The sequence below is a fragment of the Thunnus albacares genome, chromosome 22 (genome assembly GCF_914725855.1).
Source record: "Thunnus albacares chromosome 22, fThuAlb1.1, whole genome shotgun sequence".
Taxonomy (NCBI): domain Eukaryota; kingdom Metazoa; phylum Chordata; class Actinopteri; order Scombriformes; family Scombridae; genus Thunnus; species Thunnus albacares.
The window spans coordinates 22,992,473-23,280,830 of NC_058127.1; the positions used below are offsets into that span (position 1 = coordinate 22,992,473).

General features: G+C 37.9%; 9 protein-coding genes and 9 long non-coding RNA genes across 25 annotated transcripts; 11 read left to right on the forward strand and 7 right to left on the reverse strand.

Annotated features, from left to right (window-relative positions):
* Positions 1–2,808: 2,808 nt before the first annotated feature.
* LOC122973904 lies at positions 2,809–4,393 on the forward strand. The gene is made up of 3 exons (XR_006400157.1): positions 2,809–3,041; positions 3,777–3,893; positions 4,001–4,393. It is a non-coding gene; the product is annotated as an uncharacterized LOC122973904 (long non-coding RNA).
* Positions 4,394–4,456: 63 nt separating this feature from the next.
* Positions 4,457–5,524, reverse strand: LOC122973909. The gene is made up of 3 exons (XR_006400163.1): positions 5,433–5,524; positions 5,215–5,244; positions 4,457–4,684 (listed from the first exon to the last, which is right to left on the reverse strand). It is a non-coding gene; the product is annotated as an uncharacterized LOC122973909 (long non-coding RNA).
* A 2,044-nt stretch (positions 5,525–7,568) lies between these two features.
* LOC122973900 lies at positions 7,569–29,237 on the forward strand. Of its 2 annotated transcripts, XM_044341701.1 has the most exons (5): positions 7,569–7,873; positions 8,394–8,771; positions 9,040–9,144; positions 10,668–10,768; positions 11,423–11,656. In XM_044341701.1, the coding sequence occupies exons 1-5, from the start codon at positions 7,816–7,818 to the stop codon at positions 11,573–11,575; spliced, it is 795 nt and encodes a 264-aa protein (XP_044197636.1). In that variant the 5' UTR covers positions 7,569–7,815; the 3' UTR covers positions 11,576–11,656. The 2 variants fall into 2 exon arrangements, with proteins under 2 accessions (XP_044197636.1, XP_044197637.1); XM_044341702.1 differs by lacking the exons at positions 9,040–9,144; positions 10,668–10,768; positions 11,423–11,656 and adding an exon at positions 28,963–29,237.
* Positions 14,281–15,338, reverse strand: LOC122973907. Its single transcript, XR_006400161.1, has 3 exons — positions 15,135–15,338; positions 14,879–14,908; positions 14,281–14,348 (listed from the first exon to the last, which is right to left on the reverse strand). It is a non-coding gene; the product is annotated as an uncharacterized LOC122973907 (long non-coding RNA).
* On the reverse strand, positions 23,865–25,993 carry LOC122973910. Its single transcript, XR_006400164.1, has 3 exons — positions 25,700–25,993; positions 24,472–24,501; positions 23,865–23,932 (listed from the first exon to the last, which is right to left on the reverse strand). It is a non-coding gene; the product is annotated as an uncharacterized LOC122973910 (long non-coding RNA).
* Positions 29,238–42,390: 13,153 nt separating the features above from the next.
* On the forward strand, positions 42,391–78,169 carry LOC122973901. Of its 3 annotated transcripts, none has more exons than XM_044341704.1 (5): positions 42,391–42,559; positions 42,966–43,334; positions 75,370–75,483; positions 77,267–77,367; positions 78,021–78,169. In XM_044341704.1, exons 1-5 carry the CDS (start codon positions 42,502–42,504, stop codon positions 78,084–78,086), a joined length of 708 nt encoding a protein of 235 aa, XP_044197639.1. In that variant the 5' UTR covers positions 42,391–42,501; the 3' UTR covers positions 78,087–78,169. The 3 variants fall into 3 exon arrangements, with proteins under 3 accessions (XP_044197639.1, XP_044197638.1, XP_044197640.1); XM_044341703.1 differs by lacking the exons at positions 42,391–42,559; positions 42,966–43,334 and adding exons at positions 54,419–54,538; positions 55,059–55,427; XM_044341705.1 differs by lacking the exons at positions 42,391–42,559; positions 42,966–43,334 and adding exons at positions 74,235–74,347; positions 74,779–75,135.
* On the reverse strand, positions 42,962–52,001 carry LOC122973905. 2 transcript variants are annotated; one of them, XR_006400159.1, is made up of 5 exons: positions 51,901–52,001; positions 51,645–51,674; positions 51,084–51,174; positions 50,039–50,144; positions 42,962–43,050 (listed from the first exon to the last, which is right to left on the reverse strand). It is a non-coding gene; the product is annotated as an uncharacterized LOC122973905 (long non-coding RNA). The 2 variants fall into 2 exon arrangements; XR_006400158.1 differs by lacking the exon at positions 42,962–43,050 and adding an exon at positions 49,575–49,854.
* LOC122973906 lies at positions 43,612–45,995 on the forward strand. Its single transcript, XR_006400160.1, has 3 exons — positions 43,612–43,710; positions 45,153–45,253; positions 45,909–45,995. It is a non-coding gene; the product is annotated as an uncharacterized LOC122973906 (long non-coding RNA).
* On the forward strand, positions 55,698–58,617 carry LOC122973908. Its single transcript, XR_006400162.1, has 3 exons — positions 55,698–55,775; positions 57,411–57,511; positions 58,161–58,617. It is a non-coding gene; the product is annotated as an uncharacterized LOC122973908 (long non-coding RNA).
* Positions 78,170–80,782: 2,613 nt separating the features above from the next.
* On the forward strand, positions 80,783–82,025 carry LOC122973857 (protein S100-P-like). The gene is made up of 2 exons (XM_044341631.1): positions 80,783–81,032; positions 81,775–82,025. Exons 1-2 carry the CDS (start codon positions 80,895–80,897, stop codon positions 81,913–81,915), a joined length of 279 nt encoding a protein of 92 aa, XP_044197566.1. The 5' UTR covers positions 80,783–80,894; the 3' UTR covers positions 81,916–82,025.
* Positions 82,026–95,422: 13,397 nt separating this feature from the next.
* Positions 95,423–110,283, forward strand: kiaa0232 (KIAA0232 ortholog). The gene is given in 9 exon segments (XM_044341023.1): positions 95,423–95,699; positions 97,816–98,397; positions 98,852–98,992; positions 100,946–101,015; positions 101,126–101,210; positions 101,357–104,738; positions 104,936–105,011; positions 105,014–105,044; positions 107,079–110,283. Coding segments are annotated over 8 exon segments (4,155 nt in total). The 5' UTR covers positions 95,423–95,699; positions 97,816–98,160; the 3' UTR covers positions 107,212–110,283.
* On the reverse strand, positions 106,446–111,432 carry LOC122973472. Its single transcript, XR_006400026.1, has 3 exons — positions 111,349–111,432; positions 110,315–110,393; positions 106,446–106,689 (listed from the first exon to the last, which is right to left on the reverse strand). It is a non-coding gene; the product is annotated as an uncharacterized LOC122973472 (long non-coding RNA).
* tbc1d14 (TBC1 domain family, member 14) lies at positions 111,408–153,161 on the forward strand. 4 transcript variants are annotated; one of them, XM_044341024.1, is made up of 15 exons: positions 111,408–111,510; positions 111,805–111,964; positions 115,062–115,845; positions 125,583–125,706; positions 138,492–138,616; positions 140,137–140,219; positions 140,594–140,711; positions 142,503–142,609; positions 143,942–144,022; positions 144,166–144,254; positions 144,619–144,690; positions 146,689–146,817; positions 147,463–147,572; positions 148,875–149,133; positions 149,248–153,161. In XM_044341024.1, exons 2-15 carry the CDS (start codon positions 111,916–111,918, stop codon positions 149,302–149,304), a joined length of 2,187 nt encoding a protein of 728 aa, XP_044196959.1. In that variant the 5' UTR covers positions 111,408–111,510; positions 111,805–111,915; the 3' UTR covers positions 149,305–153,161. The 4 variants fall into 4 exon arrangements, with proteins under 4 accessions (XP_044196959.1, XP_044196960.1, XP_044196961.1 ...); XM_044341025.1 differs by lacking the exon at positions 111,408–111,510 and adding an exon at positions 111,525–111,670; XM_044341026.1 differs by lacking the exons at positions 111,408–111,510; positions 111,805–111,964; positions 115,062–115,845 and adding an exon at positions 119,725–120,048.
* Positions 153,162–155,116: 1,955 nt separating this feature from the next.
* LOC122973471 (C-C motif chemokine 3-like) lies at positions 155,117–156,310 on the forward strand. Its single transcript, XM_044341028.1, has 3 exons — positions 155,117–155,284; positions 155,447–155,558; positions 155,944–156,310. The coding sequence occupies exons 1-3, from the start codon at positions 155,215–155,217 to the stop codon at positions 156,035–156,037; spliced, it is 276 nt and encodes a 91-aa protein (XP_044196963.1). The 5' UTR covers positions 155,117–155,214; the 3' UTR covers positions 156,038–156,310.
* An 8,206-nt stretch (positions 156,311–164,516) lies between these two features.
* LOC122974512 (C-C motif chemokine 3-like) lies at positions 164,517–166,257 on the forward strand. The gene is made up of 3 exons (XM_044342547.1): positions 164,517–164,641; positions 165,428–165,553; positions 165,950–166,257. The coding sequence occupies exons 1-3, from the start codon at positions 164,517–164,519 to the stop codon at positions 166,041–166,043; spliced, it is 345 nt and encodes a 114-aa protein (XP_044198482.1). The 3' UTR covers positions 166,044–166,257.
* A 21,452-nt stretch (positions 166,258–187,709) lies between these two features.
* LOC122974513 (putative C-type lectin domain family 20 member A) lies at positions 187,710–193,856 on the reverse strand. The gene is made up of 4 exons (XM_044342548.1): positions 193,726–193,856; positions 191,006–191,827; positions 190,756–190,853; positions 187,710–187,793 (listed from the first exon to the last, which is right to left on the reverse strand). The coding sequence occupies exons 1-4, from the start codon at positions 193,763–193,765 to the stop codon at positions 187,710–187,712; spliced, it is 1,044 nt and encodes a 347-aa protein (XP_044198483.1). The 5' UTR covers positions 193,766–193,856.
* A 58,606-nt stretch (positions 193,857–252,462) lies between these two features.
* LOC122974381 lies at positions 252,463–252,871 on the forward strand. Its single transcript, XR_006400372.1, has 3 exons — positions 252,463–252,536; positions 252,610–252,673; positions 252,752–252,871. It is a non-coding gene; the product is annotated as an uncharacterized LOC122974381 (long non-coding RNA).
* A 6,627-nt stretch (positions 252,872–259,498) lies between these two features.
* On the reverse strand, positions 259,499–274,910 carry LOC122974514 (macrophage mannose receptor 1-like). The gene is made up of 7 exons (XM_044342549.1): positions 274,874–274,910; positions 272,728–272,964; positions 272,315–272,554; positions 271,887–271,988; positions 261,701–261,775; positions 260,011–260,385; positions 259,499–259,907 (listed from the first exon to the last, which is right to left on the reverse strand). Exons 1-7 carry the CDS (start codon positions 274,908–274,910, stop codon positions 259,510–259,512), a joined length of 1,464 nt encoding a protein of 487 aa, XP_044198484.1. The 3' UTR covers positions 259,499–259,509.
* Positions 274,911–288,358: the final 13,448 nt, after the last annotated feature.

Consider the following 288,358-nt stretch of genomic DNA (forward strand, 5'->3'; position numbering starts at 1 on the left):
ATGGTGCTCTGAGGCCCACCTGTGGGCCGCAGCCCACTGGTTGAGAATGGCTGGTTCAGTAGACCTTATAAAAAAGTGCAACATGATGCAGGTCAACAGTACACCCGGTAAAGTACAATGTCTACAGCAAACTCATGTATTTCTTATCAGTATAAATCTGTACAGTATTGCTCAGATATGTCCTGTCCTTATTTTAATATTGTACAAGTAAAAAGCTGCCATTATACACATAGTGACTATAAGGAATACATTATTTCCACTATACTGTGCTAATAACTACAAAATATGATCAAAATGTCGAGAAAGAACAATACAAACTCCAGAGGGAAATTCCTGGCTCTGCTGTGTTCCCCAGCCAGCTGCTAACTAGCTAGTTGTTGGTCTGCTGTTTGGTGCAGGTACATAGAGTGAATTTATCAGAGCTTTTCAACTGAAAACCAAAGTCTGCTGCTTTGTGACTGAACCAAAACAGTGATAAGTTGTGGGCTGTGAAACCAAAACAATGAGCTGAAAGATGCTAAAATGCTCAAAAGAACTGAGGGCATCTGTGGGGTCGGGTGATAATTCTCTGTGGGTTCATCATCACCAGCAAGATCTTTCACATTACACAAAATATAAAGAATAATGATTATTGTTGCTTTAAGTGTTTTCTTTGATACTTCTGATATACTGTAGCTGTGGAAAATTTGGGAGCATCAAATCTTGCAAAATATCTAAAAAATATACTATATGAAAGAAAGGGAATCTGTCACTGCAGGGCAGAAGAGAAGAAAACTCTCTTTCTCTCTTTTTAAATTTCTTTAAGCTTCACAGTGAGGGCAGAGAGGGGAGGACATACTTCAATTGTGGCTATTTTTTATCTAGATTTTTTAATCTAATTTTTATTTCACTCCATTTTATTATTGTTATAGTTTTTAAATCTAGTTTATTTTATTGCGTTTTCAAAAGTCTTATTTCTCGTGTACATTACTCTCAGATTGTTTCACTGTTTACCATCTACATTTCAGTCAGTTATTTAACCTGTGTGAAAGGTTCTATACAATTGTATCAATAATGACTGATTGATGAAATAGAACCTATAGCTGCCTTTGACTCTTCTAGAGAGAAGGGAACACTAGTCATGGTTTTATACATTACAAAAATTCTCAGAGAAACCTCAAATGAAGATGATACCTTGCACCTATTGTCTTGTGAGTGTGTGTGGGTGCTTAAGAGATGAGTTTCAGTATTCAAAGGTGAATCGCTTTGAAAGGATGAAGCTTCTACTGAGCAGTTTGCTACTCGCCTCTCTACTTGCCTTCTCATCTTGGAGTAAGTAAAAACGTAATAATTATGCAACTTCAACCTTCAAATCACCTCTGTTTAAAGCTGCATACATTGATGGTTTTTCATATTAACCGTGAATCATTACATATGATCAAAACCAGAGTTACAGTCACAGTGTCTAAAGATTTTTCAAATCAAATTTTCAGGGTGTGATAATGGACTGGAGGTTTTCTTTGAAACCTCACATAACTTATTTAAGCACTTCAAATGTACTGTTCACTCATCTTATCATACTGAAGTTATTGTGTGGATAATATAACTCTACAGATAAGAATCAAATAAAGAATTATAAATAATGTGGATATAAGTAAACATACCAAAAGACTTCTCATTGCAATAAAAATGAAAGATTGAAGTGAATTAAAAATGACTTGTTTGCTAGCTTATGTATAGACATACAAACAGATTATTGAGAATGTTCACAGGTTATTTGAGTCTAGATGGGGTGATGATTATAGAAGCAAACTTCATTTCAAAGGTCAGTATGAACGTATGACGCTAAAGCAGATTTGTATTTATTTACAGAGTAAAACTGTGTAATTATCTGGGTAGTGAATTAAAATGTTGTTCAGCTATTTTCACTTTAAGAATATATACAGTATATATACAACATACTGTATAACTGATATGAACTTAATTTAACTTAATTTTTGCGCTTGTCATATATTTCATACACTTCATTCCTTTGTCCATATTTGCTTTGTACAGTCAATATTTCATTTCAAGTTTTATATTTCAAGACTATAACTATTCCATTCTGTGCATGCAATTTTAAATTAATTACTTTTAATAACTATGTTGTGTTTGTGGGAAAAAATGCCAAGACACATCCTTTGTATGCTTGCATACTAAAATCAAAATTATTTAATAAATAATTTTGGTTTAATTTTCAGAAACTTTCAGGGATTGTGTTTTTATTTTTTGTTTGTTTGTTTTTTTGCTTTCCACACAATTTCTAGCAAAATGTTATTGAAATGTAATATCAGGAGTTTTTTGTTTGTTTTTTTGAGATGAGGGTGTTCACATAACACTTTTGGAACTGGAAGACATTGGTTTACTTTGTTACAATTTCCTGCCTATATTTCTGTGAAATGTTGCAGAGTGATTGGAAACATAAATAATGAATCAATCAAATGACCATGTGTAATGTCTGTGGCCTTTATAATGATAAAGCCACAAAGAAATAATCAGCCAACCCTGCAGCTCTACGGGGCTTTTTAAGCCTTTGTTGCTTTTATCAACCTTGTTTCTCAACTGTGCACCAGCTCCCACCTTTACTGAAATGATGCAGTATGAACTAACCTGTATCACTCTGTCTCCCACAGGTGTTTCTTCAACAGGAACACTTGTTGCGACCCAGACTCCTGATGTCTCTGTCATGGAGGGGGAGACGGTAAACATCACCTGCTGCTGGACGGGGACGTTTGAAAGAGTGAAAGTTAACTGGCTGAAAAATCAAACAAAAATTAAGAATAAAAATGGCATCATCTCAACAAAAACATTTCAAGGATCTCTGCAGAAGGAGGCCTGCAAATGTTCAACCTTGACCATTTCAAGTATCACAAGAAAGGATTCAGGGATATACTTCTGCAAGGTGTCTGTAGAGATACCATTTTTCACTGAGGCTAAAGGAAAAGGTACTGTCATCACAGTTAAAAACAGAGAGAGAACAGATGAGAACACACATGACGACGCAAAAGACAACACAGCTGGTGGTAAGTGATTAAACATCCAACATACAAAGTGTTGCAGTGACAATGACTAGTTGAAAATCAACATGTATCACCTTTGATGAGTATGTGATGTTGAGGATAAAAAGCAGCAGGTAGCTGACACTGTATAAATCTGCACTGCACTGCTGACATGTGTCTCTGTGCTTTCACTCTGACGTTTTGGCCAAGTAGTTGTCCACACAGCAGATATCAAAGCTACTATAATTCTTCAAATCTTATTAATGAAACAATCATTTCCAAATAACCACCAGCACACTTATAATAAGGCTTGAATTTAGTGATTGAGACCATGACTTAGTGTGTAAATTGAGGCTTTTTGAATGGGAGTCAGTTGGAGCATCTAGTGGTTGTCAGTGGTATTGCACTTTATGGTACTTCCACATTGGCTTCAGCCTTAAGTTGTTGTATTTGCTGCTTGTTGTTGACACAAGCCCTAAACACTGATCCCTCATGGAAGTTGATATCGCCTCCCTAGTTAGCATAAGTGTGAGTATATGAGCCTAAAAGTGCAAAATATGAGCTATGAGGAATGGATGAGTGACACTGCAGCAGATTGGAACATTAGAACTGAGTTCATTCCTCTAATGTGGCCGTAGACTTTTAGTCTTGTTTCCATTTAAAGGCAGAAATGGATGTCAGATGTTTGGTTAAAGTATTACTGGTATTAATAGCAGCTTATGTGTAACTCAGCACTTGCCTTTGTTTTGTGACTTTCAGGTTCTCAGAGGGAGGAAGTGTTAGTTCATGTCCTGCGATGTCTGCCCATCCTCGCCCTTGTTGCAACCTTCTTCTACCTCAACAGTTCAGGGACCAAAACACAGCAACACACACCAGGTACAATGTAACTTTCGCTATAATGATCAGGACTATGCAGTAGCAGCATACATGTTACAGTGTGTTGAGATTGGTGAAGCTGATCCATAAATGTGTTCATGTTTCAGCCACTCTGGAAAATACACCTGTTTCAGCCCACAGAAGAGAGGAAGATGAAGAGGAAGGAAATGAGACAGAAATAGTTGTAGAGAGAAGATGAAAAGGATGGTGTCATCTAATGATTACGTCGTCTTGATTAAGATACATTTCCAAAAATGTAGAAAATTTTATTAGTGCTTCTGTCATCTTGAGTACTGTCACTCTTTGCTTTCTGGCAGCAGTAAAAATTCTGTTCTGTGTTTACAGCTCGTCAAAATGTGTCTGTCAACGTGTTAACTTGTGGTTTTGCACACCTCTGCAATAACTTGTGAGAAACATAAAAATAAAGGTAATTCTTGGTATGTGTTGTTTTGCGTGTGTAAGTTCAGTCAGTGTAAGGGACTTAGCTGCAGAGAGATGAGTATCAGTAATCAGTGGTGAACCGGTGTGAAAGAATGAAGTTTCCTTTGAGTAGCTTTCTTCTCGTCACTCTCTGTGAACTCACATCTTGGAGTAAGTACCAACACAGATCATTTTAGCCTTTCCTTTCAAATCACTTCTGTATTTTTGTTGATTTTAACATGTCATGGGATCCCTGCTATCCATATTGTATCACTTTGTCTCTTCACAGGTGTTTCATCAACAGGCACACTTGTTGTGACCCAGAGTCCTGATGTCTCTGTCATGGATTGGGAGACGGTAAACATCACCTGCTGCTGGACAGAGACGTTTGAAAGAGTTGAAAGAGTGGGAGTTAACTGGCTGAAAAATCAAACAGAAATTAAGAATAAAAATGGCATCATCTCAAAAGATCAATCTCAAGGATCTCTGCAGAAGGAGGCCTGTAACTGTTCAACCTTGACCATTTCAAGTATCATAAGAAAGGATGCAGGCATATATTTCTGCAAGGTGTCATGTAACTCTCAGAAAGAAAGAGAATCAGCATATTTCCCAAAATGTCAAATTATTCTTGTAATGGAGGAAATGTCCAGTTGGTGGAGCAGCAAACGCTGGTTTGCTACGTAAAAGAGCTTTTACATTTTCTGAAGCTTGACAACAATTTGGAGACCAAATGAATTTGTCCTTCAACAGATCCGCTGAAGCAACACAGATATACATTCAAATGGAGAGGCTGATGTTTGACATGTCACTGATTTTGATCGAGGCTTTCAACCACACTGACCCCGTGTGCCACACTGGGACTTTATCTATTAAATCAGGTTGTTACTGATGTGTTCCTCACCTGTTGTTCCATTGCTCTTCTCATGTGACTCTGAGAAAGACAGAAAACAAGTGTAGTGTAGAAAAAATTGAAACATGTAAAGGTTGTCTTTAATTCATCAGGAAGACCCCTCCAATGATTGGTTCAGAGCATCCAGACCAAAATCCTTTTAGTAAGATTTATAACAGTATATAAACCATGTCTTCATGTATTTTAGTAAAGGGTCAAAAGTTTTTCACCTCATAACAACCAATCAGGCCTGCAGATGTAAATGTTAGTCTGTCATTAATAAAATTTTCCTCCAAAACAATAATCCATCCACTTAGGTCCAAACCTGCGGCCCATCTATGAAAACTGCAGTCTACTGCAGTAATGGGAAACATCCAGGTGTGTATACAGTAGTACTCATCATGGATGTTGGTATGTATGCAAACACATTGCTTTTTCTCTGCACAACTCTGATTCTCTCCCTGACTTGTTTTGTCCTGCTGCGCCCTCAGGAGGTGGAGCACTGCTACAACATCCAGAGGGAGCTTTACCAAACATGCTCCACAAGATCAGGTAACAATGCAGGTTAGTGGTGAAAAATGTACAAAAAAATAACACCTGACATCTCTCATTAGCATTGTAACACTGAAGTGCAAAGACTTCAGGTAAAGTTGTTTAGTGCAACTTATTTTGGTAATATTTTGTTTTACAGGTCACTGCATTTATTCTAATTTCCTGGAAATATTCATAATAATTTGCAGATATGTAACTGTTACATTTTAGGAGATTTTGCAAAACATGTTGGTGCAATTATACAAATTATAAGAAAGATGGAAAAAAGTTGGTTCATATGTGGATTTATACAGTATGTTGTGGTAGAGACACGCTTCAGACTCCCCTAGTTTGTACTAACTGTGTCACTCCAAACAATCCTCATGTCACTCTCACCTGCCCACATTCACCATCCTCAACACTCATCAACAGCCTTCTGTTAGATGATGACTTCAGTTGCTGACTATTTACTGCTTGGAGCACATGCAGCTTTTATGGAGGAGAGTTCAGCTTTGACGAGATAAATGACCATTATTATTATTATTATTAATATTATTGTTATTATTATTATTATTATTATTATTATTATTATTATTATTATTATTATTATTATTATTATTATTATTATTATTATGACACATTATTTTCCTACATGATCATCCAGACACATCCAAATAAAGAGACATTCAAGACACATTGAAACAGAACATATATTAATATGAACAACCCAGTAATACAAAGACTGAAAGCAACTTTTATAGCAGACAGGTGAGATGTGTAGAAAATGCTGAGGTTTCCATGGTTACTATGTGAACTGAACCAACTTCCACCAGGACTGTCTATGATTTCTACAAACAAACACTTGCGCCTTCAAAATGATTTGAAAGATGGTACAATCACATAAAAACTACATAAATAGTGGCTCTAACCAGTGGTGGGAAAAGTATTCAGACCCTTTACTAAAGTAAAAGTAAAAATACAATGACGTAAAAATACTCAATTCCTGAATTCAAAATGTTAGTGAAGTGAAAGTACAGAGGTATCATCAGCCACATGCACTTAAAGTATCAAAAGTAAAAGTATTCATTTAGCAGAAGGACTTCTTTTAAAGTACAATATTATTACAATATATTATATTATTTGTTTTTATCACTATATCACTGCTACAATTACATGTCAAAGTCATTTTAATGTTTTAGTTTGTAATGTGGAGCCAATTTTAGATACTTTATACACTACTGGGTAGATTAGTAGTAATGGTACTGCATCATATTGTATGAATGTATCATTTGATTTTTAATAATAATTTACTTTATGTAAGTATAAGTGGAAAATACAAGTAGTGGAGTAAATAGTTAAGGGGAGTAAACAACATAAATCCCTCTGAAATGTAGTGTAGTAGAACTTTACAGCAGCATGAAATGGAAAGTAAAAGTACCTCAAAATTGTACTTAAGTGCAGAACTTGAGTAAATGTACATAGTTACATTCCACCACTGGCTCTAACCAAAGTAAACCAACAAAATACAGTGTATGACTACAGGTTACACTTATTGGATGTTCAAATGCTGATAATGAATGTACTATAAAAATACATCAGGTGAACTGAGGACTGAGTTTATTGTTAGAAATGGAGTCCATGTTGAAAAAACACAGTCTATGAGAATAAAACCGTGTCATCATTATAATCTCAATACATTTATTTCTTAAAAGAAATACTGACTGTTCCAATGCTTCTCTCCTCAGTATCTATTTAGTTAGTAACCTACTGTATGTCAGTATTTTGAGTACAATAAAAGAGGATCTTTGTCAAGCAGAAGAGCAGAATGTCTTTTTTCAAACTCTTTCGTGAGAATTATATTAAACAGACAGAAAGTCATCGCCTTCTTTCTTAAAGAGGAAGGAACAGACATTGTGGTTTTTCACACTTCTCTGCAGAAAAGATGAGGACACTGAAGAAAAGATGATGCCCAGTATGCTTCGGTTGTGTGTGTGTGTTCATGTGTGAGCGTATGCTGGGAGGGACTTGCAGCAGATGTGAAGAGATGAGTGTCAGTCGTCAGAGGTGAATCATTGTGGAAAGATGAAGCTTCTACTGAGCTGTCTGCTTCTGGCTTCGCTCTGTGATCTCTCATCTTGGAGTAAGTAGAAATACAGACATTCTGCTTCTGTTGTGCAAGAATATGTGCTCAAAGACGTCTCTTAAAGGTCAAAATGATGACAGGTTTTTGTAATTATTGTCTTTACCGACTGAATATCAGAATATCAGAATGCTGTAGTGCATGTTATAGCCTGCCAACAAAAGTAGTTTAAAATATGACTCCAATGAGTAAATGTGTGTTGGTTCTTCTCATATATATATATATGTATATACGTTTCTATGGTTTGATACTCCCTTTTTACACTGAAAAATGTTTTTTGTACAGTCACTTTCAGAGCAGTATTAATATTCACCTTAAAGAGAAATGAAAACCTGTGATGTGATGTTTCAGCACTTTACGGGATGTTGACAACTTTACCCACAATACAGATTGAATCACATGTTGTTGAAAAGTGCCAAAAACATATTACTCACTACGTTTAGCTTCTGTAGTGATGCAATTTGTACAGTCTTGTGATAAATTACCAAATCATTTAAATCTCTTTACTGTCTCTTTACAGGTGTTTCATCAACAGGCACACTTGTTGTGACCCAGACTGCTGATGTCTCTGTCATGGAGGGGGAGATGGTAAACATCACCTGCTGCTGGACAGGGACGTTTGAAAGAGTTGAAAGAATGGGAGTTAACTGGCTGAAAAATGAAACAGAAATTAAGAATATAACTAGAATCTGCAACTCAACAAATACATCTCAAGGATCTCTGCAGAAGGAGGCCTGTAACTGTTCAACCTTGACCTTTACAAATATCACAAGAGAGGATGAAGGGAAATACTACTGCAAGGTGATTGAGGAGATACCAGTTTTCACTGAGGCTAAAGGAAATGGTACTGTCATCACAGTTAAGGACAGAGACGACATAAAGGACAAAACAGAAGAAGGTAGGTGACAAAACATTAGAAATTTGTGTGTTGCAATAAGAGTTTACTAGTATATTGATTTTACAGTGGACGGGGCTTTTATTGAAGTGTATTCAGAATGGGATGAGGTCTGTTCACAAAACAGCAATTTATATGACCTCAGTCAAACCTTATTTGCTTGTTATACAAATATAAACTATAAGATTCATGCACAAATTGGATTGTATGTAAAAAAAAGCATTCACTATCTTGATCTCATAATTGACACATTTGTGTTTTTTCTCACAAGAGAGTTTTTCATCTTCTTCACTTCCCCTGATCATTACCCTGGCTGTAGTGGCTCCAGTGCTGCTCCTCACTCTCATCTGTGTCTGCATACTGCGAAGGAAACAAGGTACAAAGAAAAATGCAGCATTATTATTCAAGTATCAGACACTTATCATTTCCCTACTTACCTCTCGTGGGTATCTGGTCATGCAGCTATTTCTGCCTCAGCTTGCCTGAGTCTTCTGCCTCCACCCAAATACACTGGAGGTGAAAGTTAGCGCATTGAAAAATATTACTTCAGCAGGAAATGGTTTTATGGATGTTCAAAGTTCATCTGTGTGAGTAACTTGGGAATGTTTTTTGAATGAGATAGCGATAGTTTAGATTGTAATTAATGCAATTTAATGTAATTCATGTAATTATTTTTAATGTAATTTTCAATGCTGTGAGTGCAAAAAAAATCTATTCACCTTCAATTTATTGAGGTTGCAGCAGAAAACTCAGAGACGGACATCTCAAAACATGTGCTAAACCCCCCAAAATATCTGCATGAATAGATACAGTAACACTGGTAATGTTAGTGAGAAAATATGTTTTTTCATATCTTTCTTTCATTTCTGCAAGGACACAGAGCAGAGGATTGTAACTTAAACAAAACCTGACATTTAAAAAAAAAGAAAAATAGCCTCCATTTCAAACAAGAACCTGCGTATTGCGGCTGATAAGAAATCTTTGAAAGTGAAGGTGAGAAGCAGATTAACACAAGAAGCCTCCGAGTTACCCAAAAGTTCAGAGAGAGATTGGATGGTCGCCAGCTTTAACAGCTTCATAGTGTGAAACACTGAAAAGCCAATAGCAAAAACAATAATTAGTAGTAGCAAAAAAGAAGAAGTTGTAAAGACTTACAACAAGAGAAAATGTAGACAACACAGTTACAGGATGAAATCATGAGCAACAGTGTGTTTTAAGCAACTCACAGATTCAGAAATACATTTTAGCAAACCTAACAGTTCTATAAACCTACAAGAACAGTCAGTTGTCTTAAATGTGAACTGAGGAGTAAATAAAAGCAATTGATAAATGCTAAACCTTACTGTGCTTTAAAGATGACCAACAGGCTCTTCAAATGAATTCTTAAACCCATATTAACTGATTTTTAAAAAGTTGTAAACCCAACACAAACATGTTAGTTTATATAGTTGATATTGCAAATGTGTTAGCAAACGTTTGCATATTTACACATCCATCAGATCATCCATCAGAGCAACATTTGCTTTCATTTAGAGTCGTGTTTCTGGCGACCTATTGAATATATGTCCAATATTCACTCTCCTTTTAGCTCTGTTTCAGTGTCTACTTTACAGTCTCTACTACTACTGAGGCAAATATCGGGCTACGTAGTCACTAAATGCACCATGTTACCTGTTAGGTGTTAACTTTGTCTGATTGCTGCTTTTATGTATTTTTTTATTGTGTTCAACAAGTATGACTTAAGTGTTCAACAATTATGACTTAAGTATCCCATAATTACGACTTAAGTATCTCATAATTATGTCTTTCTATCTCATAATTACGCAATACGCTTTTGTGTCATTTTTCCCAACAATTTCAATAATAATTTGTGTGTGTGTGTGTGTTTCATGGGTTCAGCGATAGCAGCCAGGGTGATCTACGAGGTTCCGCACATTGACTCTGAGGTGGCAGACATGGACAAACACAGCACCAGCTCCTCCAAAGGCTCCTTTCAGTGGGTGAGTCTAATATCAGACTGAAGAAAACATATTAATATGGTGCTACCCAACAAACATGATCCTGATTCCCTTTTGTTCAGTGTGGCGAAAGAGAAGTCAAATAGTGTGAAAACTGATCATGCTGTCCAATATACTGTACAATGAGTGACCAGAAAAATACTTTTATAATGTAATACATTGCCTTATATACAATACAACAGCCATGCAAGTAATGATATATTATTTAAAAATTATGTTTCAAGACTGTACTTTGTGGTGTTGTTGTGTTAGACTAAATTACAGTATATTCTAACATGTTTTGTCTACATAACTCACACATATGAAAGTGCAAAAGCATATGAAACACCATACAATACACTACAATCCAGTACAACAACATTACAAGCTAAAGCCTTGATACGCTGTCAGAAACAATGAAATAGTATGTTTCACAAACTGCAGTAATTTAAGCTGCAACTTCCAGTGCTGAGAAATGATTATGAAATATAACTGACATCCTGTTTCTGATGAATAGTGTCTGTTGCTCACGCCTACTCAGTTTTTTACTGTGCACATTAGTAAAGGTCTAATCATAATATTGACCCTTAAGCAGAACAAACCATCAGCACAGTGTGTAATTGCATTTTTAAAAAAAAATCTCTCTGTCTTTCTCAGTGTCAGGTGCCAGTGTATGAATCCTTCGATTACCTTGAACACACAGAGAGTAAACAAAGTTCACAGACTGATCTGAGGCAGAGGGACTCCATCAAGCCTCTGAACTTAATCACTACAGCAGTGAACTCTTCATCAGATGTTAGAGGAGCCTGATGAGGTGCCCAATGAAGTGCCCAGTACCTCTGCTCCAGGACCATCCACTGCCCCAAACCAACTGTCTGGGGGCTCAAAAAGGCCTAAACAAAAAAAAAAAGGAATAATGAAGTTGTAATACTTAAAGGAGTACACTGAAAGGCAGGAGAAGAGGTAGAGGGAGCTGGATGAAAAGGAGGAAGAAAGAAAAACATCAGGAGCAGCTGGACACCCTTATTGGCATCTTTGGCAAGTTGGTGGAGAAGCACAACTAGCCTTTTCTTTTTGGTTTGAATGTTTTAGTTCATGGTTATCAACTCTATGGAGTTGTTTAAGTTTAGTTTTTTGAAAATATGTATAGCTATAAATAACATGTCTGTTTCCTTACATCAAATTATTCTTCAGTTCAAAGCTGACATTAAACATGAGTTGCTTTTTATCCATCTCAGTGCAGTATTCTTTGAATTGAGATCTTCAGCATGAATATTGAAAGTGTTTGCTTTAAGGGAGATTTGTGCATGCAAAACAGAAATGTGTTTAAATGTCATTCTTGAATATCAAAAAACCCGTATAGATCCATCACAAACAAGAATCAAAGAAGGCAGTAATGTAGTTATTAATAGCTTTATGAGCACACCAAATTAAACGATTTCCACAAGTTGAACAGAAATGTTATAAGGGCAACACAGGGTTGTGGTAGCTGGTATAAATTTAAACTAAAGTATAAATGTAAACTAAAGGGGATTTGACTAAGCCCAATACTAAAACGTATAAAACTTCATCTGCTGGCTTAATCATGATCCCTACACTTCCCTGTTAAGTCCATTTTCAGTGTGTGTGCACTAGAGGCTTCAAGTTTCCACATCACACTTTTATTTACTGGCGCTCGTTTGATTTCAAAGTAGTTGTGATGTCGCAAATCATGCATGTAGACCCGCCCCTTAAAATCATGTTTTCAATGAGCCCAGAGAAACTTTCCACTTTCAGCAGATGAATGTGAAAACAAACTCTGTACATACATCATTCTGCACAGTGAAGCTCAAACATCCAACTGAAGGAACAAGAAGAAAAACACATTTTTGAGTGGATGAAGACTTTACGTTTGCAAGACAGTGTGCTGTTGCACCGCAATCACACTAAATGTAGACTGTGCAGGATGATCTGATGCTATTTGGTGCCAGTACAACAAAAGCTCCATCAGTTTTAACTCTGACTCTAGAACAACCTACGTGGACCCAAAGTGACAATATAGTGAGGTCAAAGGGAGAACACAATTCTCAGAAAAAGTTTGTCTATGAATTAGCAGCTGTGTTTGTTGAGCTGCATGTCACAAACAACATTAAACATCCAACATACAAAGTGTTGCAGTGACAATGACTAGTTGAAAATCAACATGTATCACCTTTGATGAGTGTGTGATGTTGAGGATAAAAAGCAGCAGGTAGCTGACACTGTATAAATCTGCACTGCACTGCTGACATGTGTCTCTGTGTTTTCATTCTGACATTTTGGACAAGTAGTTTTCCACACAGCAGACATCAAAGCTACTATAATTCTTCAAATCTTATTAATGGAGCAATCATTTCCAAAATGACCACCAGCACACTTATTAGTGGGCTTGAATTTAGCGACTGAGACCATGACTTAGTATTTCTAGAGAGAAGTTGAGGCTTTTTGAATGGGAGTCAGTTGGAGTATTGCACTTTATGGTACTTCCACATTAGCTTCAGCCATAAGTTGTTGTATTTGCTGCTTGTTGTTGACACAAGCCCTAAACACTGATCCCTCATGGATGTTGATATCACCTTCCTAGTTAGCATAAGTGTGAGTATATGAACCTACAAGGGCAAAATATGAGCTATGAGGAATGGATGAGTGACACTGCAGCAGATTGGAACGTTAGAACTGAGTTCATTCCTCTAATGTGGCCGTAGACTTTTAGTCTTGTTTTCATTTAAAGACAGCAATGGATGTCAGATGTTTGGTTAAAGTATTACTGATAATAATAGTAGCGTATGTGTAACTCAGCACTTGCCTTTGTTTTGTGACTTTCAGGTTCTCAGAGGGAGGAAGTGTTAGTTTGTGTCCTGCGATGTCTGCCCATCCTCGCCCTTGTTGCAACCTTCTTCTACCTCAACAGTTCAGGGACCAAAACACAGCAACACACACCAGGTACAATGTAACTTTTGCTATAATGATCAGGACTATGCAGTAGCAGCATACATGTTACAGTGTGTTGAGATTGGTGAAACTGATCCATAAATGTGTCATGTTTCAGCCACTCTGGAAAATACACCTGTTTCAGCCCACAGAAGAGAGGAAGATGAAGAGGAAGGAAATGAGACAGAAATAGTTGCAGAGAGAAGATAAAAATGATGATGTCATCTTATGATTACGTCGTCTTGATGAGGATACATTTCAAAAAATGTAGAAGCTGTTATTGATGCTTCTGTCACCTTGACTACTGTCACTCTTTGCTTTCTGGCAGCAGTAAAAATTCTGTTCTGTGTTTACAGCTCGTCAAAATGTGTCTGTCAACGTGTTAACTTGTGGTTTTGCACACCTCTGCCATAACTTGTGAGAAACATAAAAATAAAGGTAATTCTCGGTATGTGTTGTTTTGCGTGTGTGAGTTCAGTCAGTGTAAGGGACTTAGCTGTAGAGAGATGAGTATCAGTAGTCAGTGGTGAACCGGTGTGAAAGGATGAAGTTTCCTCTGAGGGAAAGGCACACTTGTTGTGACCCAGAGTCCTGATGTTGCTGTCATGGAGGGGGAGACGGTAAACATCACCTGCTGCTGGACAGAGACGTTTGAAAGAGTTGAAAGAATGGGAGTTAACTGGCTGAAAAATCAAACAGAAATTAAGAATAAAAATGGCATCATCTCAAAAGATCAATCTCAAGGATCTCTGCAGAAGGAGGCCTGTAACTGTTCAACCTTGACCATTTCAAGTATCACAAGAAAGGATGCAGGCATATATTTCTGCAAGGTGTCATGTAACTCTCAGAAAGAAAGAGAATCAGCATATTTCCCAAAATGTCAAATTATTCTTGTAATGGAGGAAATGTCCAGTTGGTGGAGCAGCAAACGCTGGTTTACTACGTAAAAGAGCTTTTACATTTTCTGAAGCTTGACAACAATTTGGAGACCAAATGAATTTGTCCTTCCGCAGATCAGCTGAAGCAACACAGATATACATTCAAATGGAGAGGCTGATGTTTGACATGTCACTGATTTTGATCAAGGCTTTCAACCACACTGACCCCGTGTGCCACACTGGGACTTTATCTATTAAATCAGGTTGTTACTGATGTGTTCCTCACCTGTTGTTCCATTGCTCTTCTCATGTGACTCTGGGAAAGACAGAAAACAAGTGTAGTGTAGAAAAAATTGAAACATGTAAAGGTTGATGTGATGAAATACAATAATACAGAACATATGTGATTGTCTTTAATTCATCAGGAAGACCTCTCCAATGATTGGTTCAGAGCATCCAGACCAAAATCCTTTTAGTAAGATTTATAACAATATATAAACCATGTCTTCATGTATTTTAGTAAAGGGTCAAAAGTTTTTCACCTCATAACAACCAATCAGGCCTGCAGATGTAAATGTTAGTCTGTCATTAATAAAATTTTCCTCCAAAACAATAATCCATCCACTTAGGTCCAAACCTGCAGCCCATCTGTGAAAACTGCAGTCTACTGCAGTAATGGGAAACATCCAGGTGTGTATACAGTAGTACTCATCATGGATGTTGGTATGTATGCAAACACATTGCTTTTTCTCTGCACAACTCTGATTCTCTCCCTGACTTGTTTTGTCCTGCTGCGCCCTCAGGAGGTGGAGAACTACTACAACATCCAGAGGGAGATTTACCAAACATGCTCCACAAGATCAGGTAACAATGCAGGTTAGTGGTGAAAAATGTACAAAAAAATAACACCTGACATCTCTCATTAGCATTGTAACACTGAAGTGCAAAGACTTCAGGTAAAGTTGTTTAGTGCAACTTATTTTGGTAATATTTTGTTTTACAGGTCACTGCATTTATTCTAATTTCCTGGAAATATTCATAATAATTTGCAGATATGTAACTGTTACATTTTAGGAGATTTGCAAAACATGTTGGTGCCAATTATACAAATTATAAGAAAGATGGAAAAAAGTTGGTTCATATGTGGAGGATTTATACAGTATGTTATGGTAGAGACACGCGTCAGACTCCCCTAGTTTGTACTAACTGTGTCACTCCAAACAATCCTCATGTCACTCTCACCTGCCCACATTCACCATCCTCAACACTCATCAACAGCCTTCTGTTAGATGATGACTTCAGTTGCTGACTATTTACTGCTTGGAGCACATGCAGCTTTTATGGAGGAGAGTTCAGCTTTGATGAGATAAATGACCATTATTATTATTATTATTATTATTATTATTATGACACATTATTTTCCTACATGATCATCCAGACACATCCAAATAAAGAGACATTCAAGACACATTGAAACAGAACATATATTAATATGAACAACCCAGTAATACAAAGACTGAAAGCAACTTTTATAGCAGACAGGTGAGACATGTAGAAAATGCTGAGGTTTCCATGGTTACTATGTGAACTGAACCAACTTCCACCAGGACTGTCTATGATTTCTACAAACAAACACTCGCGCCTTCAAAATGATTTGAAAGATGGTACAATCACATAAAAACTACATAAATAGTGGCTCTAACCAGTGGTGGGAAAAGTATTCAGACCCTTTACTAAAGTAAAAGTAAAAATACAACGATGTAAAAATACTCAATTCCTGAATTCAAAATGTTACCGAAGTGAAAGTACAGAGGTATCATCAGCCACATGCACTTAAAGTATCAAAAGTAAAAGTATTCATTTAGCAGAAGGACTTCTTTTAAAGTGCAATATTATTACAATATATTATATTATTTGTTTTTATCACTATATCACTCCTACAAATACATGTCAAAACATTTTAATGTTTTAGTTTGTCAATGTGGAGCCAACTTTAGATACTTTATACACTACTGGGTAGATTAGTAGTAATGGTACTGCATCATATTGTATGAATGTATCATTTGATTTTTAACTATAAATGGAAAATACAAGTAGTGGAGTAAATAGTTAAGGGGAGTAAGCAACATAAATCCCTCTGAAATGTAGTGTAGTAGAACTTTACAGCAGCATGAAATGGAAAGTAAAAGTACCTAAAATTGTACTTAAGTGCAGCACTTGAGTAAATGTACATAGTTACGTTCCACCACTGGCTCTAACCAAAGTAAACCAACAAAATACAGTGTATGACTACAGGTTACACTTATTGGATGCTCAAATGCTGATAATGAATGTACTATAAAAATACATCAGGTGAACTTAGGACTGGGTTTAGTGTTAGAAATGTAGTCTATGTTGAAAAAACACAGTCTATGAGAATAAAACCTTGTCATCATTATAATCTCAATACATTTATTTCTTAAAAGAAATACTGACTGTTCCAATGCTTCTCTCCTCAGTATCTATTTAGTTAGTAACCTACTGTATGTCAGTATTTTGAGTATAATAAAAGAGGATCTTTGTCAAGCAGAAGAGCAGAATGTCTTTTTTAAAACTCTTTCGTGAGAATTATATTAAACAGACAGAAAGTCATCGCCTTCTTTCTTAAAGAGGAAGGAACAGACATTGTGGTTTTTCACACTTCTCTGCAGGAAAGACGAGGACACTGAAGAAAAGATGATGCCCAGTATGTATCTGTTGTGTGTGTGTGTGTTCATGTGTGAGCGTATGCTGGGAGGGGCTTGCAGCAGATGTGAAGAGATGAGTGTCAGTCGTCAGAGGTGAATCATTGTGGAAAGATGAAGCTTCTACTGAGCTGTCTGCTTCTGGCTTCGCTCTGTGATCTCTCATCTTGGAGTAAGTAGAAATACAGACATTCTGCAAGAATATGCGCTCAAAAACATCTCTTAAAGGTCAAAATGATGACAGGTTTTTGTAATTATTGTCTTTACCGACTGAATATCAGAATATCAGAATGCTGTAGTGCATGTTATAGCCTGCCAACAAAAGTAGTTTAAAATATGACTCCAATGACTAAATGTGTGTTGGTTCTTCTCATATATATATATATATGTATATACGTTTCTATGGTTTGATACTCCCTTTTTACACTGAAAAATGTTTTTTGTACAGTCACTTTCAGAGCAGTATTAATATTCACCTTAAAGAGAAATGAAAACCTGTGATGTGATGTGATGTTTCAGCACTTTACGGGATGTTGACAACTTTACCCACAATTCAGATTGAATCACATATCCTGTTGTTGAAAAGAGCCAAAAACATATTACTCACTACGTTTAGCTTCTGTAGTGATGCAATTTGTACAGTCTTGTGATAAATTACCAAATCATTTAAATCTCTTTACTGTCTCTTTACAGGTGTTTCATCAACAGGCACACTTGATGTGACCCAGACTGCTGATGTCTCTGTCATGGAGGGGGAGACGGTAAACATCACCTGCTGCTGGACAGGGACGTTTGAAAGAGTGAGAGTTAACTGGCTGAAAAACCAAACAGAAATTAAGAATATAACCAGAATCTGCAACTCAACAAATACATCTCAAGGATCTCTGCAGAAGGAGGCCTGTAACTGTTCAACCTTGACCTTTACAAATATCACAAGAGAGGATGAAGGGAAATACTACTGCAAGGTGATTGAGGAGATACCATTTTTAAATTATGCTGAAGGAAAAGGTACTTTCATCACAGTTCTGGACAGAGACATAAACATAAAGGACAAAACAGAAGAAGGTAGGTGACAAAACATTAGAAATTTGTGTGTTGCAATAAGAGTTTACTAGTATATTGATTTTACAGTGGACGGGGCTTTTATTGAAGTGTATTCAGAATGGGATGAGGTCTGTTCACAAAACAGCAATTTATATGACCTCAGTCAAACCTTATTTGCTTGTTATACAAATATAAACTATAAGATTCATGCACAAATTGGGTTGTATGTAAAAAGCATTCACTATCTTGATCTCATAATTGACACATTTGTGTTTTTTCTCACAAGAGAGTTTTTCATCTTCTTCCGGCTCACTTCCCCTGATCATTACCCTGGCTGTAGTGGCTCCAATGCTGCTCCTCACTCTCATCTGTGTCTGCATACTGCGAAGGAAACAAGGTACAAAGAAAAATGCAGCATTATTATTCAAGTATCAGACACTTATCATTTCCCTTCTTACCTCTCGTGGGTATCTGGTCATGCAGCTATTTATGCCTCAGCTTGCCTGAGTCTTCTGCCTCCACCCAAATACACTGGAGGTGAAAGTTAGCGCATCGAAAAATATTTCTTCAGCAGGAAATGGTTTCATGAATGTTCAAAGTTCATCTGTGTGAGTAACTTGGAAATGTTTTTTGAAAGAGATAGCGCTAGTTTAGATTGTAATTAATGCAATTTAATGTAATTCATGTAATTATTTTTAATATAATTTTCAATGCTGTGAGTGCAAAAAATTCCATTTACCTTCAATTTATTGAGGTTGCAGCAGAAAACTCAGAGACGGACATCTCAAAACATGTGCTAAACCCCCCAAAATATCTGCATGACTAGATACAGTAACACTGGTAATGTCTTTCTTTCATTTCTGCAAGGACACAGAGCAGAGGATTGTAACTTAAACAAAACCTGACATTTAAAAAAAAAGAAAAATAGCCTCCATTTCAAACAAGAACCTGCGTATTGCGGCTGATAAGAAGTCTTTAAAAGTGAAGGTGAGAAGCAGATTGACACAAGAAGCCTTCGAGTTACCCAAAAGTTCAGAGAGAGATTGGATGGTCGCCAGCTTTAACAGCTTCATAGCGTGAAACACTGAAAAGCCAATAGCAAAAACAATAATTAGTAGTAGCAAAAAAGAAGAAGTTGTAAAGACTTAAAACAAGAGAAAATATAGACGACACAGTTACAGGATGAAATCATGAGCAACAGTGTGTTTTAAGCAACTTAAAGATTCAGAGATACATTTTAGCAAACCTAACAGTTCTATAAACCTACAAGAACAGTCAGTTGTCTTAAATGTGAACTGAGGAGTAAATAAAAGCAATTGATAAATGCTAAACCTTACTGTGCTTTAAAGATGACCAACAGGCTCTTCAAATGAATTCTTAAACCCATATTAACTGATTTTTAAAAAGTTGTAAACCCAACACGAACATGTTAGTTTATATAGTTGATATTGCAAATGTGTTAGCAAACGTTTGCATATTTACACATCCATCAGATCATCCATCAGAGCAACATTTGCTTTCATTTAGAGTCGTGTTTCTGGCGACCTATTGAATATATGTCCAATATTCACTCTCCTTTTAGCTCTGTTTCAGTGTCTACTTTACAGTCTCTACTACTACTGAAGCAAATATCGGGCTACGTAGTCACTAAATGCACCATGTTACCTGTTAGGTGTTAACTTTGTCTGATTGCTGCTTTTATGTATTTTTTTATTGACAAGTATGACTTAAGTGTTCAACAATTATGACTTAAGTATCCCATAATTACGACTTAAGTATCTCATAATTATGTCTTACTATCTCATAATTACGCAATACGCTTTTGTGTCATTTTTCCCAACAATGCTAATAATAATTTGTGTGTGTGTGTGTGTTTCATGGGTTCAGCGATAGCAGCCAGGGTGATCTACGAGGTTCCGCACAATGACTCTGAGGTGACAGACATGGACAAACACAGCACCAGCTCCTCCAAAGGCTCCTTTCAGTGGGTGAGTCCAATATCAGACTGAAGAAAACATATTAATATGATGCTACCCAACAAACATGATCCTGATTCCTTTTTGTTCAGTGTGGTGAAAGAGAAGTCAAATAGTGTGAAAACTGATCATGCTGTCCAATATACTGCATAATGAGTGACCAGAAAAATACTTTTATGATGTAATACATTGCCTTATATACAATACAATAGCCATGCAAGTAATGATATATTATTTAAAAATTATGTTTCAAGACTGTACTTTGTGGTGTTTTTGTGTTAGACTAAATTACAGTATATTCTAACATGTTTTGTCTACATAACTCACACATATGAAAGTGCAAAAGCATATGAAACACCATACAATACACTACAATCCAGTACAACAACATTACAAGCTAAAGCCTTGATACGCTGTCAGAAACAATGAAATAGTATGTTTCACAAACTGCAGTACTTTAAGCTGCAACTTCCAGTGCTGAGAAATTATTATGAAATATAACTGACATCCTGTTTCTGATGAATAGTGTCTGTTGCTCACGCCTACTCAGTTTTTTACTGTGCACATTAGTAAAGGTCTAATCATAATATTGACCTTTAAGCAGATCAAACCATCAGCACAATGTGTAATTGCATTTTTAAAAAAAAATCTCTCTGTCTTTCTCAGTGTCAGGTGCCAGTGTATGAATCCTTCGATTACCTTGAACACAAAGAGAGTAAACAAAGTTCACAGACTGATCTGAGGCAGAGGGACTCCATCAAGCCTCTGAACTTAATCGCTACAGCAGTGAACTCTTCATCAGATGTTAGAGGAGCCTGATGAGGTCCCCAATGAAGTGCCCTGTACCTCTGCTCCAGGACCATCCACTGCCCCAAACCAACTGTCTGGGGGCTCAAAAAGGCCTAAACAAAAAAAAAGGAATAATGAAGTTGTAATACTTTAAGAAGTACACTGAAAGGCAGGAGAAGAGGTAGAGGATGAAAAGGAGGAAGAAAGAAAAACGTCAGGAGCAGCTGGACACCCTTATTGGCATCTTTGGCAAGTTGGTGGAGAAGCACAACTAGCCTTTTCTTTTTGGTTTGAATGTTTTAGTTCATGGTTATCAACCCTATGGAGTTGTTTAAGTTCAGTTTTCTTGAAAATATGTATGGCTATAAATAACATGTCTGTTTCCTTACATCAAATTATTCTTCAGTTCAAAGCTGACATTAAACATGAGTTGCTTTTTATCCATCTCAGTGCAGTATTCTTTGAATTGAGATCTTCAGCATGAACATTGAAAGTGTTTGTTTTAAGGGAGATTTGTGCATGCAAAACAGAAATGTGTTTAAATGTCATTCTTGAATATCAACCTGTATAGATCCATCACAAACAAGAATCAAAGAAGGCAGTAATGTAGTTATTAATAGCTTTATGAGCACACCAAATTAAACGATTTCCACAAGTTGAACAGAAATGTTATAAGGGCAACACAGGGTTGTGGTAGCTGGTATAAATTTAAACTAAAGTATAAATGTAAACTAAAGGGGATTTGACTAAGTCCAACACTTAAACGTATAAAACTTCATCTACTGGATACAAGATGTCTCCTACTTCCCTGTTAAGTCCATTTTCAGTGTATGTGCACTAGAGGCTTAAAGTTTCCACATCACACTTTTATTTACTGGCGCTCGTTTGATTTCAAAGTAGTTGTGATGTCGCAAATCATGCATTCAGGCCCGCCCCTTAAAATCATGTTTTCAATGAGCCCAGAGAAACTTTCCACTTTCAGCAGATGAATGTGAAAACAAACTCTGTACATACATCATTCTGCACAGCGAAGCTCAAACATCCAACTGAAGGAACAAGAAGAAAAACACATTTTTGAGTGGATGGAGACTTTACGTTTGCAAGACACTGTGCTGTTGCACCGCAATCACACTAAATGGAGACTGTGCAGGATGATCTGATGCTATTTGGTGCCAGTACAACAAAAGCTCCATCAGTTTTAACTCTGACTCTAGAACAACCTAAGTGGACCCAAAGTGACAATATAGTGAGGTCAAAGGGAGAACACAATTCTCAGAAATGTTTGTCTATGAATTAGCAGCTGTGTTTGTTGAGCTGCATGTCACAAACAACATTAAACATCCAACATACAAAGTGTTGCAGTGACAATAACTAGTTGAAAATCAACATGTATCACCTTTGATGAGTGTGTGATGTTGAGGATAAAAAGCAGCAGGTAGCTGACACTGTATAAATCTGCACTGCACTGCTGACATGTGTCTCTGTGCTTTCATTCTGACATTTTGGACAAGTAGTTTTCCACACAGCAGACATCAAAGCTACTATAATTCTTCAAATCTTATTAATGGAGCAATCATTTCCAAAATGACCACCAGCACACTTATTAGTGGGCTTGAATTTAGCGACTGAGACCATGACTTAGTATTTCTAGAGAGAAGTTGAGGCTTTTTGAATGGGAGTCAGTTGGAGCATCTAGTGGTTGTCAGTGGTATTGCACTTTATGGTACTTCCACATTAGCTTCAGCCATAAGTTGTTGTATTTGCTGCTTGTTGTTGACACAAGCCCTAAACACTGATCCCTCATGGAAGTTGATATCGCCTTCCTAGTTAGCATAAGTGTGAGTATATGAGCCTGCAAGGGCAAAATATGAGCTATGAGGAATGAATGAGTGACACTGCAGCAGATTGGAACGTTAGAACTGAGTTCATTCCTCTAATGTGGCCGTAGACTTTTAGTCTTGTTTTCATTTAAATGCAGAAATGGATGTCAAGTATTTGGTTAAAATATTACTGGTATTAATAGCAGCTTATGTGTAACTCAGCACTTGCCTTTGTTTTGTGACTTTCAGTTTCTCAGAGGGAGGAAGTGTTAGTTCATGTCCTGCGATGTCTGCCCATCCTCGCCCTTGTTGCAACCTTCTTCTACCTCAACAGTTCAGGGACCAAAACACAGCAACACACACCAGGTACAATGTAACTTTCACTATAATGATCAGGACTATGCAGTAGCAGCATACATGTTACAGTGTGTTGAGATTGGTGAAGCTGATCCATAAATGTGTCATGTTTCAGCCACTCTGGAAAATACACCTGTTTCAGCCCACAGAAGAGAGGAAGATGAAGAGGAAGGAAATGAGACAGAAATAGTTGCAGAGAGAAGATAAAAATGATGATGTCATCTTATGATTACGTCGTCTTGATGAGGATACATTTCCAAAAATGTAGAAGCTGTTATTGATGCTTCTGTCACCTTGACTACTGTCACTCTTTGCTTTCTGGCAGCAGTAAAAATTCTGTTCTGTGTTTACAGCTCGTCAAAATGTGTCTGTCAATGTGTGAACTTGTGGTTTTGCACACCTCTGCAGTAACTTGTGAGAAACATAAAAATAAAGGTAATTCTCGGTATGTGTTGTTTTGCGTGTGTGAGTTCAGTCAGTGTAAGGGACTTAGCTGTAGAGAGATGAGTATCAGTAGTCAGTGGTGAAGCGGTGTGAAAGGATGAAGTTTCCTCTGAGGGAAAGGCACACTTGTTGTGACCCAGAGTCCTGATGTTGCTGTCATGGAGGGGGAGACGGTAAACATCACCTGCTGCTGGACAGAGACGTTTGAAAGAGTTGGAAGAATGGGAGTTAACTGGCTGAAAAATCAAACAGAAATAAAGAATAAAAATGGCATCATCTCAAAAGATCAATCTCAAGGATCTCTGCAGAAGGAGGCCTGTAACTGTTCAACCTTGACCATTTCAAGTATCATAAGAAAGGATGCAGGAATATATTTCTGCAAGGTGTCATGTAACTCTCAGAAAGAAAGAGAATCAGCATATTTCCCAAAATGTCAAATTATTCTGGTAATGGAGGAAATGTCTAGTTGGTGGAGCAGCAAATGCTGGTTTGCTACGTAAAAGAGCTTTTACATTTTCTGAAGCTTGACAACAATTTGGAGACCAAATGAATTTGTCCTTCAGCAGATCAGCTGAAGCAACACAGATATACCTTCAAATGGAGAGGCTGATGTTTGACACATCACTGATTTTGATCGAGGCGACCACAGCTTTCAACCACACTGACCCTGTGTGCCACACTGGGACTTTATCTATTAAATCAGGTTGTTACTGATGTGTTCCTCACCTGTTGTTCCATTGCTCTTCTCATGTGACTCTGGGAAAGACAGAAAACAAGTGTAGTGTAGAAAAAACGGAAACATGTAAAGGTTGATGTGATGAAATACAATAATACAGAACATATGTGATTGTCTTTAATTCATCAGGAAGACCCCTACAATAATTGGTTCAGAGCATCCAGACCAAAATCCTTTTAGTAAGATTTATCAGAGCATATAAACCATGTCTTCATGTATTTTAGTAAAGGGTCAAAAGTTTTTCACCTCATAACAACCAATCAGGCCCACAGATATAAATGTTAGTCTGTCATTAATAAAATTTTCCTCCAAAACAATAATCCATCCACTTAGGTCCATACCTGCGGCCCATCTGTGAAAACTGCAGTCTACTGCAGTAATGGGAAACATCCAGGTGTGTATACAGTAGTACTCATCATGGATGTTGGTATGTATGCAAACACATTGCTTTTTCTCTGCACAACTCTGATTCTCTCCCTGACTTATTTTGTCCTGCTGCGCCCTCAGGAGGTGGAGCACTGCTACAACATCCAGAGGGAGATTTACCAAACATGCTCCTCAAGATCAGATCAACATTGTTCAGTACAACTTATTTTGGTAATATTTTGATTTACAGGTCACTGCATTTATTCTTATTTCCTGGAAATATTCAGAATAATTTGCAGATATGTAACTATTACATTTTAGGAGATTTTGCAAAACATGTTGGTGCAATTATACAAATTATAAGAAAGATGGAAAAAAGTTGGTTCATATGTGGAGGATTTATACAGTATGTTATGGTAGAGACACGCATCAGACTCCCCTAGTTTGTACTAACTGTGTCACTCCAAACAATCCTCATGTCACTCTCACCTGCCCACATTCACCATCCTCAACACTCATCAACAGCCTTCTGTTAGATGATGACGTCAGTTGCTGACTATTTAGTAATGAGTTCAACATTCAAGATGTCAAGGTTTGCATAGAAAAACAACAAGTTTTGTAGAGTTGGTTACTCCCATTTTGATTTCTCTATACTGAGTTAACTTTAAACAACATGCATGAAAAACTCTTGTTCCACAACATTTGTCTCAACATTAAATAAGAAAACTTTGTCACTCGTAACACATTGACCTCAAAAACAGCAACACTACAGGAGAGCTGCAGGTTCAATCTACAGCAGTGCTACTCAACACTTCCTCTGCACTTGACCTCAAGTTCTCATCCATATCACACCTCATGTCCTCTCTTCTAATGCACCTGGGAAAGATTCTTTTTGCATCCCTGCAAATCTTCTGCAGATGCTGTATATCCAGACACTTCCACCCTCTTGACTGAAATTCAATAAAGCATTGCTGGTTTACACAATTCTTGGTTGTACAACAAGTATTTTCTAAAGATAAACCCAATGGAGGGTCTGTGAGTCACAACACTTCTTTGTAGGACTTTAGTGCCTCCTAGTGGTGATACCAAAAACAACACTTAACCTGTGACCATGGATCTGACTGGTTGATGGACACAGAGCAACAAACTCACAACAAACTCATTAATCAAGCAACAAGTGAACTGAACCAACTTCCACCAGGACTGTGTATGATTTCTACAAACAAACACTCGCGCCTTCAAAATGATTTGAAAGGTGGTACAATCACATAAAAACTACATAAATAGTGGCTCTAACCAGTGATGGGAAAAGTATTCAGACCCTTTACTAAAGTAAAAGTAAAAATACAATGATGTAAAAATACTCAATTCCTGAATTCAAAATGTTACTGAAGTGAAAGTACAGAGGTATCATCAGCCACATGTACTTAAAGTATCATTTAGCAGAAGGACTTCTTTAAAAGTGCAATATTATTACAATATATAATATTATTTGTTTTTATCACTATATCACTCCTACAAATACATGTCAAAACATTTTAATGTTTTAGTTTGTCAATGTGGAGCCAATTTTAGATACTTTATACACTACTGGGTAGATTAGTAGTAAGGGTACTGCATCATATATAACATAAATCCCTCTGAAATGTAGTGTAGTAGAACTTTACAGCAGCATGAAATGGAAAGTAAAAGTACCTCAAAATTGTACTTAAGTGCAGCACTTGAGTAAATGTACATAGTTACATTCCACCACTGGCTCTAACCAAAGTAAACCAACAAAATACAGTGTATGACTACAGGTTACACTTATTGGATGCTCAAATGCTGATAATGAATGTACTATAAAAATACATCAGGTGAACTGAGGACTGAGTTTAGTGTTAGAAATGTAGTCTATGTTGAAAAAACACAGTCTATGAGAATAAAACCTTGTCATCATTATAATCTCAATACATTTATTTCTTAAAAGAAATACTGACTGTTCCAATGCTTCTCTCCTCAGTATCTATTTAGTTAGTAACCTACTGTATGTCAGTATTTTGAGTATAATAAAAGAGGATCTTTGTCAAGCAGAAGAGCAGAATGTGTTTTTTAAAACTCTTTCGTGAGAATTATATTAAACAGACAGAAAGTCATCGCCTTCTTTCTTAAAGGGGAAGGAACAGACATTGTGGTTTTTCACATTTCTCTGCAGGAAAGATGAGGACACTGAAGAAAAGATGATGCCCAGTATGTATCTGTTGTGTGTGTGTGTGTTCATGTGTGAGCGTATGCTGGGAGGGACTTGCAGCAGATGTGAAGAGATGAGTGTCAGTCGTCAGAGGCGAATCATTGTGGAAAGATGAAGCTTCTACTGAGCTGTCTGCTTCTGGCTTTGCTCTGTGATCTCTCATCTTGGAGTAAGTAGAAATACAGACATTCTGCTTCGGTTGTGCAAGAATATGCGCTCAAAAACATCTCTTAAAGGTCAAAATGATGACAGGTTTTTTGTAATTTTATATATATATATATATATATATATATGTATATACGTTTCTATGGTTTGATACTCCCTTTTTACACTGAAAAATGTTTTTTGTACAGTCACTTTCAGAGCAGTATTAATACTCACCTGAAAGTGGAATGAAAACCTGTGATGTGATGTGATGTTTCAGCACTTTACGGGATGTTGACAACTTTACCCACAATTCAGATTGAATCACATATCCTGTTCTTGAAAAGTGCCAAAAACATATTACTCACTATGTTTAGCTTCTGTAGTGATGCAATATGTACAGTCTTGTGATAAATTACCAAATCATTTAAATCTCTTTACTGTCTCTTTACAGGTGTTTCATCAACAGGCACACTTGATGTGACCCAGACTGCTGATGTCTCTGTCATGGAGGGGGAGACGGTAAACATCACCTGCTGCTGGACAGAGACAATTGGAAGAGTGAGAGTTAACTGGCTGAAAAACCAAACAGAAATGACAAATAAAACTAGAGTAATCTCAACAAATACATCTCAATTCTCAACATTGTGGTTTTTCACACTTGATGCCCAGTATGTTTCTGTTGTGTGTGTGTGTTCATGTGTGAGCGTATGCTGGGAGGGACTTGCAGCAGATGTGAAGAGATGAGTGTCAGTCGTCAGAGGTGAATCATTGTGGAAAGATGAAGCTTCTACTGAGCTGTCTGCTTCTGGCTTCGCTCTGTGATCTCTCATCTTGGAGTAAGTAGAAATACAGACATTCTGCTTCTGTTGTGCAAGAATAAAACGACGACAGGTTTTTGTAATTATTGTCTTCACTGACAATATCAGAATGCAGTAGTGCGTGTTATAGCCTGCCAACAAAAGTAGTTTAAAATATGACTCCAATGAATAAATGCATGTTGGTTCTTCTCATATATATATATATTGCTCACTACATTTAGCTTCTGTAGTGATGCAATTTGTACAGTCTTGTGATAAATTACCAAATCATTTATCTCTCTTTACTGTCTCTTTACAGGTGTTTCATCAACAGGCACAGTTGATGTGACCCAGACTGCTGATGTCTCTGTCGTGGAGAGGGAGACAGTAAACATCACCTGCTGCTGGACAGAGACGTTTGAAAGAGTTGAAAGAGTGAGAGTTAACTGGCTGAAAAACCAAACAGAAATAAAGAATAAAATTAGAACAAATACATCTCAAGGATGTCAGCAGAAGAAGGCCTGTAACTGTTCAACCTTGACCTTTACAAATATCACAAGAGAGGATGAAGGGAAATACTACTGCAAGGTGAATGTGGAGATACCAGTTTTAACTGAGGCTAAAGGAAAAGGTACTGTCATCAAAGTTAAAGACAGAGACGACATAAAGGACAAAACAGAAAAAGGTAGGTGACAAAACATTAGAAACTTGTGTGTTGCAATAAGAGTTTACTAGTATATTGATTTTACAGTGGACGGGGCTTTTATTGAAGTGGGATGAGGTCTGTTCACAAAACAGCAATTTATATGACCTCAGTCAAACCTTATTTGCTTGTTATACAAATACAAATTATAAGATTTGTGCACTAATTGGATTGTATGTAAAAAAAAAAGCAATCACTATCTTGTTCTCATATTTGGCACATTTTTTTTTCTCACAAGAGAGTTTTTCATCTTCTACCGGCAATTCACTTCCTCTGATCATTGGCCTGGCTGTAGTGGCTCCAATGCTGCTCCTCACTCTCCTCTGTGTCTGCATCCAAGGTACAAAGAAAAGACACTTATTCTTTTCTTACTTACCCATCGGAGTATCTGCTCATGCAGCTATTTCTGCCTCAGCTTGCCTGAGTCTTCTGCCTCCACCCAAATACACTAGAGGTGAAAGTTAGCGCATTGAAAAATATTTCTTCAGCAGGAAATGGTTTCATGAATGTTCAAAGTTCATCTGTGTGAATAACTTGGAAAATGTTTTCTGAAAGAAATAGCGCTGTTGATTTAGATTGTAATTAATGCTATTGAATGCAATTAATGTGTTTTTAAATGTAATTTTCAATGCCGTGAGTGCAAAAAATTCCATTTACCTTCAATTTATTGAGGTTGCAGCAGAAAACTCAGAGACAGACATCTCAAAACATGTGATAAACCCCCCAAAATATCTGCATGACTAGATACAGTAACACTGGTAATGTTAGTGAGAAAATATGTTTTTTCACGTCTTTCTTTCATTTCTTCAAGGACACATAGCAGAGGATTGTAACTTAAACAAAACCTGACATTTAAAAAAAATAAAAAATATCCTCCATTTCAAACAAGAACCTGCTGATAAGAATTCTTTGAAAGTGAGAAGCAGATTAACACAAGAAGCCTTTGAGTTACCCAAAAGTTCAGAGAGAGATTGGATGGTCACCAGCTTTAACAGCTTCATAGTGTGAAACACTGAAAAGCCAATAGCAAAAACAATAATTAGTAGTAGCAAAAAAGAAGAAGTTGTAAAGACTGAAAACAAGAGAAAATGTAGACAACACAGTTACAGGATGAAATCATGAGCAACAGTGTGTTTTAAGCAACTTTAAGATTCAGAGATACATTTTAGCAAACCTAACAGTTCTATAAACCTACAAGAACAGTCAGTTGTCTTAAATGTGAACTGAGGAGTAAATAAAAGCAATTGATAAATGCTAAACCTTACTGTGCTTTAAAGATGACCAACAGGCTCTTCAAATGAATTCTTAAACCCATATTAACTGATTTTTAAAAAGTTGTAAACCCAACACGAACATGTTAGTTTATATAATTGATATTGCAAATGTGTTAGCAAACGTTTGCATATTTACACATCCATCAGATCATCCATCAGAGCAACATTTGCTTTCATTTAGAGTCGTGTTTCTGGCGACCTATTGAATATATGTCCAATATTCACTCTCCTTTTAGCTCTGTTTCAGTCTCTACTATACAGTCTCTACTACTACTGAGGCAAATATCGGGCTACGTAGTCACTAAATGCACCATGTTACCTGCTAGGTGTTAACTTTGTCTGATTGCTGCTTTTATGTATTTTTTTATTGACAAGTATGACTTAAGTGTTCAACAATTATGACTTAAGTATCCCATAATTACGACTTAAGTATCTCATAATTATGTCTTACTATCTCATAATTACGCAATACGCTTTTGTGTCATTTTTCCCAACAATGCTAATAATAATTTGTGTGTGTGTGTGTGTTTCATGGGTTCAGCGATAGCAGCCAGGGTGATCTACGAGGTTCCGCACAATGACTCTGAGGTGACAGACATGGACAAACACAGCACCAGCTCCTCCAAAGGCTCCTTTCAGTGGGTGAGTCCAATATCAGACTGAAGAAAACATATTAATATGATGCTACCCAACAAACATGATCCTGATTCCTTTTTGTTCAGTGTGGTGAAAGAGAAGTCAAATAGTGTGAAAACTGATCATGCTGTCCAATATACTGCATAATGAGTGACCAGAAAAATACTTTTATAATGTAATACATTGCCTTATATACAATACAATAGCCATGCAAGTAATGATATATTATTTAAAAATTATGTTTCAAGACTGTACTTTGTGGTGTTGTTGTGTTAGACTAAATTGCAGTATATTCTAACAAGTTTTGTCCACATAACTCACACATATGAAAGTGCAAAAGCATATGAAACACCATACAATACACTACAATCCAGTACAACAACATTACAAGCTACAGCCTTGATACGCTGTCAGAAACAATGAAATAGTATGTTTCACAAACTGCAGTGATTTAAGCTGCAACTTGCAGTGCTGAGAAATTATTATGAAATATAACTGACATCCTGTTTCTGATGAATAGTGTCTGTTGCTCACGCCTACTCAGTTTTTTACTGTGCACATTAGTAAAGGTCTAATCATAATATTGACCTTTAAGCAGAACAAACCATCAGCACAATGTGTAATTGCATTTTTTTTTAAAAATCTCTCTGTCCTTCTTAGTGTCAGGTGGTGGTGTATGAATCCTTCAATTACCTTGAACACACGGAGAGGAAACAAAGTTCACAGATTCTGAGACAGAGGGACTCCATCAAGCCTCTGAACTTAATCACTACAGCAGTGTACTCTTCATCAGATGTTAGCGGAGCCTGATGAGGTGCTCAAAAAGGCCTAAACCAAAAAAAAGGAATAATGAAGTTCTAATACTTAAAGGAGTATACTGAAAGGCAGGAGAAGAGGTAGAGGGAGCTGGATGAAAAGGAAGAAGAAAAAAAAACATCAGGAGCAGCTGGACACCCTTATTGGCATCTTTGGCAAGTTGGTGGAGAAGCACAACTAGCCTTTTCTTTTTGGTTTGAATGTTTTAGTTCATGGTTATCAACCCTATGGAGTTGTTTAAGTTCAGTTTTTTGAAAATATGTATGGCTATAAATAACATAGCCAGTCAGTCTGTTTCCTTACATCAAATTATTCTTCAGTTCAAAGCTGACATTAAACATGAGTTGCTTTTTATCCACCTCAGTGCAGTATTCTTTGAATTGAGATCTTCAGCATGAATATTGAAAGTGTTTGCTTTAAGGGAGATTTGTGCATGCAAAACAGAAATGTGTTTAAATGTCATTCTTGAATATCAAAAAACCTGTATAGATCCATCACAAACAAGAATCAAAGAAGGCATTAATGTAGTTATTAATAGCTTTATGAGCACACCAAATTAAACGATTTCTACAAGTTGAACAGAAATGTTATAAGGGCAACACAGGGTTGTAGTAGCTAGTATAAATTTAAACTAAAGCATATATGTAAACTAAAAGGGATTTGACTAAGCCCAATACTAAAACGTATAAAACTTCATCTGCTGGCCTAATCATGATCCCTTCATGGGGCCTGAAGATGTTGGGGTGCCAATATCTGGGCACATAACCTGTCCCTCATGTGGGCCCCAGTCCTCTCCTGTATGTCATGTAGGTCAAGTGGAGCAGGGGGACCTGGTTCTTCAGGCTGGAGCTCTGGCTCTTCCATGACATCTCCATGTGTAAGGCACACATTGTGGGGGAGCGCACAGACCAAGGCAACATCAGAACAGAAAATGAGTGCCTTGAATTAGGTGGCTAGCCACCATGCCTCATTACCCCAAATGTCCTCTAAATCAAGGCCCAGCCATGCGTTTTATAGAAGCGCTCCTGCATCCTCCCCTGTAATGGTTGTCTGATAGGAGTTACAATCATAATTAGAAGCTGAAGACAAGGGTAGTCTCCATCTTCCAAGAGAAAGAAAGCAGGTGGGGGGTACAGGGAACTGAAATAAACAGGGCCGTTTCTTAAAATCCGTGTGTCATGTACTGAACCTCTATAACCTACAAAAATGTCCAGAAATCACCCAGAGAAGTCACAGATGCCTTGAAGTTGAGTGGAGTGAATTTTGTTTGTAGTTAAATAATCTAAAAGGATGTGTTTGGGTGGTTTAATTTGGATGTGACAACCATCGGTGCCAAATTATAATTACAATTTGAATAAATGGGCTACCATACATTTTAATGTATCATGTAAGTCATAATAACTCATTAACTGTGTATGTCATCATAATGTGCTTATGTAGTTGAGCCTAACACTGAGTATTGAGGAGTTTAACTGGAGTTTGTAATATGCACACATCTGTGTTATAAACACAGTGGAACAGAATGGGTCTCCATAGACTTTCTTGCATTATTTAACTCATAATACAACATATAAACTGTACATCATGATAAAGTTATGTACAGTTTTACAAAGTTATAGCTATTGTCTTGGTAGCATTAAAACTGTAGAAGTAAATAAATACCATTTCAGAAAAAGCAAATTATATATGGAAGCTTCATAAAAATATAGGAAACTACTGTACATAAAATTACGCATACGTATGAACAATATATGTAGCATAAATGGGTTTTATTTTAAGTTAAAGATCTCCTTCATCCATGTAGTCTATGAATATGTAAATATTGTTCATTTCAAAAGTTTAACTACTGGATACAAGATGTCTCCTACTTCCCTATTAAGTCCATTTTCAGTGTGCACTAGAGGCTTAAAGTTTCCACATCACACTCTAAATTATTTACTGGCGCTCGATTGGTTTCAAAGTAGTTGTGATGTTGCAAATCATGCATGTAGGCCCGCCCCTTAAAATTATGTTTTCAATGAGCCCAGAGAAACTTTCCACTTTCAGCAGATGAATGTGAAAACAAACTCTGCACATACATCATTCTGCACAGTGAAGCTCAAACATCCAACTTAAGGAACAAGAAGAAAAACACATTTTTGAGTGGATGGAGACTTTACGTTTGCAAGACACTGTGCTGTTGCACCGCAATCACACTAAATGGAGACTGTGCAGGATGATCTGATGCTATTTGGTGCCAGTACAACAAAAGCTCCATCAGTTTTAACTCTGACTCTAGAACAACCTAAGTGGACCCAAGTGACAATATAGTGAGGTCAAAGGGAGAACACAATTCTCAGAAATGTTTGTCTATGAATTAGCAGCTGTGTTTGTTGAGCTGCATGTCACAAACAACATCTCAGTGCTGCTGAAGAGCTTTGTCAGTTATGGCTTTGAAGACTGAAAATTTTGCAGTTTGTGGTTGATGGTCTTCCTGTTTTCACACATCATCATACTGGTAGTCCAGAGCACAGAACACCAGGCCACACCCGTTTAGTACAGGGGTTCTCAACCTTTTGTAACTTAAGGCCCACTCCTGATTGTTAAAACATTTCCGAGAAACACCTTCCAAAATAAATGAAAAAAACATAACAAATAAATATGTAAATACATGTTATGTCACTGTCAGTTGTAATGACCAAAATAAATATTCAGTTTACCCTCAGTGAGACACTTGCTTCTGGGAAATAATGAGATCAAGTCATGGTGGGATGGGTGAGAGACTGATGTGCAGAGTAGCATTCCAAGTTGCTTTCAGATTGTTCCTTGCCTTTGAGTTTGTGACAGTCACAACGGAAACCCCTGACTCACACAAATAGGTGGTGGTTAAAGGCAACAGAAATTTGATTGCTTGTTTTGACAGAGAGGGATATTGACTGGCAGCCAGTATCCAGAATGAAGCAAGGTCAACTTGTGTGAGCTGAAGCTTCAGGCTGCTGTCTGCTGATAGTTCCATCAGTTAATTTTCCAACACAGTGGATAGAGCCATGTCTTCTGAAGCAGGACCCACATGGAAGCTAGCTGGCTAACAGTGGCAAAACACGTTTGTCTCTACCTAATGATGTGTCGTTATTGGTGTGGTGATATTAAAATGTAACTAGTCATTGAAATTATGCATTTTAATTTGATGTTTTTATTTATTTAGATATAAAAATAACTAGCTTTGTAAACTTTGTAAATTATTTGGAAAAATCATTTTAACCATTTGGAAACCACTAGATGGTGCTCTGAGGCCCACCTGTGGGCCGCAGCCCACTGGTTGAGAATGGCTGGTTCAGTAGACCTTATAAAAAAGTGCAACATGATGCAGGTCAACAGTACACCCGGTAAAGTACAATGTCTACAGCAAACTCATGTATTTCTTATCAGTATAAATCTGTACAGTACTGCTCAGATATGTCCTATCCTTATTTTAATATTGTACAAGTAAAAAGCTGCCATTATACACATAGTGACTATAAGGAATATGTTATTTCTACTATACTGTGCTAATAACTACAAAATATGTTCAAAATGTTGAGAAAGAACAATACAAACTCCAGAGGGAAATTCCTGGTTCTGCTGTGTTCCCCAGCCAGCTGCTAACTAGCTAGTTGTTGGTCTGCTGTTTGGTGCAGGTACATAGAGTGAATTTATCAGAGCTTTTCAACTGAAAACCAAAGTCTGCTGCTTTGTGACTGAACCAAAACAGTGATAAGTTGTGGGCTGTGAAACCAAAACAATGAGCTGAAAGATGCTAAAATGCTCAAAAGAACTGAGGGCATCTGTGGGGTCGGGTGATAATTCTCTGTGGGTTCATCATCACCAGCAAGATCTTTCACATTACACAAAATATAAAGAATAATGATTATTGTTGCTTTAAGTGTTTTCTTTGATACTTCTGATATACTGTAGCTGTGGAAAATTTGGGAGCATCAAATCTTGCAAAATATCTAAAAAATATACTATACGAAAGAAAGGGAATCTGTCACTGCAGGGCAGAAGAGAAGAAAACTCTCTTTCTCTCTTTTTAAATTTCTTTAAGCTTCACAGTGAGGGCAGAGAGGGGAGGACATACTTCAATTATGGCTATTTTTTATCTAGATTTTTTAATCTAATTTTTATTTCACTCCATTTTATTATTGTTATAGTTTTTAAATCTAGTTTATTTTATTGCGTTTTCAAAAGTCTTATTTCTCGTGTACATTACTCTCAGATTGTTTCACTGTTTACCATCTACATTTCAGTCAGTTATTTAACCTGTGTGAAAGGTTCTATACAATTGTATCAATAATGATTGATTGATTAAATAGAACCTATAGCTGCCTTTGACTCTTCTAGAGGGAAGGGAACACTAGTTGTGGTTTTATACATTACAAAAATTCTCAGAGAAACCTCAAATGAAGATGATACCTTGCACCTATTGTCTTGTGAGTGTGTGTGGGTGCTTAAGAGATGAGTTTCAGTATTCAAAGGTGAATCGCTTTGAAAGGATGAAGCTTCTACTGAGCAGTTTGCTACTCGCCTCTCTACTTGCCTTCTCATCTTGGAGTAAGTAAAAACGTAATAATTATGCAACTTCAACCTTCAAATCACCTCTGTATAAAGCTGCATACATTGATGGTTTTTCATATTAACCGTGAATCATTACATATTATCAAAACCAGAGTTACAGTCACAGTGTCTAAAGATTTTTCAAATCAAATTTTCAGGGTGTGATAATGGACTGGAGGTTTTCTTTGAAACCTCATATAACTTATTTAAGCACTTCAAATGTACTGTTCACTCATCTTATCATACTGAAGTTATTGTGTGGATAATATAACTCTACAGATAAGAATCAAATAAAGAATTATAAATAATGTGGATATAAGTAAACATACCAAAAGACTTCTCATTGCAATAAAAATGAAAGATTGAAGTGAATTAAAAATGACTTGTTTGCTAGCTTATGTATAGACATACAAACAGATTACTGAGAATGTTCAAAATTCTAGATCGGGTGATGATTATAGAAGCAAACTTCATTTCAAAGGTCAGTATGAACGTATGACGCTAAAGCAGATTTGTATTTATTTACAGAGTAAAACTGTGTAATTATCTGGGTAATGACTTAAAATGTTGTTCAGCTATTTTCACTTTAAGAATATATACAGTATATATACAACATACTGTATAACTGATATGAACTTAATTTAACTTAATTTTTGCGCTTGTCATATATTTCATACACTTCATTCCTTTGTCCATATTTGCTTTGTACAGTCAATATTTCATTTCAAGTTTTATATTTCAAGACTATAACTATTCCATTCTGTGCATGCAATTTTAAATTAATTACTTTTAATAACTAATAAATATTAGTTAGTTGAATAGTTTGTTTCATTATTACTTTTGTTCTATTTTTATTTTTCTATGTTGTGTTTGTGGGAACAAATGCCAAGACACATCCTTTGTATGCTTGCATACTAAAATCAAAATTATTTAATAAATAATTTTGGTTTAATTTTCAGAAACTTTCAGGGATTGTGTTTTTATTTTTTGTTTGTTTGTTTTTTTGCTTTCCACACAATTTCTAGCAAAATGTTATTGAAATGTAATATGAGGGGTTTTTTGTTTGTTTTTTTGAGATGACACTTTTGGAACTGGAAGACATTGGTTTACTTTGTTACAATTTCCTGCTTATATTTCTGTGAAATGTTGCAGAGTGATTGGAAACATAAATAATGAATCAATCAAATGGCCATGTGTAATGTCTGTGGCCTTTATAATGATAAAGCCACAAAGAAATAATCAGCCAACCCTGCAGCTCTACGGGGCTTTTTAAGCCTTTGTTGCTTTTATCAACCTTGTTTCTCAACTGTGCACCAGCTCCCACCTTTACTGAAATGATGCAGTATGAACTAACCTGTATCACTCTGTCTCCCACAGGTGTTTCTTCAACAGGAACACTTGTTGTGACCCAGACTCCTGATGTCTCTGTCATGGAGGGGGAGACGGTAAACATCACCTGCTGCTGGACGGGGATGTTTGAAAGAGTGAAAGTTAACTGGCTGAAAAATCAAACAAAAATTAAGAATAAAAATGGCATCATCTCAACAAAAACATTTCAAGGATCTCTGCAGAAGGAGGCCTGCAAATGTTCAACCTTGACCATTTCAAGTATCACAAGAAAGGATTCAGGGATATACTTCTGCAAGGTGTCTGTAGAGATACCATTTTTAACTGAGGCTAAAGGAAAAGGTACTGTCATCACAGTTAAAAACAGAGAGAGAACTGATGAGAACACACATGACAACGCAAAAGACAACACAGCTGGTGGTAAGTGATTAAACACCCAACATACAAAGTGTTGCAGTGACAATGACTAGTTGAAAATCAACATGTATCACCTTTGATGAGTGTGTGATGTTGAGGATAAAAAGCAGTAGGTAGCTGACACTGTATAAATCTGCTGCATGTCAGCACTGCTGACATGTGTCTCTGTGCTTTCATTCTGACGTTTTGGCCAAGTAGTTGTCCACACAGCAGATATCAAAGCTACTATAATTCTTCAAATCTTATTAATGAAACAATCATTTCCAAATAACCACCAGCACACTTATAATAAGGCTTGAATTTAGTGATTGAGACCATGACTTAGTGTGTAAATTGAGGCTTTTTGAATGGGAGTCAGTTGGAGTATTGCACTTTATGGTACTTCCACATTGGCTTCAGCCTTAAGTTGTTGTATTTGCTGCTTGTTGTTGACACAAGCCCTAAACACTGATCCCTCATGGAAGTTGATATCGCCTTCCTAGTTAGCATAAGTGTGAGTTTGCAAGGGCAAAATATGAGCTATGAGGAATGGATGAGTGACACTGCAGCAGATTGGAACGTTAGAACTGAGTTCATTCCTCTAATGTGGCCGTAGACTTTTAGTCTTGTTTTCATTTAAAGGCAGAAATGGATGTCAGGTATTTGGTTAAAGTATTACTGGTATTAATAGCAGCTTATGTGTAACTCAGCACTTGCCTTTGTTTTGTGACTTTCAGTTTCTCAGAGGGAGGAAGTGTTAGTTCATGCCCTGCGATGTCTGCCCATCCTCGCCCTTGTTGCAACCTTCTTCTACCTCAACAGTTCAGGGACCAAAACACAGCAACACACACCAGGTACAATGTAACTTTCACTATAATGATCAGGACTATGCAGTAGCAGCATACATGTTACAGATTGTTGAGATTGGTGAAGCTGATCCATAAATGTGTCATGTTTCAGCCACTCTGGAAAATACACCTGTTTCAGCCCACAGAAGAGAGGAAGATGAAGAGGAAGGAAATGAGACAGAAATAGTTGCAGAGAGAAGATAAAAATGATGATGTCATCTTATGATTACGTCGTCTTGATGAGGATACATTTCCAAAAATGTAGAAGCTGTTATTGATGCTTCTGTCATCTTGACTACTGTCACTCTTTGCTTTCTGGCAGCAGTAAAAATTCTGTTCTGTGTTTACAGCTCGTCAAAATGTGTCTATCAACGTGTTAACTTGTGGTTTTGTACACCTCTGCGATAACTTGTGAGAAACATAAAAATAAAGGTAATTCTTGGTATGTGTTGTTTTGCGTGTGTGAGTTCAGTCAGTGTAAGGGACTTAGCTGTAGAGAGATGAGTATCAGTAGTCAGTGGTGAACCGGTGTGAAAGGATGAAGTTTCCTCTGGGCAGCTTTCTTCTCGTCACTCTCTGTGAACTCACATCTTGGAGTAAGTACCAACACAGATCATTTTAGCCTTTCCTTTCAAATCACTTCTGTATTTTTGTTGATTTTAACATGTCATGGGATCCCTGCCATCCATACTGCACAAAATCCTAAAGTTTAGTTGGAAACAAATGTGTCAATAATTCTTCATTCGTGCTGAAATGATGCAGTATGAACTAACCTGTATCACTTTGTCTCCTCATAGGTGTTTCATCAACAGGTACACTTGTTGTGACCCAGAGTCCTGATGTTGCTGTCATGGAGGGGGAGACGGTAAACATCACCTGCTGCTGGACAGAGACGTTTGAAAGAGTTGAAAGAATGGGAGTTAACTGGCTAAAAAATCAAACAGAAATTAAGAATAAAAATGGCATCATCTCAAAAGATCAATCTCAAGGATCTCTGCAGAAAGAGGCCTGTAACTGTTCAACCTTGACCATTTCAAGTATCACAAGAAAGGATGCAGGCATATATTTCTGCAAGGTGTCATGTAACTCTCAGAAAGAAAGAGAATCAGCATATTTCCCAAAATGTCAAATTATTCTTGTAATGGAGGAAATGTCCAGTTGGTGGAGCAGCAAACGCTGGTTTGCTACGTAAAAGAGCTTTTACATTTTCTGAAGCTTGACAACAATTTGGAGACCAAATGAATTTGTCCTTCCGCAGATCAGCTGAAGCAACACAGATATACATTCAAATGGAGAGGCTGATGTTTGACATGTCACTGATTTTGATCAAGGCTTTCAACCACACTGACCCCGTGTGCCACACTGGGACTTTATCTATTAAATCAGGTTGTTACTGATGTGTTCCTCACCTGTTGTTCCATTGCTCTTCTCATGTGACTCTGGGAAAGACAGAAAACAAGTGTAGTGTAGAAAAAACTGAAACATGTAAAGGTTGATGTGATGAAATACAATAATACAGAACATATGTGATTGTCTTTAATTCATCAGGAAGACCCCTCCAATGATTGGTTCAGAGCATCCAGACCAAAATCCTTTTAGTAAGATTTATAACAGCATATAAACCATGTCTTCATGTATTTTAGTAAAGGGTCAAAAGTTTTTCACCTCATAACAACCAATCGGGCCTGCAGATATAAATGTTAGTCTGTCATTAATAAAATTTTCCTCCAAAACAATAATCCATCCACTTAGGTCCAAACCTGCAGCCCATCTGTGAAAACTGCAGTCAACTGCAGTAATGGGAAACATCCAGGTGTGTATACAGTAGTACTCATCATGGATGTTGGTATGTATGCAAACACATTGCTTTTTCTCTGCTGAATTCTGATTCTCTCCCTGACTTGTTTTGTCCTGCTGCGCCCTCAGGAGGTGGAGCACTGCTACAACATCCAGAGGGAGATTTACCAAACATGCTCCACAAGATCAGATCAACATTGTTCAGTACAACTTATTTTGGTAATATTTTGTTTTACAGGTCACTGCATTTATTCTAATTTCCTGGAAATATTCATAATAATTTGCAGATATGTAACTGTTACATTTTAGGAGATTTTGCAAAACATGTTGGTGCAATTATACAAATTATAAGAAAGATGGAAAAAAGTTGGTTCATATGTGGAGGATTTATACAGTATGTTGTGGTAGAGACATGCTTCAGGCTCCCCTAGTTTGTACTAACTGTGTCACTCCAAACAATCCTCATGTCACTCTCACCTGCCCACATTCACCATCCTCAACACTCATCAACAGCCTTCTGTTAGATGATGACTTCAGTTGCTGACTATTTACTGCTTGGAGCACATGCAGCTTTTATGGAGGAGAGTTCAGCTTTGATGAGATAAATGACCATTCTTCTTCTTCTTCTTCTTCTTCTTCTTCTTCTTCTTCTTCTTCTTCTTCTTCTTCTTCTTCTTATTATTATTATTATTATGACACATTATTTTCCTACATGATCATCCAGACACATCCAAATAAAGAGACATTCAAGACACATTGAAACAGAACATATATTAATATGAACAACCCAGTAATACAAAGACTGAAAGCAACTTTTATAGCAGACAGGTGAGATGTGTAGAAAATGGATGCTGAGGTTTCCATGGTTACTATGTGAACTGAACCAACTTCCACCAGGACTGTCTATGATTTCTACAAACAAACACTTGCGCCTTCAAAATGATTTGAAAGATGGTACAATCACATAAAACTACATAAATAGTGGCTCTAACCAGTGGTGGGAAAAGTATTCAGACCCTTTACTAAAGTAAAAGTAAAAATACAACGATGTAAAAATACTCAATTCCTGAATTCAAAATGTTAGTGAAGTGAAAGTACAGAGGTATCATCAGCCACATGCACTTAAAGTATCAAAAGTAAAAGTATTCATTTAGCAGAAGGACTTCTTTTAAAGTGCAATATTATTACAATATATTATATTATTTGTTTTTATCACTATATCACTGCTACAATTACATGTCAAAGTCATTTTAATGTTTTAGTTTGTCAATGTGGAGCCAATTTTAGATACTTTATACACTACTGGGTAGATTAGTAGTAATGGCACTGCATCATATTGTATGAATGTATCATTTGATTTTTAACTGTAAATGGAAAATACAAGTAGTGGAGTAAATAGTTAAGGGGAGTAAACAACATAAATCCCTCTGAAATGTAGTGTAGTAGAACTTTACAGCAGCATGAAATGGAAAGTAAAAGTACCTCAAAATTGTACTTAAGTGCAGCACTTGAGTAAATGTACATAGTTACATTCCACCACTGGCTCTAACCAAAGTAAATCAACAAAATACTGTGTATGACTACAGGTTACACTTATTGGATGCTCAAATGCTGATAATGAACGTACTATAAAAATACATCAGGTGAACTTAGGACTGAGTTTAGTGTTAGAAATGGAGTCCATGTTGAAAAAACACAGTCTATGAGAATAAAACCTTGTCATCATCATAATCTCAATACATTTATTTCTTAAAAGAAATACTGACTGTTCCAATGCTTCTCTCCTCAGTATCTATTTAGTTAGTAACCTACTGTATGTCAGTATTTTGAGTATAATAAAAGAGGATCTTTGTCAAGCAGAAGAGCAGAATGTCTTTTTTCAAACTCTTTCGTGAGAATTATATTAAACAGAGAGAAGGTCATCGCCTTCTTTCTTAAAGAGGAAGGAACAGAAATCGTGGTTTTTCACACTTGATGCCCAGTATGTTTCTGTTGTGTGTGTGTGTTCATGTGTGAGCGTATGCTGGGAGGGACTTGCAGCAGATGTGAAGAGATGAGTGTCAGTCGTCAGAGGTGAATCATTGTGGAAAGATGAAGCTTCTACTGAGCTGTCTGCTTCTGGCTTCGCTCTGTGATCTCTCATCTTGGAGTAAGTAGAAATACAGACATTCTGCTTCTGTTGTGCAAGAATAATATATATATATATATATATATATATATATATATATATATATATATATATATATATATATATGTACGCTTCTATGGTTTGATACTCCCTTTTTACACTGAAAAATGTTTTTTGTACAGTCACTTTCAGAGCAGTATTAATATTCACCTTAAAGAGAAATGAAAACCTGTGATGTGATATGATGTTTCAGCACTTTACAGGATGTTGACAACTTTACCCACAATACAGATTGAATCACATATCCTGTTGTTGAAAAGTGCCAAAAACATATTACTCACTACGTTTAGCTTCTGTAGCGATGCAATTTGTACAGTCTTGTGATAAATTACCAAATCATTTAAATCTCTTTACTGTCTCTTTACAGGTGTTTCATCAACAGGCACACTTGTTGTGACCCAGACTGCTGATGTCTCTGTCATGGAGGGGGAGACGGTAAACATCACCTGCTGCTGGACAGGGACGTTTAAGAGAGTGGGAGTTAACTGGCTGAAAAATCAAACAGAAATTAAGGATGAAACTAGAATCATCATATCAACAAATACATCTCAAGGATGTCAGCAGAAGAAGGCCTGTAACTGTTCAACCTTGACCTTTACAAATATCACAAGAGAGGATGAAGGGAAATACTACTGCAAGGTGAATGTGGAGATACCATGTTTAACTGTGGTTGAAGGAAATGGTACTGTCATCACAGTTAAAGACAGAGACGACATAAAGGACAAAACAGAAGAAGGTAGGTGACAAAACATTAGAAACTTGTGTGTTGCAATAAGAGTTTACTAGTATATTGATTTTACAGTGGACGGGGCTTTTATTGAAGTGTATTCAGAATGGGATGAGGTCTGTTCACAAAACAGCAATTTATATGACCTCAGTCAAACCTTATTTGCTTGTTATACAAATATAAACTATAAGATTCATGCACAAATTGGATTGTATGTAAAAAGCATTCACTCTCTTGATCTCATAATTGACACATTTGTGTTTTTTCTCACAAGAGAGTTTTTCATCTTCTTCCGGCTCACTTCCCCTGATCATTACCCTGGCTGTAGTGGCTCCAATACTGCTCCTCACTCTCATCTGTGTCTGCATACTGCGAAGGAAACAAGGTACAAAGAAAAATGCAGCATTATTATTCAAGTATCAGACACTTATCATTTCCCTACTTACCTCTCGTGGGTATCTGGTCATGCAAAAATATTTCTTCAGCAGGAAATGGTTTTATGAATGTTCAAAGTTCATCTGTGTGAGTGACTTGGAAATGTTTTTTGAAAGAGATAGCGCTAGTTTAGATTGTAATTAATGCAATTTAATGTAATTCATGTAATTATTTTTAATATAATTTTCAATGCTGTGAGTGCAAAAAATTCCATTTACCTTCAATTTATTGAGGTTGCAGCAGAAAACTCAGAGACGGACATCTCAAAACATGTGCTAAACCCCCCAAAATATCTGCATGACTAGATACAGTAACACTGGTAATGTTAGTGAGAAAGTACATTTTTTCATATCTTTCTTTCATTTCTGCAAGGACACAGAGCAGAGGATTGTAACTTAAACAAAACCTGACATTTAAAAAAAAAAAGAAAAATATCCTCCATTTCAAACAAGAACCTGCTGATAAGAACTCTTTGAAAGTGAAGGTGAGAAGCAGATTGACACAAGAAGCCTCCGAGTTACCCAAAAGTTCAGAGAGAGATTGGATGGTCGCCAGCTTTAACAGCTTCATAGTGTGAAACACTGAAAAGCCAATAGCAAAAACAATAATTAGTAGTAGCAAAAAAGAAGAAGTTGTAAAGACTTAAAAGAAGAGAAAATGTAGACGACACAGTTACAGGATGAAATCATGAGCAACAGTGTGTTTTAAGCAACTTTAAGATTCAGAGATACATTTTAGCAAACCTAACAGTTCTATAAACCTACAAGAACAGTCAGTTGTCTTAAATTTAAACTGAGGAATAAATAAAATCGATTGATAAATGCTAAACCTTACTGTGCTTTAAAGATGACCAACAGGCTCTCCAAATGAATTCTTAAACCCACATTAACTGATTTTTAAGAAGTTGTAAACCCAACACGAACACGTTAGTTTATATAGTTGATATTGCAAATGTGTTAGCAAACGTTTGCATATTTACACATCCATCAGATCATCCATCAGAGCAACATTTTCTTTCATTTAGAGTCGTGTTTCTGGTGACCTATTGAATATATGTCCAATATTCACTCTCATTTTAGCTCTGTTTCAGTCTCTACTATACAGTCTCTACTATGTCTGAGGGGAAATATCGGGCTACGTAGCCACTAAATGCACCATGTTACCCGTTAGGTGTTAACTTTGTCTGATTGCTGCTTTTATGTATTTTTTTTATTGTGTTCAACAATTTTGACTTAAGTATCCCTTAATTATGACTTAAGTATCCCATAATTACGACTTAAGTATCTCATAATTATGTCTTACTATCTCATAATTACGCAATACGCTTTTGTGTCATTTTTCCCAACAATTTCAATAATAATTTGTGTGTGTGTGTGTGTTTCATGGGTTCAGCGATAGCAGCCAGGGTGATCTACGAGGTTCCGCACTTTGACTCTGAGGTGGCAGACATGGACAAACACAGCACCAGCTCCTCCAAAGGCTCCTTTCAGTGGGTGAGTCCAGTATCAGTCTGAAGAAAACATATTAATGTGGTGCTACCCAACAAACATGATCCTGATTCCCTTTTGTTCAGTGTGGTGAAAGAGAAGTCAAATGTTGTGAAAACTGATCATGCTGTCCAATATACTGCATAATGAGTGACCAGAAAAATACTTTTATAATGTAATACATTGCCTTATATACAATACAACAGCCATGCAAGTAATGATATATTATTTAAAAAATTATGTTTCAAGACTGTACTTTGTGGTGTTGTTGTGTTAGACTAAATTACAGTATATTCTAACATGTTTTGTCTACATAACTCACACATATGAAAGTGCAAAAGCATATGAAACACCATACAATACACTACAATCCAGTACAACAACATTACAAGCTACAGCCTTGATACGCTGTCAGAAACAATGAAATAGTATGTTTCACAAACTGCAGTGATTTAAGCTGCAACTTCCAGTGCTGAGAAATGATTATGAAATATAACTGACATCCTGTTTCTGATGAATAGTGTCTGTTGCTCACGCCTACTCAGTTTTTTACTGTGCACATTAGTAAAGGTCTAATCATAATATTGACCCTTAAGCAGAACAAACCATCAGCACAATGTGTAATTGCATTTTTAAAAAAAAATCTCTCTGTCTTTCTCAGTGTCAGGTGCCAGTGTATGAATCCTTCGATTACCTTGAACACACAGAGAGTAAACAAAGTTCACAGACTGATCTGAGGCAGAGGGACTCCATCAAGCCTCTGAACTTAATCGCTACAGCAGTGAACTCTTCATCAGATGTTAGAGGAGCCTGATGAGGTGCCCAATGAAGTGCCCTGTACCTCTGCTCCAGGACCATCCACTGCCCCAAACCAACTGTCTGGGGGCTCAAAAAGGCCTAAACAAAAAAAAAGGAATAATGAAGTTCTAATACTTAAAGGAGTATACTGAAAGGCAGGAGAAGAGGTAGAGGATGAAAAGGAGGAAGAAAGAAAAACGTCAGGAGCAGCTGGACACCCTTATTGGCATCTTTGGCAAGTTGGTGGAGAAGCACAACTAGCCTTTTCTTTTTGGTTTGAATGTTTTAGTTCATGGTTATCAACCCTATGGAGTTGTTTAAGTTCAGTTTTTTGAAAATATGTATGGCTATAAATAACATGTCTGTTTCCTTACATCAAATTATTCTTCAGTTCAAAGCTGACATTAAACATGAGTTGCTTTTCATTCATCTCAGTGCAGTATTCTTTGAATTGAGATCTTCAGCATGAATATTGAAAGTGTTTGTTTTAAGGGAGATTTGTGCATGCAAAACAGAAATGTGTTTATGTCATTCTTGAATATCAAAAAACTTGTATAGATCCATCACAAACAAGAATCAAAGAAGGCATTAATGTAGTTATTAATAGCTTTATGAGCACACCAAATTAAAAGATTTCAACAAGTTGAACAGAAATGTTATAAGGGCAACACAGGGTTGTAGTAGCTAGTATAAATTTAAACTAAAGTATATATGTAAACTAAAGGGGATTTGACTAAGCCCAATACTAAAACGTATAAAACTTCATTTGCTGGCTTAATCATGATCCCTTCATGGGGCCTGAAGATGTTGGGGTGCCAATATCTGGGCACATAACCTGTCCCTCATGTGGGCCCCAGTCCTCTCCTGGATGTCATGTAGGTCAAGTGGAGCAGGGGGACCTGGTTCTTCAGGCTGGAGCTCTGGCTCTTCCATGACATCTCCATGCGTGAGGCACACAATGTAGGAGAACGCACAGACCAAGGCAACATCAGAACAGAAATTGAGTGCCTTGAATAAGGTGGCTAGCCACCATGCCTTCATTACCCCAAATGTCCTCTAAATCAAGGCCCAGCCATGCGTTTTATTGAAGCGCTCCTGCATCCTCCCCTGTAATGGTTGTCTGATAGGAGTTACAATCATAATTGGAAGCTGAAGACAAGGGTAGCCTCCATCTTCCAAGCGGAAGAAAGCAGGTGGGGAGTACAGGGAACTGAAATAAACAGGGCCGTTTCTTAAAATCCGTGTGTCATGTACTGAACCTCTATAACCTACAAAAATGTCCAGAAATCACCCAGAGAAGTCACAGATGCCTTGAAGTTGAGTGGAGTGAATTTTGTTTGTAGTTAAATAATCTAAAAGGATGTGTTTGGGTGGTTTAATTTGGATGTGACAACCATCGGTGCCAAATTATAATTACAATTTGAGTGAATGGGCTACCATACATTTTAATGTATCATGTAATGTCATAATAACTCATTAACTGTGTATGTCATCATAATGTGCTTATGTAGTTGAGCCTAACACTGAGTATTGAGGAGTTTAACTGGAATTTGTAATATGCACACATCTGTGTTATAAACACAGTGGAACAGAATGGGTCTCCATAGACTTTATTGCATTATTTAACTCATAATACAACATATAAACTGTACATCATGATAAAGTTATGTACAGTTTTACAAAGTCATAGCTATTGTCTTGGTAGCATTAAAACTGTAGAAGTAAATAAATACCATTTCAGAAAAAGCAAATTATATATGGAAGCTTCATAAAAATATAGGAAACTGCTGTACATAAAATTATGCACATATGATTATATATATTATATATGAACAGTATATGTAGCATAAATGGGTTTTATTTTAAGTTAAAGATCTGCTTCATCCATGTTTTACAACATAAAATAATATAAAATATACAAATCCTTAAAAGGACATCTATGCCTTCTTCTCATTGGTAAATCCAGAATCTATGAATATATGAATATTGTTCATTTCAAAAGTTTAACTACTGGATACAAGATGTCTCCTACTTCCCTGTTAAGTCCATTTTCAGTGTATGTGCACTAGAGGCTTAAAGTTTCCACATCACACTTTTATTTACTGGCACTCGTTTGATTTCAAAACAGTTGTGATGTTGCAAATCATGCATGTAGACCCGCCCCTTAAAATCATGTTTTCAATGAGCCCAGAGAAACTTTCCACTTTCAGCAGATGAATGTGAAAACAAACTCTGCACATACATCATTCTGCACAGTGAAGCTCAAACATCCAACTGAAGGAACAAGAAGAAAAACACATTTTTGAGTGGATGAAGACTTTACGTTTGCAAGACAGTGTGCTGTTGCACCGCAGTCACAATAAATGTAGACTGAGCTGCATGTCACAAACAACATTAAACATCCAACATACAAAGTGTTGCAGTGACAATGACTAGTTGAAAATCAACATGTATCACCTTTGATGAGTGTGTGATGTTGAGGATAAAAAGCAGCAGGTAGCTGACACTGTATAAATCTGCACTGCACTGCTGACATGTGTCTCTGTGCTTTCATTCTGACGTTTTGGACAAGTAGTTTTCCACACAGCAGACATCAAAGCTACTATAATTCTTCAAATCTTATTAATGGAGCAATCATTTCCAAAATGACCACCAGCACACTTATTAGTGGGCTTGAATTTAGCGACTGAGACCATGACTTAGTATTTCTAGAGAGAAGTTGAGGCTTTTTGAATGGGAGTCAGTTGGAGCATCTAGTGGTTGTCAGTGGTATTGCACTTTATGGTACTTCCACATTAGCTTCAGCCATAAGTTGTTGTATTTGCTGCTTGTTGTTGACACAAGCCCTAAACACTGATCCCTCATGGATGTTGATATCACCTTCCTAGTTAGCATAAGTGTGAGTATATGAACCTACAAGGGCAAAATATGAGCTATGAGGAATGGATGAGTGACACTGCAGCAGATTGGAACGTTAGAACTGAGTTCATTCCTCTAATGTGGCCGTAGACTTTTAGTCTTGTTTTCATTTAAAGACAGCAATGGATGTCAGATGTTTGGTTAAAGTATTACTGATAATAATAGTAGCGTATGTGTAACTCAGCACTTGCCTTTGTTTTGTGACTTTCAGGTTCTCAGAGGGAGGAAGTGTTAGTTCATGTCCTGCGATGTCTGCCCATCCTCGCCCTTGTTGCAACCTTCTTCTACCTCAACATTTCAGGGACCAAAACACAGCAACACACACCAGGTACAATGTAACTTTCACTATAATGATCAGGACTATGCAGTAGCAGCATACATGTTACAGTGTGTTGAGATTGGTGAAGCTGATCCATAAATGTGTTCATGTTTCAGCCACTCTGGAAAATACACCTGTTTCAGCCCACAGAAGAGAGGAAGATGAAGAGGAAGGAAATAGTTGCAGAGAGAAGATAAAAATGATGATGTCATTTTATGATTACGTCGTCTTGATGAGGATACATTTCCAAAAATGTAGATGCTTCTGTCACCTTGACTACTGTCACTCTTTGCTTTCTGGCAGCAGTAAAAATTCTGTTCTGTGTTTACAGCTTGTCAAAATGTGTCTGTCAACGTGTTAACTTGTGGTTTTGCACACCTCTGCGATAACTTGTGAGAAACATAAAAATAAAGGTAATTCTTGGTATGTGTTGTTTTGCGTGTGTGAGTCCAGTCAGTGTAAGGGACTTAGCTGTAGAGAGATGAGTATCAGTAGTCAGTGGTGAACCGGTGTGAAAGGATGAAGTTTCCTCTGGGCAGCTTTCTTCTCGTCACTCTCTGTGAACTCCCATCTTGGAGTAAGTACCAACACAGATCATTTTAGCCTTTCCTTTCAAATCACTTCTGTATTTTTGTTGATTTTAAACATGTCATGGGATCCCTGCCATCCATACTGCACAAAATCCTAAAGTTTAGTTGGAAACAAATGTGTCAATAATTCTTCATTCGTGCTGAAATGATGCAGTATAAACTAACCTGTATCACTTTGTCTCCTCATAGGTGTTTCATCAACAGGCACACTTGTTGTGACCCAGAGTCCTGATGTTGCTGTCATGAAGGGGGAGACGGTAAACATCACCTGCTGCTGGACAGAGACGTTTGAAAGAGTTGAAAGAGTGGGAGTTAACTGGCTGAAAAATCAAACAAAAATTAAGAATAAAAATGGCATCATCTCAACAAAAACATCTCAAGGATCTCTGCAGGAGGCCTGTAACTGTTCAACCTTGACCTTTACAAACATCACAAGAGAGGATTCAGGGATATACTACTGCAAAGTGTCTGTAGAGATACCATTTTTAACTGAGGCTAAAGGAAAAGGTACTGTAATCACAGTTAAAAACAGAGAGAGAACAGATGAGAACACACATGACAACGCAAAAGACAACACAGCTGACAGTAAGTGATTAAACATCCAACATACAAAGTGTTGCAGTGACAATGACTAGTTGAAAATCAACATGTATCATGTATCACTGCACTGCTGACATGTGTCTCTGTGCTTTCATTCTGACGTTTTGGACAAGTAGACTAATCTGCTGCATTTACTTACAGTTCAGTTCTTGAGTGCATGTTATTAAAATCAATGTTAAAAGCCATTTCAGCTTTAGGACAAATATCATCTTCATCCTTGTACAGGATTTACTGCATAAATGCAACACTACATTATATAGGTTTTCAGTTAATTAATCAATGCATTTAAAACATAATTTATGAAGGCAGGTGTTACATTCCCATTTAAATTATCTTATTTAAAACAACTATTGTTAAAAATGATCATGAAATATTCCAATTAAGACAGATGTTAAATCTGTTTAAATATATTTAAACCATTTAAACCTTCAAATGGCTTCATCATCTACTGAAATTAACTGGCATCCTGTAAACTTTCCAAACAAGAAATGTAAAAATGTGATGAAAATGTGTAGCTAACCTAAAGACGGAACGACACATGTAAGCTCATATTCTGCATGATTTAAAGGCTGAAGGTAACATCAGAGGGATTGTAATTTCAGGTTCTTACTGGAAGGACGTGTTAATCTTTGTGCTGCGGTGTCTGTCCATCCTTACTCTTCTTCTGACCTTCCTCTTCTTCAACAACAGACTGACCGAGTCTCACCAAGACAAAACAGGTACAACACAACACTCAACTTCCTTATACAGTATATAAGACTTTTAAACCACACGTTAACAGCAGGCATGGTATGTGATGACTGGTGGAGCTGATCGATGAGTGCGCTCATGTTTCAGCTGCTCATGTTACTCTCAGAAAGAAAGAGAATCAGCATATTTCCCAAAATGTCAATTATTCTTGTAATGGGGGAAATGTCCAGTTGGTGGAGCAGCAAACACTGGTTTGCTACGTAAAAGAGCTTTTACATTTTCTGAAGCTTGACAACAATTTGGAGACCAAATGAATTTGTCCTTCAACAGATCCGCTGAAGCAACACAGATATACCTTCAAATGGAGAGGCTGATGTTTGACATGTCACTGATTTTGATCGAGGCTTTCAACCACACTGACCCCATGTGCCACACTGGGACTTTATCTATTAAATCAGGTTGTTACTGATGTGTTCCTCACCTGTTGTTCCATTGCTCTTCTCATGTGACTCTGGGAAAGACAGAAAACAAGTGTAGTGTAGAAAAAACTGAAACATGTAAAGGTTGATGTGATGAAATACAATAATACAGAACATATGTGATTGTCTTTAATTCATCAGGAAGACCCCTCCAATGATTGGTTCAGAGCATCCAGACCAAAATCCTTTTAGTAAGATTTATAACAGTATATAAACCATGTCTTCATATATTTTAGTAAAGGGTCAAAAGTTTTTCACCTCATAACAACCAATCAGGCCTGCAGATATAAATGTTAGTCTGTCATTAATAAAATTTTCCTCCAAAACAATAATCCATCCACTTAGGTCCAAACCTGCAGCCCATCTGTGAAAACTGCAGTCTACTGTAGTAATGGGAAACATCCAGGTGTGTATACAGTAGTACTCATCATGGATGTTGGTATGTATGCAAACACATTGCCTTTTCTCTGCACAACTCTGATTCTCTCCCTGACTTATTTTGTCCTGCTGCGCCCTCAGGAGGTGGAGAACTGCTACAACATCCAGACGGAGCTTTACCAAACATGCTCCTCAAGATCAGATCAATATTGTTCAGTACAACTTATTTTGGTAATATTTTGTTTTACAGGTCACTGCATTTATTCTTATTTCCTGGAAATATTCAGAATAATTTGCAGATATGTAACTGTTACATTTTAGGAAATTTTGCAAAACATGTTGGTGCAATTATACAAATTATAAGAAAGATGGAAAAAAGTTGGTTCATATGTGGAGGTTTTATACAGTATGTTATGGTAGAGACACGCGTCAGACTCCCCTAGTTTGTACTAACTGTGTCACTCCAAACAATCCTCATGTCACTCTCACCTGCCCACATTCACCATCCTCAACACTCATCAACAGCCTTCTGTTAGATGATGACTTCAGTTGCTGACTATTTAGTAATGAGTTCAACATTCAAGATGTCAAGGTTTGCATAGAAAAACAACAAGTTTTGTAGAGTTGGTTAGCCCCATTTTGATTTCTCTATACTGAGTTAACTTTAAACAACATGCATGAAAAACTCTTGTTCCACAACATTTGTCTCAACATTAAATAAGAAAACTTTGTCACTCGTAACACATTGACCTCAAAAACAGCAACACTACAGGAGAGCTGCAGGTTCAATCTACAGCAGTGCTATTCAACACTTCTTCTGCACTTGACCTCAAGTTCTCATCCATATCACACCTCATGTCCTCTCTTCTAATGCACCTGCAAAAGATTCTTTTTGCATCCCTGCAAATCTTCTGCAGATGCTGTATGTCCAGACACTTCCACCCTCTCGACTGAAATTCAATAAAGCTTTGCTGGTTTACACAATTCTTGGTTGTACAACAAGTATTTTCTAAAGATAAACCCAATGAAGGGTCTGTGAGTCACAACACTTCTTTGTAGGACTTTAGTGCCTCCTAGTGGTGATACCAAAATAACCACCAACAACAACCTGTGACCATGGATCTGACTGGTTGATGGACACAGAGCAACAAACTCACAACAAACTCATTAATCAAGCAACAAGTGAACTGAACCAACTTCCACCAGGACTGTCTATGATTTCTACAAACAAACACTCGCGCCTTCAAAATGATTTGAAAGATGGTACAATCACATAAAAACTACATAAATAGTGGCTCTAACCAGTGGTGGGAAAAGTATTCAGACCCTTTACTAAAGTAAAAGTAAAAATACAATGATGTAAAAATACTCAATTCCTGAATTCAAAATGTTACTGAAGTGAAAGTACAGAGGTATCATCAGCCACATGCACTTAAAGTATCAAAAGTAAAAGTATTCATTTAGCAGAAGGACTTCTTTAAAAGTGCAATATTATTACAATATATAATATTATTTGTTTTTATCACTATATCACTCCTACAAATACATGTCAAAACATTTTAATGTTTTAGTTTGTCAATGTGGAGCCAACTTTAGATACTTTATACACTACTGGGTAGATTAGTAGTAAGGGTCCTGCATCATATTGTATAAATGTATAATTTGATTTTTAATAATAATTTACTTTATTTAAGTATAAGTGGAAAATACAAGTAGTGGAGTAAATAGTTAAGGGGAGTAAACAACATAAATCCCTCTGAAATGTAGTGTAGTAGAACTTTACAGCGGCATGAAATGGAAAGTAAAAGTACCACAAAATTGTACTTAAGTACAGCACTTGAGTAAATGTACATAGTTACATTCCACCACTGGCTCTGGCCAAAGTAAACCAACAAAATACAGTGTATGACTACAGGTTACACTTATTGGATGCTCAAATGCTGATAATGAACGTACTATAAAAATACATCAGGTGAACTTAGGACTGGGTTTAGTGTTAGAAATGTAGTCTATGTTGAAAAAACACAGTCTATGAGAATAAAACCTTGTCATCATTATAATCTCAATACATTTATTTCTTAAAAGAAATACTGACTGTTCCAATGCTTCTCTCCTCAGTATCTATTTAGTTAGTAACCTACTGTATGTCAGCATTTTGAGTATAATAAAAGAGGATCTTTGTCAAGCAGAAGAGCAGAATGTCTTTTTTCAAACTCTTTCGTGAGAATTATGTTAAACAGGCATAGAAAGTAATCACTGTCTTTCGAAAAGAGGAAGAAACAGACATTGTGGTTTTTCATACTTCTCTTGCAGGAAAGATGAGGACACTGAAGAAAAGATGATGCCCAGTATGCTTCGGTTGTGTGTGTGCGTGTTCATGTGTGATCGTATGCTGGGAGGGACTTGCAGCAGATGTGAAGAGATGAGTGTCAGTCGTCAGAGGTGAATCATTGTGGAAAGATGAAGCTTCTACTGAGCTGTCTGCTTCTGGCTTCGCTCTGTGATCTCTCATCTTGGAGTAAGTAGAAATACAGACATTCTGCTTCTGTTGTGCAAGAATATGCGCTCAAAGACATCTCTTAAAGGTCAAAATGATGACAGGTTTTTGTAATTATTGTCTTTACCGACTGAATATCAGAATATCAGAATGCTGTAGTGCGTGTTATAGCCTGCCAACAAAAGTAGTTTAAAATATGACTCTAATGAGTAAATGTGTGTTGGTTCTTCTCATATATATATATATATATATATATATATGTATATACGTTTCTATGGTTTGATACTCCCTTTTTACACTGAAAAATGTTTTTTGTACAGTCACTTTCAGAGCAGTATTAATATTCACCTTAAAGAGAAATGAAAACCTGTGATGTGATGTGATGTTTCAGCACTTTACGGGATGTTGACAACTTTACCCACAATTCAGATTGAATCACATATCCTGTTGTTGAAAAGAGCCAAAAACATATTACTCACTACGTTTAGCTTCTGTGGTGATGCAATATGTAAATTACCAAATCATTTAAATCTCTTTACAGGTGTTTCATCAACAGGCACACTTGATGTGACCCAGACTGCTGATGTCTCTGTCGTGGAGGGGGAGACGGTAAACATCACCTGCTGCTGGACATGGACGTTTGGAAGAGTGGGAGTTAAATGGGTGAAAAAGCAAACAGAAATTAAGAATATAACTAGCAACTGCAACTCAACAAATACATCTCTGGGATCTCTGCAGAAGAAGGCCTGTAACTGTTCAACCTTGACCTTTACAAATATCACAAGAGAGGATGAAGGGATATACTACTGCAAGGTGAATGTGGAGATACCAGTTTTAACTGAGGCTAAAGGAAATGGTACTGTTATCACAGTTCTGGACAGAGACAACATAAAGGACAAAACAGAAGAAGGTAGGTGACAAAACATTAGAAACTTGTGTGTTGCAATAAGAGTTTACTAGTATATTGATTTTACAGTGGACGGGGCTTTTATTGAAGTGTATTCAGAATGGGATGAGGTCTGTTCACAAAACAACAACTTAAAGCTTGTTATACAAATATAAAGTATAAGATTCATGCACAAATTGGATTGTATGTAAGAAGCATTCACTATCTTGATTTCATAATTGACATATTTGTGTTTTTTCTCACAAGAGAGTTTTTCATCTTCTTCACTTTCCCTGATCATTACCCTGGCTGTAGTGGCTCCAGTGCTGCTCCTCACTCTCATCTGTGTCTGCATTCTGCGAAGGAAACAAGGTACAAAGAAAAATGCAGCATTATTATTCAAGTATCAGACACTTATTATTTTATTTTCTTACTTACCTCTCATGGGTATCTGCTCATGCAGCTATTTATGCCTCAGCTTGCCTGAGTCTTCTGCCTCCACCCAAATACACTGGAGGTGAAAGTTAGCGCATTGAAAAATATTTCTTCAGCAGGAAATGGTTTCATGAATGTTCAAAGTTCATCTGTGTGAATAACTTGGAAATGTTTTTTGAAAGAGATAGTGCTAGTTTAGATTGTAATTAATGCAATTTAATGTAATTCATGTAATTATTTTTAATATAATTTTCAATGCTGTGAGTACAAAACAAATTCCATTCACCTTCAATTTATTGAGGTTGCAGCAGAAAACTCAGAGACGGACATCTCAAAACATGTGCTAAACCCCCCAAAATATCTGCATGAATAGATACAGTAACACTGGTAATGTTAGTGAGAAAATATATTTTTTCATATCTTTCTTTCATTTCTTGAGGACACATAGCAGAGGATAGCAAATTTAGCTCATTATAGATCAGACTGTCAAAGACCAAAGAAGCTTCTACTACAGTTAGCATTGTGAAATCCACGTTGTGTGTAAAACTGAAACAAAACCTGACATTTTAAAAAAAGAAAAATAGCCTCCATTTCAAACAAGAACCTGCGTATTGCGGCTGATAAGAAGTCTTTGAAAGTGAAAGTGAGAAGCAGATTGACACAAGAAGCCTCCGAGTTACCCAAAAGTTCAGAGAGAGATTGGATGGTCGCCAGCTTTAACAGCTTCATAGTGTGAAACACTGAAAAGCCAATAGCAAAAACAATAATTAGTAGTAGCAAAAAAGAAGAAGTTGTAAAGACTTAAAACAAGAGAAAATGTAGACAACACAGTTACAGGATGAAATCATGAGCAACAGTGTGTTGCAAGCAACTTAAAGATTCAGAGATACATTTTAGCAAACCTAACAGTTCTATAAACCTACAAGAACAGTCAGTTGTCTTAAATTTGAACTGAGGAGTAAATAAAAGCGATTGATAAATGCTAAACCTTACTGTGCTTTAAAGATGACCAACAGGCTCTCCAAATGAATTCTTAAACCCATATTAACTGATTTTTAAGAAGTTGTAAACCCAACACGAACATGTTAGTTTATATAGTTGATATTGCAAATGTGTTAGCAAACGTTTGCATATTTACACATCCATCAGATCATCCATCAGAGCAACATTTGCTTTCATTTAGAGTCGTGTTTCTGGCGACCTATTGAATATATGTCCAATATTCACTCTCCTTTTAGGTCTGTTTCAGTCTCTACTTTACAGTCTCTACTACTACTGAGGCAAATATCGGGCTACTTAGCCACTAAATGCACCATGTTACCTGTTAGGTGTTAACTTTGTCTGATTGCTGCGTTTATGTATTTTTTTTATTGTGTTCAACAATTATGACTTAAGTATCTCACAATTTTGACTTAAGTATCCCTTAATTATGACTTAAGTATCCCATAATTACGACTTAAGTATCTCATAATTATGGCTTACTATCTCATAATTACGCAATGCGCTTCTGCGTCATTTTTCCCAACAATTGCAATAATAATTTGTGTGTGTGTGTGTGTTTCATGGGTTCAGCGATAGCAGCCAGGGTGATCTACGAGGTTCCGCACTTTGACTCTGAGGTGGCAGACATGGACAAACACAGCACCAGCTCCTCCAAAGGCTCCTCTCAGTGGGTGAGTCCAATATCAGACTGAAGAAAAAATATTAATATTGTGCTACCCAACAAACATGATCCTGATTCCTTTTTGTTCAGTGTGGTGAAAGAGAAGTCAAATAGTGTGAAAACTGATCATGCTGTCCAATATACTGTACAATGAGTGACCAGAAAAATACTTTTATAATGTAATACATTGTCTTATATACAATACAACAGCCATGCAAATAATGATGTATAGTTTAAAAATGATGTTTCAAGATTGTACTTTGTGGTGTTGTTGTGTTAGACTAAATTGCAGTATATTCTAACATGTTTTGTCCACATAACTCACACATATGAAAGTGCAAAAGCATATGAAACACCATACAATACACTACAATCCAGTACAACAACATTACAAGCTACAGCCTTGATACGCTGTCAGAAACAATGAAATAGTATGTTTCACAAACTGCAGTACTTTAAGCTGCAACTTCCAGTGCTGAGAAATTATTATGAAATATAACTGACATCCTGTTTCTGATTAATAGTGTCTGTTGCCTACTCAGTTTTTTACTGTGCACATTAGTAAAGGTCTAATCATAATATTGACCTTTAAGCAGAACAAACCATCAGCACAATGTGTAATTGCATTTTTAAAAAAAAAATCTCTCTGTCTCTCTCAGTGTCAGGTGCCAGTGTATGAATCCTTCGATTACTTTGAACACACGGAGAGGAAACAAAGTTCACAGACTGATCTGAGGCAGAGAGACTCCATGAGGTTGTAATACTTAAAGGAGTACACTGAAAGGCAGGAGAAGAGGTAGAGGATGAAAAGGAGGAAGAAAGAAAAACATCAGGAGCAGCTGGACACCCTTATTGGCATCTTTGGCAAGTTGGTGGAGAAGCACAACTAGCCTTTTCTTTTTGGTTTGAATGTTTTAGTTCATGGTTATCAACCCTATGGAGTTGTTTAAGTTCAGTTTTTTGAAAATATGTATGGCTATAAATAACATGTCTGTTTCCTTACATCAAATTATTCTTCAGTTCAAAGCTGACATTAAACATGAGTTGCTTTTCATTCATCTCAGTGCAGTATTCTTTGAATTGAGATCTTCAGCATGAATATTGAAAGTGTTTGTTTTAAGGGAGATTTGTGCATGCAAAACAGAAATGTGTTTATGTCATTCTTGAATATCAAAAAACTTGTATAGATCCATCACAAACAAGAATCAAAGAAGGCAGTAATGTAGTTATTAATAGCTTCATGAGCACACCAAATTAACGATTTCTACAAGTTGAACAGAAATGTTATAAGGGCAACACAGGGTTGTGGTAGCTGGTATAAATTTAAACTAAAGTATAAATGTAAACTAAAAGGGATTTGACTAAGTCCAACACTTAAACGTATAAAACTTCATCTGCTGGCCTAATCATGATCCCTTCATGGGGCCTGAAGATGCTGGGGTGCCGATATCTGGGCACATAACCTGTCCCTCATGTGGGCCCCAGTCCTCTCCTGGATGTCATGTAGGTCAAGTGGAGCAGGGGGACCTGGTTCTTCAGGCTGGAGCTCTGGCTATTCCATGACATCTCCATGCGTGAGGCACACAATGTAGGAGAACGCACAGACCAAAGCAACATCAGAACAGAAAATGAGTTCCTTGAATTAGGTGGCTAGCCACCATGCCTCATTACCCTAAATGTCCTCTAAATCAAGGCCCAGCCATGCGTTTTATTGAAGCGCTCCTGCATCCTCCCCTGTAATGGTTGTCTGATAGGAGTTACAATCATAATTGGAAGCTGAAGACAAGGGTAGCCTCCATCTTCCAAGCGGAAGAAAGCAGGTGGGGAGTACAGGGAACTGAAATAAACAGGGCCGTTTCTTAAAATCCGTGTGTCATGTACTGAACCTCTATAACCTACAAAAATGTCCAGAAATCACCCAGAGAAGTCACAGATGCCTTGAAGTTGAGTGGAGTGAATTTTGTTTGTAGTTAAATAATCTAAAAGGATGTGTTTGGGTGGTTTAATTTGGATGTGACAACCATCGGTGCCAAATTATAATTACAATTTGAGTGAATGGGCTACCATACATTTTAATGTATCATGTAATGTCATAATAACTCATTAACTGTGTATGTCATCATAATGTGCTTATGTAGTTGAGCCTAACACTGAGTATTGAGGAGTTTAACTGGAATTTGTAATATGCACACATCTGTGTTATAAACACAGTGGAACAGAATGGGTCTCCATAGACTTTCTTGCATTATTTAACTCATAATACAACATATAAACTGTACATCATGATAAAGTTATGTACAGTTTTACAAAGTCATAGCTATTGTCTTGGTAGCATTAAAACTGTAGAAGTAAATAAATACCATTTCAGAAAAAGCAAATTATATATGGAAGCTTCATAAAAATATAGAAAACTACTGTACATAAAATTATGCACATATGATTATATATATTATATATGAACAGTATATGTAGCATAAATGGGTTTTATTTTAAGTTAAAGATCTGCTTCATCCATGTTTTACAACATAAAATAATATAAAATATACAAATCCTTAAAAGGACATCTACGCCTTCTTCTCATTGGTAAATCCAGAATCTATGAATATATGAATATTGTTCATTTCAAAAGTTTAACTACTGGATACAAGATGTCTCCTACTTCCCTGTTAAGTCCATTTTCAGTGTATGTGCACTAGAGGCTTAAAGTTTCCACATCACACTTTTATTTACTGGCACTCGTTTGATTTCAAAACAGTTGTGATGTTGCAAATCATGCATGTAGACCCGCCCCTTAAAATCATGTTTTCAATGAGCCCAGAGAAACTTTCCACTTTCAGCAGATGAATGTGAAAACAAACTCTGCACATACATCATTCTGCACAGTGAAGCTCAAACATCCAACTGAAGGAACAAGAAGAAAAACACATTTTTGAGTGGATGAAGACTTTACGTTTGCAAGACAGTGTGCTGTTGCACCGCAGTCACAATAAATGTAGACTGAGCTGCATGTCACAAACAACATTAAACATCCAACATACAAAGTGTTGCAGTGACAATGACTAGTTGAAAATCAACATGTATCACCTTTGATGAGTGTGTGATGTTGAGGATAAAAAGCAGCAGGTAGCTGACACTGTATAAATCTGCACTGCACTGCTGACATGTGTCTCTGTGCTTTCATTCTGACGTTTTGGACAAGTAGTTTTCCACACAGCAGACATCAAAGCTACTATAATTCTTCAAATCTTATTAATGGAGCAATCATTTCCAAAATGACCACCAGCACACTTATTAGTGGGAAATTATATATTTCCACAAATCCTGGAAATAAAGGCTGGTCATAGGGAATTTTCATGAAATCATCATAATGCTTCAACATGCAAATGTTGAGTTATGCTAAAGAAATAAAGACAACTTACCATAATTATTTCCTTTCTTGCCATTCATTTAAAAAAAGATCATGTCTAATTCTCGTTGTAGCAAAAATTAACTTTAGCTCTGTTAATCTAGTTTGTGGTGGTACAGAAGCACAATGGAAAAATAAAACACAATGACAGAACAGTTGAAACCTTAAACCAACACCGTTCATTGTCAAATTATAATTACAATTTGAGTGAATGGGCTACCATACATTTTAATGTATCATGTAAGTCATAGTAACTCATTAACTGTGTATGTCATCATAATGTGCTTATGTAGTTGAGCCTAATACTGAGTATTGAGGTCTTTAAGTGGAGTTTGTAATATACACACATCTGTATTATAAACACAGTGGAACAGAATGGGCCTCCATAGACTTTATTGCATTATTTAACTATTTAACATTATTTAACACAACATATAAACTGTACATCATGATAAAGTTATGTACAGTTTTACAAAGTCATAGCTATTGTCTTGGTAGCATTAAAACTGTAGAAGTAAATAAGTACCATTTCAGAAAAAGCAAATTATATATGGAAGCTTCATAAAAATATAGGAAACTACTGTACATAAAATTATGCACATATGATTATATGAACAGCATATGTAACAAAAATGGGTTTTATTTTAAAGTTAAAGATCTCCTTCATCCATGTTTCAGGACATATAAAATAATATAAAATATACAAATCCTTAAAAGGACATCTACGCCTTCCTCTCATTGGTAAATCCAGAATCTATGAATATATAAATATTGTTCATTTCAAAAGTTTAACTACTGGATACAAGATGTCTCCTACTTCCCTATTAAGTCCATTTTCAGTGTATGTGCACTAGAGGCTTAAAGTTTCCACATCACACTTTTATTTACTGGCGCTCGTTTGATTTCAAAGCAGTTGTGATGTCACAAATCATGCATGTAGGCCCGCCCCTTAAAATCATGTTTTCAATGAGCCCAGAGAAACTTTCCACTTTCAGCAGATGAATGTGAAAACAAACTCTGTACACACATCATTCTGCACAGTGAAGCTCAAACATCCAACTGAAGGAACAAGAAGAAAAACACATTTTTGAGTGGATGGAGACTTTACGTTTGCAAGACAGTGTGCTGTTGCACCGCAATCACACTAAATGTAGACTGTGCAGGATGATCTGATGCTATTTGGTGCCAGTACAACAAAAGCTCCATCAGTTTTAACTCTGACTCTAGAACAACCTAAGTGGGCCCAAAGTGACAATATAGTGAAAGTCAAAGGGAGAACACAATTCTCAGAAATGTTTGTCTATGAATTAGCAGCTGTGTTTGTTGAGCTGCATGTCACAAACAACATCTCAGTGCTGCTGAAGAGCTTTGTCAGTTATGGCTTTGAAGACTGAAAATTTTGCAGTTTGTGGTTGATGGTCTTCCTGTTTTCACACATCATCATACTGGTAGTCCAGAGCACAGAACACCAGGCCACATCCGTTTAGTACAGGGGTTCTCAACCTTTTGTAACTTAAGGCCCACTTCTGATTGTTGAAACATTTCCGAGAAACACCTTCCAAAATAAATGAAAAAAACATAACAAATAGATATGTAAATACGTGTTATGTCACTATCAGCTGTAATGACCAAAATAAATATTCAGTTTACCCTCAGTGAGACACTTGCGTCTGGGAAATAATGAGATCAAGTCATGGTGGGATGGGTGAGAGACTGACGTGCAGAGTAGCATTCCAAGTTGCTTTCAGATTGTTCCTTGCCTTTGAGTTTGTGACAGTCACAACGGAAACCCCTGACTCACACAAATAGGTGGTGGTTAAAGGCAACAGAAATTTGATTGCTTGTTTTGACAGAGAGGGATATTGACTGGCAGCCAGTATCCAGAATGAAGCAAGGTCAACTTGTGTGAGCTGAAGCTTCAGGCTGCTGTCTGCTGATAGTTCCATCAGTTCATTTTCCAACACAGTGGATAGAGCCATGTCTTCTGAAGCAGGACCCACATGGAAGCTAGCTGGCTAACAGTGGCAAAACACGTTTGTCTCTACCTAATGATGTGTTGTTATTGGCGCGGTGATATTAAAATGTAACTAGTCATTGAAATTATGCATTTTAATTTGATGTTTTTATTTATTTAGATATAAAAATAACTAGCTTTGTAAACTTTGTAAATTATCTGAAAAAATCATTTTAACCATTTGGAAACCACTAGATGGTGCTCTGAGGCCCACCTGTGGGCTGCAGCCCACTGGTTGAGAATGGCTGGTTCAGTAGACCTTATAAAAAAGTGCAACATGATGCAGGTCAACAGTACACCCGGTAAAGTACAATGTCTACAGCAAACTCATGTATTTCTTACTAGCTAGTTGTTGGTCTGCTGTTTGGTGCAGGTACATAGAGTGAGTTTATCAGAGCTTTTCAACTGAAAACCAAAGTCTGCTGCTTTGTGACTGAACCAAAACAGTGATAAGTTGTGGGCGGTGAAACCAAAACAATGAGCTGAAAGATGCTAAAATGCTCAAAAGAACTGAGGGCATCTGTGGGGTCGGGTGATAATTCTCTGTGGGTTCATCATCACCAGCAAGATCTTTCACATTACACAAAATATAAAGAATAATGATTATTGTTGCTTTAAGTGTTTTCTTTGATACTTCTGATATACTGTAGCTGTGGAAAATTTGGGATCATCAAATCTTGCAAAATATCTAAAAAATATACTATACGAAAGAAAGGGAATCTGTCACTGCAGGGCAGAAGAGAAGAAAACATTTCTTTAATCTTCACAGTGAGGGCAGAGAGGGGAGGACATACTTCAATTGTGGCTATTTTTTATCTAGATTTTTTAATCTAATTTTTATTTCACTCCATTTTATTATTGTTATAGTTTTTAAATCTAGTTTATTTTATTGCGTTTTCAAAAGTCTTATTTCTCATGTACATTGCTCTCAGATTGTTTCACTGTTTACCGTCTACATTTCAGTCAGTTATTTAACCTGTATGAAAGGTTCTATACAATTGTATCAATAATGACTGATTGATGAAATAGAACCTCTAGCTGCCTTTGACTCTTCTAGAGGGAAGGGAACACTAGTTGTGGTTTTATACATTACAAAAATTCTCAGAAAAACCTCAAATGAAGATGATGCCTTGCACCTATTGTCTTGTGAGTGTGTGTGGGTGCTTAAGAGATGAGTTTCAGTATTCAAAGGTGAATCGCTTTGAAAGGATGAAGCTTCTACTGAGCAGTTTGCTACTCGCCTCTCTACTTGCCTTCTCATCTTGGAGTAAGTAAAAATGTAATTATGCAACTGTAACCTTCAAATCACCTCTGTATAAAGCTGCATACATTGATGGTTTTTCATATTAACCGTGAATCATTACATATGATCAAAACCACAGTTATAGTCACAGTGTCTAAAGATTTTTCAAATCAAATTTTCAGGGTGTGATAATGGACTGGAGGTTTTCTTTGAAACCTCATATAACTTATATAAGCACTTCAAATGTACTGTTCACTCATCTTATCATACTGAAGTTATTGTGTGGATAATATAACTCTACAGATAAGAATCAAATAAAGAATTATAATAATGTGGATATAAGTAAACATACCAAAAGACTTCTCATTGCAATAAAAATGAAAGATTGAAGTGAATTAAAAATGACTTGTTTGCTAGCTTATGTATAGACATACAAACAGATTACTGAGAATGTTCACAGGTTATTTGCGTCTAGATGGATTATAGAAGCAAACTTCATTTCAAAGGTCAGTATGAACGTATGACGCTAAAGCAGATTTGTATTTATTTACAGAGTAAAACTGTGTAATTATCTGGGTAATGACTTAAAATGTTGTTCAGCTATTTTCACTTTAAGAATATATACAGTATATATACAACATACTGTATAACTGATATGAACTTAATTTAACTTAATTTTTGCGCTTGTCATATATTTCATACACTTCATTCCTTTGTCCATATTTGCTTTGTACAGTCAATATTTCATTTCAAGTTTTATATTTCAAGACTATATCCATTCCATTCTGTGCATAGATTTTAAATTTAAATGTAATTTTAAATTGATTACTTAATTACTTTTAATAACTAATAAATATTAGTTAGTTGAATAGTTTGTTTCATTATTACTTTTGTTCTATTTTTATTTTTCTATGTTGTGTTTGTGGGAACAAATGCCAAGACACATCCTTTGTATGCTTGCATACTAAAATCAAAATTATTTAATAAATAATTATTGGTTTAATTTTCAGAAACTTTCAGGGATTGTGTTTTTATTTTTTGTTTGTTTGTTTTTTTTTGCTTTCCACACGATTTCTAGCAAAATGTTATTGAAATGTAATATCAGGGGTTTTTTGTATGTTTTTTTGAGATGAGGGTGTTCACATAACACTTTTGGAACTAGAAGACATTGGTTTACTTTGTTACAATTTCCTGCCTATATTTCTGTGAAATGTTGCAGAGTGATTGGAAACATAAATAATGAATCAATCAAATGGCCATGTGTAATGTCTGTGGCCTTTATAATGATAAAGCCACAAAGAAATAATCAGCCAACCCTGCAGCTCTACGGGGCTTTTTAAGCCTATGTTGCTTTTATCAACCTTGTTTCTCAACTGTACACCAGCTCCCACCTTTACTGAAATGATACAGTATAAACTAACCTGTATCACTCTGTCTCCCACAGGTGTTTCTTCAACAGGCACACTTGTTGTGACCCAGACTCCTGATGTCTCTGTCATGGAGGGGGAGATGGTAAACATCACCTGCTGCTGGACGGGGACGTTTGAAAGAGTGAAAGTTAACTGGCTGAAAAATCAAACAAAAATTAGGAATAACAATGGAATCATCTCAACAAATACATCTCAAGGATCTCTGCGGAAGGAGGCCTGTAAATGTTCGACCTTGACCCTTTCAAGTATCACAAGAGAGGATTCAGGGATATACTTCTGCAATGTGTCTGTAGAGATACCATTTTTCACTGAGGCTAAAGGAAAAGGTACTGTCATCACAGTTAAAAACAGAGAGAGAACAGATGAGAACACACATGACGACGCAAAAGACAACACAGCTGGTGGTAAGTGATTAAACATCCAACATACAAAGTGTTGCAGTGACAATGACTAGTTGAAAATCAACATGTATCACCTTTGATGAGTATGTGATGTTGAGGATAAAAAGCAGCAGGTAGCTGACACTGTATAAATCTGCACTGCACTGCTGACATGTGTCTCTGTGCTTTCATTCTGATGTTTTGGACAAGTAGTTTTCCACACAGCAGACATCAAAGCTATTATAATTCTTCAAATCCTATTAATGGAGCAATCATTTCCAAATAACCACCAGCACACTTATAATAAGGCTTGAATTTAGTGATTGAGACCATGACTTAGTGTCTAAGTTGATGCTTTTTGAATGGGAGTCAGTTGGAGCATCTAGTGGTCATCAGTGGTATTGCACTTTAAGGTACTTCCACATTGGCTTCAGCCTTAAGTTGTTGTATTTGCTGCTTGTTGTAAACACAAGCCCTAAGCACTGATCCCTCATGGACATTGATATCACCTTCCTAGTTAGCATAAATGTGAGTGTATGAGCCTACAAGGGCAAAATATGAGCTATGAGGAATGGATGAGTGATGTATGACGCTAAAGCATTGCTGTGTTTTTTGACATGAGGGTGTTAATATAATATTTCTGGAACTGGAAGAGATTGGTTTACACTGATTTCCTGCTTATATTTCTGTGAAATGTTGCAGAGTGATTGGAAACATAAATAATGAATCAATCAAATGGCCATGTGTAATGTCTGCAGCCTTTATAATAATAAAGCCACAAAGAAATGATCAGCAAACCCTGCAGCTCTACAGGGCTTTTTAAGCCTTTGGTTCAACCTCACTACTTTTATCAACCTCGTTTCTCAACTGTACACCAGCTCGTACCTCTACTGAAATGATGCAGTATAAACTAAGCTGTATCACTCTGTCTTCTCACAGGTGTTTCTTCAACAGGCACACTTGTTGTGACCCAGAGTCCTGATGTCTCTGTCATGGAGGGTGAGACGGTAAACATTGCCTGCTACTGGACAGAGACGTTTGGAAGAGTTGAAAGAGTGGGAGTTAACTGGCTGAAAAATCAAACAGAAATTAAGAATAAAAATGGCATCATCTCAACAAAAACATTTCAAGGATCTCTGCAGAAGGAGGCCTGCAAATGTTCAACCTTGACCATTTCAAGTATCACAAGAAAGGATTCAGGGATATACTTCTGCAAGGTGTCTGTAGAGATACCATTTTTCACTGAGGCTAAAGGAAAAGGTACTGTCATCACAGTTAAAAACAGAGAGAGAACTGATGAGAACACACATGACAACGCAAAAGACAACACAGCTGGTGGTAAGTGATTAAACACCCAACATACAAAGTGTTGCAGTGACAATGACTAGTTGAAAATCAACATGTATCACCTTTGATGAGTGTGTGATGTTGAGGATAAAAAGCAGCAGGTAGCTGACACTGTATAAATCTACAAGTGTCTCTGCTTTCATTCTGACGTTTTGGCGAATTAGTTGTCCACACAGCAGACATCAAAGCTACTATAATTCTTCAAATCCTATTAATGGAGCAATCATTTCCAAATAACCACCAGCACACTTATAATAAGGCTTGAATTTAGTGATTGAGACCATGACTTAATGTGTAAATTGAGGCTCTTTGAATGGGAGTCAGTTGGAGCATCTAGTGGTCATCAGTGGTATTACCTTTTAATGTACTTCCACATTGGCTTCAGCCTTAAGTTGATGTAGTTGCTGCTTGTTGTTGACACAAGCCCTAAACACTGATCCCTCATGGAAGTTGATATCGCCTTCCTAGTTAGCATAAGTGTGAGTATATGAGCCTGCAAGGGCAAAATATGAGCTATGAGGAATGAATGAGTGACACTGAAGCAGATTGGAACGTTTGAACTGAGTTCATTCCTCTAGTGTGGCCGTAGACTTTTAGTCTTGTTTTCATTTAAATGCAGAAATGGATGTCAAGTATTTGGTTAAAATATTACTGGTATTAATAGCAGCTTATGTGTAACTCAGCACTTGCCTTTGCTTTGTGACTTTCAGGTTCTCAGAGGGAGGAAGTGTTAGTTCATGTCCTGCGATGTCTGCCCATCCTCGCTCTTGTTGCAACCTTCTTCTACCTCAATAGTTCAGGGACCAAAGCACAGCAACACACACCAGGTACAATGTAACTTTCACTATAATGATCAGGACTATGCAGTAGCAGCATACATGTTACAGTGTGTTGAGATTGGTGAAGCTGATCCATAAATGTGTTCATGTTTCAGCCACTCTGGAAAATACACCTGTTTCAGCCCACAGAAGAGAGGAAGATGAAGAGGAAGGAAATGAGACAGAAATAGTTGCAGAGAGAAGATGAAAAGGATGGTGTCATCTAATGATTACATTGTCTTGATGAGGATACATTTCCAAAAATGTAGAAGCTGTTATTGATGCTTCTGTCACCTTGACTACTGTCACTCTTTGCTTTCTGGCAGGAGTAAAAATTCTGTTCTGTGCTTACAGCTCGTCAAAATGTGTCTGTCAATGTGTTAACTTGTGGTTTTGCACAGCTCTGCAATAACTTGTGAGAAACATAAAAATAAAGGTAATTCTTGGTATGTGTTGTTTTGCGTGTGTGAGTTCAGTCAGTGTAAGGGACTTAGCTGTAGAGAGATGAGTATCAGTAGTCAGTGGTGAACCAGTGTGAAAGGATGAAGTTTCCTCTGGGCAGCTTTCTTCTCGTCACTCTCTGTGAACTCCCATCTTGGAGTAAGTACCAATACAGATCATTTTAGCCTTTCCTTTCAAATCACTTCTGTATTTTTGTTGATTTTAAACATGTCATGGGATCCCTGCTATCCATATTGTATCACTTTGTCTCCTCACAGGTATTTCATCAACAGGCATACTTGTTGTGACCCAGAGTCCTGATGTCTCTGTCATGGAGGGGGAGACGGTAAACATCACCTGCTGCTGGACAGAGACGTTTGAAAGAGTTGAAACAGTGGTAGTAGATAGTAGTAGATTTTTGATTTTCTTTATTTTCTCATATTTTATTGTTTGTATTTCGTTTTAATCAGTATCTTTGAAACATGTTAAATACAGAACAATTGTGCTCTGCCTGTATTTTCACCAATAAAAAAAATCATTACAAAAAAAGATACGTGAGTGGTATCAATCCTCTCATGTAACTCTCAGAAAGAAAGAGAATCAGCATATTTCCCAAAATGTCAATTATTCTTTTAATGGGGGAAATGTCCAGTTGGTGGAGCAGCAAACACTGGTTTGCTACATAAAAGAGCTTTTACATTTTCTGAAGCTTGACAACAATTTGGAGACCAAATGAATTTGTCCTTCAGCAGATCAGCTGAAGCAACACAGATATACCTTCAAATGGAGAGGCTGATGTTTGACACGTCACTGATTTTGATCGAGGCTTTCAACCACACTGACCACGTGTGCCACACTGGGACTTTATCTATTAAATCAGGTTGTTACTGATGTGTTCCTCACCTGTTGTTCCATTACTCTTCTCATGTGACTCTGGGAAAGACAGAAAACAAGTGTAGTGTAAAAAAAACAGAAACATGTGAAGGTTGATGTGATGAAATACAATAATGCAGAACATACTTGAGTGTCTTTAATTCATCAGGAAGACCCCTCCAATGATTGGTTCAGAGCATCCAGACCAAAATCCTTTTAGTAAGATTTATAACAGCATATAAACCATGTCTTCATGTATTTTAGTAAAGGGTCAAAAGTTTTTCACCTCATAACAACCAATCAGGCCTGCAGATATAAATGTTAGTCTGTCATTAATAAAATTTTCCTCCAAAACAATAATCCATCCACTTAGGTCCAAACCTGCAGCCCATCTGTGAAAACTGCAGTCTACTGTAGTAATGGGAAACATCCAGGTGTGTATACAGTAGTACTCATCATGGATGTTGGTATGTATGCAAACACATTGCCTTTTCTCTGCACAACTCTGATTCTCTCCCTGACTTGTTTTGCCCTGCTGCGCCCTCAAGGGGTGGAGCACTGCTACAACATCCAGACGGAGCTTTACCAAACATGCTCCACAAGATCAGGTAACAATGCAGGTTAGTGGTGAAAAATGTACAAAAAAATAACACCTGACATCTCTCATTAGCATTGTAACACTGAAGTGCAAAGACTTCAGGTAAAGTTGTTTAGTGCAACTTATTTTGGTAACATTTTATTTTACAGGTCACTGCATTTATTCTAATTTCCTGGAAATATTAATAATAATTTGCAGATATGTAACTGTTAAATTTTAAGAGATTTGCGAAACGTTTTGGTGCAATTATACAAATTATAAGAAAGATGGAAAAAAGTTGGGTAATATGTGGATTTATACAGTATGTTGTGGTAGAGACACGCTTCAGGCTCCCCTAGTTTGTACTAACTGTGTCACTTCAAACAATCCTCATGTCACTCTCACCTGCCCACATTCACCATCCTCAACACTCATCAACAGCCTTCTGTTAGATGATGACTTCAGTTGCTGACTATTTACTGCTTGGAGCACATGCAGCTTTTATGGAGGAGAGTTCAGCTTTGATGAGATAAATGACCATTATTATTATTATTATTATTATTATTATTATTATTATTATTATTATTATTATTATTATTATTATTATTATTATTATTATTATTATCATCATCATCATCATCATCATCATCATCATCATTATTATTATTATTATTATTATTATTATTATTATTATTATTATTATTATGACACATTATTTTCCTACACAATCATCCAGACACATCCAAATAAAGAGACACTCATGACACATTGAAACAGAACATATATTAATATGAACAACCCAGTAATACAAAGACTGAAAGCAACTTTTATAGCAGACAAGTGACATGAGAAGAAAATTTATGCTGAGGTTTCCATGGTTACTATGTTTGTCTTCAGGTGCATCATTTATTTATGATCATCATTCAAAAATACACAAAACCTAACGGTCAAGAATAAGTTTTCACAAGTCTCACTCAATGATTTGATGGACATGGTCTCCTCTACTGAGGACTTCTCACTTCCTGACAAGGACTAAAGACAAAGCAAACTTCCATCATGGAAAATGTGAGATTCGAAAACTTTGAAAGTCTGGGATCAGACAAATTTCCAAAATGTCAAAAACAGCACACTATGTTAGTGAATGTTTTGGGACACATTTAGACCGACTGTACAGACTTATTGATCTCATTTACATCACAGGAACTTTGCTGTTAAGTTCCCATCAAATGTGACTGATTTACAGTTTCACTCTGACTTCAACTTCAAATTTAAAGTTCAAGTTTTATTGTCCTTGAAGTAAAATTCTGGTAACACTTTATTTTATTTTATTATTAGTTTAATTGTCTAACAATTTAAAGGAAATTTTGGATGTAGTTTGCAGGAATTTAATAGTTCATTTCTAGGATGTTTTTCCAAAAGGGTTTTGCAGTTTCTTACAAATAATTAGAAAAATTGGAGATAAGTGTTGAACTGGTTTAGCTGGTAAGTAGAAGACTGCTGCCACTATTGGTCTTTTTCTACAGACTTCAACCACATGCAGCTCCCACTCCCACCTACAACCTAGTGTAAGCTGCTTTCCCAGCAATGAAGACCAGCACCATGAAGACCAAGACCAGCACCATGAGGATTAAGACCAGCACCATGAAGACCAAGACCAGCACCATGAAGACCAAGACCAGCACTATGAAGACCAGCACCAGGTGGCTTTATTCTTCACAGATTTCACCCCTGTTGTTTTCTATTTCAGGTCCTCTTGTTGATTTGGGCATCTTCCTGTTAACTTTTTCTCCTGCAGTAAAGTTTCTCACTCTGCTTTATGTGATATCACGTGTCTTTGTCAGGACAAACCTGTCCTATAATTGGTTATCATCAATGGATCTGCCAAAGCATCATCAAACAGACCCGAAACTGTGTTAGAAGGCCATGAAGAAACAGAGGTAAGACACATTTGAAACATTTATAAGATGAGCAGAAAGTCATGACATGAATCTGCTGAATCTATTTCCCTGGTTTGTTGTTTTTCTTCCATGGAAGGTCGGAGCATGAAATAGGAAACCTTTACAAATGTTTCTGCGGTTTTAAAGTGAAGAATTTGATTTTTGTTCCTTATGAATTTTTATTTTTGGAACTTTGACTCTTCTTTGGTTTTGTGTTGTAGGTCACATTAATACTTCTATTATCTCTTCCTCCTCCAGGAAATTATATTCACAGCTCTGTCAAGGCATCATGGAGTCTGACTTCATTAAACTTTTAAGCTTTGTAAACAAACAAATCATCAGTTGACAGAACCAGCAGAACTGATAAACCTGATCTAGATGTTTAATTAAATCAACATTAGAACCTCTTAAAATAAGTTGACACAGCAGAGTAAAGAAAAAGACTGTAACTGGCTGCCTTTGAGTTTTCTCAACTTCTACAATTTGACAGTAATGAGTTCAACATTCAAGATGTCAAGGTTTGCATAGAAAAACGACAAGTTTTTACAGTTGGTTACTCCCATTTTGATTTCTCTATACTGAGTTAACTTTAACCTACATGCATGAAAAACTCTTGTTCCACAACATTTGTCTCAACAATAAATAAGAAAACTTTGTCATTTGTAACATATTGATCTCAAAAACAGCAACACTACGGGAGAGCTGCAGGTTCAATCTACAGCAGTGCTACTCAACACTTCTTCTGCACTTGACCTCAAGTTCTCATCCATATCACACCTCATGTCCTCTCGTCTAATGCACCTGGGAAAGATTCTTTTTACATCCCTGCAAATCTTCTGCAGATGCTGTATGTCCAGACACTTCCACCTTCTCGACTGAAGTTCAATAAAGCTTTGCTGGTTTACACAATTCTTGGTTGTACAACAAGTATTTTCTAAAGATAAACCTACACTTCTTTGTAGGACTTTAGTGCCTCCTAGTGGTGATACCAAAATAACCACCAACAACAACCTGTGACCATGGATCTGACTGGTTGATGGACACAGAGCAACAAACTCACAACAAACTCATTAATCAAGCAACAAGTGAACTGAACCAACTTCCACCAGGACTGTCTATGATTTCTACAAACAAACACTCGCGCCTTCAAAATGATTTGAAAGATGGTACAATCACATAAAAACTACATAAATAGTGGCTCTAACCAGTGATGGGAAAAGTATTCAGACCCTTTACTAAAGTAAAAGTAAAAATACAATGATGTAAAAATACTCAATTCCTGAATTCAAAATGTTACTGAAGTGAAAGTACAGCGGTATCATCAGCCACATGTACTTAAAGTATCAAAAGTAAAAGTACTCATTTAGCAGAAGGACTTCTTTTAAAGTACAATATTATTACAATATATTATATTATTTGTTTTTATCACTATATCACTCCTACAAATACACGTCGAAGCATTTTAATGTTTTAGTTTGTAATGTGGAGCCAATTTTAGATACTTTATACACTACTGGGTAGATTAGTAGTAATGGTACTGCATCATATTGTATGAATGTATCATATGATTTTTCATAATAATTTACTTTATGTAAGTATAAGTGGAAAATACAAGTAGTGGAGTAAATAGTTAAGGGGAGTAAACAACATAAATCCCTCTGAAATGTAGTGTAGTAGAACTTTACAGCGGCATGAAATGGAAAGTAAAAGTACCACAAAATTGTACTTAAGTACAGCACTTGAGTAAATGTACATAGTTACATTCCACCACTGGCTCTAACCAAAGTAAACCAACAAAATACAGTGTATGACTATAGGTTACACTTATTGGATGCTCAAATGCTGATAATGAACGTACTATAAAAATACATCAGGTGAACTTAGGACTGAGTTTAGTGTTAGAAATGGAGTCCATGTTGAAAAAACACAGTCTATGAGAATAAAACCTTGTCATCATTATAATCTCAATACATTTATTTCTTAAAAGAAATACTGACTGTTCCAATGCTTCTCTCCTCAGTATCTATTTAGTTAGTAACCTACTGTATGTCAGTATTTTGAGTATAATAAAAGAGGATCTTTGTCAAGCAGAAGAGCAGAATGTCTTTTTTCAAACTCTTTCGTGAGAATTATATTAAACAGAGAGAAAGTCATCGCCTTCTTTCTTAAAGAGGAAAGAACAGACATCGTGGTTTTTCACACTTGATGCCCAGTATGTTTCTGTTGTGTGTGTGTGTTCATGTGTGAGCGTATGCTGGGAGGGACTTGCAGCAGATGTGAAGAGATAAGTGTCAGTTGTCAGAGGTGAATCATTGTGGAAAGATGAAGCTTCTACTGAGCTGTCTGCTTCTGGCTTCGCTCTGTGATCTCTCATCTTGGAGTAAGTAGAAATACAGACATTCTGCTTCTGTTGTGCAAGAATAAAACGACGACAGGTTTTTGTAATTATTGTCTATGTATGTATGTATGTATGTATATATACATATATATACATGTATGTGTATATGTATATACGTTTCTATGGTTTGATACTCCCTTTTTACACTGAAAAATGTTTTTTGTACAGTCACTTTCAGAGCAGTATTAATATTCACTTTAAAGAGAAATGAAAACCTGTGATGTGATATGATGTTTCAGCACTTTATGGGATGTTCACAACTTTACCCACAATACAGATTGAATCACATATCCTGTTGTTGAAAAGTGCCAAAAACATATTACTCACTACGTTTAGCTTCTGTAGTGATGCAATTTGTACAGTCTTGTGATAAATTACCAAATCATTTATCTCTCTTTACTGTCTCTTTACAGGTGTTTCATCAACAGGCACACTTGATGTGACCCAGACTGCTGATGTCTCTGTCGTGGAGGGGGAGACGGTAAACATCACCTGCTGCTGGACAGGGACGTTTGAAAGAGTGGGAGTTAACTGGCTGAAAAACCAAACAGAAATAAAGAATAAAATTAGAACAAATACATCTCAAGGATGTCAGCAGAAGGAGGCCTGTAACTGTTCAACCTTGACCTTTACAAATATCACAAGAGAGGATGAAGGGAAATACTACTGCAAGGTGATTGAGGAGATACCATTTTTAACTGAGGCTAAAGGAAAAGGTACTGTCATCAAAGTTAAAGACAGAGACGACATAAAGGACAAAACAGAAAAAGGTAGGTGACAAAACATTAGAAACTTGTGTGTTGCAATAAGAGTTTACTAGTATATTGATTTTACAGTGGACGGGGCTTTTATTGAAGTGGGATGAGGTCTGTTCACAAAACAGCAATTTATATGACCTCAGTCAAACCTTATTTTCTTGTTGTACAAATATAAATTGGATTGTATGTAAAAAGCATTCACTCTCTTGATCTCATAATTGACACATTTGTGTTTTTTCTCACAAGGGAGTCCTTCATCTTCTACCGGCAACTCACTTTCCTTGATCATTACCCTGGCTGTAGTGGCTCCAGTGCTGCTCCTCACTCTCATCTGTGTCTGCATACTGCGAAGGAAACAAGGTACAAAGAAAAATGCAGCATTATTATTCAAGTATCAGACACTTATCATTTCCCTACTTACCTCTCATGGGTATCTGGTCATGCAGCTATTTATGCCTCAGCTTGCCTGAGTCTTCTGCCTCCACCCAAATACACTGGAGGTGAAAGTTAGCACATTGAAAAATATTTCTTCAGCAGGAAATGGTTTCATGAATGTTCAAAGTTCATCTGTGTGAGTAACTTGGAAATGTTTTTTGAAAGAGATAACGCTAGTTTAGATTGTAATTAATGCAATTTAATGTAATTCATGTAATTATTTTTAATGTAATTTTCAATGCTGTGAGTGCAAAAAAAAAATCTGTTCACCTTCAATTTATTGAGGTTGCAGCAGAAAACTCAGAGACGGACATCTCAAAACATGTGCTAAACCCCCCAAAATATCTGCATGACTAGATACAGTAACACTGGTAATGTTAGTGAGAAAATATATTTTTTCATGTCTTTCTTTCATTTCTGCAAGGACACAGAGCAGAGGATAGTAATTTAGCTCATTATAGAGCTAGATATAGATATAGAGCTAGATATAGATATACTGTCAAACACCAAAGTAGCTTCTACTATAGTTACCGTTGTGAAATCCACGTTGTGTAAAACGTTCTGTAAAACTGAAACAAAACCTGACATTTAAAAAAAGAAAAGAAAAATAGCCTCCATTTCAAACAAGAACCTGCGTATTGCGGCTGATAAGAAGTCTTTGAAAGTGAAGGTGAGAAGCAGATTGACACAAGAAGCCTTCGAGTTACCCAAAAGTTCAGAGAGAGATTGGATGGTCGCCAGCTTTAACAGCTTCATAGTGTGAAACACTGAAAAGCCAATAGCAAAAACAATAATTAGTAGTAGCAAAAAAGAAGAAGTTGTAAAGACTTAAAAGAAGAGAAAATGTAGACGACACAGTTACAGGATGAAATCATGAGCAACAGTGTGTTTTAAGCAACTTTAAGATTCAGAGATACATTTTAGCAAACCTAACAGTTCTATAAACCTACAAGAACAGTCAGTTGTCTTAAATTTGAACTGAGGAGTAAATAAAACTGATTGATAAATGCTAAATCTTACTGTGCTTTAAAGATGACCAACAGGCTCTCCAAATGAATTCTTAAACCCACATTAACTGATTTTTAAGAAGTTGTAAACCCAACACGAACATGTTAGTTTATATAGTTGATATTGCAAATTTGTTAGCAAATGTTTGCATATTTACACATCCATCAGATCATCCATCAGAGCAACATTTTCTTTCAAGAGTCTTTAGAGTCGTGTTTCTGGCGACCTATTGGATATATGTCCAATATTCACTCTCCTTTTAGGTCTGTTTCAGTCTCTACTTTACAGTCTCTACTACTACTGAGGCAAATATCGGGCTACTTAGCCACTAAATGCACCATGTTTATCCGTTAAGTGTTCTGATTGCTGCTTTTATGTATTTTTTTATACAGCTTAGGCTTCATTTTACAGAAGCGCATTGCGTTCAACAAAAAAAAAAATTTGGAGTCCTTATCTCATAATTATGACTGAATTTCTCATAATTATGACTTAAGTATCTCATAATTATGACTTAAATATCTTATAATTATGACTTACTATCCCATAATTATATGACCTACTATTGCATAATTATGATTTAAGTATCCCATAATTATGACTTACTATCTTATAATTACGCAATGCACTTCTGCATCATTTTTCCCAACAATTCTAATTCTATTCTTATTCTAATTGGTGTGTTTGTGTGTTTCATGTTCAGCGATAGCAGCCAGGGTGATCTACGAGGTTCCGCACTTTGACTCTGAGGTGGCAGACATGGACAAACACAGCACCAGCTCCTCCAAAGGCTCCTCTCAGTGGGTGAGTCCAATATCAGACTGAAGAAAACATATTAATGTGGTGCTACCCAACAAACATGATCCTGATTCCCTTTTGATCAGTGTGGTGAAAGAGAAGTCAAATGTTGTGAAAACTGATCATGCTGTCCAATATACTGTACAATGAGTGACCAGAAAAATACTTTTACGATGTAATACATTGCCTTATATACAATACAATAGCCATGCAAATAATGATATATTATTTAAAAATGATGTTTCAAGACTGTACTTTGTGGTGTTGTTGTGTTAGACTAAATTACAGTATATTCTAACATGTTTTGTCTACATAACTCACACATATGAAAGTGCAAAAGCATATGAAACACCATACAATACACTACAATCCAGTACAACAACATTACAAGCTACAACCTTGATACGCTGTCAGAAACAATGAAATAGTATGTTTCACAAACTGCAGTGATTTAAGCTGCAACTTGGAGTGCTTAGAGATTATTATGAAATATAACTGACATCCTGTTTCTGATTAATAGTGTCTGTTGCTCACGCCTACTCAGTTTTTTACGGTGCACATCAGTAAAGGTCTAATCATAATATTGACCTTTAAGCAGAACAAACCATCAGCACAATGTGTAATTGCATTTTTAAAAAAAATCTCTCTGTCTTTCTCAGTGTCAGGTGCCGGTGTATGAATCCTTCGATTACTTTGAACACACGGACAAGAAACAAAGCGAATAAGGATCTGCAGGGAATCTCATCTCCCAGTATTTTCTATTTTTACTTTTCTGCATGTATATAATGTACATTCACTTCATTTTCTTGTCCTGCATTTATATAAAAGATTTTATACACATGTAAATATTTTATTTCTCATCCATCTTTGTGTGATTGTTTCATTTTCAAGTTCATTCTAAGTATAACAAAGTTTGAATGCATTTATAGACATTGTTATTTGTGTCAGACTTTATTGAGCTGCTTTTGTTTTGACTTAACATTCTTCCAGCTAGTCAGTGGTCCACATGCAAACAAAGATGCAGGTTTCACAATGACTTCAGATCATGATAAAGATGCAGAGTGGAAACTGTGGTTTTACGGGGTCGCTGCATAATAGGCCAATGACAGGAAGTGGAAATAGTGCTTGTGAGAGCCAAGGTAGATTCTCCCTGACCTTTTTGTGTGCATTTTCAGCACACAAAACTGCCACAGACTATCTAAATGGCTCAATCTCTTACTGTAAATTCATTTTGCTGAGACCATATTTTACCAGCATTATCTTACATTATTCATCTCTCTACATGTGCTCTGCATCTCAGGTTATGAATTCATTTTCTAAAATTTCCTGAGACCCCATTTGTGAAACATGCCAGTACTGTTGAGAGCAGAAAAAAGTTAAACCTCAAAGTTAGTGAGGATGCTAACACACACGTTGGAGAGCTGATGTTTTTGTTCCTCACATTAATGGACTGCACCATGCTATGGGCATCTGTTTGCCATGTGTTCATCAAACAAAAAGGGTGTGTAGTTCAGATTAGGGTAAATGTTTTGGTCTAATACATTAGCATACAGTATGTATAATAATGTTACTCAACTAGCATCCCAAAATACAGAAATAGTTAAACTGTAGCTTCTAAGGCTAGTAGATGAGTTAGCATATGTCAGCGTTGTGGGATGTGTTAACTAATTACAGAAATAGTCCCATTTGTGACCACTTTGGCCATGTTTAACTTAGATGTCTGACATCATAACAATAAAAAAAATGACAGAAATACACAAAAAGCATAATATGTCCCCTTTAAAGGAAAATGTGAGAATATGTTCTTCTCATCTGTGTAAGGTAGTGGGGCAGGCCTGTACAATATGTGAAAATGTTTAAATGCAGTTTTCAACACTAACATTTTATCATTTTGGGTATACACTAGACATCTGTGAAATCCTGAAAATACCTTTGTAGATACAACCTGCTGCTGGCTAACAGCTAAAACAAAATTATATTTTAATTTTTCCCCAAAGATTTCCGTAGGGATCGTTATGTGTGAGCAATGTGTGGACCATATCATTCTTCTGCCAATGCTGAGTGTGTCCTTTGTTTGCTTTCAATAATGCTAGCTGTATTGTATGCTAAATTGTTAGCTCATACACTGGACAGAAATGTAGCGCAACAGATGATTTTAGTGTCATGTTTCCACAGCATAATCCATCCAGGGTTTAGGTCATAATATGAAAATAAGGTATTTATTAACTGATAAGATAAGAAATACTGTACCAGCCTAATAGCCGCCTATTGATTACCAAGGAGTTAATACAGAAACACTTGACCCAATGAGTCAGCTAGTTTCAGAAAGACACTCCTTTGCTTATAAGAACAAACTAAACTTGTATACCACAGCACAGTATGGTACCCGCCAGTATACTGTATACTCACGGACATAACTTGCAAAAGGTGTTAACCACCACATGATGTGAATGTGACGGTTCCTTTCTCACACTTTCACACTGTAAGAAGTGTCATCTGTATAGGAATTACAGGACAAAATTCTTTTAGATTTCTTGGCAAGTAGAGTCTTTCTTGACAATACAGCTAGTGTGTAGAGCTCAAGAAACTGAGTTTAAAGCTGTCAGTGCTGTCAACAAGTGTCTCATTGATGAACATACTGCAGGAGTTGTTTTAAAGTTGACTTCAACATCATAAAAGATGACTCAGGTACTCAAACTCATTGTTTTAGGCTGCTGAATGGTGGTACAACATGTTAAGTCATTCTCCACATTACTTATATTATTGTGCACCTATACGATGTGTGTGATCTGAATGATTTATGAACTAATAAGTCATGGAATCCAACTGTTTAAATGCATCCTGCAGTAATATATTGTAGCTGAAAAATGTAGTTCCTTTCATAATGTTTCTCATTGTTTTTCACATAAACTTTTGCAGCCCTATACTTTGACAGGGTGCTGTTTCCAGGAAACAAGGCCAGACCAAGGCAGGCTACCAGCAACAAAAGAAAAATGCAAGCAGACATGGACACAACAAGTTATGTGGTTCAAGTTCACCTCTGCACAGCAGCATAGACGACCACCAACCACAGCTGATGCAGCATCACTGGGTTTAAATGTGTTTCAGTATCATCTAGTGATGATACACAGCGCAGAGTTTATAACTCGCACAAATAAAATCATGGTTTGCTTTATCTCAGTGAAACGAATCTCAGAGTCACCTGCCTGTATGGTTTGGTTAATGAAAAGACCTCACCTTAAATTAATAAATGACTAGCTGCATATGGTCTATGAGGTAATATGTACACTGGGCGTAGTTGGACTGAGGTTGTGTTGACACAGTTGGAGCCAACACCTATATCAAACACTTAAACTGGTATTACCTGGCCTTTAGAGTCTTGTCTTATCACTGGTCCCAAACCCATTTTACAAAAAGGTATAAAAGGAGTCAGCTCTCTCCTCTTCCACTCCTGACACATCTTCGGCTCTGTTGACCGGTGTTGGCCTTCTGTTTTCCTCTTTACCGTATCAACCACCTCTCAAGCAGCAACCATGACCCAGCTAGAGACAGCCATGGCTCTCCTGATGAAGACCTTTGATACCTATGCTGCTGGCGAGGGCAGTAAGGACTCCCTAACCAACAATGAGGTCAAGACTTTGCTGGAGAAGGAGCTGCCTGGAATGCTCAAGGTACTGTACACCACTGGGGAGGGTAATAACTGTGCTGACCAGGTAGCAAACTGTACCGAGACCTAGCACATCATGCTCACACTAATATTCATTCACTGAATTTACTATATGCTGCATAGCACAAGCTACAGAGAGTGTTCAGATACTAAACAGGCAACAATACTGAAAATGTACAATTAAAGAAAATGTATTTTTCATTTTTTTTAGCTGATTCTATGCATCATAATGCCCGTTTACCAGATTTAACAGATGCTGAAAGAGCCATTTTCATTTTGTATTTAACTATTACATTTATGCCCCAGAAATACTTTAGATTACATTGTGCTGCATATAAAAATTTACACAATAAACACATAATAGTTAATACTAATTTTTGAACAATCCCAGGCCCCACCTCTGTGCAGCTCATCATGCAAACCTACAACCAAACAACTTTAAACATGATAAACAGTTTGCAGCTGTGCATTTTTGGATACTTTGTCAAAGTAGATTTTGTGTTTTTGAACTTTTGACCAGTTTGAAGAGTTCCTCTCATCTTTATGTCCTGTTCTAACATCGAGTTTCAATACAATGGCCTTTCTTCACTGAAATAACTATCTTGCACTTGAATAAATACACTCTTGATACTAAAAGTTGTCTAAACATGGCTGGAAAAAAAGTGTTTGGGCAAGGCACTTATTTAAAAAAAAAGAACTTTGTAATAAACTACAACAGTTTGATGGTATTTTGTTGGTCTGTGCAGGCAGCAAAGAACCCAGGTGAGGTGGACAAGCTGCTGAAAGGTCTGGACTTTAACGGAGACTCTACAGTTGACTTCAACGAGTTTGTGGTGCTGGTAGCTGCTCTCACCTGCGCCTGCCACAACCGCATGTGCAAGAAGTGAGCAGTACGGCTGCACCATTGGGTGTGGGCCAGACAGCGCCAACAATGAAATAAAACCCCTGTACTGACTGTTTTCTGTAACAACTGAATAAAATGGTTTATTTACCTATACATGGTTGTCAAGTATTGTGTGACTAACATGAAATAAAAAGCAGTAAGATGTTTTTTAACCATTCATAATGGGCCACATAGAGCAGTATGGTAAGGAAGCTTAAATATAAATGCAAAGAAAAATGCTGATTGTGCTTTATGAAATAGAATAAGTTACTACATCGCATCCACGCATTTGGATTTCTACAGCAATGTGAGAAAACACTCAAAATTCAAGCTTGAACCAAAGCTGGTTTTAGTTCCTTAAAACGTGGTTCCTGAGAATGTTTGGAGAATTTCTCACAGGTTTTTCTCATGAGACACAAAAACATGAGGAAAAAAAGACTCAAAGAATGAAAATGAACAGCAGCACGACAATATTGAGATGAAGGGAAGGAATGTAAATGTAACAACTAATAACTAAGAGCATCAATAACTGAAAAACATTAAAAGATATGAACATATAACTAATTAGACAGTAATTTTGTTTGTGCATGCTACTGTGGTAAAAAATATTGTGCAATGGTCTGATGGAAAAAGTGTGAAATCAATGGTCACATTTTACGTTTGAGGCTTTCAATGAGTTCCTATACATGGTCAGATAGCCTCACTCAAGTTACAACAGTCACAAGACTTCCTGCCTAACTAGGGCAACAGGGTGTGTGTGTGAAATAAAGAGTACTCAATGTACTATGCCTTCTCAGACCTCTCTGTTGGCAGGTAATAATCTTGTAACTAAAGGATTTCATGTTTTAACGTCACCAGGAGGATTTGACGAGATGCCTCTTTTTGTTGAGGAAATACATCCACAGTTGCTCTGATGAAACCATTTCAAGCTTCAAACTAAATGATTTTGGACATTTTGTAGGTACAAGGGTTTCAACCAACAGCTGAATGGAACATTCTCATCGTCGGCACTTGCACAATAATAAGCAAGTGGTCAGAGCGGTGGTTTTGCGTCTCATGCAGCAATGTCAGCAACATACAGAGCATGTCAGCACGTCACAAACAGCGTCTTGTAAACATGTTCGTGGTCACATGCAGGGCTATTTCAAGAACAACAGGATCTTTTCCACCACAACAAATTGATGGGGACATTTTGAATTACACAACAGCCCTATGATGTAAACTGATAGTCCAGACTGAGCCTGAGTGGTGCTGATATTTGACCTGCATTGTGTTTACACCTGATTAGTCTGAGTTGGCATCACAAAAACAACAGTGGGGATTTGGAGACTCACAGACACTGGAAGGGAAACTTTTGGACCAGCTATTTTGTTAATCCTGTGATCAGAGGCATCAAGCTGCCTCTTAATCCACCTCTGTGTTACTTTCTGTCTTTAGGTCAGGTCAGCACTCTATCTGCCCACCAGGGTGCACTGGCCGAGTGACACACTTTCTCCAGCCGGGACAGTTGTGTAATCACAGCATGCCTATGCTGCCCTCTGGTGGCAGATACTCTCTCCATTTAACAAACTGGGATTAAACAGTATTTTCAATAAATGCATAGGTTTGACATTATATTATCATCAATCAATCACTGCTGCCATCCTGAACAACATGTCTGCATTCATGACCTCCCTCTCCTGTGTGACTGCAGTTGATTTGACTGCAGGCTGAGTCGGAGGCCTCACAGCGCTGTTTGTGAAATGTGGCTGGCCTGTAATCGGCTTGCAAGGTCATTAAGCCCAGACTCTCCTCTCTCAACTTCCTCTCTCACTCTCTCTCTCTGTGCGGGGCATTATAAAGGCTTATAGGGATTAGGTGTCCAGAACGGAGGAGGATGTGGCTCTGGAGTCAGGAGATACAGGTGGGGAGGGAAAGTGTGGTGGGGTGAGGATTTTGTTGTATTTGCTGGTGTATGTTTTTGATGCTCACTTGTGCATAAGCACAAACACATTGCATTTTTAATTTCATTTATTTTTAATTGCATTTCTGTCTTCATAAGAAAGTTCTATTGTCTGAAGCAGGCCATGGAATATGGTCAAAAGCTCTGAGAATAGCTATGTAAGTGGGCCTTGTGTTATACAAATAATAACCACAGATATGTGTTTCCAATTTTAAGAATGAATCACCATTCCCAAGCATTCATAAATCCTTTATAAGTCATAACTTTTAATAGATTATTTAACAATGATTCATTTTTGGTTGCCAGGCTCTCCCATGTAAACATTTGCAAACCTAATGGTTTATTAGAAAGTAAGAGCCTTTACCCTTACCATCATTTACCCAGATGGTGGATGTTTAACAACCTGGCAACCCAAATGTTGTTCCTATAAATGGCTTGTAAATACAGAGGTAAAGAAAGGCCAAAATAATTTGAATTTTATTAGAGGCTGAATAGTAAATAGTGAAATGTAACCACTACTAATTACCATCTATCCTCCATCAAAAGCCATCTATTTGAATTAATGTGGTTTGAATGGTCCCCTCCATTCAAATTTCAGAGGGTAATCTCAAGTTTTGAACATTTAGAAACTGGACATTACCTTATAGGACAGAGGTCTGATTCACTCCATTCAGGCTCGATTGCTTGTCTTGGTAGCCCAGATGTTCAAGATTGCAATTTTCATGCATATTTTAATGTTTGAATATAACCCAGCCAATATGAGCTTCTTAATTTTTTTTACTTGATTTGAATTTTAAGATCCGAAAATGACAAACTTGGATTTAAACATCTTGATAAGTTTTTGTTAAAATAGTGGAATAGTGGAATCTAAACTGGTGAACCACAACAGAAGTCAGTTTCAAAGCACATAAATTCAGGTTTTTCAAAGTAATATGTTCAGTGCTATTAATTCAGTGGTATTCAAATTTCAACATCAAGACTTTGCAGTGGTGAAATTTCACAAAGAAGTATTGAGTAGCTTACAAGATTCAGATATTTCTGGCCTTTCTTTGCCTCCATACACTATCTATAAAGCATTTTAATGATCTATTAACCATTAATAAAGCCATTTTAAACCTTTTACAAAGAATACCCCATGTTTATTGTTATTATCACTCAATTCTCTTCCAATGTTTTCCTGTATTGGTACGCAGTATGGGCAAAATGAGAACTATTATTTCAATACAGTAAATGAGTAGTTCTCCATTTCAACAAGACAAAGAATTTTGATCCATAAAAGGAAGTCACCATAGAATCATCAATAAATTGAAGAGAGAGCAGGGTGTATTGATTATAATAATAATAAAAAAAACATGATGAAATTATTAATGTCTAATTTTGGTGCAAAAGTCTTCCCATAGACTTCAATCTCAAAATGGGTGTCAATGTATACTTGCGGTTAGAGGTTTACACCACTCACAAACACACACACTACTCAGCTCAGTCCACGTGAAGAGGTATGGCAGTTATGAATACCTCATTCTGTTTTAAAGCCACACATCTCTGGTCATATGAGTTGCCAGGGTGTCCAGCTCATCTCGTGGCCTGACTCTCAGCAGGAGAAACAGGATAAACACACTGCTGCTCTTTGTCTTAAACTTTAACTCTACCGTCCCCGGTAGGCGTCATGAGGCGTCCCTGAGTTCTACTGAGGGACCGCAATTCGTCTGGGACTTGTTAAAGGCTACTTGACACATGACTCATGGGTTGTTTAAATATTGATTATGTCAACTTTCCACTCGTGATGCTATGTCATGGACATGGAGGTAAACAAAAAAGATAGAAAACATCTAGAACATGGCTTCTAGAGTTTGATCATCAACAGGGAAATAGGAAAAAGTGGGGAGATTAAAGCTGCACTGTGACAACATTAAAGCTGCTCTACTCAATATTTTCATATCACCACATGGGTCAGATGACTCCGTGTAATGTGAAAGGTTTCACTCTTAGTGACAAACCCACTGTGAATTATCAGCAAACAGGCAGCTGTTATCAGCAAAAAAGCCTGATAACCCCAGTGTACACTACCTGCCCAGCATCAAACTAGAGATAGACAAAGTTCGCAACTAGCTTGTGAACATAGTGGAGCATTTAGCAGCTAAAGAGTCAGATATTTTTCCCAGGAGTTGGTGGAGACCAAAACAGAGCTAAAAGGAGAGTAAATATTGGACTTACATTTATCAGGTGGACAGAAACACAACTCTAAATGAATGCTAATGTTGCTTTGTGTCTGTTGGATGAATAAATGATAAACTGTTTGCTAACACATTTGCCATATCAATTATTACCATAAGGTGATAATATGTCAGTGTTCTGTTACAGCTTATTTCTGCTGCCCCCAAGTGGTCAAAAATCAATGAATGCATGTTTAACTTTACATGACCTACAAATATGTAAACCCAGCCATTATTCCTTATTGCTTTATTTTCAGTCTATACTAATTAAAATCAGATGAGTTAGAGAAACCTAGACAAAAAAGATATTTAGATTGACATTTTGTATAGTGTATTTTATGTGAAACATGCATTTGTATGGATTTCTCTCTTTAAAATAATCTATAGTCATATGACACACATAAGTTACTTTTTTCTATGCTGTATGCTAAGAATTTAATATCATATTGCATTATTTCACATCAAAAAGATGTTTGTCTGAAAGTGTGGAGAGACAGTTCTGACTCCATTAAATCCAAGAAATGTTAGACGACAAAGCTGTGGTTACTTTGAAGGAACATTATGCTACACCATGCAAGTTAAGAAATATGAAATATGTTGAGTAATACAATAATTGTACATACATTTGATATTAATTAAATATTCCATGCTCCCCCTCAAAAGTTTCATAGAACATGGGATGTTCATTTCCAAATCCTCTGCCTGATGATGCAAGCATGGACATAAAATTGAGGGAAGGTTCAGGATTTGCTGTTGTTCATATAGCCTGCTTAAAATATAACAAGTTAAGAGAGATAAGCTTGAAAATCGGTGAAATGACCCTTTAATCTACAGCAAACCATGTGACACGTCTCTTTATACCAGAAATAGTTGCTGAGTGAGTCTTCATATTAACACACAACTGGAATTACTTACAGTATGAGTTTATTTTGCATTGCAAAAGACAAGGAGACCATGCAAGGATCATTTGCAAAACAAAGGCAGTATTAATGGGTGTGCCTAAAACCTGTCTCCCAAGAGCAACCTGTTGACTGCGTGTGTGGACTGGAGGTTTGTGTACACACTGACAAACAGTTGCCAGGGTTTATACAACATACCACTGAGTTCCTCCCATACCACGCATTCCTTTCAACCGAATGTCACATAGGCCATTTCTGTCAAACAGGATACTGGTATCTGTCTGCTTTGAAGGCTACAAAGTCCTGTCTCTGCTGCTGAATATTGATTTATGAACCCAGCTGGAGTGACGCCGTCTGTCTCCACCACTAGGTGCCTTTTTCAACATGTTTATGTGTGATAAGATTTGTCGTGTGGTCTTTATCAACATGACTGAGAAGCTCTAAAAGGTCTGATAGTGGGGGGAAAGAAACACGAAACAGCCCTCATTCATACCAGACAGTCGTGTCAGCGCTGTCACCTTTGACCTACACACATGATAAGCAGGCTTGTTGTGTGATTAGCTCCTTGTGCAGGAGCTTTCGTTGGGTTATAGCTAATGTGCTCCACCATTCAAATTTTGATAAGACTAATTATGTATCTTTTTAGTATTTGGCAAGATGTGACTGCAGTATTTATTACTTTGAAATGTTGAGAAGCAAGTTAAAGCCCAATAAAAAGAAATGGGAGGAGGAAATCCACTGTAGTGTCATACTGGAACATGTGACACTGGAGTGCTCATTTGATCTGCGTAATGTCATTTGATTTTTACAGCTGAGTGTTAAGTTGAATCCACAAGGACTGACTAGAATAGATCCAGAGGTGTAAGTTTAGCTTTATTAGGTTCAGTTAGTGGTCATCAAGGCAAACAACTACCAACACCACCTCCAATATAAACATAAATCAGTTACTGTGTCCACCCTCATTTAATTTGTCTCACTTAATCAGTTTGTACTTGTTAGATACACACCATAAATGTACCTCATAAATACAGTGTATGTCTCCTAGCTTGATAAGATGGAAATAAGTAGTTATTTGTAGGGTAGTTTTTTTTGGTATCAGAAATCTTAAGGTCTGTTTCTAGCTTTAGGAAAAGTGTGTTGTGATGGAGGTATGGCTGGATTACCAACTAGACAAAGTGGGAAACTGCCCAGGGGCCCCAAAAGCTCAGGTCCACTCCATATCATCCAGGACTACATAATTTGATTGATTGAGAATTTGTACAGTCTGAACTCTGACAGATCCTCCATTCTCCATCTTGTGGTCCAAGAAGGACTCTAGTTTTAAGACATTAATTATTTTTTGTTTATATTGTACTCATTTGTTGTAAATGTGTGTTTTATCAAATTGCATACAGAAAAAGACCAGATAGTATTATTTTATCATAAGAATTCTGTAAGGCTGCAAGCAACAGCTATTTTTATTATCAACAGGTCTGAGAATTATTTTCTTAAACAATCAATTGATTGTTCAGTGTATAAAATGTCAGAAAATAGTGAAAAATGTCACTATTCCCTGAAGCCCAAGATAACAAACTACCAAATATTCACATTTTAGAAGTTGGTATGAGTGAATTTTTGGCATTTTTGCGTAAAAATTACTAATAAGTTATCAGAATTGTTGCCAGTTAATTTTCTGTCAGTTGATTAATTTTCTAATCATTTCAGCTCTGAAGTAGTAGCATGTATATTGGGGGACAAGGACCCCACAGCAAATTTTTTACCCTGGGGTCCCATAGGAGGTTAATCCAGCCATGGAGATGCACAGTAAATATTCAATTTGTGCAATAATTCATCCCCTTTGTAAGATGTGTGATCAATAATTGTAAAAAAACATAAGAAAGTTGTAAAATAATTGTGACAGACATAGTTTCAGTTTTTTTGCATAACAGTGAAATGCTACATAGCTGTAACAGAATCGGCCTGATTGTTCAACGTATGTTAACTATGGGTTCATCACCACAAGCGACACCTTTCAAATTACACATAGCTATTTGATCCATTATTAATATAAAAATAATGATTATTACAGCTTTTTTTCTAACCACCTGTTTCCAAGGTCAAGAATGAACTTTCATGCTAGATAAGACAGTTATGGAGTTGTTGGTGTATTTTTTTTCTATTTTGGTGGAGGCTATCTGTTTCCCTCTGTTTTTAATGTTTGTGCTAAGCTAAATGCGCTAATATTGAACTTCTCATCTAATTTAACTCTGTTTAAGACAGCATATTTCCCATAATGTTGGAGAATTCTTGTAACTCTTCTGCAAATAAAAGTGTTGTTAAATTTTCTCTGGTTTCAGTACCTTTAAAACCTCAGTTCTGCTTCTTTACAGTATTCAGTCAGATAGCTTAGCAGGTTCAGATCAAAGGCTGTAGAAAGAATCAGCTGTAAAAGAGAAAAAGAAACAAAACTGTCCGCTTTCTATTTGACTAGGAGCGCATTGTAAACCTGTTGAGCAAACTATCGGTAATCTTTCACCGTCTGCAGACGGCAGACAGGTTTAACAGAGGGCTGTGAGGCCGAGCTATTTGCATTGAGAGCACATTCATGCCTGTACTGTGCTGATAACAGGCTCTCTGTGGATAGACTGTGACCGCATGATGTAATCCACATTTCCCTGCTTTTGCAGCCACTTGCCTGTGACGTAATTAAAACTAGCGATGTTTGTGCACTGTCCTGATGCAAACAGTCCTGCTCTCTGTCTTATTCTCTTATTCACACACACATACACACACAGAAACACATGACAAGGAGACTTTGTCCTCCTTTATCGTCAGCAGCCCTCAAAAAGTCCTTCTGCGCAGACACAGACAGACACATTTACACATTGTCAGAATTATCTCGGCCTTACATCACCGTCAGCCAGCACATATCTGATTCATTCAAAACCATTAGCACCCATAGAAATCCTTTAAAGCTCCGGATGCCTTCAGGTTTTCTCTCACACTGCAAGAGCTCTGACGTCAGACTTGTAAAATCTGTAGTTTAAATCCCCGAATATCCTTCATGGTGATGATCATTATCAAAAAACAATTATACACCATTTCTCTTGCAGTCAAATGTCACCTCATCAAATGATAATGTTTGTTTGAATGCCTGATTGCATTGTCTTACAATACAAAATGGGATAATGTTAGTTAAATGTTTAAATGCTGCTCTGAGAGCCTAAAGTTAAGATCACTAGTAGCTTTGTGTAATTATAAGCCATCAGACTGATTGATCTGTATTGATTGACCTACTGATTGATCTCTCTGCTGGAGTAATCGAGTCATAGAGAAACCAGTGTCTTTAAATGGCATGCACATAAATGCTCCTGAACTTAGATAAGGGAGATTATACACTGAAGATTACCTTTAACATCAGTATAGTTAGTGGCCAAAGTTTATGTCAGGTTGCAAGCAGCCAGAGGCTACTACAGAAAGAACTCAGTGACTCAGCAGTATGTGCTGCTGGCAGTGGAATAAACTTTATTGCTTGTAAACCATTTCACATACAGATGGAAACTAAGTGAAACTAGCTAGGTGAAAAGTTGTGGCAAAGGCAGGTGTCTTCTGAAAAGAGTAACTATGAAAGACGTGGAAATTGAATCATGTAGCACTCTCAAAGTGACAAATGATTTTGAAGCAATGCTAAAATTACAAGTAAGAACTAAAATAAAAGCAAATGTAAAATAAAAAATGGAACTGAAAATATCTTGTGTACTTGTAAATAAAGAATGTTTATAATGGTATTTTGAAAAGCACGTGAAATTCATGTTTTCATCCGCACAATATTGAACAGTGTATCATTCATTTTTACATGCTTCACATGATTTGTGAATGTGCTTTGTTCCTGTATCATGTGAGTTTCATGTGCATTATCCAAAAGCAACATGTGTGTATGTGTGAATTTATCACACTGTGAGATAAAAGCATTTTAGTGTTCATTAGCCTGCATGTATGTGGCGGTATGCAGTATGAAATGTAAAGCTGACAGGAAATTAGAAGAGAGATGAGGAATGACAAAAGTCTTGATGCCTGGACACTCCTACAGTTGATGCTTTCTCATGTGATGTCCTGCATTTCACATGTGAAATATCTGAAAATCCAATGTGATTTATGTTAAGTCTCAGTTTGATCTCTACAAATATTCAAATTAAGACAAAACATTTATTAAAAAAAAAAAAAAATCAATACAATTAGCACTGCAGCATCCAAATGAAGACCACGTAGAGGTGAAAGAGATCCTGTTGATCAGAATTAGACAAGGATCAGGTGAAACAGAGAGACAGAAAACATACTATGTGACCCTCCACCACTGACACTGGTGGCACCTGAGTGAGAAATTGCATGTGAACACGTCATAATCAACAACTGAGTCAACTCTTATACTTAACATCACATATTCAACCCAACAAATAACTGCACCCCTTCCCTATTTGTCTTAATGTTTTGACTCTTGATAAAAGTTTGCAGCCTGGTCACCTCCGCAAGACGCAGCATGACAATAATAAACGACACAACGAGAGTATTAGCACTGCCGGTAAAATAACTGCACTTATTATTTATGGCAGAAGAGTGGTTTTACAGCACAGTTTCATTATCTTTCCAAGTGGTCTGAGGTGATGTGTGGTATACAGGCAGAGTGCCAGTGCAAGCATTGTGCAACTGTATGCACAGGAAACAAAACATCACTCAAACAGACAAGTCACTGTTACAACAGTCTGTATGCATGCGCGTGAACACATACAAATGCATGTATGCAGTGCACACAGCAGACAGTGGTAAACAGCTTTGGACACAAGAATGAGGAACTGAAATCATATGGCTTTATTTGGGGCGGGGTTTGTTTCTTCCCCAAAGTTGCTGATTGGTCTTTTTTATTAATACTTTAAGCTGTGATTGGTGTCTTCATTGAAAAGTGTTTAAATTCTGCAGAAGGATTAGTGCTATGAGAAGTGTGTCAACTTAAGAGGAGGTGAGAATTGCTCACTGTTTGCCGCCCATATGGCATCAGTCTCTCCTATGATGACTTCTGGCATGTGACTGTCTGGATACTGGTGACGGTGAATAACAAGTTTAATCGCTTCCGTCAGAAGATTGTCTGGATACAATGTGATTAACATGTGTTTGTCAGAAATAAACACCAGAAAAAGTCCACTTCTGATATGATGCAGTTTTCACTACATTGACTGTCCATGGCAAATCCTGAAACTGAACTGACTGGTACAGAATAATTCCCAGCAATGTGTGTCAAGTCTTTCTTCTAGTAATCCAGTCGTTAGTGGCAAAAAATATATTAATATGGAATGATAGTCAATCATTTTTACCAAATCTCACAAAAAGTATCACCATTGAAACCTACTGTAACAGGAGTCTTAAGTTAGCAAAAATGTTATACAATCCAGTTTGTTTGTTTTGTCAAAAATATCATTGTAGAAGATGAACTACTAATGCATATAATTATGCATTAGTATGTTTTCTTAGTATTACCCTAATTGTAAGTGCAGGTTTGTCCCAAGATGATCAAAATACAATTTGAATTCTGAATTGTTCCAATTTTTTTAGGTTTTTCAGCACAAATTTGGTCAAATTTAAAGAATTAAAGGAAAACAAAAGAACAACAAAACCCATACCAGTTACTTTTTTGAATCATCTCATTCATTCAGACTGAGACTGAGGTTGTGTTAGGACAGAGAGAAAATGTAAACAAGTCGGTGTATGTACTGTATAGCACGTTATTTTGCTCATGACCTGTGGCTAATATATGATTTACCTCATTGACCCACCCTGCGGATGATAAACCAGCTTCACCTCAGATAGCACTGTGAATGCACAGTGAAGGTGGAAGCCAGTACTAAAGCTTTGTGGGAAACATTTTGCTTTCACAACCGTGGAGTGAAATCACCCGCCTCTTACCCCCACCCTACCCCCACCTCCCTAACCCCCTTAGGAGAGGATTACGGGGCATCTTTTAACTGTGCCATCTGCTCCAAATTGACTTTCAATTAACACGGGCGAATGAGAAAGCTGTCAGAGCAAAGAGCAGTGCAGATTGAGATGTTGCACTGCGAATGATAAGTCGTTTGCATGTGCTTTGGAGGTTCAAGTGAGATTTTATCGGTGACAGGAAAGACAGAAACAGTCGGTGAGACAGAGCTATGTAGAGGAAGGAAAAAAAAAAGAATATGTTGTAACAACTCTACTATTGAGTCAGTTCACCATATAATTTCAAAGCTCAGGGTTAGGTTACATGACTTCATGAAAAGGATAGTTTGCAGTGTGTGTACAGTATATTGATGGTGAAAACCCACACAACTTCCTCATCGATTAGGCCTGTGTGTTGCACAGGGTCAATATAGTGTTTGGCCTTTGGCTGCAGTGCTCTGGCTTCAGATAAAAGATCAAAAGCCGAACTCAATATTAGTCTGGTAACTAGCCTTAAGGGACCTGCAACTGTGGTAAAATTACAGATATAACCATTAAAATGTGTCAGCTGTTAGATACAAAGACTGTTTCACTCAGAGGAGCGTACACATCCTTCACACACACCTCTTCACTCTGTTTCTTTTGTTTTCTCTCACCCCCACATGCACAGACTCTCACGTACACTCTGGTCCTGACCTCTTTTTACTTTCTACACACACTCTGAAACACACCCCACATCCACTTTAAGATAATTACAACCAGTGACACAGCAGGCAGGCAGTGGAGAACGGGACTGTGTGTGTGTGTGTGTGTGTGTAGTGGTGGCAGCAGTGCAAACAGCTGGTCAATAGGCCTTGACTCATCCCATCCCAGAGGTCGTAACCCCTGAGGTCAGAGGACAGATGAAGTGTGCCGCATTATAGACCCTTGATAGGGGGCAGGTGGTTAGTCCAAAGGATAAGCGCCACCCCCAACATACATGCAAACTCTTCTAAATAGTAATAATAGTAACAGTACAGGTTAGTGGAAAGCTTTAGACAAGCAGGAAAAGGTTGCTGGTTCAAATTACAAGACCTCACTGTACAGCAACTGCTCTTGATGAGTAGTGTTGCTATAAATAGTACTAGTAATGGTAACACCATAGCTGTAGTAGTAGAGGTACAGTAAGAGGAGCAGTAGTGATAGTAGTCATCGATAAAAAACCAAGGCAATATGAGGTAAAGCTGCAGGAATACTTGACAGTGGTTCATAATAAAGCAGCAGGTCCCAATGATACGAAATTAGTATCGGTATCAGTTTGAAATTACATTTTCTGATAGAGGGCAGGTCCTCTATTTCGATGGCCAAAGAACAAAACCTCCTATCTGAAAAATGCACTTTGTTGAGAAAACTAAAAAAAACTTGTTGTTTTCTTGCAGAATGCTATTTGTTAAGGATAGCCAATACATAATACACTGTTTTTGGACTATATTACTATATTATGTGTCAACAATACCATAATAACCATACAAACATACCGTAAACAATACCACATAATACAGCAATATAGTCCAAAAACAATACAATTATGTATTGGTTATCCTTAACAAGGATATCCAAATATCAATTGTTTTTTTAAAACAAGTTTTCTCAAAAAAGTGCATTTTTCAGATAGGAGGTTTTACTCTTCGGCCATCGATTTGTGCCTTTTCCTGAAAAGATTAATTGTATCCAACAACTACCATCCTCTGTTAATGACTTCCAGAAATGGCATTGGTATAAAATAATATCTGGCAATGTGTCACTTCTCTCTACAAGTAGTCAAATAATTGATAATAAAATAATTGACTGCATCACAAAAAGAAAAATTACAATATTTCCACATAATCTATTAGAACATCAATCTGTAAACTCAGAGGAAATGTAAATCAAATTCAATTTGCTTTTTTTGTCAAAAAATAATTTAAAAACATGGTATTTTATAAGGATAATAATTACTGTTTCTGTTTGTGGAAGAGGTCTGAAACTCAAAGCAACAGTCATAAAAATGGCAAAATTGCACAGAGACGTTATTGCTGTTATGGTTTCACTAATAAATTTGTTGACAATGTTGATTTGGTGTGTTATGTAATCATAACTAACATTATATGAAAGTACTTCCACAAACACATTGTAGTGTAAGATGATAAATAAACAATTGTGAAAAATTGTGCAACCTATTTGTTTTGTATTTTGAGTATACATAAATTAAGAATGATGGTTTTCTTTCAAAGGCAAGAGTTATTTGTGTTTAGGTGTGTTTATATTTTTATAACTTAAACACAAGAGAGAATATATAATCATTCGTTTAATTTTCTGATGAGTTTAATCCGCTCAATCTGTCATTCATCAATTTACTTTAGTTTCAGTACAAATGATAAGAGTACTAGTTGGGCTTCTGATGCAATACCCAAGCGGAGGAATCAAACCTACACGAACAGGACGGCGGAGGTTTGCCTTGTTGCCTGGATACGAACGCGGAGGGTGGCGCATTAGGGAGTCCTTCCCCGACTGAAACTGGCTTCTCATAGCGGACATTGTGGCTCTACGTGTAACCGTGTCATCGAGGAATGACCTTCCTCTTTGCTTGAGCCGGAATGTCGCCTGTTTCCTTGACGCTGTTGAAGAAGCACTGGATGTGAAAAACAGCGCAATTTCTGTCGGCGTCCATGATACGCGATGCTACCGCAGCGGATTCCAGAGCTTGAGCTCGAGCTCGGAACGGCAGCGGGAGAGAAATAACCGCTCCCCTCTTTACTTCAGCCAACGGCAGGTACGTAAACCAGCGAACCGGCCTTGAATTTTCTTTTTTGTCCCCGCTTAGTGTTTAACATTTAGTGAGGTTACTGTTTCACTGTATAACGATATGGCGCACATTTTTGAAGGGAAAACGTCTGACAGTCCTCCGGTCGCCTCCCGGGGCAGCTGCTACTCCTCCCCCTCGGTCACAACAACAAGCGTACATGAAAGCTAACGTTAGCTCATTTCAATTTGAATTGGACACTTCTGCTGTATTGTATTGTACTGACTTTTGACCATTTTTGGGTGCCGACCGAAAGTTTAGACTCGGCCTAACGTTAGCATGTTGCTGTTTGCTTGCTAACTATTTCATGGAGAACCGTCGGGGCTCTGTAATGTCACCGTAAAGAAGCAGCCTCCGTTCACCTGGCACCGACATATTCCAAACTAACGATAGACTTTGCGGGGGACAGGGAAACACTGTGATTTAAATGAAATTAAGTGGAATGTATCCTGTCTAAATAAATAATTATAAACTGCCCACTTACAGGGAACGAGCAGCTTTCGACAGCCAGCTAACTTGGCTAACTTAGCTCATGAGCTAAAGGTCGGTGGTCCGGCTAACCTTGCCGTTTGACTGCAAAGTGACGCTCGTTAATCGACGTTAATGCAACGTTGTAGTTGACACTTGACCTGTTACCAAATCATCGATTCTATGATATAAGTTAGTCTTGTAGCTGTGACATTAGTAATTCATCTTAAATATCGTTACTGGCTGTTCTGGAGATGCACTCGACAGCTCTGCAATATAACGTTAATATCGGTAAACCCTAAATATTTGCGCAAAGTTACACTACACCCATAGTAGGTTACTCGATGGTTAACAATGCACAAACTGCAGTATTTTACTCCTTTCCATGTCAGAGAAACTGCATAAAATAATGGGTCGCAGGGTAAAGTTGGTATATGGACAGTGCTGTCAGGAGCTAGTGTGCACATAAGAAACAGCTGGGCTGTAGACGCTGCTCAGCCATATTTAGCCATTATCGTTGAAGCCTGCTAACTTTTCAACAGTTGTCCGTCTGTATGCATTTAATTTATACAATGCAATTTGTGCAAGGGTGTTGACTGCTGAAACGGTATGGTTGTATACTGCAAAGCTTCTTATCTTGCCCTTTTGACGGCCCTAACGAGTAACCCATAATATGCCACTTGAGTGACGACCGGGCCAGCCAATCAAATCGGTGCAGCCTCCATTTGCTCTTCACGTCGGTTCCCTAATCCGCTGCTGCCATATGAAACACATGCACTTGACAGCAAGCGCTCCCCTGCCTGTTGCCCACACAGTTATACTCAACTGCTGGAGTTTGCTTGTTGTTGTGTCATGAACAGTAATCCAGGTCATGTTTGGTTTTATTACTCACAGTTCAAACTATGATGATTTTTATGATCGTAATGGATGGAATAGTAATTAAAGTGGTGCTTTCTGTTTTAGGAGTATTACAAAGTCTTGCTGTCATTCAGGTGTTTAAAAAAGATGTAGTCGTGACTAGTTCTCCTATCATTTATTTTTGTTAAATTACATTTACTTAACAGGCGTGCAATTACACACAGTGACTGTTTGAGATACTTTCACATTAATGGGACAGGTAACTTTCTAGTGGCTGTGCTGTATTGCGAGGTATTGTGGTACTGTAGAAGGTCAGTTATTCATATTAACCTGTTTATCACTTTAAAGAGGATATATCCGCAATAATGTGTCATGATTGTGCCTGCTGTCTGCATTATCATGCTCTCTCAGGAACCCATTAGCTTGCCGGTAAGCAGGTCTAGGAACAATCATTAAAAACATCCTTTGGGATAAGGAAGAAAGCATATCTGCTGTCATAAAATTTGTTGTCATAACACTTGTCCTCCTGTTTCTTTTCCTTTTCAAAACCAAATAAAATATAATTTCCATCCCAAAAAGCAGTGACTTAATGCAGTCATGCATTTTTCAAAATATAAAGAGTTCTTGTTTCTTGCTATTTGGCTCTGTGGGGGGTTGTGAATGAGGTCTTTGACTATATCTTTGTTTTTTCAAATGCTTGCATTCAACGTTGAAAATATTTAAGAGAAACTGATGTTCATGTTTGTTTGCTCTGTTTCAGGTTGTGCCGGTGAAGTAAGACGTAGCCCCAAAATGGACGCCTCCGACTGAGACGCAAACACATCTTGTGTTTTGCTCAGCAGCTGAGATCTATCAGCAGCATAAGCCATGCCTGACGAATAAAATCCCCCTTTTTGCTCAAAGCAATAAAAAAAACGAAAAAAAAAAAACATCCTACATGCCTCCCCATGTAGAGCCCCTTCAGTGCGTCCTGCTGGAGTGATTGCCCCCTCTTCCAGATAGGTTCTGCCTCATCCTCCCTCCGTAACTCTCTCCACCGACCACCCTACAGTAACTACCCATCACAATGCTGCTCCACCTGAGAATGGCCAACACCTGAGGTCCCATGCGTCCAGTGAGCACCGATTCAGACGGTCCTGCTCCTCCTGAAAACCTCTCTTGCCCCTACCCCCTCGTGGGCCCCCTGCCTGCCTCAGAGATGTCCCTGCTCCAGTCGCTGGGTCCAGTACAAAGCTGGCTTGGCCAGGAGCTTGAGAAGTGCGGGATTGATGCCATGATTTACACCCGCTACGTCCTCAGCCTTCTCCTGCACGACAGTTACGACTACGACCTGCAGGACCAGGTGCCCTCCACAACCTTAAAGAAATCTTTCTAGTCGCGTCAAATAAAAAAAAACATAGAAATGATTGTTTATCATCGTTTGTGTTTTGCATGTCAAATGAGTGGGCAGTGGGCTATATTCAGGAAGGGAAGTTGGTGTGGGAATATAATGGGCCTCGTTAGAGGAAGATATCAATTTGTCAGGAGAGGTTAACAATGGGGCTTTTCTTTCATGTCATGGCACTTGTGCACTGACTAATTCCCCCTTTTGATTTCTCTCATTTGTCAATACATTCATTGATAGATATGATGTTTACTGTTTTGTGTGCAAATTGTAAGGCACACAAGCCCATATAGAAATGTTCATATACATTCAGTATATTCTCAGTGTAACCTTCTATATGATTTCTCCATGTTCTATTGTTTAACACTAGTTTGTCCTTTGTGACTGACTTATCTTGGTTTGTGTTTAAAAGGAAAATGACATCTTCTTGGGCTGGGAGAAGGGAACTGGGAAGAAATGGGGCAAGAGTAAGAAAAAAGGAGGGACCGATCTGAGTCTTGAGGAAATGAAGAAGCAAGCCGCTGTGCAATGCCTCCGCTCTGCATCTGATGAAGTAAGCCTTGTTCAGTCTGATTGTTGTAATCCTGTGATTTTCATAATATTTATGAAGAGCAGTGTTAGTCAAATTATGTTTTATTTTTCTGTGTAAAACAATCTTTCATTTGAATCACTTTTGCTTTGGAGGCGTGCAGGCCAGTTATTACTCATGAAATGAAGCAGGAAGCTCTTGAATGAAAATCATTCTGAATACAGAAGGCATGAGAGTGTAATTTGTCTAATTATGTCAGGAATTTGTTACTGTAGTATCCCTTGTTGTTTGTTAAGGTGCAGTCATGCAGATATTAATTGCATAATTCACAGTGAATAGACATTGAATAAAGCTATGTCAATGTGGGAGGCTAAAGCATTGAACGGGAGAAGATCTTCATTGTAAATGCATCATCACCTCATTTGGCTGGGTGGCCACACCTTCAGTTAGTCGTCTTTGGAAAGGTTATATTAAGGTCAGCAGTTAAAAGTTCCTTCCTGTTCTTAACAGAAATTAATGCTGTCCTCATTTATAATGCATGACCTTCAAAGGAATATTATTTACATGTAAGCATATATCCCTGAAGTATATACATTTTATTCTGTACTTTTGTGTGAGTGAAAAAGCTACATAGAGATTTGCTGACATTTTTGTCAGTGGCCAGCAGTAGTAAGGGAGGTGTGCTGTAGTTGAGAATGACACAACGTAAAGCTGGAGGGTGGGAAGGGGGAAGTCTGCGAGGCAAGAGGAGGAGTGTTGAGCTCCTCTCCGGGACTGGACTCTGCGGTCTATTTTTTAACCAGCACACGCTGCACGGGATTGCAGCAGTGAGCACCAGTGTCGGTTGGCTGTCAGCTGACCGGCATTAGCACAATGATGCAAGAGGAAACACAGGGCTTGAGAAAACTTTGCTTTGCTTTTCATGAGGTGGCATGGTAAGGAATATTATTTTCTGGAAGAGTGATCAGGAAATGAGTGAGCTTAAGAGTCTGGCAGGACTGGTTGTGAGGAGCAGCTATGTTGTGGTTGGTTATTTGTTTGAGGGTATTTGCTTCGACAGTGCCTACTCGGTCTGAGCTAGTGTTTGAATATGGTTGTCTTGTTTATTTTAAAGCCTTGTTGTTTATGTTTTTCACATATCACATTGCTCAGTTTTATAAGGCAGTAGGTTATACAGGATATGTAGAAAGTATTCAGTGTTTCAGAACATAGTAAGGCAATTACTTGTGCTATTGCTTAGCCCTTTTATTTTTTATTTTTTTGAAAGCATTTCTGCACCATAGCTAAATATAGCACAGTCATGGCTGAGCGTGCCTAAGCTCTCACAAGTCAGCTGGCTTGACTTGTGTCAACCTCGTGCCTTTCATTCTTGATATTCTTTATTTTGGGGCACATTAGGGGTCAAAGCAGCTGTTGGAATTCCTACGTTCTTGCCTAAGGCTGCTGGATCTTGCAACATAAGTTATGGTTGTTTTTGGAGTTGAAAAATAAATGATTCTTTTGTTTTTATGTCAGGGCCTGTTTTTTAAAAGACACTTTTAAATTACAAATAGCTGTGCGCATATTCAAAGGCTGCTACTCAGTGTCCCCCTTAATGTATCGTGGCACAGTTTTATGAAGGCAACTTTACAATCTCTTCAATATATTGCTAGGGAAATACTGTATCATGATGCTGGTATCATCAGTCAGTTCTCTTTTATATAGTAAGATGTTCTATTTGATGAGATTGTTTACAAAGTTTTAAGATGAAGAACATTTTTCATTCCCATTTCTGGGCATACCACTTACACCAAATATTGTTGCATGACCAATTCTCATTTATTTTCAAACTCATTTGGATTTGTCCCATTCACAATATAAACATTGCGTTATTAAATTGATATCGGCCGTTCAGTGTTTAGTTTGACTTTGGTAGAGTTTGTGATGAATTACAAATGGATGTTTCAAATCTGTTTCTTGTCTTTTTCCTCTTTGCAGAACTCTGGAATTGAGAGCCTGGTTGAGGAGCTTTGCTCTAAACTTAAGGACATTCAAAACAAACAGAAAGGTTTGGTTGTTTCCTTTCATCATCATATTTGGAACTTTTCGATAGAGACTATAAAAAGGTAACTAAACATGGTCATAATACAGTGTCTTATTGTTCAATGTGTTTTACAGAGGAAAAACAGATTCAAAAGAAATCTGATGGCTCTCAGTCTCCGGAGCGAGCTGAGTCCCCCTCTTCAAAGGACCAGGTGGAAATGTAAGCTACACCATGGACATTGTGTATTTATAAATTTCTTTGTTTACAGTAGCTGCAGAACACACCCGTAACACATTTGTTCATTTGAACAATACTGCTATGAATGTATTTAAATTAAGTTCTCTCTTTGTCTGTTGCGACTTCAGGTATTATGAAGCCTTTCCTCCTTTGTCAGAGAAACCTGTTTGTCTCCAAGAGATCATGACGGTGTGGAACAAGGCTAAGGCCTGCGCATACTCAAGCTCATCATCCTCTGCAGCCCCACAGACCAGCACAGACACCTCCTCCCCAAAAGATTGCAACAGCGAATGTGAGGCTGCAAAGGAGCGAAACCTCGAGGCATGTGGTACCATCACTACTGTGACCAACGAGAGAGGCCAGCAACGACGAAGCAAGAAGGAGAAAGAAAACCGATACCATGGTGGTGTAGCAGCGGAGGAGAAATCTACCGTCCACTCTAAGAGACAGACGAGACACAGGTCTGAGGGCAAATACCGGCCCAGATCCTGGTCTTCTGGCTCTAGTGAGGCGGGCTCAAGCTCAAGTGGGAACCAGGGTGACGCCAAGTCGTCCAGAAGCAAGGCAGTTAGAATAAGGCACAAATCCAGGGAGGCTGGGAAGAATAAGAGAACACGCAACAGTGGGCAGGTGAAGCTGCAGGTGAAGGTTATTGACAAAGAGGAGCGAAGAAATGCAGGAGGGAGCAGTAGCAGTGCCACTGGAGGCACTGTCAGACAACCACAGCTTTACAAAAAGGGGAAAAGGCCGCTGAAGGAGATTCGTAAAGATCCAGGCTGGGTGGAAGCAAAAGAGTCCGGAGTTGAGGCCAGAAACAAAAAGGAATACATGGAGGAGCCACTTTGGTACACTGAGCCCATCACAGAATATTTTGTACCTTTCAGCAGCAGACAAAGCAAGCTGGAAACAAAATATCGAAGCAAGGTGGACTCTCCTGATGGCTTTGCCTTGTCAACCGACATGGAGAGGCTGCCGGAGAGATTCCAGGGAATCTGCATTGCCAATGAGAGCTACCAGAGAGCATACCTAGCAGCAGGCTCATTCGTGGATGGGCACTTTGTAGAAGGGCCTGGCGACGCAGAGGATGAAACTGCTGAACTCACTGGGACCTCAAGCTGCCCTCAGCCAGAGGATAGTAGAGATTTAGATGACAAGCATCTGTCTGAATTTACTCACTTCTATGAAGTTGATATTTATCAATCCATATTGGATACTAGTGCCTCAGACTCGATACAAGAGAGTCGGATCTTAAGCATGATTCGACAAAAAAGCAAAGAGCAAAGAGACGTTGAGGCAGAATGTTGTTTAGTGTTAGATGGCCTTGAGCAGCAAGGGAAAAGTGCAATAAGGGCAGACTCACAGGAAGCTTCGGGATCTGTTGGATTCTTGATGGAGGATCTTGAAAACATGGCTCAAGTCTGGGGATGTTATTCACCGTCTACTTCAGAAGATATAGATGGAGAAAGCTTCATAGGAGACTCTCCCATTCGGCTCTCCCCCCTTCTTGATAGTGTTTCGTTCACCCTGAGCAAACTATCTGGAAATCTGGAGGAGCCGCCTGTTCCTGAAGCCACCAGTGAACCATCTGGTTTGAACTCATCCTGCTTCTCTCTTTTTGAGCTGCAGTATGACAGCCCCACTTTTCCTTTTCCCCGCGACTCACTCACCGTTGCTCACGAAAACAACACAGATTCAAGTAGCTGTCTCGACCCACATTCTAATAAACAGTCTCGTTTGCTAATATGGACCAAAAATAGTGCCTTTGACGAAACTGAACACTGTTCTAACCTTTCAACGCGAACTTGCAGTCCGTGGTCACATTCAGAGGAGACTCGTTCAGACAACGAGCAAGGACATGTTCAGACAGAGGATGCTGCTCAAATTGGCAATGAAGAGATTGATTGTATAATCCCTCCTCTCTCTGGTACATATCTAGAGGATGAAATCTTGGATTTTTTGCAAGAAGACCCTGGCCGTAAGTGTGAGGAGGTCAGTGTTAGCACAGCATCCAATCAGACCTTCACCAAAAAATCTAAATTGGAGTCCATTTGTGGTATAGCATTGGAAGAGGATGAGAGTAAACAGTACAGCACTGGCATGTTTTCGGACAACACAAACCAACAGAGTGATGATTACAGCTCAGGGATAATAAAGGACATTTGGACTGCAATCGGAGATGGCAAATCTGTAATGTCAAGGCAAGGAGCAGAAAAACCAAGCGAGGTTTTATTCTCAGATGACTCAGGCGGTTACTGTTGCAGCTGTCTGGAGGTGCAGGCAAAAGGAGTTCCGATTCAGGGACCTCAGAAAAAAGCTGTGCAGCGGTCAGAGTATCACCTTTGGGAAGGGAAGAAGGAAGAACAGGACTTAGCCAAAAACAAACTCTCCAAGGTAGATGGTGCTGGGGATTACATGACTCCGTCCAAACCCTGGGACTTGAACTCTGACAAGGAGAGTACATCATTCATCCTAGGAGGGGTGTATGGAGAGTTGAAGACACTAAGTGGTGATAAGAATTGGGCTGTTGTACCACCAAGTGAAACCCAAGATAGCCTGCTACAGTGTGCCGCCGCAGCTGCATCTGCTTCTAGCTCAGACATGCTTACCATCACTGGCACAGATGTGTTCATGAACACTGGCAGCTGCTTTGCCCCTGGGCACAGGCCCCTGTGGAGGCCTCTTGTGTCCTTTGGGCAGAGTGACCAGGCCATTAGAGGAGGCGGAGATGGATTGAATAAGGGATTTTCTTTCATCTTCCATGAAGATTTGCTTGGATCTTACGGAGGCTTGCGTGGTGAGGAGCAAGGTTTAGAATACCCGTTCGCATCCTTCAACCTGAACAATCCCTTCTCTCAAGTCCTCCATGTTGAGTGTTCTTTTGAGCCTGAGGACATGGCTTCGTTCAGTCCAGGGTTCAAGCCTAAATCTATTCTTTGCTCGGACTCTGAGAATGAAGCCTTCCACCCACGAATATATGGCATCAACCGGACGCAGTATAGGGCCATTCGCATATCCCCCAGGACTCATTTCCGACCAATATCGGCCTCAGAGTTGTCTCCTGGTGGAGTGAGTGATTCAGAGGCTGAGACTGATAAAGAGGAGATGAGTTTTCCCGTCCTGGCGCCGGTGGACGTCTTTGATGATCCTCAGGCAGACCTCAAACCTCTGGAGGAGGATGCAGAATGTGAGGGCCCTTATTATGGGAAGTCAGAACTGGAATCTGGTAAATTCTTACCCAGATTAAAGAAGTCTGGCATGGAGAAGAGTGCCCAGACCTCTCTGGATTCACAGGAGGGCTCCAGTACCCTCCTGCCAATCGCTGAGCAAGAGATTTGCTTAGACTGCAAAACGGCAGCAGCTGCATCAACTGCAGGTGGACAGGTGGACGTCTCAGTTAGCAAGATTCAAAAAGAGGAATCTTCAGGAGAAAAACAGTCCTGCTTAAGTGCACCAGCAGGTCAGATCCCAAAGTATGGGATTGCTTATGACTTTGTTGGAGATGTCCCAGAGGTGAGGGTTTCTTGAATGTATTTCCTTAGATTATCAATATGATGTGATGAATATGCTAGAGAATATAACAAAAATATTGTATATACAATATAGTATTTCATAATTTGTCATAAGCTGTAAAAAAAGGGTTCCACCTGTGATGTCTCAGGTGGCTGTTTGCTGAAACACGCTAACCACTTCCCGTTTGTCTTGTTTAGTTCCCTCTGTTAAATATAAGTGGACAGGGAGGAACTGGCAACCAGCAAGATGAGTGCTGGTGGCAGAACACACTCTGTTCCCCCCTTTTCCCTGGATCTCAGTGTACAGGTAAACCTGTTTCAAAAACATATTTTTACTTTCTAAACACAAATTTACCATTTTATTCACAAGACTTTTTTGTCATTTAGCATTTGTCATTATTTTATTTCACATTGGGAGATGATCAGTATCCACAAATTTGTGAGGGTTGAAACCATGAATTAACATGCAACTTTGGGGCAAGAAAAATCTTAATTTGTTGAAACTTGTCAGCTCTGAGTTGCTACATCAATAATCTACTATTTGGATGTCTGAAGTATATTTGCATTAGTGGTAGCGGGGCTGATAAAGATATTGTTTCAATTTTATTTGGCCAGCAAAAAGAGTGGAACCACTGCCTTGAAAACTGCGTTTGAAATTCAGTATTATGATCATGGGAGGCTGTCCAATTGTTGCCCAAACCTTCCTGCCATAGAAGATCCACACTGACAGTCTACTCTCCATAGATATTAATTGATACTATAGTGCTATTTAAATGGAATATATGTTGTTCACAGGATGAAGTCTCTATGTGTGTGTGTGTGTAATAATAAATGAAATTGCTTTATCCCAACTACAAAGCAATACTGTAAATTCTACACTGTTACCAACATGTAACACAGCAAGAGCCTAAATGTGAAACCCATAAATTGTAAGCACACTACAGAGAAAAGCTGGTTCAGACCACAGAAAGGAAGGAAGCAAGGAAGGAAATTGAAAAAAACACCACATTCCTCTGTTGAACCCAGAGCATGGTCAGCCTGCTGCAATATTTACATTTTACTTTCTCATCTTGCCTGAGATGTGCTTGTATTATCTGGTCACTTAAATACAGGAGCACTTCTGGGATCTGGATGTAGCCATTCTCAAATGGTTTAACACATGTAATAGTTGGGCAGTGTAAACTATGGCATTATCTCCAAAAGAGGAGACCCATGTTAACTGACCCAAAATAATGCGCAGTTTATTGATTGTAATCACTGATTGGTGTCAACTTGAACTAAGAACGATCAGTCATTGAATGCGTGAACTACTAAATTATATCACAGACTAGTAATAGCATGAAATGACCAGCTCTACAGTGTCAGGGTTTCAGACTTTTTTTTCCAGCAGGAGCACTAGTGCTCCTTTTTAAAAAGATGTTTTAGAAGCGCCATTTCAAAGTCAAGAGCAACACTTAAATCAACGTCAGCGCTCATACAGCATTGTGCTAAAGTTTTAGCCACTAAAAGTTAAGTGAGGATGCTTTCAAAATTTTATTTATAAATTAACTTCATAAAAAGTTCAGTAAACAGCAGGAACTTAAATGAAATCAATATATTGTGTGAGCAGCTTTGCCTTTAAAACAGCAGCAGTTCTCCTCGGTACACCTGCACACAGTTTTTCAGGTACTCAGCAGGTCGATTGTTCCTGCATCTTGGAGAAGTTGCCACAGTTCTGTGGATTTAGGCGTCTCAGCTGCTTCTGTCTCTTCATGTGATCCCAGACTGACTCCATGATGTTGAGATAAGGGCTCTGTTGGGGGCACACCATCTGTTGCAGGACTCCTTGTTCTTCTTGTTGCTGACGATCATTTGTGACTCTAGCTTTATGTTTGGGCTCGTTGTCATGCTGTAGAATGAATTTGGGATCGATCAGACGCCTCCTTGATGGTATTGCACTGTAGGATAAGACTCTAAACATCAAAATACATGTACAGTATGTGAGTTATCCTTGGTAACAGCTACCAAAATCCACTGACTGAGTTTGATTAAGAACATTTGCAGTGGCAATCAGGCCGAAATTCCAAAATATGATCTGAAGGGTCACATAATGACAGCTAACAAATATCTTGGTGAAACACTGCAAAGTCTGAAAAAGTTACTTTAATTAATTATTGCAAAATTACATTAGTTAGTCTGGAGCCCTGTCAGCTGCATACAAGTTGGAATAAAAGTTTATTTTGTCATGAACTCTATAGACCCTATTTAGGAGGTAAAGAAGGAACAGTGCTGTGAACAGTCAGATGCAGCATGCGTATCTCTCTGTGCAACACTCTAACATTTGCCTGATCTCTTTCTCCAGGGAGCAGCAACATTTGAATACTCCAGTTTTGCAGAGGACTCCTGTCGTCGAGAGGAAAAGTTCCTCTCCTTTTGTGACTGGCCTCTTCCAGCAAATATTCAGGGTCATCTCAGAGCTGGAAAACCTAATGTAGGCTAATTTTCTGAGACACCCCTTCAAAACCCCCACACATAACCCTGCTGGTTTTCATTTACTAACTCAAACCTTGTGTAATCAACAATCAGATCAACAAAAAGTGAGTGAAAATAGGAAAACTCAAAAAATATGTTCTGTCTTTGAGTGATGCCATGTGCGGACATGCATTTTAGGCATTTTAGAATTTGTTTCAGTTGATTCTTCTGTACACTGGTCCTCATTCAAGTCGCACAGTTAGGTATTAGGGACAATCTTTTGTTCTATCCTTGTCAGTTTTGTTCCCACCATATTGCTTTCGAACTAGGATACTGATAGTTGGTGGTGTTTGAATGGTTGTGCATGTATGTTTGTCCAGCCAGTCTCACTCCTCTTTTTCTAGTTAAACCTAATGTTGTGTGAAACAACTGCTATCACATCCTCTACTTTCCATCTTGTGTTCAGAAAGACAATATAAGAATGTTGAGATTTTTGAGTTGTGCAAGAATTTGAGAGTTTAATTTCAATAGTTTGTTTGGACGACTTTCTGAATGTGAAGTAGAGAATGTGTGCAGTTTTCTTCAAGATATCCGTAAATTCCCCATGTGTGAAAAGTTATCATAAATGAGTCTGATTTTTGAATGGTGATAGTCTTTCAAAAGCTAGTAGTAGACATAGTATGGTTTGTGAGGCTAAAAAAAAAATTGTTTTAAAATAAAAAATAAAAAAACAGGAAATCAAAAGGAGTTTTGTTGACAAAAAATACTAATAATCTACTTGAAATGCAATGCTGTAAACAAATTGGGGAGGAAAAAAAAAGAAAAAAAAAGTTTGTGTTTTGGGGTAAAGACCCATCATAAAAAGACTACAGCCATTTCTGCAGACACCTGTGTTGCAACTGAATGAAACCTTGTTTTATTTTTTTTTTGTAATTTCTATGGTACAGACTATTGGTGCTATAAATATGTTCAAAAATCTTTTAAAGTTGCAGTTCCATAATATGGCTGTGATGAGTAGATGGCATAGCGGAGTTTTGTTTGTAGTCCAGACAGTCAGAATCCATTAATATCTTTTTGCGGAAAATTGTGAAAAGAAGAAAAAAGTTTTGCCTGATCGCGGTTCTTGCTTAATGTGGCTTGGTTTTTATTTTAAGATAACCTCTTAGTTTTCAGGCCTGTAACAGCTGAAGCAGAAATACTTGCAGGTATTTAAATCTCATGTTTCAACACATCCTTTCAGTTCATTGTCCCCAAGCAGAAACAACAAAATCAGTATGTACTGGTAAATTTGTCTGTGCTGCAACTAAACAAATATATAAGAAAACAAGTGGCGGGGCGATGGTCAAACCAAAAACATGGCAGAATTACACTAAGGTACAAATGCTTTTTTTTTTCTCCATATGAGGTGTGTTTTTATTTTTTGGTTTACAATATATCGTTGAAATATTGAGTAATGTCTCACTCTGTGTGCGTGTGTGTGTGTGGACATCGAACTTGTGAAGGCACTGGTTCAGAATGAGTGTACTAGAACTTTAACTCAGAGAAATGTGAATGTGTGCAGAGACGCGCATTCACTAAAAATGCAAATGCATTTGTGCCCCTTATATTTGAAACACACCCTGAACGAATTGGTCATAAAAACGCTTGAGGTGTAGTTTACTGACCCTTCTTGTAACCTGTGCATTGATGATTAAATTGAGTTACATCTGCAGATAAATGCATTACGCATTTCTTCTTGCACGTCTTATAATCCCTGCTGTTTTTTCTGTTTTTTTTTCTCTTCTCTTTCAATTTAACTTTTCAAACAGGTTAGGAGGGCAGGAGCAGGGTAACTTATTTGTCACATCATACCATGAAACTGAAGCACAGATAACTAAAATCATCCCTCCATTAATGGGCAATTAAAAACATGTCAGCAATGTGAGCATACTTGCTGTAATGCACTGTCGCAGGTGAAGGGCATGGCTTTTGAAATGGCTTCCTCATTTAAAAAAAAAAAAATGCAAAGATTGTAAAGGCCCAGGGTCTGTTCAGTCCAATGCCATTTTAACTGAAAAAGGACCCCTAAATAGCTGAAACATGAATGGAAGGTACTCCAACTTCAGGGTCTTGTCACCTTTCTTTGACAGTCATCAGACACTCAGGAATTTTTTAATATAAAGCATATTGCATAATCTACACTCAGACCTGTGGCAGTGCATTGATGCATTAATGTAAAACCTTTCTTTGATTGTAGAGCAGAAATTGACAGGAGTTCTTTCCAAGCAAACCACAGATGGACTGTCTATTAATTTAGAGCTATAGTTTTAGAGCGAAAAAAAAAAAGAAGAAGAAGAAATAAGCCATTGTAGATTGCATAAGCAATGTGGAGGGGAATTCGAGAGCCCTGAGTCCTATGCAATACCTTGGCGCATGTAAACATTCAAGAGTATGTGGAGAAGTCATTCATCTAGTTTTGCATGTTGATTACTTTTGAGTGAGGGACACCTGAGAAAGAAAAAAAAATAAACCATGGAATGTCTCTAAAAATGCAGCATGCAAACATCACACTCCATCTTTTTACGTTGGATTAAACAAAACATTTTGGTTTAAAAAAAACAACAAAAAAAAAGTGAGGTTTAATCAGTGATTGACATGACTGTGTGTGTGAATCTGTGAGTGAATGTGTGCAAGCAGCTAAGTCACAAAGCACTTAGATGGGAGCTGAAAGGATGCATCACACCTTTATCCATTTAATTCTTCCATTTTGATAGGCCGTGTCTAAAAAAAAAAAAAAAAAAAAAAAATTATATAAAAAAAAAAAGTATGACGAGAAAATGCATTCAGTGAGGGTATATGCATTTGGAACGACACTGACAGGGTGGTTGAGTTTCGATTGCACTGTGGTCTGAAGAACATATCCAGCACTGAAAACTTGAGTTTTCCTCGTCTCTTCATTCCCACCTAGATGATGCTCCTTCCCCTTCCTCTTTGTTCCTAAATCCCATCTGTCCCAAAGTAGCTGTGTTGTTCTGATTTCATGTACACCCTGAGTAAATTATTTTGTTTCATTGTGGATTTTCTTAACATCTAATAAAGGAATAAACCAAACCTCAGCCCGTGAACTTCCTTGTCTTCTCTTACTACCTTTTATGTACTGCTGATCACACATTCCCAGACAGGCCGTTAGGGTAGGTTTACATTTGGACTCCACAACCTCACGACACTAGAGGGCAGAATGGAGATACTGTAGAACAACCAGCCAGCTATAACATAGCTTATTATTATCGCATTAGTTTGATAGCATCTTCTGTCGAAGCTTTAAATAGATTTTCATGCCATGTGAGATATATCTATTGACCCTAGATATTTTTTATTGCTTTGGGTTGTCATTCAAAAAGGAAAAGGGCAATTCTCTGCAGCATCCATCTTGTAGCTTTTCAGGAACTTACAGTACCATCACTTCTGCATTTTTTTTTTGGGCTATATATGTTTTGTTTTGGGTTTTTTTTGGCCAAATTTGTTAGAAACCAGAATAGGGATAGGGTTACATATGACATTTTGATATACTGTGCTGAAATATTGGAAATTGAATTCAATATATGCTATATATTGTCTAGTGACAGTAGACAGTTATTTCCTTTGTACATGTTTTTTTTTTGGGAGGGAGGAGGGGGGTTACTGAAAAACAGGGATATAGGCACTATCCCAAAGTTGACTGCATTATAATCCTCTGTGAGCATGAAAGTTCATTCCTGATATTGGAATCAGTGTTTTGGCAAGAACAGATAAAGAAAGTCAATATGTTTATTTTTTGTGCAAAGTTGACCACTGTTTAACTGTTTACTTTCCTACTGTCTTACTACTACTTTTAGTCAGTCACCTATTAAGCTCTTTGAACTGTACAAAGGTTGCTATACAAATAAAATGTGACTGAATTTGAACAGGTGGGTCAGGACCTGGAATATGGGTTTCAGTCAAAATCTCTATTTTACTGTTAGCCTAAAATACTTTTAGGAAGGGCCAAAAATATATGCAGAAAACACTATTTTGAGGCCTGAAAAGGGAAACACCACATATATAAATAATATTACAGTATTTTTGACATCAATGACAATTATAACACATTGAAAAACTGGTATCTATAGCAACTGTACTTCTGGGAAATGTACTTTTCTTACCAAAACATCTTCGCAGCAGGAGTGTGAAGGTACTCGGGTCGATTAGTAATGCCTTCAGGTCCAGACAGGTGAATCCATCGACAGTCAACCTTCTTGACTCGATTACACCGCACTCTCGATACAAGTTTGTTTTAAAATGGCGGCGGAAGCGTCGAGAGACAGGTATGAAATATTAAAGATACCGGATAAACTTGTGTAATGTGTTTGTTCATATAATTTGCTAAACACGAGAGGAGTGATTTCTCTCTGCTGTAGTGATGCTATGAAGTCTCCTGCATTTTAACTTCATTCGGTTACACTTGAGGAAGCGCTGGTACAAGCAGTGAGTTGGCGTCAGCAGCAAGTGCACTTGACGTGGTGTTTATATTCTCCAGTCGCCTTTCTTCATCTTTCAGGTGAATTTATATGTTTGTCCTGACGCATGACCTCACACTGGCACTGTTTGTGTACTCTAAGCTGCGTTGAGGTGGCCGGGAGGTGATGGTGCAGCAGCAGTAGTCACAGCATCACCATGGACCGCTCCGGCCGGTGGTTACCTGCCGCCCACCTGTAGCATCCGTCGGCAGCATGGCGAACACGACCCGCGGCAGCCAGGACCGGAGAGACAGCCGCTGTGGTAGGTCACCGTGATGTGCTGCATTAGGTCTCGTGCGTTTATTACTGTTAACACGTGCACTTTACCCCAATAATGAATGTACTGTTTTCCCTGGTAACATTGCAGGTCACACCAAACTCCATTTAAAAATGTCAAAGTTAAAAATGACCTTGAATGTTGTAAAGTTACACATTTAATAAACCATGACACGTATCATTTTATGAATAATGTAAATCCAGGCTTCAATTCGGCATACATTAACTTTACCAAAGGACACTTGCTGTAATGAAATTGAAACTTTAAACCCCTAAATATTCAATATACTCCTAACATCATGTGAATTGTTGAAAGCCAGTCTTGAATTCAGCATGTATTTAAAATACTAAGCGGCACTTGTTCAAATAAAATTTAAACTTTTATCTGCTAGGACTGGTTCATTGCTCAGCATCCTCCTGCAAAATGTAGTTGTAAGACAGTATCTAGGGAGTGATTCTGAACATTGAAACTACAATGAAATGAAATGTTTGATGCATTAAAAACAAACACAGCTGACTTGATAAGGAAATAGGTTGAGGAAACTTGGGATCGATGGCATTTTCTTTTGTCATGTCTCCTATAATATATGCATTAAACCATGCATTCCAGTATTTATCTGGAAAAAATATCACTTAAAAATTAGTATTTTGCTGTAACAAACAGAGAACCGCCTTCTTAGAAATTTGCCCACATTTGAGAATTTGTAATGTTATCCACCCTAAGATGAAAGTGATGTTGCATTTCCTTGAGGTGTCAATCGAAAACGATTATAATGAGTCATAGAATGGGATGGGTGTGTGTACTTGAATGGGTGGTTCAGTTAAGTAGATGATAACGCCTAGCCCTGTGTTTTCCATGACTTATAAAAAAAACAAGAACAGGCATGTCTTGTGGTGTTGGTGTGGCCTTCAAGCAGTAATGTTTTTTTTAATGCCTGGAGGTTGTTAGTGACATTTCTCCATTTAAATACTTTACCTATAATGGATATCAAACAAGTATGGCAGTATAGACTAGTAATAATAATGAATTTCTACTAATTGTGTGGGTTGTAGATTATTTCCACATTGGCACGGGAACAACCTGTTGTTTTGGGACAAAGTCTACCAGGCTCACATGACAACCTGCAAGTCAGGGTTTAGAGCTTAGGTAAGAATCTGGCTTTGTGTTTCAAACATTCAGAAAACATTAGGCCCTTATGTTAGGGTTTGACTTTAACATGTAATGTTTCTAACTTTTTTTTACTCTTTTACCTTAACATGCTTACAGTCACAGCACCTTCTGAAAAGCAATTTTCCAGGGAAATTGAACAGAAGCTTTGTGTTACGTTTGCTAGAATGAGTCAGTGACACAATGCTTTTAGAAATCTTCTCACCTTGTAGAAAGAATAAGAATTTAAAATGTCTAGTTCTCATTCTTCTCTAGCTTTTCTATATATTCAGCTTCTTGCTGCAGATGTTGCTCTTCATAAAAAGAAAAGTGTGTGTGTTCAAAGCATAGACAATATTTCCTGTTTGAAAGACAAATTTGCTATAATGTTTATGTGCTGTCAAGTGGATCCGAAGCAACAAGGATTCATAAAATTGGAAGTGTGTAACAGGAGGGGTGCGAATGTCTCTGTCCATGAGCGTCAGGAGCTCAGCTAATGCAGCCGTAGAGCTTAGACACACTAGCTTTAGCTTAGCTTCCCAGCTGGTGTTGAAGCATGATGTAACCCTGCTGGGGCCCTGTTCTCATTACAGCACAGACTCCAGTTACAGCCTGGTTACTGTGAGATCAGTTTTCACCTCTTAAGACTTCCACACCCATGTATCCAATGTCCTGTTCAATTAGAAGAAACCTTTAATAATATCAGGCAATTATAATACAAGGCTGCAACTAACAATTATTTTCATTGTCAATTTAATTTGTAGATGTTTTTGATTGATCATGTCATCTATAAAATGTCATAAAACTGTGAAAAATGGCCTTCAATATTATGTAAAAATGCAGGTGTCACCTTACATTCAAACAAACAAATTCTCAATTACTCAGACTAATTTCCAGAAGGTGAACACTCTGGTCTCACTCTGTATGGTTGGTAATTAGCGATGGTCACAAATCCCCAGAGCCCAAGGTGATGTCCTCAGATGTCTTGTTTTGTGCGGTCAACAGACGGAAACCCAGTGATATTTAGTTTATAGGTATATGAAACTGAGAAAAGCAGCACATCTTCACATTTGGGAAGATGGAACCATCAAATGATTAGGTTTTTTTGTTTGATAAAGACTTCATTAACAAAAAGTGACCTAAATTGTTGTAGATACATTTTCTGTTGATTGATGAATTGATTGATGATTTTCAAGTGTTTCATTGTGCTTCACAGTGAATAAGGGATGAGATAAAACAATGGAATGATCAAGAATTAAAGGTCAAAAGTACCGTGTGGACTTTCTTGTAAAAAGTTATATTTATATTCAGTTTTTCTCCCCAAAATGCATAAAGTTCTAAAAAAATGTATTTCATTTCCTTCCCCACAAAACATCTGATAATTTAAAGAATTATTACAATTTTTAAAAATAGTTAAAGCTGCATTGTTTACATCCATGTTTACAAGCTAGCAGGTTGCTTCTTCCTTGAATTTACTTGCACATTGCTACATTTCTTTGTGTGTTATCCCAGTGGAACTGTTGACAGGATGTTGACAGGATGTTTATCACGTTGCCCCTGTCCACCAGGTCACATATACTTTACCTCACAGCGCCCCTAGTGGTTAAAAACTCCACTTGGAGTTGATAGCAAAAAGAATGTAGATTTAGAAAAACAACTTCAATGCATAAAAGATACCATCAATAACATATGTATACTTGTTTTTTTGTTAAAGTGAGGGAGGTTGGTTGATCTCCCTTGGCAGGTCAGTCCACAGTTTAGGGGCCTTGATGGATAAAAAGGTTGAACAGGTTACACAGAACATGTTCATTTATTAACCAAGATAAATTTCCTCAATGAGGAACTTTTACTTTGTTTTAGTAAGTTAAATGTTGGTCAATAAAAACCAATTGTAAAAAAAGTATTAAAATCAAATAGAGTCTGATATTGTTTCTAGGTGTGTCTGGAGGAGCCATAGTGGAGAATGGCTCTGTTGTGAGAGACCCGACTGCCTCTGACCTCCATGATCACACCAACCACCACTGCCATGAACCCAGCACAACCCAGCAGAGTAAACCCGTCCTGCCCAGTTACAAGCCATCCTGCTCGTCCACCCCCATCTACTACAGCAGCCCCCAGAAATTGTACTCAGACCTGGACCAGGATAGCCACAGCTTGACTTCACAGGACTCAGGTATCCCAACTCTGGAGATCAACCCTCCAGAACCCATCCTCCACGGCAACCAGCGCCCGGGCGACGCAGGCCTCGTCCTGGCCTCTAGTCACGACTCTCCCGCCACGTTACCTCTGGATGATGATCCCTCTGACGGCAACGCCATCCGCAAGTCCTCCACCTTCCCCCGCAGCGGCTATGACTCCATCCGCCTCTTCAGCCCCGCCCTCAGATTATCCGCCACCATGGGCATAGGTGTCGGGGGCGGAGCCTTAAACCGCAGTGATGACATCTCTGTGTGCAGCGTGTCCAGCATGAGCACTGAGTTGTCGGTGTCCAATGAAGACATCTTGGATTTCACCGTCACATCTGACTCGAGTGCCATCGTCACCTTGGAGACGGACGACAGCGGCACCGCTCACTTCTCAGACGTCACGCTGTCGTCGTCACCTGGAAACCCCAGAGACTTCTGGAGTCCTGTACACATGCATCCGGGGGCAGGTGGCATGCAACAGGGGGAAGATGGCAGGCAAAAGAAACTGGGACCTCTAGCCAGCTTGTTCAACAGGTAAGTTAAGCTTCAGTATGGATTAGAATATGTTTTACCTGAGCGCTCTTCAGATAAGTCATATTTTACAAGGGTTGTTTTAGTTTGAGTGCAACTAGAAATGTAAGTGCGTCCAACTTGAAACAAATGTTCCCATCATCTTAGTAATTGTAACTAAAAGTAGTGTTTTTAGCTATGCTAGCAGCGTGGCTCTGAGTATGGCAAAGCTGTTTGTTTGGTCAGTTGGTCTGTTGTTTTTGCCAGGCTGAATATCTCAACGACTACTAGATGTATTGGCATGAAATTTTTTATAGACAGTCATGATTCCAAGAGGATGAATCTTAATGACTTTGATGATCCCTTGACTTTTTATGTAGCTCCACCAGCAGGTCAAGTTTGCACCCTTTCTCTGAAGTATCTCATAATTAGTTTTCTCTGCACATTCCATTATCTAGATATAACAATACAAATCTCAGTAGTTAGTTCATCAGTCATTTTTTTTGTATAAAAACATTGATTCTGTTACATATGTTGTTCTGGCTGTGAGTGTCCAGACTTCATGCTGCTTTAGAGGCTCTCTCAGAACTATAATTTTGCAGTTTGCATTCTTCGTTGAAGGCCCTATCACAGTCTTACAGAAGTGGCATTGCTCAAGGTCGCTTTACAAACCTCGCTTAGCCAAGACATCCCTCTTGACCTCTCCACCAGCGCTAACGTAATACAGCTCAACCAGAACATGACCCGCTGCTCCGCTCAACTTGGAACATTAGGTTAGTGAAGTTTTAAAGCTATATATGTTGTTGCTGTAGTATCACATCAGTAAACTGGCTAAGACCCAAAGCAATAACAGGAAGATTAATGACTACGAGACCAACGCACAAGCACACTTGATTAAATCTGGTTGATAAAACCAAGGTGATTTATGCTTTCAAAGAACAACTGTTTGGCCATTACACATCAGAGGTTACACATCATGTTCCAGTACCCCACATCCCACCATCAGCATCTCAGCAGAGGAAAGAAAACTATGCAGCACTACAGATTTTCAGATGCTGTAATGTGTTATTTCCTAATTCTATGTGTGTAAGACTGAGGGTGGGGTGTTCCTTCCCCTTAAGTAGGTACATGTAGTTATGTTACAGACAGAGCAGCTGGAGGAAACATGCACAATCATTAAGTGCATTTCTTAATTCATTTCTCTCTAGGGATGTCAATGGTTAACTGTTAATTGGTTAACCGCTGAGAATATTTTTGACTGGTTACGCTTGTTGGTCTTTAGGTTAATTTGCATACACACTGCACAAATGGCTTGACAATTACATGTTCACAACATCAGATCTTCTTTTCGAACGGCTGAAGTACCGACTTCTACACAGAGTGTTGCATTATGGGTTTTTTGTAGCATTAATGTTGCTAGGCTAGCGAGAGTCCTTAAAGTCTATTCATAGTGAGTGTGTTGGAGTCAGTCAGCCCTGAAAGTGTTTCGTTAGTCCAGTTTAACCTGCAGGAGTTGCTGAAGGCTCGTGTAACGTGTTTTCCTGCCACAGAGGAAATAAATCCCTACATCCCTATTTCTCTCTTTTTTGTTTTTAATTTGTTCTTTTGTTCTCTAAACCAGGCTAGTCTCATTTAAAGAAATCCATTCTTAGATACTCTTGTTAGGCGACACTAGTCTCTGATGTTCAGCAGTTTCTTTTAGGCCTGCAACAAAGATTCATCTGTCATTTATTTTCTCAATTAACTGATTAGTGAAAACATAAGATGCAAACTAAATGTCTTGTTTTGTCCCAACCAATAGTTCACAATCCAAACATATACAGTTTACTGTCATAGAGGACTAAAGAAACCAGAAAATATTCTCATTTAAGAAGCTGGAACCAGAGAATTTCAACATTTTCTGTTAGCAAAATGACTTTGAAAAAACTATTACTACCAAAATAGTTGCAGATTAATTTTCAGTCAATCGACTAATTGATGAATAAAGTGGAGGGTACGTTAGGAAAACCTTGTTTAATTTTGAGTGTCTCTTACACAACCGTTTTATTTTGAAGAAACTTTAAAAAAGTCATAGTCAGGAGAGCGTTGTCGAGATAAACGAGGCACTGCAGAAACGAAAAAAGAAACCAAGCCACATCAACATTTTACAAAGCTACTGTCACACAGAACTTTTTAAAGAAACTTTACGCACACTAAAAAGCAAACTGTTTGAGTAGCAAGCTACTAGGTCAAAGGTCAACCAATTGATCTTGATCAAATAAAGCCAGCATGTCTGTTGAGTTGCCATAAAATCCTTCATCAGCAGTTTCCACTTGCTGCAAGACTTCTCTCAGCATTCATTTACATACAAGAGTCGTGCTGTTTGCTGTGTTGATGAGAGATGCTGAATGATGAGTTTTTAGTAAAAGCATACATTGAAAATTCAGTGAAGTTAGTTTGAAATTCCTGGAAGTTTCACACTCTAAGCCTGGATCACATATAATCATTAAAAAAAATCACCAAGCAGGCCTTTCATTTCCTCTCACTGCTTTGCCACATTCCTCTTTCTGTTGAAGCCCTGCGTCGCCTTTGAACGCACAGGGAAGTGGATTTTATAGCACCTAGTCATTTTTTTTTTTGTTGTTGTTGTACCAGGCAGCTCATTCCTTCCTCAGCTGTAACCTGACACCTGCTTTGTTGTTTAATGACACGTGTGTGTGTGTGTGTGTATATATGCGTGAGTGAGTGTGTGAGGTTCAAGGTTTTAAGACCTACAGAGTGTTTTTAAACCTTGAAGCCTGTAGTTATAGTATCACAAATCTGAATGATGCATTAATTGTCTCTAATTCTCTGTCGTTATCAATATTTGGAACTTTAATGGCCGGTAACAGAAAACTTGCTAGTACTGATAAGATAACTGATAACATTAATGCTGCAAGAGCAGAAAACGTGATCAAGGTAATAAAGCAGATTAACCAGTTTATTTTTCCATCATCAATACAGTTTTTATGTGTGTTTACACAAGAAATGTTACTTTTACCGGCATTCTTCTTTCTTTCTAACTACTAATAGTCATATTCTTCTAAATATTTATGATGTTAACTTTCCTTCATGGAAACAATAATTACATTTTCTCATTTATTAGAATATAATATTTCAGCCACTTATATATTTAGCACTCTTATATTCCAGCGATGAACAGTTGGGCTGTAACTACTGCATTTATTTTAATCATCAATTAATTGATCAATTGTTTGTTATATGAAATATTAGAACATAGTGACAAATGCTCATTATCAATATCCCAGAGCTGAAGTTGACATGTCCAAAGCCACCAAATTAAAATGTATTGTCATAAAAGACTTTGAAAACCAAATATTCACATTTGAGAAGTTATTACTAGTGAATTTGGGGCATTTTTGCTTAAAAAAAAAACACAATGAATCAAAATTGTTGTATTTATTTATTGACCAGGTGTCTCAGTTGTAATCAAAATAACATTTATCTTTCAGTTTCAGTAATGATATTACTGTCAATAATAGTAATTGAGTCAGTTTCTGTCAATTTATTCCAGTGGATTTAGATGTATTGGTGGTCAGAGTGGATTTGTTTGGTCCCTCAATGGTGGTCAGTGGGGTGGTGGGGTCATGTGATATAGTGACACTGATGCATTCCTTCTATCATGATTGATTTTCTTCACCATTTGTCACCCTCGTCAACTGAAGTTTAGTTAAAAAATGAACAAGGTTTGGTGTTCTTTTAGATCAAATATAACAACTAGATTTATGATGCATCATACCAGTGCCTCCCTTGACCTCCCACCCCGCCCCTCCCTTTTCTTTCAAGTTATCTCTCTCACATGGAGAAGTTTCTCATTGCCTCTGTGCCCTTCAGACTCCTGACAGGCTTCCTCACACTCAGTCCTCCCCTCCCATTTGTGAAGTCAACACTCTCCCTGAGGAGGCGGGGACGCTGAGGAGCAGCCCGTTCCTTCACAATCTCACTCTGCCTGAACTTAGTGGCTGTGTGAGACTCTCCGTAACTCAAAATATGGGATCTACAGGCCTGGATATCGACTGAAGGAGAGCTTTGACTTCACTTTTTTTGCTCTCCTTTGTTTACTCTTAACTTCTTTGAAAGCTCAGCCTCCAGCAGCCTGCTTCTCTGTGGTTTTTGTGGAGGATTTTGATTCAGTGTTCTGTGGTGACAGAGCAGGATGGCAACCCCATCACTTCTGTACATTGACAGGTAGGACAACACAAATTAGCAGATGTTTGACATTTCTGCCACTTTGGCCTATTGCTGTTCATTTCTGTCTGTGTTTTGTATGCATGTATGTTTTGTAAGCAGCAGAGATTTGATCAGCTGTTGAATAATGTGGCCTTTGTGCCCTGCTGCCCGTTTTCTGGTGGACTCAACACACTCCTTGGATTCAGTATGTTCTGAAAGACTGTTGTAAAAGACAGCCTGAAGCTGCCAACCGATGTCTTTATGATGGCAAAGACTCGATGTACTCTACTCTCTTCTTGCACCAGCTTGTTTGGTATTTCCGTGCCAGGTGTCCTCATTGTTAGTTTAAGCATATGAGCCACAGGGACACCTTATCACCCTATTCGCACACATCAAGACTGAACACTGAAGACTGTGTTGTGAAATCCTAAAATTCTTGTGAGACCTGACTACAACCAGTGCAGTGCAAAGCCTCAGTTCCAATGCAACACAAACAAACACCCCTGCTGGTCCTGTTGGACCCTCTGTGTTCCACTTGAGCAGCCTACCGTAGCCGCAGCCATTCAGCTGTCACGTTGAGGCACATTTGGCCCGGACTGAATGCAAATCAAGTTCCTACTTTGTGGACATTTGTTGGGTGGTGTACAGGAGAGCTGAAAGCATGATGCTCTGTTGAACTGTACAGAAAAAATCTGATGTATGAAGTGATGAGGCTTTGCTTTGTAAACGTGTCCTCTGCGGGTCACTCTGTGCAGCATTGTTTTATGGTGGCTCAGAGGGTTACTCAAGTTCAACATTCCCTCCGCAGTTCAAAGCCTGGTTACACTTCACAATTTCCGTCTGTGCTTAGCTCTGCTTTGCTGATATTTTGGGATGATGTGGGTTTAAAAAAAAAAAAAAAAAAAAAAAAAAAAAAAAATCAAAAATGAATCCATCTCTGACTCTTATGTTACAAATTTGTACATTAGTATTGTAGAGTTCATGAATAATGCAGGGGTCGAGTGTGAAAGTTGATGTTTGAAGTTGTTGTTTGAAAATAGAATTCTAAACTCAAAGTCCACATGCAGCTTTCTACCGTGTCTCACAGTCTCATCAGCAGATGAGGTCTGCTCAGTCGTCGTCATGTGACCTAAGTATAGAACTTCAGGTCATATTCAAATGAGAAATGATCATGTCTACATGCTGATGGAGACAGTGAAAAAGAGCCCAGAAAAAAACAAATAGTAAGGTGACAAGTTTTTTTTTTATCAATTCATTTGTATTGCTAAAACTTTTGTTTCTATTATCACTTCTCTTTAGATCAGATTTCAATATTTTTCACTCTTCCTCGTGAAGTAAAAGCTGATGTTTTCTCCCTCTTGCTTTGTCCGGGTGGAGTTGGGTTACTTTGGCCCTGTTCACACACCTGGCATTAACACGCGTCTTTGGTGATCCAATCAAAAGTGGACAGCTCTAAGTACTTCTGTTCACACCTGGCATTAGAATGCGTCTTCACATGCGTCTCGAGTGACCACTTGTGATTGGATCTCACTTCCCCGGTCTATATGCAAATAGACATGTACATCATTTCCGTTTGCAGTGCGGTAGAGACTCTCACACTGAGCTGAAATGAAACCAGTGCACATAAATTATGTAAACAACATAAATAAACTGTCTCTATTGCCTTTTGCTGTCATTTATGGTTGCACTAGGTTTCTCTGGAGGTGGGGGGGGGGGGGGGGGGGGGGGGCTTGTTAACTCTGAGTGAGTGAGTGAAAATACAGGCTATAGCAGATACTAGGGATGTGCAGAGATCCCAGTATTTGTATCTGTATTTGTTGAGGCAGCAAAATTATTTGTATCTGTATTTGTATTCAAATAAAAGCGGAAAGAGGCTTAAAAATCCTGTTTTTGTTTTTATGACACTTTTAATTTTAGAAAATTAAAGTCACATCAGGTCTTGAACTGGAGTCTCCCAGATCATTGACGACTGCGCTGATTACTGAGCTAAAACTTTACTCATCGCCTCATTACAGACAGACCTCTACCTAGTTATACACCCATAACACAGAGACAGCACACTGAGTAATGTGTAGGGAGGAACTTCAAAGGCAATTATTGCTTTGCATTTTTCATTTATTGCCTATTTTTTACAACCTAATTTTGTGGAAAGGAGAAGGGGAACAACAGGTTATGGAGAGTCCCTTGGGAGCACTTTGCTTGTGTCAATAGCTCAGCTTTATCTCTGGGGAACTAACCTTCAACAAATATTCGTATAAAACCTACTATCTGTGCTTTGCTGAATAATGTATTTGTATTCGGGCACACCCCTAGCAGATACCTAATGAAACCATACAAGTACAAATCTTAATTGCATGCAGAGGATGTCAGTTGAGTAGGCAGTCCTTCAGTGTGGACCAGGACACATTCCGGTACAGACTGCCAAAAGAATATAGCCATATGCGGCCCAGACCACCTCCGAATGTAGTCTGAGCGATTGGATCTCAATGCGTCTTGGGAGCACTCACACCTGTACTTACAGCTGTCCACTTGTGATTGGATCACCCAAGACACGTTTTAACAGCAGGTGTGAACAGGGCCTTTGATTACAATAGATACTGTGTAGATACTATGTTGCTCTACAGGTGTCTGACGCCTCATGTCAAGAACTTGTTACAAAACGGATGGTTGCTTGTCTCCTTTTCAGTGTTATTGCTGCGCTGTTCGGGAAAATAGTTGAAGATAAGCACAGATGTCACTGCTAGAGCACTGTCACTGCAGTGTTGCATGTGTGCTCGCAGTCTGTGAGAATACAACATAAATGTGCTGGCATTTAATGTCAGTCAACTTCCTTTTTAAAAACTCGAGTCACCCTCAGAATGAGGAAATGCCTTCCACTTCACACATTATCTTTGTGTACAACAGTATCAGTAAGCAGTGTGGAAAATATGCAGAAATGACGTGAGACGTGTTTCTTTCATAGAGGAACAAACGTGAGATGTTACCTAGGAAAAGGTAATAACGTAAAACTGGTGTGCTGACTCATCCAGTGTCAGAATGACTATGAACATGCCTTTCGTGAAATTCAGTAAAGCTTACATTAGATTTGGTCCAGGTTAAGTTGACTTGTCATGGATTACTCATGAAATAGTTGTAGAAACAGACAGAAAAGACCAGGTTGTGTCCTCATGGAGCTGAAACCGGCCAAAACTGCTCAGAGAAACTGTTAAGTGTGACATAATGAAATGTGGTTAATGTTTATCTGTTGTTCATCGTCATGGCAGTATGTGAACAGCTGCTCAGGATGTTCGACTTTGACCAATCACACAGGAAAGGACTTACGCTTTTGTCTCTTAGTCGGTTATTACTTAATCAGCTCGTCTTGGTCAATACCTTGCATGCATAAAGCTCATGGACTATTTTATACTCCTGATAATGGATTCTATGCAATACACTTGCTATAGACGTAAAAACGTTTCTCTTTGGCCGTTAATGCATGTAGCAACACTTCCTTTAGGCAAGGTAGTTCCCTGTAAAAGTTATTCACGGCTGCAACGTTCAGCACAGTTGTAATATTGTTTACAAAATGCTTTTACAGATTTTTGAATGTTCAAGCCAGTGGTATCTTTGCATTGTGTCTTATTGACCGTGTCCTTATAACAATAATGCTGTGCCTCTCTTAATAACCCTGAAGCTACACCGCAAGCATAACAGAAGCAGGATCTGCTGCTGATTTGCAATGTTAATCAACGAGCATTCATGCAACACAGGCAACATACACTGCAAGGGGAAGCACCTTAGAGGCAGTGTTGCTCATTTAAATACTCTGGATTCATATATTTTGTTGACTTTGTTCCACAAATTACCTTGTAAACTTTACTGCACATATCAGCAAGGCCATGATATCAAATTCTAGGGTTAGAGGACGGTCTGTGCAGATAATTTATGTATTAAGAGTAATTGTTATTGTTGCACTATTCATTCTAATGAATGTTCTCAATTCATAAGCTGATGAAGTTCTTCAGGCTTCTGCATTTATTAGCAAGCATCATTCTCTACATGCTGATTGACTGATTATAATATAAGGCTTTTTTCTTGACTTTCAAAGTATAACTGTAGCCAAGAGGCCTAGTGGTTAACACATTTAACCACAACTACATGGTTAAATGGGCTTTTTTCCAGGTCATGCCCCGCCCCATCTTCCCCTATGTCTGTATCTCTGCTGTCACTACAGTAATTGTAACAATTATTACATTTTCTTCATTGTTTTCTAGTCCTGTGTTTTACTGTGGTTGTATATATCACCAAAAGTCTGTCTGGGCCTGAGGGCATCAAGTAACCTGCAGTTTCACTGTGGTCTAGTCACTTAAATGGTCTCACAGCCTGGTGCTATTACTGTGGGATTGATGCAGATAGTTCTTTAATGAGCAATACTGTCTGACCTGGTGGCTGCATTATGGAGCACTGACCAGAAAACAGCGTCACATAATGGTCGTCATTATGGATAACTGATGGATGGATCGTGTGAAATAAAATTTTCATGAGTTGTTGGTTGTCTTGATGACGGGCCTGCAGCTGACACAGACATTATCAGCTACCAGTCTGCCTGCAGCTTGTAGCTGTGTCTGCTCACTGTTTGACAGCCTGTTTCCTGTCATCACCGCCCTGAAAGCAACCCAGAGGCATCAGGTCAGGCTGTACAGCAGTCCGTCCACACTGTTCATGTGGTATCAATACAACTTGTAGAGCTCAAATCCTTATTAATGTTAAATATAGCAAATATTGATTGATTGATGTGTCAAAATCATTAGATCAGACAGCCTCTCGATATGATTGAACCTTGACAAACAGCAGGACATGGACTCTTTGATATTATGTCACCTTGCCTGGCTTTTTCATGTGACCACTTTATTCATGTCTCTTCACAGCTAGGCTCTATTCAGGCTTTTAATTAAAGCCCCCGTGAACAGCTCTGTGACAAGGCTGCACTGATGGGTGAATGAAAGGAATAGCTTACTAAATGGTACAGTGCACCCGGCTGAAAAGAGGAAGGCTTTTCAGCAGCTTTGCATCTGGTATTTAAACAGCAGGTGAATAAAAGCTAAACATGCCATGCACATTGCTCTCTATTTCATTAATTTGAAGTGGAAATACACAACAGATGATTATATTCTTTAAAGAAAGTAGCAAAGATGCTTTTTTATTTCCATTTGTATTTTTGAAACCATAAAGCTAGATTAAGTCTGCATGTAGTATGCTAGCGGGATCTGTTTCTAGTTTTATTAGTCCTGCCTGCCAGCTCACGTGATGTCAGATAGGTTGTTAAAATGCTCCCTGGGCGGCTTGTGCAGCTTTGTTCTTAAATCCACAGATTCCTTTTGTGAGCTTATCTCAGTAGTGCACTGGTATTGAGAACATACACTTACGGAGCTCTGGGGGCCCCAACAGTGACCCGGCAAAGATTGCAATCGCAGCTTGTGTTCCACTTTTTGCTCTGTTACAATCTCCTAATTTATTTGTCCTCCAGCCTAACCCCCCCCCCCTCCCTCCTCTTTATATGTCCTCTGTCTCAGGAGCCTGTTCACCAGGAAAGTGAAGGACGGCCGGCCGGCGGAGCAGAGGGATCCAGGGTGGAAGCTGTTTGGGAAAGTCCCACTGCGTGAAGGACCCATCAGGGACCCTAAGAGAATACAAAAGGTAGAATCTTGATTTCTGGGATCACATCATTGTCACATGACAAATGAGGAACCAACATCCTCATTAACTACATTTACACATACAAGACACAAGGGTTAGTGTGAGGAATGAGATCACACGTTCACACACACTTCAGTGATCTGATTACATGTGATCAGATCTTCCCTGCCCTCTACCATATTTTTGGAAAATGATGTTCACCGCCTGATTATCAGGCCATTTTGTCTCACTTCATTCTGCAGTCTAACATTGTTTTCATGTTTGCTGATAACAAGCTGTCAAACAGAAAACAGCTGATATTGACATTTACTTTCCAAAGTCATTTTCAGTTGACAAGGACGCAGCAGGAGCAGTTAGCCCTTTTTACTATGACTGAAGAAACAGAAGATTCATTATTTCTGTAAATGGACTTGACACCACTTGTAAAGTTGCATCAGTCTCATCCGTACTCATCTTAGCCAGCCAATGAGCACAGTGCCAGTCATATTTGAATGTTACAAAATCAAATCAAAAGTCTTTGTCATGCACATTTACACATAAAAAAATGTTAAGTTTCAGAAATCAGGTAATTCCTGAAAGCTCAAACGTTCCAGGTGATTTCCTTGCATTTCTTCAAATCCCTTAAGATTTAGACTTAACTGTTGTTTGATGTAGTTTAACTCCAGTGTTCAGAATTTTAAACAAAAGCACTGAAAACCTTAAAATCGGACACCGCTGCCTCAAGCATCTTGTTTACCACACATGTGCAGCTCCTCTCAGCAGTGTTTATGTCCTATCCTTGATTAGACAATAGGTTTGTTTGCCTCACAGACCATGTGTTTGGTTTTCTGTGTATTATGTTTGAGCCTCCCACAGAGGACATGGCCTTCCTGACTTTGATACAACAGAGGAGTTCATCCCCTCACTGTGTATAAAAGAGATTTTTATTTCAACATAAGAGAGTACTTGAAAGCATTAATAATGAAATTAGGTGAATGTCTGCATTTTTGGTCCCTTGGTTGATTTATTAGGATTGGTACAATGTGAAATTATTAGGTGTATCAAGATACTGAAAGAGAATCCAACAGTAAACTTTTGTGTCACTTTCTCATATATAAAAGTACTTTACATTCTACTTAGTTACATTTGAATAAAGTCAGGAGTTTTTTGATTCACATGTCTACCTTTCTAAATAGACTACTAACATGTTGGTTCAGCAACAAGCCATACACATGTGACTGTCGTATGAATTTATCTGGCCTTGGCAAAGCCTGCCAGCTGTGGTTTGTGTTGCAGCAGTGGATCCTGTGGCTGCAGGGTCAGGCGAAATGTACAGCTGCTCAACACACATTCAAAACATCTGCACTATGTTCACAAACTGCATCATAAACCGCAGCATTAGCTTTGTGATACAGGCTTCAACTTGCTTTTAGATAGATGGACAGATGTGTAGTGAACTGAACAGATACATTGAACCTATTGAACCATAGTTTCATGAATCTACCACAGTCATCAGTTGTCTTTTAAACAGAGGTGTTATGCTGGCTTTGTTTTTTTATTTTTTTGGTTTGGAGTTGAATTGGTATTCATTTCAGTGCTAGATTGTATCAGACTGACTCCTCAGGACAGGACAATGGCTGAGACTCTGTCATGTAACAACTCTGTGGACCCCAACTTTAAAAAAGGTCTAAAGTATGAAGAACATAGTGTAACTGAATACAATATGTTCTGAGTATTGTTGACTACTGGGAGCACAATGCCCCGAGCAGCTACACTCCCCATCAGTGACATTTAGGTTCTGTAGCTATTTTTAGCCAAAGCCACATGCAGAAAAGCAAACAACCATTCACTGGTTTTTAAACAGTCCTTAGAAACTTAAAGGGAAGGACGGTGCTCAGGTTGACCCAGCAAATATTTGACCTGAACCATTTATACACAGGGAGTGTATACAGAGGCATGGTTTCTTGTATTTGTTAGCATGTAGGAAATTGCAATATTTACACAAAAGGCAATCAGACCTGTAGTACTTGGTCAGTAGTAGTTATTAAAACACACAAAAACCCCTATTAACTGAATTATGTGGTCAGTCAGACTCATGTCTACTGTGTGTTCACTTGGATTTATTAGACATTCTGAATGATTTGATGTGGATTGAAAAAAATATAATGTCGGGAAGTAGCGATGCCCTTTTCACGTCAGACACTTTGACTGTCAAAGCAGGAAAAGCACAGGTGGAATCATCAATATTAATGACGACTGCATTCAGTTTAGGTGAGCCAGTTCCAGGACTCTAGTATTGTGTATGCTTACTCACTGACATGACTTACTGGGACAATTAATGGAATGGATTTACACCTGTGCTTTTCTTGCTTTGACAAGTTCAAATGTTCTATGACATGACTAATTTAGAACTACAGTTCCCAGGTGAGTTAGCATGGCATTTTCTCAATCATGTAACAAGCTAGAAATTCAAAATATCAAGGTCTTTGAGAGCGCTTAGGTAACCAGCTGGTGACTGAACACTCTGGTAATTTCCCACTGCTATTCAGAAGGCAGACAACAAAGTGTCTCAGAACCAATTAAAGAGCACAACGGCTCTCTACTTGTAAAATAAACCACTGAACAGGATGGCAACATGGAATTAGAACCTGCACTAGCCTGTTATTGTGCTAGCATTTACCAGCGAAGAGCCCCCTCTCCTGTGCACTTTGAAGCCTGGTTGAAAGGCCTGTTAATGTGCAGTTCTTTCAGTTTACATATCAGCCCTTAAACATGTCATACATTGGCTCTAAATTGCTTTCAATGTTAACTATCTTGTTGTTTTGGCCAGAAATGCACACAGTCATGTACACACCCACATGTGCCTAATATCCCCAAGTCCATCTCATCTGTTGTTGTAACCTTATATTGGACCAGAGGATCAGTTAACAAGGCTAGGCTTTCAAGCTTTTGTCTTGCTCCTGACGCTGCTAGTCAAAGGTGGGGTCAATAAACGTGAGTGCGTGCGTGCGTGTGTGTGTGTGTGGAATGCTTTATTTGTCTAGGTTATTGTTCAGCTGCTATTAGGCACACTGTGTACTATTTCCACCAGCAGCCTTTTCCTTTTGACAGCAACACTGTGAATCAAGCCTTATATTCTAATTTACACCGCTTTAGCTCGCTGTGAGTCTGGGGACTCGGCGCTTGAGGCCTCACTACAATGTCTGGTCACAGTGAATTGCTGCCTGCTGAAGAAAGTAATTGTTCTGTAACCTGCTGAGCCTCTAAATCACATTGTGTGGCAGCCCAGACACGTCTGAGTTACTAGGATGAGGGAGTGATGCTGAATTGAAATTGGGCAATATTCCCCGCAGGAGTTTTAATTTTAATGAAGTCATTTTCATTAAAATGAAAATGGGTGGTAAAGTCTACGAAAATAGCATTTAAACAATCACGGGACACTAAAAGTCCACCACTTTCCTCTATTAATCAAGCTAATGTCATCATATTCTCCATCATATCATAGGCGGTTTTAACAAAGCTTAAATTTCAGCCATATACAGATAGACGACAAACGAAAGGAAAACAATGATGTGTCCACCACGAGCCTCTAGAACAGCTTCAATGGTGTTGCGATCTGGTGACTGTGAAGCTCATAGCATATAATTCACATCATTGTCATCCTCAAGCTTCTTTATTGAAGTATCTGCCTTTATGTTTCTACACTAATTTATTGGGTTTTACTCGTTTGTATATGGACAAACCCATCTCCATCATCCTGGTGTCCCCCCTCATAAAGTGCAATATGAGCAGCCACACTAAAGCCTACTGTCCTACATCAACAGGGAATAGAAGAGAGTGAAGCATGCTCATATCATGCAGCCAACTTTGGTTTCAGTTTCTAATCTGGAGCTATAGAAACTTCATTCACCGCAAAACTTTTACTTCACATTTTCTTGTCACTGGTTGACAACATTATCAATTAGGAGAGTGCAATATGGATAAAACCTCTATATCTGTATACATAAGTATTTATTACGATACCAATAAACGTATATAGTGATATATTACATTTAATAATGATAAAATAACTGGACAGAAATGTTTGTTTTTGTCTTTATGTAGAAAATAAAATATCTGACAAATTAAGGTACTTCATCACATTACTGCAAAAATCATATAATAATCCAGTATGACCACAAAGACTGAATACACCCAGAGAAAAAGGGGAAAATATTCAGGACAGTTGTATTTTGGTACATTTACTCAATACTCAGAAATAAAATAAATAAAAGCATCATTTGCTTGTTGTGAAAGCTTTACATCTCAAAGTATTTGCCCAGAAACCAATGGTCTGATCTACTGTAAGCAGAGTGAAAATCATTCAATAAGCAGGGCAGAAGAAGAAGCACGAGATATGGAACTTGTACCGGCACATTAGCTGCAGCAGCTCGTTCAGTCCTGACTGTATGAAGAGAGCAGAAGGCAGAGTGGCTAGAACCTGATCCATTGCTCTGAGGTTTATTAGAATGGCTGCCAGGGCACAGCAGAGCGCAGAGCTCCTTTCAGCGCAGCGATGGTGACTAACAACACACGGCGGTGCTGATTTGCTGACACACACGCACACACAGCAGCAGTGATAGACCTGATGCAGAGCAGCTCAGTGTAGCGTCACTGCTCAGAGAGAGAGAGAGAGAGAGAGAGAAAGAGAGAGAGAGAGGGAGGAAAATAGAGGGGTATCATGCTGCTGCATCTTTTCCAATGCGGGGTGTGTCCCTCTATCGGCAGCCTGACTGTCCCTCTGCCCCAATTTTTCACCTCCTCCTCTTCCTCCTCCTCCTCCTCCTCCTCCTCGTCTTCTCGCTCCTGGGTGTCCTGTTGCCAGGAGTGAGCCCTCGGGAGCAGCAATGACGCTCGGCTAGGGTTTTGGAAACGAACCCCCACCGGAGGACTGGCCGTCTGTACGGAACTGCAGCGTTCATGGTGAGTGAGCATTTGCACTGTGGACACGAGGACAAGTGGGTGAGCTCGGTGACCCACTGTCTCTCTCCTTGTCTGGCACAATCAGAGGGCATTGGTAGTCAGAGCGTGAAAGAGAAGCAGCAGAGGAAGAGGATGGCTCGGATTTCACATAATAGCCTCTTTCAGCTTGTCGTAGGTCTGTGCTTTGTGGGGGGGGGGGGGGGGGTTGATGATTGTAAAGATGTTTCTAGAAAGATGAAAACGTCTGGTTTTCTGGATGTGTTGATGGACTAATGCCTACTCAGGAGGGGACCCATCTTCATCGCATGTAACTCGACCTACATAGCCTTCAACTTAGTAGAACAAAAGCACGTGTAGCAGTGTGACAGCAGCGTCTCTATATTTGCTTTTTTAAGCATGTGAAGGGATTTCCTCCTGCTTTTTATCACTGATGCAATTAAAGAGACACTGAGCTCATTTGACAGCTGAATCAGTGGGATTCCATTTATTTCGGCTTGTCAGTAAAACATGCTCGATGGACAAGCGGTGGATTATATCTGAGCTTTGGATATTGTTTATTTTCCTCATTTTATCAACAAAGCTGCAGGTTCATTTCAACCTTACTAGCAGAAGCTGCTGCTCCTCAGCTCCCCTGTAGTAACTGCAATTCAACTGTCAGCGTGTCAGTTCCTGTGTGCCACAAAAATACTACATGCAAATGAAGTCATTGTCAGAAAGTCATGCAAATTAATATATTAATAATTATCACCTCCGCAGTACTGTATCAGATCTTACAGCAGGTGTCATTTTCACCAAATAAACTTATAAAAAGCCTAAATAATCAGTTTCATTTAAATAAATTGCTGTTTTGTTTACATGCACACTATAATACAGTCACTATGAATAGCCAGATAAGTGTTTGCATGGCCTGCATAAATTGATTTGGTTGTTAATGAGGTTAATTTCTTAAAAGATGTGTGAAGCATGCACAATAAAAGGAACATTGTGCTTGTTGATTGCTCCCAACTTAAACTTAATTTTCTACTACCTCAGGCTATTTTGTTGTGTGTGTGTGTGTGTGTGTGTGTGTATGCAAGGAAACACACTGCTTTTGTATCATTTCCTCTTGGCCTTTTCTCAAAAGAGAACACGGGACATGTGATTTACAGTGCAGATACTGTATGTATGCTGTAGCAGACAAAAAAACATTTAACAATATCATTTCAGTCGCATGTAAAGTTCATCTTAGCAAGGATGTGTAAGTATCTGACTATTGTAATGCAATCGTAATGGAGTTATTAGTGTGCATGTACAAGTTCCATGTCACATTGAGGAAGTTTGCCCCACAAACAGGAAGAAGCTGTTTTCTTCTCATTAAGATGTCAAAAGGGATATAAATGAGTGCTCTCCTCCTAACTACAGTAGAGCTATGTGGACTGGTGAGATACTTGTTAAGGGACACTCCAGTGATTTAATATTGCACTTTATACATTTGGGAGACTTGCAAGACTCACATTGATGCAGCAGAAGCCCAGGTATCCTCACTTTTAGTTCCTTTCAAAAACACTGAATCCTACATTACCCATAAAACAACTTCATAGCATCCTTCTGCATGCTAAATGCCTGCATCTTTCACACTCTACACCTCCGTTTGTAGCTCCCAAGCTGAGAAAACTGTCAGGGTTCTTTTCTCAGACTAGACAAATCTCCTTCAGAGTCACAACTAGCAAGCTGATTTTTATGTGTAAAACAGGTGGAGGACCCCTTTAAAGTTCACTTCATGAGGAATACCGGTGTTATCATTTGAATTGTGATGAGCATGGACTAAATATCCCACATGTAAATGATATGAGTGTAATGAGAGGAATGCAGGAATTCAAATTTAGCTCTGCAATAGCTGCCAAACAAACACACCTACTGTACCTACTACACCCAACACAAAAGCTCTCTGACTCATTCACACTTTGCGCTTGTTGGGCTTTGGAAAATACTCCGGGACCGCCTCAAGCAGTTTCCAGTGAAAAGCTGTTAGTTGGAGCAGGTTGGCATGCAGTGAAATCAGGCTAAGCACCCCGCTGTGGCCTTTCATCTCTCAGCTTACATTATTGAGAAAGCCAGTGGTGTTTTCATGACAATATGAGACATGGGAAATGATCCAAGGCAACATAAGAGGGCAGTTTTGCCAAATATTGTAAAAGTAGTATGTTTAAGCTCATTTTGCTCCTTTTTGCACATAGATGGATTTTGCCTCCAGTTGTGTTTATCTACAGTGTTAAGTAACAACATGGAATTTACCCAAGTAATACTTAAGTATAAATAGAAAGTTCATTATAAGTGTGTGAGATTTTGTTTGACCACATGGTGTGACACTACAACAAATTTTAAATTGGTACCAGAAACAATCTAGTGTCATCTTTGGAGTGCTACTTCCTGATGTCTATAGTTTAAAGCCATGACGGCCATTAGCAGCCAGCATGATAGCCAGTCAGTCGGTCAGTGCAGCCAGCCTCCCACAGAGCTCTTACATCACTACCAGGAAATTGGAGAACTTTACTGAAAGCCAGCGTGACAAAGCAGGTTATCCTGGCAGCAGGTTATCATGGGATCCAGTTGCTATTCTAGCAGCAAAAAGCTACTACTTCACACACAGAAAGAATAAAGTTTCAACCTAGAAGTGAGGGGGACAAGAGGGGGTTTCTTACCGCTGTGGAATCTCACAGACAGATGTAACATAATGAGTGTTTTTGTTTCTGCTGCTAGATAACCAGGTTCTCCGGTCGGTGTTGTCAGATAGCCATTCATGAAAAAGTAACTTTATTCAGCATCAAGGAGCCAGAAAGTCTATCACAGAGATACATTGAGTCCTGTGATTTCAGTTGCGCAGCTTCATTATCTGTATGTATCGGTATACTAGTTTCACTGAATTGTGACATGAGATCTGAACACACGTGGCAGCAAAAGTCTTGTCAGATTTTTTTTTTTATCTTGTTTACTTATTATTTGATCAGATACGAGTCAAAGGTCTCATACAGCAACTTGTGTTTAGACAACAATTAACGTGAAAAATTTGGCTTCTTTTGTTAAATGGAGGGTTTTATAGAAAAACATGAACGTTATTTTGTCAAAGAAAGGTATTAGTTCTGGTACAAAAAACACACCAGGAAATATCATCAGTCTTTGTCTTCTTTTTGCAACACATACAGAATATACAGTATCCTCTAACAAAGATATTTGAACATTTAAAAAAACTGTCATTACTTTAAAAATGTCTCTGGTACAGCATGTGATCATCTTAGGTATAGTGTGATAGTTTGAATTTTGTTTGAAAAAGAACAAAGTAATGTCTGTTGCAGTATAAATATTAAACCATGCTCCAAGAGGAAGAGATGGCATGTGTAATCCATTTCCTTTTCTCTTGTTCTGCTCATTTGCTGCCAAGTTAAGTGCTGATTTAATAGGAGAACTAGTCGTTGAGTGTCAGGGGAATATACAGTGCAATAATGTGGTTAGCCTTTACTGGATTTTGCTTTAGAATCTTACTGTGGAAAACAGTTCCTTTGTTATTGTTTTTGCTGATCAGTTGTTCTTATCCTCACATACTTGTAATACTGTCACCACTCACTTTACTATTTTCTCACATCACATTCACACATTTTTTCCCCCTTCCAGACACACCTCTCAGCACTTGCCTTTCACCTTGTTGGTAGCACCTGCATTGCTGCTGAACAGATGCCAGATTGCCTTCTGCCTACTCTCCTCTTCCTCTCCCTCCCTTCCTCTCACTGCAGCATCCATCCATTCCCAGGGTGCAACGCTCCGGTTAACCTTTTTATCGACCTGTAGCTATTCCCTCGAGTAAACACTGCCTCTAATCCACCGAGCAGCAGTACATACATGTCACCTGTTTATGAAGCAGTTATCTTGAGAATCTATATTTTTCTGTACTTGAATGTACTTTCCTGAATATTGTATTTGATTAAATGGGTAGATGGTAAGATTATTGGCAACATTTTAGGTGCACAGATATTCAGCTTTACCTCAAAATAAAGTAGCTTGTTGTGGCAATGTCTCTGTTCCCAGATCTCTGCAATGACTTTGGTATGGTAACGGTATGGTAACCAGTAGAAATAGTAAAAACTAGAACAATAAGACCCGAGTGTGTTGCTAGGCAGGTAGTGTGCAGTGGGTTTATCAGAGCTTTTTCAATGAAAACAGCTGACTGCTGCTGCTGGAATCGAGGTTGATGAGAGCAGTGAGACTGAATCAATAGAGTGAAGTTGTGGCGCCGTAAAGCCAAAAACAAAGAGCCAAAAGACAGTAAAAGCTGCAGGGAACTGAATAGTCTAGCAAATATTCTGTGTGGGTTCGTCACTACAAGCAACACCTTTCATTAGAAATAGTCAGTTAATCCATTGTCAATAAAAATATATTTATTAGTGCTGCTTTAAATCTCCGTTTCCCACCTACAGCTCTTATTGCACCGACAGCTGTTCAAGGAGAGCAGAGTTTTTTCATGTCATTTTACAGATCCTGGTTTGGGTCAGGAAATGTTAATGGTGTGGGCTTATAAAGCCCAGTGCAACGTTTTATGTGATTGAATACTTTCTTTCATGGAAAAGTTGAAGGCAAACAAAATAAAACCAGCTAGCTTGTGTTGGAGGAAGGTGTCAGCTTTGGTATAACTGAAATTACATGTCAGAAAAAAAGCCTTTTTATTAGGCTCTGAAATCTCCCCTCTGCTCAGCACGACTGTGATTTGGACCAAAACCTGCAGCCTGGTGATAATCCTCAACACAGTGCAGTCAACTGAAAGTACAAGAGGGGAGTGAGGGAAGGATAGACAGATAACAGAGAAGATGAAAGTGATGATATACACTGCAAAAGAGGATAAAAGTAGGGGAAAGTACACACATGAGACTGGTGACTCACCCTCTGTGTAGCACTCTCTTCTCAGCCCAGCGTGCAGTGCATTCTTACCCATGAATCACCTCCATTCTCCAGCTGTGGAGGAACCGTTTTCCTCCAGCATCACTCATCCTCCTCTCTTCCTGCATCATTGCTCTGATTTATTTCTGTCTTCTTCTGTGCCAACTGGTCTCCCTTGATGTCCATGTCTCGAGGGAGGTTTTAGGCTTTCCCATCATCTCGCTGCACCTCTTACCCATTTTTACTCACTTGTTTCGTTTTTTGCTTTTCATTTTGTTTCTCCAACTGCACCTAACCAGCTTGCCCTGAAACAAAGCCACCTTTTTCTGTCATGGCCCTCTTCGAGCTTTGGCAAGATAAGAAAAGTAAATACTGGTGACTGCGACTTTGTGTTTGCTGCTCTTGTGCTACTCTTTAAAGCTAAATTCTCTGCTCTCTGGTGTCACAGCAGCGCCAAACGTCGGCACCTAATTCATGACTGCATTATTTCATTTACAATCTACAACTTAAAAGACACCACTTCTTTGGTCAATTTTAGCTTTGTTTTATTGGGTACCAGAGCAGTTTATGAATGATTTGGCATGTCTTAGAGAAGCAACTAGCTGCTAGCTTTGCTATTCCTGCAGCCCTGAGCTATACCTGAGCCTAAAAAGCTAATCTTAAATGCCAATTAGTGAGTGTTTGCATGCTGACAAAGAAATAGTTGGACATTTTAGGAAATACCCTATTTTGCTTTCTTGCCAAGATTTGAACGAGAATATCGTTACCCTGTTTCCAGTCTTTATACTAAGTTAAGCTAACGTCTACCTGCTTCATAGTTAATTTAATGGACAGATATGAGAGGTTATCGATGTCCTCATGTAACTGTCTGCAAGAAAGCACATTTCCCAAAATGTCAAACTATTCCTTAAATATAAGATAGCTATCATGCTAAATATATATATATATATATATATATATATATATATATATATATATATATATATATATATATATATATATATATATATATATATATATATATATATATATATATATATATATATATATATATATATATATATATATATATATATATATATATATATATATATATATATATATATATATATATATATATATATATACATACATACATACATACATACATACATACATACATACACTCGCCTGTATTGTGACCGGTGCTGATCAATGTGAATGTGGGTGCAGCACAGTGTTAAGCTGATTGCTTGCAGTCCTCAGCCTGCATTATTAACCAGCTCAACGCACACCGGAGGCCATTTTGGACACACAGTGGGGCGTGTGTGATCATATTGCACTTGTCCTATTTACAGCAGCTTTCTAATTAAGCAGTTGGACAATGTAGTATTTTCTCCCTCTGTGTTTGAACTGCCTCCCTGGGGTATTTGTGCTCTATCAGCTCCCTAATGCCGACTTCTGGATTTAAGCTCAGAGCTGCCACCATACACACACACACACACACACACACACACACACACACACACAACCTGCAAGTCAGCTGATAGTTGGCCTTGTGTTAAACTGCTCTGTGGCCTTAGCTGTAACCAACTGACTGTCACATGGCCTCCTCTTTCTATAGGCTTGTATCACACTCCTGGTGGTGGAGCAGAAACCACACACACTCATTAGACACAAGCTGACAAATGCTCAGAGGGCAGAGGAGCATTGTCACAAGGTTGTCATTTCTCTGAGTTTCTGTAGGAGTTTATGTACGTACATAGGTCCTTAAAAAAACATGCAACGTCTCTTTCTTTACCATAGACCCATTTTTGTCTTTTTTAGGGAGGGGCAAGGGATCTTTAGGGGGAGATAGCAGGTCAGCAGTATGTGCCACATAGAAGTGGTATATATCACCTTAAAGCTGGGAACCTGAAGATTAATTTAAGATGCAGCTCAGCACTGTGTGTCAAGTTTTTTTTACTCATAAATCTGTAATAAACATTGCCTTTTGGTTAGGCCCCTATTCAAATTTTGAAAGTTTAAAGTGTATAAGAGCTTAGAACATTATGATGAAAGTATATGATGGCCATTCCCCCCAGCAATTTTTGGGTTGATACGATTTGTTACACAGACTTGATGCAAAATTTAATCATCTTTGACCACTCAAGAATTGATAAAAATGGTCAAAAGTCCCTCCAAAATACCACTTTAAGACACCAAGACCTTGAGGAACACCATAGAAAAAACACAATTTATGTAATTCCAAGACTGTTTAGGGACCCCAGTATGTAGAAATATTCAAATACACCATTTATAGAATAGGCGAAAATATGATGTGATAATGAAGTGGACATGTCTGTAAAGGGGTTGCTTGTGGGTACCCATAGAACCCATTTTCATTTAGATATCTTAAGGTTAGAGGTCAAGGAAAATAGCCATGCCAGTTATTCTCTCGCCAAAATTTAGCCTAACTTTGGAACATTATTTAGCCCCCCTCCCGACAAGCTAGCATGACATGGTACCGATGGATGCCTTATGTCGTCTAGTTTCATATGATACCAGAATCCTCACTCTAGCTTTAAAACTGAGCCCACTATGCCAGCATCCTTGTGGAGTTTAAGAGGTTAAATCCTAAAATCTATGTCTGACCACAGTGTTAGTTTTGAGGTCAGTTGTGACCGTTGTGGCAGTTTTCCCTGGTTGTGGAACTGCATGCATGCTCTGTTGGCTGTTAGTACTTTGACACGTTATGTACAGTAGAGTAACTAATCTGCCAGTTTTCCCTGCTCTATTCTTCTTTCTGTGTGTGTGTGTGTGTGTTTATGCTGTGAACCCCTCATTGCCAGCAGCAATGTGAAACTAAATATAGCTGAAATGAAACTGACCTCAGAAGCTTTCCCTGTATGACTGTTGTAATTAAAACCACACTTGTATATTTTAGTTCCCATATCTAAACCATGCATTTTTCTTGTCAGGAATATGAAACAAAGAGTGGCAGAGCTGGACCTGGCAACCCAACATCTCCCAGGCAGAGTGTGAGGAAAAACCTGGACTTTGAGCCCCTCTCCACCACCGCACTGATACTGGAGGACAGACCTGCGTATGTAAACACACACACAAAGACACACACTGTCTTACATCAGTGGGTTGTTACACCATCCCACATCCATAAGACAATAAAGGCACATTTGTTGTCTTTCTATCTCCATCTTCACCTCATTCCTTCTTTATCAGCCCTCTCTTCCTCTGTTGGCTCTTTAGACTCCATTCAGTATTGTTCCAGCTCTCACTGTGTCCCTGTTTGTATCACAGTCGGTAAAAGAGAGGTGCTGCTGAAAGTTTAATGACCCTTCTTGAGCCTGGTTCTATTACCATGCTTTTTTCTAGCATTTTACAGTTTGTTAACCTACAGTCAGACAGGCAGACTTATGCTGGGCTTAGTGTTTCATTCAGTGCGACTCTGCCACATGATTACCACTTCTGCTAGTGAACATGGTGGATGAAAACAGTAGAATAATTTAGACACATTTCCTGTGTGAACAGAAGGAAGTGTAGTCCTGACACCATTACTAGCAAAACTGCTCAGACCTTAAGCTGCATGCAAACTCCCATATCTTTCCCTTATTAAATGTCACCATCTACTGGTAAAATGAAGGTGTTTTTTTTTGTTACTTACTTTGTAAGTGAGTGCATCATCTATACTTGCATAATGAACAAAAAGTAGTGTATTAGTGATTTTAGGGTGGGTTTTTTTGTATTAGTGGTTTCAAAAAAACATTAAATCAAGTCACATCTAACAGACGAGACCTAATAAAACATAAGTAGATAGTACCTTTTGAATTATTTAAATTAATGCATTCATACAATCAAGGATCAAGTTAGAAATAAATTATTGACATTACATTCAGAGGCAAGGCAAAAATGATAAAGCAAGCAAAACACATAGTACTATATTCATACGTGTCAAAACTTCTCCTCTGCATCACCTCTGACACATTACTTGTACTTTTATAGATCAATTATAGGCCATTAACAAGAACAACTTGAGGGTTGCCAAATTGTCTTTGGGTTTTTCACTTTGCAATAAGCTGTTTTACAGCATTAGAGCATGACATGTTAACCATCAATAAAGCCATTAGTGACAACATATAACCCTTTATGCTTTATTAGAAAGTGTCTCTGAACTTTACGAACATCTATTGTTTTAAGACAGACTTGAAAAATTGTTAACTTATCCTTTAAAGTCAGGCTAGTGGCCTTCCTGAGGCTGCGTTGCTCTTCACACACACATCAGCACATTGACTTGCACTGACCCAATGACTGATGAATCACCAACACTGACATCCTGAGAGCCCACGACTCTCACTAGTAAGGTATAAAATTCAATTACAGTCATTCACTGCAACAGGATGACATGCAGCTGTGTGACCAGTATAATAGGAATGACACAGTATAGAGTTCACTCTGTAATCAGTCAGCTCATCCCGCCCTTCTTTCTGTGAATGTTTTCCTCTTCTTATACCCTGCCAGCTCGCTCACCATGAATAATGCAGTGAAACCTCGGAGAACATATTGTTGCTTATTCATTTACTTATATGTGTGTGTGTGTGTGTGTTACAGGAATCTGCCTGCCAAGCCAGCCGAGGAGGCACAGAAACACCGACAGCAGTATGAAGAGATGGTGGCCCAGGCCAAGAAGAGAGGTGAGGTCGTCTCCTGAGACCACTCCCATTGATACATTTCATATCACAGATAAAGTCTGGCATTAGCTGCAGGATGATGTCAAGACTATATTCAGGTGTTTAAGTTCAGATGTTTGAAATCATGGTGTCTGTCTGGAACCATCACAGCCGATAAGATCATACGTACAACCAACGAAATCTAGCACCAGCCCAAACGTCATATTTTTTCAAGTCAAATTGTGATTGCAATTGCCTAAAAACTGTTCATCTTGTTCCCTTAAATCCCTCATACCTCTCTTTCTCCCATCTTTCTCCTGTCTGATTTCTTCTCTCTTTTTCTTCCCCCCCTTTTTTGTATCTAACCACATCTAATCTCCTCACACTTCTTTTTGTAGAGTTGAAGGACGCTCAGAAGAGGAAGAAGCAGCTGGAGGATCGGTGTAAGCTCGAGGAGAGCATTGGCTCAGCCGCTCAGACTTGGAACCAGGAGATCTTGCCTAACTGGAGTACAATGTGAGTACAAACACTCTCTAAGAGTTTAGAATTAGAACAATACTGATGGTCAAGGTATTTCATCAGAAAACACCTTGCTTTCCTCTGAAAACGTCATTTCAATTCAATTTGGAGCATACTTCCTTCTTCAACAACATTATCAGTGCTAACACTGGTCTGATCTTTAAACAGAGCTTTTAACAAAGAGCAGTAACTTGGTTATGGCTTTTGAACACAAAGAATGAGAGAAGTTCAATCATCTTTACTTTACTTCATCTATCTAAATTGATAACAGTACTGGTTGATGCAAGTCTTCTATTTGAAAAGCAGCTTGCTTAAATTCCTCATTGTGACTGGTCCTGTCATGAAACAGTTGAATGAAATACAGTTAGTTACCCTCAGTGGGTCATCTGTCAGTTGAGAAATCAAAAACAAACAAGAGTTGTGGCATAGACTGTGGTAAAGATCAAAAAAATTGTTGTTTTTAATATTTATTTGGGTTGCTAAGTTACACTCGTGTTCGAATGGACCAGTTTCCCTGGTGACCACAGCTCATGACTAAGTTTAGTCAGTTCACTTAAGTTTTACATCCAGGGTTCACACAAGAAACAGATGAACCGTAAGAGTATAAAATAGAAATAGTCTAACCTTTTGTTTTAACCAGTGTCTGGTTCCGTATGACTCTCTGACTCATGCTCACATTTGCTGAACATATGACTCGCACTGTAAAATCTTGGCAAGCCATGTCACCATTGTAAGTGACCGGCTCTTTAAAGCTGCACCACAGTTGAGCAGTATCAGCTGGCATTCAGTTGACCCTGAGTTTAAAATGTGAAATTTATAAACAAGTGTGGCGACCTGAGCATAAAATTTATGACATGGTTCACATACGGACGATCTCAGGCATCCATTAAGTCATCTGTAAAATGATGACCGATGTATTACAACCTCTCTGCCTACTTAGGGAATGCTATCCATCTTCCATCATCTAGCTGGGAGCATGTACTGAACAGCTGTTGCCGAGCAGTGCTGCAGGGAGAAAATACAAACAAATCATCTGTTTTTATTCCCAAATATGGCCACCATCACAGACTAATGTTTCACTAAGATCTGCACTTGATGCCCCTGCCACATGAAAGTTGGGAAATTGTTGTTCTGGCGGACAAAATCTAACTTTATTAACTATGGGTCTTGCATGCAGAGGAAAAAGCTCTTCAACAGAAGGGCAGCTTGTTTTATCGCTGACACAGTATGAAACTACCAGGATGGTTTGTTTTCTTCTGTTAGTTATCTTATGGCATATTTACTGTCACGTCAATACAAAGGCAGTACTGGGACTTATGGGGTAAACATTGTGAAGTATGTTTTATAATGGTTTTTGAAAGTGTTTAAACACACAAAAAAAATATTAGGTATAGGATCCTGAATGAACAATTAGTTTTAACCTGACAGAAAGTAATTTCCTGCACCTGATGTTGGGAGGAAATGACTGCCACCTTGTGGTCAGTTATTGAATATCTCCTCCATGACATGGTTACTAACTGACTGTCTAACTGTCTGTATTTCCCCAAAACGAAGTTAATACTCCAGAGGTCATTGATAAATTTGTCAGTCTATTGATTGAAAATAAAATCCACATGAGAGGATTTGCTGTTTTTCACCTTTAGAGTGCCCATTTTTCTTACTTTGTTTTTGGGAAATACAGACAATGCTGTTTTTTTTTTTTTTTTGAGGTTGAACATCCAACTGAAGTTTAATGCAGGAGTTTAAACTTACTAAACTAACTCTTTCTACATTTAACCCCTCCTCTAGGTGTACATCTCGGCGAGTGAGAGACCTCTGGTGGCAGGGCATCCCCCCCAGTGTCAGAGGCAAAGTGTGGAGCCTGGCTGTGGGCAACGACCTCAACATCACACACGGTACATGAAAGTCAGGGTTCGTCTGAGTGTGTGTGAAGAAAAAGGCTCATAAGATTTGCTACCAAAGCTACATTCATTACTTAAATTGTGATTTTTCATGCACTGATTTACACTCAAGTCATTGCTTAAAACACTCCGGTGTTGCATATTGTTTTAGTTTTAATATCCGCGACTACATTTCTTCATCCGTCAAGGTACACACACGCACAACACACACACAGATGGGTGTAGCAATTGCAGCAATTTGTCTCAGTGGTTGTAATTGAGTAAGAATCAGTGAAATAGATAGAAGTGGAGGGAAGAGTGTGTGCATTAAGAACAAACACAGTCCAATGATTACAAGAGGGAATGAGCAGCATTTCAATGAGTTCTCTGAGACTGGTTGGAAATTATATATATATACACACACACAATAACACTACAAATTCGAAATTCCTTCCTCACTTGCAAAAGGATCTCAAACTTTGACAGTCACACAAACTGTGTGTGTGTGTGTGTGTGTGTGTGTGTGTGTGTGTGTGTGTGTGTGTGTGTGTGTGTGTGTGTGTGTGTGTAAGCTCCTCAGCACCCTCAGGGCTACTTGCAGATAAGCACTGTGTAGCTGGCTGCTGAGCTGGCCCTCTCTGCTCTTTGCTACTCAGCCTTTTACTGTAAATGGAGCACAGTTCTGTGCATTATCACTCTGCGCACACACACGAAGCTCAGTCCCCTTCAGCAGAGTTGTCGGCCTTTTTATAAATAGCAGCTCAGTGACGGTAATCCCCCATTTTAAGTGGAGCAGTTTCATTTCAACTGCTACTACGACTTCTACTATGAAAAACTTGGGTCTTATTTTTGTATTTTTTGCCATCAAGTCCCAGACAGGTTGTTAGTCCCACTGAATCACATAATTTTGCTAGTTGTAAAATGTTATTGTTATCCTTGCTATTTATATATATTTATATGTTCTTTTTATCCCCAAAGTATCTTCATGTTCTCAGCTTCTCCGCCGTTCTCTGCGGTTCTAATAATCGGCCAATGTTGCCAACTGTACAAGGTCAGGGCCACCATTGCAGAGCTCCATGTCGCGTCTCAGACAGCTCATTATTGAGATCCAGCATCTCATCACTAGAGGGCAGCCGCAGGTCAAAGCACAGGCCGGGACATCAATATACTGCAGCAACATAAATGTCTTCTGAAATGGAGGGAGCTCTGTTGTCTTTAATCACCTGCAGTTTTACTGCCATTTAACTAAAGAGCTGAATCCTTTTGAGTTTGTTTCTCTGCAGTCATCATGTTCTTCTGTCTTCTCTCATATTGACTGTACTGTGGTGCTGTCATGTGTCCCTGCAGAGCTGTATAGCATCTGTCTGTCACGGGCTAAAGAGAAGTGGAGGACCACGCCATCGACTGCCCCAGAGATTGAAACTGAAGGTCCTTCATATATTCTGGCCTTTTTAATTTTAATCTCACACATCATCAGTCTGATTGAGACTGATAAGTTATTTTGATGTTACTTTGATCAGGATTCTTTTGTTTTTCCTTTGTGTTGCTCAATGAACCACCATGTCTTCCAGATGCTGGTTCGTCGGATCGAGAGTCGAGCCTTGAGCTGATCAAGCTGGACATCTCGAGAACCTTCCCCCAACTGTGTATCTTTCAGCAGGTCGGTGATCATAGCAAGCCCTGCTTCTGTATGTGTCTGAATATGTTTCAGTTTCTTAAAACAAATAATAGGATACAAAAATAAAATACACAAAGGACATGTTGCTGCTGGAACAACAAGTTTTCATTTTATTAACTATCTGTCTTTATGGAGAAAATATCTCATTCAGTCTTGCTTTTAAATACATTATCACCATGGTAACCTCAGCTAGAAACAGTGAAGCATCAAAACATCTCATTAAAATGATATTATTGTACCAAAATAAATTTAACACTGGAGTTTCTGGGAAAGGATGAGTGTGTTTGTGTGTGCATTTTTGGCCTGTTTGTTCCATTGTCTTCATTAATTCTTTGTGTGTCATCAGGGCGGGCCCTATCATGATGTGCTGCACAGCATTCTGGGAGCATACACATGTTACCGGCCAGACGTTGGCTACGTAAGTCATATGCACTAAACACGGCAGTATATCCTGTTGTGATACTCCAACACACTTTATAATTATTTTCTTATACCCACTTTGTGTACTGCACATAAACAGTTGTGTAGCCTCAGACAAGAAAGTGCTTTAACAGTTGGCTCTTGTTTTATGGGTTTTCATGCATTTGTGTCTCTGTGTTGTTTGGTTTTGTGTAAATATTACATGAGGGAAAAACATAAAACAACATATTGCACATTGGTAAACAGTAGTATACGATTCATAGTATACATCTCTAGTAACAGTGCTTAGTAATAGTAAGTGAACTGTGGATTAAGGTAGTACTATTGCCTTTTAAGAAGGTTAAAAATGACACAGCACAGTCTTGGATCTCCCACATAACACCCACATAGTCGTTATCTTCTATTACCAGAGTTATATTGCGGTCAGGATGACTGATAGTTTCAGGTATTTGATTTCCACTCAGTGTGAAGTGTCTGCTAGATTGGAGAAGCTCAGTGGGTAGACGATGAGACTTGCACTCCATCTCCATTAAACAAAGAAAAAGTCAAATTCCCCCCCAGCACTGACAAAAAGTCCCTCACCAAAACGTTGTATTGCTAATAAAGTCAGTGTCATGTCATGTATTTGATTTGTTACTAACTTTGTCTTAATATATACAAATCAAAACTAGTTTATGTTTATGTCACCTCTTCTCAGAAGTGTTCCTTCTGCTAATACTGTATACTGCACACTATTCGGGAAATACACATTGATTATAAATGAGCTGCAAACATCTAATCAGTATGCTTGTTAATCACAAAAATATATTGGTAGAATGACTCAAAACAATGTGGCTGCTGAGAACAGACTGCTTGAAAACACTTGACGCTGGAAATGTTGGAGGCTCATTACACAAGACTAACTAGAAATCCAGCCAGACTAGATGCACACAACTATGTTAAACACTGCGTTCAGAATTAATGTGAACGATCTGAACCTTAGAACTCACAAGTTCAAGTCAGGTTGAGTCCTCTAATCTGCTCTGAATTTCCACGTCACTGCTGTGGGAGACATGAAGCTCTACATGCCATCAGCGATATTTGAACATCTATCTGCCCACATATTCGGTGTATCTCTAAAGCGCAATGCCCAGTGGTTAGGGTAGGCATTTCTGCTTGTGTGTAGGTTTGATTTTGCAAACCTACACATCTTTTCCTTCCATCCACCCTTTTCTTCCTTCTGAGGAGATTTACCATGCGTCAGTGTCTCGTTACTGTCTGTTCTCACACTCACATTATGCACTCAAGTCCTGACCTGCCTCTTGATGCTTGTCCATATGTTTTGTATATTTTGTATACGTACAGAAGATTCACAAAAGTAAACTTGACCTTTGACCAACATTTAATTATTCTCTTATCAGCCAGAGGCATTAAAATGAAGTTGCTTCTCTGTATTGAGATGTTTCGACATGAAGCAGTCCTTTCACGCTGAACATGTATTTGCATTTTCTGTAATTCTTCAGCACCGCTTGTAAATGCTGTGGTTTGCTTTGTTGCTCCCCACCGCAGCCCCATGCTGTTTTTACTTGGGTAGAAATGACTGTGACTTCCTGCACTGACCCCAACCTATGAGATGCTAAACACACACACACACACACACACACACAAGCATACCTATGCATTCATCTTTGTGTGCATGTTTGTTTTGCTATTTGCAGGCGTGCGTCAGCATTTCATTTCACTTCCTAGCGTAAATGTCCAGACTGAAGCTGAACTACTTACAAATGTTTATCACTGTTTCAAGTTAAATAAATAAGAGAGTTTTATATCAACAGCAGTGTCAGAGATGGTGCACTGCAAAACGTGTTCACTGTAGCAGGTGTTGCTCTGTCCTGGTCTTTCAGAGACAGAAATCAACTTGTATGTTTCTTTCTAACATTTTTTACACATCATTTACAGCATCACAAGGAAGAATTTTTATTTGTGTGTATGTGTGTGTGTGTGTGTGTGTGTATAGGTGCAGGGAATGTCGTTCATCGCAGCAGTGCTGATCCTGAACCTGGACACAGCTGATGCCTTTATAGCTTTTGCCAACCTGCTCAACAAGCCCTGTCAGATGGCCTTCTTCAGAGTCGACCACAGCCTTGTCAGTACACACACACACACAGTTACACCATCAAAACAAAAAATATGCATTTCCCCTCACTTCCAGATCGGGTTATTTTTCTGTAAAGGTTTTATACGACATATTTAAAATTTTACAAGCAAGAACCTTCATTTTTGACCTCAGAAATTATATATTTATGCACAAAGGTAGTTGTGCACACATCCTGTGCTATATTTATGCCAGGTTCAGGATAATAGACTTTCTGCACTGGATCATAGCTCCCAAAACTTTATTGGGCTGAAAAAAAAAGGTTCTTTATCTGCCAGATGGACAGAAAATCCTGTTGATCACATAATCATATGATCAAACCAAGAACATACAACAACACTTAGAATATAACATGACCTTCAGGTACATTATCAAAACTTAATAGTTTCAAAAAGGTTATAGAAGTGACAAAAAATACATAAAACATTTAAATATGCAGGCAAATAGTATGTTTAAAGAGAAGGGTGCAACAAACATCTCAACAGCCTCTGCTGTCTGATTACATTTTGTTCTACAAGACACTTTAATATCTCCGCTGTTGTCCATCTGCACAGATGACCCACTGCCCAGATTATTACAATGATGTGGTTTGTGTATGTTTGTTCCTCTGTAAGACACCTTCTCCTCTCTCTACAGATGTTGACTTACTTTGCGGCATTTGAAGTGTTCTTTGAAGAAAACCTACCAAAGCTCTTTGCACATTTCAAGAAAAACAACTTGACCCCCGATATTTATTTGATCGACTGGTGAGTCTGAAACTCTTACTCTCTTTTTAAAAAATATTCTTTGGTTCTCTCCTCTCTGCTGCTTTTTTGTGTTCTAAAACATCATTGTATTCTTCATTTTAGTTCATACAGTCAGATCATTTGACCATAAATGTAACCTAAAACCACAGTGTGAAGACCCTAAAAGAAATGTTATGTTTTTTTATCTACTTGCCATCATGACATTTCACAGCTAGAATGGAAACTATACGTGAAGCCAAAATAGCAGGTCACCATTTGTTCCACCGGCATGCAGAGTGCACCTTGTTCTCCGTCCCGGTGAAAAAGTGTTACATGTCGTCATATAGAAACATGACACTTTGCTCGTCAGTTTCCTGTGTCACGTGTAATTTCTGAGAAAACAGATAGAGAAAAACTTCACACAAACAAACACACACACACACACACACACACACACACACACACACACACACACACACACACAAGAACATGTGTTGCTTTTCTCCCTCCAGTATAACAATCTATAACCAATCTTACATTTATACATGATTTCTAACTTAAGTACAAGCCAGAAAAAGACATACTCAAAATAAAAGCAGAACCAACTAGTTGATAAATGATTTATCAATCATATAAAAAGCAATTGTTATAACTGATTCACCATCAATTTAAGAAAAAATGGCAAAAAGTCACTGGCTCCAGCTCTTCAAAGTGATTATTTGCTGGTTTTCTTAGTCATCTATGATAGTAAAATGAATATATTGAGGTTTTTTTAGACTTTTGTTTAGACAGAAAAAGGTTATTTGAAAACATCAACTTGGGCTGTTGGAAATTGCAACATTTTTCACAATTTCCTGTCATTTTACAACCTAAATGATTAATTTATAAACTGAGAAAATCATTGGAAGAGTAATCAAATAATCAAATTTAAAAAATAAATAAATAAATAAATTACAAAGCCCGGTCTCTTCTGAAAGTTAACTGTGGAGTTGTTGAACAAGAAGTCAGAATTAGTCAAGAAACAAAATTTATAGAGGCGTTGTCATGGTGAAAAGTTGTTTTCATATTTCATATCATTATCATATTTCATATTATGGCTGTGACATTAGGATCTTAAAAGTGTTTAAACCAATGCAGTAGAGATATAAGATGCAGCATCTGTGTGCTTCATTGTACAGATGATATACAGCTACAAATTCATCTTGAAGATATGCACACATCTGTGCTTGTTTCTAGTTTTTATTTTGCATTTATGCCTCTGTATGCTCGCAAAACTAATGTTCACTGTCGTTTTCTCTCTTTTCCCTCCTTGCGTGCCTCCAGGATCTTCACTCTGTACAGTAAGTCGCTGCCGTTGGACCTGGCGTGTCGGGTGTGGGACGTGTTCTGCAGAGACGGCGAGGAGTTCCTGTTCCGCACGGCGTTGGGCCTGCTGCGTCTCTACCAGGACGTCCTAACCTGCATGGACTTCATCCACATGGCTCAGTTCCTCACCCGGCTGCCCGACCTCATCCCCGCCGAGCAGCTCTTCCAGCAAATCGCCGCCATCCACATGACCAGCCGCAACAGGAAGTGGGCACAGGTAGGAGGATGTTAGAGCTTACGTTTGAGGACATTTAGCTGAGACCGTTGTTTTTAAGTCTTTACAGATTGCCAGTGTCATATTTTTTAACAGCTACTTCCCTTGTCTCTTCAGGTTCTGCAGGCGTTACAAAAAGATCAGGAGCGGGGCAGCCCGGTGCTGAAGCGCTGAGGTCACACACCAGCGGACTCGACCAGTTCCAGCGCCAACCCACTTCCCCTCCAGCCTTTGGGAAAAACTGGACTCTTAGCGGGTCAGATGGACCTGAGAGAGATCTGGTCGGGGGTGCGGTTGAGTCACTGTGATAAACCTCTTCTCCAGAGCTGTGTCACCGCTCTGACTGGAACCAGGACCCTGGAGGGGGGTCTGTAAGTGAAGGAGGAGGGGTGAGAAAAGGAATATGAGGCCTTATTTAACTCCCACCATCCCTCCTCTGATCAGAGGCCCAGCAGTGGACTGGAAACTGTAGCTGGCACAGGCAGAAGAATGTATCACACACTCCTGCATACATGCACCTACCAGGCTGGTTCAGGTCTCCACAGACCAGAGGAAACCACAGAGATGCCAGTTATTACATCAAAGATTTGAATTTTCTGCTGTCACTGCTTTTTCTGGCTACACTTCTGCTCTTCTTTTTTAAGTCTTTGGCAAATTTATCCTTAAATGTGGCTATTTTTATGACAGAAACGTGAAGTGTTTCCCTGAAATACAGTCTACATCTCTGACTGCCCTCCATAAAATAACCTAAAACATCCCATATACAGTGAGTATAAAAGCAATGAAAAGCAGAGGAAGAGCTGGAAAAAGTTATAGCAATGTCCTAAAATCACATCTCCAGAGTCAGATCTGTGAATGACAAATTTTGAAATGTGTCAAGTGGAACCTCAGCTAGTGTCTCTGTGTGTCTCCATCTCTTTGTCTCTGCACCTTTTTTTTTTCTCTTAACTTTTATCATTCCTTCATGTCCTCTGATGTCCTCATGCTTCTCATTTCTTCCAGTTAGTGTAGATTTGTTTCCTAAACCATTCCATGAAGTCAACTCTGAGTCTTGAAGAAAGGTTTGTGAGTTACAATCCATGAATATTCAACAGAAATGCACATAATGTTTTATACTATAGGTTAACCACCTGAAGACATGTTTGGTATCTCTGAGATACCACAATGTTACATTTAATTAAATGTTTTAAGCCTCTTAAAAGAGGTCAAAAGCTGCCTGTAAAATGAGATTTACAGTGTATTTATGTCAATGAAACTGGAGTAAATAATAAGTGTGTTGCTATTAGACATTGACATCGCCTTGTCCATTTGTTTGAGGTACATTTTAGCTTGTTAGTGTTTTGATTCCTAATGTCTTGGTATGAATGTAATGTCTTTAAATGTTCTGCATATATTTAATATTTATCAAAGAGACAATGGGACATAAACTGAACCCCATGTTGCCGTCACATGAAGACTTGCTGTTGAACCTCTCCCCACCCAAAATTTTTGAAGAGCAGGCCAGAAACATCCCTGGTGAGAACTTGAAAACTTTCTGCTTTGTACAATGAAAAAAGCAGACAAGTAGTTCCTCTTTAAAACTTTCCACCATTCTTGCTGTAGTTTGCTCCTGACCTTACTTCACATCCTGATAAAATGTTCTTCCACTGTTCTTGTGCCTCATTGCATCATGAACATGGAGCGTTAATTTCTGAGAACACGCACCAAGAAAAGCAGGGCAGTCAAGCTGTGAACTCAAATGCAGAGTTAAAAGCAAATATTTGCTTTTGTTTTTGTGGCATTTCCAATATGGTTTGTTCCAGTCAGCCTTAATATGTGTCTGTTTAGCTGATTCCACCCATTTAGTGCAATTGTTTTGTGTTCATCTTAAAAAAAATAGACCTTTTGGAAATACACTTATTAGCTTTCTTGTCAAGAGTTAGATGAGAACATGGATACCACTCTCATGTGTGTCCATTAAATATAAAGCTGGAGCCAGGAGACAGTTAGCTTATCTTAGCATAAAGACTGAAAGCAGACAGAAACAGTTAGCTCAGCTCTGTGCAAAGGTAAAAAGCACCCTTTAAAGCTCACTAATAAATACTTAAGTACTTAATATCTTATATTTTGTATGTTTAATCCTTACTAAAAGCTAATTATAAAAATGACAAGTTGCAGTTTTACAGGGTTTGTTTGTTGGATTACTTTTGGACCGGATGTGTAGGCTTCCTGGAGTCTCTGCTAGCTGCCTAGCCAACTCAAGGTGACAAAGACTCCTGGTCCAACACATAACTGTCTGTAAAACCACAACTTTTCATTTTTATACTTCAATTTTTGTACATATGAAATAGGTGAGCTATGTGGTGTTCATCAATGAGCTTTAGAGGTGCAGGTAGGCGGATTTCGCCTTTGGACAGAGCCAGGCTAGTTGTTTCCCCCCGTTACTAGTCTTTATGCTAAGCTAACTGTGTCCTGGCTATAGCTTTATATCTAAAGGACAGATATAAAATATGAATTGATCTCCTCATGTAACTGTGCAAGAAAGTGAATAAGAGTATTTTCCAACATGTTCAATAGATTCAGTGGTTGTCTAGTTTTTGGAGTTTTTTTGTTTTGTTTTTTGTCATTGTGCAGTGTTTTTTGGATCACAGATACTCTACAGGAGTCATTTCCTCTCACGTCGAGCATATGCATGTTAGTGGTCACTGGGCCCCGGGGTGTAACTGTGTCAGGAGTTGGGCTTTGTGGCTGTTGTATTTTGAGGTTGTCACTGTGTCACTGAGGTTAATGTGTGACTCCATCCTTACCAGTGGAGGGTGGGGCCAGTTCACTATTGAGGGTGTGGTCACATTACCTACATTAATCTGATGAGTTAACAGACAGCTAGTCCTGATGATCAGATAAAAAAGTAGTGAAGTATCATCTTACTGCTGACATAATTGCAGCAGTTTGATAAATATCTATTTCTGTGATTTCATTTTTCAAAGAGGAGTTGCCCATTTTGCACACAACTGTTCATCAAAATAAATAAAAGCTGAGAAGTGTAGAAATCTTGTTGGCTCAGTTCAGTTGTCTTTGTTTGCGCAGCCAACTATCTTGAAACAAATGAATCTACTGATGGCATTTCTCAGTGTGAACTGTGCTGTTATTGGTGGAGAAGCTGCTTCATATGATATGATGTGCTACTGATTTTGTGTGTGAAATTTTTCTTTTTGTGCCCTGAAATATTGGTGACCCTCCCATTTGGCCTCTCTGTCTCTTTGCTTGTCTGTACTTTCTTAGATGCCTGGACAACAGCTGAGACATGTACTCATTTCACTATTTAAATCCCCATCATCTCAGCCTGTTTATGGCTGCTTACAGACAGACGGTCTGTGTATAGGTTTGTGCATCAGCTCAGCACCATGCAGCAGACTTTCTGATCACTCGTCTCAATGCACTCCTCCCTCCCACTCCCCAGTGTGGTTAGACACCACAGGACTGCAATAAAGCTTTTTGCACATAGTTTGAGTTGTGCCTCGCATCATCACTTTATGTCATCACTCACAGGTTCAAACGGGTCGTTCATTTTCCATCTTTTTAAAAAATTAGTAGTGACCAGCTAACAATGCAAGCTGAGTGTGTGTGTTTCACGTGTGTGTCGTTGAGTGGTATTTTCAGAATGAGATCTGTTAGTTACTCTACTAATTAGTTGTTACATTGGCCCTTCCAACACTACCTGCGTCCTGTCCTTCTATCACACAACACACACCGGCAAAACCGATCCACAATAGTGTAAAGCAAAATTCAATCAAACTAAATTTGAATAAAAATTGTAATATACCTTTGCTAAATGATCTGTTTGATTTGCTGGATGGCTTTAATTTCTTGGGTTCTGTTTGTTTTTTTTGTTGTCTAATTGTTTTGTTTTTTTCCTCAAGAGACCCCATGTACTGTAGAGGACTGATAGACATACATGGAGAGAGCAGAGGGTTATCATGCAACTGTATCTCACTTGAAATGTATAAAAAAAAACTATGGTTTTATTAAAATAAAGAGCTGTACATATTCAACCAGTAGCCGGTCTTTGTGTCTTTGTTCAAACTTACAACTAACTTTTAGTGCATTTATTTATTATTTTTTTTTACTCTCAACCTACCTTGTTGAGTCATTTGGAAATGAATTCCTACATTTCGCAGACTGCCTTTCAGTCAGTCCAGTATTAAGATATTGTTGTCAAATCATGTTTGGGCAAATAACTAGCAGGCAAATGAATGTGAGAACATGAGGTCATGTCCATGATTGTGATTACTTCCCTTAATCTAAAATGTGACAACTCTTGTTCCAGAGACTTCTGTCCAATAATAAAAATGTTATTTATGCCTTTTTTATGATGGATTTATTCCATCATGAATGTTGAATTGTTGTGCAAAATACATTTGCTCTATGACTTAAAAACTTCAAGTTAAAGGTACCTTCCACCAATTTTACACATGACTATTAGTTTACTTATCATAAAGGAGTAAACTTTGTGTGTGAAAACAGTTGTAAATGTCTTTTGTGGCTCTGGAGGAGCTTTGTCAAGTCTGAGAAAATAACCTTGATGATGTCATAGTGATGTCACCAAGGTTACTTTGGCATGGGCTTGGACATTTTTTTTTAACAGAAAGTCTGCATTACAAATAGCTCTCATGGAGTTTGAAAGACATGCATTTACCAGGCATAGAGGATTTAACAAAAGACTTAATTAAGTTACATTATGGGAAACGTAGGATCCAGTGATTTTTAAAGCTTGATCAAGAGCATGGACTAAGTGCATTTTCAAATCCATAGCTTATTTGCTGTGGCCCGAATCAGTGGATGAGTTAGGGTTAGGGTTAGGGTTGTTACTTGTTATGTCTTTGGACCTCGATTCATTCTCTGGCTAGCTGCTAGCAACTAGCTAATTTCACAAACAAACCATTTCAGAATTTGTTTGTGACCACTTCCTGTTTTGGTCCATACCTGAATACAATTTGCTGAGTTCAGATCTTCCCAAAAGAATTGTATCAAGGGGTAAAACAAACCAGAGTCCGATTCAACCGGACAAAACAATGCAGAATTGAACCCCAATTTTATGGAAGTCTTCACCTTCTTGACCTTGACAAAAAGATCCTTCATCATGTATCACATGACTTCCATCTGCAGATAGTTTACCCAGTTGTAATAGAGGTGAAGTAGCCCAGTTCCGACCTAAATGACCATCCACATGTCAGATTTGTTTAGAAATTCCCTACATAGCTAACTAGCTACACTAGCTAGCTACATCCATGTAAAATAAAGACAATAGTGACACAACTGTACAGGTTGTAAATCGACTTACAGAAATAACTGCAAAAATGTAGGTTAACTACTACTAGCAATCACTTCGGCATCTTCCGTGTTGACTGAAAATGACGCCAATAGATGGATATGTCCCTCACTACTGATTAGTGCAGCAAAAATTAGATTTGAAAATGTTTAAATTTACATTTTTTCATTCTTCATTTCACTCTTGTTCAACTGGGAAAACTATGAAGATCATGGAAAGCTACTAAATGGACCTTAAGGCACATGGACGTGCAATCCCAAATTGCTGGACTACCTATTTAAGTATCTTTGTAACATAGTTAAACTCAAGATGTCTCAATATGATACTACTCTATTGACCAGTTTTCCACCAGCAATCTAAAGCAAAACAAAAAGGAATGTCGTCATTACCTGTTTTGAGTGTTTTAATAAATCTTTTCTTTTATATTAATTTAAGATTTTTTGATCAACGTAGAAATATTGTAGTAATTGCTACTGCTTTATTTCACTTATGCTTTGAGTAACATCTCTGGGCTAACCACATTGCATTTCCTCTGCAGTCTACCTCTCAGCCTTTTCAAAACCGAGTGGAAAGTTTGTCTGACAGGCAACTTCGGTCCCCTCCAAACCGCAACCCCCCTCCTTCCTTCACATCAGTGACAGCCTTTTAAAAAAATATTTGATCTTGATAAGCTCAACACCACACTACCTTTTGTTTAGTAGCCCTTTACTGCAGGTGAAGAGCAGCTGTGATATTAATCTCTATCAGCATCATCTCCAGAGGAACATCGAGTCATCATGAGGACAAGTCACATGCTTCTGTTCTGCATCCTGGGAGCTGCACTGCTTTCCTCAGTGATCTGCAACAGTAAGATAAATATATAAATATATATATAGATATATATATTTTTTTTAAATATAGCCACATGTGGCATGTGTATGTGACCAACCTGAGCACGTTGCGATTCAAGATCTCACTTCTCAAAACACCATGATAATACATTACATGATGGTCTTCTCTATTCTCCAGGCGCAAATGGTCCTGATGACTGTTGCTTCAAATTCTACCCAAGAAGAGTGAACAAAAACTTAATCCAGTCATATTATACGACTGATTACCGCTGCCCAAGGACCGGAGTCATGTAAGTGCTGAAAACTGAGTTTACTTCAGTATTATATACTTCAGTATATATATATATACATACACACACACACACACACACACACACACACACACACATATACATATATATTTATATATATATATAAATATATGTGTGTGTGTATATATATATATATGTCCTCCTTTCTACATCTGTAATTAAGTAGTTTGCACACAGGCTACACATCATGCTACCCATGACTTTTTTGTGTCTGTTTACTCTACTAAGAGATCACTAAAGTTTTCTCATACTGTACATACAGTATGTTATAACTTTTGTATCTATTTGTTATCCTATCTTAATTACTTAAAAAACACTGTCACGTGTGATTGTGACATTTTCATTTTCACCTGTTTTCTTTCAGTTTGCTGACCAGAAAGTCTCGTCACATCTGTGTGGATCCCAATCTCTCCTGGGTTGAGAAAATCATGAAAAGTCTGGATGAAGCAAACTTGTAAACCAGCTCCCTGTCTGGAAAAAGCCTCGCCCCTCTGCAAAGTTACGTTTGTTGCTTTAATAAATGCAAATGTTTGACATTTCATTTAATATATGGTAATGATTTTGGTATTAATGTGCAAACCTGCCTTGAGTAATGAACTATTTAGCTTTCAAATGGAATCATTTTGAGCCTGAATTGGTTGGTATATCTTTTAATATGTTCTAAATGCTTTGTAATACCTACAATATCATATAAACCTCATATAAATACATTAAATAATATGAAACTTTCACTGTTGGTATGTCTCCTCTGAACTTCCTCTAAGCTGAGAAAAAAAGTTGCAAGCCTTAAACAAACAGATATAATGTTTATTTGTGTGTTTTAGAGGTGCTGGTAGGCAGATTTTTGAACTAGGCTAGCTGTTCCCCATTTCCAGTCTTTGTGCTAAGCTAAGCTAATAGTTCCCAGCTTATATTCAACATACAAACAAGAGGTGGTGGTATCAATCTTCTCATCTGACTGATATAAGAAACCAAATAAGCTTTACACTTTTACACCTTTAAACAAAAAGTATTACTTAACATTTTGGAATTACAACAGTACTATGAATGACCACTTATTATCGTTTGTAGTATTGTTGTAGTACTAGTATCAGAAATAGTATTAGTAGATACCATTCATCTCATGTACACACAGTAGTATTAATAGTAGTGCTGAGGATGCAGGACATCCTGTAAAGAAGAGGTCAGGAAAGGTTGGTATGAAATGTTTATCATGCTGGTTGAAAAGGGCAAGAAAGTCTGACCTTCAGACACACCTTGTGAGAAGAAATAATAATGTAGTGATCTTCATTACAAAAAAGATTATACTTCTGCTCCAGTTCCACTCCACATGACGAAAAGTGTAACTATAGGTCAAAATATTAGCTTACTAATAAAAAGATTTTTTAACCCTTACATACTGTTCATATTCTGACCCTGCACGTTATGGAGCTAGTCATTTTTGACCCAGCTGAGGTATTCCTTTATTATTAGTTCATATATCAAACTTTGAACCACAAATTAATTTTGCATCTATAGATATCTTATTAGTCATTAATAAATGGATGATTGAACCTTCATTCACCCATTTCAGAGAGAAGAGAGTGTTTTGTTTTGTTTTGGTTTGACACTATTCGTTTATAGAGAAAATACATTCACAATCACACGATATTATGATCTCATCTAAAACAAGAGAACATAACAACCATAATTATTTCTATTAATTTATTGAAAGTGAAGGATGCAACAACATTTGAATGGTAGGCTTCATTATAACCATTAAAACCATCAATCAGCACTGACCCAGAACACACTATGTGCAAAAATGTACACCAGGTGCACAAAAATAAATAATAAAATAATAAATAATGTAGTGGGAGACATTGGGCAGGTACTGGAAAATTAAATGGATGGAAACTAAACATAAGCTAGCAACCTGCTGAACTTAACTTGAAATTGATTGGTATATAACACAGGATGGAGATTAACATCCAAACTGATCATAGTTATTGTAACAGAATTTGTTACTGGTATTTTCTGTTATTTTAATACGATAATATGCTGATGATGCTCATCTGTATATCTTAGTTAAAACAGGTTAGCCTCACCTTTATTTTGTGACAGACTTAATGTAACTTCATGTTATTGTTTTTGCACCAGTTTAACAAGAGGACTCTGTTAAACCTTGACTGAAACCCACTGAAATATTTTATATCATTAATATTAATATATATTAATATCATTAATATGAGCTTTATGATATACTATAGCAATTTCATGACACACACAGCTTTATTACCAAGATATCTGAAACATATTAATTTTTGTACATCAGTGTTTCTTGAATTATTCTCAGTGTTAATTATATATATATATTTAAGTGTCTCACAAACTGTTTACTGCTGAGTTGCGACATAGATATCCTGAAATGTATATTGATTCTCTTTTTTAATGGGATTTTGAGATTTCTTAGTTCATGGAAAACTTACTGACTTTTATTCATGTCAATGCGTTCTATTGGCATGACTGTTTCCTCCAGAAGTATTTTAATATATTCTTATAGTTGGTTGGTTAATGAACTCACTAACATGTAAATCAAGGTTTGTGACATGTGAGAAGATTAAGTGAAGTTCTATTAACTGGAATATTTCAACCAATGTTTTTGCCTTTACTGATAGTAGAATAATGTAGATATCCCAGTGGTTAAATCCTCATTCATGAGTCTGAGTGCTGGTTAGGGTCATGGCTGCCATATTCTGTCTACGGTAGGCCTTGTTTTTGAAAGTGGTGTTAAAGGGAACACTGAGCTATAAAGAATGATTAATAAATAATATAAAGACCTTGATATTTACCACAGATACATTTCTATACTTGCTCAGATGGAGTCTGGATAGTATCATAACATTTATGGTAATTACCTGACTCATAAAGCACTTCTTTTAGTATTCTGATCAAATATGTTGGTCACATACTGCAGTTGCTCTTGTAAGAAAAGTCTGAAAATGAGAATGCGAAAATCTTCTGTGGTTACATGGTCAATTTCAGGCCCCTCCACTAGACGCAAACACACATGAGTATACATAATCTATGAGGTTAGGTGGTTCATCTTATAGTATCCCACACAGACTGTCTGTCAGCAGCTGTTTTTCAGTACAGTGTGGAGTTTAATCAGCAGATAGAAACATGCAGTGGACTGTCCATGTCAGTGTGCTTCTCTTGAACATTGTATGGATTCTCTTCTTTTTACAACCACATCCTTTTTCAGGTAAGAGAAACTTAAAGAACTGATCATCCCTAGTTTTCATGACACTTTGTTGACTTTGAATCCAAAGTATGTTGCAAATTATATTAGCAGTTGTGAATGAGCATTAGAAACTCTGGTAATGTTTTAGATTACAGCCTGCAAAGTAAAGCTTAATTGACTTTTGTACTAACGGTGTAACAGTACAGTATGCACCAATACATATATGTAGGTACAGGGGAACAAGATGTGAAGTTATGGAATAAGGGTGTAACAATTTGGGAACTTACAAATTACTACTGTAGTTATTTTTTAACTACCAGGTCCCTATTCTATTATTTCCGAGTATGTACAACCTACTGAGCAATAATCTTGAAATTTGGGAAGAATTTAGAGAGAATTAATACTCTAGTTATTATTTAACTACTAGGTACCTATTCTGTTATTAGAGGGTATAGTATGATCATAAAACTGAGCAAAACTCTGGATGTTTCAGGGAAGATGGAGTGATGACTTCTGCAGCACTTAATAAATCTAATGTGATTTTATTTCAAAATTACCTAATTACTAACATACAGGTAAACTACATTGTTCCTTTTTCATTTTGGGGTACTTAAATAACTACATCTGTGCATTTACTTCGGAACAAAGGTCCAGAGGACAGCGTATTGTCATGGATGCTCTTGGCCTCTGAAGACTGTCTCAGCTGTCGTTCACTTCACCAGCAAACTTCATCACTTGATGCTCCTTTATGGCCTGGTGGCTCTGCCTGCCATCGGTGGACAGAATTTACCCACCAAAGATGTCACTCATCTTTAGCTATAATATAAATATAGCTAAAGATAAAACATGAGGTATGAATCAGAACGCATATATATGGTTCATATGCCCTTCTGATTGTAAACTGTGTAGTGAATTTAGTTTGTTCTTCCATGTTTTGAGGCAAGTAAAATTGAAACAAACTGTCCTCACATTGTCCTCTATAGTTACAGAGTAAGTTATGTTGGTTGTTTCTCCCTTGTTATATGTAGTTACAGGGTAACTACAGGGTATGTGGGCTGTAATCTAAAGTGTACATTGTATGTCTTCTATCATATTAAAATCTAAATTTTACATCCTTAACTTAACACCTTTATTTAACATACTTCTTATTTAAAATAAATTAGAAACCTTCAAGGAACAAATAGCATTTAATTCTTTATTTCTTTGTTTTTCTTGCATTGCTTCTTCATTTTATTCTTCTTTTTCATCTTCCTTTCCACTCCTGATGAAGATGACAGGGATGAGAATGAGACAAGGAGAAAGAAGCTTGTGCACCGTGGCCATATGTTGACCCTACAGAGAAAAACTGTAATGTCAGTCTCTTGTCTGTAATTTATAGTGTGAGATATCTGGATTTCTGACAGTTATTATGTCTCCCACTTGGTGAAAAGCCATAAGAATCAAACCCTTCACCACACAACTGCAAAGCCATCATGGCTGACATTCTAGATGTGAATAAATGCAATATTAATGGGCTATGTGAGGCTATACAGGAAATATAATTTCCAGTAATTGCTAGTTGCCAGCAAAGTTATCACAAATTAAAATAAGCTCCAATGAGGATGTGTTGAAAGTTTAGCCAGTGCAGCAGCAGATTAACTTAGTGTAGGTTGCAATGTGAATAAAATCACCTGAACATATTTCAGCTTCTGTAAGACACAAACCCACAAGTGTTATGTTATGTATTACATTGACTGTAATTACTGTTAGAGCAATCATTAGTATTAGCTTGTAAAATCTGCAGGGTAAGTTACTGCTTTGCTCTTTCAGCTGGTAGCTAACAAATGATTATCAAGCTAAAAGTCCAACAGCATCTTTCTTTTGTTCCGTTAACGCTACATTTGACATGAGCCACAAACCAGATAGTTCTGTGCCAATAAATATATTAAGATTATTACTCACCATAAGTTTGCTGTAAAGTAGGTTAGCAAAAAACATCCTTCCAACATACACCTGTAAGGTGGGTGGGCGGAGAGCCTTTTCCAATTCTTTATAGAAAACACTCCGTCGCCCCCTGCTGTGATCTGAAGTAAGTCACAATTGTAATAAAAAATAACACAGTACTCTTGCATTATTATTGTCTTTATGGCATTGTTTTTATGTTCTTCCTATCCAAATCTTTGTCACTTATTTGATTTACACTTTGTATTTTGCTTGTTTGACGGTAATAAGGTCATTTTGAAATAAAATCACATCAGATTTATTAAGTGCTGCAGAAGTCATCACATCTTCCTTGAAACGTCCAGATTTTTGCTCAGTTTTATGGTATCCTGTAATAACATAACAGCTACCCAGTAGTTAAAAAATAACTACAGTAATAATTAACCCTAAATTTCTCCCAAACTTCCAGATTATTGCTCAGTAGGTTATACATACTCTATTACAATAGAATAGGTACCCAGTAGTTAAAATAACTACAGTATAAGTTCTTCACAAGTTCCTAAATTGTTGAACCCTTATTCCACAACTTCACATCTTGTTCCCCTGTACCTACATATATGTATTGGTATGTACTGTACTAGTACACTGTTAGTACAAAAGATTACATCTTGACTATGGAGTAATTACGCTGTACGTTGCAGGCTGTAATCTAAAGAGTTACTGCTCATCAAGAGAAACTCTTGATGAGCAGGTTGGCACCTCGCATGGCAGCCTCAGCTATCAGTGTATGAATCTGTGTATGTGAATGAGTGAATGCTGACATGTAGTGTAAAGAGCTTTGAGTGATTGGAAGACTGGAAAGGCGCTATATAAATGCAGTTCATTTACCATTTAGCATATTTAAACACATGTTGGCAATCTTGAGATGGTTTGTGTTGATTTGCAGTGTCCGTACAGAGAAGAAGCTCTGACAGCAACAAGGAGTTCTGTATTCAGCTTCCATCTGAAATGAACTGGACATCAACTCTACATTCAGTCAACATCACTGATAATAAAACCTACAACACCAACACAACTTTTCAAGGCGAGTCTCTATCTATGCCACAAATACGCCACAATATGTGACAATAAAGCAGGTCATGCTTTGGGACATGGCTACATCTTGATTGGCAAGTTGCTACCTGGGCAACAACATTGGTAGGTAATGTAACGTAACCATGGTATAACCTCAGATTCACAGAGTATGGCTGTAGCCGTAGCCGTAGCTATTTCAGTGTATTTTCAGTTTATGAAAGTTTATTGTAACATTTTGGTCTTCTAAAAAAGTCTTGTTCAATGTTCGATTGTACTAAAAGACCCTCTAAGGAATTGGATGTTCACTTTTTTTGGTAAGTACATTTTGCTATAATGGCTTTAAGCCTGTTTTTTGCTGGTGAAAATGAGCATTAGCGTTATCACAGTTAACCATAGACTATAAATGCACCATGCTAACCAAGCTAGCAGCTAGCATTAGGGTCAGCTCCACCCTCTCGTCCAAATATGGTCACTTCTGGCTCCAAAATCCCAAGATCGCGACAGCCAAAATGCAAACTTGAGGCTTCCAATTATATCCAGCAGCAGCACCAACTTGCAGTATCTACATGACACACCCACTTTACTACATGATACACCCACTTGGTTAGGTTTAAGCATGAGGAGGGGGAGGGGGATGGTTAGGGTTAGGGGTTGGGGTCAGGGGCGTGTGTCATTTAACACACTGTTAGGCTGTATTCAGACCAAATCAGGCGGTGTGGCTCACTGCTGCAGGGTCAAGCAGAGGTGTGTGGGGCTGTGGGCATGTTTATTTGTGCACTAGAACTTAACCACTGTGAAACAATCAGAAAATAACATTTTATTGATCTGATTCACTGGCTTTCTCACTACCAGTGCTCCCTCTCTTCATTTTTTCTCCAGCCTGCTCAACCACAGCTGCTCTTGCTCTCTCTCTCTTTCTCTTGTCTTTTTTAAAATGAGTCAGGAAGATGACTGCAAAGTCTAACTTTACTTACTTTAAGAAATGTCCTCCCATCGTCCTAGAAACATCTTTTACTCCTTCATGGCAGAATTTACAGCTCTGATCAGTCTGATCTGTGTTTGGCCACCATAGCCTTCATCTGCAGTGATGTCGGGTGGCGTTTCTCCAAAAGTTGACTCTGGCTCAACTTTCCGGCCGCAGTGACAGCCTGAAGACAGCCTTAGCGTGACAAACATCATTGGGGTGTGTCATGTAGTAAAGTGGCTGTGTCATGTAGGGTTAGGGTGAGTCTGCAAGACTGCACCTAGACCTTTCTTGGGGCTTCGGAACAGGAGTCCATTATTGACTGTATAAATATGGAGGTCACGACAGCTCCCCAAAAGTGAAGCCAAAACATCTTGATCGCCCCGTGGTGGCTGACTGCAGTATAGGTCATAAGTCCCGCCCCCTCCATCTTAACAAATGGGACATTAGCCAGACTAAAAAAATCAAGGTGCACATCAAAGACATTTTTCCCAAAGATGGTTTCTATCATTTTAGGTCATTCTTATCACACTGATATATGTCCAAGTGTCTGTGTGACTGTGTCTGTGTTCATTCTGTGTTATTCTTTCTAAACTTCACTCAGTATTTAAATGTCAGGAATATTATTTACTTTACTGACATTATTTCTTTCTTTCCAGTGAGATATTATTGGTTTAATATAATGACTTCGCTGATGGAAACATTATTGTTGCTGCTGTAGAAACAATATTTTTGTTTTTTTAAAAAAAAGATCATTTAAAAGTGTAGGCCAGTGGATAAGATATATATAAAATTTTAACCATACCCGTCACTATAGCTGGCTAGTGGCTATAGCCTGATTTGGGAGGATGAGAAAATTGAAATCCATTCACTATAAAGCCTATTTTACCCATGTTTTGTGATTATTTTTTATGGCACAAAGTGTGTTTTTTAAACAAATATTGTAATGATAATAGTCCAACATTAAAATGGAAATGTGAAAATGCATAGTTTTTAGTCAAATAACATCAAATTTTCCTAGGGGAGGACCCCCAGACCCTCCAACCAAAGTCCCTGTGGGTCTTTGACCTGGCTATTGTTTTTGACCGCTGCAGGTCTGATCATTTAATCAACTGGATAGCGTCATAAAACAACAACAGTCATACTATATCAGCAAAATGGCACAGAACAAGAAAAAAATGCTGGCAGTATTTTATTGAGCACCTTAGCTATGGATACATATCCTTCGGCTTTTGTTCCAGTAGCGTCAGACTTTTTCTTGGTAGGCTTCTCTTGTTTTCTGTTGGAACAATTAATAAGTATACTTCTTGTTTGACACCGGCACCAAAGTACCACTTTCTGATTGGCTGCTGTTCGCGATCAATAACAAGACCTAATTAAAGTTTGAATGTCAAATTCCTAACTGTTGTATTTGTTTAACACTATAACAATATAATTTCTATTCACATGACTTTTTTGCTCACTAATGATAATGATTTTAACTGTCAAGTTAAACAAATCTGTTATTTCACATCCAATGACATGCTTTTTAATGATGTAACACAGAATAATAATCAACACTAATATTGAGGGGAGACAATTAGCCTACATTTTAGTGGATGGGAGGCTGTAAGGGCCCTGGATAATGAATAGGGGGGTGCTGGCCCAAAAATAAATGATATGTTTGTCATTTTCTGTGCCAGCTAAACTTCACTTGTTTTCTGCAGAATATGGACAAAGCAACCTCTCACTGCATGAAAGCAGCAGCTCAACCAACATGATCAAATGTCAGGAACACTGTCAGTACAACAAGACAAAAATACAGCAAAAAGATCAAGACTCCTCACTGCTGTCAGAGATCGACCTCATATCTCCTACACCGCAACACAAACCAAAGAGAATGTGAGTTAAATTTAGCTATTATATTCAAATATATATAAGAATTTAGAAAACTGTTAAAATAGCCAAAGCTGAATGGAAGACAAGTAAAATTATTCTTAAAAAACAGTTGCAATGCCGCCACCACACCCTGTTAACCTTGGAGCATTCAGAACATTATAGCTGGGGGGCCAGGGCTCCACTAGGGGGAAGCATTCCCCAGGTTTAAACCAGGTCTCAGTAAGGAATAGGAAATCGATATTAGTTTTGGGAATGAAAGATTTGTTAGATACAGACTGAGTGTTTAAAAGAGCAAAGACAACAGAATTGAGTGGCTTAGCTGAACTGGAATTACTACAGCAGACTGTAATCAAATGATCTAGCCTAGCAGTTGAAAACACAGGATGCATAAAATGGTGGGTAGTTGATCTAGTAGTAATTCTAACAGGAATACTGTATGAGGCCAGTGAGGAACAATCAGATGGATTAACAATGGGTCAGGAGATAGACCCATAGTCAATCCCATTATTTATTCTTCTCCAATTAATTATTCTTCTGCTCTGTATTGAACTAGTTTCTAAACAAAGAAGTGTGTATCGATGTGGAAAGTTTCCTTTCTACCATCACTCCACTTCTGGATCTTTGGGTTAAAAAAAAAAAAAAAAAAAAAAAAAATCTTCTTACAGTATAAGTTCTACACAGGGAAAAGATCACTTTATGATACAGCTCAGTGAACATGTCTGTATTTGACTTTATTTCCAAACCTTTTTTGTGCTGGTCATGTATTGATGTATCCACTGTTGGAGACAGGTATGAGGAAACAAATGGACGAGTTCTTGGTGTCTGCTGCTTCAAATTCTACCCGAGAAGTGTGAACAAAAACCTCATCAGCTCATATTATATGACTGATGATTGGTGCCTGAAGACTGGAGTCATGTAAGAAAAAATTACTTTTGTCCTAATCATTTAAATTACTTATGAACCAACATAAAAATAACTTAAATATGTTATGCAGAAAGATACATATCTTGTTTGATTTTACAATTTTAAAATACATTTATTTAAAGTCAGAATACAGAGATGGGATTATTATGTGGCAAATGTTTTGACTTTGATAATGCATAATTCAACTTGTCAATACATTTTTTTCAGTTGATCAATTATGATGAACTATATATACACATATATTCTATTTTTAAAACAATCTTGTTCTTTGTTTTAGTTTGATGACAATAAGATCTCAACACATCTATCTGTTATCCTATTTTAATTACTTAAAAAACACTGTCATGTGTCATTGTGACATTGTCATTTTCACCTGTTTTCTTTCAGTTTGCTGACCAGAAAGTCTCGTCACATCTGTGTGGATCCCAATCTCCCCTGGGTTAAGAAAATCATGAAAAGTCTGGATGAAGCAACCTCGTAAACCAGCTCCCTGTCTGGAAAAAGCCTCGCCCCTTTGCAAAGTTACTTTTGTTGCTTTAATAAATCACATAATGTGAAATGACATTTCATTTACGATATGGTAATGATTTTGGTATTAATGTGCAAACCTCATTTTGAGCCTGAATTGGCTAATTTATCTTTTTTGTAATGTGTTTTAAATGCTTTGTATTACTCACAATATCATATAAACCTCATATAAATACATTAAATCATTTGAAACATTCATTGTTGGTTTGTCTCTTCTGAACTTCCTCTAAGCTAAGAAAAAAGTCTTGTGCAAGATTTAAACAAACAGATAAAATGTTTATTTGTGTGTTTTAGAGGTGCTAGTAGGCTGATTTTTGAATGAGGCTAGCTGTTTCCCCCTGTTTCCAGTCTTTGTGCTAAGCTAAGCTAACAGTCCCCAGATTATATTCAACATACAAACAAGAAAGTGGTATCAATCTTCTCATCTGACTGATATAAGAAATCAAATAAGCTTTACACTGTTCCTTTAAACAAAAAGTATTATTAAATACTGATATTGCTTTTGTTAGAAAAGTATGAAAAGTAGAGTGTGAAAATCAAACTGCTCTGTGGAAACACAGTGTGATGTCAGCAAGTGGAAAAATAACATGAGCAAATGATCTGTTGGTTCTGTGGTTACAAGGTTTATTTCAGGCTCCTCCAACACACGCAAACACACACGAACAAACAACATCTATGAGATGTGGAGGATTTTTGTTTTGTGATTATGTCCAGACTGATCATGTGTTCATTGAATCATTGTGACTGTTGACTCTTCCAGATATTTTCTGTACTTTCATTTCTGTTACTTGTTTATTTATCAATTACAGTATTTTAGAATTTCTTTGACTAAATTTCCACAACAGTTTAAATTTGCAAAAACTCAAAATGGTAGGTTTATCAAATCAGGTAATACATAAGACAGTGAGAGTATCAGAGAATCACCACGTCGTAAATCTTTATCACTCAATTTGAATCACTGATTCAATTCAAAATAAAATGATCAAATTATGCTGTCAGGCAGAAACTAATTCTCATCAAAACTGCAGTGTTTCTTTTAAATGTTATTTTAATTATTTTTAAAATTTTAAAATATGTAAATATTTATTTCTGTAAATATAGACAAATCAGTCTATATCCTGACTTTACACTAAAGTGATTCCTACATTCCCAATAGACAAAATGAAGATTGTGATGTTACAGGTCTTCCAACTTTTATCCACTAGGTGGAGTGAGATGTTCATGATGTTTTGGTTCAGAGAAGAGAGCCACTGGTTACATGGTGAATGCTCAGTATAACACAAAGGTCTGCACACACAGAAACACGTTTTATACTTCCTTGATGTGTGCTGATTAGCCACATGTTTGACGAATACATATTAAAGCAAGTAAGTTGTATGTTCTGTAGGTTTTAAGGTTTAAAGGTTAATCAAATTACTCAGCATAATACACAGTGGCACAAACAAAAATGAACCTATTATAAAATACTTAAAGTCCCCATCTACCAGAAATGCGTTTTTCTTCTTGTTCCTTCAGTTGGATGTTTGAGCTTCACTGTGCAGAATGATATACAGACGGGTGACATATTAAAGGAAAAACTGGTACAGGTCTGAATGCTTGACCCCTACAGTGAGGGGATCTGGTGGCTCTGTTATGCTGACAGCAGCTGCCATGGCAGCACAAGCCGGTATCATGCCAAAGTGTGTGGCAGCAGGCATGCAGCAAACTGTGAGTAGGGCAGCGTTGCCAGATGGGAAATGTTAAAGCATTGTACCAGAGGCTTAAAATGATTGTATTTTGAAGAGAATTATCGTATAGTAGTGAGTCATAACCAAGAGAACAAATAGGTGTAAATGTGTAATTTCAGAAAACACATATTTATTGAGACAAACGACTTTTTGACACCATCTACAAATCTAGCCACATTGTTTAAAAAATGAAAATAAAATATTGCTGACGATATATGTTACAGTGAGTGGATGGCATGTGAGTGGAGCGGCTGCTGGAGTTGGGCTGCCTGAAGTAGCTTGCAGGTGTCACTTCATTCGTTTCTGTGATATGCAGTTTTTATCGAAGGAAGTGATTACATATGATTCTTCATTGGTAGTATTTCAAAAAAATCCCTTGCTTGCAAATTTTTACCACTGCCCACAATTTTACCACAAAAAGAGCACAGAGAATATTGCAATTTGTATTGCATTTTTGAGATAAGCTGCAAAATCAAGCATTTTTGGCTATAGTAAACAGAAAAAACTCCTGGAGGGACTCTTATATTTACTATATTACATTTTGTTGTGGTTTCAGACCTGTACCAGTTTTTCCTTTAATTTGTCACCTGTCTGTATATGCAGGCTATGGTTCAAGTGTATTTTGTAATGAGCACTGACTGCTGGTTAAGGACATTGGCTGTAGATCCACAAGGCTCTTCCAGGCTCTGTATTTAAATACGGTGAAGAGATAGTTGAATGTTTAAGCAAAGCTCTGAATTTACACTCCATTCCTACTGTGTGATCATGATGTTTGGAAAGAGAAAAAAATTCAGCTGTAGGAAACAGTGTGTTATATGTGCGTGTGAAAGTAAATCACACATTCTACACCAGATGTACTGTTGGTTTTGTGGTTAAATGGTAAATTACACAAGACTGCAACACACACAAACACACCTGCAAACACACACATGAAGCTAGTTTAACATCTTTGAGATTAGATATTAGGTCTTGCAGTATATTTCAGTGTGTCAGACAGACAGCAGCTGTATTCAGTGCTGATTGTGAAGTTTTATCATCACATGTGAACATGCAGCGGGCTGTTCATATCATTGTGCTTCTCCTGAACATAGTATGGATTGTCTTCTTTTTAACACCAGATCCTCTCTCAGGTAAGAGAAGCTTCAGCAACAGCCATATTATATACAACATATATAACATATTTTATAGTATATAATAAGTAGTTGTGAAAATGCATCCTTGTTCTGTCAATGTGGATTTTGTTGGTTTGTGAAAGCTGTGTGGATCAGTCCTGCAGCTTTATGAGAAGTTTGACACAATGTTCAAATAAGATGTTCTAGGGGAAATAACTTCTCTGCATATTAGCCAACATACTGTCTCTCTCTCTCTCTCTCTCTCTCTCTCTCTCTCTATATATATATATATATATAGAGAGAGAGAGAGAGAGAGAGATCATTGGTGTAGTCCATGACATACAGTTTCTGGAGCTGATCTACCATTTATTTTGTGGTGAAATTGTAAATTACACAACCCTGCAACACACACAAATGGACAGATATCCCGGACAGGCAGTCTTTCAGCTGTTGTGATTTCAGTCATGACCAAGTTAAAGGATGGTTTCATGATTTTTCAAGTCTGTCCTAAAACAACAGTCAGGTCTTTCAATGTTGTCTTTTTAGCCCCAAATTTCCTCTTTTTGTTACAATCCTTCCACTGCAGCTCAATAGGGAAACACTTTCCGGATCAGTGTGATTTCCCTGATTAAGAGAAACTTAAGTAATTGACCATCTGTTCCTTTTGTACAAATCAAATCAAATCAAACTTAATTTAATTTAAACTAATTCAGGCTCAACTCACTGACTTAAAATTCTTTTGTCAAACTAGCACCGCAAGAGTCAAGAGTGAACTTGTGCTCAACTGTTCCCTTTTACTCATTTAACATGCACATCAACAACGCAAACAAATTGTTTTTGTCATCATTATCAGCACTGTTGTTTTTACATTGCATTGTGTTGCCTTTAAACGTGTTCAAAATTATTATTAGAAGTGAAAGTGAATGCAGTGTATTTGTGTAATTGCAGTGTTTGTACAGAGAAGAAGCACTGATGAGGAGATGCTGTTTGGAGAGTTTTGTATTCAGCTTCCACCCGTCAACATTAAATCTAATGAAAGCAACGACACCAACACAACATCTGAAGGTTAGTCTTGTTTCTTCTGTAGGTGTGCTGTCAGTTTATGTATTTGATGGTTTCTTGCTACCTCATCTTAACTGTATGATACTTTACATTTTTTGGTATCTATCTAATACATCAAACTGTGTGTATAGCCTACTTTTTTTAAATGCAAATTCTTCTTTATTCTTTGGTGTCTGTTGTAAACCAAATTTTTGTTGACATATACTTCATATTTCTATACATTGCTCTACTTGTTGGCATTGATGGTTATTATTTGTGTACATTTTCTGGCTTTTTGAGTGGCTTTATTAATTATGAATAAATACATTTACTAATTATTTATAATTAGCTTATAAGCCATTAGGTTGCCAGGTTGCGGAAAATCCTCCTCAAATATGATACTCAGCTAGCTCTTGATTCATCATGAAGACCCATCCAGTAGACTGTTTGACCACTTATCCTCTGGAATAGGGCTGCAGGAGATCTGGACCAAAAGCTTGTTAACATTTACAGCTGCAGACCTGATGGATTATTTTAAGAATCCTCTATTAATGATTTATTAACATTTAAAATCACAGGTGGCTGACTAACTTTTGCTGATGGCTTATTAGAAATTGAGGAATCAAAATAGCCTGCTAACATTTATAGCTGCAGACTTGGTTTATTTGAAAGTGATAAACTTGTGATGCTTAATTAAGTTGTATGTATACACCACCCGATTCTGATACCAGCATCTTCAGAAATGCTATTTCATCTACCCTAGAAATGACTTGAAAAATGGGGAAATGGTGTAAGGTGCTGCTTGGTGGTTTCAACATCAATCATAGCAAAGCAAATAATGCTGTAACATTAGATTAATTAATGAGGGTGTGTGGAATGATGTTTATAAATTGTAAGATAGTGAATCAGCCTATCACACAACTGCTTTAAAATCAGTATTTGACAAATGTGTGTCGATGTAAATTGCAATGTTGTTAAATATAGAAGTTGCGCTCTCTTTAAAATAACATTTTATAACACTCATTTATCCTTTTTTTTGTTTTGATTGTAAATTCCCTTTTAAAATTTCATTTACCTTCTCTTCTTATTTTTATTTGTTCTGTCTTGTTGTCTTATATTTATGATTACATTCGATTGAATCATTTTTTTTGTGTTGGGAACGACTCTGTATAAGGCTTGCTTCCTCCCCTGCTCATATGCTCTAATGTTATAATTGTGCAGATAAAGTCTAAAGTCATGTGTTTTCTACAGCGAGCAAGGAGAGCAGTCTCACACTGCATGACAACCGCTCTGTCAACAAAAGTCAACAAGACTGTCAGTGCAACAAGACGAATATACAACAAAAAGATTTGTACTCTTCAAGGTTGTCACACATAGACCTCAGACCTCCTGCTCCAGGATGTGAACCTATGATAATGTAAGTGATGTATGTAACAGCAGTAGCGGTAGCATCGGCAGCTGCTGTGGCTAATAGTAAGAGCTCTGGAAATAGTAGCAGGAGTATTAAATGTGGTAGAATCTTGTTAATATCACCAAATGCAGTGACAGATTACTTTTAAAACTCATATATCTGTTTTATCTGAAATATTTTGTTGTCATGTTTTGTCTGTGCTGTATTGGACTAGCATGACGTTTCCCAACATGGAAGTGTGTATTGATGTGGAAATCTACTTTTCTGTCATTGCTCCACTTGTTCCGTAAGTTTTGGATCTTTGGATGTTTGGACATTAAAAAAAAGTCCTGTACAATATGTATATGATGGTATATTCCAAAGAATAGCATATTCCAAAATGTTCAACCAATCTGTCTTATATATATGTTTAGAGACGGAAATAAGACATCAGCCTCCAGTCCTCTTTCTGTTCTGGGACAGACAACTCCTGCTAGTCCCTCTGTGCTGGAGCTGACTTCTTCAGAGGTCACTACAACTTCTGGATTGATTTCTGCCAGTAGCTCTGAAGCTGCTACTGTTACAGTGACCCATCATTCAAAAACTTCCATACAAGAAAAAGCTGATCAGGACCCAAAAAGAGCAGTACATGGTGAGTTGGCGTGCTCCTTGATTTTCCTTTCTCAATCTGGAAGATTGAAACCAACAATGAATTGATCCGGTGACAAGTATTGTCTGCATATCAAAAGCATGATATATGTTATTCCTGTGTCATAGAGCTCCATTGTTGTCCAACAACTATTAAAAGTCCCTCTGTGCTGGAGCTGACTTCTGCAGAGGTCACTACAACTTCTAGACTGATTTCTGCCAGTAGCTCTGAAGCTGCTCCTGTTACAGTGACCCATCATTCAAAAGCTCCTGTACAAGAAAAACTCATATCTCCTACACCGCAACACAAACCAAAGAGAATGTGAGTTAAATTTAGCTATTATATTCAAAGTAAAAGCTGTTTATTATGTAATACAAGTTAAAACTTTATCTTCATCTTTTAAATCTTTATCTTTCTTTCTTTCATACCAGTATTAGTATTATAGCACCAGCACTGGTACCAGTTGCAATAATATTAGTATCAGTGGGAGCATTGTGATGCTTTTTTCATTTTTTCACCTGTGCATCATGATTCTTCTGTTCTGCATTGGACTAGTTTAACATTTGCCAACAAAGAGGTGTGTATTGATATGGAAAGTTTCCTTTCTGCTTTCACTGCAGTTCTGGTTTTTTTTTTATTTTTTATTTTTATTAAATCTTTTTCTAAGTTCTACGCAGTGATACACTAATAAGGAAAAGATCACTTTATGATACAGCTCAGTGTATGTGTACGTGTTCTATGTGTATGTGTATGTGTATGTGTATTTGACTTTATTTCCACAAAGTCTTTTGAGCTGGTCATGTGTTGATGTATCCACTGTTGGAGACAGGTTTGAGAAAACTGCAGCCAGTCCCCCTCATGAGCAGGGACGACCTCCTTCTGTTAACGGTCCTGATGACTGCTGCTTCAAATTCTACACGAGTCGCATGAACAGAAACTTGATCCAGTCATATTATACGACTGATTACCGCTGCCCGAGGACTGGAGTCATGTAAGAAATTTGTACTTTTGTCCTGATCATTTAAATTACTTCACTGAACATAATAATAACTTTAATATATTAGGCACAAATATACGTATCTTGTTTGATTTTACAATTAAATTTTGCAATACATTTATTTAAAGCCAGAATACAAAGATGGAATTATTATGTGGCAAATGTAATGATTTTTCTTTGTTTTGACTTTGATAATGCATAATTCAACTTACAATTTTTTAGTTGATCAATTATGATGAACTAAATATACAAATATATATTCTATTTTTTAAATGATCTTGTTCCTTTTTTTAGTCTGGTGACAATAAGAGCTGAACACATCTATTTGTTATCCTATTTTAATTACTTAAAAAACACTGTCATGTGTCATTGTGACATTTTCATTTTCACCTGTTTTCTTTCAGTTTGGTGACCAGAAAGTCTCGTCACATCTGTGTGGATCCCAATCTCCCCTGGGTTAAGAAAATCATGAAAAGTCTGGATGAAGCAACCTCGTAAACCAGCTCCCTGTCTGGAAAAAGCCTCGCCCCTCTGCAAAGTTACTTTTGTTGCTTTAATAAATGCAAATGTTTGACATTTCATTTAATATATGGTAATGATTTTGGTATTAATGTGCAAACCTCATTTTGAGCCTGAATTGGCTAATTTATCTTTTTTGTAAATGCAGAACCAAATTTAAATGCTTTGTATTACTCACAATATCATATAAACCTCATATAAATACATTAAATCATTTGAAACATTAATTGTTGGTTTGTCTCTTCTGAACTTCCTCTAAGCTAAGAAAAAAGTCTTGTGCAAGATTTAAACAAACAGATAAAATGTTTATTTGTGTGTTTTAGAGGTGCTAGTAGGCTGAATTTTGAATGAGGCTAGCTGTTTCCCCCTGTTTCCAGTCTTTGTGCTAAGCTAAGCTAACAGTCCCCAGATTATATTCAACATACAAACAAGAAAGTGGTATCAATCTTCTCATCTGACTGATATAAGAAATCAAATAAGCTTTACACTGTTCCTTTAAACACAAAGTATTATTAAACACTGATATTGCTCTTGTTAGAAAAGTATGAAAAGTAGAGTGTGAAAATCAAACTGCTCTGTGGAGACACAGTGTGATGTCAGCAAGTGAAAAAATGATCTGTTGGTTCTGTGGTTACAAGGTTTATTTCAGGCTCCTCCAACACACGCAAACACACACGAACAAACAACATCTATGAGATGTGGAGGATTTTTGTTTTGTGATTATGTCCAGACTGATCATGTGTTCATTGAATCATTGTGACTGTTGACTCTTCCAGATATTTTCTGTACTTTCATTTCTGTTACTTGTTTATTTATCAATTACAGTATTTTAGAATTTCTTTGACTAAATTTCCACAACAGTTTAAATTTGCAAAAACTCAAAATGGTAGGTTTATCAAATCAGGTAATACATAAGACAGTGAGAGTATCAGAGAATCACCGTAAATCTTTATCACTCAATTTGAATCACTGATTCAATTCAAAATAAAATCAAGATCAAATTATGCTGTCAGGCAGAAACTAATTCTCATCAAAACTGCAGTGTTTCTTTTAAATGTTATTTTAATTATTTTTAAAATTTTAATAAATGTAAATGTTTATTTCTGTAAATATAGACAAATCAGTCTATATCCTGACTTTGCACTATAGTGATTCCTACATTCCCACTAGACAAAATGAAGATTGTGATGTTACAGGTCTTCCAACTTTTATCCACTAGGTGGAGTGAGATGTTCATGATGTTTTGGTTCAGAGAAGAGAGCCACTGGTTACATGTTGAATGCTCAGTATAACACAAAGGTCTGCGCACACAGGAACACGTTTTATACTTCCTTGATGTGTGCTGATTAGCCACATGTTTGACGAATACATATTAAAGCAAGTAAGTTGTATGTTCTGTAGGTTTTAAGGTTTAAAGGTTAATCAAATTACTCAGCATATACACAGTGGCACAGACAAAAATGAACCTATTATAAAATACTTAAAGTCCCCATCTACCAGAAATGTGTTTTTCTTCTTGTTCCTTCAGTTGGATGTTTGAGCTTCAATGTGCAGAATGATATACAGACGGGTGACATATTAAAGGAAAAACTGGTACAGGTCTGAATGCTTGACCCCTACAGTGAGGGGATCTGGTGGCTCTGTTATGCTGTGGGGGGCATTTTGCTGGCATGGTTTGGGTCCACTTGTCCCCTTAGAGGGAAGGGTCTCTTCCGGGATGACAATGCCCCAATTCACAGGACACGAGGGGTCACTGAATGGTTTGATGAGTATGAAAATGATGTGAATCATATGCTATGGCCTTCACAGTCTCCAGATCTCAACCCCATTGAACACCTATTAGAGATTTTGGACCGACGTATCAGACAGCGCGAATATCTTTTGCTAGGAGTTCCAGAGACTTGTAGAATCAACGCCAAGGCTGAGGAATAGTACTGGTGTCTGTTGTCTAGGCTCTGATCTCGTCGCTCCCAACAAGGAAACATTGATCTCACACAGCAGAAAGTGGGGAGCAACAATACTAACTTACCCTCTAGTAGAAGATAGACTCAGAGCCTACAGGTGGATGCTGGGGTGGAAGTGGGGGTTTTGAAACACTGTTTGAGCAGCGGCGATGGCAGCTGCCATGGCAGCACAAGCCGGTATCATGCCAAAGTGTGTGGCAGCAGGCATGCAGCAAACTGTGAGTAGGGCAGCGTTGCCAGATGGGAAATGTTAAAGCATCGTACCAGAGGCTTAAAATGATTGTATTTTGAAGAGAATTATCGTATAGTAGTGAGTCATAACCAAGAGAACAAATAGGTGTAAATGTGTAATTTCAGAAAACACATATTTATTGAGAAGAACGACTTTTTGACACCATCTACAAATCTAGCCACATTGTTTAAAAAATGAAAATAAAATATTGCTGACGCATGTAAGTGGAGCGGCTGCTGGAGTTGGGCTGCCTGAAGTAGCTTGCAGGTGTCACTTCATTCATTTCTGTGATATGCAGTTTTTATCGAAGGAAGTGATTACATATGATTCTTCATTGGTAGTATTTCAAAAAAATCCCTTGCTTGCAAATTTTTACCAATGCCCACAATTTTACCACAAAAAGAGCACAGAGAATATTGCAATTTGTATTGCATTTTTGAGATAAGCTGCAAAATCAAGCATTTTTGGCTGTGGTAAACAGAAAAAACTCCTGGAGGGACTCTTATATTTACTATATTACATTTTGTTGTGGTTTCAGACATGTACCAGTTTTTCCTTTAATTTGTCACCTGTCTGTATATGCAGGCTATGGTTCAAGTGTATTTTGTAATGAGCACTGACTGCTGGTTAAGGACATTGGCTGTAGATCCACAAGGCTCTTCCAGGCTCTGTATTTAAATACGGTGAAGAGATAGTTGAATGTTTAAGCAAAGCTCTGAATTTACACTCCATTCCTACTGTGTGATCATGATGTTTGGAAAGAGAAAAAAATTCAGCTGTAGGAAACAGTGTGTTATATGTGCGTGTGAAAGTAAATCACACATTCTACACCAGATGTACTGTTGGTTTTGTGGTTAAATGGTAAATTACACAAGACTGCAACACACACAAACACACCTGCAAACACACACATGAAGCTAGTTTAACATCTTTGAGATTAGATATTAGGTCTTGCAGTATATTTCAGTGTGTCAGACAGACAGCAGCTGTATTCAGTGCTGATTGTGAAGTTTTATCATCACATGTGAACATGCAGCGGGCTGTTCATATCATTGTGCTTCTCCTGAACATAGTATGGATTGTCTTCTTTTTAACACCAGATCCTCTCTCAGGTAAGAGAAGCTTCAGAAACAGCCATATTATATACAACATATATAACATATTTTATAGTATATAATAAGTAGTTGTGAAAATGCATCCTTGTTCTGTCAATGTGGATTTTATTGGTTTGTGAAAGCTGTGTGGATCAGTCCTGCAGCTTTATGAGAAGTTTGACACAATGTTCAAATAAGATGTTCTAGGGAAAATAACTTCTCTGCATATTAGCCAACATACTGTCTCTCTCTCTCTATATATATATATATAGTGAGAGAGAGAGAGATCATTGGTGTAGTCCATGACATACAGTTTCTGGAGCTGATCTACCATTTATTTTGTGGTGAAATTGTAAATTACACAACCCTGCAACACACACAAATGGACAGATATCCCGGACAGGCAGTCTTTCAGCTGTTGTGATTTCAGTCATGACCAAGTTAAAGGATGGTTTCATGATTTTTCAAGTCTGTCCTAAAACAACAGTCAGGTCTTTCAATGTTGTCTTTTTAGCCCCAAATTTCCTCTTTTTGTTACAATCCTTCCACTGCAGCTCAATAGGGTAACACTTTCCGGATCAGTGTGATTTCCCTGATTAAGAGAAACTTAAGTAATTGACCATCTGTTCCTTTTGTACAAATCAAATCAAATCAAACTTAATTTAATTTAAACTAATTCAGGCTCAACTCACTGACTTAAAATTCTTTTGTCAAACTAGTACCGCAAGAGTCAAGAGTGAACTTGTGCTCAACTGTTCCCTTTTACTCATTTAACATGCACATCAACAACGCAAACAAATTGTTTTTGTCATCATTATCAGCACTGTTGTTTTTACATTGCATTGTGTTGCCTTTAAACGTGTTCAAAATTATTATTAGAAGTGAAAGTGAATGCAGTGTATTTGTGTAATTGCAGTGTTTGTACAGAGAAGAAGCACTGATGAGGAGATGCTGTTTGGAGAGTTTTGTATTCAGCTTCCACCCGTCAACATTAAATCTAATGAAAGCAACGACACCAACACAACATCTGAAGGTTAGTCTTGTTTCTTCTGTAGGTGTGCTGTCAGTTTATGTATTTGATGGTTTCTTGCTACCTCATCCTAACTGTATGATACTTTACATTTTTTGGTATCTATCTAATACATCAAACTGTGTGTATAGCCTACTTTTTTTAAATGCAAATTCTTCTTTATTCTTTGGTGTCTGTTGTAAAAAAAATTTTTGTTGACATATACTTCATATTTCTATACATTGCTCTACTTGTTGGCATTGATGGTTATTATTTGTGTACATTTTCTGGCTTTTTGAGTGGCTTTATTAATTATGAATAAAAACATTTACTAATTATTTATAATTAGCTTATAAGCCATTAGGTTGCCAGGTTGCGGAAAATCCTCCTCAAATATGATACTCAGCTGGCTCTTGATTCATCATGAAGACCCATCCAGTAGACTGTTTGACCACTTATCCTCTGGAATAGGGCTGCAGGAGATCTGGACCAAAAGCTTGTTAACATTTACAGCTGCAGACCTGATGGATTATTTTAAGAATCCTCTATTAATGATTTATTAACATTTAAAATCACAGGTGGCTGACTAACTTTTGCTGATGGCTTATTAGAAATTGAGGAATCAAAATAGCCTGCTAACATTTATAGCTGCAGACTTGGTTTATTTGAAAGTGATAAACTTGTGATGCTTAATTAAGTTGTATGTATACACCACCCGATTCTGATACCAGCATCTTCAGAAATGCTATTTCATCTACCCTAGAAATGACTTGAAAAATGGGGAAATGGTGTAAGGTGCTGCTTGGTGGTTTCAACATCAATCATAGCAAAGCAAATAATGCTGTAACATTAGATTAATTAATGAGGGTGTGTGGAATGATGTTTATAAATTGTAAGATAGTGAATCAGCCTATCACACAACTGCTTTAAAATCAGTATTTGACAAATGTGTGTCGATGTAAATTGCAATGTTGTTAAATATAGAAGTTGCGCTCTCTTTAAAATAACATTTTATAACACTCATTTATCCTTTTTTTTGTTTTGATTGTAAATTCCCTTTTAAAATTTCATTTACCTTCTCTTCTTATTTTTATTTGTTCTGTCTTGTTGTCTTATATTTATGATTACATTCGATTGAATCATTTTTTTTGTGTTGGGAACGACTTTGTATAAGGCTTGCTTCCTCCCCTGCTCATATGCTCTAATGTTATAATTGTGCAGATAAAGTCTAAAGTCATGTGTTTTCTACAGCGAGCAAGGAGAGCAGTCTAACACTGCATGACAACCGCTCTGTCAACAAAAGTCAACAAGACTGTCAGTGCAACAAGACAAATATACAACAAAAAGATTTGTACTCTTCAAGGTTGTCACACATAGACCTCAGACCTCCTGCTCCAGGATGTGAACCTATGATAATGTAAGTGATGTATGTAACAGCAGTAGCGGTAGCATCGGCAGCTGCTGTGGCTAATAGTAAGAGCTCTGGAAATAGTAGCAGGAGTATTAAATGTGGTAGAATCTTGTTAATATCACCAAATGCAGTGACAGATTACTTTTAAAACTCATATATCTGTTTTATCTGAAATATTTTGTTGTCATGTTTTGTCTGTGCTGTATTGGACTAGCATGACGTTTCCCAACATGGAAGTTTGTATTGATGTGGAAATCTACTTTTCTGTCATTGCTCCACTTGTTCCGTAAGTTTGGGATCTTTGGATGTTTGGACATTAAAAAAAGTCCTGTACAATATGTATATGATGGTATATTCCAAAGAATAGCCTATTCCAAAATGTTCAACCAATCTGTCTTATATATGTGTTTAGAGACGGAAATAAGACATCAGCCTCCAGTCCTCTTTCTGTTCTGGGACAGACAACTCCTGCTAGTCCCTCTGTGCTGGAGCTGACTTCTTCAGAGGTCACTACAACTTCTGGATTGATTTCTGCCAGTAGCTCTGAAGCTGCTCCTGTTACAGTGACCCATCATTCAAAAACTTCCATACAAGAAAAGGCTGATCAGGACCCAAAAAGAACAGTACATGGTGAGTTGGCGTGCTCCTTGATTTTCCTTTCTCAATCTGGAAGATTAAAACCAACAATGAATTGATCCGGCAACAAGTATTGTCTGCATATCAAAAGCATGATATATGTTATTCCTGTGTCATAGAGCTCCATTGTTGTCCAACAACTATTAAAAAGTCCCTCTGTGCTGGAGCTGACTTCTTCAGAGGTCACTACAACTTCTAGACTGATTTCTGCCAGTAGCTCTGAAGCTGCTCCTGTTACAGTGACCCATCATTCAAAAGCTCCTGTACAAAAAAAAGTCCATCAGTATCCAAAAGGAGCAGCACAAGGTGAGTTGGCGTGTTCCTTGATTTTCTGTTGCAGTAAGTTACATGTAAAACACACTAGTTTATTTTTTAGTCAATTCCAAATACACTGTCCTGCTAAATAACATGAAATAACACAAATGCCCTAAATGTGTATAAATCCTTGGCTACAAATAGTTAATATGTACTATTTACTCCTGTTTGAGAAGTTTGTGACCTGTTTTTAAAGATTTACATCTTTAGAAGGAACCAATTGGTGTGTGGCTGAGTGCCACTTACAGAGTAGGTATAGGGAAGCTGGGAACTATTGCAAGACAGACTAATGCATTGCTGGTCCTGGTCTATTTGTGGTAAATATTGGGAAATTCTCTAAGTGTATGATAACATCAACCTTATTCTTAAAGGAGTAATCCCACACTAGATTTTGGAAGGAGGAAAAACATCACTGCATTTGCTTCTGTGTGTTAGAAGGTATAAGTCTCTTTAACCTCTGACCACCAACATCACAGCTGGATGTGGTCTTGGTGTGATCTGTTGTAATTGTGTCCACATCATGGCTGTACATGTAAAAAGCATATTTCCTCCGTTAGCTGGCCATACAAGGATTATTAGACTTTAAAGCTGCTCTAATCAATATCATTGTATCAACAATAGATCAAATGACTATGTGTACAGACTGTGAAAGTGGTTGCTTGTAGTGAGCATCCCACAAACTTATTACCTGACTCTGCAGCCGTCAAGTGTCACCTTAAAAGGTGATAATATGTCAATGTTGTTTTTACAGCTTGCTTCTGCTGCCCCCAGGTGGCTAAAAAACAATTAGTGCAAGAATTAAAGTAATAATTCTTAAGATATTTGTCATATCAAACCCTATTTTTATGCTATTTTGGCCAACAATAACCAGCGATAGTCCTTCATTCTATTTTCACCTCTCTATAAAGGGAAGACATATTTTGAATAGCATTTATAAGCAGTAAAAACATTTTTTTTAACACACTGTAACGTAATCGTAAGCATATAAAATGACTTTTTTGTTGTTTATTGATGTATTTTTGTAATTATAACTTTTCTAATGAAGCATGCCTAAAAGGACAGTTGTGGATGGATAGGCAATAAATGAATGACACAGTATAATAGCTTTTGCCAAGTTTTCATTTGCAATGCAAATTTCAAACATTTTCCTTAATCAATTATTGGGCATGTTAACAATTGATATGTGGTCCTGCCACATCATGTATAGCCAAGTACAGCAGGTAGTAGCAGCAGGGGGAACAATTAGCGATATCACATGATTAACATGGCAAGTTTATTCAAATGATATTATAAACAGTGTTTATTGGCCAAGACTTGATAATCAAACTGATTATTGAGTTGTGTCTATTGTCACATGGTGAGCCGTGGTGGAAATTCAACCATTGCCAACTGTGTGTGTGTGTGTTATCTTTATATCTTTTTAAAGATAACACTTTATATTGGAAACAATATCTGTCTGAAAGTACCGCAAGCCTAAAAGAATAAAAGTTAGTATTAATAAATAATTATGTTTATTTTATTCACCATCTTTAATCGTCATCGTCATCAATCATTCTCTATTCCAGGAGGGAACAACAAAACTTTTTTTCAATGAAAGTAAATGTAAATGACATGAAAGTGATCAAAACCTCTCTCTCTCTCTCTCTCTCCTAAAACTGGCTATGTTTAACAGGATGCTGCATGCGTTTTTATTCAAAACCGATACCTTTTTCAAGAATTAAGGGATACAGATCACAACAACCCACATCTCTATGCAACGTTAATGCCATTATGTAAGTAAATAACTTTTTCTTCTAATGGAAACTGTATTTTAAAACTCAACAGTTTTGACTTCACAATATTACTAATAAAAGTGTTACTCTCAATTTTCTCTCTACAGATTATTCACAGTAGGAAACAGGCAGGTCTGTGTTGATCCAAATGCTCTGTGGGTTCAGAATACTGTCCAAATGTTTACATTTAGACTGAAAAAACAAACAAACAACTAAGAATTTGATGCATTCATTTCCTACCTGCCCTAACCCTATACATACACACAAGCCAACATAAAGTGTCTTAGTAAGGTGTTGGGCCATCACATGCCGCCAGAACAGCTTCAGTGCGTCTTGGCATTGATTCTACAGTCTCTGAACTCTTCTGGGGGGATGAACATCATTCTTCAAAAAGATATTCTCTCAGCTGGTGTTTTGTTGATTGTGTTGGTCCAAAATCTCCCATAGGTGTTCAATTGGGTTGAGATCTTGTGACTGCAAAGGCCCTAACATATCATTCTAGTTCCCAGATCTTTACACTGGCTTCCTGTCTGTCAAAGAATTGATTTCAACATACAGCTGTTGGTTTATAAAGCACTGAATGGTTTAGGGCCAAAATACATTTCTGACCTTCTGCTACACTGTGAACCATCCAGACCTCTAAGTTGGTCTGGGTCATGTCTGCTTTCTGTTCCCAGAGTCAAAACTAAACATGAAGGAGCAGTGTTCAGTTTTTATGCTCAACATATCTGGAACAAACTCCCAGAGAACTGCAGGTCTGCTGCAACTCTCAGTTCTTTTAAATCAAGGCTGAAGACTTTTCTGTTTGCCTTTTATTAAATCAAATTTGAGGCTTTTTGATTAATATCTTACATTACATTGTAACTTACTCTCCTGTTTTATCTGTCTTCTATTTTAGCTAATTTTTATTTTCTATTTAGCTTTTTTATAAATTGTATGTAAAAGTCTTTTTTATATTGTCTTATTTCTTTTACATTTTGCCTTGATGCCTTTTATGTTTTATGTAAAGCATTTTGGATTGCCTTGTTGTTGAAATGTGTTATATGAATAAACTTGCATTGCCTTTTGTAAGTGAGAAAAAAAAGACTCAAATTGGAGGTTTAGATTTGCAATAGGAAACAATTGATTGTTGACTATTGTCAATTCTATCCAAGATGATGAATTTTATTACAATTATCCTGTAACCTACCTGTCACTTCTTATTTGAAATTATTCCCCTTAATTACTCTGCTGCTGATACTTATTAGCAATTAAAAATGTTTTATCTGCTTTGTATCTTTGAATTCTTTGCTTATTCTTTTAAATATCATTGATTGCATTATTATTATTTTGTAAATCTGTTTTGAGTTTTACTGTAAAATATTCTGCCCTAAACACCTGTCAGCCTATAGTGCTATAATTCACACAGCGGAGAAGAAGAGATGCTGCTGGGCTGTGAGTGTAAGGACAGTGTCAGAGGCTAATGACAGTAAAATGTTTCATAAAACACTGTATACCCTCCTTGCTTACCACCAGATATGAGAAATGATACAATCAGCAATAAAAGAAAAAGAAAGATAAAAAAAAAATGAACAGATAAAAAAGAGTACAGGTACTTAAAAAAGTGATGTCTATACAGGAAAGTGAGCAGATGTAGATATATATAGATATATAGATATGTGAGAGAGCACAGAAAAGGGTCATCATTGCTGCCGGAGGAGGAGAGGAAGACTGAGCGGAACGCAGAGCCACAGAGTCGTCGGGCAGTCCCAGGGGCCGAGAAAACGAGTCATACCCACCCAGGCGGCTGGGTGAGCTGTCCAGACAAAGTGTAAGTATAGCCTAGTGAAACAGGGTGGGCAAGGACCGGAGAAAGTACAGGCGTTGGCTCCCCTCTGGCGGATTTCCTCTTTTTACTTCCAGGGCAGCAACAGCGGAAGGGACGAGCTGGCTACGGAGCTGAGAGCGGACTGGAGAGGGCGGCTGGTCGGCGGAGCGACTGGACAGTTGGACGCATTTTATTTATTTTTATTGGACTCTTTTTATTTATTTTTTAATCATTTTATATAAAGCCTTGGTTTCAGAGTATTAGTTTTAATTATTTTGCATTGTGCCTTTTTTTTTTAATTGAGTAATTTATGAATAAATTATTCAAATTGAGTCTGACTGTCTCTTGGGTAATTCCTACTGCTCACCCCTGTTAACACGAACATTTAGAGACCTAGGCTCTCTCCTAGGTGGCGTCATCATTCACCAGTTTAACAAAACCCCTTCCCCGGCTATATATCTATATATAGCCTATATATATATATAAATATGAAATTCACATACATCTGAACACAACACACAAACGCACATATCTACAGTGGGGCCCAAAAGTCTGAGACCACTAAGATACTTCTATTTTACTTTTGTTTAGACTTTAATACTATTTTTTCAAATGATAATATCAGCTTAACAATTTGAGTGAAAAGTTAAATCTTCTTTGTTGAAATCGTTGAAATGGGGTTGAGGTCAGGTGACTGTGGAGGAAAGTCCATGACAGTCAGGACTCCTTGGTCTTCTTTGGTCTTCAAGTAGTTCTTGCAAAGCTTCCTTCTCCACAAAGATGCAAACCAGAGGGTACAGCATGTCTCTGAAGAATGGAATAGTACTTCTCCTTTGTCAGGGTGGAGTCAATTCGGTGCAAGTGTCCAACTCCAGAGTAGGCAAAACACCCACAGATTTGAATACTCCCACCACCATGTTTCACTGATGGTTTGATACAGTGCGGTATCATTCTCTCTCCTGTTCCTCTCCTTACATACACTCTTCTGTTACTGCCATCAATTTCAAACTTGGACTCATCAGTAAAAAGGACTTTTTCCAGTCATTTACTGTGAAATGCTGGTATTTCTTAGCCCACTCCAAGCGTTTGGCCTTGTTTCCCCCCTGAGAAGTGGTTTAGAAACTGCTACACATCCTCTGAGTCCCTCTTTTGACAGAACTTTTGGACTGGAGTCTTGTGTTCTTTATTTAGAAAATTCTGTATCTGTGATGAAATTACTTTTCTATCTCTCAGAGAACTAAGCTTAAAGTATTGAACTTCTGATGGTGTGCTCACTTTTGTTCTGCCTGATCATGTTTTGAATATAACTGATCCAGTTTCAGCAAAGTGTTTTAGAGTTCCATGCTCTGCCCCCTTAGAAACATTTAGTCTAGCCATGATTTGACACTGAGAAAGCCCCTCTTTGCTTAGAATAACAATTTGACTTCCTGATGCCATGTTTCCCACTATCACAACGCTACTTAATAAACAATGAACTGTATGGAAAAAACGTATGACCGTATGAGCATGTAAGGTAGCTCAAACATTTCCTTTTAAGTGTTATAATATACAAGAACAAGCACAGTAAAATATCTGAGGTTTCACTGACCTGAGAGATACAGGACACCCAGCAAGATCCTTTCCATCATGATGCTACTGTGTGAACTGTAAAAAGGAAACTCTACCTATAAAATTAAAAATCCAGGGAAATTCCCGGCCTGCTTTCCTTCTCTGCTCCTGAGACATCTGATTGGTCGGTTTTGGTATTGGTTGGTATCTTTATGCAAAAACTGTTGTTAATGACAATGTTTCTTTGCAAAACATCATCTAGGTTTCAGGCTGTGTCTCACAAAACAAAGGTAGAGTCTGTAACAAGTTGGATTAATAAATCTCACCAACACTGTTTAAATGTCACTGAATGTAATCTGGGTTTTGCAGAACTTTTATATGCAATTTTATATGCCAATAAATCAACTTGTTTTTAAAAACAAAAAGCCCTGAGTGGTGAAAAGGATGCCTCTTTAAATACATTTATACATATTGTTTCTAAACAAAGAAGTGTCATTTTAGACCTGGAGTGGTTCTGAATGTGTCATTTTACAAACAAAGTGAAATTCAAATTTATAGTATGGTTCTATTGTGACAACAGATTCATGTTTTCATCAGAATCAGACAACATATCACATGATTTACATGTGTTTCCTGTGTATTTTCTTAGTATACAGAAATATATAAAGTACCACAAAGCTTATAATGTGATACAGGTTCAGATCAATGCTGAACACTAAAAAGACTGAACACTAAAAACATTCACAGATCTAAAAGTGTAGGTTCACATCAGAAAGTATGAATGCATGTATCAAATACATGACTTACACACTCTTATCTATGTGCACCACATATAAAATATAGTCTACAAAGCTGACATGTTAACACTAGGAGTGCAACGGGTCACAAAATTCACGGTTCGGATCGTATCACGGATTTGAGTCACGGATCAGATCATTATTAGGATCAGCAAAAAAAAAAAAAAGAAAAGAAAAAAGAAAAAAGGGGGAGACAAATAGTTGAAACGTTGTTTTCCATTTATTCTGTAACACACTTACAGCAAAAAACTTGATGATAACTTAGAAACATGAACACACGTCTTGTCCTGCAGCTTGTTGAACGAGCCACCAAACAAACATTCACTGCTAACGTCAGTTAGCAGCTAGATGCTAATCAGCTGCTCAGCTGCAGCACATTAAATAGCAGGTAAACATAACTCAAATATCACTTCGGACTCGTTAGATGCTGGTTTGAATGTCGCTCTTCAAAATCCCTGTTAGCGACACGCTGTCTGTCCATGACTTGTACTTACAGCAGTTTGTTTACTTTGTCTTAAATGAGACATTACATTTTGCAATTAATCCACAGTTCATATGCCTGCTGAACCGTGGGGGGCGATCCGTACGGATCACGGATCAACTACAATCCGTTACACCACTAGTTAACACTTGTTATTCTAGTTACTTTAAGCTTATTACTCAATATACGACTCAGCTTAAAAACAAACTAAAGAAACTGTCAGAAGCAGGCAGCCAGACCTCCTGCACACTCATTCACTAATCACGCATCATCAACAGGTGACTGAACAACCACTCAATTAAAAACTGATCAATTCCAAATGAATGAGTGAGTCCAGACATCTCACTGTAACTTCAACAAGCAAACTACCTACAGAACATTATATGATCTCTGCTGCATTCTTGTTAAGGAGATAAATTCACACAACAGCCACAGAGACATTTAACCATCAGAGATGAAATTAGTGACCAAAGAGACAGAGAGAGAAGCTGTATCTGACTCACATCATCTGATGTCTTCTTTCTTTCATGGAGATGAAGTATTAATCATATGTGTATAATAATAATTCATACGAAAAACGGAAGTGCACAGTGGGGGAAATAAGTATTCAACATGTCAACATTTTTTTCAGGAAACATATTTCCAGTGCAGATATTCATATGAAGTTAAGATCAGACATTGATATTAACTCAATAAGGCAAAACAGCTAAAGAAATCATAACATTCCAATCAATAAAAAAGTCATGTGCATTAAATTTGAATGACTCAAAGTATTGAACACGCTGTATGAACAAACACTGAACCACTAATTAGTCCTCTTACCTGTGCTATTTAGAATCAGCTGGTTAGTTCATGTGGCTATTAGCACTTCCACTCTTTTAAAAAGGGTTAGACATCTGTGAACACATTATTTGTTACCAAGCTGTCATGAAGAAGCATCTCATGATGATTAGAGGCAAAGAGCTCTCCCAAAACCTTTGCAACAAGACTGTTGAGCAACATAGGAAGGGTAAAGGTTAGCGACTGATTCCTCAACTCTTAAATGTTCCCATAAGCACCACTGGGGCCATTATCTGCAAGTGGAAGCAGCATCACTCCACCATCAACTGGCTGGGGCATCAAGGGGCTGTGGTTTCCCCTTCCTTAGCTGCCTCCAGGCCCTGGGGAGGAAGCTGACTGTCAGAGGACGCACCCCGTCCCTCCTTCACCCATCATGAGGAGTGTATGTGTCTGACACAGAAGTAGCCCCAACTTGACCCCACCATGCCTGTCAGAAACAAAGCTTTCACATTTATTTCTTTTTCACAAATGAGCGCACGATTCTTAACCTTTGACTGTCTAAACTAAATATAAATGAAATGATATGAAACATTCTGTTATTAACGTCCATTATCAAAGTCAAAGTCTATGTAGAAATATAGGACTGGCAGTAGCAGCACTGCAGCAGCAACACTGTCTGTGTGGACACTGCAGGTGTGTGAGACACAGCAGTTCAGTGATGCACACACACTGTTCAGGTAAAGGTAGGCTGTGTGTTCCAGGAGTTAGAGGCACCACACTGAGGAGGGGGTTGCTTCTGTCTCCCCAACTCAGGTGAGATGAATAAAGGGAAAAACAATGTCTGTTGCTCGTTATTCTCTGGCCTCTCATCTTACATCTTTCTATGACATAACGTCACGCAGGCAGCCTGCTTGGCAGCAGGTGTTCTCTCCTCTACTCATCTGCACTGTGCCTGAGTTTCTTCTCCAGAAATGTTGCACAAGGTGAGTAATTTCTCCCATCTCTGTTATCAACCTTACACTCTAACTGTGCCAGACACACAGGAGCACATAGCTGGGCTCACACACGGTAAATGGTTCATGGTCCCGGAAGGTTTCATCACCGAAGAGTGGCATCCACTCTCCAAGAAACCAGGTAAAGGTGAGTTGTTCATTATTACATCATTATCATTTGTGTCAAACAAAAGGCCACTAAACACAGCTCCCATCTAAATGTTACAAGGCTGCAAATCAATACAAAACTCCAAGTTCTTAGTTTAACCAAACTACATCCAAATAAGTCACTTTACTGAACTCAATACATGTTTTATTTTCTCTCTCTGTTATCTGTCTTCCTCAAATTCTCTCAAGCATCTCATGTAGAAATGCAATAGGACTCAGTAAATCATTACCAACAAAGAGAGAAATACAGGAGAGGTTCAATGACTCCTCTAAAATGAAGATATTTCTGATGTTTTCTCAAGCAAACCATTTTAATGATCCTATGGTAGTAATATTATTTCAATAGGGTAACATGCAATCAGCTGTAGTTCAGTAAAACTACAACAACAAATCACATCCTCCCCTCTTGTTTTACATGTCTGTCTCTCACTTTGTTCCCACATTTACTAGACTCTCACTTTGAAGCCAACAATACACATGCAAACACAAGAGTGCAGTGTTGCATTTTAATTCTCACACACAGATACGTGGAGAGCTCAGCATGTATGCAATATGAAACACAGTATGTGCTCATGCAGTCATTGATAATCCACTATAATCCCACTATGTATCTGTATATTCTTTAGTTGTGTGTAATTATTTAGACCTGACATATTTACAGAGGTTTGGTGTGACGTTCACAACCATGTTTGTAGGAGCACATAGTTTGTCCAATGGTGTGTAAAATAACAGAGGTGCTCAGTCACATGACATGTTCCTGTCTTCATCTGACAACAAACTAAGTACATTTAATCAAATACTGTACTTCAGTACAATGTTGAGGTACTTGTACTTTACTTGAATGTTTCCATTTTTAGCCACTTGGACTCCACAATATTTGAGGAAATATTATACATTTATTTAACACCTATAGTCACTAGTTACTTTACAGAATATTTTATTTAACATAAAAACACTCGTGATATAAAATACAACACATTAAAGATTAAACCAGTGTTTCATTTGTCTTTTAACCTCTTTCCTCTCCCATCAATCATCTCATGACCCCTCAGATTTATCTTGGGACCCTTTGGAGGGGCCCAACCCCTAGGTTGGGAACCACTGGACTACCTACAGTTAAGTTTGCTGTATATAAAGTAGTTCAAACTAGCTCCACCTTAACCAGCTACAACAATAAAATGTTGTTCACACACTGATGCATCAGTATTAATAATCTAATAATGTCATATTAACGTCACTGCACAACCACTATTTTCACTTCTTATACTTCTACTACGTTTTACTCATCATACTTATGTTATATTGTAGTATTGCTGCTTTGAAGTAAAGGATGTAAAAACTTCTTCCTCCACTGGCTGTCATGGAGGGAATGTGAAGTGGATAGATTTTGCTGTGTCAGCCTATATTATCAGCCTATATCATATTATCTATATAAGATACTCACACTTTTTGATACATTTGTCAGTTGTGTCTTTTCTTAGTTCTCTTGCCTTTTGCTAAAGTGTTTTTGTTTGAGTGCAGCAACAGAAGTCTACAGATTTCAAAAGTTTGGATGGAAGGCCTTTGCAGACTACCAGTGCTCCCATTATCACCTAGATTACTTTATTATTCTGCAATAAATCACTGCCATAACTGTGTGTCTGTTGCTTTTATCAGGTTGGTTCACACACTGTAAACTTGAAGCCAAAGACTCATCTCATATGTTTTATTTGGAAGAAAAGTGACTTTGATTGAAACACTTCACACAGTAATATTGATGAGGAAGGATAAAACTCTTCTATACAGGATGTAGTCAAGGTTACGGTTAAGCTGATGATAGTGTATTGTTAGCAGATAGAGAATCAACATTCAACATGGATTACAGATAAGTAAAGCTGGGTTTTCATTTCAGAGCTCAGTCTTCTGTCTTTTTTTCTTCTTCTCTTCTTTTCCCTCCTTGTGGAAGACTTTCCCATCAGGCTGTTCTCTCCACTTCAGGGTGACTCCACTCACTCCTTGCTCCTTCAGTCTGTCCTGGAACTGGGAAACACAAATGGAAGCCATTTTGAAACATTCATCCCCCCTATTGTGTTGTTGTTGTATCTAAAATCCCCCCACTGGTTTTTAGATATTATCAAACTTCATAGTAGCAAAACACATCAAGCAGAATAAGCATGTAAACAAGTATTCTAGACCTGTTTGAGACACACCAGCCCCCAACCCAGTCTGGATTTTGGAGACTTGCCTTTTTCAGGATGTTTGCTTTCACAGCAGGGTCATGGAGATCCACAGAGGAGTCCTGCACCTTCATCCTCAGCTTAACCACCTGCCTCTTTACTGGTACTGAGACACAGAATGAGAGGAGAAATTAATCATTAATTTGCTGTCGTATTAGTTCTGTGATATTTACATTTTTTCGTGTACATTCAAACATGATTTACGCTAAAGTTATGCAGCATTCTCTGGCTTCCACTGAAGGACAGTAAACCACTCACCAGGAGGGATGCTGTAGCAGACAAATGGAAATCTCTCTCCACAGGACTTAAATGTCCATTGGTTTGATTCCTGCACACCACACATCGTTTTCATGAGTGATCCTGAAACTGAGGCACTCCAACTGTTGAACGAGTAGGCACTGCCATCAGACCAGTTAATGTCAGGATCTCTATAGAGGCCGATCCATGTCCAGTCATGATCACGTGCCCAATTCTTGACCTCCTGGTTCTTAATGTCGTTCCTCACAGTGGCCAGGTCTATGAAGTTCTCCCTGCAGTACCTCTGAGCATTGGACCAGTTCATTGGTTGATTCACAAAAACAAATTGAGGATCCAGCTGTGTTCCTGCAGATAAATTATTGGGGAAAAAATGAATCTTTGATTTGAAGTGCTGAACTTCAATGTAATCATTATTAGAGAAGAAATAATGCTTTGCTGTGTACTTACCAGTATAACAGACAAAACGTTGTTTGTATGAACAAGGATAATCTAACCATCTGTTATGACTATCATAGACCATTACACAGAGCTCATTAGTGCCTAAACTTGGTTCATCGGATCTCCAGTCCCTATATTCAGCTCCACTCCCTCTGTACCCATCTGACCACTTCCAATCAATGACTCTGTACAGGCCAATCCAGACCTGACTGTCGTAACCAGCAGATGAAACTGTGTTGATGAGTTGGTTCATGTCTTCAGTGTTTTCAATGGTGGCCAGGTCTGTGTATGTCTCTCTGCAGTAGGTCTGAGCTTCAGTCCAATTCATGGGTTCAGCAACAAAGTGGTACTGATGGAGACGACATGTGGAGAAGATGGACCAGCCTGTGAGGAAAACACCACTTTTTAACATGTGAGGTGACTCTAACATTTTTAAGTATTATAATATAATGAAATAATAAACACTGTTAGACATTATTAAACGCACAGTATTTAACTTCTGCTGCTAGTGGTCTCTTAATCAAAACAACAACAAAAGACAGAGTTTGATGACATCATGAAGTAGTTTGGGATCATAGGAGTTGTCTTCATTGTGAAATAACCACCATTGCAGTCATTGCAGTCAGCTTCTCCCGTTTAGGATTCCTTCAGTGTTCACTGTTCAGGAGGATTTTACCAGGAACCAAATTATCCACAGAGGTCTCCTCCTCTCCAAAACAAACAGACCCAATTGTAGGGAAATTTTAGCTCAGTTTGGGGAAATTTACTGTTAAGCAGAATTATTACACAGAACCACTTCAATTATTTGTCCAGCGTTATAACCTCAGAATCAGCATAATAAGACTAATAAATAGTTTCTCTTGGTGATTAGTCAAGAGAATCTTTAACACATAAATCAGCTTTGGGAAGGAATTAACTTGCACTCAGGAAAGGAATCGGATACGTAAAGTGACTGAAAGTAAGTTAAAGAAAACAAAGGCAATGACTTTATATGCAAAACATTTATTACCTAAAGACTAACCTAACAATGACACAAAACAACACTCACTAAACAAATAATGACACTACAATGAAAGAATGAATGAATGCAGAACCAGAGTTTGTCAGAAAAGGGGTTGACTAGTGACCGTCACTGGAAGCAGCTGGTAAACTGGGGTGGCAAATTTAGAATTCAGTTCTAAGCAGATGAAGCTTTTTGAATTCACCCGGTTAGCAGAGCAGAAGTGTGCTACTTGCATGTCTGTGGGCTGGTAGCTGCTGAGTGGTGTGGTGACGTCAGGAGAGATGAGAAGGTGTTGCCACCGTGGGGAGTGGAGATGAAGATTTGTCAGCTGAAGTTGGTTTCAACTCAGAGAAAGAATGGGACCTCGTACCAGTAACAAAGAGAATCCAACTATTGCATTCCAGTGATGGTCTTTTATAGGTACAGTTAGATAAGGGACTTCAGAGAAGCGTCTGACCAATCATGGCATCCACTGGAGGTCAGATAATTTGTTTTATTTTTAAAACAATCTCTCAAACAACTGTACCTTTTTACCAAACAACTACCGTGACTAAAAATTGAATGTTCTTATGCTCAGTAGATTACAATGCTACCAAACAGCACATGTTTATCTCTAGTGGTTACTGAGATATTAATTACCTGATTTTAACACACATACAACTTGGAGAATTGAGTTAAACATTTCCAATATAGTTATAGACACAAATGTACACATTCAAACAATAAGGAAAGTAATAAAGTGATGGCATTGGCCACTTATTAAGGTAGACAGTGTTCTTCTGAGGAATATCCTACACAGTGATTAAAACCAGTAAAACACTGAATAAAGCAGTTTCATGTTAATAATCAGTGTTTCAGCCCCTCTGGATACGAGACATTCAGAGAGGCTGTTAACATTTGCTCAGCTTGTTTCTCTGATAACTTAAGATCCAGACATCTGATGACTAAAATCCTTCATCCGGTTAAAAGATAAAGTTAAAAACAACCAAGATATAAAAAGTGTTTAATAAAAATGTGGCTTAAAACTTGATAAAAATTAAATTATTGACAGTTTCTGGCAGACAACCACAACACTGACATACACACAAAGAGGATATGATGCTATTAACTGCCGACCAAATGAAACAGACCCTTAACCTTGATTAAAATTTCAGATTTCTCACGGTTTGAACATTGTTGGAAACATCTGGGATAATTAAACAACTCAACAAAATATATAACATATGTCTAGTCGTTTTTAGATTTAGTTACATATTATGTCTTTAAATATTTCACTGACCTGAGAGATACAGGACACCCAACAAGATCCTTTCCATCATGATGCTGCTCTGAGGTCTCTGTGTGTCGATGTTCACTATTAAAAGGAAACTCTGCCTCTATATTAGCTGTTCTTAGGCAAATCTAGTCAAATACAACACCAGTTTCTCTTCTCTGTTACTGTTAAAAGTCACGGTTCTGCTGTATTCCAAATGCAAAAAGTATGACGTATGTAAATGTTTGTCTCCAAAACATTGTCATGTACTCACAGAATATTTTATTTTTTTCCCAACTACAAAATATATATATTTTATTTCTCACTTTGCTCCAGTCATATCTAGTGTGCAGAGTTTCAGTTGTATTTGTCTTTCTGTTTTACTGAGATTTCTGTCTTCTATACATTAGAGGTGAATGGAATTTTTTGTTTTTTGTTATTTTTTGGTGCTCACAGTGTTGAAAAAGTGTCATTCAGATAATTCAGCAGCAACATCTCCCTCCAAGTCCATGACAGTCAGGACTCCTTGGTCTTCTTTGGTCTTCAAGTAGTTCTTGCAAAGCTTTGAGGTGTGTTTGGGGTCATTATCCTGCTGCAGTATGAATCCTTCTCCACAAAGATGCAAACCAGAGGGTACAGCATGTCTCTGAAAATTGGAGTGGTACTTCTCCAACATTAAGATTGATATATATTAATTATATATAGTATATCTTATGCATGTATTTGTGTGTGTGTGTGTGTGTGTGTGTGTGTGTGTGTGTGTGTGTGTGCGCGTGTGTGTGTGTCTGGGTCATTCACTGTCCCTCAGTTTATGGCATGTTGATACATATTGGACAGCAAGATTTTGAGGTCATCAAGCTCTACATATGTACAGTGCTGCTTGAAATTTGTGAATCCTTTAGAATTTGCTCTATTTCTGCATAAATATGACCTAAAACTTGATCAGATTTCCATTCAAGTCCACGTGTGTGTGTGCGCGTACGTGCGTGTGTGTGCGCGTGTGTGTGTGTGTGTGTGTGTGTGTGTGTATGTGCGTGTGTGTGTGTGCGTGCGTGCTTGCGTGCATGTGTGTGCGTGCGTGTGTGTGTGTGGGGGGGTGTGTGTGTGTGTGCATGTGTGTGCGTGTGTGTGTGTGTAGGTCATTCACCGTCCCTCAGGTTGTGGCATGTTCATACATATTGGGCATATATATACTGTATGTGAGCTCCTACATTATTAAATTAGCAATTTATCAGCAACTGAAAATCTTTTTACTGACCTTCAGCGGTTAAACTTCTCACCTTGCTGCTGTGATGTAGAGAAGTGTACTTTGGGGTGTGGTAAGTACATCATGACATTGCTGTTGGGTGTGGTTACAGGTGCAACAGAACATACTTTTGACTACACCCATCAGTAAGGGGGCTTCTCTTTAGCCTGGGGTCTGTTCCAGATCGTGGGTTTAGTGAAAACACGTGATATGACTTTAACTGAGGGTCAGTCACTGTGGTAACTCACTCTGTGAACTAACCTGCTCACTGGCAGCTTTTCTTCAAACCCTGAGTTTCTGTCTGTCTCCTCCCTCCTGCAGAGCCTGAAGGAGTTGTCGGACATGCTGTTTCATTTCCTCATTGTTACAGTTGATATTCATTTGCAGAGCTTTATGTTGGGAGTGGAAGTTTCCCAAGGACTGATTTTACTGACCCAGCCGCTAACAGTAATGTCTTTGAACAGCAATGAACTCATCCTACTTACAAGTATTGTGTTTGTATCCAAAGTCTGATATATCTTATTTCTCTGTGCCGTAGACCTCCGTTGTCCAAAAACTATTAAAAACACGTTAATGAGCCACACGGCTGCACTGTGTGACATGTTTCTTCCTCATGATGAGTTTAGGGCAGCTTGTTGAGGAACAGCTCCAAAAACTAATAACAGTGATCACACTTTCAGTCTCAGGAGAGTAGTTCTCTGTACAGCAGATGGAGTTTGCCCAGCTGTCATGGAAAAGTGAACGTTCAAACTTCCTTTTTTACGAGCCCTTTAAGTACAACCTCAACTTGAGCTTTTTCTTAACTCGAACCACATCCTTTAACATGGAGACATCCTTAAAACGCTCAGAAAAATAGAAATGTTGCATTTCATCACAGTCAGCAGTGAGCTGTTTGTCAGGTTTATTCATTTATGTACAAGCATGTCTGTCACCAAGGCGGAGACTGTCTGAGATATAAAACAGAGTAGAAAATGAATAAGATGCAAAAACAAACACTGATGCATGAGTCTGTATTCCCCCCACAACCCCCCACCCCCACCTACAAAGCCAAGCTATGTACAGCAGGTTCACTTTTACTGACATCAGACATCTTGCTCAGTTATAAGCCACACCAAGCTGACAGAGAAACAACATGAACTAAATACTTGCAGATATAAATCCTCTACTCCTTGTCTTCATGCTAACATGCTGACTACAGTGGAGCATAAAGCGTAAATCAAAAAAGCACCATAAAAATATAAAAATATGACATTGATGAGACATGTGGGCAGCACATCTCTAGCCTGGAATCAGGCTCATTTTTTCTCAGTAAGCAGGTGCAGGTGGTAGCCATGCAGGTACTTTTGGTTTGGAACAACTTTCTACTGCAAAAATAGTACTTAAGAAAACAGGTTTCTCGAAAGACACGTTGCATTTGAATTTGTAATTATTGATTATGCTGTTAGTGCCATAAACAATATTCTATTCAGTCTCATTGTGTTGGTGCAGAAATCTCAATACCTGGACAAATACAACCAAAAGTATCTGCATGGCTACACAACACTAGAGACAAGTGAGAAAATATGGTTTTCCATATTAAAAACTGGCAGTTCAGGTAATGGACACAACTAAAAAAGGCCCTGATGAAGATGAGGGGCTCTGGTTTCAGAGCCAGTGGACAGTAAACCAGGATGACGGGGCCTACCAACTGTCAGCTGCTTTCCTGAAACAGCTACCAGAGGTCAGTGTCCGGAGGTTCTCCACAATACAAATACAGTATTGTATTCATTCAGCAAGAAAACAGGAAATAAAACAGGGGATTCACCATTACCCACCAATATACCTTCAAATTCCTCCCACATCACAGACATAAAATATGAATTCATGATGATGCTGAGAATAATTCTGCTTCTTGAAATAAATAGCTCTTTGAGAGGAGCTGCATTGTTGTTCAGCTGCTGTGTGATTACTGTGACCCTTGAAGATGCACTTTGTCTGCTGATGCTGACACACATGAATGACAACCAGTCATGATGTAGAAAATATGATCGTGTGGAGCCAAACAAATTCTACAAAAACACTTTAAATATATCAACATAAATAAACAAAGGGAAGCTAGTATTTCCTTTAAACATTTACAAATAAATACTTGGTTTTGACCTTTTTGAACCCAAACTGAATCAGATTTTGAGTGAAAAGGAAACAAAGAGACTGGTGGTTGCTTGAAGAAGAAAGTTTGTGCACTAAACATGCTCCATAGTATAAAAGTTTCAAAAGGTTGCTATTTCTGTATGTTGTGGTACTTACAGTTTACTAAAACAGGCAACTTGTTCTGGTTCATGTGAATGCTATGCTTGTGTCCTCAACACGCTCTCAGACTGTATGAACAGTTTAAATAAATATAAACACAATTTCTTAAAAAGAAAAAGAAAAAGGAAATAACATTAGACTGATGTGAGGGGTTGAGAGGTTTATGTGCTGTTCTTCTGCTCCCATTCCTGCAAAACAAACAAACAGAGACACACACTTAGTTTGCATGCTCCACATTTACATGGATTTGTCTTTGATATTATCAAGCAAGCAAACAAAACTTTATTTATATCATACATTTCATTCCAGGAATGTACTATGTAAATGTGCTTCACAGAGCTGAGCTACCACGAAAGTTACAGACAAATATGCACATAATGTTGTACAATACAGAAAATAATAGTAGAAAATAGTTTTAGAAAATGAGCAAAAAAGATTATTTTTACAAACATTTTCAACACTTGCCTACTCTAGCCTCAAACCTGTCAGAATTGTAGGAGAACCAGTTGATCTTTGTTTTTCCTGCAAAAATAGCCCAAAGAAGGTCTGAGCTCAATCAACAATAACCTCTAACCTCAAAAGACATGGATGTATATTCAACTTTGTCTGGAAATGCCCTCAGGTAAACTGAGAACCCTTCCTTCACATTAAAGTGTCCGTTTTGACTCCTCACAGAACCATCTCCTCACCCCAAACTCTCTCTAAATTGTGTGGGACAATCCCAAGTGGAATTTATGACACTAATGCTGCTACATGCTTTATCAACCCAAGATTCAGAGGATGCCGGATTAAAGGACCCTTTCCTTGGACAAATGCAGAGAGACTGTTTATCATAGTGAAACCTCATCAATTTGTTTGATGAGTTTGGACAACTCTACCTACATTTTATGTTTCTTTTCACCTTCTAATCTCATACATACACACACACCCACATTCCTCCCCTGTTGCTTTCACCCTGGTGAGACTTCCAATAAAGATAGTCCAGACCTGTCGTAAATTCAGTTAAGCCTTAGTTGAATTTCTGTGTTCCTTAAAACCAGAAGTTTGATTCAATGTTTCTTAAGTATAAAATCATCTTGTAATCTATATATTATTGGTCACAAAGTAATGCCTGTCAAATTGTTACATAGTAATAGAACCACAGTGCCATCCAGTGGACAACTTTCAGTGAGGTTGAAGCTGATGTATGATGTATGTTTTTTTTATTGTGATATCTATTAAATTGCCTTTAAACGCTACATGACTCAGTAGGAATGTGATATGTATGAAGGATTACTTTGAGTAGTTACAATGTATGATAGCTAGTAGGAAGAGTAAGTTTGTTAAATAACTATAGTATGTTTTAATTAAGCTGTGTGAGGCCCTGTTAGTGGACATATAGCCAACAAAGATTACATTTTATTTTGGTAACGCTTTACAATACAGCCCACAACGTACAGTGTAATTACTCTGTAGTTATGGTGTAATCTTTTGTACTAACAGTGTACCAGTACAGTACGTACCAATACATATATGTAGGTACAGGGGAACAAGATGTGACGTTATGGAATAAGGGGGTAAAAATTTAGGAATTTACAAATTACACTGTAGTCATTGTTTAACTACCAGGTACCTATTCTATTATTACATACATGAGTATGTACGACCTACTGAGCAATAATCTGGAACTTTGGGAAGAACTGCAGGGTAACATTACCGCTTAAATACATTCAGATTATTACTCACCGTATGTTTGCTGTAAAGCAGTTCAGCAGGGAGCAGATCGGATGTGTTCCCTCATCTCACCAGCGTACACCTGTAGGGTGGGCGGGCAGAGAGCCTTGTCCATTTCTTTATAGAAAACACTCCGTCGCCCCCTGCTGTGATCTGATGTGAATGAAGCGTACCCATTCAACTGTGATGACGCTGATATGAGAGGTCATAAGTCACCACTGTAATAAAAACATTGTACTCTTGCGTTATTATTGTCTTTATGGCATTGCTTTTATTGCTGCCTATCCAAATCTTTGCCTCTTATTTGATTTACACTTTGTATTTTGCCTGTTTATTAAAAGAAAATAACAAGCAGATAGACGTGTAATTGTGCCACTTTTACCTGGCTGGTCACGGCCACCTATGTCACTTCCTCTTTATGTTAGTATGTCACTTTCCATACAAGGGAAACGCCGACAGCGCAATCAAATCACATTTTAAATACTCATTGAATACACACACACACAGAGACGTGTTTTCCCGTAGCGTACGGCAGAGTGCTATAGTCCTCCTACACGGTGGTCAGCTGGCAGACAGGGAGTTTGGTCTTCCTGTTCGAGGTATGTATAGTAGTTGAAAGTCAACCTGCCAGGTTTTCTTCATGGTACTAATGGCAACAATTGTAAATACCAGGTGCAGGCAACCCCAGCTTTTGAACATCCAGATCCGTGGGAGACAGCAGATTTCACCTGTAGAGGTAGGCACTAATAGTTGTTGTTTCCTGTGTAGTGTTGTATTGAGTCGTATCAAAAATGATGAGTTCTTTGTGATTTAGGGGTCCAGAGCGGAGGAGCATTTGAGCTGTGCCATAATTGGCCGAGGTTATTATGGTAGAGGTAGGATGAAATAATTAAGCATATCATATTGAAGGCCACGGTTGGATATTTGGGATTGTTTTTTGTTTTTTTTTAGTTTTCCTTTTTCTTTTCTTTTAGGATAGTTTTCTACTGTTTTGCCTATAGTTTTTGTTGTTTTTTATTTTTTTCTTTCTTTTGTTTAGTTGTATGTAGTGTTGCTTTTGCCTCTTTTGGTTCAGCATATTTTTGACTGATTGTAATATTGGTTGATTTGTGTTGTGAGACGAGTCCACTGCGCCTGAAGGACCTCATTAGGTGTATTAATACTGTCTCTGCGCTCCTTTATTTTAGCTTTAGGTATCCGGGCTGTACTGTGTGGGGGCTCTAGCCGTATGGTTTGTTGCGCACCTGCATGCAGACAAGTATTACACGGCACCTAGGGGTGTTAGTTTGCTGTGTGTGTGTGTGTGTGTGTGTGTGTGTGTGTGTGTGTGTGTTTGCAGTGGTGGCAGTGCTGTGCAAACACATGGTGATGTAGTCGTGGGAAGAAGAGGCTATCTCGTACCAGTCAGCCTGGCTTGTTAATCATATGTTTTTGTTTTTTTCTTTAGAGTTAGGAGTGATTTGAATATATATATATTTTTTTATTATTGGCTCAGAAACAGCATGATCGTGAGGGTGTATGAGGTATTTTCAACTCTTAAATACCTACTTGGCAGATATTATCTTTATTATATCAACAAATCGGTCTCTGGTTGTATTACAACATTACTGTTTTTTTAAACTGATCTTTTTAAATAAATTTAAATAAATGAATTTGATACAATTGTTCTCGAAGCCACGTCTGTTTAATTTCTTTACACTTATCTGTGTGTTGACCTGTATAGAGTAGGTGGTCTTGGGGGAAGCCCAGGTTAAGGTGGGATTAGCAGTGCCTTACCCTCCAGTTGGGCAGGTCACACATACCACAGAAATGTTTTCACCTGTATATAGTCATTCCTTGTGTATATTTCCATATCCAACAATTGTGATTAAATGTTAATTCATTGTTAGATTTGTCCAACACATCCACTCTGATCTAATTAATGTCCTCTAGTGAGGCTGGAAGTTGTGCAGCTGTTTGCTGTGTTTAATACTTTGGATTTTGGCGGGCCAGCTGTTGTATAACGACAGCCGGGAGTTCCCTAATTTTAAATGAAGTCATTATTTGTGTTATTTAATTTATCATTTAAGTAACTTGGTGTTTGTTTGATCTTTTCTTTTAACTCCTAATGTAGTCTACTCGTATTTTGTGTCAAACATAGGTAACGGTAAATGGTAAAATGACGTTACTTTATGTACAGTACATACTGTATAGTAGTTGTTTATGTACAGTATATAACTTACAGCCTGCTCAGATATACAGTCATGAGTGAAATATTACACATTTTGTATTTTAGACTAAAATAAATGTATATAATTTGTTGATACAGTTGGTATTATAGTGTAACAATGTAAATGTAAAACAGGTTACCTCACTCTCTCTACAACGGATCACAATATCTATTTTTTCTGTACCAGTAGGCCCAATTTGCAACATAGCCAAGCCTATGTGAAATTTCTTAATAACCTAAACGTGGGTGAGGGTGGATGTGTTCTAAGGCACCACAGTTGAATAAGGACAAAAATAAATCTTGTTCTTCTATCACAATGAAACTTATTATTATAGACCTACATACAATATATTTCTGTATTATAACCTTTATTTTTATCATTAAATTATGCAAATTAGGCAAACTCATGTAATAAGTCAGAACAAATATAACTATTTCAGGTGCGTCGTCTTCCTTCAATCATATGTGTATAATAATTAATACGAAAAACAGAAATGTACAGTGGGGGAAATAAGTATTCAACACGTCAACATTTTTTTCAGGAAACATATTTCCAGTGCAGATATTCATATGAAATTAAGATCAGACATTGATATTAACTCAATAAGGCAAAACAGCTAAAGAAATCATAACATTCCAATCAATAAAAAAGTCATGTGCATTACATTTGAATGACCTAAAGTCTTGAACACGCTGTATGAACAAACACTGAACCACTAATTAGTCCTCTTACCTGTGCTATTTAGAATCAGCTGGTTAGTGCATGTGGCTATTAGCACTTCCACTCTTTTAAAAAGGGTTAGACATCTGTGACCACATTATTTGTTACCAAGCTGTCATGAAGAAGCATCTCATGATGATTAGAGGCAAAGAGCTCTCCCAAAACCTTTGCAACAAGACTGTTGAGCAACATAGGAAGGGTACAGGTTAGCGACTGATTCCTCAACTCTTAAATGTTCCCATAAGCACCACTGGGGCCATTATCTGCAAGTGGAAGCAGCATCACTCCACCATCAACTGGCTGGGGCATCAAGGGGCTGTGGTTTCCCCTTCCTTAGCTGCCTCCAGGCCCTGGGGAGGAAGCTGACTGTCAGAGGACGCACCCCGTCCCTCCCTCACCCATCATGAGGAGTGTATGTGTCTGACACAGAAGTAGCCCCAACTTGACCCCACCATGCCCGTCAGAAACAAAGCTTTCACATTTATTTCTTTTTCACAAATGAGCACATGATTCTTAACCTTTGACTGTCTAAACTAAAGATAAATGAAATGATATGAAACATTCTGTTATTAACGTCCATTATCAAAGTCAAACTCTATGTAGAAATATAGGACTGGCAGTAGCAGCACTGCAGCAGCAACACTGTCTGTGTGGACACTGCAGGTGTGTGAGACGCAGCAGTTCAGCGATGCACACACACTGTTCAGGTAAAGGTAGGCTGTGTGTTCCAGGAGTTAGAGGCACCACACTGAGGAGGGGGTTGCTTCTGTGTCCCCAACTCAGGTGAGATGAATAAAGGGAAAAACAATGTCTGTTGCTCGTTATTCTCTGGCCTCTCATCTTACATCTTTCTATGACATAACGTTACACAGGCAGCCTGCTTGGCAGCAGGTGTTCTCTCCTCTACTCATCTGCACTGTGCCTGAGTTTCTTCTCCAGAAATGTTGCACAAGGTGAGTAATTTCTCCCATCTCTGTTATCAACCTTACACTCTAACTGTGCCAGACACACAGGAGCACATAGCCGGGCTCACACACGGTAAATGGGTGATGATTCTTCCCAGGTTCATGGTCACGAAAGGTTTCATCACCGAAGGGTGGCATCCACTCTCCAAGAGACCAGGTAAAGGTGAGTAATTTATTATTACATCATTATCATTTGTGTCAAACAAAAGGCCACTAAACACAGCTCCCATCTAAATGTTACAAGGCTGCATATCAATACAAAACTCCAAGTTCTTAGTTTAACCAAACTACATCCAAATAAGTCACTTTACTGAACTCAATACATGTTTTATTTTCTCTCTCTGTTATCTGTCTTCCTCAAATTCTCTCAAGCATCTCATGTAGAAATGCAATAGGACTCAGTAAATCATTACCAACAAAGAGAGAAATACAGGAGAGGTTCAATGACTCCTCTAAAATGAAGATATTTCAGATGTTTTCTCAAGCAAACCATTTTAATGATCCTATGGTAGTAAGATTATTTCTAAGGGGTAACATGCAATCAGCTGTAGTTCAGTAAAACTACAACAACAAATCACATCCTCCCCTCTTGTTTTACATGTCTGTCTCTTACTTTGTTCCCACATTTACTAGACTCTCACTTTGAAGCCAACAATACACACATGCAAACACAAGAGTGCAGTGTTGCATTTTAATTCTCACACACAGATACGTGGAGAACTCAGCATGTATGCAATATGAAACACAGTATGTGCTCATGCAGTCATTGATAATTCACTATAATCCCACTATGTATCTGTATATTCTTTAGTTGTGTGTAATTATTTAGACCTGACATATTTACAGAGGTTTGCTGTGACGTTCACAACCATGTTTGTAGGAGCACATAGTTTGTCCAATGGTGTGTAAAATAACAGAGGTGCTCAGTCACATGACATGTTCCTGTCATCTTCTGACAACAAACTAACTACATTTACTCAAATACTGTACTTCAGTACAATGTAGAGGTACTTATACTTTACTTGAATATTTCCATTTTTAGCAACTTGTACTTCACAATATTTGAGGAAATATTATACATTTATTTAACACCTATAGTCACTAGTTACTTTACAGAATATTTTATTTAACATAAAAACACTCATGATATAAAATACAACACATTAAAGATTAAACCAGTGTTTCATTTGTCTTTTAACCTCTTTCCTCTCCCATCAATCATCTCACAACCCCTCAGATTTATCTTGGGACCCTTTGGAGGGGCCCAACCCCTAGGTTGGGAACCACTGGACTTAACTACCTACAGTTAAGTTTGCTGTATATAAAGTAGTTCAAACTAGCTCCACCTTAACCGGCTACAACAATAAAATGTTGTTCACACACTGATGCATCAGTATTAATAATCTAATAATGTCATATTAACGTCACTGCACAACCACTATTTTCACTTGTTATACTTCTACTACATTTTACTCATCATGTTATGTTATATTGTAGTATTGCTGCTTTGAAGTAAAGGATGTAAAAACTTCTTCCTCCACTGGCTGTCATGGAGGGAATGTGAAGTGGATACATTTTGCTGTGTCAGCCTATATTATCAGCCTATATCATATTATCTATGTAAAATACTCACACTTTTTGATACATTTGTCAGTTGTGTCTTTTCTTAGTACTCTTGCCTTTTGCTAAAGTGTTTTTGTTTGAGTGCAGCAACAGAAGTCTACAGATTTCAAAAGTTTGGATGGAAGGCCTTTGCAGACTACCAGTGCTCCCATTATCACCTAGATTACTTTATTATTCTGCAATCAATCACTGCCATAACTGTGTGTCTGTTGCTTTTATCAGGTTGGTTCACACACTGTAAACTTGAAGCCAAAGACTCATCTCATATGTTTTATTTGGAAGAAAAGTGACTTTGATTGAAACACTTCACACAGTAATATTGATGAGGAAGGATAAAACTCTTCTATACAGGATGTAGTCAAGGTTACGGTTAAGCTGATGATAGTATATTGTTAGCAGATAGAGAATCAACATTCAACATGGATTACAGATAAGTAAAGCTGGGTTTTCATTTCAGAGCTCAGTCTTCTTTCTTTTTTTCTTCTTCTCTTCTTTTCCCTCCTTGTGGAAGACTTTCCCATCAGGCTGTTCTCTCCACTTCAGGGTGACTCCACTCACTCCTTGCTCCTTCAGTCTCTCCTGGAACTGGGAAACACAAATGGAAGCCATTTTGAAACATTCATCCCCCCTATTGTGTTGTTGTGTGTAAAAACCCCCACTGGTTTTTAGATATTATCAAACTTCATAGCGGCAAAACACATCAAGCAGAATAAGGATGTAAACAAGTATTCTAGACCTGTTTGAGACACACCAGCCCCCAACCCAGTCTGGATTTTGGAGACTTGCCTTTTTCAGGATGTTTGCTTTCACAGCAGGGTCATTGAGATCCACAGAGGAGTCCTGCACCTTCATCCTCAGCTTAACTACCCACCTCTTTACTGGTACTGAGACACAGAATGAGAGGAGAAATTAATCATTCATTTGCTGTCCTATTAGTTCTGTGATATTTACACTTTTTCGTGTACATTCAAACATGATTTATGCTAAAGTTATGCAGCATTCTCTGGCTTCCACTGAAGGACAGTAAACCACTCACCAGGAGGGATGCTGTAGCAGACAAATGGAAATCTCTCTCCACAGGACTTAAACATCCACTGCCTTGAATCCTGCACACCACACATCATTTTCACCAATCTGAGTGATTCTGAAACTGAAAATGAGCCACCCCAATGGGGGAACGAGTAGGCACTGCCATCAGACCAGTTAATACCAGGGTCTCTGTACAGGCCGATCCATGCCCAGTCTGCACAAGGCACCGAATTCCCAACCTCCCGGCTCTCAGTGTTGTTCCTCACAGTGGCCAGGTCTATGAAGTTCTCCCTGCAGTACCTCTGAGCATCAAACCAAGACATCTCTTGATTTACAAAAACAAATTGAGGATCCAGCTGTGTTCCTGCAGATAAATTATTGAGGAAAAATGAAACTTTGATTTAAAGTTCTGAACTTCAATATAATCATTATTGGAGAAGAATTAATGCTTAGCTGGGTACTTACCATTATAACAGACAAATTTAAAATCTTCTTCACAATAATAATCCCACCATACGTGACCACATCCAGTGAGTACACAGTGAACATTAATCGATAAGTGTGGATATCCTGATTTCCAGTCCCTATATTCAGCTCCACTCCCTCTGTACCCATCTGACCACTTCCAATCAATGACTCTGTACAGGCCAATCCAGACTTGACTGTTGTAACCAGCAGATGAAACTGTGTTGATGAGTTGGTTCATGTCTTCAGTGTTTTCAATGGTGACCAGGTCTGTGTATGTCTCTCTGCAGTAGGTCTGAGCTTCAGTCCAATTCATGGGTTCAGCAACAAAGTGGTACTGATGGAGACGACATGTGGAGAAGATGGACCAGCCTGTGGGGAAAACATCACTTTTAAAATGTGAGGTGACTCTAACATTTTTAAGTATTACAGTATAATGAAATAATAAACACTGTTAGACATTATTAAACACACAGTATTTAACTTCTGCTGCTAGTGGTCTCTTAATCAAAACAATAGCAAAAGACAGAATTTGATGATATCATGAAGTAGTGTGGGATCATGGGAGTTGTTGTCTTCATTGTGAAATAACCATTGCAGTCATTGCAAATTATGCAAATTATCCACAGAGGTCTCCTCCTCTCCAAAACAAACAGACCCAATTGTAGGGAAATTTTAGCTCAGTTTGGGGAAATTTACTGTTAATCAGAATTATTACACAGAACCACTTCAATTATTTGTCCAGCGTTATAACCTCAGAATCAGCATAATAAGACTAATAAATAGTTTCTCTTGGTGATTAGTCAAGAGAATCTTTAACACATAAATCAGCTTTGGGAAGGAATTAACTTGCACTCAGGAAAGGAATCGGATACGTAAAGTGACTGAAAGTAAGTTAAAGAAAACAAAGGCAATGACTTTATATGCAAAACATTTATTACCTAAAGACTAACCTAACAATGACACAAAACAACACTCACTAAACAAACAATGACGCTACAATGAAAGAATGAATGAATGCAGAACCAGAGTGTGTCAGAAAAGGGGTTGACTAGTGACCGTCACTGGAAGCAGCTGGTAAACTGGGGTGGCAAATTTAGAATTCAGTTCTAAGCAGATGAAGCTTTTTGAATTCACCCGGTTAGCAGAGCAGAAGTGTGCCACTTGCATGTCTGTGGGCTGGTAGCTGCTGAGTGGTGTGGTGACGTCAGGAGAGATGAGAAGGTGTTGCCACCGTGGGGAGTGGAGATGAAGATTTGTTAGCTGAAGTTGGTTTCAACTCAGAGAAAGAATGGGACCTCGTACCAGTAACAAAGAGAATCCAACTATTGCATTCCAGTGATGGTCTTTTATAGGTACAGTTAGATAAGGGACTTCAGAGAAGCGTCTGACCAATCATGGCATCCACTGGAGGTCAGATAATTTGTCTTATTTTTAAAACAATCTCTCGAACAACTGTACCTTGTTACCAAACAACAACCATGACTAAAAATCGAATGTTCTTATGCTCAGGAGATTACAATGCTACCAAACAGCACATGTTTATATCTAGTGGTTACTGAGATATTAATTACCTGATTTTAACACACATACAACTTGGAGATTGAGTTAAAATTATAGTCAATTTCCAACATAGTTATGGACACAAATGTACACATTCAAACAATAAGGAAAGTAATAAAGTGATGGCATTGGCCACTTATTAAGGTAGACAGTGTTCTGCTGAGGAATATCCTACACAGTGATTAAAACCAGTAAAACACTGAATGAAGCAGTTTCATGTAAATCAGTGTTTCAGCCCCTCTGGATACGAGACATTCAGAGAGGCTGTTAACATTTGCTCAGCTTGTTTCTCTGATAACTTAAGATCCAGACGTCTGATGACTAAAATCCTTCATCTGGTTAAAAGATATAGTTAAAAACAACCAAGATATAAAAAGTGTTTAATAAAAATGTGGCTTAAATCTGGATACATGTCAGTTTATGACAGCATTTGGCAGACAACCACAACACTGATGTATGCACAAAGGTCATATGATGCTATTAACTGCCGACCAAATGAAAAGGACCCTTACCTTGATTAAAAGTGTGAATTTCTGGGTTTGAACATTAGAAACATTTTGGATGATGTAATTACACAACTCAATAAAATATTAAGTTAAACATTAAACATTAAACATTATAATGTGCAAAAGTTACATATTATATCTTTAAATATTTCACTGACCTGAGAGATACAGGACACCCAGCAAGATCCTTTCCATCATGATGCTGCTCTGAGGTCTCTGTGTGTCGATGTTCACTCTTACAAGGAAACTCTACCTCTGTATTAGCTGTTCTTAGGCAAATCTAGTCAAATACAACACCAGCTTCTCTTCTCTGTTAGGGGCAAAAGTCACAGTTCTGCTGCATTCTGTATGCAAAAAGTATTGTAAAGTATGTTAATGTTTATCTCCAACACATTGTAAAGTACACTTTGGTCGTGTGCAAAGGTGTTGATTTGAAGGGATCAATTCATCTCAACTTAAAAATATATGTATTTTATTTCTCACTTACCTCCAGTCGTATCTAGTGTGCAGAGTTTCAGTTGTATTTGTCTTCTATACATTAGAGGTGAATGGAATTTTCTGTTTCTTTGTTTTTTGGTGCTCACAGTGTTGAAAAAGTTACATTCAGATAATTTAGCAGCAACATCTCTCTATGGAGTCTTCATTACTCCAAACAGAATTCACTGTGATTAGTTTTCATTGGGACTATTTCTTCAGTAGAAAGTAGTTCCAATGATACCTGTTCACAGAGAGGCTGGGCTGGATGTTTGAAATGTTTAAATGTGGTTAACACCTCTAATTAAAATTCCACTGATTCCAATGTGTATATACATCAGATGAAAATACACACATACATATATAAATAAATTGAGTAATATCAGTTCACAGGTTTAATAGGAGACAGTTCAACCAGATTTGGCTCATGGCTGCTATTTGTCTACCACTACTCTACTACATATTGTTGCCTTGAGGCAGCAGGAAGTCTTCTGAGCCTCTCACTTATACATATTGTAATTTTCACACATTGTAAACCTTGATCAGAAATTTCTATCAAATCAGATGAGGAGTTGAAGTGGGTATAATGTTGCATTTTTGGGGTGGGACACATTTTCATGAAGTGGAGCCACATGTGGCACAGTGCTAGAAAAGGGTCAGATATATTTGACTATATAACACCTTGAAATCAAGACAACCTTTAAAAAAATACAAGCATGTGCTTTAATCTCTAAAAAACTGAACTGATGGTTTAAAGACATGTTTTATTTTTTCTAAAATGTGATTTTTGCCTCGAGACATAATTAGTGCAGATAGTGTAAATGTTAAGACATTCTAAATGATGGTGATGTATTATTGTGTAAAATGATGATCTGGTTCATGTTTTTGCTATCTACTACTCACTGGCAATAACAGACGCAAGTACATGTTATGGTCTAAAGGGTTGAATAGATGCATACAAATATATTGTATTTCTTATGCAAAGTGCAGAAAGTGTGATGATCATCTCTGGTTTACCAACAAACACAAGTGCTTCCTAAGATTCCACACAGGACGAGACTCCAGAAAATGAAGTCAGAGGTTAATGACAAAAAAAATAAAAATAATTTTTACATAAAGAAAAAAAGGATGTACATGTACAGTGGGATCCAAAGTCTGAGACCTCTAGTCAAGATACTTCTTTTTTTGCATTTGTTCTGAATGTAAAACTATTTCTTTCATTACAAATAATTTGAAAAATGTACATAAATTTCAGAATATCTTACTATTTCCTCCTTTTACTTTAATGACATCATGCACTCCAGCTGGCATGGACTCCACAAGTCTGTTGAAAACCTGACGAGCCTCGTTATCCCAGCAGGATTTGACAATGTTCCAAAGAGCTTCTTGTGATGTCACAGAAAGTTTGGCTTTCTCAGTCCTCAAGTGCCCCATAAATGTTCAATGGGGTTGAGGTCAGGTGACTGTGGAGGAAAGTCCATGACAGTCAGGACTCCTTGGTCTTCTTTGGTCTTCAAGTAGTTCTTGCAAAGCTTTGAGGTGTGTTTGGGGTCATTATCCTGCTGCAGTATGAATCCCTCTCCACAAAGATGCAAACCAGAGGGTACAGCATGTCTCTGAAGAATGGAGTAGTACTTCTCCAACATTAAGATTGATATATATAAATTATATATAGTATATCTTATGCATGTATTTGTGTGTGTGTGTGTTTGTGTGTGCGTGTGTGTGTGTGTCTGGGTCATTCACTGTCCCTCAGTTTATGGCATGTTGATACATATTGGACAGCAAGATTTTGAGGTCATCAAGCTCTACATGTGTACAGTGCTGCTTGAAATTTGTGAATCCTTTAGAATTTACTCTATTTCTGCATAAATATGACCTAAAACTTGATCAGATTTCCATTCAAGTCCTAAAACTAGATAAAGAGACATCAGTTAAAGAAGTGAGACAAAAACCTTACACTTGTTCATTTATTTATTGAGGGAAATTATCCAGTGTTACATATTTGTGTGTGGCAAAAGTATGTGAGCCCCTGGATTATTAATTTATTTGAAGGGGAAATTACAGTCAGTTGTTTCAATCAATGGGATGAAAATCAAGTGTGAGTCTGGGAGGCCCTACCTTATTTAAAAATCTGGGTCTTTAATATCAAAGTCTGAGCTTCACAACACAGGTTTGTGGAAATGTGTCATGGCTCGAACAAAGGAGATTTCTGAGGACATTAGAAGAAGAGTTGTTGATATTAACCAGGCTGGAAAGGGTTACAAAACCATTTCTAAAGAGTTTGGACTTCACCAGTCAACTGTCAGGCAGATCATGTATAAATTGAAGACATCCAACACCATTGTTACCCTCCCCAGGAATGGTCGAACAACAAAAATCACACCAAGAGCAGGCGTGTAATAGTCTGGGAGGCCACAATGGACCCCAGGGTAACCTCTAGGAAACTAAAGGTCTCTCGTGCAGTGGCTACAGTCAATGTTCATGAGTCCACCATCAGGAGAACATTGAACATCAATGGTGTGCATGGCAGAGTTGCAAGGAAAAAAGCCACTTCTCTCCAAAAAGAACATTGCTGCCGTCTACGATTCGCTCAAGACCACGTGGATAAGCCAGAAGGTGATTGGAACAATGTTCTGTGGATGGATGAGACCAAAATCAAACTTTTTGGCTTGAAAGAGGAGTGTTATGTTTGCCAATGAGGAAACACTGCATTCCAGCATAAGAACCTTAACCCATCTGTGAAACATGGTGGTGGTAGTATCATGGTTTGGGCTGCTTTGCTGCCTCTGAACCAGGACAGCTTGCAATCATGGATAGCATGATTGCAAGCATGGATTTGTCTTTTATTTATTTTTTTCCTTTCCACTATGTCTTGTTAACAGTATCGCCAATAAAAAAAAATAAAAACAAAAGCTGATGTGCAGGGCTGATAAACAGTTACCAGAAACGTTTGGTTGAAGTTATTGCTGTAAAAGGGGATCACATCAGTTACTGAAAGCAAGGGTTCACATACTTTTGCCTCCCACAAATATGTAAGATTGGATAATTTTCCTCAATAAATAAATAAAAAAGATGAAAAAAAAGATTTTTTTGGTCTCATTTGTTTAAATGGGTTCACTTTATCTAGTTTTAGGACTTGTGTAAATATCTGATCATGTTTTAGGTCATATTTATGCAGAAATATAGAAAATTCTAAAAGGTTCACAAACTTTCAAGCAGCACTGTATACACATACACATATACACACATACATAGAGTAAATAAAAAACTTTAAATATATCAACATAAATAATCAAAGGGAAGCTAGTATTTCCTTTAAACATTTACAAATAAATACTTGGTTTTGACCTTTTTGAACCCAAACTGAATCAGATTTTGAGTGAAAAGGAAACAAAGAGACTGGTGGTTGCTTGAAGAAGAAAGTAGAGCAGACAACACAAGTTGCACAACTTTGTGCACTAAACATGCTCCATAGTATAAAAGTTTCAAAAGGTTGTTATGTCTGTATGTTGTGGTACTTACAGTTTACTAAAACAGGCAACTTGTTCTGGTTCATGTGAATGCTATGCTTGTGTCCTCAACACGCTCTCAGACTGTATGAACAGTTTTAAATACATATAAACACAATTTCTTAAAAAGAAAAAAAAGAGGAAATAACATTAGACTGATGTGAGGAGTTGAGAGGTTTATGTGCCGTTCTTCTGTTTCCATTCCTGTAAAACAAACAAACAGAGACACACACTCAGTTTGCATGCCCCACATTTACATGGTTATAAAGTATGATGTCATCATAACTGACAGAACCATGAGCCAGAGCGACAAAATTCAAATCCAGGCTGTAAAAAAAACTTTTTTCCTTTCCACAAGATGTTGGAACCTGGCTGCAGGGATTTGATCCCATTCAGCCACAAGAGCATTAGTGAGATCCAACACTGATGTTGGGTGATAAGACGATGTGTTAATTCCACTCAAAAGTGGGAAAATGTCTTTATGAACTGAAGACCTAATGACATAATGAAACAGGACTGCAAAAACTGCGTTTTGCATCAGTGACATAATCAGTAAGCCCATCACTTTAGTCCCAGTCTACATTGTGAGCTCTGACCTTGGCCTTCCTGAGGATGTGTCCCTGGACTGGTGAGGCCTTCTGGCCGCCCTGCTGCCGGTGGAGCAGTGAGGTGTCACAGCTGGAGAGGGGAGAAGACTCCTGGGTCCGTCACAACATCGCCGGTGACTGCACACACACACACACACACACACACACACATACATACAGGGAAAAAGTTAGACAGCTAATGGCGGCATGCAGGTAGTTGTTTGCAATTGAAAGTAAACTGCTGTGGGAGTAATGAAGCACCACAGTGCAGTAAAAGACAGCATAGTACAGCTCAGTGTTCTGACTGAATCTTAAAACACAATAAAGCAGGACTTTGGTTTTGTCATTTAACAACGAGCACTTTTTCAACAGAAAAGTGCGCAGGTCTCTCCTCTCCTTCTTCAGATGGGTCAGATGGTTCCTGATCTCCTGCTTCTTCTTCATCAGTTCTTCCTCTTTGGCCTGCAGCCGCTTGGCATCGGCCTCTGCGCAGTTCTTCCCGTACTTACACTGCTCCGCATCTGCAAAATGATAACTGGGTTTGAAGAAACTGAATGCAAGAGGCTGGTGTCCAAAAATGATGACACTGCTGAATCATCTGCCTGTTTGTGTTTGTGCTGCCAGTGTTGAAATCATAAAGACGAGGATCAGGTACTCTGCTCTGGATTGGATACACATGTTAATGCATAGGAAGTCAGAAGAAACTCTTTCTAGCTTGACAGCCATGTATTTTACAACCTTTGACATTGAACCTGTTATATTAGTTTATCCCATTCAACTGACCTTCACATAACTAAGATGAATTTGCTCTGAGTTGAATTTGGGTAAATTAAGACTCTTTTCTACAAACATGAAATGTTTGAGAGATGAGAAAACTTTCTCTCTATTCAAGTCTTGATCCACAATGCTATTAGCAAACTTCAAACTTCTGACAAAAACTAAAGTTCTTAAAATTCTGGTTGTTACTTACAATTCTTAAAAGATAAATCTAAATAAATTCCAAACTGGAGCTAAAATGACTGATGATTCAGACAAGACTGTAGCAGCCGCCTCTCTGAGAAGGAACACAGAAAATGAGTCATTTACTGTTATTTACTTCACACAAAACAACAACACACACAATCCACATGTTTACTGTCACATCAGCCTGATGTTGTTTGCTCTCAGGTAAGGTACTACACTATTACTTCAGGGGTTCTTGTAGCTTAAATTGTATTGTTGATCACATTTGGATCAGGTCATTTTAACAGAGTGTGTAAACTATTGAGCCATTTTTAAGAGAAGCTCATGTGCTTTCAGTTTGTTGAGGTCTTTGAAGGAGACCTACTATGCTTTTCCTTATTTTCAGTCATATATATAATGTTACAATGTCAGATGTTCATATTAAATGTGGCCAAAGTGTCAAATAATGAGGTCAACGTATGTAGAAGAAATCCCTGTCAGCCTCTCCGGCGGGGAACTCCAGCACGGAGAAACATATTCATTTTTATACATCAGTGTTTCTTGAATTATTCTCAATATTAATTATATATATTTTTAAAGTGTCTCACAAACTGTTTACTGCTGAGTTGCGACATAGATATCCTGAAATGTATATTGATTCCCTTTTTTTATGGGATTTTGAGATTTCTTAGGTCATGGAAAACTTACTGACTTTTATTCATGTCAATGCGTTCTATTGGCATGACTGTTTCCTCCAGAAGTATTTTAATATATTCTTATAGTTGGTTGGTTAATGAACTCACTAACATGTAAATCAAGGTTTGTGACATGTGAGAAGATTAAGTGAAGTTCTATTAACTGGAATATTTCAACCAATGTTTTTGCCTTTACTGATAGTAGAATAATGTAGATATCCCAGTGGTTAAATCCTCATTCATGAGTCTGAGTGCTGGTTAGGGTCATGGCTGCCATATTCTGTCTACGGTAGGCCTTGTTTTTGCAAGTGGTGTTAAAGGGAACACTGAGCTATAAAGAATGATTAATAAATAATATAAAGACCTTGACATTTACCACAGATACACTTCTGTACTTGCTCAGATGGAGTCTGGATAGTATCATAACATTTATGGTAATTACCTGACTCATAAAGCACTTCTTTTAGTATTCTGATCAAATATGTTGGTCACATACTGCAGTTGCTCTTGTAAGAAAAGTCTGAAAATGAGAATGCGAAAATCTTCTGTGGTTACATGGTCAATTTCAGGCCCCTCCACTAGACGCAAACACACATGAGTATACATAATCTATGAGGTTAGGTGATTCATCTTTTAGTATCCCACACAGACTGTCTGTCAGCAGCTGTTTTTCAGTACAGTGTGGAGTTTAATCAGCAGATAGAAACATGCAGTGGACTGTCCATGTCAGTGTGCTTCTCTTGAACATTGTATGGATTCTCTTCTTTTTACAACCACATCCTTTTTCAGGTAAGAGAAACTTAAAGAACTGATCATCCCTTGTTTTCATGACACTTTGTTGACTTTAAATCCAAAGTATGTTGCAAATTATATTAGCAGTTAAACCTTTACAGTCTAGAAGTAAAGGTTCTTCTACTGGAGGCTCCTCCAGTAGAAGTAAAAGAACCTTCACTTCTACTAGCTCCTCCAGTTTCTACTGGAGGACCTGGTTCGATCTCCAGCTCCTCTGATCCGCATGTTGAAGCGTCCTCAGGCAAGATACTTAACACCAACTTGCTCCCGGAGGTTTTGCCATCAGTGTGTGAGTGTGAGTGTGAATGAGCATTAGAAACTCTGTTAATGCTTTAGATTACAGCCTGCAAAGTAAAGCTTAATTGACTTTTGTACTAACGGTGTAACAGTACAGTATGCACCAATACATATATGTAGGTACAGGGGAACAAGATGTGAAGTTATGGAATAAGGGTGTAACAATTTGGGAACTTACAAATTACTACTGTAGTTATTTTTTAACTACCAGGTCCCTATTCTATTATTTCCGAGTATGTACAACCTACTGAGCAATAATCTTGAAATTTGGGAAGAATCTAGAGAGAATTAATACTCTAGTTATTATTTAACTACTAGGTACCTATTCTGTTATTAGAGGGTATAGTATGATCATAAAACTGAGCAAAACTCTGGATGTTTCAGGGAAGATGGAGTGATGACTTCTGCAGCACTTAATAAATCTAATGTGATTTTATTTCAAAATGACCTAATTACTAACAAACAGGCAAACTACATTGTTCCTTTTTCATTTTGGGGTACTTAAATAACTACAGGGTACATCTGTGCGTTTAAGGTCCAGAGGACAGCGTATTGTCATGGATGCTGTTGGCCTCTGAAGACTGTCTCAGCTGTCGTTCACTTCACCAGCAAACTTCATCACTTGACGCTCCTTTATGGCCTGGTGGCTCTGCCTGCCATCGGCGGACAGAATTTACTCACCAAAGATGTCACTCATTTAAATGTTAAAAATGTTGAAAGTCTTCGTCCTGCATTACGGCTCCTCAAGGTGCAAGTTTACCCTTTTTTCAGCTCTGCATGGTCTCCTTTCATCCCAGGAAATAAATATGTAGCTATAGCTAATATAAATATAGCTAAAGATAAAACATGAGGTATGAATCAGAATGCATATATATGGTTCATATGCCCTTCTGATTGTAAACTGTGTAGTGAATTTAGTTTGTTCTTCCATGTTTTGAGGCAAGTAAAATTGAAACAAACTGTCCTCACATTGTCCTCTGTAGTTACAGAGTAAGTTATGTTGGTTGTTTCTCCCTTGTTATATGTAGTTACAGGGTAACTACAGGGTATGTGGGCTGTAATCTAAAGTGTACATTGTATGTCTTCTATCATATTAAAATCTAAATTTTACATCCTTAACTTAAAACCTTTATTTAACATACTTCTTATTTAAAATAAATTAGAAACCTTCAAGGAACAAATAGCATTTAATTCTTTATTTCTTTGTTTTTCTTGCATTGCTTCTTCATTTTCTTCTTCTGGCCATATGTTGACCCTACAGAGAAAAACTGTAAAGTCAGTCTTTTGTTGGTAATTTATAGTGTGAGATATCTGGATTTCTGACAGTTATTATGTCTCCCACTTGGTGAAAAGCCATAAGAATCAAACCCTTCACCACACAACTGCAAAGCCATCATGGCTGGCATTCTAGATGTGAATAAATGCAATATTAATGGGCTACATGAGGCTATACAGGAAATATAATTTCCTGCAATTGCTAGTTGCCAGCAAAGTCATCACAAATTAACATAAGCTCCAATGAGGATGCATTGAAAGTTTAGCCAGTGCAGCAGCAGATTAACTTAGTGTAGGTTGCTATGTGATAAAATCACCTGAACATATTTCAGCTTCTGTAAGACACAAACCCACAAGTGTTATGTATTACATTGCCTTTAATTACTGTTAGAGCAATCATTAGTATTAGCTTGTAAAATCTGCAGGGTAAGTTACTGCTTTGCTCTTTCAGCTGGTAGCTAACAGATGATTATCAAGCTAAAAGTCCAACAGCATCTTTCTTTTGTTCCGTTAACGCTACATTTGACATGAGCCACAAACCAGATAGTTCTGTGCCAATAAATATATTGAGATTATTACTCACCATAAGTTTGCTGTAAAGTAGGTTAGCAAAAAACATCCTTCCAACATACACCTGTAAGGTGGGTGGGCGGAGAGCCTTTTCCAATTCTTTATAGAAAACACTCCGTCGCCCCCTGCTGTGATCTGAAGTAAGTCACAATTGTAATAAAAAATAACACAGTACTCTTGCATTATTATTGTCTTTATGGCATTGTTTTTATGTTCTTCCTATCCAAATCTTTGTCACTTATTTGATTTACACTTTGTATTTTGCTTGTTTGACGGTAATAAGGTCATTTTGAAATAAAATCACATCAGATTTATTAAGTGCTGCAGAAGTCATCACATCTTCCTTGAAACGTCCAGATTTTTGCTCAGTTTTATGGTATCCTGTAATAACATAACAGCTACCCAGTGGTTAAAAAATAACTACAGTAATAATTAACCCTAAATTTCTCCCAAACTTCCAGATTATTGCTCAGTAGGTTATACATACTCTATTACAATAGAATAGGTACCCAGTAGTTAAAATAACTACAGTATAAGTTCTTCACAAGTTCCTAAATTGTTGAACCCTTATTCCACAACTTCACATCTTGTTCCCCTGTACCTACATATATGTATTGGTATGTACTGTACTAGTACACTGTTAGTACAAAAGATTACATCTTGACTATGGAGTAATTACGCTGTACGTTGCAGGCTGTAATCTAAAGAGTTACTGCTCATCAAGAGAAACCTCGCATGGCAGCCTCAGCTATCAGTGTATGAATCTGTGTATGTGAATGGGTGAATGCTGACATGTAGTGTAAAGAGCTTTGAGTGATTGGAAGACTGGAAAGGCGCTATATAAATGCAGTTCATTTACCATTTAGCATATTTAAACACATGTTGGCAATCTTGAGATGGTTTGTGTTGATTTGCAGTGTCCGTACAGAGAAGAAGCTCTGACAGCAACAAGGAGTTCTGTATTCAGCTTCCATCTGAAATGAACTGGACATCAACTCTACATTCAGTCAACATCACTGATAATAAAACCTACAACACCAACACGACTTTTCAAGGCGAGTCTCTATCTATGCCACAAATACGCCACCAATTCATTTATTTTCTTGTCTCAATTCTTCATACCCTTATATCCTAATCATCTTATTTATATACAGGAAAATACAATTTTATACATTTAGCAATTATTATATATTCCGTTTATCCTAAATGATATGTTTGTCATTATCTATGCCAGCTAAACTCCTCTTGTTTTCTGCAGAATATGGACAAAGCAACCTCTCACTGCATGAAAGCAGCAACTCAACCAACATGATCAAATGTCAGCAACACTGTCAGTACAACAAGACAAAAATACAGCAAAAAGATCAAGACTCCTCACTGCTGTTAGAGATCAACCTCATATCTCCTACACCGCAACACAAACCAAAGAGAATGTGAGTTAAATTTAGCTATTATATTCAAAGTAAAAGCTGTTTATTATGTAATACAAGTTAAAACTTTATCTTCATCTTTTGAATCTTTATCTTTCTTTCTTTCATACCAGTATTAGTATTATAGTACCAGCACTGGTACTAGTTGCAATAATATTAGTATCAGTGGGAGCATTGTGATGCTTTTTTCATTTTTTCACCTGTGCATCATGATTCTTCTGTTCTGTATTGGACTAGTTTAACATTTGCCAACAAAGAGGTGTGTATTGATATGGAAAGTTTCCTTTCTGCTTTCACTACAGTTCTGTTTTTTTTGTTTTTTTATTAAATCTTTTTCTAAGTTCTACACAGTGTTACACTAATAAGGAAAAGATCACTTTATGATACAGCTCAGTGAACATGTCTGTATTTGACTTTATTTCCACAAAGTCTTTTGAGCTGGTCATGTGTTGATGTATCCACTGTTGGAGACAGGTTTGAGAAAACTGCAGCCAGTCCCCCTCATGAGCAGGGACGACCTCCTTCTGTTAAGGGTCCTGATGACTGCTGCTTCAAATTCTACCCAAGAATAGTGAACAAAAACTCGATCTAGTCATATTATACGACTGATTACCCGAGGACTGCAATCATGTAAGAAATTTGTACTTTTGTCCTGATCATTTAAATTACTTCACTGAACATAATAATAACTTTAATATATTAGGCACAAATATACGTATCTTGTTTGATTTTACAATTAAATTTTGCAATACATTTATTTAAAGTCAGAATACAGAGATGGGATTATTATGTGGCAAATGTAATGATTTTTCTTTGTTTTGACTTTGATAATGCATAATTCAACTTGTCAATACAATTTTTTTCAGTTGATCAATTATGATGAACTATATATACACATATATTCTATTTTTTAAATGATCTTGTTCCTTTTTTTAGTTTGGTGACAATAAGAGCTGAACACATCTATTTGTTATCCTATTTTAATTACTTAAAAAACACTGTCATGTGTCATTGTGACATTGTCATTTTCACCTGCTGTCTTTCAGTTTGGTGACCAGAAAGTCTCATCACATCTGTGTGGGTCACAGTCTCCCCTGGGTTAAGAAAATCATGAAAAGTCTGGATGAAGCAACCTCGTAAACCAGCTCCCTGTCTGGAAAAAGCCTCGCTCCTCTGCAAAGTTACTTTTGTTGCTTTAATAAATCACAAATGTGAAATGACATTTCATTTACGATATGGTAATGATTTTGGTATTAATGTGCAAACCTCATTTTGAGCCTGAATTGGCTAATTTTTGTAATGTGTTTTAAATGCTTTGTATTACTCACAATATCATATAAACCTCATATAAATACATTAAATCATTTGAAACATTCATTGTTGGTTGTCTCCTCTGAACTTCCTCTAAGCTAAGAAAAAAATCTTGTGCAAGATTTAAACAAACAGATAAAATGTTTATTTGTGTGTTTTAGAGGTGCTAGTAGGCTGATTTTTGAATGAGGCTAGCTGTTTCCCCCTGTTTCCAGTCTTTGTGCTAAGCTAAGCTAACAGTCCCCAGATTATATTCAACATACAAACAAGAAAGTGGTATCAATCTTCTCATCTGACTGATATAAGAAATCAAATAAGCTTTACACTGTTCCTTTAAACAAAAAGTATTATTAAACACTGATATTGCTCTATATAGTATAAGTATAATAGCTTTTGCCAAGTTTTCATTTGCAATGCAAATTTCAAACATTTTCCTTAATCAATTATTGGGCATGTTAACAATTGATATGTGGTTCTGCCACATCATGTATAGCCAAGTACAGCAGGTAGTAGCAGCAGGGGGAACAATTAGCGACATCACATGATTAACATGGCAAGTTTATTCAAATGATATCATAAACAGTGTTTATTAGCCAAGACTTGATAATCAAACTGATTATTGAGTTGTGTCTATTGTCACATGGTGAGCCGTGGTGGAAATTCAACCATTGCCAACTGTGGCAGTAGTGATAAATAACTGTGTTATCTTTATATCTTTTTAAAGATAACACTTTATATTGGAAACAATATCTGTCTGAAAGTACCGCAAGCCTAAAAGAATAAAAGTTAGTATTAATAAATAATTATGTTTATTCAATTTTATTCACCATCTTTAATCGTCATCGTCATCAATCATTCTCTATTCCAGGAGGGAACAACAAAACTTTTTTCAATGAAAGTAAATGTAAATGACATGAAAGTGATCAACCCCCCCCCCCCCCCCCCCCCCTCTCTCTCTCTCTCTCTCTCTCTCTATCCAAGATGATGAATTTTATTACAATTATCCTGTAACCTACCTGTCACTTCTTATTTGAAATTATTCCCCTTAATTACTCTGCTGCTGATACTTATTAGCAATTAAAAATGTTTTATCTGCTTTGTGTCTTTGAATTCTTTGCTTTTTCTTTTAAATATTATTGATTGCATTATTATTATTTTGTAAATCTGTTTTGAGTTTTACTGTAAAATATTCTGCCCTAAGAGTGCTATAGTGCTATAATTCACACAGCGGAGAAGAAGAGATGCTGCTCGGCTGTGAGTGTAAGGACAGTGTCAGAGGCTAATGACAGTAAAATGTTTGATAAAACACTGTATACCCTCCTTGCTTACCACCAGATATGAGAAATGATACAATCAGCAATAAAAGCACAGAAAGATTTAAAAAAAAAAATGAACAGATAAAAAAGAGTACAGGTACTTAAAAAAGTGATGTCTATACAGGAAAGTGAGCAGATGTAGATATATATAGATATATAGATATGTGAGAGAGCACAGAAAAGGGTCATCATTGCTGCCGGAGGAGGAGAGGAAGACTGAGCGGAACGCAGAGCCACAGAGTCGTCGGGCAGTCCCAGGGGCCGAGAAAACGAGTCATACCCACCCAGGCGAACTATACTCAGTCTGGACAGCTGGGCGAGCTGTCCAGACAAAGTGTAAGTATAGCCTAGTGAAACAGGGTGGGCAAGGACCGGAGAAAGTACAGGCGTTGGCTCCCCTCTGGAGGATTTCCTCTTTTTACTTCCAGGGCAGCAACAGCGGAAGGGACGAGCTGGCTACGGAGCTGAGCGCGGACTGGAGAGGGCGGCTGGTCGGCGGAGCGACTGGACAGTTGGGCGCATTTAATTTATTTTTATTGGACTCTTTTTATTTATTTTTTAATCATTTTATATTAGGCCTTGGTTTCAGAGTATTAGTTTTAATTATTTTGCATTGTGCCTTTTTTTTTTTAATTGAGTAATTTATGAATAAATTATTCAAATTGAATCTGACTGTCTCTTGGGTAATTACTACTGCTCACCCCTGTTAACACGAACATTTAGAGACCTAGGCTCTCTCCTGGGTGGCGCTGTCATTCACCAGTTTAACAAAACCCCTTCCCCGGCTATATATCTATATATAGCCTATATATATATATAAATATGAAATTCACATACATCTGAACACAACACACAAACGCACATATCTACAGTGGGGCCCAAAAGTCTGAGACCACTAAGATACTTCTATTTTACTTTTGTTTAGACTTTAATACTATTTTTTCAAATGATAATATCAGCTTAACAATTTGAGTGAAAAGTTAAATCTTCTTTGTTGAAATCGTTGAAATGGGGTTGAGGTCAGGTGACTGTGGAGGAAAGTCCATGACAGTCAGGACTCCTTAGTCTTCTTTGGTCTTCAAGTAGTTCTTGCAAAGCTTCCTTCTCCACAAAGATGCAAACCAGAGGGTACAGCATGTCTCTGAAGAATGGAGTGGTACTTCTCCTTTGTCAGGGTGGAGTCAATTCGGTGCAAGTGTCCAACTCCAGAGTAGGCAAAACACCCACAGATTTGAATATTCCCACCACCATGTTTCACTGATGGTTTGATACAGTGCGGTATCATTCTCTCTCCTGTTCCTCTCCTTACATACACTCTTCTGTTACTGCCATCAATTTCAAACTTGAACTCATCAGTAAAAAGGACTTTTTCCAGTCATTTACTGTGAAATGCTGGTATTTCTTAGCCCACTCCAAGCGTTTGGCCTTGTTTCCCCCCTGAGAAGTGGTTTAGAAACTGCTACACATCCTCTGAGTCCCTCTTTTGACAGAACTTTTGGACTGGAGTCTTGTGTTCTTTATTTAGAAAATTCTGTATCTGTGATGAAATTACTTTTCTATCTCTCAGAGAACTAAGCTTAAAGTATTGAACTTCTGATGGTGTGCTCACTTTTGTTCTGCCTGATCATGTTTTGGATATAACTGATCCAGTTTCAGCAAAGTGTTTTAGAGTTCCATGCTCTGCCCCCTTAGAAACATTTAGTCTAGCCATGATTTGACACTGAGAAAGCCCCTCTTTGCTTAGAATAACAATTTGACTTCCTGATGCCATGTTTCCCACTATCACAACGCTACTTAATAAACAATGAACTGTATGGAAAAAACGTATGACCGTATGAGCATGTAAGGTAGCTCAAACATTTCCTTTTAAGTGTTATAATATACAAGAACAAGCACAGTAAAATATCTGAGATTTCACTGACCTGAGAGATACAGGACACCCAGCAAGATCCTTTCCATCATGATGCTACTGTGTGAACTGTAAAAAGGAAACTCTACCTATAAAATTAAAAATCCAGGGAAATTCCCGGCCTGCTTTCCTTCTCTGCTCCTCAGACATCTGATTGGTCGGTTTTGGTATTGGTTGGTATCTTTATGCAAAAACTGTTGTTAATGACAATGTTTCTTTGCAAAACATCATCTAGGTTTCAGGCTGTGTCTCACAAAACAAAGGTAGAGTCTGTAACAAGTTGGATTAATAAATCTCACCAACACTGTTTAAATGTCATTGAATGTAATCTGGGTTTTGCAGAACTTTTATATGCAATTTTATATGCCAATAAATCAACTTGTTTTTAAAAACAAAAAGCCCTGAGTGGTGAAAAGGATGCCTCTTTAAATACATTTATACATATTGTTTCTAAACAGAGAAGTGTCATTTTAGACCTGGAGTGGTTCTGAATGTGTCATTTTACAAACAAAGTGAAATTCAAATTTATAGTATGGTTCTATTGTGACAACAGATTCATGTTTTCATCAGAATCAGACAACATATCACATGATTTACATGTGTTTCCTGTGTATTTTCTTAGTATACAGAAATATATAAAGTACCACAAAGCTTATAATGTGATACAGGTTCAGATCAATGCTGAACACTAAAAAGACTGAACACTAAAAACATTCACAGATCTAAAAGTGTAGGTTCACATCAGAAAGTATGAATGCATGTATCAAATACATGACTTACACACTCTTATCTATGTGCACCACATATAAAATATAGTCTACAAAGCTGACATGTTAACACTAGGAGTGCAACCGGTCACAAAATTCACGGTTCGGATCGTATCACGGATTTGAGTCACGGATCAGATCATTATTAGGATCAGCAAAAAAAAAAAGAAAAAAGAAAAAAGGGGGAGACAAATAAAACGTTGTTTTCCATTTATTCTGTAACACACTTACAGCAAAAAACTGGATGATAACTTAGAAACATGAACACACGTCTTGTCCTGCAGCTTATTGAACGAGCCACCAAACAAACATTCACTGCTAACGTCAGTTAGCAGCTAGATGCTAATCAGCTGCTCAGCTGCAGCACAGTAAATAGCAGGTAAACATAACTCAAATATCACTTCGGACTCGTTATATGCTGGTTTGAATGTCGCTCTTCAAAATCTCTGTTAGCGACACGCTGTCTGTCCATGACTTGTACTTACAGCAATTTGTTTACTTTGTCTTAAATGAGACATAAATTTTGCAATTAATCCACAGTTCATATGCCTGCTGAACCGTGGGGGGCGATCCGTACGGATCACGGATCAACTACAATCTGTTACACCACTAGTTAACACTTGTTATTCTAGTTACTTTAAGCTTATTATTCAATATACGACTCAGCTTAAAAACAAACTAAAGAAACTGTCAGAAGCAGGCAGCCAGACCTCCTGCACACTCATTCACTAATCACACATCATCAACAGGTGACTGAACAACCACTCAATTAAAAACTGATCAATTCCAAATGAATGAGTGAGTCCAGACATCTCACTGTAACTTCAACAAGCAAACTACCTACAGCACATTATATGATCTCTGCTGCATTCTTGTTAAGGAGATAAATTCACACAACAGCCACAGAGACATTTAACCATCAGAGATGAAATTAGTGACCAAAGAGACAGAGAGAGAAGCTGTATCTGACTCACGTCATCTGATGTCTTCATTAAGACCAGACGTTAATATTACCTCAATAAGGCAAAACAGCTAAAGAAATCATAACATTCCAATCAATAAAAAAGTCATGTGCATTAAATTTGAATGACTCAAAGTATTGAACACGCTGTATGAACAAACACTGAACCACTAATTAGTCCTCTTACCTGTGCTATTTAGAATCAGCTGGTTAGTTCATGTGGCTATTAGCACTTCCACTCTTTTAAAAAGGGTTAGACATCTGTGAACACATTATTTGTTACCAAGCTGTCATGAAGAAGCATCTCATGATGATTAGAGGCAAAGAGCTCTCCCAAAACCTTTGCAACAAGACTGTTGAGCAACATAGGAAGGGTACAGGTTAGCGACTGATTCCTCAACTCTTAAATGTTCCCATAAGCACCACTGGGGCCATTATCTGCAAGTGGAAGCAGCATCACTCCACCATCAACTGGCTGGGGCATCAAGGGGCTGTGGTTTCCCCTTCCTTAGCTGCCTCCAGGCCCTGGGGAGGAAGCTGACTGTCAGAGGACGCACCCCGTCCCTCCTTCACCCATCATGAGGAGTGTATGTGTCTGACACAGAAGTAGCCCCAGCTTGACCCCACCATGCCCGTCAGAAACAAAGCTTTCACATTTATTTCTTTTTCACAAATGAGCGCACGATTCTTAACCTTTGACTGTCTAAACTAGATATAAATTAAATGATATGAAACATTCTGTTATTAACGTCCATTATCAAAGTCAAAGTCTATGTAGAAATATAGGACTGGCAGTAGCAGCACTGCAGCAGCAACACTGTCTGTGTGGACACTGCAGGTGTGTGAGACGCAGCAGTTCAGCGATGCACACACACTGTTCAGGTAAAGGTAGGCTGTGTGTTACAGGAGTTAGAGGCACCACACTGAGGAGAAGGTTGCTCATGTCTCGCCAACTCAGGTGAGATGAATAAAGGGAAAAACAATGTCTTTTGCTTGTTGTTCTCTGGCCTCTCATCTTACATCTTTCTATGACATAACGTCACGCAGGCAGCCTGCTTGGCAGCAGGTGTTCTCTCCTCTACTCATCTGCACTGTGCCTGAGTTTCTTCTCCAGAAATGTTGCACAAGGTGAGTAATTTCTCCCCCCATCTCTGTTATCAACCTTACACTCTGACTGTGCCAGACACACAGGAGCACATAGCCGGGCTCACACACGGTAAATGGGTGATGATTCTTCCCAGGTTCATGGTCACGGAAGGTTTCATCACCGAAGGATGGCATCCACTCTCCAAGAAACCAGGTTAAGATGAGTAATTTATTATTACATCATTATCATTTGTGTCAAACAAAAGGCCACTAAACACAGCTCCCATCTAAATGTTTCAAGGCTGCATATCAATACAAAACTCCAGGTTCTTAGTTTAACCAAACTACATCCAAATAAGTCACTTTACTGAACTCAATACGTTTTATTTTCTCTCTCTGTTATCTGTCTTCCTCAAATTCTCTCAAGCATCTCATGTAGAAATGCAATAGGACTCAGTAAATCATTACCAACAAAGAGAGAAATACAGGAGAGGTTCAATGACTCCTCTAAAATGAAGATATTTCAGATGTTTTCTCAAGCAAACCATTTTATTGATCCTATGGTAGTGAGATTATTTTTAAAGGGTAACATGCAATCAGCTGTAGTTCAGTAAAACTACAACAACAAATCACATCCTCCCCTCTTGTTTTACATGTCTGTCTCTCACTTTGTTCCCACATTTACTAGACTCTCACTTTGTAGCCAACAATACACACATGCAAACACAAGAGTGCAGTGTTGCATTTTAATTCTCACACACAGATACGTGGAGAGCTCAGCATGTATGCAATATGAAACACAGTATGTGCTCATGCAGTCATTGATAATTCACTATAATCCCACTATGTATCTGTATATTCTTTAGTTGTGTGTAATTATTTAGACCTGACATATTTACAGAGGTTTGGTGTGACGTTCACAACCATGTTTGTAGGAGCACATAGTTTGTCCAATGGTGTGTAAAATAACAGAGGTGCTCAGTCACATGACATGTTCCTGTCATCATCTGACAACAAACTAACTACATTTAATCAAATACTGTTCTTCAGTACAATTTTGAGGTACTTGTACTTTACTTGAATATTTCCATTTTTAGCAACTTGTACTTCACAAGATTTGAGGAAATATTATACATTTATTTAACACCTATAGTCACTAGTTACTTTACAGAATATTTTATTTAACATAAAAACACTCATGATATAAAATACAACACATTAAAGATTAAACCAGTGTTTCACTTGTCTTTTAACCTCTTTCCTCTCCCATCAATCATCTCACAACCCCTCAGATTTATCTTGGGACCCTTTGGAGGGGCCCAACCCCTAGGTTGGGAACCACTGGACTTAACTACCTACAGTTAAGTTTCCTGTATATAAAGTAGTTCAAACTAGCTCCACCTTAACCAGCTACAACAATAAAATGTTGTTCACACACTGATGCATCAGTATTAATAATCTAATAATGTCATATTAACATCACTGCACAACCACTATTTTCACTTGTTATACTTCTACTTCGTTTTACTCATCATACTTATGTTATATTGTAGTATTGCTGCTTTGAAGTAAAGGATGTAAAAACTTCTTCCTCCACTGGCTGTCATGGAGGGAATGTGAAGTGGATACATTTTGCTGTGTCAGCCTATATTATCAGCCTATATCATATTATCTATATAAGATACTCACACTTTTTCATACATTTGTCAGTTGTGTCTTTTCTTAGTACTCTTGCCTTTTGCTAAAGTGTTTTTGTTTTAGTGCAGCAACAGAAGTCTACAGATTTCAAAAGTTTGGATGGAAGGCCTTTGCAGACTACCAGTGCTCCCATTATCACCTAGATTACTTTATTATTCTGCAATAAATCACTGCCATAACTGTGTGTCTGTTGCTTTTATCAGGTTGGTTCACACACTGTAAACTTGAAGCCAACGACTCATCTCATATGTTTTATTTGGAAGAAAAGTGACTTTGATTGAAACACTTCACACAGTAATATTGATGAGGAAGGATAAAACTCTTCTATACAGGATGTAGTCAAGGTTACGGTTAAGCTGATGATAGTGTATTGTTAGCAGATAGAGAATCAACATTCAACATGGATTACAGATAAGTAAAGCTGGGTTTTCATTTCAGAGCTCAGTCTTCTTTCTTTTTTTCTTCTTCTCTTCTTTTCCCTCCTTGTGGAAGACTTTCCCATCAGGCTGTTCTCTCCACTTCAGGGTGACTCCACTCACTCCTTGCTCCTTCAGTCTGTCCTGGAACTGGGAAACACAGATGGAAGCCATTTTGAAACATTCATCCTCTCTACTGTGTTGTTGTTGTGTGTAAAAAACCCCACTGGTTTTTAGATATTATCAAACTTCATAGTGGCAAAACACATCAAGCAGAATAAGGATGTAAACAAGTATTCTAGACCTGTTTGAGACACACCAGCCCCCAACCCAGTCTGGATTTTGGAGACTTGCCTTTTTCAGGATGTTTGCTTTCAAAGCAGGGTCATTGAGATCCACAGAGGAGTCCTGCACCTTCATCCTCAGCTTAACTACCCACCTCTTTACTGGTACTGAGACACAGAATGAGAGGAGAAATTAATCATTCATTTGCTGTCCTATTAGTTCTGTGATATTTACATTTTTTCATGTACATTCAAACATGATTTACGCTAAAGTTATGCAGCATTCTCTGGCTTCCACTGAAGGACAGTAAACCACTCACCAGGGATGCTGTAGCAGACAAATGGAAATCTCTGTTCACAGGACTTAAACGACCATTGGTTTGATTCCTGCACACCACACATCATTTTCACCGATCTGTGTGATTCTGAAACTGAAAATGAGCCACTCCATTTGGTGAACGAGTAGGTACTGCCATCAGACCAGTTAATGTTAGGATCTCTGTACAGGCCGATCCATGCCCAGTCTGCACAAGGCACCGAATTCAGGACCTCCTGGCTCTCAGTGTCGTTCCTCACAGTGGCCAGGTCTATGAAGTTCTCCCTGCAGTACCTCTGAGCATTGGACCAGTTCATTGGTTGATTCACAAAAATAAATTGAGGATCCAGCTGTGTTCCTGCAGATAAATTATTGGGGAAAAAATGAATCTTTGATTTGAAGTGCTGAACTTCAATGTAATCATTATTAGAGAAGAAATAATGCTTAGCTGGGTACTTACCATTATAACAGACGAATTTATAATTGTTTTTGCAATCACTATCCCACCATGAGTAACCACATCCAATGAGTACACAGTGAATATTAATCGATAAGTATGGATAACCTGATTCCCAGTCCCTATATTCAGCCCCACTCCCTCTGTACCCATCTGACCACTTCCAATCAATGACTCTGTACAGGCCAATCCAGACTTGACTGTTGTAACCAGCAGATGAAACTGTGTTGATGAGTTGGTTCATGTCTTCAGTGTTTTCAATGGTGACCAGGTCTGTGTATGTCTCTCTGCAGTAGGTCTGAGCTTCAGTCCAATTCATGCGCTCAGAAACAAAGTGGTACTGATGGAGACGACATGTGGAGAAGATGGACCAGCCTGTGAGGAAAACACCACTTTTTAACATGTGAGGTGACTCTAACATTTTTAAGTATTACAGTATAATGAAATAATAAACACTGTTAGACATTATTAAACACACAGTATTTAACTTCTGCTGCTAGTGGTCTCTTAATCAAAACAACAACAAAAGACAGAGTTTGATGACATCATGAAGTAGTGTGGGATCATGGGAGTTGTTGTCTTCATTGTGAAATAACCACCATTGCAGTCATTGCAGTCAGCTTCTCCCGGTTAGGATTCCTTCAGTGTTCATTGTTCAGGAGGTTTTTACCAGGAACCAAATTATCCACAGAGGTCTCCTCCTCTCCAAAACAAACAGACCCAATTGTAGGGAAATTTTAGCTCAGTTTGGGGCTAAAACACAGAACACAGAACCACTTCAATTATTTGTCCAGCGTTATAACCTCAGAATCAGCATAATAAGACTAATAAATAGTTTCTCTTGGTGATTAGTCAAGAGAATCTTTAACACATAAATCAGCTTTGGGAAGGAATTAACTTGCACTCAGGAAAGGAATGGGATACGTAAAGTGACTGAAAGTAAGTTAAAGAAAACAAAGGCAATGACTTTATATGCAAAACATTTATTACCTAAAGACTAACCTAACAATGACACAAAACAACACTCACTAAACAAACAATGACGCTACAATGAAAGAATGAATGAATGCAGAACCAGAGTTTGTCAGAAAAGGGGTTGACTAGTGACCGTCACTGGAAGCAGCTGGTAAACTGGGGTGGCAAATTTAGAATTCAGTTGTAAGCAGATGAAGCTTTTTGAATTCACCCGGTTAGCAGAGCAGAAGTGTGCTACTTGCATGTCTGTGGGCTGGTAGCTGCTGAGTGGTGTGGTGACGTCAGGAGAGATGAGAAGGCGTTGCCACCGTGGGGAGTGGAGATGAAGATTTGTCAGCTGAAGTTGGTTTCAACTCAGAGAAAGAATGGGACCTCGTACCAGTAACAAAGAGAATCCAACTATTGCATTCCAGTGATGGTCTTTTATAGGTACAGTTAGATAAGGGACTTCAGAGAAGCGTCTGACCAATCATGGCATCCACTGGAGGTCAGATAATTTGTCTTATTTTTAAAACAATCTCTCAAACAACTGTACCTTGTTACCAAACAACAACCATGACTAAAAATCGAATGTTCTTATGCTCAGTAGATTACAATGCTACCAAACAGCACATATTTATCTCTAGTGGTTACTGAGATATTAATTACCTGATTTTAACACACATACAACTTGGAGAATTGAGTTAAAAATTTCCAACATAGTTATGGACACAAATGTACACATTCAAACAATAAGGAAAGTAATAAAGTGATGGCATTGGCCACTTATTAAGGTAGACAGTGTTCTGCTGAGGAATATCCTACACAGTGATTAAAACCAGTAAAACACTGAATAAAGCAGTTTCATGTTAATAATCAGTGTTTCAGCCCCTCTGGATACGAGACATTCAGAGAGGCTGTTAACATTTGCTCTGCTTGTTTCTCTGATAACTTAAGATCCAGACATCTGATGACTAAAATCCTTCATCCGGTTAAAAGATATAGTTAAAAACAACCAAGATATAAAAAGTGTTTAATAAAAATGTGGCTTAAAACTAGATAAAAATGAAATTATTGACAGTTTCTGGCAGACAACCACAACACTGACATACACACAAAGAGGATATGATGCTATTAACTGCCGACCAAATGAAACAGACCCTTAACCTTGATTAAAATTTCAGATTTCTCACGGTTTGAACATTGTTGGAAACATCTGGGATAATTAAACAACTCAACAAAATATATAACATATGTCTAGTCGTTTTTAGATTTTATAATGCAGAAAAGTTACATATTATGTCTTTAAATATTTCACTGACCTGAGAGATACAGGACACCCAACAAGATCCTTTCTATCATGATGCTGCTCTGAGGTCTGTGTGTGTCGATGTTCACTATTAAAAGGAAACTCTACCTCTGTATTAGCTGTTCTTAGGCAAATCTAGTCAAATACAACACCAGCTTCTCTTCTCTGTTATTGTTAAAAGTCACGGTTCTGCTGCATTCCAAATGCAAAAAGTATGACGTATGTAAATGTTTGTCTCCAAAACATTGTCATGTACTCACAGAATATTTTATTTTTTTCCCAACTACAAAATATATATATTTTATTTCTCACTTTGCTCCAGTCATATCTAGTGTGCAGAGTTTCAGTTGTATTTGTCTTTCTGTTTTTCTGAGATTTCTGTCTTCTATACATTAGAGGTGAATGGAATTTTTTGTTTTTTGTTATTTTTTGGTGCTCACAGTGTTGAAAAAGTGTCATTCAGATAATTCAGCAGCAACATCTCCCTCCAAGTCCATGACAGTCAGGACTCCTTGGTCTTCTTTGGTCTTCAAGTAGTTCTTGCAAAGCTTTGAGGTGTGTTTGGGGTCATTATCCTGCTGCAGTATGAATCCTTCTCCACAAAGATACAAACCAAAGGGTACAGCATGTCTCTGAAGAATGGAGTGGTACTTCTCCAACATTAAGATTGATATATATTAATTATATATAGTATATCTTATGCATGTATTTGTGTGTATGTGTGTGTGTGTGTGTGTGTGTGTGTGTGTGTGCGCGCGCGTGTGTGTGTCTGGGTCATTCACTGTCCCTCAGTTTATGGCATGTTGATACATATTGGACAGCAAGATTTTGAGGTCATCAAGCTCTACATATGTACAGTGCTGCTTGAAATTTGTGAATCCTTTAGAATTTGCTCTATTTCTGCATAAATATGACCTAAAACTTGATCAGATTTCCATTCAAGTCCACGTGTGTGTGCGCGCGCGTGCGTGTGTGTGCGCGTGTGTGCGTGCATGTGTGTGTATGTGCGTGTGTGTGCGTGCGTGCATGTGTGTGCGTGCGTGTGTGTGTGTGTGTGTGTGTGTGTGTGTGTGTGTGTGCATGTGTGTGCGTGTGTGTGTGTATAGGTCATTCACCGTCCCTCAGGTTGTGGCATGTTCATACATATTGGGCATATATATACTGCATGTGAGCTCCTACATTATTAAATTAGCAATTTAACAGCAACTGAAAATCTTTTTGCTGACCTTCAGTGGTTAAACTTCTCACCTTGCTGCTGTGATGTAGAGAAGTGTACTTTGGGGTGTGGTAAGTACATCATGACATTGCTGTTGGGTGTGGTTACAGGCGCAACAGAGCATACTTTTGACTACACCCATCAGTAAGGGGGCTTCTCTTTAGCCTGGGGTCTGTTCCAGATCGTGGGTTTAGTGAAAACACGTGAGATGACTTTAACTGAGGGTCAGTCACTGTGGTAACTCACCCTGTGAACTAACCTGCTCACTGGCAGCTTTTCTTCAAACCCTGAGTTTCTGTCTGTCTCCTCCCTCCTGCAGAGCCTGAAGGAGTTGTCAGACATGCTGTTTCATTTCCTCATTGTTACAGTTGATATTCATTTGCAGAGCTTTATGTTGGGAGTGGAAGTTTCCCAAGGACTGATTTTACTGACCCAGCCGCTAACAGTAATGTCTTTGAACAGCAATGAACTCATCCTACTTGCAAGTATTGTGTTTGTATCCAAAGTCTGATATATCTTATTTCTCTGTGCCGTAGACGTCCGTTGTCCAAAAACTATTATAAACTCGTTAATGAGCCACACGGCTGCACTGTGTGACATGTTTCTTCTTCATGATGAGTTTAGGGCAGCTTGTTGAGGAACGGCTCCAAAAACTAATAACAGTGATCGCACTTTCAGTCTCAGGAGAGTAGTTCTCTGTACAGCAGATGGAGTTTGCCCAGCTGTCATGGAAAAGTGAACGTTCAAACTTCCATTTTTACGAGCCCTTTAAGTACAACCTCAACTTGAGCTTTTTCTTAACTCGAACCACATCCTTTAACATGGAGACGACCTTAAAACGCTCAGAAAAATAGAAATGTTGCATTTCATCACAGTCAGCAGTGAGCTGTTTGTCAGGTTTATTCATTTATGTATTAGCATGTCTGTCACCAAGGCAGAGACTGTCTGAGATATAAAACAGAGTAGAAAATGAATAAGGTGCAAAAACAAACACTGATGCATGAGTCTGTATTCCCCCCACAACCCCCCACCCCCACCTACAAAGCCAAGCTATGTACAGCAGGTTCACATTTACTGACATCAGACATCTTGCTCAGTTATAAGCCACGCCAAGCTGACAGAGAAACAACATGAACTAAATACTTGCAGATATAAATCCTCTACTCCTTGTCTTAATGCTAACATGCTGACTACAGTGGAGCATAAAGCCGAAATCAAAAAAGCACCATAAAAATATAAAAATATGACATTGATGAGACATGTGGGCAGCACATCTCTAGCCTGGAATCAGGCTCATTTTTTCTCAGTAAGCAGGTGCAGGTGGTAGCCATGCAGGTACTTTTGGTTTGGAACAACTTTATACTGCAAAAATAGTACTTAAGAAAACAGGTTTCTTGAAAGACACGTTGCGTTTGAATTTGTAATTATTGATTATGCTGTTAGTGCCATAAACAATATTCTATTCAGTCTCATTGTGTTGGTGCAGAAATCTCAATACCTGGACAAATACAACCAAAAGTATCTGCATGGCTTCACAACACTAGAGACAAGTGAAAAAATATGGTTTTCCATATTAAAAACTGGCAGTTCAGGTAATGGACACAACTAAAAAAGGCCCTGATGAAGATGAGGGGCTCTGGTTTCAGAGCCAGTGGACAGTAAACCAGGATGAAGGGGCCTACCAACTGGCAGCTGCTGTCCTGAAACAGCTACCAGAGGTCAGTGTCCGGAGGTTCTCCACAATACAAATACAGGATTGTATTCATTCAGCAAGAAAACAGGAAATAAAACGGGATTCACCATTACCCACCAATATACCTTCAAATTCCTCCCACATCACAGACATAAAATATGAATTCATGATGATGCTGAGAATAATTCTGCTTCTTGAAATAAATAGCTCTTTGAGAGGAGCTGCATTGTTGTTCAGCTGCTGTGTGATTACTGTGACCCTTAAAGATGCACTTTGTCTGCTGATGCTGACACACATGAATGACAACCAGTCATGATGTAGAAAATATGATCGTGTGGAGCCAAACAAATTCTACAAAAACACTTTAAATATATCAACAAGAATAAACAAAGGGAAGCTAGTATTTCCTTTAAACATTTACAAATAAATACTTGGTTTTGACCTTTTTGAACCCAAACTGAATCAGATTTTGAGTGAAAAGGAAACAAAGAGACTGGTGGTTGCTTGAAGAAGAAAGTTTGTGCACTAAACATGCTCCATAGTATAAAAGTTTCAAAAGCTTGCTATTTCTTTATGTTGTGGTACTTACAGTTTACTAAAACAGGCAACTTGTTCTGGTTCATGTGAATGCTATGCTTGTGTCCTCAAAAACACTCTCAGACTGTATGAACAGTTTAAATAAATATAAACACAATTTCTTAAAAATAAAAAAAGAGGAAATAACATGAGACTGATGTGAGGGGTTTGAGAGGTTTATGTGCTGTTCTTCTGCTCCCATTCCTGCAAAACAAACAAACAGAGACACACACTTAGTTTGCATGCTCCACATTTACATGGATTTGAATTTGATATTATCAAGCAAGCAAACAAAACTTTATTTATATCATACATTTCATTCCAGGAATGTACTATGTAAATGTGCTTCACAGAGCTGAGCTGCCACGAAAGTTACAGACAAATATGCACATAATGTTGTACAATACAGAAAATAATAGTAGAAAATAGTTTTAGAAAATGAGCATAAAAGATTATTTTTACAAACATTTTCAACACTTGCCTACTCTAGCCTCAAACCTGTCAGAATTGTAGGAGAACCAGTTGATCTTTGTTTTTCCTGCAAAAATAGCCCAAAGAAGGTCTGAGCTCAATCAACAATAACCTCTAACCTCAAAAGACATGGATGTATATTCAACTTTGTCTGGATAGGCCCTCAGGTAAACTGAGAACCCTTCCTTCACATTAAAGTGTCCGGTTTGACTCCTCACAGAACCATCTCCTCACCCCAAACTCTCTCTAAATTGTGTGGGACAAGTGGAATTTATGACACTAATGCTGCTACATGCTTTATCAACCCAAGATTCAGAGGATGCCGGATTAAAGGACCCTTTCCTTGGACAAATGCAGAGAGACTGTTTATCATAGTGAAACCTACCAAACCAATTTGTTTGATGAGTTTGGACAACTCTACCTACATTTTATGTTTCTTTTCACCTTCTAATCTCATACATACACACACACCCACATTCTTCCCCTGTTGCTTTCACCCTGGTGAGACTTCCAATAAAGATAGTCCAGACCTGTCGTAAATTCAGTTAAGCCTTAGTTCTGTGTTCCTTAAAACCAGAAGTTTGATTCAATGTTTCTTAAGTATAAAATCATCTTGTAATCTATATATTATTGGTCACAAAGTAATGCCTGTCAAATTGTTACATAGTAATAGAACCACAGTGCCATCCAGTGGACAACTTTCAGTGAGGTTGAAGCTGATGTATGATGTATGTTTTTTTTTATTGTGATATCTATTAAATTGCCTTTAAACTCTACATGACTCAGTAGGAATGTGATATGTATGAAGGATTACTTTGATAAGCAAAGAATTAACGCAAGTAGTTACAATGTATGATAGCTAGTAGGAAGAGTAAGTTTGTTAAATAACTATAGTATGTTTTAATTAAGCTGTGTGAGGCCCTGTTAGTGGACATATAGCCAACAAAGACTACATTTTATTTTGGTAACGCTTTACAATACAGCCTGCAACGTACAGTGTAATTACTCTGTAGTTATGGTGTAATCTTTTGTACTAACAGTGTACCAGTACAGTACGTACCAATACATATATGTAGGTACAGGGGAACAAGATGTGACGTTATGGAATAAGGGGGTAAAAATTTAGGAATTTACAAATTACACTGTAGTAATTGTTTAACTACCAGGTACCTGTTCTATTATTACATACATGAGTATGTACGACCTCCTGAGCAATAATCTGGAACTTTGGGAAGAACTGCAGGGTAACATTACCGCTTAAATACATTCAGATTATTACTCACCGTGTGTTTGCTGTAAAGCAGTTCAGCAGGGAGCAGATCGGATGTGTTCCCTCATCTCACCAGCGTACACCTGTAGGATGGGCGGGCGGAGAGCCTTGTCCATTTCTTTATAGAAAACACTCCGTCGCCCCCTGCTGTGATCTGATGTGAATGAAGCGTACCCATTCAACTGTGATGACGCTGATATGAGAGGTCATAAGTCACCACTGTAATAAAAACATAGTACTCTTGCGTTATTATTGTCTTTATGGCATTGCTTTTATTGCTGCCTATCCAAATCTTTGCCTCTTATTTGATTTACACTTTGTATTTTGCCTGTTTATTAAAAGAAAATAACAAGCAGATAGACGTGTAATTGTGCCACTTTTACCTGGCTGGTCACGGCCACCTATGTCACTTCCTCTTTATGTTAGTATGTTATTTTCCATACAAGGGAAACGCCGACAGCGCAATCAAATCACATTTTAAATACTCATTGAATACACACACACACAGACGTGTTTTCCCGTAGCGTACGGCAGAGTGCTATAGTCCTCCTACACGGTGGTCAGCTGGCAGACAGGGAGTTTGGTCTTCCTGTTCGAGGTATGTATAGTAGTTGAAAGTCAACCTGCCAGGTTTTCTTCATGGTACTAATGGCAACAATTGTAAATACCAGGTGCAGGCAACCCCAGCTTTTGAACATCCAGATCCGTGGGAGACAGTAGATTTCACCTGTAGAGGTAGGCACTAATAGTTGTTGTTTCCTGTGTAGTGTTGTATTGAGTCGTATCAAAAATGATGAGTTCTTTGTGATTTAGGGGTCCAGAGCGGAGGAGCATTTGAGCTGTGCCATAATTGGCCGGGGTTATTATGGTAGAGGTAGGATGAGATAATTAAACATATCATATTGAAGGCCACGGTTGGATATTTGGGATTGTTTTTTTGTTTTTGTTTTTTAATTTTCCTTTTTCTTTTCTTTTAGGATAGTTTTCTACTGTTTTGCCTATAGTTTTTGTTGTTTTTTATTTTTTTCTTGTTTAGTTGTATGTAGTGTTGCTTTTGCCTCTTTTGGTTCAGCATATTTTTGACTGATTGTAATATTGGTTGATTTGTGTTGTGAGACGAGTCCACTGCGCCTGAAGGACCTCGTTAGGTGTATTAATGCTGTCTCTGCGCTCCTTTATTTTAACTTTAGGTATCCGGGCTGTACTGTGTGGGGGCTCTAGCCGTATGGTTTGTTGTGCACCTGCATGCAGACAAGTATTACACGGCACCTAGGGGTGTTAGTTTGCTGTGTGTGTGTGTGTGTGTGTGTTTGCAGTGGTGGCAGTGCTGTGCAAACACATGGTGATGTAGTCGTGGGAAGAAGAGGCTATCTCGTACCAGTCAGCCTGGCTTGTTAATCATATGTTTTTGTTTTTTTCTTTAGAGTTAGGAGTGATTTGAATATATATATATTTTATTATTCGCTCAGAAACAGCATGATCGTGAGGGTGTATGAGGTATTTTCAACTCTTAAATACCTTCTTGGCAGATATTATCTTTATTATATCAATAAATTGGTCTCTGGTTGTATTACAACATTACTGTTTTTTTAAATTGATCTTTTTAAATAAATTTAAATGAATAAATTTGATACAATTGTTCTCGAAGCCACGTCTCTGTTTAATTTCTTTACACTTATCTGTGTGTTGACCTGTATAGAGTAGGTGGTCTTGGGGGAAGCCCAGTTTAAGGTGGGATTAGCAGTGCCTTACCCTCCAGTTGGGCAGGTCACACATATCACAGAAATGTTTTCACCTGTATATAGTCATTCCTTGTGTATATTTCCATATCCAACAATTGTGATTAAATGTTAATTAATTGTGAGATTTGTCCAACACATCCACTCTGATCTAATTAATGTCCTCTAGTGAGGCTGGAAGTTGTGCAGCTGTTTGCTGTGTTTAATACTTTGGATTTTGGCGGGCCAGCTGTTGTATAACAACAGCCGGGAGTTCCCTAATTTTAAATGAAGTCATTATTTGTGTTATTTAATTTATCATTTAAGTAACTTGGTGTTTGCTTGATCTTTTCTTTTAACTCCTAATGTAGTCTACTCGTATTTTGTGTCAAACATAGGTAACGGTAAATGGTAAAATGACGTTACTTTATGTACAGTACATACTGTATAGTAGTTGTTTATGTACAGTATATAACTTACAGCCTGCTCAGATATACAGTCATGAGTGAAATATTACACATTTTGTATTTTAGACTAAAATAAATGTATATATTTTGTTGGTACAGTTGGTATTATAGTGTAACAATGTAAATGTAAAACAGGTTACCTCACTCTCCCCACAACGGATCACAATATCTATTTTTTCTGTACCAGTAGGCCCAATTTGCAACATAGCCAAGCCTATGTGAAATTTCTTAATAACCTAAATGTGGGTGAGGGTGGATGTGTTCTAAGGCACCACAGTTGAATAAAGACAAAAATAAATCTTGTTCTTCTATCACAATGAAACTTATTATTATAGACCTACATACAATATATTTCTGTATTATAATCTTTATTTTTATCATGAATAATAAGTGAGTAATAAGTCAGAACAAATATAACTATTTCAGGTGCGTCGTCTTCCTTTAATCATATGTGTATAATAATTAATTCGAAAAACAGAAATGTACAGTGGGGGAAATAAGTATTCAACACGTCAACATTTTTTTCAGGAAACATATTTCCAGTGCAGATATTCATATGAAATTAAGATCAGACATTGATATTAACTCAATAAGGCAAAACAGCTAAAGAAATCATAACATTCCAATCAATAAAAAAGTCATGTGCATTAAATTTGAATGACCTAAAGTATTGAACACGCTGTATGAACAAACACTGAACCACTAATTAGTCCTCTTACCTGTGCTATTTAGAATCAGCTGGTTAGTGCATGTGGCTATTAGCACTTCCACTCTTTTAAAAAGGGTTAGACATCTGTGAACACATTATTTGTTACCAAGCTGTCATGAAGAAGCATCTCATGATGACTAGAGGCAAAGAGCTCTCCCAAAACCTTTGCAACAAGACTGTTGAGCAACATAGGAAGGGTACAGGTTACTGACTGATTCCTCAACTCTTAAATGTTCCCATAAGCACCACTGGGGCCATTATCTGCAAGTGGAAGCAGCATCACTCCACCATCAACTGGCTGGGGCATTAAGGGGCTGTGGTTTCCCCTTCCTTAGCTGCCTCCAGGCCCTGGGGAGGAAGCTGACTGTCAGAGGACGCGCCCCGTCCCTCCCTCACCCATCATGAGGAGTGTATGTGTCTGACACAGAAGTAGCCCCAACTTGACCCCACCATGCCCGTCAGAAACAAAGCTTTCACATTTATTTCTTTTTCACAAATGAGCGCACGATTCTTAACCTTTGACTGTCTAAACTAAATATAAATGAAATGATATGAAACATTCTGTTATTAACGTCCATTATCAAAGTCAAACTCTATGTAGAAATATAGGACTGGCAGTAGCAGCACTGCAGCAGCAACACTGTCTGTGTGGACACTGCAGGTGTGTGAGACGCAGCAGTTCAGTGATGCACACACACTGTTCAGGTAAAGGTAGGCTGTGTGTTCCAGGAGTTAGAGGCACCACACTGAGGAGGGGGTTGCTTCTGTGTCCCCAACTCAGGTGAGATGAATAAAGGGGAAAACAATGTCTGTTGCTCGTTCTTCTCTGGCCTCTCATCTTACATCTTTCTATGACATAACGTCACGCAGGCAGCCTGCTTGGCAGCAGGTGTTCTCTCCTCTACTCATCTGCACTGTGCCTGAGTTTCTTCTCCAGAAATGTTGCACAAGGTGAGTAATTTCTCCCCCCATCTCTGTTATCAACCTTACACTCTAACTGTGCCAGACACACAGGAGCACATAGCCGGGCTCACACACAGTAAATGGGTGATGATTCTTCCCAGGTTCATGGTCACGGAAGGTTTCATCACCGAAGGATGGCATCCACTCTCCAAGAAACCAAGTAAAGGTGAGTAATTTATTATTACATCATTATCATTTGTGTCAAACAAAAGGCCACTAAACACAGCTCCCATCTAAATGTTTCAAGGCTGCATATCAATACAAAACTCCAAGTTCTTAGTTTAACCAAACTACATCCAAATAAGTCACTTTACTGAACTCAATACATGTTTTATTTTCTCTCTCTGTTATCTGTCTTCCTCAAATTCTCTCAAACATCTCATGTAGAAATGCAATAGGACTCAGTAAATCATTACCAACAAAGAGAGAAATACAGGAGAGGTTCAATGACTCCTCTAAAATGAAGATATTTCAGATGTTTTCTCAAGCAAACCATTTTAATGATCCTATGGTAGTAAGATTATTTCTAAAGGGTAACATGCAATCAGCTGTAGTTCAGTAAAACTACTACAACAAATCACATCCTCCCCTCTTGTTTTACATGTCTGTCTCTCTCTTTGTTCCCACATTTACTAGACTCTCACTTTGAAGCCAACAATACACACATGCAAACACAAGAGTGCAGTGTTGCATTTTAATTCTCACACACAGATACGTGGAGAGCTCAGCATGTATGCAATATGAAACACAGTATGTGCTCATGCAGTCATTGATAATTCACTATAATCCCACTATGTATCTGTATATTCTTTAGTTGTGTGTAATTATTTAGACCTGACATATTTACAGAGGTTTGGTGTGATGTTCACAACCATGTTTGTAGGAGCACATAGTTTGTCCAATGGTGTGTAAAATAACAGAGGTGCTCAGTCACATGACATGTTCCTGTCATCATCTGACAACAAACTAACTACATTTAATCAAATATTGTACTTCAGTACAATTTTGAGGTACTTGTACTTTACTTGAATATTTCCATTTTTAGCAACTTGTACTCCACAATATTTGAGGAAATATTATACATTTATTTAACACCTATAGTCACTAGTTACTTTACAGAATATTTTATTTAACATAAAAACACTCATGATATAAAATACAACACATTAAAGATTAGACCAGTGTTTCACTTGTCTTTTAACCTCTTTCCTCTCCCATCAATCATCTCACGACCCCTCAGATTTATCTTGGGACCCTTTGGAGGGGCCCAACCCCTAGGTTGGGAACCACTGGAATTAACTACCTACAGTTAAGTTTTCTGTATATAAAGTAGTTCAAACTAGCTCCACCTTAACCAGCTACAACAATAAAATGTTGTTCACACACTGATGCATCAGTATTAATAATCTAATAATGTCATATTAACGTCACTGCACAACCACTATTTTCACTTGTTATACTTCTACTACGTTTTACTCATCATACTTATGTTATATTGTAGTATTGCTGCTTTGAAGTAAAGGATGTAAAAACTTCTTCCTCCACTGGCTGTCATGGAGGGAATGTGAAGTGGCTACATTTTGCTGTGTCAGCCTATATTATCAGCCTATATCATATTATCTATATAAGATACTCACACTTTTTCATACATTTGTCAGTTGTGTCTTTTCTTAGTTCTCTTGCCTTTTGCTAAAGTGTTTTTGTTTGAGTGCAGCAACAGAAGTCTACAGATTTCAAAAGTTTGGATGGAAGGCCTTTGCAGACTACCAGTGCTCCCATTATCACCTAGATTACTTTGTTATTCTGCAATAAATCACTGCCATAACTGTGTGTCTGTTGCTTTTATCAGGTTGGTTCACACACTGTAAACTTGAAGCCAAAGACTCATCTCATATGTTTTATTTGGAAGAAAAGTGACTTTGATTGAAACACTTCACACAGTAATATTGATGAGGGAGGATAAAACTCTTCTATACAGGATGTAGTCAAGGTTACGGTTAAGCTGATGATAGTGTATTGTTAGCAGATAGAGAATCAACATTCAACATGGATTACAGATAAGTAAAGCTGGGTTTTCATTTCAGAGCTCAGTCTTCTGTCTTTTTTTCTTCTTCTCTTCTTTTCCCTCCTTGTGGAAGACTTTCCCATCAGGCTGTTCTCTCCACTTCAGGGTGACTCCACTCACTCCTTGCTCCTTCAGTCTGTCCTGGAACTGGAAACACAAATGGAAGCCATTTTGAAACATTCATCCTCTCTACTGTGTTGTTGTTGTGTGTAAAAACCCCTACTGGTTTTTAGATATTATCAAACTTCATAGTGGCAAAACACATCAAGCAGAATAAGCATGTAAACAAGTATTCTAGACCTGTTTGAGACACACCAGCCCCTAACCCAGTCTGGATTTTGGAGACTTGCCTTTTTCAGGATGTTTGCTTTCACAGCAGGGTCATTGAGATCCACAGAGGAGTCCTGCACCTTCATCCTCAGCTTAACTACCTGCCTCTTTACTGGTACTGAGACACAGAATGAGAGGAGAAATTAATCATTCATTTGCTGTCCTATTAGTTCTGTGATATTTACACTTTTTCGTGTACATTCAAACATGATTTATGCTAAAGTTATGCAGCATTCTCTGGCTTCCACTGAAGGACAGTAAACCACTCACCAGGGATGCTGTAGCAGACAAATGGAAATCTCTCTTCACAGGACTTAAACGTCCATTGGTTTGATTCCTGCACACCACACATCATCGATCTGAGTGATCCTGAAACTGAACCACCCCATTTGGTGAACGAGTAGGCACTGCCATCAGACCAGTTAATACCATTATCTCTGTACAGGCCGATCCATGCCCAGTATGCACAAGGCACCGAATTCCCAACCTCCTGGTTCTCAGTGTCGTTCCTCACAGTGGCCAGGTCTATGAAGTTCTCCCTGCAGTACCTCTGAGCATTGGACCAGTTCATTGGTTGATTCACAAAAACAAATTGAGGATCCAGCTGTGTTCCTGCAGATAAATTATTGGGGAAAAATGAATCTTTGAAGTGCTGAACTTCAATGTAATCATTATTAGAGAAGAAATAATGCTTAGCTGGGTACTTACCACTATAACAGACGAAGTTATAATTGTTTTCGCAATAAGTATCCCACCATTTGTGATCACATCCAATGAGTACACAGGGATAATTAATCGATAAGTATGGATATCCTGGTTTCCAGTCCCTATATTCAGCTCCACTCCCTCTGTACCCATCTGACCACTTCCAATCAATGACTCTGTACAGGCCAATCCAGACTTGACTGTTGTAACCAGCAGATGAAACTGTGTTGATGAGTTGGTTCATGTCTTCAGTGTTTTCAATGGTGACCAGGTCTGTGTATGTCTCTCTGCAGTAGGTCTGAGCTTCAGTCCAATTCATGCGCTCAGAAACAAAGTGGTACTGATGGAGACGACATGTGGAGAAGATGGACCAGCCTGTGAGGAAAACACCACTTTTTAACATGTGAGGTGACTCTAACATTTTTAAGTATTACAGTATAATGAAATAATAAACACTGTTAGACATTATTAAACACACAGTATTTAACTTCTGCTGCTAGTGGTCTCTTAATCAAAACAACAACAAAAGACAGAGTTTGATGACATCATGAAGTAGTGTGGGATCATGGGAGTTGTTGTCTTCATTGTGAAATAACCACCATTGCAGTCATTGCAGTCAGCTTCTCCCGGTTAGGATTCCTTCAGTGTTCATTGTTCAGGAGGTTTTTACCAGGAACCAAATTATCCACAGAGGTCTCCTCCTCTCCAAAACAAACAGACCCAATTGTAGGGAAATTTTAGCTCAGTTTGGGGAAATTTAGTGTTAAGCAGAATTATTACACAGAACCACTTCAATTATTTGTCCAGCGTTATAACCTCAGAATCAGGATAATAAGACTAATAAATAGTTTCTCTTGGTGATTAGTCAAGAGAATCTTTAACACATAAATCAGCTTTGGGAAGGAATTAACTTGCACTCAGGAAAGGAATGGGATACGTAAAGTGACTGAAAGTAAGTTAAAGAAAACAAAGGCAATGACTTTATATGCAAAACATTTATTACCTAAAGACTAACCTAACAATGACACAAAACAACACTCACTAAACAAACAATGACGCTACAATGAAAGAATGAATGAATGCAGAACCAGAGTTTGTCAGAAAAGGGGTTGACTAGTGACCGTCACTGGAAGCAGCTGGTAAACTGGGGTGGCAAATTTAGAATTCAGTTGTAAGCAGATGAAGCTTTTTGAATTCACCCGGTTAGCAGAGCAGAAGTGTGCTACTTGCATGTCTGTGGGCTGGTAGCTGCTGAGTGGTGTGGTGACGTCAGGAGAGATGAGAATGCGTTGCCACCGTGGGGAGTGGAGATGAAGATTTGTCAGCTGAAGTTGGTTTCAACTCAGAGAAAGAATGGGACCTCGTACCAGTAACAAAGAGAATCCAACTATTGCATTCCAGTGATGGTCTTTTATAGGTACAGTTAGATAAGGGACTTCAGAGAAGCATCTGACCAATCATGGCATCCACTGGAGGTCAGATAATTTGTCTTATTTTTAAAACAATCTCTCAAACAACTGTACCTTGTTACCAAACAATAACCATGACTAAAAATCGAATGTTCTTATGCTCAGGAGATTACAATGCAACCAAACAGCACATGTTTATCTCTAGTGGTTACTGAGATATTAATTACCTGATTTTAACACACATACAACTTGGAGAATTGAGTTAAAAATTATAGTAAATTTCCAACATAGTTATGGACACAAATGTACACATTCAAACAATAAGGAAAGTAATAAAGTGATGGCATTGGCCACTTATTAAGGTAGACAGTGTTCTGCTGAGGAATATCCTACACAGTGATTAAAACCAGTAAAACACTTAATAAAGCAGTTTCATGTTAATAATCAGTGTTTCAGCCCCTCTGGATACGAGACATTCAGAGAGGCTGTTAACATTTGCTCAGCTTGTTTCTCTGATAACTTAAGATCCAGACGTCTGATGACTAAAATCCTTCATCCGGTTAAAAGATATAGTTAAAAACAACCAAGATATAAAAAATGTTTAATAAAAATGTGGCTTAAATCTGGATACATGTCAGTTTATGACAGCATTTGGCAGACAACCACAACACTGATGTATGCACAAAGGTCATATGATGCTATTAACTGCCGACCAAATGAAAAGGACCCTTACCTTGATTAAAAGTGTGAATTTCTGGGTTTGAACATTAGAAACATTTTGGATGATGTAATTACACAACTCAATAAAATATTGAGTTAAACATTAAACATTATAATGTTTAATAATAATATCTTTAAATATTTCACTGACCTGAGAGATACAGGACACCCAGCAAGATCCTTTCCATCATGATGCTGCTCTGAGGTCTCTGTGTGTCGATGTTCACTCTTACAAGGAAACTCTGCCTCTATATTAGCTGTTCTTAGGCAAATCTAGTCAAATACAACACCAGCTTCTCCTCTCTGTTAGGGGCAAAAGTCACAGTTCTGCTGCATTCTATATGCAAAAAGTATTGACACACATGTAAATGTTTGTCTCCAACACAGTGTAAAGTACCCACAGAGCAATTTTGAGGCTGTTTTTTTCAAAGTCATACTTTGGTCGTGTGCAAAGGTGTTGTTTTGAAGGGATCAATTCATCTCAACTACAAAATATATATATTTTATTTCTCACTTACCTCCAGTCGTATCTAGTGTGCAGAGTTTCAGTTGTATTTGTCTTCTATACAGTAGAGGTGAATGGAATTTTCTGTTTCTTTGTTTTTTGGTGCTCACAGTGTTGAAAAAGTGACATTCAGATAATTCAGCAGCAACATCTCTCTATGGAGTCTTCATTACTCCAAACAGAATTCACTGTGATCAGTTTTCATTGGGACTATTTCTTCAATAGAAAGTAGTTCCAATGATACCTGTTCACAGAGAGGCTGGGCTGGATGTTTGAAATGTTTAAATGTGGTTAACACCTCTAATTAAAATTCCACCGATTCCAATGTGTATATACATCAGATGAAAATACACACATACATATATAAATAAATTGAGTAATATCAGTTCACAGGTTTAATAGGAGACAGTTCAACCAGATTTGGCTCATGACTGCTATTTGTCTACCACTACTCTACTACATATTGTTGCCTTCAGGCAGCAGGAAGTCTTCTGAGCCTCTCACTTATACATATTGTAATTTTCACATATTGTAAACCTTGATCAGAAGTTTCTATCAAATCAGATGAGGAGTTGAAGTGGGTATAATGTTGCATTTTTGGGGTGGGACACATTTTCAGGAAGTGGAGTCACATGTGGCACAGTGCTAGAAAAGGGTCAGATATATTTGAATATATAACAACTTGAAATCAAGACAGCCTTAAAAAAAATACAAGCATGTGCTTTAATCGCTAAAAAACTGAACTGATGGTTTAAAGACATGTTTTATTTTTTCTAAAATGTGACTTTTGCCTCGAGACATAATTAGTGCAGTTAGTGTAAATGTTAAGACATTCTAAATGATGGTGATGTTTTATTGTGTAAAATGATGATCTGGTTCATGTTTTTGCTATCTACTACTCACTGGCAATAACAGACACAAGTACATTTTATGGTCTAAAGGGTTGAATAGATGCATACAAATATATTGTATTTCTTATGCAAAGTGCAGAAAGTGTGATGATCATCTCTGGTTTACTAACAAACACAAGTGCTTCCTAAGATTCCACACAGGACGAGACTCCAGAAAATGAAAAAAAGGATGTACATGTACAGTGGGATCCAAAGTCTGAGACCTCTAGTCAAGATACTTCTATTTTGCATTTGTTCTGAATGTAAAACTATTTCTTTCATTACAAGTGATTTGAAAAATGTACATAAATTACAGAATATCTTAGTATTTCCTCCTTTTATTTTAATGACAGCATGCACTCCAGCTGGCATGGACTCCACAAGTCTGTTCAAAACCGGATGAGCTTCGTTAGGATTTGACAATGTTCCAAAGAGCTTCTTGTGATGTCACAGAATGTTCAGTCTTCAAGTCCCCCATAAATGTTCAATGGGGTTGAGGTCAGGTGACTGTGGAGGAAAGTCCATGACAGTCAGGACTCCTTGGTCTTCTTTGGTCTTCAGTAGTTCTTGCAAAGCTTTGAGGTGTGTTTGGGGTCATTATCCTGCTGCAGTATGAATCCTTCTCCACAAAGATACAAACCAGAGGGTACAGCATGTCTCTGAAGAATGGAGTGGTACTTCTCCAACATTAAGATTGATATATATCAATTATATATAGTATATCTTATGCATGTATCTGTGAGTGTGTGTGTGTGTGTGTAGGTCATTCACTGTCCCTCAGGTTGTGGCATGTTCATACATATTGGGCATATATATACTGCATGTGAGCTCCTACATTATTAAATTAGCAATTTAACAGCAGCTGAAAATCTTTTTGCTGACCTTCAGTGGTTAAACTTCTCACCTTGCTGCTGTGATGTAGAGAAATGTACTTTGGGCTGTGGTAAGTACATCATGACATTGCTGTTGGGTGTGGTTACAGGTGCAACAGAGCATACTTTTGACTACACCCATCAGTAAGGGGGCTTCTCTTTAGCCTGGGGTCTGTTCCAGATTGTGGGTTTATTGAAAACACGTGAGATGACTTTAACTGAAGGTCAGTCACTGTGGTAACTCACTCTGTGAACTAACCTGCTCACTGGCAGCTTTTCTTCAAACCCTGAGTTTCTGTCTGTCTCCTCCCTCCTGCAGAGCCTGAAGGAGTTGTCGGACATGCTGTTTCATTTCCTCATTGTTACAGTTGATATTCATTTGCAGAGCTTTATGTTGGGAGTGGAAGTTTCCCAAGGACTGATTTTACTGACCCAGCCGCTAACAGTAATGTCTTTGAACAGCAATGAACTCATCCTACTTACAAGTATTGTGTTTGTATCCAAAGTCTGATATATCTTATTTCTCTGTGCCGTAGACCTCCGTTGTCCAAAAACTATTATAAACTCGTTAATGAGCCACACGGCTGCACTGTGTGACATGTTTCTTCCTCATGATGAGTTTAGGGCAGCTTGTTGAGGAACAGCTCCAAAAACTAATAACAGTGATCACACTTTCAGTCTCAGGAGAGTAGTTCTCTGTACAGCAGATGGAGTTTGCCCAGCTGTCATGGAAAAGTGAACGTTCAAACTTCCATTTTTACGAGCCCTTTAAGTACAACCTCAACTTGAGGTTTTTCTTAACTTGAACCACATCCTTTAACATGGAGACGTCCTTAAAACGCTCAGAAAAATAGAAATGTTGCATTTCATCACAGTCAGCAGTGAGCTGTTTGTCAGGTTTATTCATTTATGTACAAGCATGTCTGTCACCAAGGCAGAGACTGTCTGAGATATTAAACAGAGTAGAAAATGAATAAGATGCAAAAACAAACACTGATGCATGAGTCTGTATTCCCCCCACAACCCCCCACCCCCACCTACAAAGCCAAGCTATGTACAGCAGGTTCACATTTACTGACATCAGACATCTTGCTCAGTTATAAGCCACACCAAGCTGACAGAGAAACAACATGAACTAAATACTTGCAGATATAAATCCTCTACTCCTTGTCTTCATGCTAACATGCTGACTACAGTGGAGCATAAAGCCGAAATCAAAAAAGCACCATAAAAATATAAAAATATGACATTGATGAGACATGTGGGCAGCACATCTCTAGTCTGGAATCAGGCTCATTTTTTCTCAGTAAGCAGGTGCAGGTGGTAGCCATGCAGGTACTTTTGGTTTGGAACAACTTTCTACTGCAAAAATAGTACTTAAGAAAACAGGTTTTTTGAAAGACACGTTGCGTTTGAATTTGTAATTATTGATTATGCTGTTAGTGCCATAAACAATATTCTATTCAGTCTCATTGTGTTGGTGCAGAAATCTCAATACCTGGACAAATACAACCAAAAGTATCTGCATGGCTACACAACACTAGAGACAAGTGAGAAAATATGGTTTTCCATATTAAAAACTGGCAGTTCAGGTAATGGACACAACTAAAAAAGGCCCTGATGAAGATGAGGGGCTCTGGTTTCAGAGCCAGTGGACAGTAAACCAGGATGAAGGGGCCTACCAACTGTCAGCTGCTGTCCTGAAACAGCTACCAGAGGTCAGTGTCCGGAGGTTCTCCACAATACAAATACAGGATTGTATTCATTCAGCAAGAAAACAGGAAATAAAACAGAGGATTCACCATTACCCACCAATATACCTTCAAATTCCTCCCACATCACAGACATAAAATATGAATTCATGATGATGCTGAGAATAATTCTGCTTCTTGAAATAAATAGCTCTTTGAGAGGAGCTGCATTGTTGTTCAGCTGCTGTGTGATTACTGTGACCCTTAAAGATGCACTTTGCTGATGCTGACACACATGAATGACAACCAGTCATGATGTAGAAAATATGATCGTGTGGAGCCAAACAAATTCTACAAAAACACTTTAAATATATCAACATAAATAAACAAAGGGAAGCTAGTATTTCCTTCAAACATTTACAAATAAATACTTGGTTTTGACCTTTTTGAACCCAAACTGAATCAGATTTTGAGTGAAAAGGAAACAAAGAGACTGGTGGTTGCTTGAAGAAGAAAGTTTGTGCACTAAACATGCTCCATAGTATAAAAGTTTCAAAAGGTTGCTATTTCTGTATGTTGTGGTACTTACAGTTTACTAAAACAGGCAACTTGTTCTGGTTCATGTGAATGCTATGCTTGTGTCCTCAACATGCTCTCAGACTGTATGAACAGTTTAAATAAATATAAACACAATTTCTTAAAAAGAAAAAAAGAGGAAATAACATGAGACTGATGTGAGGGGTTTGAGAGGTTTATGTGCTATTCTTCTGTTCCCATTCCTGCAAAACAAACAAACAGAGACACACACTTAGTTTGCATGCTCCACATTTACATGGATTTGTCTTTGATATTATCAAGCAAGCAAACAAAACTTTATTTATATCATACATTTCATTCCAGGAATGTACTATGTAAATGTGCTTCACAGAGCTGAGCTACCACGAAAGTTACAGACAAATATGTGCATAATGTTGTGCAATACAGAAAATAATAGTAGAAAATAGTTTTAGAAAATGAGCATAAAAGATTATTTTTACAAACATTTTCAACATTTGCCTACTCTAGCCTCAAACCTGTCAGAATTGTAGGAGAACCAGTTGATCTTTGTTTTTCCTGCAAAAATAGCCCAAAGAAGGTCTGAGCTCAATCAACAATAACCTCTAACCTCAAAAGACATGGATGTATATTCAGCTTTGTCTGGAAATGCCCTCAGGTAAACTGAGAACCCTTCCTTCACATTAAAGTGTCCGTTTTGACTCCTCACAGAACCATCTCCTCACCCCAAACTCTCTCTAAATTGTGTGGGACAATCCCAAGTGGAATTTATGATTTATGAGGGATTAAAGGACCCTTTCCTTGGACAAATGCAGAGAGACTGTTTATCATAGTGAAACCTCATCAATTTGTTTGATGAGTTTGGACAACTCTACATACATTTTATGTTTCTTTTCACCTTCTAATCTCATACATACACACACACCCACATTCCTCCACTGTTGCTTTCACCCTGGTGAGACTTCCAATAAAGATAGTCCAGACCTGTCGTAAATTCAGTTAAGCCTTAGTTGAATTTCTGTGTTCCTTAAAACCAGAAGTTTGATTCAATGTTTCTTAAGTATAAAATCATCTTGTAATCTATATATTATTGGTCACAAAGTAATGCCTGTCAAATTGTTACATAGTAATACAACCACAGTGCCATCCAGTGGACAACTTTCAGTGAGGTTGAAGCTGATGTATGATGTATGTTTTTTTTTATTGTGATATCTATTAAATTGCCTTTAAACTCTACATGACTCAGTAGGAATGTGATATGTATGAAGGATTACTTTGATAAGCAAAGAATTAACACGAGTAGTTACAATGTATGATAGCTGGTAGGAAGAGTAAGTTTGTTAAATAACTATAGTATGTTTTAATTAAGCTGTGTGAGGCCCTGTTAGTGGACATATAGCCAACAAAGATTACATTTTATTTTGGTAACGCTTTACAATACAGCCCGCAATGTACAGTGTAATTACTCTGTAGTTACGGTGTAATCTTTTGTACTAACGGTGTACCAGTACAGTACGTACCAATACATATATGTAGGTACAGGGGAACAAGATGTGACGTTATGGAATAAGGGGGTAAAAATTTAGGAATTTACAAATTAAACTGTAGTCATTGTTTAACTACCAGGTACCTATTCTATTATTACATACATGAGTATGTACGACCTACTGAGCAATAATCTGGAACTTTGGGAAGAACTGCAGGATAACGTTACCGCTTAAATACATTCATATTATTACTCACCGTATGTTTGCTGTAAAGTAGTTCAGCAGGGAGCAGATCGGATGTGTTCCCTCATCTCAGCAGCGCACACCTGTAGGGAGGGCGGGCGGAGAGCCTTGTCCATTTCTTTATAGAAAACACTCCGTCGCCCCCTGCTGTGATCTGATGTGAATGAAGCCTACCCATTCAACTGTGATGACGCTGATATGAGAGGTCATAAGTCACCACTGTAATAAAAACTTAGTACTCTTGTGTTATTATTGTCTTTATGGCATTGCTTTTATTGCTGCCTCTCCAAATCTTTGCCTCTTATTTGATTTACACTTTGTATTTTGCCTGTTTATTAAAAGAAAATAACAAGCAGATAGACGTGTAATTGTGCCACTTTTACCTGGCTGGTCACGGCCACCTATGTCACTTCCTCTTTATGTTAGTATGTCACTTTCCATACAAGGGAAACGCCGACAGTGCAATCAAATCACATTATAAATACTCATTGAATACACACACAGAGACGTGTTTTGCTGTGACGTACGGCAGAGTGCTATAGTCCTCCTACACGGTGGTCAGCTGGCAGACAGGGAGTTTGGTCTTCCTGTTCGAGGTATGTATAGTAGTTGAAAGTCAACCTGCCAGGTTTTCTTCATGGTACTAATGGCAACAATTGTAAATACCAGGTGCAGGCAACCCCAGCTTTTGAACATCCAGATCCGTGGGAGACAGTAGATTTCACCTGTAGAGGTAGGCACTAATAGTTGTTGTTTCCTGTGTAGTGTTGTATTGAGTCGTATCTAAAATGATGAGTTCTTTGTGATTTAGGGGTCCAGAGCGGAGGAGCATTTGAGCTGTGCCATAATTGGCCGGGGTTATTATGGTAGAGGTAGGATGAAATAATTAAGCATATCATATTGAAGGCCACGGTTGGATATTTGGGATTGTTTTTTTTTTTTTTTTAAATTTTCCTTTTTCTTTTCTTTTAGGATAGTTTTCTACTGTTTTGCCTATAGTTTTTGTTCTTTTTATTTTTTTCTTTCTTTTGTTTAGTTGTATGTAGTGTTGCTTTTGCCTGTTTTGGTTCAGCATATTTTTGACTGATTGTAATATTGGTTGATTTGTGTTGTGAGACGAGTCCACTGCGCCTGAAGGATCTTGTTAGGTGTATTAATGCTGTCTCTGCGCTCCTTTATTTTAGCTTTAGGTATCCGGGCTGTACTGCGTGGGGGCTCTAGCCGTATGGTTTGTTGTGCACCTGCATGCAGACAAGTATTACACGGCACCTAGGGGTGTTAGTTTGCTGTGTGTGTGTGTGTGTGTGTGTGTGTGTGTGTGTGTGTGTGTGTTTGCGGTGGTGGCAGTGCTGTGCAAACACATGGTGATGTAGTCGTGGGAGGAAGAGGCTATCTCGTACCAGTCAGCCTGGCTTGTTAATCATATGTTTTTGTTTTTTTCTTTAGAGTTAGGAGTGATTTGAATATATATATATATATTATTTGCTCAGAAACAGCATGATCGTGAGGGTGTTTGAGGTATTTTCAACTTTGAAATACCTACTTGGCAGATATTATCTTTATTATATCAATAAATTGGTCTCTGGTTGTATTACAACATTACTGTTTTTTTAAATTGATCTTTTTAAATAAATTTAAATGAATAAATTTGATACAATTGTTCTCGAAGCCACGTCTGTTTAATTTCTTTACACTTATCTGTGTGTTGACCTGTATAGAGTAGGTGGTCTTGGGGGAAGCCCAGGTTAAGGTGGGATTAGCAGTGCCTTACCCTCCAGTTGGGCAGGTCACATATACCACAGAAATGTTTTCACCTGTATATAGTCATTCCTTGTGTATATTTCCATATCCAACAATTGTGATTAAATGTTAATTAATTGTTAACACATCCACTCTGATCTAATTAATGTCCTCTAGTGAGGCTGGAAGTTGTGCAGCTGTTTGCTGTGTTTAATACTTTGGATTTTGGCGGGCCAGCTGTTGTATAACGACAGCCGGGAGTTCCCTAATTTTAAATGAAGTCATTATTTGTGTTATTTAATTTATCATTTAAGAAACTTGGTGTTTGTTTGATCTTTTCTTTTAACTCCTAATGTAGTCTACTCGTATTTTGTGTCAAACATAGGTAACGGTAAATGGTAAAATGACGTTACTTTATGTACAGTACATACTGTATAGTAGTTGTTTATGTACAGTATATAACTTACAGCCTGCTCAGATATACAGTCATGAGTGAAATATTACACATTTTGTATTTTAGACTAAAATAAATGTATATAATTTGTTGGTACAGTTGGTATTATAGTGTAACAATGTAAATGTAAAACAGGTTACCTCACTCTCCCCACAACGGATCACAATATCTATTTTTTCTGTACCAGTAGGCCCAATTTCCAACATAGTCAAGCCTATGTGAAATTTCTTAATAACCTAAACATGGGTGAGGGTGGATGTGTTCTAAGGCACCACAGTTGAATAAAGACAAAATAAATCTTGTTCTTCTATCTCAATGAAACTTATTATTACAGACCTACATACAATATATTTCTGTATTATAACCTTTATTTTTATCATGAAATTATGCAAATTAGGCAAACTCATGTAATAAGTCAGAACAAATATAATTATTTCAGGTGTGTCGTCTTCCTTTAATCATATGTGTATAATAATTAATACGAAAAACAGAAATGTACAGTGGGGGCAATAAGTATTCAACACGTCAACATTTTTTTTAGGAAACATATTTCCAGTGCAGATATTCATATGAAATTAAGATCAGACATTGATATTAACTCAATAAGGCAAAACAGCTAAAGAAATCATAACATTCCAATCAATAAAAAAGTCATGTGCATTAAATTTGAATGACCTAAAGTCTTGAACACGCTGTATGAATAAACACTGAACCACTAATTAGTCCTCTTACCTGTGCTATTTAGAATCAGCTGGTTAGTTCATGTGGCTATTAGCACTTCCACTCTTTTAAAAAGGGTTAGACATCTGTGAACACATTATTTGTTACCAAGCTGTCATGAAGAAGCATCTCATGATGATTAGAGGCAAAGAGCTCTCCCAAAACCTTTGCAACAAGACTGTTGAGCAACATAGGAAGGGTACAGGTTACCGACTGATTCCTCAACTCTTAAATGTTCCCATAAGCACCACTGGGGCCATTATCTGCAAGTGGAAGCAGCATCACTCCACCATCAACTGGCTGGGGCATCAAGGGACTGTGGTTTCCCCTTCCTTAGCTGCCTGCAGGCCCTGGGGAGGAAGCTGACTGTCAGAGGACACACCCCGTCCCTCCCTCACCCATCATGAGGAGTGTATGTGTCTGACACAGAAGTAGCCCCAACTTGACCCCACCATGCCCGTCAGAAACAAAGCTTTCACATTTATTTCTTTTTCACAAATGAGCACACGATTCTTAACCTTTGACTGTCTAAACTAAATATAAATGAAATGATATGAAACATTCTGTTATTAACGTCCATTATCAAAGTCAAACTCTATGTAGAAATATAGGACTGGCAGTAGCAGCACTGCAGCAGCAACACTGTCTGTGTGGACACTGCAGGTGTGTGAGACACAGCAGTTCAGTGATGCACACACACTGTTCAGGTAAAGGTAGGCTGTGTGTTCCAGGAGTTAGAGGCACCACACTGAGGAGGGGGTTGCTTCTGTCTCCCCAACTCAGGTGAGATGAATAAAGGGGAAAACAATGTCTGTTGCTCGTTCTTATCTGGCCTGTCATCTTACATCTTTCTATGACATAACGTCACGCAGGCAGCCTGCTTGGCAGCAGGTGTTCTCTCCTCTACTCATCTGCACTGTGCCTGAGTTTCTTCTCCAGAAATGTTGCACAAGGTGAGTAATTTCTCCCCCCATCTCTGTTATCAACCTTACACTCTAACTGTGCCAGACACACAGGAGCACATAGCCGGGCTCACACACGGTAAATGGGTGATGATTCTTCCCAGGTTCATGGTCACGGAAGGTTTCATCACCGAAGGGTAGCATCCACTCTCCAAGAAACCAGGTAAAGGTGAGTTGTTTATTATAACATCATTATCATTTGTGTCAAACAAAAGGCCACTAAACACAGCTCCCATCTAAATGTTACAAGGCTGCATATCAATACAAAACTCCAGGTTCTTAGTTTAACTAAACTACATCCAAATAAGTCACTTTACTGAACTCAATACATGTTTTATTTTCTCTCTCTGTTATCTGTCTTCCTCAAATTCTCTCAAGCATCTCATGTAGAAATGCAATAAGACTCAGTAAATCATTACCAACAAAGAGAGAAATACAGGAGAGGTTCAATGACTCCTCTAAAATGAAGATATTTCAGATGTTTTCTCAAGCAAACCATTTAAATGATCCTATGGTAGTAAGATTATTTCAATAGGGTAACATGCAATCAGCTGTAGTTCAGTAAAACTACAACAACAAGTCACATCCTCCCCTCTTGTTTTACATGTCTGTCTCTCACTTTGCTCCCACATTTACTAGACTCCAAGCCAACAATACACACATGCAAACACAAGAGTGCAGTGTTGCATTTTAATTCTCACACACAGATACGTGGAGGGCTCAGCATGTATGCAATATGAAACACAGTATGTGCTCATGCAGTCATTGATAATTCACTATAATCCCACTATGTATCTGTATATTCTTTAGTTGTGTGTAATTATTTAGACCTGACATATTTACAGAGGTTTGGTGTGACGTTCACAACCATGTTTGTAGGAGCACATAGTTTGTCCAATGGTGTGTAAAATAACAGAGGTGCTCAGTCACATGACATGTTCCTGTCTTCATCTGACAACAAACTAACTACATTTAATCAAATACTGTACTTCAGTACAATTTTGAGGTACTTGTACTTTACTTGAATGTTTCCATTTTTAGCCACTTGTACTTCACAATATTTGAGGAAATATTATACATTTATTTAACACCTATAGTCACTAGTTACTTTACAGAATATTTTATTTAACATAAAAACACTCATGATATGAAATACAACACATTAAAGATTAAACCAGTGTTTCACTTGTCTTTTAACCTCTTTCCTCTCCCATCAATCATCTCACAACCCCTCAGATTTATCTTGGGACCCTTTGGAGGGGCCCAACCCCTAGGTTGGGAACCACTGGACTTAACTACCTACAGTTAAGTTTACTGTATATAAAGTAGTTCAAACTAGCTCCACCTTAACCAGCTACAACAATAAAATGTTGTTCACACACTGATGCATCAGTATTAATAATCTAATAATGTCATATTAACGTCACTGCACAACCACTATTTTCACTTGTTATACTTCTACTACGTTTTACTGATCATACTTATGTTATATTGTAGTATTGCTGCTTTGAAGTAAAGGATGTAAAAACTTCTTCCTCCACTGGCTGTCATGGAGGGAATGTGAAGTGGATACATCTGTTGCTTTTATCAGGTTGGTTCACACACTGTAAACTTGAAGCCAAAGACTCATCTCATATGTTTTATTTGGAAGAAAAGTGACTTTGATTGAAACACTTCACACAGTAATATTGATGAGGAAGGATAAAACTCGTCCATACAGGATGTAGTCAAGGTTACGGTTAAGCTGATGATAGTGTATTGTTAGCAGATAGAGAATCAACATTCAACATGGATTACAGATAAGTAAAGCTGGGTTTTCATTTCAGAGCTCAGTCTTCTTTCATTTTTTCTTCTTCTCTTTTTTTCCCTCCTTGTGGAAGACTTTCCCATCAGGCTGTTCTCTCCACTTCAGGGTGACTCCACTCACTCCTTGCTCCTTCAGACACAGAATGAGAGGAAAAATAAATCATTCATTTGCTGTCATATTAGTTCTGTGATATTTACATTTTTTCAAGTACATTTTGTTAGGCCTCAAAGCACGAGGTCACACAGAGAAGGCCTACATGTAACCTGTGAAGCCTGACCACAAGGTGCTTTTTCCTTTATTTCCCCCGAGACAAAAGAATAGCGCCAAAATGCTGCTTACAGACAATGAGAGTCCATTGCAAACTCCATTTCCAAGGATGCTTTGCGATTTTCACACCTCAGCAGGGAACAGTCAACATACAGTCTCTCATTGGCGGAGAAGCTCCTGCACAGCGGAGCATCCTGATGACATAGCCATGACATCACTGCCCCTTTAAAAACTGAGCACACCCTGAAACACACGCTTTCATTGTGAACTGAGCCAGGAGAAACACCGTCCTCCTGTGAGTCAGCTTCGCTAACGTAGGTACCCCACGCACGTGTCTTTCCCCTCACCGAAGTCTTTCCCCTCGCTGGACAAGACGAGACTTTGCCCGTGTTCACCCGAACACATTCCTGGATCCAAGAGAGACCGTTGCTGCAACCAGCGAAATTCCCCTTGAGAAGGAAGAAACGGAGTGGAACTTCTCTGCCCCGCTCTTCTTCACCGAGTCGACTCTGTTGTTCTCTCCACCACGCCGCTGAGAGCCAGCTCGCCAGAGATTCGCCACAGTGCGAGAACGGCCACCGTCTGCATCCTAGCCAAGGACGGAGCCGGACAGAACCGGACAGAAAGACAGACTTCACACAGACCCTACTCGCTTTCTAAAGCGACCAAGTAAGAGGCATAAGTCTGGGCAGAAGCAGTGTTAGTTGTGTGTTCTTTTCAGCATCAGTTGCTGTTGTTTAGCATTTAGCTTTTTTTGCTTTATTGCTATTGTTTCTTGTTGTGTGAATTGACGGACCGCCGAGTCCATTTTTCTTGCTTACTCTTAGGAGTATTTTAAGTTTGCTGCCTGTTCAGTTGTGTTCACCACGCTAGACTGTTTTGTGTTTGTCCCGCTCGGGACTACTGCTGTGTTTGTGCCACCGTGAGGGAGGAAGTAAGTTGCAGAAACCAGACAACGTGCGTCACAGACTGCTGTCCGTATGCATGCTGTCTGTGGACAAAGGAACTGCTTCTCTTCCCCTCGCGATCGCTTTCCCTTCTTCTTCCCTTTCTCTTGCGACTAACACACACACACACACACATACACGCACTGACATCTTTTTACACATCTGATGGTCAGATAACATTAGATACAGAACTGCTCTCTCTTTCCTTATCCGCCATCAGACACGTGTGTAACACAGAATTTGGTGAGTGCAAGATGTCGACCACTAGGCAGCGCCATCTTGCTATTGTGTAACCCAGACACCGCTCGAATTCAACCCTTCTTTGTTCACCCTTGAATGTTGATATTTCTCAGATATTAACATTCTAGATGAACTCTTTTATGAGACTACCTTGTTTGGTTATTGGTCCCGGTTTCCAGGTGGTGCCCCGTATTTGATAATACATATTAATAATTCTATTAATCAATTAATTTATATTTATTATTGATAATTGTTAATTATTGTTAATAATCAACTGTGCTCCTCACAGATCCAACAGTTGGTGCCTGAATTATTGATTAACATTAACAATATCTTTCAATATCTTTTCAATATCTTTCATAATTCATAATTATCTATGATAGTTATGAATTATTGCTAATAACCAAACGCACTCCTGCCCGTCCCAACAATTCAAACATGATTTATGCTTAAGTTATGCAGCTGAAGGACAGTAAACCACTCACCAGGAGGGACACTGTAGCAGACAAATGGAAATCTCTCTTCACAGGACTTGAATGTCCATTGGTCTGATTCCTGCACACCACACATCATTTTCATGAGTGATCCTGAAACTGAGGCACTCCAACTGTTGAACGAGTAGGCACTGCCATCAGACCAGTTAATGTCAGGATCTCTGTACAGGCCGATCCATGTCCAGGCTCGACCTGGCAACAAATTCAGGACCTCCTGGTTCTCAACGTCGTTCGTCACAGTGGTCAGGTCTATGAAGTTCTCCCTGCAGTACCTCTGAGCATTGGACCAGTTCATTCTTTGATTCACAAAAACAAATTGAGGATCCAGCTGTGTTCCTGCAGTTAAAGTATTGAGGGAAAAAATGAATCTTTGAGTTGAAGTCCTGAACTACAATATAATCATTATTAGAGAGGAAATAATGCTTTGCTGGGTACTTACCATTGTAACAGATGAAATAATGTGTAAGTGTGCAATCAATGGAATGCCATGAGTTATAAGTATCTATGATAACTACACAGCGTTTATCAGTGTCTAAACTTGGTTGATTGGATCTCCAGTCCCTATATTCAGCTCCACTCCCTCTGTACCCATCTGACCACTTCCAATCAATGACTCTGTACAGGCCAATCCAGACCTGACTGTTGTAACCAGCAGATGAAACTGTGTTGTTGAGTTGGTTCATGTCTTCAGTGTTTTCAATGGTGACCAGGTCTGTGTATGTCTCTCTGCAGTACGTCTGAGCTTCAGTCCAATTCATGGGTTCAGCAACAAAGTGGTACTGATGGAGACGACATGTGGAGAAGATGGACCAGCCTGTGAGGATAACACTACTTTATAACCTCAGAATCAGCATAATAAGACTAATAAATAGTTTCTCTTGGTGATTAGTCAAGAGAATCTTTAACACATAAATCAGCTTTGGGAAGGAATTAACTTGCACTCAGGAAAGGAATCGGATACATAAAGTGACTGAAAGTAAGTTAAAGAAAACAAAGGCAATGACTTTATATGCAAAACATTTATTACCTAAAGACTAATCTAACAATGACACAAAACAACACTCACTAAACAAATAATGACGCCACAATGAAAGAATGAATGAATGCAGAACCAGAGTTTGTCAGAAAAGGGGTTGACTAGTGACCGTCACTGGAAGCAGCTGGTAAACTGGGGTGGCAAATTTAGAATTCAGTTTTAAGCAGATGAAGCTTTTTGAATTCACCCGGTTAGCAGAGCAGAAGTGTGCTACTTGCATGTCTGTGGGCTGGTAGCTGCTGAGTGGTGTGGTGACGTCACGAGAGATGAGGAGGTGTTGCCACCATGGGGAGTGGAGATGAAGATTTGTCAGCTGAAGTTGGTTTCAACTCAGAGAAAGAATGGGACCTCGTACCAGTAACAAAGAGAATCCAACTATTGCATTCCAGTGATGGTCTTTTATAGGTACAGTTAGATAAGGGACTTCAGAGAAGTGTCTGACCAATCATGGCATCCACTGGAGGTCAGATAATTTGTCTTATTTTTAAAACAATCTCTCAAACAACTGTACCTTTTTACCAAACAACTACCATGACTAAAAATCAAATGTTCTTATGCTCAGGAGATTACAATGCCACCAAACAGCACATGTTTATCTCTAGTGGTTACTGAGATATTAATTACTCTGAATAAAGCAGTTTCATGTTAATAATCAGTGTTTCAGCCCCTCTGGATACAAGACATTCAGAGAGGCTGTTAACATTTGCTCAGCTTGTTTCTCTGATAACTTAAGATTCAGACGTCTGATGACTAAAATCCTTCATCCGGTTAAAAGATATAGTTAAAAACAACCAAGATATAAAAAATGTTTAATAAAAATGTGGCTTAAATCTGGATACATGTCAGTTTATGACAGCGTTTGGCAGGCAACCACAACAGTGATGTATGCACAAAGGTCATATGAATCTATTAACTGCCGACCGAATGAAAAGGACCCTTACCTTGATTAAAAGTGTGAATTTCTGGGTTTGAACATTAGAAACATTTTGGATGATGTAATTACACAACTCAATAAAACATTGAGTTAAACGTTAAACATTAAACATTATAATGTGCAAAAGTTACATATTATATCTTTAAATATTTCACTGACCTGAGAGATACAGGACACCCAGCAAGATCCTTTCCATCATGATGCTGCTCTGAGGTCTCTGTGTGTCGATGTTCACTATTGAAAGGAAACTCTACCTCTGTATTTGCTGTTCTTAGGCAATAGTCAAATACAACACCAGCTTCTCTTCTCTGTTAGGGGCAAAAGTCACTGGTCTGCTGCATTCTGTATGCCAAAAGCATTGACACACATGTAAATGTTTATCTCCAACACAATTTCATGTTCCCACAGAGCATTTATGAGGCTGTTTTTTTCAGAGTCATACTTTGGTCGTGTGCAAAGGTGATGATTTGAAGGGATCAGTTCATCTCAACTACAAAATATATATATTTTATTTCTCACTTACCTCCAATCGTATCTAGCGTGCAGAGTTTCAGTTGTATTTCTCTTCTATACAGTAGAGGTGAATGGAATTTTCTGTTTGTTTTTTGGTGCTCACAGTGTTGAAAAAGTGTCATTCAGATAATTCAGCAGCAACATCTCCCTCTGGAGTCTTCATTACTCCAAACAGAATTCACTGTGATTAGTTTTCATTGGGACTATTTCTTCAGTAGAAAGTAGTTCCAATGATACCTGTTCACAGAGAGGCTGGGCTGGATGTTTGAAATGTTTAAATGTGGTTAACACCTCTAATTAAAATTCCACCGATTCCAATGTGTATATACATCAGATGAAAATACACACATACATATATAAATAAATTGAGTAATATCAGTTCACAGGTTTAATAGGAGACAGTTCAACCAGATTTGGCTCATGGCTGCTATTTGTCTACCACTACTCTACTACATATTGTTGCCTTCAGGCAGCAGGAAGTCTTCTGAGCCTCTCACTTATACATATTGTAATTTTCACACATTGTTAACCTTGATCAGAAGTTTCTATCAAATCAGATGAGGAGTTGAAGTGGGTATAATGTTGCATTTTTGGGGTGGGACACATTTTCAGGAAGTGGAGCCACATGTGGCACAGTGCTAGAAAAGGGTCAGATATATTTGACTATATAACACCTTGAAATCAAGACAACCTTTAAAAAGATACAAGCATGTGCTTTAATCTCTAAAAAACTGAACTGATGTTTTAAAGACATGTTTTATTTTTTCTAAAATGTGATTTTTTATGCGTTGCCTCGAGACATAATTAGTGCAGTTAGTGTAAATGTTAAGACATTCTGAATGATGGTGATGTATTGTTGTGTAAAATGATGATCTGGTTCATGTTTTTGCTATCTACTATTCACTGGCAATAACAGACACAAGTACATTTTATGGTCTAAAGGGTGGAATAGATGCATACTGAGACCTCTAGTCAAGATACTTCTATTTTGCATTTGTTCTGAATGTAAAACTATTTCTTTCATTACAAGTGATTTGAAAAAGGTACATGAATTACAGAATATCTTAGTATTTCCTCCTTTTACTTTAATGACATCATGCACTCCAGCTGGCATGGACTCCACAAGTCTGTTCAAAACCTGATGAGCCTTGTTAGGATTTGACAATGTTCCAAAGAGCTTCTTGTGATGTCACAGAAAGTTTGGCTCTCTCAGTCTTCAAGTGCCCCATGAATGTTTAATGGGGTTGAGGTCAGGTGACTGTGGAGGAAAGTCCATGACAGTCAGGACTCCTTGGTCTAAATATAAAAATATGACATTGATGAGACATGTGGGCAGCACATCTCTAGCCTGGAATCAGGCTCATTTTTTCTCAGTAAGCAGGTGCAGGTGGTAGCCATGCAGGTACTTTTGGTTTGGAACAACTTTCTACTGCAAAAATAGTACTTAAGAAAACAGGTTTCTTGAGAATTTGTAATTATTGATTATGCTGTTAGTGCCATAAACAATATTCTATTCAATCCCGTTGTGTTTTTGCAGAAATCTCAATACATGGACAAATACAACCAAAAGTATCTGCATGGCTACACAACACTAGAGACAAGTGAGAAAATATGGTTTTCCATATTAAAAACTGGCAGTTCAGGTAATGGACACAACTAAAAAAGGCCCTGATGAAGATGAGGGGCTCTGGTTTCACAGCCAGTGGACAGTAAACCAAGATGAAGGGGCCTACCAACTGTCAGCTGCTGTCCTGAAACAGCTACCAGAGGTCAGTGTCCGGAGGTTCTCCACAATACAAATACAGGATTGTATTCATTCAGCAAGGAAACAGGAAATAAAACAGGGGATTCACCATTACTCACCAAATAGCTCTTTGAGAGGAGCTGCATTGTTGTTCAGCTGCTGTGTGATTACTGTGACCCTTAAAGATGCACTTTGTCTGCTGATGCTGACACACATGAATGACAACCAGTCATGATGTAGAAAATATGATTGTGTGGAGCCAAACAAATTCTACAAAAACACTTTAAATATATCAACATAAATAAACAAAGGGAAGCTAGTATTTCCTTCAAACATTTACAAATAAATACTTGGTTTTGACCTTTTTGAACCCAAACTGAATCAGATTTTGAGTGAAAAGGAAACAAAGAGACTGGTGGTTGCTTGAAGAAGAAAGTTTGTGCACTGAACATGCTCCATAGTATAAAAGTTTCAAAAGGTTGCTATTTCTGTATGGTGTGGCACTTACAGTTTACTAAAACAGGCAACTTGTTCTAGTTCATGTGAATGCTATGCTTGTGTCCTCAACACGCTCTCAGACTGTATGAACAATTAAATAAATATAAACACAATTTCTTGAAAAGAAAAAGAAAAAGGAAATAACATGAGACTGATGTGAGGGGTTGAGAGGTTTATGTGCTGTTCTTCTGCTCCCATTCCTGCAAAATAAACAAACAGAGACACACACTTAGTTTGCATGCTCCATATTTACATGGATTTGTCTTTGATATTATCAAGCAAGCAAACAAAACTTTATTTATATCATACATTTCATTCCAGGAATGTACTATGTAAATGTGCTTCACAGAGCTGAGCTACCACGAAAGTTACAGACAAATATGTGCATAATGTTGTGCAATACAGAAAATAATAGTAGAAAATAGTTTTAGAAAATGAGCATAAAAGATTATTTTTACAAACATTTTCAACATTTGCCTACTCTAGCCTCAAACCTGTCAGAATTGTAGGAGAACCAGTTGATCTTTGTTTTTCCTGCAAAAATAGCCCAAAGAAGGTCTGAGCTCAATCAACAATAACCTCTAACCTCAAAAGACATGGATGTATATTCAGCTTTGTCTGGAAATGCCCTCAGGTAAACTGAGAACCCTTCCTTCACATTAAAGTGTCCGTTTTGACTCCTCACAGAACCATCTCCTCACCCCAAACTCTCTCTAAATTGTGTGGGACAATCCCAAGTGGAATTTATGACACTAATGCTGCTACATGCTTTATCAACCCAAGATTCAGAGGATGCCGGATTAAAGGACCCTTTCCTTGGACAAATGCAGAGAGACTGTTTATCATAGTGAAACCTCATCAATTTGTTTGATGAGTTTGGACAACTCTACCTACATTTTATGTTCTCTTTTTACCTTCTAATCTCATACATACACACACACCCACATTCCTCCCCTGATGCTTTCACCCTGGTAAGACTTCCAATAAAGATAGTCCAGACCTGTCGTAAATTCAGTTAAGCCTTAGTTGAATTTCTGTGTTCCTTAAAACCAGAAGTTTGATTCAATGTTTTTTAAGTATAAAATCATCTTGTAATCTATATATTATTGGTCACAAAGTAATGCCTGTCAAATTGTTACATAGTAATAGAACCACAGTGCCATCCAGTGGACAACTTTCAGTGAGGTTGAAGCTGATGTATGATGTATGTTTTTTTTATTGTGATGTCTATTAAGTTGCCTTTAAACTCTACATGACTCAGTAGGAATGTGATATGTATGAAGGATTACTTTGATAAGCAAAGAATTAACGCTAGTAGTTACAATGTATGATAGCTGGTAGGAAGAGTAAGTTTGTTAAATAACTATAGTATGTTTTAATTAAGCTGTGTGAGGCCCTGTTAGTGGACATATAGCCAACAAAGATGACATTTTATTTTGGTAACGCTTTACAATACAGCCCGCAACGTACAGTGTAATTACTCTGTAGTTATGGTGTAATCTTTTGTACTAACAGTGTACCAGTACAGTACGTACCAATACATATATGTAGGTACAGGGGAACAAGATGTGACGTTATGGAATAAGGGGGTAAAAATTTAGGAATTTACAAATTACACTGTAGTCATTGTTTAACTACCAGGTACCTATTCTATTATTACATACATGAGTATGTACGACCTACTGAGCAATAATCTGGAACTTCCTCTTTATGTTAGTATGTCACTTTCCATACAAGGGAAACGCCGACAGCGCAATCAAATCACATTATAAATACTCATTGAATACACACACACAGAGAGAGACTTGTTTTCCCGTAGCGTACGGCAGAGTGCTATAATCCTCCTACACGGTGGTCAGCTGGCAGACAGGGAGTTTGGTCTTCCTGTTCGAGGTATGTATAGTAGTTGAAAGTCAACCTGCCAGGTTTTCTTCATGGTACTAATGGCAACAATTGTAAATACCGGGTGCAGGCAACCCCAGCTTTTGAACATCCAGATCCGTGGGAGACAGTAGATTTCACCTGTAGAGGTAGGCACTAATAGTTGTTGTTTCCTGTGTAGTGTTGTATTGAGTCGTATCAAAAATGATGAGTTCTTTGTGATTTAGGGGTCCAGAGCGGAGGAGCATTTGAGCTGTGCCATAATTGGCCGGGGTTATTATGGTAGAGGTAGGATGAAATAATTAAGCATATCATATTGAAGGCCACGGTTGGATATTTGGGATTTTTTTTTTTTTTTTTTTTTTAATTTTCCCTTTTTCTTTTCTTTTAGGATAGTTTGCTACTGTTTTGCCTATAGTTTTTGTTGTTTTTTATTTTTTTCTTTCTTTTGTTTAGTTGTATGTAGTGTTGCTTTTGCCTCTTTTGGTTCAGCATATTTTTGACTGATTGTAATATTTGTGTTGTGAGACGAGTCCACTGCGCCTGAAGGACCTCGTTAGGTGTATTAATACTGTCTCTGCGCTACTTTATTTTAGCTTTAGGTATCCGGGCTGTACTGTGTGGGGGCTCTAGCCGTATGGTTTGTTGTGCACCTGCATGCAGACAAGTATTACACGGCACCTAGGGGTGTTAGTTTGCTGTGTGTGTGTGTGTGTGTGTGTGTGTGTGTGTGTGTGTGTGTGTGTGTGTTTGCAGTGGTGGCAGTGCTGTGCAAACACATGGTGATGTAATCGTGGGAAGAAGAGGCTATCTCGTACCAGTCAGCCTGGCTTGTTAATCATATGTTTTTGTTTTTTTCTTAAGAGTTAGGAGTAATTTGAATATATATATTTTATTATTCGCTCAGAAACAGCATGATCGTGAGGGTGTGTGAGGTATTTTCAACTCTTAAATACCTACTTAGCAGATATTATCTTTATTATATCAATAAATTGGTCTCTGGTTGTATTACAACATTACTGTTTTTTTAAACTGATCTTTTTAAATAAATTTAAATGAATAAATTTGATACAATTGTTCTCGAAGCCACGTCTCTGTTTAATTTCTTTACACTTATCTGTGTGTTGACCTGTATAGAGTAGGTGGTCTTGGGGGAAGCCCAGGTTAAGGTGGGATTAGCAGTACCTTACCCTCCAGTTGGGCAGGTCACACATATCACAGAAATGTTTTCACCTGTATATAGTCATTCCTTGTGTATATTTCCATATCCAACAATTGTGATTGAATGTTAATTAATTGTTAACACATCCACTCTGATCTAATTAATGTCCTCTAGTGAGGCTGGAAGTTGTGCAGCTGTTTGCTGTGTTTAATACTTTGGATTTTGGCAGACCAGCTGTTGTATAACGGCAGCCGGGAGTTCCCTAATTTTAAATGAAGTCATTATTTGTGTTATTTAATTTATCATTTAAGTAACTTGGTGTTTGCTTGATCTTTTCTTTTAACTCCTAATGTAGTCTACTCGTATTTTGTGTCAAACATAGGTAACGATAAATGGTAAAATGACGTTACTTTATGTACAGTACATACTGTATAGTAGTTGTTTATGTACAGTATATAACTTACAGCCTGCTCAGATATACAGTCATGAGTGAAATATTACACATTTTGTATTTTAGACTAAAATAAATGTATATAATTTGTTGGTACAGTTGGTATTATAGTGTAACAATGTAAATGTAAAACAGGTTACCTCACTCTCCCCACAACGGATCACAATATCTATTTTTTCTGTACCAGTAGGCCCAATTTGCAACATAGCCAAGCCTATGTGAAATTTCTTAATAACCTAAACGTGGGTGAGGGTGGATGTGTTCTAAGGCACCACAGTTGAATAAAGACAAAAATAAATCTTGTTCTTCTATCACAATGAAACTTATTATTATAGACCTACATACAATATATATCTGTATTATAACCTTTATTTTTATCATGAAATTATGCAAATAGGCAAACTCATGTAATAAGTCAGAACAAATATAACTATTTCAGGTGCATCGTCTTCCTTTCATCATATGTGTATAATAATTAACACGAAAAACAGAAATGTACAGTGGGGGAAATAAGTATTCAACACGTCAACATTTTTTTCAGGAAACATATTTCCAGTGCAGATATTCATATGAAATTAAGATCAGGCATTGATATTAACTCAATAAGGCAAAACAGCTAAAGAAATCATAACATTCCAATCAATAAAAAAGTCATGTGCATTAAATTTGAATGACCCAAAGTATTGAACACGCTGTATGAACAAACACTGAACCACTAATTAGTCCTCTTACCTGTGCTATTTAGAATCAGCTGGTTAGTTCATGTGGCTATTAGCACTTCCACTCTTTTAAAAAGGGTTAGACATCTGTGAACACATTATTTGTTACCAAGCTGTCATGAAGAAGCATCTCATGATGATTAGAGGCAAAGAGCTCTCCCAAAACCTTTGCAACAAGACTGTTGAGCAACATAGGAAGGGTACAGGTTAGCGACTGATTCCTCAACTCTTAAATGTTCCCATAAGCACCACTGAGGCCATTATCTGCAAGTGGAAGCAGCATCACTCCACCATCAACTGGCTGGGGCATCAAGGGGCTGTGGTTTCCCCTTCCTTAGCTGCCTCCAGGCCCTGGGGAGGAAGCGGACTGTCAGAGGACGCACCCCGTCCCTCCCTCACCCATCATGAGGAGTGTATGTGTCTGACACAGAAGTAGCCCCAACTTGACCCCACCATGCCCGTCAGAAACAAAGCTTTCACATTTATTTCTTTTTCACAAATGAGCACATGATTCTTAACCTTTGACTGTCTAAACTAAATATAAATGAAATGATATGAAACATTCTGTTATTAACGTCCATTATCAAAGTCAAACTCTATGTAGAAATATAGGACTGGCAGTAGCAGCACTGCAGCAGCAACACTGTCTGTGTGGACACTGCAGGTGTGTGAGACACAGCATTTCAGTGATGCACACACACTGTTCAGGTAAAGGTAGTCTGTGTGTTCCAGGAGTTAGAGGCACCACACTGAGGAGGGGGTTGCTTATGTCTCGCCAACTCAGGTGAGATGAATAAAGGGAAAAACAATGTCTGTTGCTCGTTCTTCTCTGGCCTCTCATCTTACATCTTTCTATGACATAACGTCACGCAGGCAGCCTGCTTGGCAGCAGGTGTTCTCTCCTCTCCTCATCTGCACTGTGCCTGAGTTTCTTCTCCAGAAATGTTGCACAAGATGAGTAATTTCTCCCATCTCTGTTATCAACCTTACACTCTAACTGTGCAAGACACACAGGAGCACATAGCCAGGCTCACACACGGTAAATGGGTGATGATTCTTCCCAGGTTCATGGTCCCGGAAGGTTTCCTCACTGAAGGGTGGCATCCACTCTCGAAGAGACCAGGTTATGATGAGTAATTTATTATTACATAATTATCATTTGTGTCAAACAAAAGGCCACTAAACACAGCTCCCATCTAAATGTTACAAGGCTGCAAATCAATACAAAACTCCAGGTTCTTAGTTTAACTAAACTACATCCAAATAAGTCACTTTACTGAACTCAATACATGTTTTATTTTCTCTCTCTGTTATCTGTCTTCCTCATATTCTCTCAAGCATCACTCATGTAGAAACGCAATAGGACTCAGTAAATCATTACCAACAAAGAGAGAAATACAGGAGAGGTTCAATGACTCCTCTAAAATGAAGATATTTCAGATGTTTTCTCAAGCAAACCATTTTAATGATCCTATGGTAGTAAGATTATTTCTAAAGGGTAACATGCAATCAGCTGTAGTTCAGTAAAACTACAACAACAAATCACATCCTCCCCTCTTGTTTTACATGTCTGTCTCTCACTTTGTTCCCACATTTACTAGACTCTCACTTTGCAGCCAACAATACACACATGCAAACACAAGAGTGCAGTGTTGCATTTTAATTCTCACACACAGATGCGTGGAGAGCTCAGCATGTATGCAATATGAAACACAGTATGTGCTCATGCAGTCATTGATAATTCACTATAATCCCACTATGTATCTGTATATTCTTTAGTTGTGTGTAATTATTTAGACCTGACATATTTACAGAGGTTTGGTGTGACGTTCACAACTATGTTTGTAGGAGCACATAGTTTGTCCAATGGTGTGTAAAATAACAGAGGTGCTCAGTCACATGACATGTTCCTGTCATCATCTGACAACAAACTAAGTACATTTAATGAAATACTGTACTTCAGTACAATTTTGAGGTACTTGTACTTTACTTGAATGTTTCCATTTTTAGCAACATGTACTCCACAATATTTGAGGAAATATTATACATTTATTTAACACCTATAGTCACTAGTTACTTTACAGAATATTTTATTTAACATAAAAACACTCATGATATGAAATACAACACATTAAAGATTAAACCAGTGATTCACTTGTCTTTTAACCTCTTTCCTCTCCCATCAATCATCTCACGACCCCTCAGATTTATCTTGGGACCCTTTGGAGGGGCCCAACCCCTAGGCTGGGAACCACTGGACTCAACTACCTACAGTTAAGTTTGCTGTATATAAAGTAGTTCAAACTAGCTCCACCTTAACCAGCTACAACAATAAAATGTTGTTCACACACTGATGCATCAGTATTAATAATCTAATAATGTCATATTAATGTCACTGCACAACCACTATTTTCACTTGTTATACTTCTACTACGTTTTACTCATCATACTTATGTTATATTGTAGTATTGCTGCTTTGAAGTAAAGGATGTAAAAACTTCTTCCTCCACTGGCTGTCATGGAGGGAATGTGAAGTGGATAGATTTTCCTGTGTCAGCCTATATTATCAGCCTATATCATATTATCTATATAAGATACTCACACTTTTTCATACATTTGTCAGTTGTGTCTTTTCTTAGTACTCTTGCCTTTTGCTAAAGTGTTTTTGTTTGAGTGCAGCAACAGAAGTCTACAGATTTCAAACGTTTGGATGGAAGGCCTTTGCAGACTACCAGTGCTCCCATTATCACCTAGATTACTTTATTATTCTGCAATAAATCACTGCCATAACTGTGTGTCTGTTGCTTTTATCAGGTTGGTTCACACACTGTAAACTTGAAGCCAAAGACTCATCTCATATGTTTTATTTGGAAGAAAAGTGACTTTGATTGAAACACTTCACACAGTAATATTGATGAGGAAGGATAAAACTCGTCCATACAGGATGTAGTCAAGGTTACGGTTAAGCTGATGATAGTGTATTGTTAGCAGATAGAGAATCAACATTCAACATGGATTACAGGTAAGTAAAGCTGGGTTTTCATTTCAGAACTCAGTCTTCTTTCATTTTTCCTTCTTCTCTTCTTTTCCCTCCTTGTGGAAGACTTTCCCATCAGGCTGTTCTCTCCACTTCAGGGTGACTCCACTCACTCCTTGCTCCTTCAGTCTGTCCTGGAACTGGGAAACACAAATGGAAGCCATTTGGAAACATTCATCCCCCTTATTGTGTTGTTGTTGTATCTAAAAACCCCCACTGGTTTTTAGATATTATCAAACTTCATAGTGGCAAAACACATCAAGCAGAATAAGCATGTAAAAAAGTATTCTAGACCTGTTTGAGACACACCAGCCCCTAACCCAGTCTGGATTTTGGAGACTTGCCTTTTTCAGGATGTTTGCTTTCACAGCAGGGTCATTGAGATCCACAGAGGAGTCCTGCACCTTCATCCTCAGCTTAACTACCCACCTCTTTACTGGTACTGAGACACAGAATGAGAGGAGAAATGAATCATTCATTTGCTGTCCTATTATTTCTGTGATATTTACATTTTTTCGTGTACATTCAAACATGATTTATGCTAAAGTTATGCAGCATTCTCTGGCTTCCACTGAAGGACAGTAAACCACTCACCAGGAGGGATGCTGTAGCAGACAAATGGAAATCTCTCTTCACAGGACTTAAACATCCACTGCCTTGATTCCTGCACACCACACATCATTTTCACCAATCTGAGTGATTCTGAAACTGAAAATGAGCCACCCCAATGGGGGAACGAGTAGGCACTGCCATCAGACCAGTTAATACCAGGGTCTTTGTACAGGCCGATCCATGCCCAGTCTGCACAAGGCACCGAATTCCCAACCTCCCGGCTCTCAGTGTTATTCCTCACAGTGGCCAGGTCTATGAAGTTCTCCCTGCAGTACCTCTGAGCATTGGACCAGTTCATTGGTTGATTCACAAAAACAAATTCAGGATCCAGCTGTGTTCCTGCAGTTAAATTATTGGGGGAAAATGAATCTTTGATTTGAAGTGCTGAATGTAATCATTATTAGAGAAGAAATAATGCTTAGCTTGGTACTTACCATTATAACAGACAAATTTAAAATCTCTTTCACAATAAGTATCCCACCAATCGTGACCACATCCAATGACTACACAGTGAATATTAATCGATAAGCGTGGATGACTTGATTTCCAGTTCCTATATTCAGCTCCACTCCCTCTGTACCCATCTGACCACTTCCAATCAATGACTCTGTACAGGCCAATCCAGACTTGACTGTTGTAACCAGCAGATGAAACTGTGTTGATGAGTTGGTTCATGTCTTCAGTGTTTTCAATGGTGGCCAGGTCTGTGAATGTCTCTCTGCAGTACGTCTGAGCTTCAGTCCAATTCATGGGTTCAGCAACAAAGTGGTACTGATGGAGACGACATATGGAGAAGATGGACCAGCCTGTGAGGAAAACACCACTTTTTAACATGTGAGGTGACTCTAACATTTTTAAGTATTACAGTAAAATGAAATAATAAACACTGTTAGACATTATTAAACGCACAGTATTTAACTTCTGCTGCTAGTGGACTCTTAATCAAAACAATAACAAAAGACCGAGTTTGATGACATCATGAAGTAATGTGGGATCATGGGAGTTGTTGTCTTCATTGTGAAATAACCACCATTGCAGTCATTGCAGTCAGCTTCTCCCGGTTAGGATTCCTTCAGTGTTCATTGTTCAGGAGGTTTTTACCAGGAACCAAATTATCCACAGAGGTCTCCTCCTCTCCAAAACAAACAGACCAAAATTGTAGGGAAATTTTAGCTCAGTTTGGGGAAATTTACTGTTAAGCAGAATTATTACACAGAACCACTTCAATTATTTGTCCAGCGTTATAACCTCAGAATCAGCATAATAAGACTAATAAATAGTTTCTCTTGGTGATTAGTCAAGAGAATCTTTAACACATAAATCAGCTTTGGGAAGGAATTAACTTGCACTCAGGAGAGGAATCGGATACGTAAAGTGACTGAAAGTAAGTTAAAGAAAACAAAGGCAATGACTTTATATGCAAAACATTTATTACCTAAAGACTAACCTAACAATGACACAAAACAACACTCACTAAACAAACAATGACGCTACAATGAAAGAATGAATGAATGCAGAACCAGAGTTTGTCAGAAAAGGGGTTGACTAGTGACCGTCACTGGAAGCAGCTGGTAAACTGGGGTGGCAAATTTAGAATTCAGTTCTAAGCAGATGAAGCTTTTTGAATTCACCCAGTTAGCAGAGCAGAAGTGTGCTACTTGCATGTCTGTGGGCTGGTAGCTGCTGAGTGGTGTGGTGACGTCAGGAGAGATGAGAAGGTGTTGCCACCGTGGGGAGTGGAGATGAAAATCTGTCAGCTGAAGTTGGTTTCAACTCAGAGAAAGAATGGGACCTCGTACCAGTAACAAAGAGAATCCAACTATTGCATTCCAGTGATGGTCTTTTATAGGTACAGTTAGATAAGGGACTTCAGAGAAGCGTCTGACCAATCATGGCATCCACTGGAGGTCAGATAATTTGTCTTATTTTTAAAACAATCTCTCAAACAACTGTACCTTGTTACCAAACAACTACCATGACTAAAAATCAAATGTTCTTATGCTCAGGAGATTACAATGCTACCAAACAGCACATGTTTATCTCTAGTGGTTACTGAGATATTAATCACCTGATTTTAACACACATACAACTTGGAGAATTGAGTTAAAAATTTCCAACATAGTTATGGACACAAATGTACACATTCAAACAATAAGGAAAGTAATAAAGTGATGGCATTGGCCACTTATTAAGGTAGACAGTGTTCTGCTGAGGAATATCCTACACAGTGATTAAAACCAGTAAAACACTGAATAAAGCAGTTTCATGTTAATAATCAGTGTTTCAGCCCCTCTGGATATGAGACATTCAGAGAGGCTGTTAACATTTGCTCAGCTTGTTTCTCTGATAACTTAAGATCCAGACGTCTGATGACTAAAATCCTTCATCCGGTTAAAAGATAAAGTTAAAAACAACCAAGATATAAAAAATGTTTAATAAAAATGTGGCTTAAATCTGGATACATGTCAGTTTATGACAGCATTTGGCAGACAACCACAACACTGACGTATGCACAAAGGTCATATGATGCTATTAACTGCCGACCAAATGGAAAGGACCCTTACCTTGATTAAAAGTGTGAATTTCCAGGTTTGAACATTAGAAACATTTTGGATGATGTATTACACAACTCAATAAAATATTAAGTTAAACATTAAACATTAAACATTATAATGTGCAAAAGTTACATATTATATCTTTAAATATTTCACTGACCTGAGAGATACAGGACACCCAGCAAGATCCTTTCCATCATGATGCTGCTCTGAGGTCTCTGTGTGTCGATGTTCACTCTTACAAGGAAACTCTACCTCTATATTAGCTGTTCTGAGGCAAATCTAGTCAAATACAACACCAGCTTCTCTTCTCTGTTAGGGGCAAAAGTCACAGTTCTGTTGCATTCTATATGCAAAAAGTATTGACACACATGTAAATGTTTATCTCCAACACATTTTCATGTTCCCACAGAACATTTTTGAGGCTGTTTTTTTCAGAGTCATACTTTGGTCGTGTGCAAAGTGATTTGAAGGGATCAGTTCATCTCAACTACAAAATATATATATTTTATTTCTCACTTACCTCCAGTCGTATCTAGCGTGCAGAGTTTCAGTTGTATTTGTCTTCTATACATTAGAGGTGAATGGAATTTTCTGTTTCTTTGTTTTTTGGTGCTCACAGTGTTGAAAAAGTGTCATTCAGATAATTCAGCAGCAACATCTCCCTCTGGAGTCTTCATTACTCCAAACAGAATTCACTGTGATTAGTTTTCATTGGGACTATTTCTTCAGTAGAAAGTAGTTCCAATGATACCTGTTCACAGAGAGGCTGGGCTGGATGTTTGAAATGTTTAAATGTGGTTAACACCTCTAATTAAAATTCCACCGATTCCAATGTGTATATACATCAGATGAAAATACACACATACATATATAAATAAATTGAGTAATATCAGTTCACAGGTTTAATAGGAGACAGTTCAACCAGATTTGGCTCATGGCTGCTATTTGTCTACCACTACTCTACTACATATTGTTGCCTTCAGGCAGCAGGAAGTCTTCTGAGCCTCTCACTTATACATATTGTAATTTTCACACATTGTTAACCTTGATCAGAAGTTTCTATCAAATCAGATGAGGAGTTGAAGTGGGTATAATGTTGCATTTTTGGGGTGGGACACATTTTCAGGAAGTGGAGCCACATGTGGAACAGTGCTAGAAAAGGGTCAGATATATTTGACTATATAACACCTTGAAATCAAGACAACCTTTAAAAAGATACAAGCATGTGCTTTAATCTCTAAAAAACTGAACTGATGTTTTAAAGACATGTTTTATTTTTTCTAAAATGTGATTTTTTATGCGTTGCCTCGAGACATAATTAGTGCAGTTAGTGTAAGTGTTAAGACATTCTGAATGATGGTGATGTATTATTGTGTAAAATGATGATCTGGTTCATGTTTTTGCTATCTACTACTCACTGGCAATAACAGACACAAGTACATTTTATGGTCTAAAGGGTTGAATAGATGCATACAAATATATTGTATTTCTTATGCAAAGTACAGAAAGTGTGATGATCATCTCTGGTTTACTAACAAACACAAGTGCTTCCTAAGATTCCACACAGGACGAGACTCCAGAAAATGAAGTCAGAGGTTAATGACAAAAAAAATAAAAATAATTTTTACATAAAGAAAAAAAGGATGTACATGTACAGTGGGATCCAAAGTCTGAGACTTCTAGTCAAGATACTTCTATTTTGCCTTTGTTCTGAATGTAATACTATTTCTTTCATTACAAATAATTTGAAAAATGTACATAAATTTCAGAATATCTTAGTATTTCCTCCTTTTACTTTAATGACAGCATGCACTCCAGCTGGCTTTGAGGTGTGTTTGGGGTCATTATCCTGCTGCAGTATGAATCCTTCTCCACAAAGATACAAACCAGAGGGTACAGCATGTCTCTGAAGAATGGAGTGGTACTTCTCCAACATTAAGATTGATATATATTAATTACATATAGTATATCTTATGCATGTATTTGTGTGTGTGTGTGTGTGTGTGTGTGTTTGTGTGTGTCTGGGTCATTCACTGTCCCTCAGTTTATGGCATGTTGATACATATTGGACAGTAAGATTTTGAGGTCATCAAGCTCTACATATGTACAGTGCTGCTTGAAATTTGTGAATCCTTTAGAATTTGCTCTATTTCTGCATAAATATGACCTAAAACGTGATCAGATTTCCACTCAAATCCTAAAACTAGATAAAGAGACATCAGTTTAAGAAGTGAGACAAAAACCTTACACTTGTTCATTTATTTATTGAGGGAAATGATCCAATGTTACATATTTGTGTGTGGCAAAAGTATGTGAGCCCCTAGGATTATTAATTCATTTGAAGGGGAAATTACAGTCAGTTGTTTCAATCAATGGGATGAAAATCAAGTGTGAGTCTGGGAGGCCCTACCTTATTTAAAGAAGAGAAATCTGGGTCTTTAATATCAAAGTCTGAGCTTCACAACACAGGTTTGTGGAAATGTGTCATGGCTCGAACAAAGGAGATTTCTGAGGACATTAGAAGAAGAGTTGTTGATATTCACCAGGCTGGAAAGGGTTACAAAACCATTTCTAAAGAGTTTGGACTCCACCAGTCAACTGTCAGGCAGATCATGTATAAATTGAAGACATCCAACACCATTGTTACCCTCCCCAGGAATGGTCGAACAACAAAAATCACACCAAGAGCAGGCGTGTAATAGTCTGGGAGGCCACAATGGACCCCAGGGTAACCTCTAGGAAACTAAAGGTCTCTCGTGCAGTGGCTACAGTCAATGTTCATGAGTCCACCATCAGGAGAACATTGAACATCAATGGTGTGCATGGCAGAGTTGCAAGGAAAAAAGCCACTTCTCTCCAAAAAGAACATTGCTGCTGTCTACGATTCGCTCAAGACCACGTGGATAAGCCAGAAGGTGATTGGAACAATGTTCTGTGGATGGATGAGACCAAAATCAAACTTTTTGGCTTGAAAGAGGAGCGTTATGTTTGGCAATGAGGAAACACTGCATTCCAGCATAAGAACCTTAACCCATCTGTGAGACATGGTGGTGGTAGTATCATGGTTTGGGCTGCTTTGCTGCCTCTGAACTAGGACAACTTGCAATCATGGATGGAGGCATGAGTTCTGAGTTGTACCAGCAAATTCTACAGGAAAATGTCAAGGTATCTGTCTGTGAACTGAAGATCAACAGAAAGCACGTCATGCAGTAAGACAACAACTCTAAACACACAAGTTGTTCTACTAAAGAATGGTTAGAGCAGGTCACCTTCCACTGGACAAACTCTCTCCCAAAGGGTCTGAGAGTGGTCCAGCTGGACTAGGTTTGGACCGTCTCCAAAACAGACAAAGAAGCAAACAAACAAACAACAAAAGACAGAGAAGGGGAGAAGGGGAAAGAAGCAAAACAGACAAATACTATAGGAGGAATACCCCTTAGCTGGTCTCAGCTGGTCTGGTCCCTGGGCTGTGGCTGTGTTGCTGGAGGGGCTGGCTGTCGTGTGGAGGGGTGATGGTGGCATCCCCTCCTTGGGCTCTCTGTGTTTGGCTCCACCCCCCATAGCCATATTAAATTAATTTAATTGATATAAACTCAAATAGATATAAATTGATATAAATTAATATAAATATCTTAATTATTTAACCCATTTTGCTGTTATTGTGGCTGCCTCTGCCGCTACCGACGCCACAGTATACTATCAAACAAGACTATTATCATTAATATGTTATATTGTCGTATTGTTATTATTATTATCATTATTATTATTATCATAATTATTAATGCTCTCACTTTTTCTTTCTCCCCCTCCCTTTCTCCTCCCCCTCTCTCTCTTCTTTTCTCACTTTAATCACTCACCCCCCCTTCCCTTTTCCCACAATCAATCCATATTGCTTAGTTGCTCTCTACATTTACTACCTTTTTCATTGTAATATGATGTTGTCACTGCTGTTGTTTGTCATTATTTTTGTTTGTTTGTCTATTTGCTTGATTTGTCTTTTATTTATTTTTTTCCTTTCCACTATGTCTTGTTAACAGTATCACCAATAAAAAAAAAAAATTAAAAAAAAAGCTGATGTGCAGGGCTGATAAACAGTTACCAGAAACGTTTGGTTGAAGTTATTGCTGTAAAAGGGGATCACACCAGTTACTGAAAGGAAGGGTTCACATACTTTTGCCTCCCACAAATATGTAAGATTGGATAATTTTCCTCAATAAATAAATAAAAAAGATGAAAAAAAAAAGATTTTTTTGTCTCATTTGTTTAATGGTGTTCACTTTATCTAATTTTAGGAGTTGTGTAAATATCTGATCATGTTTTAGGTCATATTTATGCAGAAATGTAGAAAATTCTAAAAAGTTTCAAGCAACACTGTATACACATACACACACACACACATACAAACATACACATATACACACATACATATAGTAAATAAAAAACTTTAAATATATCAACATGAATAAACAAAGGGAAGCTAGTATTTCCTTTAAACATTTACAAATAAATACTTGGTTTTGACCTTTTTGAACCCAAACTGAATCAGATTTTGAGTGAAAAGGAAACAAAGAGACTGGTGGTTGCTTGAAGAAGAAAGTAGAGCAGACAACACAAGTTGCACAACTTTGTGCACTAAACATGCTCCATAGTATAAACGTTTCAAAAGGTTGCCATGTCTGTATGTTGTGGTACTTACAGTTTACTAAAACAGGCAACTTGTTCTGGTTCATGTGAATGCTATGCTTGTGTCCTCAACATGCTCTCAGACTGTATGAACAGTTTTAAATAAATATAAACACAATTTCTTAAAAAGAAAAAAAAGAGGAAATAACATGAGACTGATGTGAAGAGTTGAGAGGTTTATGTGCCGATCATCTGCTCCCGTTCCTGTAAAACAAACAAACAGAGACACACACTCAGTTTGTATGCCCCACATTTACATGGTTATAAAGTATGATGTCATCATAACTGACAGAACCATGAGCCAGAGCGACAAAATTCAAATCCAGGCTGTAAAAAAAAAATTTTCCTTTCCACAAGATGTTGGAACCTGGCTGCAGGGATTTGATCCCATTCAGCCACAAGAGCATTAGTGAGATCCAACACTGATGTTGGGTGATAAGACGATGTGTTAATTCCACTCAAAAGTGGGAAAATGTCTTTATGAACTGAAGACCTAATGACATAATGAAACAGGACTGCAAAAACTGCCTTTTTGCATCAGTGACATCATCAGTAAGCCCATCACTTTAGTCTCAGTCTACATTGTGAGCTCTGACCTTGGCCTTCCTGAGGATGTGTCCCTGGACTAGTGAGGCCTTCTGGCCGCCCTGCTGCCGGTGGAGCAGTGAGGTGTCACAGCTGGAGAGGGGAGAAGACTCCTGGGTCCGTCACAACATCGCCGGTGACTGCACACACACACACACACACACACACACACACACACACACACACACACACACACATACATACAGGGAAAAAGTTAGACAGCTAATGGTGGCATGCAGGTAGTTGTTTGCAATTGAAAGTAAACTGCTGTGGGAGTAATGAAGCACCACAGTGCAGTAAAAGACAGCATAGTACAGCTCAGTGTTCTGACTGAATCTTAAAACACAATAAAGCAGGACTTTGGCTTTGTCGTTTAACAACAAGCACTTTTTCAACAGAAGTCTATGTGTCTTACCAGCAGCAGCCTCCACAGCAGTGCGCAGGTCTCTCCTCTCCTTCTTCAGATGGGTCAGATGGTTCCTGATCTCCTGCTTCTTCTTCATCAGTTCTTCCTCTTTGGCCTGCAGCCGCTTGACATCGGCCTCCACGCAGTTCTTCCTGTACTTACACTGCTCCGCATCTGCAAAATGATAACTGGGTTTGAAGAAACTGAATGCAAGAGGCTGGTGTCCAAAAATGATGACACTGCTGAGTCATCTGCCTGTTTGTGTTTGTGCTGCCAGTGTTGAAATCATAAAGACGAGGATCAGGTACTCTGCTCTGGATTGGATACACATTTTAATGCACAGGAAGTCAGAAGAAACTCTTTCTAGCTTGACAGCCATGTATTTTACAAACTTTGACATTGAACCTGTTATATTAGGTTATCCCATTCAACTAACCTTCACATAACTAAGATGAATTTGCTCTGAATTGAATTTGGGTAAATTAAGACTCTTCTACAAACATGACTGACAGAGTTATAGATTCAATCTGCTAATGTCTGTTTATTCCAACACAAAACATGTGTCTTCTGAACAAATTTAACAGTTTCATACTGTAGATGTTTCACCAAGGAAACTAAGTGACGAGTCAATACATAGAAGAAAAAAGAGATGAGAAAACTTTCTCTCTATTCAAGTCTTGATCCACAATGCTGTTAGCAAACTTCAAACTTCTGACAAAAACTAAAGTTCTTAAAATTCTGGTTGTTACTTACAATTCTTAAAAGATAAATCTAAATAAATTCCAAACTGGAGCTAAAATGACTGATGATTCAGACAAGACTGTAGCAGCCGCCTCTCTGAGAAGGAACAAAGTAAATGAGTCATTTACTGTAATTTACTTCACACAAAACAACAACACACACAATCCACATGTTTACTGTCACATCAGCCTGATGTTGTTTGCTCTCAGGTAAGGTTTGTTTTACTTGTTTGGAGGACACCACCAGCCAGCTGCTGAAGATGGTGTTCATCAGCAACATAGAAAAAACTGACACAAAAGTCAGCTACCACAAATTAATTAAATTACATTAAAATCCTCCACTAAAGTAAAAGAGTTTGCAAAGAAACATGAAAAGAGGGCATCTCTTCGGGATTAGTTTCCTATTATCAGGTTTCCAGTTTTAAGAACAAACTTGCATCTTTTTCTGTGGTCATATACAACTATACAGTCCAAATATAAATCTTACAGACTATTAAAATGAGGTGAAAATGAAGTACTTGCACTTTTTGCCATTTCATTCATACATTTACACAACTTGTCAAACACTAATAGGATCTTTTTTGAATCATGTGTATAGATATAGATATAGATGTGGTCCTAACACTACCAAGATATAAGTTTGTTTTTTTTCTCCAAGTACTTTGGGTAAAATCATCCTATAAAACTAAATAAGGTTGATGATAAAACTGACCGTGGAAATGAATAGTTATAACAATAGTAAAATAATAGTTGTTAATTTCCTCACCTCCTCTGGAGTATTTCGAGAACTAAGCTAAGCATGGCCTGCCCTCTTGTGGCTTTAAAAATGCACAACTCATTGCAAAATAAGACTTGAACTTACTGGCACTGCTGTAAACTTGAAGCAAACACAACAACTCATACATATGTTTTATTCTGGAGAGGATTACATTTCATTAGGAGTTATGAATATCACACACAGTATTGATAAAGGACTAGCTCACTCTAAGTTATGGTTTAGTGCTCTGATAACTACAAGGCAGTGAACTGTGTGTACATTTTATTAGCAGATAGAATCAGTATTAATTATAGGTTTCCCATTAGCCTTAGCACAGCTAAAGTTGGGTTTTAATTTCAGAGCTCAGTTTTCTTTCTCTCTGTCTTGAGTTCTTTTTCCCTCCTTGTGGAAAACTTTCCCATCAGGCTTTTCTCTCCACTTCAGGGTGACTCCACTCACTCTTTTCTCCTTCAGTTTGTCCTGGAAATGTGAAACACAAATGGAAGCCATCGACTTTATTGAAAACCCAGAGAGGACATGAATGATTTCAACATTCAATCTGTAAAAAGAAACTGATCACAACATAATAAACTTGAGCTCTTGAGAATACAAAATAATTACTTTGTGAAAAGTAATTATTTTTAGCATTTAGCAGCTAAAGAGCCAGATATTTCCCTCAGGAGTTTGTAGAGAGCAAAAACAGAGCTAACACAGAGTGAACATTGGACTTGATAATGTTGCTCCACAACTTCTGGAAGTGTAAATAAGCAAAAACAATGTTGTGTTCATCACATCTTTCCATTGCTCCCAATTGGCCAAAAAACCTATTAATGCAGGTTAAAAACAGATCTGTGGCCTGTTTGTAAAAAAACAAACAAAAAAAAAACAGGCCACAGCATGTAGTCTTCAACAGTTTTAAATCCAGTACAGTGATTTTAAATACAGGACTCCAGCAGGTCTGCATTTTATTTCCGATTCTCTTCTCCATCTACACAAACTGCATCTCATGTAACAGTGAGAGACTCTTTTTAAATAAGCAGATGACGTGGCTCTGGTGGCACACCTGACTGACACAAACTCGCTGTCAGAATACCATCAGACAGTGAACAACCTAGTCCTGGCTTTTGAAGAAAGCTGCCTGGAGCTGAACATCAGCAAGACCAAAGAGCTGTGTTGTAGGAGCAGGAGGAAACTGGACACACCGCAACCACTGTTTGACCAACCTGGACGGTCGGTTGGTGGAGCAGGTGGACACTTTCAAATACCTGGAGACAGAATTAGACACCTTCCTCTCCTTCTCTCAGCATGCTGGCTCAATGTACAAAAAAGCCCAACAGCACCTGCTGAGCAAACTTGAGACTTTTAATCTCAACAAAGACTTTCTAACCCTGGTTTACATGTCACTCATACTATACTCACCTTCAATATTTCAACTTGCTACAATAACTGTACCACTAAACACAAAATCAAACTCTCCTGCATCACCAGTCAGGTCAGTAAAATAAATGGATCAAGTCAAACACTGAGCTTTACATCTGGTCAGTAACAAAGAAAGCCACCATCATTACATAGGACCCCTCTTACCCCCTCCACCACTTCTTCCAGCTACTGCCATCAGGCCATCGCTAAATAAATCACATGCAGATATATTCATACCTGAAGTGTCTTTTTATAGTATTGATGTTAACATTCATGACTTATTTTATTGTTTTATTCTTTCTACTTTGTTATTGTTACTGTAGTCTGTGGAATTACATAGATGCCACACAGGACACAATTACTTCAGGGGTTCTTGTAGCTTAAATTGTATTGTTGATCACATTTGGATCAGGTCATTTTAACAGAGTGTGTAAACTATTGAGCCATTTTTAAGAGAAGCTCATGTGCTTTCAGTTTGTTGAGGTCTTTAAAGGAGATCTAGTATGCTTTTCCTTATTTTCAGTCATATATATAATGTTACAATGTCAGATGTTCATATTAAATGTGGCCAAAGTGTCAAATAATGAGGTCAACGTATGTAGAAGAAATCCCTGTCAGCCTCTCCGGCGGGGAACTCCAGCACGGAGAAACATATTCATTTTTATACATCAGTATTTCTTGAATTATTCTCAATATTAATTATATATATTTTTAAAGTGTCTCACAAACTGTTTACTGCTGAGTTGCGACATAGATATCCTGAAATGTATATTGATTCCCTTTTTTTATGGGATTTTGAGATTTCTTAGGTCATGGAAAACTTACTGACTTTTATTCATGTCAATGCGTTCTATTGGCATGACTGTATCCTCCAGAAGTATTTTAATATATTATTATAGTTGGTTGGTTAATGAACTCACTAACATGTAAATCAAGGTTTGTGACATGTGAGAAGATTAAGTGAAGTTCTATTAACTGGAATATTTCAACCAATGTTTTTGCCTTTACTGATAGTAGAATAATGTAGATATCCCAGTGTATCCTTATTCATGAGTCTGAGTGCTGGTTAGGGTCATGGCTGCCATATTCTGTCTATGGTAGGCCTTGTTTTTGCAAGTGGTGTTAAAGGGAACACTGAGCTATAAAGAATGATTAATAAATAATATAAAGACCTTGGCATTTACCACATATACATTTCTGTACTTGCTCAGATGGAGTCTGGATAGTATCATAACATTTATGATAATTACCTGACTCATAAAGCACTTCTTTTAGTATTCTGATCAAATATGTTGGTCACATACTGCAGTTGCTCTTGTAAGAAAAGTCTGAAAATGAGAATGCGAAAATCTTCTGTGGTTACATGGTCAATTTCAGGCCCCTCCACTAGACGCAAACACACATGAGTATACATAATCTATGAGGTTAGGTGATTCATCTTTTAGTATCCCACACAGACTGTCTGTCAGCAGCTGTTTTTCAGTACAGTGTGGAGTTTAATCAGCAGATAGAAACATGCAGTGGACTGTCCATGTCAGTGTGCTTCTCTTGAACATTGTATGGATTCTCTTCTTTTTACAACCACATCCTTTTTCAGGTAAGAGAAACTTAAAGAACTGATCATCCCTAGTTTTCATGACACTTTGTTGACTTTGAATTCAAAGTATGTTGCAAATTATATTAGCAGTTAGACATTTACAGTCTAGAAGTAAAGGTTCTTCTACTGGAGGCTCCTCCAGTAGAAGTAAAGGAACCTTCACTTCTACTGGCTCCTCCAGTTTCTACTGGAGGACCTGGTTCGATCTCCAGCTCCTCTGATCCGCATGTTGAAATGTCCTCAGGCAAGATACTGAACACCAAATTGCTCCCGGAGGTTGTGCCAACTTAAAACCTTTATTTAACATACTTTTTATTTAAAATAAATTAGAAACCTTCAAGGAACAAATAGCATTTAATTCTTTATTTCTTTGTTTTTCTTGCATTGCTTCTTCATTTTATTCTTCTTTTTCATCTTCCTTTCCACTCCTGATGAAGATGACAGGGTTGAGAATGAGACAAGGAGAAAGAAGCTGGTGCACTGTGGCCATATGTTGACCCTACAGAGAAAAACTGTAATGTCAGCCTCTTGTCGGTAATTTATAGTGTGAGATATCTGGATTTATGACAGTTATTATGTCTCCCACTTGGTGAAAAGCCTTGTAAAATCTGCAGGGTAAGTTACTGCTTTGCTCTTTCAGCTGGTAGCTAACAAATGATTATCAAGCTAACAGTCCAACAGCATCTTTCTTTTGTTCCGTTGACGCTACATTTGACATGAGCCACAAACCAGATAGTTCTGTGCCAATAAATATATTAAGATTATTACTCACCATAAGTTTGCTGTAAAGTAGGTTAGCAAAAAACATCCTTCCAACATACACCTGTAAGGTGGGTGGGCGGAGAGCCTTTTCCAATTCTTTATAGAAAACACTCCGTCGCCCCCTGCTGTGATCTGAAGTAAGTCACAATTGTAATAAAAAATAACACAGTACTCTTGCATTATTATTGTCTTTATGGCATTGTTTTTATGTTCTTCCTATCCAAATCTTTGTCACTTATTTGATTTACACTTTGTATTTTGCTTGTTTGACGGTAATAAGGTCATTTTGAAATAAAATCACATCAGATTTATTAAGTGCTGCAGAAGTCATCACATCTTCCTTGAAACGTCCAGATTTTTGCTCAGTTTTATGGTATCCTGTAATAACATAACAGCTACCTAGTAGTTAAAAAATAACTACAGTAATAATTAACCCTAAATTTCTCCCAAACTTCCAGATTATTGCTCAGTAGGTTATACATACTCTATTACAATAGAATAGGTACCCAGTAGTTAAAATAACTACAGTATAAGTTCTTCACAAGTTCCTAAATTGTTGAACCCTTATTCCACAACTTCACATCTTGTTCCCCTGTACCTACATATATATATGGTATGTACTGTGCTGGTACACTGTTAGTACAAAAGATTACATCATGACTATGGAGTAATTACGCTGTACGTTGCAAGCTGTAATCTAAAGAGTTACTGAAACTCTTGATGAGCAGGTTGGCACCTCGCATGGCAGCCTCAGCTATCAGTGTATGAATCTGTGTATGTGAATGGGTGAATGCTGACATGTAGTGTAAAGAGCTTTGAGTGATTGGAAGACTGGAAAGGCGCTATATAAATGCAGTTCATTTACCATTTAGCATATTTAAACACATGTTGGCAATCTTGAGATGGTTTGTGTTGATTTGCAGTGTCCGTACAGAAAAGAAGCTCTGACAGCAACAAGGAGTTCTGTATTCAGCTTCCATCTGAAATTAACTGGACATCAACTCTACATTCAGTCAACATCACTGATAATAAAACCTACAACACCAACACGACTTTTCAAGGCGAGTCTCTATCTATGCCACAAATACGCCACCAATTCATTTATTTTCTTGTCTCAATTCTTCATACCTTTATATCCTAATCATCTTATTTATATACAGGAAAATACAATTTAATACATTTAGCAATTATTATATATTCCATTTATCCTAAATGATATGTTTGTCATTATCTATGCCAGCTAAACTCCTCTTGTTTTCTGCAGAATATGGACAAAGCAACCTCTCACTGCATGAAAGCAGCTACTCAACCAACATGATCAAATGTCAGCAACACTGTCAGTACAACAAGACAAAAATACAGCAAAAAGATCAAGACTCCTCACTGCTGTTAGAGATCAACCTCATATCTCCTACACCGCAACACAAACCAAAGAGAATGTGAGTTAAATTTAGCTATTATATTCAAAGTAAAAGCTGTTTATTATGTAATACAAGTTAAAACTTTATCTTCATCTTTTAAATCTTTATCTTTCTTTCTTTCATACCAGTATTAGTATTATAGTACCAGCACTGGTACCAGTTGCAATAATATTAGTATCAGTGGGAGCATTGTGATGCTTTTTTCATTTTTTCACCAGTGCATCATGATTCTTCTGTTCTGTATTGGACTAGTTTAACATTTGCCAACAAAGAGCTGTGTATTGATATGGAAAGTTTCCTTTCTGCTTTCACTACAGTTCTGTTTTTTTTGTTTTTTTATTAAATCTTCTTCTAAGTTCTACACAGTGATACACTAATAAGGAAAAGATCACTTTATGATACAGCTCAGTGAACATGTCTGTATTTGACTTTATTTCCACAAAGTCTTTTGAGCTGGTCATGTGTTGATGTATCCACTGTTGGAGACAGGTTTGAGAAAACTGCAGCCAGTCCCCCTCATGAGCAGGGACGACCTCCTTCTGTTAAGGGTCCTGATGACTGCGGCTTCAAATTCTACCCAAGAATAGTGAACAAAAACTCGATCTAGTCATATTATACGACTGATTACCGCTGCCCGAGGACTGCAATCATGTAAGAAATTTGTACTTTTGTCCTGATCATTTAAATTACTTCACTGAACACAATAATAACTTTAATATATTAGGCACAAATATATGTATCTTGTTTGATTTTACAATTAAATTTTGCAATACATTTATTTAAAGTCAGAATACAGAGATGGAATTATTATGTGGCAGATGTAATGATTTTTCTTTGTTTTGACTTTGATAATGCATAATTCAACTTGTCAATACAATTTTTTTCAGTTGATCAATTATGATGAACTAAATATACAAATATATATTCTATTTTTTAAATGATCTTGTTCCTTTTTTTAGTTTGGTGACAATAAGAGCTGAACACATCTATTTGTTATCCTATTTTAATTACTTAAAAAACACTGTCATGTGTCATTGTGACATTTTCATTTTCACCTGCTGTCTTTCAGTTTGGTGACCAGAAAGTCTCATCACATCTGTGTGGGTCACAGTCTCCCCTGGGTTAAGAAAATCATGAAAAGTCTGGATGAAGCAACCTCGTAAACCAGCTCCCTGTCTGGAAAAAGCCTCGCCCCTCTGCAAAGTTACTTTTGTTGCTTTAATAAATCACATAATGTGAAATGACATTTCATTTACAATATGGTAATGATTT

Excerpts from the sequence above, each read along its gene's own strand:
- LOC122974512 (XM_044342547.1), top strand. The coding sequence starts at position 164,517 with ATGATCAAATGTCAGGAACACTGTCAGTACAACAAGACAAAAATACAG. Across the intron at positions 164,642-165,427 it reads CAACACAAACCAAAGAGAAT|GTATGAGGAAACAAATGGAC; the intron begins GTGAGTTAAATT and ends TGTTGGAGACAG. Across the intron at positions 165,554-165,949 it reads TGCCTGAAGACTGGAGTCAT|TTTGCTGACCAGAAAGTCTC; the intron begins GTAAGAAAAAAT and ends GTTTTCTTTCAG.
- LOC122974514 (XM_044342549.1), bottom strand. The coding sequence starts at position 274,910 with ATGGAAAGGATCTTGCTGGGTGTCCTGTATCTCTCAG. Across the intron at positions 261,776-271,886 it reads AAACATCCTGAAAAAGGCAA|TGAACATCGACACACAGAGA; the intron begins GTCTCCAAAATC and ends TCCTTTCAATAG. Across the intron at positions 259,908-260,010 it reads TTATTTCATCTGTTACAATG|GAACACAGCTGGATCCTCAA; the intron begins GTAAGTACCCAG and ends CTTTAACTGCAG.
- LOC122973901 (XM_044341704.1), top strand. The coding sequence starts at position 42,502 with ATGAAGCTTCTACTGAGCTGTCTGCTTCTGGCTTCGCTCTGTGATCTC. Across the intron at positions 42,560-42,965 it reads CTGTGATCTCTCATCTTGGA|GTGTTTCATCAACAGGCACA; the intron begins GTAAGTAGAAAT and ends GTCTCTTTACAG. Across the intron at positions 43,335-75,369 it reads AAAGGACAAAACAGAAGAAG|GGAGTCCTTCATCTTCTACC; the intron begins GTAGGTGACAAA and ends TTTTCTCACAAG.
- LOC122974513 (XM_044342548.1), bottom strand. The coding sequence starts at position 193,765 with ATGATGGAAAGGATCTTGTTGGGTGTCCTGTATCTCTCAG. Across the intron at positions 191,828-193,725 it reads GGGTGTCCTGTATCTCTCAG|GCTGGTCCATCTTCTCCACA; the intron begins GTCAGTGAAATA and ends TTTTCCTCACAG. Across the intron at positions 187,794-190,755 it reads AAGCAAACATCCTGAAAAAG|GAGGGACGGGGTGCGTCCTC; the intron begins GCAAGTCTCCAA and ends TGATGGGTGAAG.
- LOC122973471 (XM_044341028.1), top strand. The coding sequence starts at position 155,215 with ATGAGGACAAGTCACATGCTTCTGTTCTGCATCCTGGGAGCTGCACTG. Across the intron at positions 155,285-155,446 it reads TTCCTCAGTGATCTGCAACA|GCGCAAATGGTCCTGATGAC; the intron begins GTAAGATAAATA and ends TCTATTCTCCAG. Across the intron at positions 155,559-155,943 it reads TGCCCAAGGACCGGAGTCAT|TTTGCTGACCAGAAAGTCTC; the intron begins GTAAGTGCTGAA and ends GTTTTCTTTCAG.
- tbc1d14 (XM_044341024.1), top strand. The coding sequence starts at position 111,916 with ATGGCGAACACGACCCGCGGCAGCCAGGACCGGAGAGACAGCCGCTGT. Across the intron at positions 115,846-125,582 it reads CTAGCCAGCTTGTTCAACAG|GAGCCTGTTCACCAGGAAAG; the intron begins GTAAGTTAAGCT and ends CCTCTGTCTCAG. Across the intron at positions 149,134-149,247 it reads GCAACAGGAAGTGGGCACAG|GTTCTGCAGGCGTTACAAAA; the intron begins GTAGGAGGATGT and ends TTGTCTCTTCAG.
- LOC122973900 (XM_044341701.1), top strand. The coding sequence starts at position 7,816 with ATGAAGCTTCTACTGAGCTGTCTGCTTCTGGCTTCGCTCTGTGATCTC. Across the intron at positions 7,874-8,393 it reads CTGTGATCTCTCATCTTGGA|GTGTTTCATCAACAGGCACA; the intron begins GTAAGTAGAAAT and ends GTCTCTTTACAG. Across the intron at positions 10,769-11,422 it reads CCAAAGGCTCCTTTCAGTGG|TGTCAGGTGCCAGTGTATGA; the intron begins GTGAGTCTAATA and ends TGTCTTTCTCAG.
- LOC122973857 (XM_044341631.1), top strand. The coding sequence starts at position 80,895 with ATGACCCAGCTAGAGACAGCCATGGCTCTCCTGATGAAGACCTTTGAT. Across the intron at positions 81,033-81,774 it reads AGCTGCCTGGAATGCTCAAG|GCAGCAAAGAACCCAGGTGA; the intron begins GTACTGTACACC and ends TGGTCTGTGCAG.